Raw genomic sequence first — 231116 nt, 5'->3', positions numbered from 1 at the left:
TAGCCTCAGGAGAGTGATATCATTCATGGTCACCTGGTTGAAATAGGGGAATTTTTGGAAAGGGAACAGTAAAAGGATCCTGTTCATGCTGGGCTGTTTGCGCTTGGCTAAAAGGGATCATCCCGGAGAATAGCCATGCAGTGGGGTTGGGGGAGGTGTGTGCTGCACATCCACCCCAAAACAGCAGTCCCTCCTTTTAAATGGCAAACCCAACCGGCATTGCTTGCTGTGGGAAAGGAGGGTGCTGCAGTTTGAAACCATTCCCACATGTTATGAAGGCATAAGAAGCTAACCCCGCAGACCCTTTGGCTTACCATGGCTGCCAGGAAACTGAATTCTGTTGCCCAGCCGTTTGTGATGTGTCACCATACCAGCAGGCGCTCAATATAAAAGTCAAAATGCGACCTTGTCCCTAAAGCACATGTGCTGTCTGCTGTGAATTGCTTGATTCACTGTGAAAAAGTCTTTTGTTCTCAGAAATGTATCTTCTTAAATTTTACTCTCCCTTTTTATCCCCCCTGCAGGTGCAAATGTTTCTATGTTCCCTGTATCATCTCCGTCCCTGAGGTTATCGCAGATTAGAAGGTGAAAAAAATTCACTCACGATGACATGTTTTCCGAGCTCATGCAGTCCTCCCGCACAGATAGGGTACAGCTGAATGCATGGAGGCGTTCAGGGGCAGAGGCCAGGAAAGCATTCAGTGAGCGTGATCAGAATATGCAGGAGGTGATGCTGCGGTTAATGGGGGAGCAAACGGACATGATCAGGCGTCTGGTGGAGCTGCAGGAAAGGCAACAAGAGCACCGAGTGCCGCTGCATCCACTGTGTAACCGCCTGCCCTCCTCGCCAAGTTCCATATCCTCCTCACCCAGATGCCCAAGAACGTAAGGGGGGGAGGCTCCAGGACCCAGCTAGCCATTCCACTCCAGAAGATAGCCCAAGCAACAGAAGGCTGTCATTAAAACAGCTTTGATTTTAGTGTGGCCACAATAAGCAATGTGGCCTTGTCCTTCCCTCCTCCCCCACCCCACCTGGACAACCTTGTCGGTGATCTCCCTTTATTTAAAAAAAAAAAAAAATGCGTGCATTCAAAACAGAGCAGCTCTCATCTTGGTATTCATGTGCTTCAGGGCGGGGAAAGCAACTCACAAAGTTCCAGGAAAGTGGCCTTACGCATGCAAAAGTTCTGTAGTCACTGGGAATCATCCCATATCCACAACACTATGCAATCCCACCAGTCTCTGTGCTTGTTTGCCAGGCCCAGAATTGGCGTTCCACTGTATCAACCTGCCCTACTGCTGCCAGGATGTCCCAATTGCCACATCTCATGCCTTCAGGAACGTCAGTCTCCATGTCCTCTTCACAATCATCCTCGTGCTGGCATCTCCTAGCCAGGTTCTGCCGGATAATGCAGCAGGTGTTTACAATGCTCACAACAGCAGTGCTGAGCTGGCGTCTGCATGGGTAACCCAGGATGAAAGGCCTGAAATGATTGTCTGCCATTGCTTTCACGGAGGGAGGGAGGGGAGACTGAGGACATGTACCCAAAACCACCCATGGCAATGTTTTTGCCCTATCAGGCATTGGGAGCTTAACCCAGAATTCCAATGGGCAGTGGAGACTGTAGGGACTGTGGGATAGCTACCCACAGTGCACCACTCCGTGAGTCAATACTAGCCACAGTATTGAGGACGCACTCCACCGATTTAATGCGCTTAGTGGGGACATACACAATTGACTGTATAAAATCACTTTCTAAAGATCAACTTCTATAAAATTGACCTAATTTTGTAGTGTAGACATATCCTTAGAATTATCTCATATTTTTTAATCAGTTTCCAATAACTGGAAACAGATCATTTTGAAGACTTAACACAATGTTTCAATACTAGAAAAATACTTGCATCGACAAAAAATTAGTTGATGTTGAATATGTAGTGCTCCATACATTGAAAACATGAATGGACTCATTCAACTCACTGTACTATACATACAGTATGATGGGGGCTAATTTAGCTACAGCTAATCAGGAAAAAGATCTTGGAGTCATCGTGGAAAGTTCTCTGAAGATGACCACATGGGGTGCAGCAGCAGTCAAAAAAGCAAACAGGATGTTAGGAATCATTAAAAAAGGGATAGAGAATAAGATGGACAATATCTTATTGCCCTTATATAAATCCATGGTACGCCCACATCTTGAATACTGCATACAGATGTGGCCTCCTCATCTCAGAAAAGATATACTGGCATTAGAAAAGGTTCAGAGAAGAGCAACTAAAGTGATTAGGGGTTTGGAAGGGTCCCATATGAGGAGAGATTAAAGAGGCTAGGACTTTTCAGCTTGGAAAAGAGGAGACTAAGGGGGTATATGATAGAGGTCTATAAAATCATGAGTGTTGTGGAGAAAGTGAATAAGGAAAAGTTATTTACTTGTTTCCATCATATAAGAACTAGGGGCCACCAAATGAACTTAATGGGCAGCAGGTTTAAAACAAAACGAAGTTCTTTACACAGTGCACAGTCAACCTGGGGAACTCCTTGCCTGAGGGTTTAAACAGGGTTTAAAAGAGAGCTGGATAAATTCATGGAGGTTACGTCCATTAATGGCTATTAGCCAGGATGGGTAAGGAATGGTGTCCCTAGCCTCTGTTTGTCAGAGGGTGGAGATGGATGGCAGGAGAGAGATCACTTGATCAGTACCTGTTAGGTTCACTCCCTATGGCATTGGCCACTGTCGGCAAACAGGACACTGGGCTGGAGGGACCTTTGGTCTGGCCCAGTGTGGCCGCTCTTCTGTTCTTATGACTCCTTGCAATTGATTCATGGCTGGAAAAAATGTGTTGGCGCTGCAGGCATTTCCGCATCTCCTCTTCCTTGTCCAATCGTATCGCATTTTTGCACGGTGCCCCTGAACAAAGCTCTCTCTGTGATACCTTGCAAGCACACTCCATGGGAATTCATGTCTGCAACGCAAAACTTGTAAGTCAGTTCCTGAATACTAAAGAGAAACTAACCCTGCAAAAGCCGCCTCAAGTAATCTGGCTTTAGACAGTGATCAAAGTGGATCTGTCGTGCAAGATCCAGATGTTTCCTGCTCTGTAAAGCAGATACAAACTGAGTTAAAACACAAATTTGTGTTGACTGCTCCTCCTAACCAGACTGTGTACTTGACAATCTGTTCAACCAAAAAATATTTAATATTGATATAAATAAAAATAGCAAAGGGAAATCCAAAATATTAAACTTGCTAATCAATCTTATACTTATACTATATATTTCTAGCTTGTCAAGTAAACAAAATAAAGCTAATAGTATTGGCTTTGCTCCTAGGCAGTTACTTGGGGTTTTTTTTAATGGTCAATTCAATAAAACCAAACTAAGTTTCAAAATACTTCATGAGATTCTGATTCAACTCAATCCATATTTCTCACTTCATTTTTTTAAACCAAGTTGATGTTGCAGGATCTTTCTTCTCAACTTACATCAGACCCATCTGGTTGCAGCTAATAAGGAATTGTTTCAAATGCTGACTTAATTGTCCAGTGAAAGTCCCAACAATGGGACCCATCTGATCATTGTTAAATGTTCAAAAATTATTTCCTTTTGTGATATGGTTTTAGGAGTTCCTGGTTAACAAATAATCCAGAACATAACATTTTAGATTGCAGAAGTATCGTTGCAATTGATGGTATTTGTGATACCCCAGAATTGGTTATGTGCAGATTAAGTAAGGACACCTGCGAAAACAGTGCTCCAATACTATAGCTTCCAGCCCAGAGCCAGGGGGCTCATTAGATATACAGCCTTGCAGAATCTTGTTCACCAGAGATGCATAGGAAGCTTTCCTGTGTGTGTATGACTAATGCATCCAGCTTCTGCAGAGTACAAGCACTTAAGGTCTATGATTACAAAAGAATCTCAAATATGATACAAGTAACCAATGCTGCCATTGAGAGCAACTGCAGCTGTTGTTCTGTCAGGCTGAAGAGGGAACTCTCCTCCCTCAGTATTGCCAACCTCAAGCATTAAAAAGCATGAGACTGTCTTTAAAATCTGGTTTGTTTGTTTTTTAAATGGGTTTCTTACGTTTGCCTTCTAGTTTTTAGCCTTTAGGGTTCATGTTTAAAAAAAAAAAAAATTCTCCACAACTATAACTAAAATATTTCCTTGGTGGGTTTTTGAAAGTGGAGTCCCACGTAATGACCGGTCTCCAGGAGTTGGGACATTAAGGAAAAGACCTGTAGTAAAACTGTGACACTTTGGACCCATGTGGGCCAATGCCTTGCAACTGAGTAAATGGAGAAGCAGCTGCAATGGTCCACTTCTGGACTCTTCCGAACTCTGGGCCAGTTTACAGGGGCACTGAAGACTAGCAGTTGCCCTGGGCTGCACATTTTCTGGGTCAGGTTTCTCTCCCATCATTTACCTTTGGCCGAAAACTGGGTTTTTTGACGAAAAGTTTCTGCACCAAGTGTCTGTTCTGCAAAAATGTTCTTTATTTTTTTATCGTAAAACATTTTGGTCAAACTAAATTGTTCATTTTGGAAACCCTGCTACTCTGCTTCATGGAGACTGTAGCTGAGTTATTTCTTGTCCATATTGCCTTGTGGGTTGGGCTCCCCATCCAGACTACATCTTCCATGAAGCCTGTCACTTCCAGTCTTTCCCAAATCCGTGCCCTCTGTGCTGCAAGTGGGAGATGTAATCTGACCAGGCGGCCCAACCTAAAGAGGAGAATGGGAGCATGAAGGACTGTAATTTCCAAATCAATGTTTCATTGAAAAATTAGACAAAGATAATATTCATTTTAATTTAAAGTGCGGGGAGGCGGGGAGGGAAAACATTTCCCAACCTGCTCTACTGTAGAGGCCTGTCCCGGAGTACCTCTCCTCTGCCGTCCTGCCCCATTCTCCCACAGCCAGTCCCAGACTGTCCCCACCCGTCTGCCTCCCTAGGGAAAGAAACCTGCTTTCTTTATCACCTACACAGTTGGGGACAAAGACCCCAGCTGCTCCAGGGACCCTTCCTTAGATAGGGCTTTAGGTAGAGCAGAATCACTGAGCCCTCTGTGGCTGGAAAAGTGGGCTTCACACAGCAGAGAGATAAGGCAGCTGATGAGAAGATTGGGGTCTGAAGAGATGTGAAGGTGCTCAGGCCTCACTTGCAGGGGCTGCAGGGTGACTGAGTGGAGGGGGTGATGGTACAAGTAAAGTGGAGGAGCTGAGCAGAGTGGTGTAGGCATGGAGAGTTGAGGGCTTGCTCTGAGGTGTGCTGCTATGACATCTGTGCAAATGGGTTGAAGGAGTGGACTAAGAATATGCAGAGGGATGTGACTAAATCTCCTGTGCGTGTGGTTGTATGGGTGGAGTGTGCAGGGTTGCAGGTGTTTGGTGTTAAGGGTTGGCCTGGTGAGTGTCCCTGACAGTCTTGCAAGCCTGTATTACGTTACTCTCTTTAATAATGTATGTACCCCAGATAGTTCTGACAGATGTGTATATAAACCTGATAAGATTATCACGGTTACAGAAGAGGCTCATAACTTAAACCAGTGGAATAAGACTTCATAATCTTTATTCTTGACAAATACGCCTTAACTGTCTGTTCCCTGAGTTGTGCTTTTAATACAAAAAATATTTAGGGTGAAAATATTGTGCAAAGGAAAAAAAAACTTGTGTGCCACAATAGACTACTGAAGAGAGAGCCAAACTTTCCGGGAAAGGTGCTATGTAATAAGTATAATCTTTAAAACATAACACTTTTTTTCTGGAAATTGTTTCACAAATGTATCATTCACATTTTGCAGATGGAAAAACCAAAGCACATAAGAGACTTTTCTGAGATGTCAGTGAGTTGGCAAAGCTGGGAATAAACCTAGAGCTAAGTCATCTTGCCTACATTAAGTTAAAGAAAGCTAATATGATACGTAATATGATACGATCTTCCTCATAATTAATACAAAATCAATTTAACAAACAGATACTGTATTATAATGTGCAACTGCAAATTAAAATACAGCAAAGTATTACCTGATTTTTCCAGGTATTACTTACAATTCCCAAGCACCCATCAACCTTTTAGACTAAGTTAAGGGAGCAAGACTGTATGCTTTTTCCATGAGTTTAATAGCTGATTGTGAAGCAATGTACTTATGATCAGGGACATCCTCAGAACCTACAGCAGGTGAGCTACAGTTCTGTATAGGATTTGCATGTAAGTTGTAATGAAATGACCTGACATGTACTTGATAAATAATAATTTCCATCTTCAAAGCACTTAGCTAACAGTCTTATATATTCAACTCCTGGTCAGTGTAGCCAGTAGGTAAAGTTGTAGAGAGAAAACCCAACCTGCTCAATTCCTGCAGTACAATCTGAATCAAAGGACTGGAAGCAGAGATGAGCTGTGCTTGACGATGGGGGAGGGGGTTCAGAGTGAGCGCAGCTAGCTTTAGCAATGTCGTTGAATATGCTCAGTCTGTGTGAGCATGCTCATTACAAGCGAACAGCAAATGGGGGGGGGAGGGGGAACATGACCCCATATGCCCCTCACCCACCCACACAGCGCCTCCGATGGGAAGCAACCTTGAGATGTCTTTAAGGCAGTCCTCTGCACTCAAGGCAGGACTAAGTATTATCGAGACCAAGGGTGGACAAACTTTTAGGACTGAGGGCCACATCAGGGTTCTGAAACTGTATGGAGGGCTGGATAGGGAAGGCTGTGCCTCCCCAAACAGCCTGGGCCTTGCCCCCTATCCGCCCCCTCCCACTTCCTACCCCCTAACTGCCCCCTCAGAACTCTTGACCCATCCAACCCCCCCTTCTCTTTGTCCCCTGACCGCCCCCTCCCAGGACCCCCTGCCCCTAACAGCCGCCCTGGGACCCCACTCCCTATCCTGTCCCCTGACTGCCCTGCCCCCTATTCACACCCCCACCTCCTGATAGGCTCCCTGGAACTCCCACGCCTATCCACCCCCCCACACCATTCCCTGTCCCCTGACTGCCCCCTCCCCGAACTTCCGCCCCATCATAGACTTTAAGGTCAGAAGGGACCATTATGATTGTCTAGTCCGACCTGCACAACGCAGGCCACAGAATCTCACCCACCCACTCCTGTAACAAACCCCTAACCTATGTCTGAGCTACTGAAGTCCTCAAATCGTGGTTTAAAGACTTCAAGGTGCAGAGAATCCTCCAGCAAGTGACCCATGCCCCACACTGCAGAGGAAGGCAAAAAACCGCCAGGGCCTCTGCCAATCTGCCCTGGAGGAAAATTCCTTCCTGACCCCAAATATGACGATCAGCTAAAGCCTGAGTATGTGGGCATGACTCACCAGCCAGACACCCAGGAAAGAATTCTCTGTTGTAACTCAGATCCCACCCCATCTAACATCCCATCACAGGCCATTGGGCATATTTACTGCTAATAGTCAAAGATCAGTTAATTGCCAAAATTAGGCTATCCCATCATACCATCCCCTCCGTAAACTTATCAAGCTTAGTTTTGAAGCCAGATATGTCTTTTGCCCCCACTGCTCCCCTTGGAAGGCTGTTCCAGAACTTCACTTCTCTGATGGTTAGAAACCTTAATCTAATTTCAAGTCTAAACTTCCTGGTGGGCAGTTTATATTCATTTGTTCTTGTGTCCACTTTGGTACTGAGCTTAAATAATTGCTCTCCCTCCCCTGGTATTTATCCCTCTGATACATTTATAGAGAGCAATCCTATCTCCCCTCAACCTTCTTTTGGTTAGGCTATACAAGCCAAGCTCTTTGAGTCTCCTTTCATAAGACAGGTTTTCCATTCCTCGGATCATCCTAGTAGCCCTTCTCTGTACCTGTTCCAGTTTGAGTTCATCCTTCTTAAACATGGGAGACCAGAACTGCACACAATATTCCAGATGAGGTCTCACAATCGTCCCCTGACTGCCCTCCGGGACCCATTCCCCTTCCCCCTCTGCCCCCCCCCGCCCCCTTACCATGCTGCTCAGAGCACCAGGACTGGCTGCTGCGCTGCCCAGCAGGAGCTTGCAGTCCTACCGCCCAGAGTGCTGGCAACACAGCGAGCTAAGGCTGCGGGGAAAGGGGGACAGCAGGGGAGGGATCGGGGGCTAGCCTCCCCGGCCAGGAGCTCAAGGGCCAGCCAGGACGATCCCGCGGGCCGGATGTGGCCCACGGGCTGAAGTTTGCCCACCTCTGATCTAGACCATCCCTGACAGATGTTTGTCTAACCTGCTCTTAAAAATCTTCAGTGATGGAGATTCCACAGCCTCCCTAGGCAATTTATTCCCGTGCTTAACCACCCTGACAGGAAGTTTTTCCTAATGTCCAACCTAAACCATCCTTGCTGCAATTTAAGCCCATTGCTTCTTGTCCTATCCTCAGAGGTTAAGGTGAACCATTTTTCTCCCTCCTGCTTTTATGAACTTGAAAACTGTTATCATGTCCCTCTCCGTCTTCTCTTTTCCAGACTAAACAAACCCAATATTTTCAATCATCCCTCATAGGTCATGTTTTCTAGACCTTTAATCATTTTTGTTGCTCTTCTCTGGACTTTCTCCAAATTGTCCACATCTTTCCTGAAATGTGGCACCCAGAACTGGACACAATATTCCAGATGAGGCCTAATCAGCGCGGAGTAGAGCGGAAGAATTATTTTGTGTCTTGCTTACAACACTCCTACTAATTCATTCCAGAATGACATTTGGGTTTTTTTGCAACAGTTACACTGTTGACTCATATTTAGCTTGTGATCCACGATGACCCCCTCCCCCTTGGCCCAGATCTCTTTCCACAGTACTCCTTCCTAAGCAGTCATTTCCCATTTTGTATGTGTGCATCTGATTGTTCTTTCCTAAGTGGGCTACTTTGCATTTGTACAATGCATGAATAGAATCAATTAGAACCATTAGCCGTCTGAGCAAATATCCAGAAAGCTATTATATAACCTACAAATATATAGGCGTGTTCTTCAGCTGTGACCACAGCATTGATTTTGCCACTTTAGGGATTAATCTTGAAGAATACACATTTAAAATTAGAGGGGTAAATTGAAAGAATAAGGCATTGTCCTTCAGTTTTAAAGAACTGCGGTACTCCATTGTGGGAGTGCTCATGAAAATAAGCAAAGGTCTGCTGCACCTGATTGACCTTGTACGGTAATACAAACTGATCGAAAGAAAGTTTTGCCATATATCCTCATGGACCCAAGAAAAGCATTCCTCCAATGATTGCTCTCCATTTAGTACAACAAGTAGGTTAGATACTCAATTACCACTAGAGGGCAGCATTCAGTTTTTAGAAGAAAGAGATTGAGATAGTTATCATTTGTTCTATAGAAGGAATTGTCGTGTGTATGATGCTTTGATTGCATTTGCAATGTCGAAGCAGAAGCATATCCATGAGAAGAAAAATAACAAGGTAAAATTATTCACATTACAAAGAATATTAAGATGATGGGAGCACTTTGGGGAAAACCCAAATCACGAAGTGTAGAGTCTCCAGCTCCAGTGAGTCTTGAAGAAACATATGCTTGTTCCTTCTGGCCAGAAAATCGGCACTGATTTTACGGCCGACTGGGTGGGAGCAAGGGTGAGCAAAGAGATGGCTCCAAGACTGAAGGGATGTGGTCATTCCCCAGGATCCATAGTGGATTATACTTTGCAAGGGGGAGACCAATTTCCAAGGAAATAAGAGACTGTGTTTAGAGTACCCCTGCTTGCCCCCCAACCCCCAGCTAATCGAAAGTAACAAACTAGCTTATTCTTAGTAGCAAGCACTTAAATAATTGCTCCAAGAGCTTTGCCAAAGCATGAGGTTTTGCCACCCAGCCGAGTAACCATCATGATATTTGAGCTGCTTCCGTAACATAAAGGTAATTATTAGAAGAGCCATGGATGTTTAAAGACAATGTTGCTGTGACTGACTGTTTGGACTGAAAATAATATGAAGCAGGTAGTCTTCTGTGAGTGCAGACAACTGAAAACACAGAGAAGTAAATAAGAGATTAATTCTGCTTGATTGCCTTAAAGCTAGCACAAGTTCAATGAATGCTCGCAAGTCAGTTAATTCCTTTCAAGCACTTATTTCACAGTGCTCTTTTGAAGAAGGATCCATGTTGACTGATCATGGCCAGGGATACTATTGACCTTAACCTCAGAATGATTCAGATCTCATCTCATGTTAAACACCACAAGCTGTTCAGATGCCTGTGTTATGTCTGACCTCTTTTTGAGAATAGACTTAACAGTGTTAGGCCATTACCTCATGAACACAACTTGTCAAACTTGTAAATGGAGATTTTGAACAGAGTCTGTGTAGTTTGAAGTAGAGAAATGTGATGAGGTGATAGGAAAAGCAGCTCGAGATAAAGGCTTTTCATAAACTGGAACTGTTTAAGATGTTGAAATCCCCATATGTAATGCACTAAATTTACACAATGCTTAACAAACAGTGTAAGAGATGTTTCCCGCCCCAAAGAGTTTACAGTCTATGGGCCCAAGCCTGCAAGGTGTTGAGCATCCACTATTCCCACTGCACGCAATGGCAGCTGAGGGTGCACCACATCCCAGGACTGGCCTCCAAACTCAACCAGACAAGTACAAGGAGACACTAGATGACAGGCTAGCAGCAGAGAGATGGAGAGATTATTAAGATAAAACTGATCGTGAGAAGGGAGATGTGGGGGAGAATAAAGGGGAGGGTTTGCACAAGAATAAGATGTTTTTTCTAGGTGGAGGGGGCAGGGTTGCTGAGGGAACTACGTTGTGAGGGTAGAAAAGAAGTAGTAAAGTGAAAAGTAGGGCTGTCAATTAATTGCAGTTAATGCAAAACAAATTAACAATTAAAAAGTCAAGATTAATCAGAGTTTTAATCACTCTGTTGTTAATAGAATACCAATTTAAATTTATTGTAAATACTTTTTGATGTTTTTCTACATTTTCAAATATATTGATTTCAATTATAACACAAGGGATTATTTTGGGCTCAGCCAGCTCCCCACCACCACACACATACCTGCAGCAAATGCTCCATCTGCTGGAGGAATTAAAAGACAGGGAATTAGCTCATTTGGGTAGCAGAGCTGGAGGTGAGCAGACCTTTGCAGCTTGAGCAGAGGGAAGCCTAAAGGCTCTAATACAGCTGCCCAAAGGCCCTCAGAGACACACCCCAAAGACAACCAGAGAGGGAAGTATCCTGTGGACCTTGAACATTGGTAACTTCCTCTTACTTATTGTGGTTTGGATTTTCCCACCAGGGGAAGGTCTTGGATTAAGCGTTGGCCTGGGGAGGGCAGCCTTGGTTACCAGACTACTGGTAGCCCAAAGGGCCCTGCGTCGGAGCCCAGTAGAGTGAGAGGGCCCGGACTCCCCTCCCCACAACCCCCTTGGCAGTCAGGGGTTGCAGCTGTTCCACTCGGCCATGCTCCCCAACCAAACCCCGAGTGAGGACCATTACAGAGTCCCAGTGAGGCAGTGGCATAGCTGGGAATGGAACACAGGCATCTGATACCTAGGACCCTGCTCTTATCGTTTGACCACTCTCTCACTGGTACTTAATATTCTGAGACTATGGTCTGATCACTGGTTCTTAAAAACACAAATGCTGTGACAAGGTGGCAATCAATGTCATTTGCTATAGGGCAAGGGGGTCAGCTGTCCATACCCCCCCCCCCGACTTGTCATAGGTCAACATGCTCCATTATAGCTTCCACTTTTTGCCCCCAACCCAGATTTTGGACGCAGTCAATAGGAAAGCAATAATTGCCTAGTTCTTATCATTGGTGATGCTGTTGGGGTCAGAGAACGTTCTATGTGCTGACACAACTGGGCCACCCCCAGAATTTTTCTGAAACAATGCTGTTAGGATATAGATATTCAGGCCTGTCTGCAAAGGCCTGTACTCTAAGAATTTAGGTGTATTGTTATCACTTGGCTAGTTCTAGAGGTATAAAAGAAAGAAAGAATCAAAATCACTGTCTGCTGGTGTAAGGGCCTTCTCTTACTGTGACAGTTTGAGGCCCTGTTCTTGGGCTAAGGCCTTTGGCTAAGCAGCAGAGGCAGCCATAAGCTAGGAAGCGAACAGTCACAGCCTCACATTACAAACTAGTCACATTGAAATAAGGTGCTATTGGGCTGTTAGGCACTATCAGGACAGGATTGTATTCCTATCACCTCCAGAGAAAGGGAAGTGCCTAGAAAATGTAAAAGGAAACTTAGTTTGATAACATCCTGTCTGGCAAGAACTCACTTATCAATAGCAGGGATGTGAAATCCTCACTTCTGTATTGTCTTGTCATTCTAGTTCCCACTTTGCTATTGTTTGTATGATCTCTGTCTGGTTCTGTGATTGTTCCTGTCTGCTGTATAATTAATTTTGCTGGGTATAAACTAATTAAGGTGGTGGGATATAATTGGTAACACAATGTTACAATATGTTAGGATTGGTTAGTTAAATTTCAGGAAAATGATTGGTTAAGGTATAGCTAAGCAGAACTCAAGTTTTACTATATAATCTGTAGTCAATGAGGAAGTGAGTGGGGGTGGGTGGGGGAGATGGGAATGGGGGTAAGGAAATTGGAATCATGTTTTGCTAAAGGGGGAAATGGGAACAGGGAATGGGAGTAAGGAAGTTGGAATCATGTTTGGCTAAGGGTAGGAATGGGAACAGGGACACAGGTGTAAGGCTCTGTGGTGTCAAAGCTGGGAAGGAGGATACTAAGGAAGGAAACTGGAATCATGGTTGCTGGAAGTTCACCCCAATAAACATCAAATTGTTTGCACCTTTGGACTTCGGGTATTGTTGCTCTCTGTTCATGCGAGAAGGACCAGGGAAGTAAGTGGGTGAAGGAATAAGCCTCCTAACATCTTGGTGCCGTGACTCGGATTCGGCTTATTAAATTTAACTAACCAATCCTAACATATTGTAACATGATTATGTAACCAATTATATCCCACCGCCTTAATTAGTTTACACCCAGCAAAATTAATTATACAGCAGACAGGAACAATCACAGAACCAGACAGAGATCATACAAACAATAGCAAAGTGGGAACTATAATGACAAGACAATACAGAAGTGAGGATTTCACATCCCAGCTATTGATAAGTGAGTTCTTGCCAGACAGGATGCTATCAAACTAAGTTTCCTTTTACATTTTCTAGGCACTTCCCTTTCTCTGGAGGTGATAGGCACTATCAGGACAGGATTGTATTCCTAACAGCCCAATAGCACCTTATTTCAATGTGACTAGTTTGTAATGTGAGACTGTGACTGTTCGCTTCCTAGCTTATGGCTGCCTCTGCTGCTTAGCCAAAGGCCTTAGCCCAAGAACAGGGCCTCAAACTGCCACAGTAAGAGAAGGCCCTTACACCAGCAGACAGTGATTTTGATTCTTATACCTCTAGAACTAGCCAAGTGATAAGAATACACCTAAATTCTTAAAGTACAGGCCTTTGCAGACAGGCCTGAATATCTATATCCTAACACATGCCTCTGGTGGCGATGCAACAATATTGGTGAATAACAGAGTTGAATTGTTTGCGTCGGTCATCAAATAAACGATTTGTCTGTAATCTTTATTCAACCAGCTGTACGAAAACCAAAACAAAAAATGATTTGCTATGTTTGACGGTCTGTAGTGCAGGGCAAAAACTGCTGCTTCTGTTGGATTTTAGCATAGTCCACATTTCCACCTGCTAAATGAGAGGCTGGGGGATAATGTAGACAACTGTGAGAGTGAATCGGAAGCAGCCTGGTAGTGTTGACGCACACAGACAAATGATGAGCAATCTTGGAAAATCCTTACTGCAAGGAACCTTTATCTTAATGTAAATCTTGCTGCTGGGGCAGCATATAGAAATGAATTAGAACAAGGTAAGCTGGAATTTATCTCCCATTAAATAAAAAGGCCTAACTGGAACATTTCATATTAGGATTAGATCAAGAATCCATTTAATGGTTTTCATGGTTGCAGAGAAAAGCTTGAAACATGAACAGAGTGCCCTGTAAAGACTCAGAAAGAAGAAGGTTAAAAAAAAAAATACATCCATACATATTACTTACCAAAATGATTTTTAAGCTTCTTGTGATTTGAGGTGCTGATCCATGATTTTTTTAACACAGTACTGTTGTTTATTCTCCGAGTGTCCAAAAATGTGCTAGGTACCATGCAGAATAATATAAATGCGTGGTCCCTGCCTTGAGAGAACTTACATTCTAAAGTTTAAACAAAACACAATGAAACAGTGGGGAGCAAACGAAGTGAGGAGAGATCTAGGCCGTGCAGAAGCTTAGGTAAGTCATGCTCATGCCTTGAAGGTTAAGGGTGGGTATTTCACAATCTTGCAAAAATATTTTTGCATTTTAAAACACACTTTGACCTGGTTTGTTTCTACACCAATATATTTGGTCAGCAATAAAGAACTGATGAGATTGGAGGAGGGAGTGAAAGTGAGAGCAGAGAGGATGCAAGGAGGTGAGGTTATGGTATGTGGAGAGAGGAGGCAAGGTGGAGGGGGACAGAAATAAAATTGCTTAGGACCAGAAGAACAAAGATGATGACATGGCGAGGTGGGAGTGTGTGTGTGTCTAAAAACAGTTGGCATTAGAGACAATTGCAGATTGGTGGTGGTACTCAGTCAGGTCCTGGAATGGAAGCAGTGATGTCAAGATGATGAGGCAAAAAATGTCAAGGGGCCTTGAATGGATGCTGTTGCTGGCTGTGACAACCTCTAGGAGTCTGGTTGGGCAGTGTTGCTTTTTCAGCTAATCTCTTCTACCCCAGCAGTGGTTGTAAAAGTAGGAAACTGTTCAGCAACCTTCAGGTGCTCACCTGATTAGATACAGGTATTTTATTCTCTTTTTACAAAATATAAGGATCTTTTGTTAACTGTGCCTTCCTCTTTTTTTGTGGAGGTGTTTCTATTAATTGTTGCATCTTTTATTAGTGATGGCTAGTTTATCCATGTACATGCTTTTAAAAAGTCATATTGATTGTATAGTTTTCACCAAGCTGTAAATAAAGACAATGAAATGCTAAAAGCTTTATAAATTCAACTTCAGGATTGCACAGTTAAACTCACTGAATGCCAGAAAACACAAAAATTAAGCAGAAATGAGTTTAAAAAATTTGCTAGTGTCCTGCTTTGATATTCTCATTCTTTTGCTAGCTGCTGTCTGAGAAACATGGTGTAGCAGCATGAACTGGCCTATATTTTTAAACTATTGTTACATCTGTAATAGTAATTTCTTCATTTCTCAAAGTAGTTCATCCTGCAGGCCAGTTTGAAAAGCTGTGCAACCACTGGTAGTTCATGAACTTGGATTAACAACCTCTTACCTAGGTAAATTTAGCAGCATTTCTATTGTACTCTTCAGTGTTCTCTGGCCTTTTACAGTCGAATGCATTAAGGCAAGTCTAGTCGTGCAGGCTGATGTTCTCTCTTTGGATCCATAGAACACTAGAGTTCAGGTAAGATGGCTTGTCTCTAAAGGGAGTACTCGGTATGGTGCCCTTGTCACGCAAAGGTGCACTGGGGTGGAGGAAAAAGGCACCCTACCTTGCATTCCCCCCCCCCCCCCCCACACACACACTTTCCAGTGCAAATGCTTTTGGCTTGTGTGTTTTTTTTTTATCTGGACATCCTTTAGGGTTGTTTTCTCCTTCCCTTCCCCTCCCCCCCCCGCTGCTTCCATTAGCCATACTTAGAGATTTGCTGCTTAAACAAATGTTGCCCTTAATGCTTTCATTTTAAGGAGGGGGATATATTTGTTCTAATCCTTCTGTCTGAATCTGCTGCTACTCATCTTGTGTGATTTTTTTTTTTTATATTTAGTTTCTTCTCCCTGTCCTCATTCCTCATATAGACATTCCACCCTCTGGGTCTGCAGTGACCGTCACTGGTGGTCAGAATGCTTCCCTGTAACAGGCTACGTAAACCATATTGTGCCACTGACTTGCTTTAACTCAGCTGTGCAAGGTTACTCTGAACCCTTCCCCTGGGGGCAACTAAACCACTGAAGGAAAAAACACTTCACTGGCACATCTAGATGTGGAAATTTATTGCCATCAAAATTACAACTCTGGACTTCAGTGACTTCTGGAGAAATAACGATTACACAGAGAAGTGAGTTTGTACTTTGTGCATCAACTTTTTGTGTTGCTTTTCTCTTCATTGATGATTGTATCTCATTCTTACCAAAATGCACACATTTTCTTCCCTACTTGTCAGTGTTCTTCCCCTTTAACTGATTCTACAGTTCTTTCACATACTGAACTCTGATGTCAATAGGAGCTAAGCACAATAGGAAGGAAGAGAAGTCTGGTGGTTAGGGCACTAGCCTAGGACTTGGGAGACCAAGCTTGAGGTCCCTGCTCTTGCCAGAGACTTCCTGTATGAGCCTGAGAAAGTCACTTAGCCTCTTTGTGCCTCAGTTCCCCATCTGTCAAACGGTGATCATAGTACTTCTTCATAGGGTTAGTGTAAAGATTATGGAGTGATCACATATTTTACGATTGGCATCAAGTGAGTACGTAAGATAAATGAGATGTAGGATTGATAAGAGCATATCCTTTTTTATTTAGATTCTTATATCATGTCCATCATCATGGGCTGAGCAGCTTCCAGAAGTGCATAAACGGTGCGACTAACATTTGTCCTGTGCAGTTCTTCTTTTTACCCCTCCCCAAGAAAGAGGATCCTGCTCCTGTTGAAGTCATTTGCAAGACTCCATCAATGTCAGGGGGACTAGGTCAGGGCCAAAGCTGGCAGTGGAGTGCTTTGCTATAATCATGTATTAGAGAAAAGGTGTCATGGAGGATGTGACAGAAAAAAATCTCTGCTTGTATGAATGGTTTGTGAGTGTATGGCTTTGCTACTGAGATGGATTGATTCTTTTATAGACCTATCCCTAGGACTCTTGGAGACTTCATCATTCAGTTGTGTTGTGCATCATTTTTATTACAAAGTTGGGGCTTGATCTAAAGCCCGGTGTCAATGAAAGGGCTCTCACTGACTTGCGGGAGGTGAAGGATTGGGGAGAATTGTTAACATCAGTACTAATTTATTTATCTGGCTTTCACCATCATTTGTAAAAATCATACAAAATCAAGGTACTATTTTATAAATACAAAGAGCAAAACAAAAGTATGATTTCAGAATCCTGAAACAACTCAATATACAGCAAAGTAATTGCTGCCTTAAAATTCATGAGTTTGCATCCACATTTCATGAAACAAGTGCTTCTGTAGATCTGCATATATTTCATCCCTAATTTTTCCCCACACCTAAGTGTCTTAATACTCAACAGTAAAGATTATATGCTCTATCAAAGCAGCCTCCCTATCTCTCGCTGTATATTTTTTAAAACATATGCTCCATCCATTTTTTTAAAATGGTAGAATAAAATTCATAAGCTGATAGACTTTGAACCAGGCCTGTAGCACATTATCTATCAGAACCACTGACAGGACTGCCATTGACTTCAAGGGGCTTTGGATCTAGCCCAACATCCTTCCATTGTCCCACATGTTCAGTGACTTGGAGTCGGGGGGATAAATTGTGCTGCTACGTGGGAGAGCAGGGGGACTAGTCACAGTGCGTAAAATTGAAAGCACGTGGCTAAGTCTTTGCAGGAGCGATACTTCAAATGTGAAAAGGAATTGAGGAAAAAATAATAAACTATCTCTGTCTTCAGCACTCCTTAGACTTAAATCTAATTTGAATACACATATTGCTATGGCAACCAAAAAAAAAAGCCTTTTCATAAAATAAAATGAAGCATGGCAGGTCAACAAATATAATTTTTTTTTAAGGAATTTTTTTTTTTAAACGTCAGGGCATGCTATTTAAAGAGTTCCCTGTAAGAAAAATGTCATATATATATATAAAAATTCAAGTAGGCCATGTCCTTAGTCACTAGTTTATAGTATAGACTTAATTATCTTGTGTTTTGGCAATAAATATATACTAGGATGTTAACGCAATTAAAAAATGAAGTTCAAATGCTTTTATTTTTACTTGCTGCCCAAGTTTTGAACCTTCTTAAGATCTAGCCTCAAAGAAACAGTATGTCCTGTTCTGAATATGACCTGTGGGTGCTCCATACATGTATTGGGTTCTGTTCTTCCCTAGATATATGGATATCTTTCAGCATCATAATTAATTAATTATGCTGGTATATTCACTTGAGCATATAAATTACTAAGAGGAAAACATACTGCCAAGGGACTTGGTTTGCACATCAGCTAAATTTTTTTTATCAATAGACTGTTAGGCTATACATTTTCATCTGCCTTGTAGATTTAAATCTTCTATCTGATCTCTAGCATTTAAGCAGAATCTATTAAACATGGGAGACAGAATCTTATTTCAGAACATTTGCCGCTGAGCAGGCGCACACAGGAAAAGTAGTGGTTGCAGAGCAAAGTCTGCATATCAGCAATTACCTTGAGGACTGATTTTGCTCCCAGTAATTTCAATAGGAGCAAGATTGGGCCTTGAATCATTAGATTCAAATTTCTGCAAAGCTTTATATACTTAACTTTGCAAACTATTATTAGTCTCATTGAAGTCATGGGACTGCTGGTAGTGCGTCTAGTTAAGCACATACATGATGTACCTAAGACTTTGTAAGATCAGAGCCTGACACTTCTATCCTGCAAACTACCAATTTTTAATATGGTGTTTAATGCGTCATCCCAGAGCATTTTGCAGGACAAAAGCTTAAAAACTACTTTACAATAATGTTGACCATTGACCCCCCCCCACCTGGTCATAGAGCATTTATAATTTTGGGTAAAATATAATTTATTTGCTAAACATGCGTATAGGAATATTAATGAAAGTTATAAAGTTGTAACAGCAGATAGGAGACAGGCTGTTTTATCAGTATGAGGACTTGTGGGAGTGGTCGTGCTAAAAGGTTGAATTTTAGCTAAAACTTGCAGGCCCAAGAAAATAACCGCAGATCATAAATTCTGCACTCTCACTTGGACAGACAAACAACTACAAACAGTACAGTCCACCGCAGAACTCTTCCAAAAACAGGGTTTGGTTTTTTGGAGTCGGCTTTAGGAATCTGGTTACTAGGCACTTAAACATCGGAATGATTAAGAAATAACTGATATTAATTATTAGAGGCATGGCTGTGGACCCCAGAATGTCAATTATGGATGATGGGCAGGTATAATCTGTTATGGTCACGGAAGATGATTAAATATGATTGTGTAGCTAACTGGTTACATAAAGCTGGGGATGTAAAAGATGAGGTTTGTTGAGTCCCTGAGATGGTGTAAACTGAATTAGGACCTTGCTTCTGATACGCTCCAATTACTTTTCCTTTCACCTTTGTTTCCAGTGGTCTCCAGAAAGTTGTAAGTATGCACAATGCAAGGTTGTGTATGTATGCATAATGCAGGAAAACACTTTACTGTACTGATCTTATACTTAGGTATATTATAATTGAAATCCTAGAATAAACATATTTGCCTATATTAACTAAAGATCATAAAGTTTCCGTGTGTGCTTCACCAGACTCAGTCTTCTCAATTTACTCTAAGTAGCAGCCTGTAAAAGAACCTGTCATTTGTGACAAATGCATGTTGTACTCCAATAAATAATCGCATAATTAATAATCCGGCTACAATAATCTCTGTTAAATCCCCCCCTTGTATTTTCAAAGGCACAAATGGTAATTAAGGGTCTTGCAATAATTTTCAAACTGTAAATTGTGTCTTTGAAAATCTCTCCCAAAGCCCTTCACAATTTCTTTTTAATGGTGATCCCTTTATTTCACATCCAGCGACCACAGTTTGAGGAGCTTCATAAATACCTAGATAGAAACATTAGTGTAACCTTTTATTTTTTCTTCAGAAAAAGGAAAACATGAAAAAAGCCAACACAAGAAAATCATTGTTCCAGAGCACCACAAATTGCTCCAGGTTGTTAGAGAGACAAGAAAACCATGATTATTATCCCCTTTTTATTAAGGGAGCCTGACACTTCCTATTATAAGATCTTGTTTTCAGATGCTTATGACTGTCAAATTCTAACCATTTGGGCTGAAATTTTACATACTGGGTATCTGCATCAGCTCTTTCCTTTTTTGGTCGGGGGGAGGAGGATGGGGGATTTCAGCCAAAATGATCCAGCTGTTTCCAAGAACGAGTATGTTCTTTTGTCCATGTTAAAAGAATTCTGCTGATCTTTTTCTTTGAGAAGCTCTAGTGCCCCAATGCTTTGAAGCAGGGATCTGAATTTGGCAGATGTGGAATGGCCTTTCTGTCAGGGACACGCTTCTGTTGTCCCTGTGAAAATACAACCACATTGTAGTTTCGTGCTCAGTTGGGACTTGCTAGAGCTTTGCGGTTTAATTCTGCAGAGCGTCCATTCACATTGGGCCTGTTCCAGCCTGGGGCTTAGCAGGATTTCCCCTGCATTTACTATTCCAGGCTGTGCTGGGTCCAGGTCAGACTGGGCACCAGAACTGAGAGCAATGAGCCTGTCTTTCCTGTGCTCTTAATGATCGCCTGCTGGTCCAGGCAGCATGGAGGAGGAAGCAGAGGGGATAAGAGCCAAGACGGGGGAGACTGGCACAGGGAGAGAAGGATTGGGAGTTGGTGGCAGAAGAGATTGGGACTGGTTGGGCAAGGGGATTGAGTCAGGTATGTGGAGACGGGCTGGGAGCCCTTCTTCCCCCCCTCCCCTCCAATTCCTCACATCCAAATGATGACCTGTAAAACTAATCATGGGGATGAACACAAGGAGGCCACTGAAGAAATATCCCTGGAAAGCTTGGATCTCTTTGGGACTGAGCACCCTTATGCTGGCCAGGTAGAAGGCAAGCCCTATTCCTGCCCTGTAGCAACCAGCCCTGCACATGTAAATTTTATTATTTGCTTAATATAGGCTGTTTGTTTTAATTTGTTGTTCTCATGCTGTACTGCCTTCTGTTCCAGTTGCCCCAATGCTGCAGACATTGTAGATGAATGTGAACTAGACACCTGTCCGAGTCCATGGTCCCTGCCTTTCTCCTTCCATTAATGCATGCTGTCTGTGCCTGCATGCTTTCCTTTCCCCTTCCCTCACCGTTCCTGCCCAGTAAACACCACCACCCTGACCCCACTCCAAATCCTGGTTCACCACCTCAGAATGGTGGTTAGCAGCATGGTGTAGCCACAGCCTCTACCCTCCCCTTCCCTCAGTAGATTCAAATAAGGAAAACATTCTTTTGTACAAAAGGTTAGTGAGACAGCGGTTATGAGAAAAGTGTGGTTGGTGTTCTCACTGCACACATGCGGACATGGAAATTGCATGATTGTAAACGAATACAGCTTCCCTGTAAATGTCCTGTAGTATGCACACTTAAAAACTGGTAACAGGGAATGCTCCAGGCCATCATTACAGACCCTTATCTAGTTCTCTTTGCACTTTCAACATGGCTGAGGGGGAGATAAAGCAAAATATAAGGTTGAGAAGTGGCTCAGTTTTTGTTTGGAGTTTATGAGGACAAGCTGTATGGCTTTTGGCACCACTGTAGCTAGTAACTCCCTTCCACTCCTGCTGAACTTATGGAAGGACTATCTTGAGGGATAATTTGACAGTGTATCTTGCTGGTCCATGCTTTTCCTTGTTGAATAAGGCCCTTCTTTGCCTCCTGGTCACCAGCCTCAGTATAACAGAACAGTCTAACAGGGATGCAGAGGGGATTACTATCCACCTTGTCCACAGATTCACCCCACAAACCCCTCTGACACCTTATGAGCACCTCCAAGGCACAGTAAAACTGCAAAGCCAGACCGGGAACATAATTCCCAGCACCATCCCCCCTGGCTTCCAAGGTATGATGGCAAAGCCACACAACACAGACTGCACAGACAAAAACCCCAGTGTATACACCACTTACCATCTGCGAGAGTACCCTAAGACTGGGAAGAATCTCAGGAAGGTAAAGACAGAAATGCATGTACAAAAATGCTGTCACAGCCTTCCTAGAACATAAACAATATCTGTTTGTAATTTTTTTTTAATACCCCCCTACAGCTACACCATCTGCACTGGCCAGACCCTCAAGGACAGGGCCCTTCAATGGCGGAGTGGCTGGCTATCCTGAGGGGTAGAAAATGGAAAACTTGGATGAAATTTTCATGGAAATCATTAAAGTCCAGCCTGCCCCCTCAAAAAAAAAAAAAAAAACCAAAACAACAACTCAAAATATAGAGAAGTGGAGGCAATATCTGACAGGGAATTTGAGAAGGAGCTTTCCATGGAGATGCTTGCAATGGCAAAGGACAGCATGGCCATTGCCTGGGAAAGCATTGCCATGGCCAAAGACAGTTTGGAAAAAGACAGGGAAATGCACAGGCAACTCCTGGAGCCAGTACAAAGCCAAAATGCCTTGTTGCAACAGATGGTGCTATTAGGGCTACAGGCAATGCGGTACTGCAGACCAGTCCCCAGCAATGTTACGCAGTCCCTGGGCAATATAGACTACTGCAAACAGCAGCAACTCCTCCCTGTGGTAACCCCTGCTCCCAGAAGTCATTCTCCTCCCAGACTCCAGCTCTGGAGCAATCTCCACACTATTAATGTCTCTGGTGTTCCCAGGGGCAAACAGTCCTTTCTCTGCTAATTAAATAGAGCTGAATTGCATGGACCCTTCCAAACCATCCAGCATTTATGTCTGTAAGTCTGCTACAGTGGATGACAAAGCCTTGGAGCGCTGTAGAGAAATACCCCTTTCTCTTTATGAATTCTGAGCCCTGATGCGGGAAGCAAATAAGAGGCACATGGTCTTATCAGTTGCCCCAGTACAGTTTGGGAACCCCATGTATGCAAAGCCATCAGTAATCTCCTGAGCATTATCCAGCTTTATTACCCAGTGCAACAGTACCTTTTCCATGGTAGCACACATCTGCATGACAATGGTCCCAATAGTCAATTTTCCTATGCCAAGTTGACTTGCTACAGATGGCAGCATTCAGGGGTGGCTAGCTTCCAGATGGCAACTGCAACCCACTTGTCCATGGGTATGGGACACCACATGTTGGTACTCTGCCACTGTGGCTCAGGGGTCAGTTCAGCACAGTCTCCAAAAAGGTTATCTTCCCCATCCTGAAATTCTCTTGCCACTGCTGGTCATTCCAGGACTGCAGAACAAGCCTTTCCCACCAGTCGGTGCTGGTTTCCCAAGCCCAGAAACAGCTCTGCATGCTGTGACACTGCTTCAGGACCTGGTCTTTCACTACCAGTTGCTCAGTTTGTTCCTCTTCTTCCTTGCCTATGTCCTAGTTCCACCGAAGACCCTCCTGCTGCGGGAGGAACTGCTGCTGCCGCCATGTCATCTGCTTGGTGGTGCTGCAAGTGAAGTCTCAACCCAAATTCATCTGGCTTCGAGTACAAAAGCACAACCCAAGTAGCCTATGGGTATCTGAGGTTGTCAGCACAGTGGTGCAGAGCATTGCTGGGTCCAGGCTGGCCAACAGCAATTTGAAAATGGTGCTAGCTTGCCCATACAGGATATACAGCATGGCGATAGATGAATCATGGGATTTTTTTAAAAAATTTGAACTAGTCTGTCTTCTACTATCCACAGTGCACAGCAAGAAAATCCCAGAATGCACACTGCTCAGCAGTCAAGCAAAGGAGTATGGGATACTGCCAAGAACGCCATGCCCTCAGTTCACAGCAAATTATAGCCGTGTGTACACAGAGATGCACGTTGATGGCCGGCACCCCATCCTGTGTGAATGCTCTTATTGCTGCTTTCATAATGAGCGTTATCTGATGCACAGCAAAAAGCTGTGGATTAACCCCCTCCTCCCTTGTTGATAAACCCCGGACTGGGACAAGAGAGAAGGGGTTGCTTCTGGCTCGGGGCAATCAGCTAACAGAGAAGGCGGGGTGTGGGGTAGGATTTAAAGGTGTGAGATAGCCCTGTCTAATTAACACCTTCTAAGCAAGACAAAGCAATTGTACTTCTCAACATGCTAATCTGATCAGGCTAAATCCTGGTTTTCCCCCTGTAACATGCTGCTGGGGACAAACAGAGTTCTGAGCCACTGTGTTACCTCTCAGCCTCAGCAAGACTGAGGGCATGGCTACACTTGCAGATGTAGAGCGCTTTGAATTAAACCAGCCTTTGCAGAGGGCAGTAGGGAAAGCGCTGCAGTCTGTTCACACTGACAACTACAAGTGCACTGGTGTGGCCACATTAGCAGCTCTTGCCACGGCCACAGAGAGCAGTGCATTGTGGTAGCTATACCAGCATGCAAGTGGCTGCAACATGCTTTTCAAATGTGGGGGTGGGGTGGAGTGTGACAGGGAGTGTGTTGTGTGTGTGGGGGGAGAGAGAGAGTGGGTTTTTGGGGGGGGCTGAGAGCATGTCAGCAAGCAGTCTTGTAAGTTCAGACAGCAGCAGACTCCCCACTCGCCCCCACCTCTCTCTTGCTCACACAGCATTCGACAGTAATGGTTGCTTTGTCTTGGAGCAGATAAGCATGCCGGCTGTCAGACACGGAGCTTTCAAAGGGCATATCTGCTGTCCTGCAGTGATTCCAAAACAATGAGAAGTGTGGCCACTTGACTTAAGGGGATTATGGGACGTTTCTGGAGGCTGATCAGAGCGCAATAATGCAACACCTCGTTCACACTGATGCCTGGGCGTTTCAGCCACTACACAACAAGCGTTAATCTTCTCGCCAAGGTGGAATCCAAGCACTCTATGTGCCTTGACTGTGTGGATGGGTAGTGAGCTAGGGCGCCCGGGGCTACTTTAATGTGCTTTAACTCGCAAGTGTAGCCAAGCCCTGAGTTTTGCTGGCAATTAGACTGTGTATCCGCTCCCTCCACACCAGTCTGTCTTCCTCCCCCAGCAAACTCCTCAAGGCTCCTTCTGCCAAAACCTAGCCTAGCAGGTAGCAATCAGTGAACTCGAGCCCCTGAGCTCCTCAGAGATGTTTCTGTAGAATGCACAGCCTCTATCACTGTACATTCACAGAAGAGATTAAGGCTATGTCTACACAGCACACCTTACAACGGCACAGCTGTGTATATGCCAGAACCAGTTGCAATTTAACATCCCAAATTCCTACTGACGTCACTCAGGTAACACAAGTGGAATAACTACAGGCTCCAGTTAAATCCTAATTCTAATACTCCATAATTGCATATTTGGTGCCTTTGGTTCGAACTTTCTTGAACCAATGTACCCAAACTGAAAATCAAAGCACCCTATTATCGTTTTCTTCTATCCCAGATCCACCCTTTAATCTCTCCCTCCCCCTAATTATCTCCATCCCTTCCACTGCCAGGCAGATTCTCCCACCTTTTCCGGTAAATGCTTCCCCTGTCTCCAACAGGCCTTTCCATTTTAGCCATTTATCTTTCTCCCTTTCCCCACAGCCCCAGGTACAAACTACCTGATTTCCTGCTCCTCTCCTTCTGGCTATAGCCCTGATCTAAACTCCTATGAAGTCAGTGGAAAGACCCACTGATTTCAGTGGACTTTGGATCAGACCCTATATCTCCTGTACTCTTGTGCTTTCTGTCCTTTTTTCTCTCTTCCTATTCCAGATCTCACACCCATCCCCTTCTTACTTCCCTTGCCACATCACAAAGTTGAAGAATCTGTTCCTGAAATCTTGGCCTCACAGAAGTCAATGGCAAAACTCCCATTGACTTCAATAGCTCCAGGATTTCACCCTAGGTTTAACTGCAGTCCTTTCTGCTGTAGCCAGGAGTAGGTGTGATTTCCGTGCAGTTAGTGGTGACTGGTAATCAATGTAAATGAGCAGCCTGGAGGCTTATCCTATTGGGATCCCCTTGGCCCCCACCCCCCCAGCCTAAGGGGAGGATCCACAGGACCTGGAAACCAAATGATTCCGGGGGGCAACAAATAAAATAACAGGAACAGGAGTGTGGTCAAAGGGTCAAATGAAGGGAACCTGTTGGGGACACCGAACAGAGAACCCCAGACAGTGACCCTCAAAGGCGTCATGGGAGTCAGTGGATGCTGCCCAGAGGAACTCTGCTCAGATGCGTGAACGGATGGAGGATCGGAAATAGGCCTCACAGTCACAGGAGTCTCCATCGGCCAACCTCCTCTCCCTGGTTTTATAGATGGCCATTATGTAAGGCATGCACACAAGCACTAATTGAAGAGACAAGTGGGTGATCCTTGGAATGACAAGACACCATGGAGTTCACTTAAATGTGGACAGAATACCAGATTCAATCCAATGAGCTAGGAACCCTCCATCTTCAACAACAGCATCATCATCATGGCAAATCTCAAAGGTAATCTTCAAGGAGGCTACATAAGTGCCACCCAGATTGGTGGGCCAAGACACTGGCATTCCTCTTCTAAGGTGAAACAAGCCTGGCAAATTTGGTCTTCCAGTAACCCTAAGTATGGCAGATTCTATAAATTGCAAAAAGAAAAACATCAGGAAATTAATCACCTACAAATATTGACAGAGTAATGTTAAAGGTCTGATTGACATTCACAAAAGGTTTCAGAATAACAGCCATGTTAGTCTGTATTTGCAAATAGAAAAGGAGTACTTGTGGCACCTTAGAGACTAACCAATTTATTTTAGCATAAGCTTTCGTGAGCTACAGCTCACTTCATCGGATGCATACTGTGGAAAGTACAGAAGATCTTTTTATACACACAAACCATGAAAAAATGGGTGTTTACCACTACAAAAGGTTTTCTATCCCCCCACCCCACTCTCCTGCTGGTAATAGCTTATCTAAAGGGATCACTCTCCTTACAATGTGTATGATAATCAAGTTGGGCCATTTCCAGCACAAATCCAGGTTTTCTTCCCCCCCCCCCCCATAAACTCACTCTCCTATTGGTAATAGCTTATCTAAAGCGATTTAGATAAGATATAAATCTGAGATCATGACCTCCTTTGCATCCGATGAAGTGAAAGCTTATGCTCAAATAAATTGGTTAGTCTCTAAGGTGCCACAAGTACTCCTTTTCTTTTTGCGAATACAGACTAACACAGCTGCTCTGAAACCTGACCTCGTTTGGCAATTAGAGATTCTATGGTGTGTTCGTAAGAGCAGACATGTTAGCCATGGTCAAAGTCCAACTTTTATACAAATGGATCAAGTAACTTTTTACTGTATAAATATCACTTAGAGAATTTGAGTAACAAATTTAAGACGAAACCATCACAGATAATGTCTTAGCTCCATCTATTGTTCCTAATGAAAGGGAGATAGAAGCATGGGAGTGGTAAAACCTTTTTAAAATGCCAAGGATTAAGGAAGGATATATTTTGTAGGCTGGCATCATTACTGGGACAGAGTTAAGGTTGTTTTGCTTTTATAGCAGGGGGTAGCCGTGTTAGTCTGTATCTACGAAAACAACAAGGAGTACAGTGGCATCTTAAAGACTAACAGATTTATTTGGGCATAAGCTTTCGTGGGTAAAAAACCCACTTCCTCTGAAGAAGTGGGGTTTTTACCCACGAAAGCTTACGCCCAAATAAATCTGTTATTCTTTAGGGTACCACCAGACTCCTTGTTGTTTTTTGTTTTTATACGGATGGAAATTTGCAGTTTGTGTGTTTAATGAATGAAGTTATTAGGTTTGGTGTCAGAATTGCATGTTTAACCTTATTGGGCAATTTCCCATAGCTTTTAATTTTGTTTTCTTTTAAATAATATGTGTAATTGTACATGTTTGGAGTAGCACTTCACAACCTTAATCGTTAGCAAACAAAGATTTTTATTTGGGGTTTAACACTGTTATCAGGGATGATTCAAGATGTTGAAGTATAAACAAGGAAGTAAACAAAATCAACCATGTGCATTTCCATTTGCTAAGCATAGATATGTTTGCTAAGAATGAAAACTAAATCAGAAAAGAAAAACATTTTATTTTCAAACTCCTAAATGTAGATTACAAACAATGGCGCAAACATGAATGGAAACTATTTAAAAGCACATGGATGTCCTTTTAAATACTGCAAGATTACATTGTCACTTTTAAGTCAAGACAAATGTCACAATCTCTGATTCCATTTCTATCTGCACTAATTCAAGTATAGGAAAGGGCAGTACAAGTTATACCGTTTTTATATAACAAGACAATACTCCCATTTGCTAAACTACATAAAATGTCATGGCATGCTGTCAGGGGCACTACACTGGGGAAGGTGCTGTCTTTCAGATAAAATATAAATCTGAGGTTGTGACCACTCACGGTCATTCGAGATCCCATGACATGTTTTACCAGGTTTTTGCAAAGTAAGTATCAGAGAGGTAGCCGTGTTAGTCTGGATCTGTAAAGCGGCAAAGAGTCCTGTGGCACCTTATAGACTAACAGACATATTGAGCATAAGTTTTCGTGGGTGAATACCCACTTCATCAGATGCAGCGGGTATTACCCACAAAAGCTTATGCTCCAATACGTCTGTTAGTCTTTTATGTGCCACAGGACTCTTTGCTGCTTTTGCAAAGTAAGGTACTACTAGTTCAAGTGATGGTATCAGAATCTAGTCCTAAATAACTAATATTCTGCCTGGAAATGTTATTATTTCTTCACCTTTTGGGCTAAAGTATTGTGTACTATTGCTGTTACACAGCTGCTATGTTTCATCCGATAGCAAGCAGCATTTTATGGAAGACTGAAGTGGATCCCTATGGATACATCTAGAGTGCAAACCCCTCCCCCAGCAGTGAATCTCAAAGTCCAGATCAACTGGGCTCATATTACAGGACTTAAAATAGCAGTGTAGGTGTTCCTGCTCGGGCTGTGAGACTCACCTCCCTCTCCAGGTTTCAGAGCCCAAGCAGAAATATTTACACTTCTATTTTTAGCCCTGTAGCCCGATTCCAAGTCTGTTGACCTGGGCTCTGAGACTTGCTGCCACAGGTTGGTTTTTATTTCCTGCAGTATGGACATTACTGATAACAACATTGGATTGACAGATAATATGTAAATGTAAGGTATTAATTAGAGCTGGTTGAAAATTTTGTGATGGAAAGCTTTTCCCTTTGAAAATGCAGATTCATCTACATCTAAATGCTCCCCAGGAATGTCATAAATGCAATGAAATTTCATTTTGGGGAAAAAATATATCGGTGAGGTCAGAACAAGACTTTAGAGCTTCAGTTTGAAACAACTTTTGTTTTAATTATTTTACATAAGCTATAATATAAAATTAATACAATAAAATAAAAATAAAATGATTGAACAATGTTATCAAAACAGAATGTTTTGATTGACCAAACATTAACTTTTTACAGAAAATTTTGGTTTGCAGGAAGGTCACAGGAAGCCTGGCCCTTTAAGAGAAGCCAGGCTCAGCTTACCAGCTAGCCCCCAGCTGATGGCAATATGTAGGGCCCTACCAAATTCACGGCCATGAAAAATGCGTCATGCACTGTGAAATCTGGTCCCCCACCATGAAATCTGGTCTTTTGTGTGCTTTTACCCTATACTATACAGATTACAGATCAGTGTTTCTCGAATTGGGGGTCCTGACCCAAAAGGGAATTGCAGGGGGGAGGGTCGCAAGGTTATTTTAGGGATTTGAGATATTGTCACCCTTACTTCTGCGTTGCCTTCAGAGCTGGGTAGCTGGAGAACGGCAGCTGGTGGCTGGGCGCCCAGCTCTGAAGGCAGCACTCTGCCAGCAGCAGCACGGAAGTAAGGGTGGCAATACCATACCATGACAGCCTTACTGCTGCACCGTTTCTGCACAGCTCTGAAGGAACAGTACTGCAGCCACCCCTACAATAACTTTGCGACCCCCCCTCCCCACTCCTTTTTGGGTCCAGACCCCTACAATTACAACACTGTGAAATTTCAGATTTAAATAGATGAAATCATGAAATTTACAATTTTTAAAATCCTGTGACCGTGAAATTAACTGAAATGGATCCTGAATTGGGTAGGGCCCTAGTCAGTGGTGAGCTGGAGCTGGTTCGTACCTGTTTGCTGGAACCGGTTGTTAAATTTAGAAGCCCTTTTAGAACCGGTTGTTCCACGAGCACCCATGGAGTCGGCGCCTAAGGTGCCACTTTTGATGTGATCAGTGGGGGGAGCAGCGGCTCCCCCTACTCCCCCCCTGCTACGCTCCCCCACCCCTAGGAGCCAGAGGGCCCTGCCGGATGCTTCCTGGGAGCTGCCCCAGGTAAGCACAGCCGGGATTCCCCACTTTGCCCCCGAGCAGGTCCCTCTGGCTCTTGGGGTGGGGTGGGCCACGAGACCCTCCTGCCCAGTTCTGGGACAGTCAGGGGACAGGGGAGTGGGGTGGATGGAGCATGGGTCCTGGGGGAGGCGTCAAGGAACGCAGGGGGTTGGATGGGGCAGGAGTCCCGGGGGGCGGGGGTGGACAATGACCCACTCGTGGGGCGAGGAGGGAACCACTTGTTAAGATTTTGGCGGCTCATCACTGGCCCTAGTGATATGGCAACTTAATGATGAACAGTAATCCAACCGCTGGGAATCAGGAAGGACTACTTATATAGTAAAGTGGAGAATTCAATCTAGAGGAAAAGAAATTGCAGAGAAGGAAGGACTCTTTTGCCGGTTGGTATACTCACAAAGACCAGGGTCAGAGTCCTGTGGGGAAGGCCTTGAGGTAGGGCCAATAAAAGCACTTTTGTGGAGCCTGAGAGGGTGGAAGACTACTTAGTTCAGAGATGAAGGGGGAAGCCAGAGGCCTGAGAACCAAAAGGAGGCTGTGTTAAGTACAGGCTGCACGTAAGCAGTGCAAGTGAGCTTAGAGATAGGAAGTGGCCTAGGGAAAGAGCACCACATCTGAAGAAGCAGACCTAGCTGCTTAATCAGGGACCCTGGGATAGAACTCAGAGCAGCTGGTGGAGCTGGGTTCCCATACCAGCCCCTGAGGAAGGAGAATGCAAGCCCAACTGCAGGAGCAGACAAGGTTCCTGTGGGGAGCCCCTGAGGGAAGGCCAGTGAGAACACTGCAGTAGAGCCCGAGGAGGGTGGAAGAGTTATTTGGAAGTTTCGCTGGGAACTTTTCTTACCTGGGAACTTTATATCACTTGGCCAGAAGGCCAGGCTACAGAAGACATGGTGGAGGGAGATGGCCTGCAGGAGGTGCCAGAGGCAAGGGCCCCTTGCACCATTGCACGCTGACAGAAGGGGGCGCGATGGGTGATGAGTATGCTATCTTACAAGGAAACGTCAACAATCTTTGGTTTTATTCTGACTTGGAGCAACAACAAATCCTGTAATCACAGTATTTCTTTCACAATAGACATTCCAGTTCCTGCACTTCTCAGTATTAATAGTGTCACCAAATAGGCTAATAAATCGGGTCAGTTATGCCTATGACCAGGTGTGACATAGCCTTTCCAGTAGATGGCAGTGGCATATCCACACAATCTCATACATTGTCCTGTGAGTGCCTCAATCAGCTTTGCTCTGTCATTCGTTTTTGAAATGTATTCACTGCAGGATGTAGGACTACACTCCTTTTTCTTTTTCAAATCAAATCCTTTCTTTCATCTTTGGCTCAAGTATATGGACAGTTTATTTCACTGTATCGTTTTACTTTGGTATTATCCCCCATCTTCTCTATGCATCCTTTTTTTTTGTAGGGTGTGGGAGGGGGAAAGAGGAGGAAATGAATTGGAAGAATTTTTTCTCCACCCAAATGTAATCTTTCTGATTCCTTCTCGATGAAGGACCAAACAAAAAGCAAGAATTATACTGTAATGAAGGGGTGGGCATGTGTACACCATGACTCTCTACTATGTAGAGTAAGAACTGGTCAGTTGCTAATGGAGTTTCTTCTTTACTGTAAGGTGGAGCTTAGCCTGTTGGAGTAGTTTGCTCTGTCACTGTGAAGTTCTGAGTGGCCAAGGCATACTGTAATATACCAGCTGGCCATGTGGATCTGTCCAGATGATATTAACTAATACACATTACAAAAAAAAATATTTATCTGTTTGTATTTAGCTCCAGCATGGGGAGAAACAATAAAATATGAGGGCCCTCCCACCCCAATCTCTCAGGCAGGGAGACAGAATTCCCTGCTTCTGAAGAAGTGGGTCTTTTACCCACAAAAGCTTATGCCCAAAGAAATCTGTTAGTCTTTAAGGTGCCACCAGGCTCCTTGTTGTTTTTGTGGATACAGACTAACACGGCTACTTCCTGATACTTCCTGCTTATGTAAGCCATGCCTGCTATCCGATCCCTGGGCAAGGGGATGAAGAGAGAACCCACCATCCCTTCAGCTGACTGCTTTTCCCCTCTCCGCCCATGAGAGGAGATCCCAGCGGTGCGGGGGGTGCATTGTGGGGCTGTGGAGCAGATCCTCTTTCCCTGGTGATAGATTTCAGAGTAGCAGCTCTGTTACTCTGTAGCCGCAAAAAGAAAAGGAGGACTTGTGGCACTTTAGCGACTAACAAATTTATCTGAGCATAAGTATTCGTGAGCTACAGCTCACTTCATCGGATGCAATCAGTGGAAAATAGGCTTGAATCTCCCTGGTGAGGTGGTCTCCTATCTCTCAGGAACTGGTCTCCCAGCCAGAGGGGAGGTGTCTAGTTCCCCTTCCTCTGGAACCGATGTCCCAGCCAGAGAGGAGGAAAGGGGGGAAGAGCTCAATGTCTCCCGTCCCCGAGGCTGGGGCACTCTCTCAGCAGGGGGGAGCGAGGCTCCCCAGCATCTGGGCTCCTGGCGGTGGGGAAGGAGAGGAGTTAGGAGCACGCCTCCTCCCTTTCCCCGGCGCTAGGTGCCCCGCCCCGGGGAGAGGCAGAAGCTGCCGCCGGAGCCCCGCCTCCTCTGCCCGTACATGGCCTGGCGGGGAGCCCCTGATTGACAGCCGGGTGGAGGCCGCGGAGCGGAGGCGAGCGCAGCCGCTGCCGCCGGGCTATGGCGGAGGAGGCTGCGGGGAGCAGAGGGGGGGAAACTTAGCCGGGGAGCCCAGCATAGGGCTGGGAGGAGCGCAGCAGGGAGCAGCCGCCGCTGAGGAGCGGGCGCTGGCCTGGCCGGCCTCAGTCCCCCTGGCGCTGGGCGGGCCCCGGGGGCGCGTTCTCCTGCGGCGGCGGGGGCGGCGAGGAGCATGAGCTGGGGGGAGCGGGGAGAGGCATGGCTGCAGCCTTGCCGTGGGGCGGCCAGCGGCCCCGCGCAACCAACATGGCTGCGGGTGCGAGGAGGCGCTCGGCGCTGAAGCCGCCTGGCCCCCGGCAGTCCCCTCCTTGCCCCACGGCCCCCAGCCTGTAGCCAGGGGGAGGGGAAGGGTTCGAGCCGCGGCTCGGGACTAGGGGGTGGCAACTGCAAGGGGAGCGGCCGCCTTTATCCCCAGCGCCTGCCCCAGGCGGCGTCTGCCCGGCGGAGAGCGGGGAGGCGGCCGCGGGTAAGTTGGGCGGCCGGGCGGCGCTGCGGGTGTCAGCTATCGCGGGGGGAAGAAGAGCCACAGCCCCTGCCTGAGCCCGGATCTGTCCCGGGGGAGAGGAGCCTGCCGCCTCTGTCCGGCGCTCAGCCCCCGGAGCAGTCAGAGGCGGGGGAGACGCGGAGCTGCCCGGGGGGTGCCCGCTGGGGCAGGAAGGGGGAGGCGCCGCCGCAGCATCTCCCCGGGCGCACCGAGCCGCGGGTGGCTTTGCCCGCCTGCAGTGCGGGGGAGGGCAGCCCGGTGCTCCTCGGGGGGAGGACAAAGTTTGGCGGCTGGCTGCCCTGCCTCGCCCGCAGCGGCCATGGAGCCCAAGCACAAGGAGCTGCTCGCTCAGTGCCGCCAGAGCCTGGCCCACTCCATGACCGAGGTGGACAAAGTGATCGAGCTGCTGGAGGCTGCTGGCACCTTGAGCCCCCGCGACCTGCTCGAGCTGCAGGAAGCCGCCGGAGGGGGAACGGGGGTCGCCAGCAAGGCCGACCTGCTCATCCAGCTGCTGCTGGCCAAGGATCGGGATCATTTCCAAGACCTGCGGGTGGCCCTGGAGAAAACGCAGCCTCACCTGCTCTCGATCCTCTACCTGAACGGGGTGGCGGGGGCGCCGCCCGGGGAGACTGCCGGTGAGTGTCCGGTGGTAGGGGAGAGGGACCGGCATTGGCACCGGGGAGCGGTTGCTGCCTTGCTGCACTTCCGCGGGGCGAGGGAGCGGAGCTTCCCGCCTGTGTTGTGTGCCGGACGGTGCCCAGGTGTACTCTTCGGGGCCAGGGGGTAAGGGACTCGCTGCCTGGGTGCCTTTTGGGGTGGGGGTGTTTTCTGGATGCCCTCTTAGGGCTGGGGGAGGGGGTTGCTACCAAGATGACAATTGTTTTTTTTGGCTGGGGATAGGCGAATGGTTTGGGTGGAAACCGGTCTCTGTCTTTCACCATCCTGACTTTCTTAAGGCAGGAGGAAGAACATTCGGGATGAGATGTAGACAGATGCCCAGTATTGGCTTAAAGAAAAGGAGTACTTGTGGCACCTTAGAGACTAACCAATGTATTTGAGCATGAGCTTTCGTGAGCTACAGCTCACTTCAGTGAGCTGTAGCTCACGAAAGCTCATGCTCAAATACATTGGTTAGTCTCTAAGGTGCCACAAGTACTCCTTTTCTTTTTGCGAATACAGACTAACACGGCTGTTACTCTGAAACCTGTCCGTATTGGCTTAGTTTTACCACCCCTTTAAGTCAATAGTAATAATCCTGTGGTGCTGTTCATCCGGAGACCTCGGAGTTCTTATCCCCGTTTTACAGATAGGGAAATAGACAGGGAGATCGAGTGACTTGCCCAGCAGGTCAGTGGCAGAGCAGGAAATCAAACCCAAGTCTCCTGAAGCCCAGCCCGATTCTTGGCCACAAGGCCACACTGCTAATATTAAGAAATGGGAGAAGAAGGAGGTCTGCAAGGAGCACTTTTGGAGAGACCACTCTAAATTAAACGGTGAAAACACCTAAGCCTGGATACTTAAAGGTAGTTAGGATCAATGGGAGCTAAGTGCCTAAATACCTTTGAGTGTCTGGGTCCTAGCCTTTTATTGCTTATATTTTCTTCAGGCTTTAGGTTTGAGGGTTTATTTTGGTCTGCCTTTTTGCTCCCAACCTTGTTCCCCATCTTTAGGAAGATGTGCTGCTGCTTGTTCCCAAGTAACAGTAACAGCGTTAGCATTTACAGTACCTTGCATTACCTTCCCAAAGCAGTTATATAATTATTTCATTCATGCTTTCATTATTACTATTCCAGTCTCTGGAAACCTGGGATCAGTGAAGACTAAGCTGTTTCCATAGTGTTGTTTTGTACACTGTCTGTTGTTTGTAAACTCCACTCAAGTTAATGTTGTTAAACAGTTAAAGTTTTGTGACTAGTTGCAGCTGTGAAATTGTTTCTGTTGCAGATTGATTGAACTGTGTTGGCCTAATAAAACATGGAGATTTTTTTGTATTTACCTGTTTGAAGAGAATGGCAAATGTTTTAACTAGTGGTCCTATTTGAATACAGATTAGTTTGGGTCTATATTATAGTAACTTGTATTTGTTGGGAGAGAGGAGAGAGAAAACTTGTTTTATTGTTCAGCCAGATGGAGATGAGAATTTTGAGAGTAAACTTCCTAGTTTATCAAAAAGAAAAGGAGTACTTGTGGCACCTTAGAGACTAACCAATTTATTTGAGCATAAGCTTTCGTGAGCTACAGCTCACTTCATCGGATGCATACTGTGGAAAGTGTAGAAGATCTTTTTATACACACAAAGCATGAAAAAATGGGTGTTTACCACTTCAAAAGGTTTTCTCTCCCCCCACCCCACTCTCCTGCTCACTCTCCTTACAATGTGTATGATAATCAAGGTGGGCCATTTCCAGCACAAATCCAGGGTTTAACAAGAATGTCTGGGGGGGGGGGGACAAGGGGAAATAGGTTACCTTGCATAATGACTTCGCCACTCCCAGTCTCTATTCAAGCCTAAGTTAATTGTATCCAATTTGCAAATGAATTCCAATTCAACAGTCTCTCACTGGAGTCTGGTTTTGAAGTTTTTTGTTGTAATATCGCAACTTTCATGTCTGTAATCGCATGACCAGAGAGATTGAAGTGTTCTCCGACTGGTTTATGAATGTTATAATTCTTGACATCTGATTTGTGTCCATTTATTCTTTTACGTAGAGACTGTCCAGTTTGACCAATGTACATGGCAGAGAGGCATTGCTGGCACATGATGGCATATATCACATTGGTGGATGTGCAGGTGAACGAGCCTCTGATAGTGTGGCTGATGTTATTAGGCCCTGTGATGGTGTCCTCTGAATAGATATGTGGGCACAGTTGGCAACAGGCTTTGTTGCAAGGATAGGTTCCTGGGTTAGTGGTTCTGTTGTGTGGTATGTGGTTGCTGGTGAGTATTTGCTTCAGGTTGGGGAGCTGTTATCAAAGCCACCAACAAAACCCAATTAGGACGATATCAGAGATTCTTTTTTTAAAAAAAAAAAAAGAAAGAAAAGAAAAGGAGAAAAAAAAAGATGAAGTTGGCACTATTGAGGCCTTATGAATGCAGCTGTTCCTCCAAATTAACACTACTACAGTTTATCTAAATTTCAAGGCTGTATTGTAGATTGGCTTTAAAGAATATGCATGTGTTAGAGTAATGTGCTGGGGCTGTTTTATAATGGCTGTTGTTAACATTTGACAATAAGGAAAAAGCTTTTTTTATATCAGAGGTGGATTTTGCCAGGGTGACTTACCTGTTTACAGTGAGGAAACTAGCCGTGGGAGGTGCTTCCTGGCTCATGTAAACCATATGATTTTCTTAGGAAAATTGAAGCAAACTGTCTTCAAATCAGACTTTTAAACTTGCCTGTTTCACCTGGAAAATATTTATGGATGTGCTTTTATAATATACACAGTCATACTTTATAATATGCACCACACTTTTATTTTAATTCCGTCAGCCATAAGAGTTTATAATAAACATAGAAAATGTGATTTCTTTTTTTAACATCACTATATATTATGTCTCCTCTAATAAATGTATATCATTGTTCACAGGAACAATGGACCTCAGGACTTATAATATTGTGTGGTCTGACATCAGTGGGAGTTGAGGGCACGCAGTGCTTTGCAGAAAAGGACCCATAATATTTTATATGATTAATGCTCAATATGGTCTTGTTTGGAAGCTGCATTTACTGAACTGATGGTACTGGACTATTGGAATTCCTTAGACTTGAGAACAAAATTTTAAAATGGAGTGGATGTATCCACTCTGTGTGATGATACTGTGTTTAATAAACTGAAAGTAAGATCTAGGAAGTGTCAATACTGAGATCCCAAGGGAGGGGCATTTGAAATTAATGGGCAAAATTAATTAGTTTCTTTCTACGTGAACTCATGAGGCTAATATTAGTAAGAATATACCCGTGGTACACCTAGTATGTAAAATTAGATTTTCAGGTTGACAGATACATTTCAAAACATTTTAGTTTTTGACAGTAAAGGCTTATACCTTTTTTGAATTAAAATTTTCATCTAATTGAAACTGACATGTTTTTACAAGTTAGTACAGAAGAGATTATTAAAGTAACTTTAACAGAGACAGTTGTAGTGTGTGTTAAAAGATTAAGGTCCTGATCCTGGAGTGTGCTTAACAGCGCATGCCTGAAGAGTTTTATTGGAGTCAGTGGGACTAACTCATGCATAAAGTTAAGCGCTTAGAAACATTTTTGCAGGATCAGGACCTAAATTTTCACTTGCATACTGAATATATTACAGAAAAGGAGTTAATCTTTAATAGCGGCCACCTGGCCACCTTTTTGCACTTCTGCTGCTGTGGATATTTTCTTGTTCTTATGTAGGTTGAGTTGCTGCACTGTTTGGGTAGCAAATACTGAAGGAGGCATGGTTTAAAGTGTACAAAATTTAAGAAGTAATTAGTGAAAACAGTTCTATTAATCCATTTTGTAAAATGCTAATATTTAAAAGTGAGGTAAAAACTAATTACTGGGCCTAAGCTAAGTGTTCATTTAATTTTAATCTAAGGCCTGAATTAGTTTTTGAAGTTACTATTTAGAGTTTGGTTAATGAAGGAATTTAGGACAAGCACAATTAAATTATAGGCTTGTTTGGCAGAGGCAAGATTTATCTGCAGTATATATCTTGAATGCTTGTTGGAGGTTAAAGTAATATGCAGCAGACTGCTTACATTATCAAATTTGGGGGGTCTATTTTTCTTTGTGAGGAGAGTGTCTTAAGCAAGTAAGGCATATCAATATTGATAGAAGTTCTAGACATATCTGTCCTACTCAGGGCCAGATTAACCTTTTGTGGGCCCCCATGAAGGCAATGGAGCATGGCATGGGGAGGTCAGTCCCCAGAGTGAGGGGCTAGCCAGGGACAATGGGGCATGGCATGGCAGGGGCGGCCCTGCTCCATCCACCCAGTACAAGGGTATTGTTTACAAACAGAACGTTGACAGATGCATTGCGGCCCATCTGGCCCTGTGCTGCCAGCATGCCCCTTCCCCTTGGGGATGGAGGTCCCATGCCACACCACACAGCTGCCCGCCCCCCCAACCAACACTAACGCCCCTCCCCAACACCCTATGTCCATAGCCCTCTGGACCTGCTATGTGAAGTGCCCCCCGTGAGACCCTCTCCACAAATGCACAGCACCCCGCACTGCAGTACCCCTGCCCAGCGCCCCCCTGCCCACAACCGCACCACAACAGCCCAGCACCCCACACAGAACCCCCACTCCCTGGTGCCCCAACACATACATCTTCCCTGCCCCTTCACAGCCCACTCCCCCATGCCATGCCTCCTGGCAACACTCACCAGCCCTGCTGGGAGGTGACTGTGTCTTCCAGCCTGAGCTAGCAGTGCAGCCAGGGCTGGTCCCGGGGGCGGGGCGGGGGGGAATTGCTCCGGCCCCTCAGGAGTGGTGCGATCTGCCAGGCCAGGGTCTGCCCCAGCCAGGTTCCCTCAGGACCCACTTGCCTGAAGGGGCGCAACTGAGGCCCCCACACTGTCCATCCCCCCAACTGGCCATGACTGTCCAGGCTTCTGCACCAGTCCCAGACAGCTCAGCTCCGGGGAGACCGGTGGGGCCCCACAGGTGGTGGGAAGCAGAGACTGCCTGGAGCGGGAGGTGCACTGGGTCCAGCCAGGGCCAGAGAGGAGCTGGCGGGTGGGGCCGGGGGTGGAGAAGAGCCCTTGACCTGCCTGTGGGTGGGCTGGGGGGAGCCAGCTGGCTGGTGGGATCTTAGGGCGCAGTGCAAGTGGAACAGGCTGGGGCCACTTCTGAGCATGGGCCCAGTACCATGGTGCCACTGGCACCATTGTAAACCTGGCACTGGTCCCACTTGCCCGGTGTCAGTGAGATTACCAATCTATTGGTGTATTGCAGTGGCTTTCAACATTTTTTCATTTGTGAAACCCTAAAATATTTCAAATGGAGGTGTGGACACCTTTGGAAATCTTAGGCATGGTCTGTGGACCTCCAGAGGTCCACAGATGGAAAACCACCATTCTATGGTAACGACGGCCTTTTGTGGTCCCCTTAGATATAGGCTGCAGACCAGTAAACAGCTGTTCTGAATGCTTTAGGGAGAGATTGGGAGTTCTAGTAATTGCTAAAGGACTTTTAACATGGATCATGATGTATTTGCTTTACAGGGAGCTTGCTTTTCTTTATAGCATTTTTCCTAGCTCAGCAGTTGTTAAGATTTGAATACATGTTGCACATGTGCATCTTACATTGTGAATGATGATTGGTCATTCTGATTTTTTTAAAAGTTCCCTGTGCATATTCTTCTAAATTTAGTATTGTGATATTGTGTTGTATTAGGACATGGTTTTAATTTTAGAGCATTGTGCATGACAAGGTTAATAAACTGACTGCAAACTGACAAGAAAGAATATTCTGACAAAGCAAAATCAACACAAACTCAGTGCTACATGTTTTATTTTGCTTAGTGATAATACAGGCACCATATAGTTCTTATGGTATCTCCCTTTAGAAATTAATTTAAGATAATAAAGGAAGAAAATTACAGTATTAAGATATGCTAATACATTATTTCAATTAATACTTCTACATTATATTAAATTTTAATGTACCTCCCAAGACTGGAGAGGATAATTAAAAGATCTGGGCAGATGGATCCTTGCTATACAAATTATTTACATTAACTTTTTGAAAATGTCCATTTGAAAATCAATTTTTTTTCATTTTAAAATCAAACTGAACTTTTGAGTGCTAATTCTTTCTTTTAAGCTATTTATCAGTTGTTCTGCCTATATTTTTGCACATTTTTATCTGCCTCTATGAACTTATGAGTTTTAATTAAGTAGCTGACTTGGCAAGGTACTTTTAATCATTTAGTAGTTGCATATCTTAATAGTATAGATTTCTCCCTTTTAATGGTGTATTAAATGGCTTAATAAGTGCAAGACTACTTGCATGCTTAAGTATCTTAGTGAATTGGGGCAATATTAATGTTGCAACATTAATGTTGTGAAATCAGATAAACTTCAAAAAGTTTATTTAACAATATTCTTGGATATGTTACACATCCATATGTATTTTATGTTATTAGCAAACAGTATATGAAAGTTTGAGTCTAACAAGCAAAACAGAAATAAAAACACTACAAATAATGTAGCTGCTAAGTTAGCACTGAGGGAGAAAGGATACCTTGTGAAACTTCTTGGCTTTGGAGTGCTTGATATATAAATGCCAGTTTTTTGTGCTTCATTTCCATGGTTTTCTAGGGGGGAAAAGGAAACAGTCCGGATCTATTTAGGTTGCTCAGCTTGTAAGTTCTTTGCTGCTGAGTTAATGGGCTTGTAGAGTTAAAAGGTGCCCTAATCTCCATATTACAGAGCTAAAACAGCTTGCTGAACTTAAAAGCCCCAGTACACCTGGCTTTAAAGCTGTTAAGCTTGCCACGTTCACAGTTTCCTTTTCCTTTAGCAGCTGGACTGGTAAATTCTTGTAACCAAACAACTGCTTTAGGTGGTGAAGTGTGTATGCATCTATCTTTACCTTTGCAGCTAATAACATATGGAAGTTTTTAGTACACACTTCCAGTACTGTGTTTCATACTACTGATTAAGGCCTGTACGTAACAAGTCTTGAGACCAGCAAGCACTGAAAGCCAGTGGGACTTGTTGTGTAAGTAAAGTTACACATGTGCTTAATGACAGGATGTGCTTAAGTGTTTTCAGGACTGGGGTGAAATTCAACCATTCACTCATTTGTGAGTTTCTCTAAGGTGATAGGGGATAATTTTGTAAACCTAATTCAAAAAACAACTGAAGAGAGTTACTCAATGTTGAATTATTAAATTTTTTTAACCATCTTTGGGCAGAGACCAAGTGTTACCTCCAATCCAACAGGTAAAATTTAGAAATCTATAAGTGTACAAAAAATGGAGGTAAAATGGAAACTTCTTGTTTTAGCTTTAGAGGGACATTGTCAACTTAATGCAGTCAATTTCAAAAAATGAGTAAATAACTTCTCACCGTGAGCCACCCAGTGATCTTTTTGTGGATTACTGTAATTTATTTTTTTAATGTCTTTCCACTCTCTTGCTGCTTTGTGAATAGAGTTAGTGAGCAGAGGGGCTGGGAGCCACTTCTCCAGAGGGTAGTGGTAAACGAGAGGACAGAGTAGCTCTGAAGTGATTGACTCCTTCTCCAAAGGGATGCTGGAGATAGACCCCCAAGTCAGCGTTCTTTATCCAGAAGCAGAGTGGGGAGCAGAGAGCCAGAGGAACCAGTGAATGAGTAAGTAAATATGTGGATGGAAGATTTGAGAGGAAGTGACTGAGAGAGAGATTTGGGAGGATAGGCAAAAGAAGTGGTGGAGGACATACTGTAGGGGAAGGAGGAGGAAGAGATAAGATGGGTGGACTGAGAGAGAAGGAAAGACGCATCAGATGATGAAAACATGCACTGTGACAATGAAGAGAGGTGGAGAAGTGAAGAGATAAATTTGAGAAGTATATGTTGCAAATAAATACAGTTGAGTGTAACAATAAACAGTGCATAATGTTTTTATTCCCTGGAAATGGAAGGAGTGGGATATGTGGGGCAGCACAGGTATTTTTCCATCTAGTTAGTAGGTATCAGATAAACTTCACAAACCCTATTGCAGAATTCTTTAAACTACGTAGCTCAGAAGTCATGCAGTTACTCCTACAGTTGCTTAGGCAGCATTCAGAAAAGACTGCTTTGTGGTGGGCACTGAGAGCCTTTGCTCTTTTGGGGGGTGGTGAGTGAGACTGGCCAGGTATTTCCCAGCCAGCTTGGTAGCAACCTTCTGGTTTCTTGCTGTTCTCAAATTCTGAATGCCTGCTCAGATTACACAGATATTTTGAGAGAAGCAAGAAGTATGTCCAAAGGGGTATCCCCAAAGAAATATAAAGTTGTAGCTGCTTGGAAGTGGTCTCCCAAGCTCAAAGAAGGAAATTTGCTACTTAGTAACTTACAAATACCTAGGGAACTACTAAGTAAAAATACAGTTAATAAGTTTAATAAGATTGTTGAAAGCTTCTTTTCAGCTGGGCATTTGCTGTGATGCTTATCCAGCAGTGACCATCCTAGAATGCATAGTGAAAATTCACTGTTTCTAAAAAGAATGCTCCAAATCAGTAAGGGAAATGAATCACCCGTGGAACCATTTGTGGTGGTTGTGTTGCAAGTAAGGATTGCCTTCCTCGGTTTTCAGTCAGTAATGTAGATATTAGAATGTCTTCGCTCCTCTGGGTTACATTGTGTTTTCATGTGAACTTATTAAAGGCTGCAGTGACCCCTCCTGCAGACCGACCTAGACTCTGGCAGGCGACTCTCATTCCAGAGGTATCAGACTATAGTTCTAGCCTCTTTCCTGGTCTTCTGGACTTAGTGGAGAACAGTATGGGGTCAGAACAAGCCCCTGGGAGTAGTGGCTATACAAGGGATGTCAGCAGACTGGGTTCTGCAGTTTGAACTCTGAGTATTCTTTTCTCTCCGCTGTCTGCTCTGACCTCTTCCAGCTACTATCCAGCCTAAAGCTCCCTTCCCCTCCAGTTTCTTTCTTCCCTTTACAGCCATTAATCTTCCTACTCCCTTGCTCCTATTTTCATCTTTCCCCTCACTCTATTTTTGCTTCTTGATGTTGTTATGACATACTTAAAAAAATCCCCAACTTACCCAAAAGCTAACTAGACGTGGCAGTAATCCTGAGCATTTGCTTGTATGTTGTATCCCTCTTTCCCCTTCCTTCTTACACCTGTTATACTGTAAGCGCTTGGGGACGTGGATTTTGTCTCTTCCTATATGTTCACACAGTGCCTATCGCATTTTGGCCGCTAAAGTAAAATAGTAATCTGTTGCCAAGCTTTTCTCTAAATGCTCTCTTGATAATTACTGTGCATGCTTTATTATGAATCTTCTCCTTGTACAGATTTTCTGCAGTATTGATAAAACCTATGGGGATTACTCATGTTAAAAATAGTTGTGAAAGCTTCAGTAATAAATTAAGATGGAGCATTATTTTAGGCTGCTCTGGGATTTTCCATGATGACTAATCGTAATCATTTGGAAGCACGAGCTGTGACCCACTTTTCAAAATCAAAATACAGCTGGCAGGTTGGGGCGGGGGGGGGGGGGGGGGATGTTTTGGTAAATGCCCTTGATAATAGGCCTGAATCTTTCTGATGCAGGGGAGAAGAAGTCAGCAAGTTTGTGCTGATTGAGCTTCTCCATCTGAGGTAGTACAATGCTCTTCCTCTCCCTCTCTCACTTTTCTTCCTTCCCACCTGCCTCCTCCCAAGCCCTCTCATGTAACTGCAAGTGGGGGTTTGGCTCCTGAAAACCACAGCTTTTTGGAAGCTAGAGCTATTTGTGCAAAGGCCTGGTGTATCTAAACTGTTCCTAAGCCTAAAGACAGCTATACACTGATCCCAGGTCCCACCCTCGGGTGGTATTAGTTACTGCTAACCCTTCTCAGCATCAACTTCATGATGGGAATTACTACAAGCTAGGGATGGTTTACAATATTGTGGCCATGGTCATACCCTGTGCTGGGAGAAAAGGAACATTTTCAGAATTGGAAAGAAGTTGGCAATAGGCTGCAGAGCCAGCGGCATCTCTTATTCCTGCAACCCTTCACCCATACAGATGTGCTACTTTTTGCAGAGGGGCCTATCGAGTGGAGGGGCCAATAATTGGGGTGGAAGTTCTTGCAGGCTTTGTCTCTTGTAAATGAATGTTTAAGATACAGTAGGCAAAGGATAAAGTATTACATCTGAAAGGCCCTTTCCATTTCCAGTTGATGAGTGAGGGCAAGAACAGACCCTATACATTTAAATTATATAAGTATTTTAAGAAGTTAATGAAATGGACCCAGGCTTGACTTCTGCTGTAACTCACTCATGTGTAGCATAATTGGCTTCCTCTAGATAATTATGATTGTTTTAGAAAATCTTGACTTGTTTTTAAAAAGTCAGCCGATAAGGAGCTGAATTTGAAATGAGACATTATGGTCTAATTCAGCAGGCTTTCCATGCATGTAACTAGGCCTGTAGCTAGGGAAACAAAGCAGGGGAGAATGTAAAGACAATACAGATTTTTGTTGGCAGGGCAGCAGAGGGAGAGGTTCCGGGGTCCTACTCTGGCAAATTTTGACATACCTGCTGTAAATTCCTACTTGTTAGATTTATAGAAAGAGATTTCTTTTGTAGGTAAGATGACAAAAACTGAAAATCCCCAAATGGGCCTTCTGAAGCCATATTCTAACTGGCTCTTTCATAGTTAGCCAGTTGAGAATGTTCACCATATTTATTAGTCTATTTTTTTATACAAACTTAATATAAAAACCTTAACTGAACCACCATGAGTTGTTAATCTGAACAGCAATATGAATTGGATACTCTAACCCCTCCTGTCTGTCCACTCTCTCCTGTTCACCAGCCTGGCTTATTGGCTCATATAAACTTAACCCCTTATCCTGCAGACACTTATGCATGCACTTAACCTCACTCATGTCAGTAGTTCCAATTTATTCATGTGCACAAGTGTTTTCAGGATCAGGTTGCTGCTTTTAACCATCTTAATTTAAATGAACCAAGCACAGACGCAGTTTCCTTAATTTGTCAATTTTTTAAAACTTTCCCTTTATTTTTTTTTTAGTAGTTTACGTTTAACACCATACTGTACTGTATTTGCTGCTGCTTTTTTTTCTTTTTTCTTTTTCTTTTTTTTGTCTCTGATGCTGCCTGATTGTATACTTCCCATTCCAAATGAGGTGTGTGGTTGGTGGGTCGCTTCATATAACTGTGAAGTTCTACCGTAGTTCTCAAAATATGCTAGGCACTTTCTGAACACAGCGGAAGACCCAGGCCCTACCCAAAAGGGTGTACAATCTAAATAGTAGTAAAAATTTAGTTGGAATTCTAGAATCATTGGTAAACTATGTTCTATTAAAATATCAATGCACTAAAATCCCAGAGCCCTTCAATGTCGATGTTTTCCACTTACGGTTTTGTTTTTGTCAGTAAAGATGTTGTCACTGCTCATAAACGCTAACATATACAAATGTTTGCTTACTATATATATGATCACCACACTTTAACAATCCAAATTGAAAATTACTATTCCCTTGCTGCTTCTGTTCTCTTAAGTCAACTTTCCTTCCATGTCTGCCTATCACTTACCTGTGTCTGTTTTCCCATGTACAGCTTTCTTTCTCCCATTTTCTCTAAATCTTTCAGTTTTCCTCTTGGTGAAATAAAAATGAAAGTCCTTAAGAACAAGTAGTTATGAAAAACCTGAATGCACCATCTGCCTTTGCACTCTCTTGGGGTTCTGGTCTTTTGGCCTTATTTTTGTGATTCCAGGTCCCCTTTGCCTCTTGCATCTTCTCACAGAACAAGGGGCATGGTCATATGTCAGTGACTTCTCTAAATGGAGCTTATTGGGATGCTCACAGATTTTCTTTTGTTAGTTTTGTTTTTCCTCCTTTCTCCCCTACTCAGGTAAAAGCCTCTCTTCTACGTTGTTTTTGACCTGTTAACCTTTTTGTTTGAATCGCTTTGTATTTTTCAGTGACTCTTCGAGAGAGACTAATGAACAGTTAGGCCTGGTCTATACTGAGTGGGGGGGAATCGATCCAAGTTATGTAACATCAGCGACGTGAATAATGTAGCTGAAGTCGACGTACTTAGATCTACTTACCGCTGTGTTTTCACTGCGGTAGGTGGACTGCTGACACTCCCATGTCGACTCTTCTCGGTCTGGTACTCCACCAGAGTTGACGGGAGAGCGCTCAGCGGTTGATTTATCTAAATCGATCCCCGCTGGATCGATCACTCTGGAGGTAAGTGTAGACATGCCCTAAGATCCTACAGAGCGGAATGCTGTGTCTTGGAGGTTGTCAAAGTTCCTTCCCCACTCTGAACTCTAGGGTAGAGATGTGGGGACCTGCATGAAAACCCCCCTAAGCTTATTTTTACCAGCTTAGGTTAAAACTTCCCCAAGGTACAAACTATTTTACCTTTTGCCCCTGGACTTTATTGCTGCCACCACAAAGCGTCTAACAAATATATAACAGGGAAAGAGCCCGCTTGGAAACGTCTTTCCCCCCAAAATCCTCCCAAACCCTTCACCACCTTTCCTGGGGAAGGCTTGATAAAAATCTTCACCAATTTGCACAGGTGAACACAGACCCAAACCCTTGGATCTTAAGAACAATGAAAAAGCAATCAGGTTCTTAAAAGAAGAATTTTAATTGAAGAAAAAGTAAAAGCATCACCTCTGTAAAATCAGGATGGTAAATACCTTCCAGGGTAATCAGATTCAAACCAGAGAGAATCCCTCTAGGCAAAACCTTAAGTTACAAAAAGACACAAAAACTGGAATACATTTCATTCAGCACAGCTTATTTTATCAGCCATTTAAACAAAACAGAATCTAATGTATATCTAACTAGATTGCTTATTAGCCCTTTACAGGAGTCCTGACCTGCATTCCTGCTCTGGTCCCGGCAAAAGCCACACACAGACAGAGAATCTTTGTTTCTCCGCCCCTCGAGCTTTGAAAGTATCTTGTCTCCTCATTGGTCATTTTGGTCAGGTGCCAGCGAGGTTATCCTAGCTTCTTAACCCTTTACAGGTGAAAGGGTTTTTTCCTCTGGCCAGGAGGGATTTAAAGGTGGTTAGCCTTCCCTTTATGTTTATGACCGAGGTGATGTGCAAGGGTCTGTGTGTGGTGGTGTGGAAAATGGAGTTGTATATCCTTTTTTTTTTTTTTTCTTTCTTGCTGCTTACTTTGGGAGTTAAAGAAGGCCTGAAGTTTTTATTGTTGTAAAGCCACTTGTTTACCTTAAAATATCAGGAATGTCCAGGCTGGTCTTCCCTCCTGGGCATTTTCAGGGAGGACTATGTTGTGGTTTGGGAGCTTGCTCAACTCTTAATTGAAGAAGCAGGGCGTTTCATTTTTAACAAACAGATTAACTCTTCCAACTGCTTATAGGGCATTTGATTTAGATAGGAGTGGTTAAAATACAAAAACAAACCCAAAGCTTTTTATTGTCTGAATGAAAAAGGAAAAACAATTTCCCTCTCAATTGATCAACTGCTTAATGCTGACTGGGTCACAGTCCAGTTCTCCAATCACTAGAGTAAACAGGGTAGACAAGAATTTTGTGTGTTTCGTTGGTTTTTTTGTTTTGTTTTTTGAATTGCTCTCCTCTTTGGGAGGAGAGAGACACATACAAAGGAAAACACCTTTAGACTTGTCTTTTACCTTTACTGATTCTTTTTAAGAGCTATGATCTTTTATTTTTAAAGACATAGTCTTGATTTTGTGTGTGTGCGCGTTTTATATACGTGTGTGTGTCAATATGCGTGTGTGTGTGTATAAATAAGAAAATACTTTTGGCAATGACTGAAGATAGCATTCCCTACCTGTTTTTGTTCCTTTACTATTGTGCTACAATTTCTTTGTTGCTCTGTCTGTGCACAAGCATCCTTGATGTTGGCTGGGACGTACATATTTCTGAGACGAGTGTTTGTGGCAGAGCAGGGATGGATACCCAAAATAAAGTATGTCTGGCCAAAATTATTGCTGTTTTGGGGATTTGGGTATTCACTTTTTTTTTTTTTTTTTGGGCAAAGAAACAGAATTCCAGAAATTAAGGGTCTGGGACTGTTCTTTCAGCCCTTAATTCGGCAAAAATCACAATAATATCCATGAGAAGTTGGCTTGAGTTTGTACTATAGGAGTGAGCCCCAAGTTATGTGCTGTGGTTTATTTTCCAAATTTCTGGTCTTGAAAATATCTAGGCCAATGTTTTAAAGATGTATGGCATTATCTCACAATCCAAGCTTATTCTTCTATTGTTTCACGAACCTCACTTGACTTTCTGGGATCTCTACAGCAGTCTGGAGTACTTTGTTCTGCGGTATAGATTAAAATGACACAGACACAACAGTGTTTTGACTGAGAGGGAGAATGTTGGTTGATAATAGTAGGAAGCAGTGTCACATTTTCACATTAAAGATAATTTTCCCTTAAATCCATGTGGCTTAAAATGCTTTGCTCCTTTTGTTTTTTTGTTTTTTGTTCAACTGCGGCCCTTCATTGGCCTTCTGTCTTCTTTAAAGCATAGCAGGGTATTGAAGGTACTGATATGTACTTAATATGAAACTCAGTAATTACATATGGAGAAGCTATCATTAGGCAAACAAGTTTATCAGCAGTTCTTTTGTATTGAGTATTGTTAGGATGAAATTTAAAATATGAATCCATCTTTCTGTGGTGGCTCTTTTCTCCTGTAAATTTAAGTGAGAAAGCTTTGTGCAAATGGCTTATGCAATGTTCCTCTTGCCAAGTGGCTCTCTCCTTATCTTCTTTTCCCAGGTGTTAAGTGCCAGTTTAGCATAGATCCAGAAGTACACTCCCCAGATATTGTGAAAAGAGCAAGGATGTTGAAAAATATTATAGCATAAAATTGGTTTCAACTCATATAAGGATCCTTATTTACTTGTTTACTAGGATTCCAGTAAGGCAGAGTTGTAAAGACCATTATTTAAATGTTACCTGGCTATCTTGAGCGCATTGTGTGCTATTTCATAAGGAGATTCGTTATATAGGAATGGGTGTATCATTCAGTGCGTGGGAGAGTTAAATTCTCTTCATTTTCCTGGAAGTCTGTAACACAAGGCTACAGTGTTTACATTTTTTTTTTAAAACTGAATATATGTTTGGATTTCTCATGGGCATGTGAGATCACATCTGAGGCTTGAAGTAGCTGATGTAGTGGATCTCTGAATCCACCTCATTAAATGTGTGGTTTTATATATTTAAAAAAAAAAAAAAAAAAGTTTGGCAGTAAGAGACTCAAAGTAAGGTGTCCTTACACTGAAAGTGAGATTTTAATTTACTTATTCCTTCTTTTTTGGGGGGAAATAGATTATTTTTATACACTGTAGAAACAGCTTTAATCAAATCATTGAAAAATATCCCATGAAGTTTACTTACACATGTACACACGAGAGAGAATTAAAAAAGAAAAGCCAAATGTTGCATGGGAACAAATAGCCAATTCCCCATTCTGCATGAGAGTAGCAGAGCAATAGAAACCTGAGGATCACTGAAAAAAGAGCTGTCATGTTATCTATGATGTCTAATACCTAGCTAGCCTTCATAATATAGTACAGTGTGATTTAAGATCATATTTGATAACTCATGAAATGAAATACTGTCGTCACTCAAGATTATTCAGTGTTTTAGTTTTAGTAGAAAAATCAGTATAATTCACAAATCTAGAACAATAAGTGGAGAACCCTCAGATATTGCTGTTTTTATGTTCTCTTTTTTGGCCACTGATATGCATTTACTGCAATTTACATCTCTTTAAAACAGTAGTCAATTTGGCACAGTGTTTTGAGAGTGCATATGCTTCTCTGGTGTCTGAGCACATAGTAGGGCTAGTCAAAAATTTTCTGACATTTACTTTCATCAGAAAATTGGGCTTTTGACTACTTAACTTGAAAAACATTTATAAGTATTTTTGGAAAAGCAGTAATGTTCTGTGAATCAGAAAACTGGAAAGCCAATTTTTTTTCTTCTGGGGAATTTCAATGAAAATTTATTTGTAATCAAATTTTTGTGGGGAGAGGGGGATGGAGACAACACTCCATTTTCCAGCTAGCTCTAGTTGATGCACGTTCTCATCTTGTGCTTATGTAGTGGGAGTTTATGGCCCAAATTTCCAAAAGTGCAAACACCTGACTTGGGCATGAATCCGCTTCATAAGAGCGGTAAGACTAGATCTTCTCATTCAGGAAATGGCGTTTTAATCATTCTGTCCTAATTAAGGATGACAATGGAAAAGCAGCAGTCTACATGAGATGAATTAATGTAATATGTAACATCTGATGAAGTGGGTTTTAGCCCATGAAAGCTTATGCTCAAATAAATTGGTTAGTCTCTAAGGTGCCACAAGTACTCATTTTCTTTTTGGGATTACTTAGTTTCTCTTTCAGTTCACCAGCCAAAATCTGACTTTTTAAGGTTCAGTGTCCCTTGCTGGTGTGACTAGCACATAAGCTGTGCAAAGAGGTTATCTCCATGCAAGCTCTCCAATGCTAGCAGCGATATCTTGTTTTGCAGAAGAAATGACCTTTTGATTTTGGCAAATTTAAAAAAAATAATCTTGATTGATGTGGCTGCAAGGAGGACCCTGCAGCAAAAGTTTTTGATTCTCCTAGCATTGCTGAGGTTATGCCACATCCTCAGCTAGCAAGCTTCTGGCAAAGTAGCTGCAAAGTCATCATTTGAGGTAGCTTTCAGAACTGCATAGAAACATTTGTTTGCTCACAAAAAAGTCTTTTTTCCATCTTTCATGCACATCTCTCTGTGGGCAATGGGTAGCTGAAATTACAGTTTTAAACAGGTTTCAGAGCAGTTGAAAAAAATGTGAAGGTTTTGTTGTGTGGTGGCTTTTGTTTTTGAGGGGTCAATGGGGAAAACTCCCACAAATGAATAATATGAACTGTGCAAACAGGTATAGTGCGTAAAGGAAGGTTAATTTTGAACCTTAACAGAGTCTGTTTGAGTGAGTGTATCTAGCGAGAGAGCTACATGGGAATGGGATCAATGCCAGAAGATGGCCATTTGATGACGGCCATTTGGCATCAATCCCCTGCAAGTTTGTTGATCTCAGAGGAGAATGAGAAAACTGGGTACTTGTTGCAGTGACTAGAGTTCAGTAGCCAGATATGAAAAAGAGCCTAGGAGTTCACAAAGCCCAGCCTCATATAGTTTTGTGTATTAGGGTTTTCTTCACTCAGCTTCTGTATTTACTCAAAACCCAAGGTGATCAAAGAAAGCCAAAGTTGCACTGTTGGCCTCCCTCTAGTCCAGGATGTCATGTTTTGTCGACTTATGCATTTGAGTGCTTCCCGCAGCCTGAAAACTGCATGATGGTCTAATGTACTGAACTCAAGTTTTGTATCATACATCTAGATCCAACCTTAAGATTGTCAGCTTGGCCAGTGGAGAGATGGTAAAGAAAGCCAGGGGCAGGGAGGGGTTAGGAGAAAAGTATGTGTATTCCACACTATAGGGGAGTGCTCCCCTACTAAAATGTATTATAACATTTTCGACCTGCTACAAGCATGTAAATAACTTACATGAATAACTCCTTAGTAGTTTACTTTCCTGTATTATTATGAGACTGGGTCACAAATGGAGTCAAGGCAACATTTTTTGGTTGCATTTTTGGCAAATTTACTATTCAGTTTTATGGTGACCAAAACGATTGAATTTGAGTCAAATTCTGCAAATAGCTTTGGCCAAATAAAATATTAGGAATTATTTTTTCAAAAATGTCAAAATGGTGAGGTTGAACATTTTCTAAATTAAATCAATAGAAAACGTTTCATTTAAAAATGAAATTTTGATTCAAATTGACACTTAATTTTGAAAATGTTGAATTGACCTGGCTGAATTTTTTTGTTTCATTTTGTTGAGAAAAAACACAAAAATTGAGTTTTTGATTGGATCTTTTGTTCAGCCACTGAACCAAAAAAATAAATTATTCACTCAGCTGTAGTCACAAATACCTTTTAGAACGGATGCTTCAGCCATTTTGACCTTGGAAGTCAGTGATGAAATTTTGTCAGTTGTTTTAATCCTATCTAATATCAGGCGTTGGGTAATTCCAATATTTCTAAGTAGGAATCTTATTTTAGTATTAAAGATTTCTGGTATTCCCTTTCCAGGATCCGATTCAGGAAAGCATTTTAATGCATACCTAACTTTAAGTACTGTGTGTTTCTAAGTCTGATTTGAACTCAATAGGATTTAATTACATTCTTAAATTAAGCACTCTTTTTCTGAAAGGGTTCTCCATCACTTTGTTCTGCTTTTCTCTCTATTTTCACAATGTCAAGATGACTTTTTCAAGTAACAGTGAGCTTGTTGTGCAGATGTCATCTTAGCTTCCCTGATTTAAATTTCCATAAAGGTATAGTGCTTCAGACTTGCCAAAGAGTTATTCCTTAGGTGAACTCTCGGGGTCCTTGGTGGCAGGAGACTTCTTTTGTAGCTTCTTGCATTAATTTAAAAAGAATATGGAATGGAGTTTTGGGTTTGTAACCCAAAAATGTGATTTAAAATTTCTTGTTTGTTCTGGACAAAACTACAGGGTTTTAATAAAAAATCACCCTCTTCCCTTTATCCTCCCAAAACTTAGCATTAAGGACCAAAGCAGAGTCTCCAGGTACCTAAGTCTTATGTTGCTTAGTAGATTAAAGTGTTTACTAGGCACTTACTTTATATGGCATCCTTTATATAAGCACCCCAGAGTGCTTTACAATAACAGTAAAATAAGTACAGAGGAAAAACTGAATTAAACGTAAAAAATTGACTTCAATTTAAAAACTACAGAACCTGCACTTCTGTACTTGATAAGTAATCTTGCAAAGCGGGGAGCAGAGAAATTAAAAGGTACATGAGGAAACATTTGTAGGGCAGGTCATTGTTTCACTCAATATCTTTACGATATTTAGTTAACAATATGTGTAAAGCTCCTAGTTTAGGTCATGAAACATATTAATAGTACAGGTGAATGCGTAGTAGACGTTTACTTTCAAAAGTCTAATGACTTGTGGGATCGAAGGTATAGAACATGATACAAGTGTGAAAGTTGTAGCTGTTCTTGCATTATTTTGGATAAATAGGTCTGCATGCATCTGTAACCTTTTTTAAAAGGCATTTATTTGTTTTGAACATTCAGAGATGCCTAAGGAAATAGAGCATGTATTAAGAAACACTAATGCCAAGGTTGTTTACGGGTCATGGGATAGAGTTATTGAGCTGTGGGCTATGTGTAAAATGTCTTTGAACCAGCAATGGATGTAATTTCACTTGCTGATTGTCACACATGTATTGTGAAATTGTAACGGAACATTTTTCTAACTAGGATTATCCAGCCAAGTAATGGTTGAATGCTTAAATATCTTTAGCATCACTCTTTTGACGAGGGTTCTGATTGTGGCAAAAGAAATTCTCAGTTTTTGAGCATGTAAGGAACATGACTGATATAGGCGGATTAACCCTGTCTCCCCCAGCTTTTTTTAATAAGGGATCTCAAATAGCTTGACATAAGTATATGGGGCTAGAATCATGGGAAATACATACTTGTATCTTTTTTGAAGATAAAATTGTCTGAGCTGTTTATTGAAATTACTAACTGTTTAATAGCGGTTTTAGAAATTTTCCCAACTTACTTAAACTCTCATTTTAAAAACAAGTTTTTTATCTTAAACTCTGATAACAAAATTTGGGAGAAACCAGCACAAATACTGAGAAACTTGACAACTTGTTTCGGGGGGATTTCATTAAGTATGGGTGAACTGCCTTGGCCAAAATAACAAAATTGTTCCTAAACATTTGCTCATGTCAGGAGTGGTGCTTAAAGAATAAAATTTTTCATGTTCTGAAATTTTATACAGGTGTGTTCACCTTGTACCAGTACACCTTCCCATTTCTGGCCAGAAATTACACCACAGTGCCAATGTAGTCTATCTGGTGGTTATCCTGAGGTTTTCAACTCATTCGTGCATCCTCAAGCGTTTCATTATATTTGGAGTGTAAGGTGTGTTGAACTAAATACGTCCTATAAAAATTGGTCAAGGTACAAACATGTATACACACACGGATAATATTATATGTATATATCTATGTATGCATACCAACTATTGACAATACCCAGTATTATCATTTATCACAAGTAATATATCGAGTGTCCTTGTTTAAATGTTATTACTACTTTAACAGTCTTAAGAGGTTGTGACTCTGGCTGAGTCAGAATTAAATGTGCTGCATTATTTTTATTCAGACATGGGAATGAAAAGGTTTTCTTAAAAATGTATGTGTACATATATCAACGGTGATCACTTCTTTGCACAACCAAAAGCTTTCATTAAGTGGAAAAGTTTCCTGTCCCACTTTCCAAAGATTGTCAAAATTGTAAGATAAATGCATTTTAGAAGAGTTGTTGTTATCTAGAGTAAAAAGCATGTGCACATGAGATGATGAAGCAAATGTTGGTGTGAAACAGGCCAGAATTTACCTTTGTAAAGCATGTATGGGTTAGCATGTTCTATTTCTTTATTCTGATGTATAGTTTTGTGTCATTGTTTTTAAATTCAATAAGTGTTTTTGTTTAAAAAGGGGTCTAATGTGAAAGGATTTTAAAGATATACAGAAAATAAGCTAAAATCAGAAAGTTTTGAAGGGCTGTTGCCAAATAATCTGAACCTTCCTAATGAATTTCTCCAAAAACAATCCAGAGCAAATATTAATCACGAAAGTCTTTAGCCACTGCTAGTGGGATACTGCTGTCGGACTTGGTCATTATAAACTTCTTTGTCGAACTCCTTCTGTATCCTATGCTGCAAAAGAGATGAGTTAAAATTAACTGTATGAAACAGAGGTGGTGCTTATAGCAATATCTTAATTAGAAAGTAAAATCTACTTTACAGAGAAAGTTTTATGTCTGAAAAATCTGGGTCCTAGTTCAGTGATTACAGGGCAAAACAAAACATTTTGATCTTCATTTTTCAGAAGTTAGAAATGAATTTTATTAAAAAAATGCACTTGACATCGCATCTTATTTCCCTTTTCATCTTGCTAGCAGCTTCTGTCATCTTGCAAACCTATCATTGTCATTCCATTTTCTCCTTTCTGATAATTAAAGTTACATTTCTGTGATCGCAGTTAAATTTCAAAGGTTTGAATGTTGGGGAAAATACTGTGCTGTTGAGTTTTGGTTCTGAGTTCTTAACTAGGCAAAACTCTGATGTTGGTGAAACTGCCTGAGTAAAGCCGATAGAATTGGGCTCATAGTGTTTTACTTACTTTTTAAAAGAATATCTGCAGTTTAATAATATTATCTTTCATTTTTACCAAAAAGCTTCAAAAGTCCTGAATCTGCATATGCATGTGTTAACCTGGCTGTGATTAGATAGTGTTTTTAGAAGCAGTGGCATGATAACTTGATTATTGATGTATAAAGGGATCATTCCTTCCTTATTTAAGAAATTCAGGATATATAGTGTACTTAGGAATGATTGCCTGCTATTTTTTAATTTTTTGGAACTTGCACAAATTCCATCTAATGTAAGTGTGGTAGTGGTCGGGTGTGGAAGAAGGACATGGGTACTTCGTATCTTAGTTCATTTATCTTTAAAAATTGCTGTTTGCAGAACTGACCAGCATTTTTAGTCCCTTAAGTCAAATGCTTTGGGCGAAATGCAGACATGGTTTTAGTTCTTAGTACAGTGAAGTACTAAGTCAAACTTTGTAGAACGCTGATGTGTTTAAATAATATACCCTCACCCCTGAAAAATACCTTCACCTGCAAAGAGAATTCCTTACTATGTAATGAACCCTTTTAAAGCTCCAATTCAGCAAAGTACTTAAGTATGTGCCCAACTTTAAAGGCATAAGTAGTTCTTTTGACTTCAGTAGGACTGCTCATGTGCTTAAAATTGGGCATATGCCTAAGCACCTTGTTAATTTTTTTTTCAGTTGTCAATTTTAACAACTGATTTAACTTTACACCATTTTTGCTATGTCTTTTCACTTTAGCTTGCACGTTGAAAATAGACCCTTCGAGTTTTATGGCCTGATGTTTGGATGGTAAGCGTTACAGGCAAATGGTTTTAAATTCAAACGTTTTCATTGCATTAAGAAAGTTCTGAAAACATATTTCTCCAATTACAGGTTTTGTGAAAAGTTTAGTTTAACAAAACCCCAACGTTTTGGGCCTCAATCGTTGAACCCTTTTCCCCTTTTGAAAAGCACTGCTTGAAAGTTAGAAAAGGTGCTTGTTTTCCTTAAATTAGTGCAGATGAGTTTCACTACATTGATTTTTGTTGATAAAATGAACACTTTTCTACGTTTGAAGTAGCAGACCTGTGGAAAATTTGCATGTGAAGACTGAATCATGATGCGCACATACAAGGGAGCCAAATTAAGGTTACCCAGGTATTAGCTACTTGGGAAGAGCAATTGCAGGAGAAGTTCTGCTTAGCCCCTAGAGCTGTGGGATGGAACATGCGCAGTCACTGTGTGGACATAGTTCATGAGCAGTCCAGTTGGCATGGAGGAGCTGTGTAGGGATGGAGCATAGCCAGTTCAGATTAAATCTTTGGGGGAAATTAGCTGCCAAACTCAAGTTCCTGACCATTTACAAAATAAGATTTTTTTTCAGGGGTTTATAAATAGTCCAGATTTTGAGCGAATTCTTAGGGGGATGATGAAAAACAAATCCCAGACATTAATGTGACTCCTGGGCCAATTTTCAGTTCCCTCTTTCAAAGCAGGGAAGTCCTAGAGATTCTTGGTGAAATGGTTGAAATACATTATTTTGCCCATGTTAAAATTTTTTTTCCATGACCTCATTCTCCGAAATGGCTGAACCATTTTTGCTGCTACATTCCAAAAATTTCAGCCACAGGCAGACATGGTATGGAAAAATTTCATCCGAAACAGTTAAAGTTTGGCTAAGTTGTTATAACTAACTGAAAACAGGATCTTATTATGAGAAGTGTAGGGCAACCTTAACTTTAGGCAGAGCTATTGGCTCCACCTATAATTAAAAAATGTGTGAAATATTTAAAAGCATGTTGTTGTGATCTATTAAATTTTTAAAAATGCAGATGCTTGCTCATTAAAATTAGAATATCTGATCAGTGCTTAACTCTTTTCTTCTCATCTTGAGTTTAATATGTAAATATTACAGCTGTATAGCAGCAAGACGTTTGTAATACTGGAGTTATAGCTGACAAATGACAGTTTATATTTTAAATTTCTTCTGTATAATCAACTTGGCTATTCTTTTCTCTGCACATTGAGAACTTCAGTGAATGGGGGGGGGGAAGCCCACTTCAACTCTTACACACTAATTAGGGGGAAAATAAATATATATATAATATTTCAAATTTATTAAAGCATTTAAAGTTATCACGGGCCTGAAAATATTCTTGATTGTAGGTAAACTATAGTTAAATGCTCTCACTGAAAGGAAATGGGTAAAACTATCATTTATTTCAAAATAAATAATATAAACTTAAATGCATACAAAACCTTATGATAAGGTTGATGATATTATATAGGCCACCCTCACTTCATTTTAAGTTATTGAAAACAAAAAAAATAGCATTATGTACATGCATAAGCCCGTAATATTTATAACAGACTTTTTAAAAAGTCAGATGTCAGAGGGAATACTGCTGTAATTTATTCTTTAAAAAATTCCTATATAAATGGTGTGGTTGAAAGCTACTGTAAATCTTGATGAGAGGAAAATAGGAAAGAGTAGGGTCATTCTTCGCACCTGAGAACTGGAATATATTACATTTTCTAATGTATTAAAATAGCACAATATTTAGATTTTAGAATTTTATGTGGTAAAACATGCAAACATCCTTCACTTCTAACCTTTAACATACGTCTTATTTTTTTTAATGCAGTGTAACACATCTGTGGCAATCACTGCCATGTGGAGGCAAGGAATTATATATATTCCACAAAGATTTAGTATGCATAGAATAACACCCCCCTTCGTCCCCCCCACCATTCTATTAGGCAAAATTAGGGAGCCTTTCTCCAATTCCTCCTCTTGCTTCAGGCTTTAAACTGATTACAAGCTGGGCAAAAACAAATTACTTCTGTGTTTCGGTATTACACAACTGGCCACAGGTCACCTGTTCCATGAAGCATTTGGTACTCCGTCCTCCTGTATGGAATCCTACTATCAGATTAGATAGATCAGTGATTTGTTTCATGAAGGCAGATCCTCTGTTCCTAATGTTATCTGTCAGGATGGTGTGACTGGTGTATAGAAGCTCTAACTGATTGACACTTGGTTTGCCTAGTCACTATATGGTGAATGCTTCTAATAACTCGTTGCAGGGGTGCTAGCAGCAAATTGAGAACTAGGGCATCTAAAATGAGCTGTGCACCCTCATCACCTATGAATCAGGAACTTTCCCCCTCTTGCGATTAAAAGACTGTCACACTTTTGAAAATCTTAGTGTTTGGTTCCGTCCAATTTCTTTGCTTCATGTCTCGTCCTACTATTGAGTATGCTTCCAAAGCTGCCTTAATAAATGATGGTTGAAAGAGGAAACTCAGCTGGTTTAAATAGGCAGTGGTGATGTTGCTGTGTTGGTCTCGGGAGATGAGACAAGGTGCATGAGGTAATAACTTTTATTGGACCAACTTCTGTTGGTGAGAGAGACAAGCTTTTGAGCTACACAGAGCTCTACTTCAGGACTAGGAAGGGTACTAAGGCCTTATCTACGCTACACAGTTCTGTCGACAAGAGCGAACTCTCTTCGACCGAACATTGGAGATGTACAAACTGAAGTGCTCCTCCTGCTGATGTAACTCCCCTGCTATCCTGACATAATAAAACCACCTCAACAAGCAGCATAGAGCTTTTAGCGACTTGGTTAGAGCAATGCAGTGTCAGTCTAGATGCTGTGCTTGGCTATGTTGCTGTAATTGGCCTCCAGGAAGTTTCCCACAATGCCCATCCTGTCTGCTCTGGTCAGCAGTTTGAACTCTGCTCTCCTAAAGGTAAACAGATATGCACTCCTCTGCCATTTTAAGGCCTGGGAATTTTTGAAATTCCTTTTCCTGTTTGCTTGGCATGCATAGTTCACACAACCTCTTCCCAGCTGACTATACCGGCTTTTCGCACCAGACGCTCTCCACGTGGAGCACACGGGAGCTGTTGGATCTTCTGAGTCTATGGGGAGAGGAGGCTGTGTAGTCGCAGCTTGGCTCTAGCGATAGCAACTTTGATATCTACGGGCTGATTGCTAGGAGAAAGGGTAGGAGAGGAACACACAGCAGTGCTGCGTCAAGATCAAGGAGTTGAGGGAGGCAGGCATACCAGAAGGCAAGAGATGCCAACAGTTGCTTTGATGCGGCGCCGAAGTCATGCTGCTTCTATGAGGACCTGCACGCCATCCTCGGTGGCGACTCCACCTCCGCTGCTAAGAGCCATAGGGGGACTGGAAGCAGCGGACTCAAACTTGATGAGGAAGTGGAGCTGGAGGATGATTTGGAGCAAACGGCAGGGTCATCTGGTGATGTGGTGAGTCATGACCTCTTTTCCACTCTGGAGGGGTCTAGCCAATCTCAGCGTTCTGACTCTCTGGCAGGAAGCAGGAGAGGGAAGCTCTGGTAAGTCCTCATTTTGCTTTGATACTGCACAGTGAGAAGAAATTGAGCTCTCATGTGCTTTGTTATATGGTAGAGGAGGGATAAGGGACAGAAGTTAACCATGGAGCCTGTCCATCTATGCAGTGAGTCCATTGCAAATAAGTTTGTTAATGTACACGGGAGGTCCTGAGAATCCTCCATAGTGATCTCTAGGAAACTTTTCTGTAAGTATTCTGCAATCCTCTGCTGAAGGTTCCTTGGCAGAGTGGCTTTGTTTCTCGCCCCTGCTATAGGAGACTTTGCTGTACCGCCCAGCAATTATTTCTGCAGGAACCAGAGTGGCACACGTGAGGAGCATACAGAACTGGTCTGGAAGCCACATGGATGCAGGAGATGTACCCTTCCATCCTGGGTTACCGTTCGGAGTGAGATATTTGGTTCGATTACCCCACCTGTGAAAAAGAGTACCAATGTTCAGAAGTCTCCCTAGCCACCTGTAATCCCTTCACAAACTGCCCTTTGTCCCTTCTTGCCCATTCCCCCTTGGCAGCCCTCAACCCCCCCTGCCCCCCCCCTTAAGTCACCATATTTGGGACTCGCGCAGACCTTATGTGCTAGCCCAGGGATAGTGAGAAAACGGTGTGCGTAACTTTTGTGATTGATGGCTGTGAGTGCACTCACACAATACTGTCTCTATTCATTGTTCCTTTGGCTTCTGCAGATGTCTCCTGGAGGACCCACACCTTCACACTGGCAGAATGCCTCTGTCAGATAAGGCAGCAAACCAGTAGGAGTAAGGAGGATTTGTTTCGTGAAGTGCTGCAGTCAACAGGTGCAGCACATAGCGAAACAAGCATGGAGGGAGACAATAAATGAAAGACTGAGGCTGGGTAGCCTGGAAATGACTCGGGGGGAAGGAGTGGGATGATAAAGCTCCTGGAGGGCCAGACAGAGATGAGATTATTCTGCAATCTGAGCACATCCATGCATGGCTCCCCCTATAGCCACTACAGAACTCCGGTCCATGCCCTCCCCAAATTCCCCTACTGCAGTCCTTGTGTGTTCCCGGTCCTGCTCAGTATGCTGTGCACTCCATGCCCAGGGACTGGTTTCCCAAAGAAAGCTGGAGTTACACACAGCTGTGAGACTGTTCCTCATTATGTCCCGTTTGAACAAAACTTTGTGTTTTTGTCCTGTTGTTAAACTTGAGTCTTTGAAATAAAATGAGTCTTTATTTGTGGTTAGTGCTAACATTGAGAAACAGTGGCTGTAGGTAGGAATGTTTGCTTACTACAATTAACGCTCAAGAAACAAACTCTACGGGGTAATTCAGGGCAGGAAGTAATCATTGCCTGGCCGAATGTATCACATAAAGACACATTACTGGGAATCATTGTCAGAATGCTCCTTCAAAGCCTTCCTGATTTGAAGAGCCCCCCGCTGTGCCCCTATAATTGCCCTTGTATCTGGCTGCTCAAAATCAGTAGCCAGCCAATCAGTGTCAGCGGTCCACCCCTGGGGAAACTTTTCCCCCTTCGCTTTGCAAATATTATTCAGAGTACAGCAGGCCGCAATGATCATTGGATTACTTTCCTCATTGCGGTCTAACTGGCCAAAAAGACAGTGTCGTCAGCCTTTTAATTGGCCAAAGGCACATTCAGTGGTCATTCAGCATGTGCTGAGCCTATTGTTGAAGTGCTCTTTGCTGCTGTCTTGGTTCCCGGTGTACGGCTTCATGAGCCAAGGGAAAAAGAGGTAGGCGGGGTCTCCAAGGATCACGATGGTCATTTGCACATCTGCCATTGCAATCTTCTGGTCTGGAAAGAAAGTCCCAGTGTGCAGCTTTCTGTACAGTCCAATGTTCCAAAAGATGCGTGCATCATGCACCTTCCCTGACTACCCCGCATTGATGTCAGTGAAATGGCCCTGGTGATCCACCAGTGTTTGCAAGACCAGGGAGAAGTAACCCTTTTGGTTGATGTACGCTGTTGTAAGATGGTCTGGGGCTAAAATTGGGATAGAAGTTCCATCTGTCACCTGCTGCAGTTAGGGAATCCCATTGCCTCAAAGCCATCAACTATTTCCTGCACATTACCAAAAGTCACAGTCCTTTGTAGCAGGAGGCGATTAATGGCCCTACACATTTGCATCACTGCAGTCTCCACTTTCCAACTCCAAACTGATTCGCAACTTGCTGGTAGCCATGTGGAGTTGCCAGTTTCCTGGCAGTGACTGCCAGTTGCTTTTCCATAATAAAGGCAGGTCTCATTCTGGTGTCCTTGCACCAAAATGCTGGTGTGAGCTCTGCACACAATTCCATGAAGGTGGATCTTTGCATCCAAAAGTTCTGTGGCCGCTGCTCATCATCCCATACATGCCTCACGATGCGATCCCACCACTCAGTGCTTGTTTCCTTAGTCCAGTACTGATGCTCTACCGTGGCCAGCTGGTCCGTGAATGCCAGCAGCAGTCTTGAATTATTTGTCTGGCAGACAGCAGGGCAGGCATCACTGATTCATGCTCTGTTTCGCAGCTCATAAAATACTGGAGGGCCAACTGAGTTGTGTTCCTATGGCTCATCCCCAGACTGGTCAGCAGCTCAGGGTCCATGCTGTCAGGCAGAGATGGCAGGCGCACAGTTAACAAGGGCAGTTGGAAAAACCCTGTGAATCGAAGTAGGGAGCCCATGGAGTGATGGGATGGCACATCCCCATGGTGCATTGCGATCCGTTCCCAGTGGCAGAGTGTGACAGCAGGTGGTGAATTATGCAGTGGGATAGCTACCCACAATGCAGTGCTCTCTGTCAATGCAAGAGTGACAGCTGTGGGCGTGCTTCACTGACACAAGGAGATTGTGTGGACATGCAGAATCGATGTTATTAAAGTGACTTAGATCGTCAACATAACTTAAGTTGACTTAACTCTAGTGTGGAAATGGCCTAAGAGAGTCACAGCTAAATACAAGATGGAACAGATACTTTAGCATAAGTAGTTAGCACATATTCTAAGGGACCATTCAAGGCCAGTGTACCTTACTATGTAATAACTATTTATACTAAAGTATCTGTTTGATCTTATATTTAGCTGTGATATTCTTAGTACTGTTACCAGATCTGAAGAAAAACTCTGTGTAGCCCAAAAGCTTGTATCTCTCACCAACAGATGTTGGTCCAATAAAATATATTACCTCACCTACCTTCTATCTATTTAAATATAACATTACTGAGACAGGTTTCAGAGTAGCAGCCGTGTTAGTCTGTATCCGCAAAAAGAAAAGGAGGACTTGTGGCACCTTAGAGACTAACAAATGTATTTGAGCATAAGCTTTCGTGAGCTACAGCTCACTTCATCGGATGTCTTCGGGAGACAGTATATCATTTGGGGAGGATCAGTATTGTAGAGTAAAGCATCTGCTAGATAGCATCATAATGCCTAAAAATCTTCTGTTGGTGCATCTGATGCAGGTGAATCTGTGTGTGAGATCACACAGTAGCTCTGCTTAGGTGAGGTGTGAGTCTTAGGTGTTTTTTGAGGACGTTCAAGAATCTTTTTACAGGTTCTTTTTATTTCAATCTCTCCTCTCTCAGCCCTATGGCTGTTGCGCCTTCCCCTTCCCATGAGTTTACCGTTCTCACCCTTCCTATCTTCTTCCTGTTTAAAGAGATTTTATTGCCAGTGGTCCCAGCAGCTTTGACAACTAAAGGTTTATTTTCTTTGCTTCTCTCATCCTGCGCTGTCCCCACTCTTTCTTGCTAATATTGGCTTGGCCAACAAATTTAACCCCAGCTTTAAGGTAGACATTTGTGGGAGATGGGGACATGTTGTTTTTCATTGTCATTGTACATGCATGCTGTCATGTGCAGACCATTATGTCTCTATTGTAAACTATGTTTACTATATAACGTTAAAAAATCAATCAGACATTCACATGGTATAGGAAGTATAATTTATGCTCCTACAAATGTAGCATAACTAGTTCCTCAGAATTTTCTTTTCCTGAAAGTTACTTTGTAAAGGAACTAATCATAAGTCTTTAAAACAAACAAACAAAAACAGAACAACTAGTTGCATTGCAGGACTAAAATTCATTTGTGAATGACCTCTTAGAACTTTGTAATTCTACACTAACGTACTAATTGTCTGGTAAGGTCACAGCAAGTCTTTGTTGTAACTTAGACCAGCATACAGTAGTGGGCCAACTGGTTCAGCCACTGTGCTGGTGCTAGCTTAGAACAATAGCCTTTTGTTGTATGCTTGGCTGTCCAAAGTGCATTGTCAGCAGGTTGCTGTGTCTGATTGTAGAACCTGTCAGTTAGTGTCCCAGTGACTTAGGCTTCAATAAATCATGCTGTTTGTATTACGCTGCGCTAGTAGCACAAAATACAGTCGATATATAGAATCCATTGTGAGGATTTTAAACAGTGAATAATTGTTCTGTATACTATTTCTCTGTGTGTGTGTGTGTGTGTAAAACCAATGTTTGAGTGCCTTTTTGTAAGAATATTTCTTGCAAGAGGTAGTACCAAGCAGGCATTCATTTGTGCAGTCTGTACTGACTTTTTCTTATTTCAGATAAGACTACTTGTATAAGGACTAGGGCTGTCAATTGCAGTTAATTCATGCGATTAACTCAAAAATTGTGATTAAAAATATTAATCACAATTTTAATCGTGCTGTTAAACAATAGACTATCAAGTGAAATTAAATAATTTTGGATGTTTTTCTACTTTTTCAAATATATTGATTTAAATTACAACACAGAATACAAAGTGTACAGTGCTCACTTTATATTATTTTTATTACAAATAATATACTACTTCTTATTCAGCCAATCACTAAGACAAACAAGTTTGTTTACATTTACGGGAGATAATGCTGCCCACTTCTTATTTACAATGTCCCCTGAAAGTGAGAACAGGCGTTTGCATGGTACTTTTGTAGCTGGTATTGCAAGGTATTTACATGCCAGATAGGCTAAACATTCATATGCCCCTTCGTGCTTCGGCCCCCATTCCAGAGGACATGATGCATGCTGATGACACTTGTTTATTAAAAAACAAAACATTAATTAAATTTTGACTGAACTCCTTGGGGGAGAATAGTATGTCTTCTGCTGTTCTATGCACGTTCTGCCATGTATTTCATGTTTATAGCAGTCTCAGATGATGGCCCAGCACATGTTCGTTTTAAGAACACTTTCATGCAGACTTGACAAAAGGCAAAAAATGTACCAGTGTAAGATTTCTAAGGATAGCTACAGCACTTGACCCAAGGTTTAAGACTCTGAAGTGCCTTCCAAAATCTGAGAGGGCCGAGGTGTGGAGTATGCTTTCAGAAATCCTTAAAAGAGCAACACTCAGATGTGGAAACTACAGAACCCAAACCACCAAAAAAGAAAATCAACCTTCTGCCGGTGGCATCTGACTCATGATGATGAAAGTGAACATGCGTTAGTCTGCCCTGCTTTGGATTGTTATTGAGGAGAACCATCAGCATGGATGCATGTCCACTGGAATGGTGGTTGAAGCATGAAGGGATGTATGAATCTTGAGCGCATCTGGCATGTAAATATCTTGCGATGCCAGCTACAACAGTGCCATGCGAACACCTGTTCTCACTTTCAGGTGACGCTGTAAATAGGAAGTGGGCAGCAGTATCTTCTGTAAATGTAAACAAACTTGTTTGTCTTAGTGATTGGCTGAACAAGAAATAGGACTGAGTGGACTTGTAGGCTCTAAAGTTTTACATTGTTATGTTTTTGAATGCAGTTATTTTTTTAATACAAAATTCTACATCTGTACATTCAACTTTTATGATGGAGATTGCATTACAGTACTTTATGAGGTGAATCGAAAAATACTATTTCTTTTGTTTTTTGCAGCACAAATATTTGTCATAAAAATAAATATAAGGTGAGCACTGTAAATTTTGTATTTGTTGTTACTGAAATCAGTATATTTGAAAATGTAGAAAACATCCAAAAATATTTAAATAAATGGTATTCTATTATTTAACAATGCAATTAATTTTTATTCGTGCGATTAATCACGATTAATTGTTTTAGTTGCTTGACAGCCCTAATAAGGGCTAATCACATGAGTAAAACTTAGCTGTTTTAATGTCCAATATTTTTAGTGTTGTAGCCACTTTGCAATAAAACTGTGTATACAGTTAGATATAATTTCAGATGCACAGACAAATGCTGATGTACTGAGAAGATATTTGGTTTTAGAAAGAAAACTGACAATCTCTAGCTCTTGTGTATTTCCAAGACTTTAATAAATAATTGCTATAAAATCAAAATATAAAACAAAGAAATACAGCATGTTGGTTTTATATGTTCCTTGAAATGGTGTTTGTATCTAAATGCTGCTGACTTGCATGCAAGGGTTATTTATTAAAGATTTATGTGCCACATAAATACATTTGAACTTGCATTGGTTCAAAGATGCTCTGCTTGAGGTCACTTAGTAATTCTGATTAATGAATTCTTGTAATTTTAATGGATATGCAGTCTGCAGTTGAGGCAAGTATAGTGCTATTTAGTTGCTCAGTGTGCATAATTAATGTAGCTTTAAAATAATTTTCCAATATTATTACTGTCACAATTTTTAAAATCTGAGGAAAAGAGCAAGTAAACTAGAAACACAGAATGTATATTATAAGATTCCCTAATGCCCTCTGCAGTTTGGAGAAGTGGTATGACTACCTTAAAAACCACATCTTATTTTTCCCCAGGCTGCTTCTCTGATATTTATTTTCTAACTTAGTAGGCCCATTTTGAAGGTCATACTAATCCAGGTTTAAGGTTTGTCCAATGCACGCTGTCAGCATTTGCTTTCCTGCCCCAACCACCCAGAAGCCACTACTAGAAGGCATATGGACCGTGTAGGTTACATAATGAATAGATTTTTCTCTTTGTGGAATGCAACCAATACATTTATCACATGGCAGAAGTTGCTACACAGCTCTTTCCAAGCAAGCACTTTTAATCTTCAAGTAAAAATTGCAAAGAAAACATACAATAAACAGATTTAAATACACGACGAGTCACCCCTCAGTCTTGTGGGGCCCTATTAGGCCAAAGTCTTTCAACCTTTCCCTTTGACTGCTTGCTGGATCAGAAAGAAGGCCCTGACTCAGTTTAACCACAGCCTTTTTATGCCAAGAGCCTTTTCTTTGTTGATCTCTAGAAAATCCAGTATGTGCAAACCTCCCAAGGGATGGTACTTCTCTGGAGGTGTTCTAAAAACTAATGTTAATCACTCTCCCTTTGTGCTGTTTTTGGCTCCTGGGGAAGCCATAAAAGCCCTCCCCTCATGGAGTAGACCACAGTCATACACACAGTCTTTAGCCCACAGTGATACAGAAACTTAATACAATATGCTCCACCAAAGATACTGCATGCGGTTACAATATCTGTCAGAGTTAGGGTTGCCAACTTCCTAACTGCAGAAACCTGAACACCTCTGCTCCGCCCCTTCTCCGAGGGCATCCCTCTCTTTCCCATCCTTGCTCATTCGTTCATTTTCACCGGGCTGGGGCAGAGGCTTGGGGTGCGGGAAGGGATGAGGGCTCTTGGTGGGGTGGGGCTGGGGATGAGGATTTGGGATGCAGGAGGAGGCTCTGTGCTCGGGAGATGCGGCTGAGGGGTTCAGAGTGTTGGAGGGGGCTCCCGGCTGGGGTGGGGTTTGGGTGGGGGGGGGAGGGAGGGTGAGGGCTCTGGCTGGGACTACAGACTCTGGGTTGGGGCCTGAAGTGTGGGAGCGGGCTCCGGGCTGAGGCAGGGGGTTGAGCTGTAGGAGAAGGATATGGGCTCTGCATTGGGGCCAAAATGAGGGGTTCAGAGTGTGGGAGGGAGCTCCCAGCTCTGGTAGGGGGTTACTGTGACGGCTCTGGCTGGGGATGCAGCCTCTGATATGCAGCCGGGGGTGAGGAGTTCGGGGTGCAGGAGTGGACTCAGGGCGAGGCCAAGGGGTTCAGAGTGCGGAAGGGTGTGTGGGCTCTGGTGGGGGAGTTTGGGTGCAGGAAGAGGCTTAGAGCTGGGACAGGGGAATGGGTGTAAGAGGAAGTGCAGGCTCGGGGAGGGAGTTTGGGTGCAGGAGGTAGCTCAGAGCTGGGGCAAGGGGTTGGAGTGTGGGTTCTGCGAGTGAGTTTGGGTGTGGGAGGCAGCTCAGGGCTGGGGCAGGAGGTTGGGATGTGGGCTCTGGGCGGTGCTTACCTCAGGTGGCTCCCGGGGAGTGGCCGACATATCCCTCCTGGCAGCTCCTAGGCAGAGGTATGGCCAGGCGTCTCTGCACGCTGCCCCTGACCGCAGGTGCTGCCATTGGCCACAGTTCCCAGCCAATGGGAGCTGCAGAGCTGGTGCTTGGGGCAGGGACAGTGTGTGGAGCCCCTGGCCATTCCTGCATGTAGGAGCCATAGGACATGTGGCTGCTTCTGGGAGCTGTGTGGAGCCAGGGTAGTCAGGGAGCCTGCCTTAGCCCTGCTGTGCTGCCAACTGGACTTTTAGCGGCCCAGTCAGCAGTGCTGACCAGAGATGCCAGGATCCCTTTTCAACCAGGCATTCTGGTGAAAACGGGATGCCTGGCAACCCTAGTCACAGTGAGGAATGGGGGCTGGTAGTAAGGCAAACAGTCCATACAGACAGCCAAAGAGCCTTGGGGGTGGGCCCATGAGACAGCAGACAACAACGATATAAGTAAAAAGGGAGGGAAGAGTGACAATGCATTAGTCCTACAGATGCTTTGAAAGGTATTAGAAAGTTGGGTGGGTGATTTGTCAGCTATCCTTTTGTGTGGTTTCCAATTCCTCCCCCAGGTTGGGAGGAGAGAATGGAGAAAACACATGGAAGTTTGGGAGTCCTGTTCCTTTATTTTTTTCCCCTTGCTTCTCCCCCTCCCTTCCCGAAAGGGGTTGATGTAGCCCTGCTTTTGGTTTTAAACTTTGATCTGTATCTTGGAGAACTGACTCTCAAATACTTCAGTCAGCTATAATACTGATAATTTATCCATAAAAGTACCAAGTGTTTTTTAAAAGTAAAAGCTAAACTGAGTGAGTAGTTAAAACTTGATTAAAGGCGGAAAAACATTTTTATGGGCAAATCATTTAACTCAGAGGTGGGCAAACTATGGCCCGCGGGCCCATCCTGCCTGGCCCTTGAGCTCCCAACCGGGGAGGCGAGCCCCCATCCCTCCCTGCTGTTTCCCCCTCCCCCACAGCCTCAGCTTGCTGTGCCGCCAGCACTCTGGCCCGCTGCTCCTGCCGGGTGGTGCAGCGGCGTGGTTGGCTCCAGCATGGTAAAGGGGCGGGGAGCGGGGGGGATTGGATAAGGGGCGGGGGGTCCCAGAGGGTAGTCAGGGAACAGGGGGCGGTTGCACGGGGCGGAGGTTCTGGGGGGGAGGGCAGTCAGGGGACAGGGAAGGGGGGGTTGGATCGGTGTGGGAGTTCCGGGGGGGGGCTGTCAGGGGATGGGATGTGTGAATAGGGGTTGGGGCAGTCATGGGACAGGGAGCAGGTGGGGTTGGATGCGGGGTGGGCTCCTGGGGGGTGGTTACGGGCGCGGGATTCTGAGGGGGGCAGTCAGAGGTAGGGAGTGGGAGGGGGCGGGGCCCAGGCTGTTTGGCTAAGCACAGTCTTTCGTACCCGATCCTCCACACAGTTTTGCAGCCCTGATGTGGCCCTTGGGCCAAAAAGTTTGCCCACCCTGACTTAACTGTTTTCAAGCTGACATATTCCAGTTCAGTTGCAAGACTTCTTCTTTGTGAGGAAGTGGAAACCTTTTAAGGCTAAAACTAGGCTTTTCTGTGGCTTGATTGTATGTGTGTGCTAACCTACTTCCCTTTGATAGTGCTCTGTGGCACATGAAGTCTTTCAGTGAAAGTCCCAACCACAAGGACTTCCTGTGGTTGGTTAGAGACTACTTAAGAGCTTTGCAAAGAGAAACAGAGTTGATTTAGTTGGATAGGTGTTTTTGTTTGCGGGAGGAAGTTATTGTATGAGGATAAAGTAAATGACTTTTCCTGTATACTTTTATGGAGTATCTTGTCTTCAATGGGCCATTTACCAGGCTTAATATATGTGTCTGTTTTCTGTAGTCTGTTATATTGCAGGTGATAGTTAGATCCTACATTAATCACATGTAATTTACAAATGATTTCCAGTGACAATTTGCTAATAAATAAAAAAAAGTCTCATTGAGAAGACATGTCATGAATTTTTAACCACCTGCCGGTGATGCTAATCACATATAAATGAGGCCTTCATGGATCTGATGTTGAATTTTTCATGGTATTGATTTTTTGTTTTTTCTTGTGGTGATAGCCTTTTCTTGCTTTTTCATACAGAGACTGTAGTCTTTCCCTAGTTGGGACTGAGACTGTGAGTACCTGTTACCAATCTGAATTTTGACCTCCTATGTACTTCACAGTCAGGAATGAGTTTTCTGGTTAGGGAAGTTTGCTAATAGATGAGAACTTTAACGACATGAAGAAAAATGATTTTTCACTTTCATTTTTGAAATACCCATGAACGTTTTGTTTTTGGAATATCGTATTCAGCTAACTTCATAGGTGACTGATTGAGGTCTTGAGCTTGCGGCCTTGGAATCATTTGGACCAAACACAGAGCCAAGTGAAACTTGCTCTGTGTTGGTTTTCCTATCCTCTGTCTGTCTAAACTTCCTGTTCTAAACAGATGCACAGTTGTTTCTGGTCTGCAGGCTCAATACAATGTCCTTGAGATGTGAGCTTTTACTGGTTCTTCTTAGTGGGATTGTCATAAAGGGAAGGGTAAAAACCTTTAAAATCCCTCCTGACCAGAGGAAAAACCCTTTCATCTGTAAAGGGTTAAGAAGCTAGGATAACCTTGCTGGCACCTGACCAAAATGACCAATGAGGAGACAAAATACTTTCAAAGCTGGAGGGGGTGGAGAAACAAAGCTTCTCTTGGTCTGTGTGATACTTTTTCCGGGAACAGAAAAGGAATGGAGTCTTAGAACTTAGTAAATAATCTAGCTAGATATGCGTTAGATTCTGTTTAGTTTAAATGGCTGATAAAATAAGCTGTGCTGATTGGAATGTATATTCCTGTTTTTGTGTGTCTTTGTAATTTTAAGGTTTTGCCTAGAGGGATTCTCTCTGGTTTGAATCTGATTACCCTGGAAGGTATTTACCATCCTGATTTTACAGAGGTGATGCTTTTACTTTTTTTCAATTAAAATTCTTCTTTTAAGAACCTGATTGCTTTTTCATTGTTCTTAAGATCCAAGGGTTTGGGTCTGTGTTTACCTGTGCAAATTGGTGAAGATTTTTATCAAGCCTTCCCCAGGAAAAGGGATGTAGGGTTTGGGAGGATTTTGGGGGGAAAGACGTTTCCAAGCGGGCTCTTTCCTTGTTATATATTTGTTAGACGCGTGGTGGTGGCAGGAATAAAGTCCAAGGGCAAAAGGTAAAATAGTTTGTACTTTGGGGAAGTTTTAACCTAAGCTGGTAAAAATAAGCTTAGGGGGTTTTTCATGCAGGTCCCCACATCTATACCCTAGAGTTCAGAGTGGGGAAGGAACCTTGACAGGGATATTAACTCTAAAACCTATTTTCACATGTGTATTGGTCTGTAAATTCACATGCTCAGAAGAAACCCTTCCCTTTTAGAATTCGGAATTGAATGTGTAAGTGGGGCATTCTTGAAATTGTTGTTTTTGGCCCTTGTCTTGCTCATTAATGAAGCCAGAGGTGGAATTAAAAGCTGCAGCTGCCAAAGTTGTATTTTTTAAAGCATATGTTGGTGTGCTTAGAATACATGCTGCTCATAATACCATTGCAGAGCTTATCTTGGAAAATATTAAAAAATAAAATAAACAAAATACATAACTTGATAGAAAAACAAATTTCAGTGATTTATTTCCAAATTCCTTGAGTTATGCATCTCTATTAGCATCACCAGGCATTTAGGTAGAGAAAAGTTCTTTTAAATCATTTTAATTTTTTTTAAATTTAATTAATAGTTATTAATCAGCAATCCAGTCTGTAGCTGAAATTCACTGTACAAGTGGTGAGAACAGATTCCATAAGTGCCACATCACAATATTACAGTAAATATTATTCAACATTTAAAAAAAATGCTTAATCTCACCCTGCATATCCATTTCTCTGTCCACAAAGGGAAAAATGATTTAGGATGAAATTCACCAGTAGTTTGGAGTGCCAGATTGCAAGATAATCTATGCTTAAGTATTGCATGAAGAGGGGAGGAAGTTCAATGGGATGAGAAGCAGGCAGACAGTAATGCCTGTGTGTCGCTTGCGTGTCATGAACGGGGTGCCTACGCCAGCCCTGCAGAGGGCACTGAAGAGGACAGTGGAGGGGCAACGATAGCAACACTTGCGTAGAGCTAGTGGCTTGGAGGGTCTGCAGCCTCTGCTTCAGTCCATAGGTTGGAATAATGTCAGACAGGGGAGCGGGTTGGTGCTGGGAATGGGATGGTGTTCACCACTCACAGTATTTAATTATTCAGGATCTGTGTTTTATGAGTGAAGTAGATTTCATCCTTGATGTGTACCAAATTAATTGCATTTGTGGAGTGTAGTAGCATAGGGGTCTGTGTGCAGGTATATGAATATATGTGGGTATATATAATTTTTAAAAATGATTTTTTCCATTACTGCTGAATTATGATTGAAACATCAGTGCTGTTGCCAAGCACATGCTATGTGTGCAGACATTTAACATAGATATGTTTAGTTGTAGAGCTACAGTTTGCGTTGTTACTGATCCCATTAGGCAGCACTGGTTTTACTTAAATTTGGAGGAGGTATGAGAATCTCCAGTTTCTTATATGCATTCTTTTCTCCTCGTTCCTCTTGCTAACAAAGCTCCTGTCTCTTTCATCCCCTCTGTCATTGTCCTATTTTAAAGAAGAAAGCAATGATAGCAGGCTGTCCCAGACCCATTTCTTTAATTACCAAGAGGGTGCCACATCGAACTAGCTGTCTCCCTAGGTATAGTGCATGCCATGGATATGCAGGTTTGCTCGTTCTAATTTTGTTTTCGCTATTTGCCTTTAAGTAACAATGGGGAAGTCAGGCAGCTTTTCTGACTATTATAGCTACAAGCTGAAGCGGCAGGCCTTTTAAAATTTTGCTTCTGGTGGTTGTTTAGGATTTCTTCTAGTCCAGAGGTTTATTCCTCTTTTAAAATGTTCTCTCTACTTGACAGCTGCAATGTCACTTAAACACATCTGCAAACATTCTCCAAATATAAAGACTTTCATCCCTTCTACTTTGGAGGGGGGTTTTTTATTTTAGAAATTCCCTTCCTTTTTCTAATGGAAATGCCATTAGTCTAATGATATATATATATATTTTTTTTCCCCACACAGCTAGTCCTGGCTGGGCTGGGGGTGGTGGTAAAGTGCACTTCTCCTGCATGGAGTGGCTGGGCTGGATCAGACCCACCCCCAGAAACCTCCCCCAGCTCTACACCCCCTCCCCCACTTCCTGCCCCCATTGCTCCTCAGCTGTGGGGGGAGGGGTCACTGTACAGGAAGCTGCTCCCCTGTCTGCCCAATCCCTGTGCACCTGGACCTCCCTGCACCCAAACCCCCAACCTGCTGAGCCCCACCCCCTGCCTCTGGACCCCTGCTGAGCCCCACCCACTTGCACCCAGATTGCCAGCCCTGCACCTGGATCACCGCCCCCCCCCTCCCTCGGTGAGACCACTCCCTGCTGAGCCTCCAGCACTCAAATCCCCTCCCATGCACCTGGACCCCCACCCCACTGAGTCCCACTCTCACAGCACCTGGACCCTGCTGCCAGGCCCCTCGCACCCAAACCCTCTCTGTCGAGCTCCAGCCACCTTCACCTAGAATAGATCTTCCCCTGCAGAGGCCTTTGCCCCTGCACCCAGAAGCCTCCAACCAGTCGCTGTACATCCAGATCCCCCCCCATACCCAGACTCCCCGTGAGCTGCCCGCATCCAGATTGCCCCACACAGAACCCTCACATCTGGATCACCCCACACTAAATCCCTCCACACTTGGATCCTGCTGCTCTGAGCCTGCCTGCCTACACCTGGTGCTCCATGTGCGGAGGGGCAGACCCGGGGGCAGGTTCAGCCCTTGAGCTGTGTCAGGATTGGGTGCAGTCTCACTGCTGAGACCCTGTCCAGACGGTGTGTGTGTGGGGGGTAGTCTTCCACCTCCGTGCAGCCAGTGGCCTATGCTCCCCACTGCTATGCTGGAGCCTCCACATCTATTTATTGACCAATGAAATTGTCAGAATTTTAAAATATTGTGCACAGAATGTTAAATTTTTTGGTGTAGAATTCTGAGGAGTACTATTTCTGAGCGGTTCAACTGTAGTTACCTTTTGGACCAGATCCTGTGTTCCACCAAGGATTAAAACAAGAATTGCCTCTCCCCTTGTGGGTTCCAGGAATAGCTTCTCCAAGTAGTCATGGTGTCTAGATCTTTTATCTCTGCATTATTCCCTGAGATGACGTTTACCCAGCCAATATGAGGATAGTTAAAATCCCCCCATCATTATTGTGCTTTCTGCTTTGTAGCTTCTTTAAACTCCCTTAGCATTTTGCAGTCACTGTCACCATCCTGGTCAGATGGTCAGTAGTATAAACCTACTGCTATACGCCTTTTATTTGAGCATGGAATTTCTATCCATAAAGTTTCTATGGTAGTGTGTTTCATGTCAGATTTTTACATTATTTGAGTTTTATTCTTTCTTTAACATATGACACTCCCGGACCAGCACGACCTATCCCGTCATTCCTATATATTTTGTACCCTGGTATTATGGTGTCCCATTGATTATCCTCATTCCACCAAGTGTTCCCGATGCCTATTATATCAATATCCTCATTTAATGCCAGACACTCTAGATCACCTCTATTAGTGTATTCAGTGGCTTGCCATCCTGTGTTCTATTTAAATTGGACACTAATGCATTTGACTGGTCGTCACGATCTCCTGGTTGTACTTTACCAACTTCTTTCCTGTCCTCTTTATTAGGTTAGAGTTCCTCCTTTTAATAAATTCATCCTTAAAGGATGTCACTTCTCTAACCGCATGTTCCTCTGCACCTGTCTGCTCTCCCCTAGCCCTAGGTTTAAAAAATCTTCTATGACCTTTTAAATTTTACGTGCCAGCAGTCTGGTTCTAGTTGGTTTAGGTGGAGCCCATCCATCCTCTATAGGTCATTCTTCCCACAAAAGGTTGCCCAGTTCCTAATAAACTTAAATCCCTCTTTCCTACATCATCTCATCCATACATTGAAATCTTGCAGTTCTGTCTTTCTTACTAGTTCTGCATGTGAGAATGCTACCAAGGAGGTTCTGGTCTTCAATCTCTTATCCTGCAGCCTAAATTTGGCTTCCAGGACCTCTCCTGTCTTTCCCTATGTCATTGGTATGTACATATACTATGATCACTGGCTCTTCCACAGCAGTACCTGTAAGGCTGTCTAAATATCATGTGAGATCTGCTGCCTTTGCACCCAGCAGGCAATTCACCATGCAGTGCTCCCCATCATCACAAGTCGAACTATCTCCCACTACTATTGCCTATGTTATCCTAATAACTGAGGTGCCTGCCTCAGAGGGATATCCTCAGTGTGAGAAGATACCATAACCTCTCCTGAAAGGTGGGTCCCAACTATGGGATCATTGCCCTTTGTGCCATCTTGATGCTCTCCTGCCCTGAGGCATTCATTCTCCTCAACAGCACAGAGGCTCTCAGATAGGAGGTGGGACCACACCACTGTGTCCCTGAAAGCCTCCTCTGTATTCCCTTTTCTCCTCCAGTTCAGCCACTCTTGCCTCAAGAGCCTGTATTCACTCTGCGGGGCGTGATTTGCTTGCACCTCCTGCACATGAAAGCTATGCGCCTCATGGACAGGTAATTACATGTTACACTTGTTTGTTGTTCACTGTGGTGGAAATGCCAAGTCAAAGCGCTGGGTTTTATGTGAAGATTGAATGGTGGCTAGATCTGTGTTCCAAAGGGTGTTCTAGAGCTCTGAGCTTTCATGACAATGTGTCCTTCTGCTCTTTGTCAGTAGTTTCATAGTGATGAGCACAGCTGTGGTGGTACATCCTGATTCTGGAGATAAGTGGTCTCTGAGGTAACTGGAGTCAATCCCATTTTAGTCCTAGAAGATGAAAATCAAGGCCTTGACACCGATTTGGGAAGCAAATATGGAGAGCAGAGCACTGGCAGGGGGGATGCATTCATCTCAACTGGTACCGCTTAATAGGTGGTCTTTATGAGCTGGAGTTCCTTCAAGGTCCTTTGAGTTCTCACTAAGTATACTGTGTTGCAGGTAGTTCCTTCCTTGGAGAGTTCTTCAAGCATTTCCCGCTGCTGCCAGGTTCACATCTTTAAGGATAGAGTAAAACCTCTTATGCTACTGCCTGTAGTGACAGAAAATGTTCTCGGCCACTCTAGGATTTTCTACGTGCAAAGGGTAGTCTCTGGAAGATTTTGAGACTTAGAATCATCTATAGGGAAATGCCATCCATGTATGGCAGTGGTACCACATTCGGCATAGGCTGCAGAATGCTTTCTATTTGCTGTTCAGCCGGTATTCTTCCTTCTCCAGAACATTATTTCAAATTGACTACTATATTAAAGAAAAATGCACAGATAACCAAACAGCCTATTTCTACTTAATGCAACTTTCTGATAGTTAAAATTACAGTTTACTCTATCCTCTTAAATTCCATTGTTCATTTATGGAAAGGGCAACAGACTTGGTACACTGTTGAATGGTCAGTACTGGGTGCTCACAGAAATCTTCCCATGAGTTGAGAAAAATGAAATAATGCTTCCAGCTCCCACCACCTCCAACACTCTCACACATGTGCTTTATATAATATAGGCTACTGTTTTTACTTAGTGTTGGCTTTGTGTATAGAAGATTGTAGAATGGGGGCAGTGATCATATTTGGCTGTTCTATGGTACGGTGAAAACAAGCGCACATGAGCTATTTAGTTTAATCAACAGTGACACCGAGGTGTGTTACCTTTGGGACTAAGAAATTAATTCAGCCACCTTTGCAGTTTTGCCGCGAGCCTTACTAGAGAAAAATGAAGGTATGTGGAACTAAATAGAATCTTTTAATTCATGACACCGAGTGCACTCTCAGAAGTTGAATCAAATAAGAACCCTCCTGTCTCTTAATTATGAGTTATTTAAGTACTCACTATCTTTTAAGAATTCCATTATTTCTCTGGAGTTGTATGCCCTTGAGTGATATTATTAAATAAATCAAAAGAGCTAAGCAGAGAGTCGAAGGGCTGTTGCTAGATGGGTTATTTCCCAGAAAGTTGATGTGATCAATTGAATATTTTAAGGTGGTTGGCAAGGGTTTCTTGTCTTTATTAGCTGAAACTGGTGTTTCAGTCTGAATGCTGGTTGTAAAGTTCTTCTTAATTAGTGTCTTCCAAGAACAGGTAATATTACTTTTATCCAAAAGTAAAAGGTATTACCCATAACTACAGCATTGGACAATGGAGCATTTCTTTCTTGCATGAAAGATAATTGTTTTCTGCAGATGCACATATTTAACAGATTACCATGCTTTGGTTCAAATATGGGCTTGTCTGGGACTCCTTGCCTCAAAATTTGAGGTGTGTGTTTTCAGAGAACACCAGTTAAAGGGATTTTGTTTTGAAAGACACCCACTCGACATATTATTACTCTTGGATGCTAACATCTCTTGAGATGCCCTAGAGAGGGAGGGGGAGAGAGAGCGGGGGAAAAAAAAAAAAGCTGTGTGCAGTAGGGAAGGTAAACAGATTCCAAAATAAAATACCTGGAGGGCAGGAGAATCAGGGCAAAGTTGATTTAGGAGTAGACTTGGTTCTGTGCAGTGAGCTGTAACCAGACTCTATGCCTGATGTCAGATGGTGGTGGCATCAAATTTGTCTTGGACAATAGAGGGCTGTTAGGCTCACTGAGCCTTTCACTTCTCTTCTGAGCGTGGTTGGTAACTTTGCTCCGAGGAAGGTAAATGAATTTTGTCAGTGGCTGATGAGGATGAGAGTCTGGTGCCCTCTCCTCAAAGGTGAGATCCATTTCCCTATTGGGCCAGGGGTCACTTGTGTGATACCAGTGTACATTTTCATGGGCAGTCTATAGCCGTTTCTTTTTAGCTAGGTAGGTAAGTAGTTGCTCAGAGTGTCTTGTGGGATGTTGCTGAATTGCAGACCTGCAGGTCTTCCCAAAGCACAAGAGCAAATTCTGGCGGTTGTGTGTGTTTTATATAGAATATGGTGGCCTGATTGCTTGAACCAGAGAGCCTCTTGTTGAACATCTTTGAACATCCTCAGATTATTCAGGTCTGCATTCATATTCAGCTGCTGTTCTTACAAGACTATGTTCCTTGGATGTTGTTAATCTGCCTCTGCTCCCCGTTTTAGGTGGGATGTATCTGTAATTGCCATTAAGGCATGGACCTCCCAAGTCCACTCCCTCAAATGGTAGCAAATTGTCCATGGCATGCTAGCAGGCTAGAATTCTTCTGCCACCTAGGTATGTGTCTGAGTCATTAATGAATTAATCCTCGCGATGCCACTTTCAGGTAGGGAAGTATCCTGATTTTACAAGTGTGTACCAAGAGAGTAAATGATTTGCTCAAGGTAACATAGGAAGTCTGTCTGACCTGTGACTGTAGCCCAGATCTCCTTAACTCCAAGCACATCCTTCTTCCATGCATGTCCTCAGAGAACTTAATAAAATTGAGTTTACCTGTTTGGTTTCCAAAACTGCAGTGTTCCTTTCCAGCATTTGCACTTCCGGGGACTAAAGGAAAAGAGTGCTGTCTAAGACTCAGTCTGCAAGATTTTGGTGTTGGAAGTAACCAGAAGTAAAATATTTCCCTTTGGTTAACAAGGGTGTGTATGTGTGTCTGCTTTTTGGTAACACTGGTTTGCAATGTTGCAGGCTTATCGAACCCTAGGCTGCTACCAGCTGTCCAAAGGGGCCCAGTAGCTAAGATTATAGTTTTGTTTGACCGCCTTCTCTAATGGATGCTTTTTATGCCACCATTTTCCATAAATTTGCCACCTCCAGATTGTGTTACCAGAAAACACTTCAGTTGGGTCTGCACTTCAAGAGCACCCACAATTCAGCTAGCACAGAGCATCAGCCTCCACTTACGTGGGGGAGTTTCAGGGAGCAGGATGCCTGTTTTCCGGAGACCTCACTGGTTCCACATTCATTCTGAGTGAAGTTTGGGGGTTGGCTTTGAACTCGGAATCCTCCCATGGTTTGTGTCCCGTATGCCATGGTGGCTGCCCCTCTCTGTAGCTTATTGGAGATGAGTTGGAAAAGCTGAGCAGTGAGTTTGTGTTCTGTACGTCTGGAGTTGGTGGCAAACCACCTGTTAATTGTCTTGAAAGGCATTCAGATATCACAGTAATGAGTAAAAAGAACGAGGAGTACTTGTGGCACCTTTAGAGATTAATACATTTATTTGAGCATAAGCTTTTGTGGGCTAAACCCCACTTCATCGGATGCATGCAGTGGAAAATCCAGTAGGAAGATATATATAATATACATGCACACAGAGAACATGAAAAAATGGGGGTTGCTGTACACGCTATAATGAGTGTTCAATTAAGGTGAGCTATTATCAGCAGGAGAAAAAAACCTTTTGTAGTGATAATCAGGATGGCCCATTTCCAACAGTTGACGAGAAGGTGTGAGTAATGAGTAATTACTCATTAATGAGCGTGCACAGATAATGACAGGACATTTTCAGTTTACTCTCCTCTTTCACCCTTTGGTCTAACAGACCCATCTTCGAAGCAGGCTTCAAAACTCTTCTACTTTATCAATTTTGCTTTGAGGTGGAGGTTTGAGTAGAGATCTCTGGTTAGGCAGGCTAGATTTTTAGAGCTAATATTTGTAATATACTAATTTAGAGGTGTAAAGTTCCTTTTCATTGATCATATGCCAAGGGAGATGTGGAAAAATGTGCTGAATAATTTTGAAAAATAAATAATTCAGACCCCTGTATCTAATTTACAGTATCCAGACTTGCATCTCTCAGGGTAAATCACTGAAAACATGTAGCTGATTTCTAAATAATAATTGTAAAAGAATCTCAAGTGCCTTGGGTCTCTTCTTATGTAACATTAACATGACCCCCCAACAGAAGGGGGTGGGGAAGAGAGAAACAGTGATAACTGGGTTATCAAACTTTTTTCCCTTGGTCAGAAACTCTGGAAACACAAGTACTCCTGTTCTTTTTGCGGATACAGACTAGCCCAGCTGCTACTTTGAAACCTGAAAGCTTATTAGGAATATTTCTGCTGTTGAAGTGAGGGTTCATCTTTTACTTCCAGTATCTGGGTTTTGCTTCCTTGATTTTACATTTATTTCCATTCTGTGCTGTAAAGCTACATTGTCTTCCTTTCTGGGACTAGATCAGAGCATGTTAATGAGTTGTTAATGCACGTCAGCAGGTTCCATGTAGACAGTTAGTCCACAGCAGACAAGTGTGGGGTGGATTCGCATGCCAGCTTGTTGTGGAATAATCATGGATGTAGAGAAGCCCTTAGTACTAACAGTTTTTACTTCCACAGAATCATATCGAGCACTGATTTAATAAATCTCTCTCAAAAATTCCCCGAAATTTATTCTAAATTTTAATAGCTTTGGTGCATATTTTACTAGTTTCACATCAACTCTTGTTTCTGTGGTTTGTAAGATGTTGTTCTAAAGTGTTAGTGGTGAAGAGCGGGAATCTTTTTATTTTTTTCCTGCAGGGTAAAAAGCAGTACACATGAGGGAAGCAAAAATTCAGAAGACCTACCTTGTGCCAGCTCCCTTTTCAACATAGCCTGTTCTCGACCAAAACTTTTCCAAAGGTTTTGGCTGTTTCCTCTGAGGTCTTTCAGCCTCCGAAGCATCCTACCAATATAATAGATAATTTTCAAAAAACTCTTTAAGAAGTGATACATGTTCACATTTACCACATTTTTATAAAATTCATAACGCAGCAGTAAGATTGTCCTGCAATATGCACAATTTTCAAATGGATCCACATTAATCTTTTCCTGACTAAGCCAACTGACTCAAATTATGTTGTTATTATTATTTAAATTTTTGATAGCACTCTGTGTGATAGGCACTCTGAAAGCAGAGAGAAGGTGCATTTTGTCCCAAGAGGTTTCTGTTAAAGCAGCACAGGCTAAACTCAAAGAACCAGAGATGTAGGATCCACTCTGACTTTGGCCCTGATCCTACGAACACTTTTGCACATGCATAACTTTACATACGTGAATAATCCCATTGCTTCCAATGAGACTACCATGGTGCATATTTAAATATTGTAGGATGGGGGCTAAGGTTATTGGGTAAAATTTTAAGGTTTTAACATTTATTTTTCACTAAATTTAAGATTCGATGATGCATGTTTAAAAAGATTTGTTTTGGCATTAACAGGAATCAATACAGTGCTACATTGAGGTAAACGAAGAGAAAAATTCTCATGCAGGAAGGATCAGCACTACATGAGATTGAAATAAATCGCGACAGCCAAGGAGTATATTTGACTTTTCACTTCTAAACTCTGATCCATCTTAAGCTACGTCATAGTTACACAAGCACATTTTAAAATCTTTTCCTGTATAATTGACTAGATGAACTCAGTCTTCCATTAAAACTCACTTCACACACTTTGTAACTGAAGTACTGTGACTCACTAGTGCTGCAGCCACATCTCTGGGGGAGAAGTACTTCTCTCCATATATTTGAAGATTCGTAGGTTTGACATAACTTGATCAGTTCTTAATTCTGCGTTAAAGCATTTTGCACTGTGTTGCCAGTAATATGAACATGAATGGAACAATGGATGTCTTTATTTTTTTTTAATGCACTGGCATTCTGCTCGTGCTGTTTGCTGCATCTCTCTCTCTCTGTCCCCCCTCGCCCTCATTGTTGCCACTACTAGTGAAAGGGGATGCATACAAGAACAGATCGCTGCTCCCAGTGACATCACCTTCAGTAGGAGAAAAAACTGTATATCTCCAAAACCTATTTAAAACTAAAAATGTAACCAAAATTGAAATCCATTTATTCTTGGAAGTGAAATTTGTACCATTGTTTTCGGGTTGACAACCGAGACAGATACCATATTATGGTTAAATGAAGTGGCTGCAACTTTATTAAAAACTATCACCTAACTGGGGTAACCCCCAGGAGAATTACTGCCCAAATCTCAATGGGAGCCAGTTGCCCCAGTGTACTGTAAACCTGGAAGTGAAGTCTATGCCCTTTCTGCATCTCACAATGGCTAGGCAGCAAATGGTGTCAGCCCCGCTCACGTTCCGCCATCACCAAACAGGAGCAAGTTACCTAGTCCCAGTGCTGCCCGGTGGCAGAGGGAGGGACAAGCTCCAGAGCCCTACCCACTTCCCTGTGCTCCTCCCTCCCCTTCTCTGCCAACACCTGTATAGGCCCTGAGAATACAGAAGGAAGGGGAGGGAAGGAAGAAGGGAAGAATCAGCCCCCACATGCTGAAGGCAAGGGGAGGGAGAAGAGACGGGAGCATATGATGCATTGCCTTTGCTGCTCCCAGTCGAAATTTCTCCCATACCCTAGAAGGAATCTCCTCTGCCCCAGGCCCTGTCAAAGTCACTCCTCAGGGAGCAGAGTGAGCGTTTGTGTAGAAGATCATTTTTGTGTTCCCGGTAAATGCCCCACTGCTGACAGTGTGTTGGGGTGTTTTGGTACATAGTGATTCATGTTACTTTCTACGCTGTGGTGGAAGACAATGAGTTCACTTGATTCAGGGATTTTGTCAATTTTCTCTCTTTCAACCTTAACACTTTTCCACAAATTCTTGTAGAATTTTCATGAACAGATTGATTTCTGCAGTAAGACCCCTATTCTGTAAAGCACATAGGCACACATTTAACTACTTTTCTAAATCAGGGCTTAGGTATATTCTTTTCAGACCTTTAAACTTGAGATATGACTGCCATGTCTCATCCTCCATTTGACTGTCAAGATTGAAAAATTCTGGTCCATGATACCAGACATTTCAGTATGTTCCTAGTTGATGACTGTTACTACCTTTACCTCTGAGTTTGGCGATTTTACTTGTTTGGTTAAAAGTGTCATTTTTATGAAAAGTTTGTATCTATTTTTGGAAAGTTTCTTAAAACTTAACATTTTTTTTAAAAAATTGGTTCCAAATTGTCTAATTTTAAAGAAGTGTCTCAGTTGTTTTTATGACAGAGCCTGGTGTTACTTAGGCCTGGTCTACAGTACACTGTTACGTCAGTGGCTATATTACAGTCTTGTCCCCGAGATGTAAGTGCCCTACTTTAGTGGCTCTCAACCTTTCCAGACTACTGTACCCCTTTCTGGAGTCTGATTTGTCTTGTGTACCCACAAGTTTTACCTCACTTAAAAACAAGTTGCTTACAAAATCAGACCTAAAAATTCAACTGTTTAGCACACTGTTACTGAAAAATTGCTTAGTTTCTCATTGTTTACCATATAAAATAAATCAATTGGAATATAAATATTGTAGTTACATTTCAGTGTCTAGTATATAGAGTGGTATGAAGTTACTGTCTATATGAAATTTTCGTTTGTACTGACTTTGCTAATGCGTTTTATGTAGCCTGTTGTAAAACTAGTTTGTACTTGATGAATTGATGCACTCCGTGGAAGACCTCTGTGTACCCATGGCTGAGAGCCACTGCCCTACTACACCAACATAACTCCACGTAGGGCTTATGCTGGTGTAGTTAGGGCCATGCAGTGTCATGAAGTTGACAAGAAAGCGGGTCAGCTGGGCTCTAGCTTCCCGCCCCACCCCCAACTCCTGTGGCCCACCCCTCCTTCCCCCGCAGTTCTAACTAGAAGGGGAGAAATGCGGGGGTAGGGCTCAAGCCCCTGCTCAGCAAAACTCATCCTTGCTGTCATTGCTGAAGTTGTGGGGGAGGGAGGCACTGGGGAAAATGGACTCAAATCCAAACATGCCTCTACTCACCGCAGGAGCATCTAACCAGAGGCCTCAGTTCCAGTCCCCACTCACACATTCAACTACTGCTCTTTCCAGCCCTGAAATCCTAGGACAGGCCCTGGGGAGCCTGCAAAAAATCTCAGGTGGTGATGGGAAAAGAAGTAAGAGGGGGAAAATACTAATTCTGTGGTATGGATTATATCAAAATCTTTATAATGCTACTAGTTCAATTTAAATACTACTAGTTCAAAAAAATACTAGTTCAATTAATTTGGATTAGTAGGTGGAAGAGAACATATTCTCTATTTTAATGTGTCTGTAGATTTCCTCACCACCAGTAGACAAAAATAAAATGTAAAGGCCAACTTTTATGTATTTAAATGAAGGTGATCATTCCTGGGAATAGTTCCCTGTTTAAGCGGTGCAGTGGGCTGAATGTTACGCTATAGGGAATTTTTATCAGGTCTTAGTTGATGGCATCTGCAGGTCATTTTAAGGTTGAAAGAAATTACTTCAGTTTTATGCCAGGAAATGTGAATCACTTTCTTTCAGAAGTGCCGACTTTGATGGAAAGAGTAGGTTTTTAAGAAGAGTACAGTCTGGTCATGTCACTTAAATTTCAAAAGAGGTATCTGGTATGTTAACTCCCACTTAATTTGAACTTGGGTGACTTTATTGGTACCTCTTCTGAAGTGGTCTTTATGAGCAGTGGGACTGAAATTTATTTGTAAGTCATATAGGAAATGATTAGAAAAGTTGAATGTATAGTGCTCCCAGCTCATAAAAAGAGAGCCCTATGAGATCTTTTGATATTTGTAGGATTTCATATTAGTGTGGAATTGATTTAAATCACTAGTCAGGAAGACTCAGTTTAATCATGGATTTCTACATAAAAGTGTGTTCTTGTTGGTTATGACCTTAATACATATTCTTCACAACTCAGAGATAGATGTAGATTTCATTTTTAGAAGGTACACACTATACATTTTAAAAATTATATATTTTGAAAACTTTTCAGATTAATTTTACAGCTGTATCACAAAATGAATGATTGTTTGGTAATTTACCAAAGGTAATTGAAGCAGATAATCATGAAGTGGATGGGAGGTGAACTATCTCCAGTTCAACAGGTTAATCATTAATATTTGGAGGATTTTCTTCCCATGCTGTATTAGGAGGAGAACATCACAAGACAGACATTTAAATTGTTTTATTTAACAAGAACAACAGCGTTATATATTCTGGATTTTTTTCTTCAACAGCAAACACAGACTATTTTAACAAAACAACCATATGAATTTTTGAATTTAGATAAACATTCAAGTTTTTTAAAATCAGGTTTGTTTGTTTTTTTCAGATTGTGTTTAACTAAAATAGTTAAATGAAATATTTTAAAAAAACAAATTAAATCTACTGTGTCAGCCAGGTCAACATGAGAAACTTAAAATACTGGCTTCTGCAGCTAACTCAGTCGTCTTCGCCTTCATTTTCCTGTTGGTTCAGGAAATCTGGAAAAGAAAAACAAGCTTTCCTGCTTTTTCAGGTCCCAAACAATTTCTCAATTTGAAATGAATTAGTCCAAAGGAAGAAAATATTCTTTCTACACCGGTAGAAGAAGCTACTGCTGTTAAAAGTGAGATTATCACTTCAACAGTCTCTGAATCCAAATGCTTAAGTGACTTCCACCAGTTCACTGGTGTGATTTTCTTTAAAACCTCATCAGCAAACATATTTCTTGAATGGTTCGCCCTTAGCTCTGAAGTTTATTATAGTTGGCATTATGGAGGGATGATTGCTGGATGTCCATGTCCTAGCCAACTCCTCCTCTTCAGCAGCTAAGATTTGAACCTGATACCGAATATTGAGAATATTTGCAAGAAAATGAGCTGGAGATGGTGCTTGTTCCATTTGTTTTTTTTTTTAATGCTTGTAATTTAACTCTGTCATTGCATATTTCTCTTTTTAAGATCTCACTCAGTTCCTTCCAAATTTCAACAGTGTCAGCAATAAAACAGCTATTTCCCTGCCTTTTGTTCAAGGCTACAGAAATAGGCTTCAGGGTACTCAGCATGTGTTCAACATTTCTCTTAAGCCCAATGTTGAGAACTTTGGCTGTGACGGCGCCATCTATTGATTTTTTTCATGATTTTGTTCACAACTGTGATCAGTTAGAGGCCAGTTCTTGATACAGTGCTCAAAACAGTCCACTAGTGAGTTCCATCGCACGTCTTGTGGGAGAGTTAGCTTGGTTCCTCCCACTTTTTTCAGAGCAGCTGCTGCAAAGCGGTTGTTAAGGAAGTATTTTGCAATTTCAACAACATTAGCCTTTATTTCTGGAACAGTGAAGTCTTTGGCTAGGAGATGCTTCAAATGAGCACTGCAACTGTATGCTATTAGCTTGGGACTCTCTTCTAAATTTCTTCTCATCTTAGATACATTTGCAGCATTGACTGTGACCAAGCTGCGTACTAGACATTTGAGTTTTTTTTCACCGTTTGTAATAGCTTTGCTACTACTTCTTGTAAGTATTCTGCTGTGTGTGCATTTCCTGATGTATCAATTGTTTCTGTAAGGAAGACATTCCTATCTTCTGTTGTCACACAAGCATGTACAACAGGATCATTGTGGACATTGCTCCACCCATCAAGACTCAGGTTAACAATTTCACCTTCTAGACCAGGGGTCTCAAACATACGGCATGCGACCCACGGAGTTACTTCCTGTGGCCTGCCAAGCTCCCCTCACCCGCCGCCCCCCTTGCAACATCTGCTCTGTTGGGTGGACTGTATTCTTGTCTTAATGACTGAACCATGTTAATGAAGTGTGGGTTCTCAATCATACAGAAAGAGTTTGTTGCATAAACAGACCAGGCAATTTTCCCATCAATTACCTCTTTTTGTAATCTGCTGGTTCTTATCACAAACTTATCTATAGTTTCAGAGTAGCAGCTGTGCTTTTCTTTTTGCGGATACAGACAAAGAGTACTTGTGTCACCTTAGAGACTAACAAATTTATTTGAGCATAAACTTTCGTGAGCTACAGCTCACTTCATTGGATGCTCACGAAAGCTTACGCTCAAATAAATATGTTAGTCTCTAAACTTATCTAGGGTTGTTTCTGGATGATGGAGTTTTTTTGTTTCTTTTTGCCACAGGTGATATACTGTGGTTATGTGACGGTACATGATGTGACTGAAACACTATCACTGGCAGGTAACTCTGAAACTATAGAAAATGATGGTGATCTTGAAGGTGGATAGTCTTCAGACTCTTGTATATTGAGAATGGATTCTTCTAAACAAAATAAGTCAATGCAGTTATTTAATTATTATTACCAAACTGTTCATTTAATATTACTCATTGCGTTCACTGACACTCAGTACTACTTTAAAGGTGAAATTGTAAAAGGAAGATCTGCCTATTTCAGCTATTTATATTTTATCACAACTGCAACTAAAGTGATAGTACCATAGAGTAACAACTATATTTTTTTGCTCAAACATGAGAATTCAAGAATAGTCCGAGGAAGATGGGCAGTCCTTAAGAAAGAAGTATGAAATAAAAAAGTTTACCAACCTGAAGATCCTGCATGTTCAGCTATGTTCCTTTAATCATCGTCAATGCAGCTTCCTTCTGAGAAGGAACACTTCTCATGATGTTGTTTCATTTGGGCAACCAGGCCTTGCATTTCTTTGTTGCACTTTTTGTATTTTGCACACATGCCTGTCTTACCCACAGGTAGAGGAATGTCATTAAAATATTGCCAAACTGGGTGTCTCTTACAGCCTGCTGCCATTATAGGTTTTCCCTTCTAGTGAGAGAATGGTATGGTAGATCTCAAATCAATGAAGGCTACACTCAGAAAGACCTCAAGACTTCCGGAATATGCTGATCAAACAGTTTCACTTTTGTTTCTACTGCCTGTCCCTCCCTTCTCACATTTATCTCCAGACTTCTTTTCCTTGTCCACATCTATTCTGCCCCAACAATCTTCTATTTATTGAACTTTCTGAAACTTTGCACTTTTAGAGAGAGGTAAGGGATTAACTCTGTGTATACAAATTTGCAGAGGGACAATAGGGTTGAGGTCTGTTATTTCTCACCTCTGTTTGTTTATTTATTTATTTTAAAACATTTTTGCTGTTAACAAGCATGTTATCTCTGGAGACACACATCCACAGTTTGAGAATTGCAAAACTAAGCATCTCTGATGGTATCTTCTAGACTGAGCACGGAATCCCATTGCGTAGATAGAAAGATAAATTTAAATAATCTATACAGAAGCCTCTGGAACCCCATAAGATTGGGTCCCTAATCCATGAACTATTGCATCTCATTTACAAAACTTTTCTTAAACATTACATTCTTAAACATGAATATATTGTCTCATACTATAGAACTGGGATTTATAATCCCTATTCCATGATGAGATATCTTTGAGCTATAATGTATCTTAATTAAAACTCTTTAGATAGGGTTTTCCCTCAAAAAGCATTTTATCAAAAAAATCTGATTTAAATAAAAAAAAGAAACTTTTTATTTTATTTTTTTTAAATCATTGATTTTTATCCACCCTGTTTCATATGGAGAACAGCCGTGCAAGGGAATTAATCCTATTTTTCAAACGGAAGCTGTTCTTTATTTGTTGTGTAATTAAGGTAGTTTTCTCTGTAATTTATTTGTTCAAATGAGTTTTTTATGCTATTAATAGAAGTCTGATAGGTCTATCAAGTTACTGGATCTATGAATGTCTATCAAAGGCGTGGTCATGGCGATTGACATATGTCTTAACATATATCCAAAATTCCTTGCATGCAGTCATGCTAGGCCATCCTAACAAGGACTTGGACTTCAGGATGTTAACCAATAGTTTCTACTCTACTTCTGATCACTCAGGTCTGGTCATTACTGGTATGGCTAAATTGGGCACGTGTGTAATTAGTTTCAGTCAAAAAAAAAAAAAGTTATACCAATACAACCCTTAGTGTTGATGCAGTTATACTGGTATAAATGTGCCTTATACCAGTACTGCTTATTCCCATTCCTGTATGGGAATAAACTGTACCGATATTAAGCACCTTGAAACTGGTGTATAACTGTCCATACAAAAGGCGATTGTACTGCTTTAACTGTGCCAATATAGTTAAAGCAGCATAGCTTGTATGTGTAGACGGTGACTAAGAACATGTGGATGTAGAAACTTGCTTGGTTGATATGTACATCTGAGTGAGTGACCTGGCAAGGTTTGAATTGTAACGTTCCTTCCTTCAGTAGGGACTTCGATTTGCTAGAAAATATCTGGTTAGATGTGTGATATATCTCCTGTTGCCAGCAGTTACAGCATGCCCTTTGTGTGTTTTGCAGTGGGAAATGCCCGGTTCCAAGCATTAGTGAGTTAATGAAAGGACGGGATGCCTTAAAAGGCTAATCTCATGGAATTAATGCTCGCTCTCTCTGCTAACGTAGTAGAGTTCTGAGCACCTGAATGTCAGTGTCTGCAGTTTCAATGCCAGGGTCGCCTCTTTCATTTGTTCATCTATCTAGTTTATACGTTGTAGCATGGCAACCCAACAAACAGGATAAACTGCTATTATGACTTAATTTTAGTCTAATTTTTGTATTAAGATTTAAAACTAAATGTTTTTATTTTTATAGTTAGCACGAAGTGAAATTAAGGGCAAACTTGTTATTTGATTTGAAATTCTCATTAACTCAATGTAGTTTCTCAGTGAAGCAACATACTATGAAACACTGTTGGTGTGAACATATATTAAACTAAGTAGGTGAATCTAGATATATTGGTTTATGAATTTTTTACACCTGCATGTTTTCTAAACCTCATGTCAGTGGATTGAAAACTCATGTATAAGGCCAAAATATTGTTGCTTCTTAATATCACAAGCGGACGTTTAAACTTAAATTATTAGACATTAAATTTAACATCCCAGTGAGATGAATGGGGAGAGTTTACACCTCTCGGAGCCGCTGCTTACAGACTAAGGAAGAAACTATTGCATTGGTTCACATTTGGCAGGTTTTTTTTGTGTGTTGGTACCACTATGAGGGCTAGAAACTTAATTTTTCTTTTACATGAAAGCTTAGCTACTGCAGAAGCTGTATGTAATGCATGTTACATAAAGACAGATGCAGCCCAAGTGTTAAGGTTGTGTTGTCTTCTGGTTGGTGATAGCTTTTAGTGATCAAAAATGTGTCATTGGCAACCAATGGGAACATCCTTGTTTCCTGCATAGTGACTTCTTAGACCCATATTAACTTGACAGAGCACCCTTGCTCATAAATTACTTGCCTGGCAACAGAAATCAAAGGAGTGGTTAGATTCAGTTTCCTTTGGCGGCTTCTGCTACTGGGTGGGGAGAAAGGAAGATGAGGAGACTTGCTTGGGTCAGGTGGAATGAGGCAACATTAGTACACAAGCATGCTGTCTCGTTGGTACTGCTAGGCTGCTTGTCAAATTTTCATTTCCACATTCCTGCTCCAAAAGTAGTGAGCACTGCAGTCCTTCACTTATGACCCAGGAGGAAGCTGTGTTCAGAAGCTGCATCTGTGATTCCTTAGGGTCTGCTGCCCAAGTCCTCCCATTCAGGTCTCGAAGAAATTCGATGCTGCCTCTTTGTAATACAGTCTGGTGCTGAAACTTGGTGGGTTAGAAGTGCTTACTGTTGGAAATAGAGATCATTCTTGTAATGATAGCAGCCATTTTTCTTGGGCAATTTTCTTACTAACTTGTCTTTCAAGGATGTTCATCTACATATTCAAGACACCAGAGGCTTCTAAGGTTCACTGTGGGTCCCTTAACTTCCTGTTCCACACTACGCTTTGGCCTGGTGACAGAACCCAAGTTCAGGCACTTTGGCCTGATGACATATACCCAAGTCATCAAGGTGACAAGTAGTTGCCTCAAGAAAGGCACTCTTGGTGTGATGTTCGGTTTCATTGATTGACCAGGGCCTAGTCACTCTAAGCAGAAAAGTCTGTGAGCATGCTGTTTGGCATGCTGGTTTGGTCATTTTGTCTCAAAAAGAGCTAATTGAAAACTCTTCCCCCGACTCAGCGTTCAACTGGAAAAAGAGATTTCCCTTTGACAATGGTGTGAGAAGGTTGTAGGCTATAATTCAAGTCCTCAACAGAAAGCATCTCTTGCTTAGGTCCTGTGTGGACCATTTGGCCAGGGTGGTTTTATGTTAAGACCTAGAACACTGGTTTTAATAATTTTATTAAGATAATGTTGAAGTAAAAAGAAAACGGTACAGAGTTTAAGCATAGAAGTTTCTGGTTATCCAGGAATAAGGTACAGATTATCAAGGGGTGCGAAATCTGGTTTAGGAACTGGTGGTGTAAGGAATACATAATCTGCAATCTCCCCAATTTGGGGGTAAAAGTTTAACGGGTCAAAGTACAGACATTGAGATATGGGGGTATGTTGTCCATATAATGGCTATGTTCAGGTGTGGAGTATGAGTGGATACGGTGATGAGGATGGATCTACCCTCATTTGGTGGGATTTAATGTTCAGTGAGTTTATGGTTCCAGTTCATATGGTCCAATGGAAAAAGTCTCTCCATCCCTTTCCCATAGTTGATGCATGATGTTGTACTGGCTCACACCTCCTGGTACTGTAGGTGGCCGGTGATGTGTTCGATGTAGATGTCCCTGGACCATCGGATGGTGTCCGAGACCATGAGGTGCCGCATGAGCCGTGCGTAGCATCGACCGATCCCACAGGTCTGCAGCACATGCTTGTTGCAGGGGTCCCAAGCGCCCAGGGCTCTGACCATCAGGGCATCCATCTGCACCTTGTAGCCCTTCGCTTTCAGGGTGTTGGCCAGGGGGGCATATTTTTCCAGCTTATGAGCTCGGGCTTTGCGGAAGTCTGGGGTCCTGTTCTCGAAGGAGACCGTGATGTCGACGAGGATGATCTTTTTCTGGGCCTCGTTGGTGACTACCACGTCAGGTCGTAACTGGCTGTCAGTACCGGGGATGGCACAGTTCACGGCGAGCTCCCCCAGGCGTGGTGCGATGGCTTTCACCAGGCGGTTCTGGATGGCGTTGTGGCACAGCTGCCAGGCTCTGGAGTGGGGCTTGCAGCTGCATAGGACGTGGGGCAGGGTCTCGTTGGAGTAGCCGCACGTCCTGCAATGCTTGTCTCGGTTCCCGTGGCGGACGGCTCCGCTGAGTGGGACACAGTTGAGCTGGGCGCGGTGGATGAACCGCCAGTCGGCAAGACGGGTGAAGCCACCCCCAGCGAGGAAGCGGTTGCTGGCGTCCCACTTGCTGGTCTGTTCAAAGGCTTTACCCTGGTCTGGCTTACGCTTCAGGGTTTCCATGTACCAGGGTTTCCAGTGGATGGCTGCCTTCAGGGTCCTCTCCAGCATGCCCCTGGCGCTCAGGGTGACGATGGTGTTGTCGTCGGATCTGATCTGTGGCACCAGGACGCCCAACTCCTGGCGCTCCTCGCACCACTCCCAGCGGCAGCCGATGCGCTTCCCCAGGTGACGCGTGGCATTGCGAGCGTGGGACCACAGTGAAGCGATGTCGTGCCCGTCCCGTCCGAATTTGCCATCCAGGGAACTGCTCAGGAAGCTGGCGGTGTCTTAGTTGGAGGGGGCTCTGCCGATCCACTTCCTTGTTGCGTCATGGAGGGTGTTTGCTGCGATGTTCCTTACCATGGCGTCGGGACATGTCAGCCGGAGGAAGGCGTGGGTGATCACCGCGATGTCACACAGGTCACCCATGCGGGGGACATTGGCACTGCCATGCCTGTGGGCAGTATAGATCAGCTCCTTGCTGGCTCTCTGGGGAAGGAACAGCCACTTCTTCACCAGCTGCCGGACGATCTTGTCCGCCTTTGTTGAGGGGTACCTTCGCCACGGTGGATCCCCTTAGGACGAACGAGATGCGGGGGATCAGGAAGGTGTTCAGGGCTTTATCTTCTGCCACGGTGCTAGCAGGGAGGCGTCGATCTTGGCGGTGTCGATCTTGGTGGCATCCTGCAAGATCTCCTGGATGGTGTCCTCGGGTGTCTGCCGGACACGGAAACCCGTCAGCGTGCTGAGGTGCTGGTATGCCTGCCCCTCTGCCAGGGGATGACGGACTCGCCCTGGATCTGGATCTCCCTTTTGCTACTGTCGATGTGGAGAGTTGCGCGCACACTTTGCCTTGAAGCGGAGCCCCATCCAATCAGCAGCTCGACTGGTGGCATCTAGCATATGTTGGAGGTTCTCTGGGTCATCTGTGGTCAGGACCAGGTCGTCCGCGTAAGCCAGGACGCTCACCCTCTCACCGTGGAGGTTGAAGCCATCTGTGCCATTGGAGATCGCTCACAGCAACGGCTCCATGGCAAGGTTAAAGATGATGGGGCTGAGGGGACAGCCCTGCTTAACTCCGCTCCGGATTGGGATCTCGGCGGTCTCCCCTTCGACTGAGCGAATGGTGGTGCTGCATCCCTCGTACACCTCTCGGATCACACGAAGGAGGTTCTCTGGCATCCCGAACTCCTGGAGCGTGGCAAAGATGTGGTGGTGGGGCATGGACCCATGGACCCAGCCAGGTCGAGCTACAGTCTTGCCCCCTCTAACCTTGAGAGAAAGGGGTGCTCCAGGAGTCTGTTTGGAGGAAGTCCCTTTTTACTTAGCAGCATTAAGTTAAAGGACATGGGTTAAGTCTCCAGCTCCACCAGTTTGGAACAAACACAACGGGGTGTTGAAGGGTTGGCTCTCCATTGCTCCAGGATTTCAGCTGCTTATAATATATTGAGAGGAAGGATCCCCTCCTCCACCCCCCAGGGATTACATTTATTATAACAGTAGTACCTGGGAAGCTTAGTCAAGGATTAGGGCCCCATTGTGCCTAATGCTGCACAAACAAATAACAGACCGGGTCAGACCCAATGTTCCTTCTAATATTTTACATCCATATGTGGAATGAATTTTGTTATGTGCACCAATATGGAGGTGATGTGAGGCGGTGGGGGGCTGAGAGGTTCAAAGTGTGGGAGGGGGCTCAGGGCTAGGGCAGAGGGTTGGAATGCAGAGGGGGTGTGGGCTCTGGGGTTGGATCAGGGATGAGGGGTTCGGAGTGTGGGGGTGGGGGGGGCTCAGGGCTGGGATGCAAGGGGGTGAGGGCTCTGGCTGGGAGTGCGGGCTCTGGGGTGGGGCCAGGGATGAAGAGTTTGGGGTGCAGCCTGTCCTGGGGCTGCGGCGGGGAGAGAGGACTCCTCTAGCCATCTCTCACCACAGCAGCCTGGGGCTGGGGAAGAGGAGCATCTCCCCCAGCCGCAGCAGCTCTGGTGGAGCCGGGGCCTGCGCCTGGCGAGAGGAGTCTCTCCCTGCTGCGCACCTGCACTGGCCTTAATAGCCTGCTACGCAGTTTAGAGGGATCTTCGGTCAGACCCTGCTCCGGAGAGTTGACAGTGAATGTTATCTCATCCGTGTAGCTAAGAAACAGACTTGCAAATATCTTTTTTTACTTTTCATCTTGTTGAAAGCCTGGGGGGATCACTGTTACTCTGGTCCTTAATGCATGAGAAGTTACTTGAACGCCATTTTATATCCTAGATTTTTATTGCCTAGATTAAGAGGGCATTTTTGGAACAGATCATAGGAGCTCTGAAGCTAAGGTTCATGAAGCTGGTTTAAAAAAAAAAAAGTTTTACTTTCTTTGCTTTGGCTTATCATGCGTTATCCAGCAAATAAACATAATGGTTCTTTATAGGTTGTATTGTACAAGACCCCATTTCTTAAGCTTTCCAGAAAATGATCGCTACTTGTATGTACCAGGCAAGCAGTGTTTGCTACTCCGGTAAATTGAGTGCAATATGATTCATGTTAAGAGCAGTTCTTGCAGCATGCTAGGAGGATTAGTCTTCCCAGCCTCCTGTGGGATATAAGGAGGCTTTCCCGTTAAGAATACTGGAAAACTTTCAAAGAAATCCTCACTTGTTTTTTTTGTCATTGTAATGTTCTGTAAGCTCACATGGTGAAACACATTCTTGCCCTGAATAAACTCTGAGTTGTATTTGAAAATAAAGACAACGCTTAAATCAGCATCCCCCCATATGTCTGAGTGACCTGATACTGTTTTAAAATATCATGCTTTGTAATGTACCTCTCTATGTCTACAGTTTAATGCCAAGAAGTTAGAATATGGTAATCGTTGAGACATTTTAGCATTTATTTAAACACTGATTTAGTCAGATCCTTGCTCCTTACAGCAATTTAAAAGCATGAATGAGTTGGGAGTGCATTTGATGTGACGTTGGACCACCTCCATAATTACCAGTATTGCAAATGTTCTGTTTTTGGTAATATGGTGGCTGCCAAACTTAAAATTGATGATCTTAATTAAACATTTTAGGTTGTGGTAATGAACATTGAAAATCAAGGGTGCTGTGATGAAAATTATGATAAGTGTATGTAGGACTGAAATCCTGCGAGACACTTTACAAGCAGGCAGGAGATTAAGATTTCCCATAATAAGGTGACTAGTAGTATTTAAAACTTAATTTATTCTTCAAAATCACTAGGGAATCACCAGGGAGAATGATTTGGATATTTTTCTGATATATTAACTTCCAATGTTGCAATATTTTGCGGCACAGAAGGGCAGTAGTGATTTTCCAAGGACCACACTTAATTTCCATATGCATTTACATAAATTGCATTCTGTGTCAGTTCGTAGTTCATGGCATTTGTATATCATAACACGTTACATCTATACATGTAGCTTTCAGTGGAACCCCCCTCCCCCCCCCCCACCCCGTTAATCAATCATTAAGGTTAAACAATCAACATTCAAAGGCTAGGATATGGTTGAAAATTTTACTTAATTTCTTCCCTTTTGAGTTTATACCTATAAAATATGGTTTCTTAATATAAGAAATTATCCAGTTAAGGCAGCACATTCTGTAAATTGTACGGGAATTAGTTATATAACCATACATGAGGTAGATTACAGCACAGCATGTACGCCAATATTTTCATGTTGGGAATCAGCCTTAAAGGATTTTCAGAAAGGTCAGCTCACCCACACTTGGGAAATCAGACTCCTGATGGAAAGCTGTCTTGTCATAAAGGTAGGATCTCATCTCTTGAAATGTTACGGTAGTGTAAAGTCCTACAGCTTGTCAAGTAGAAAATAAACTGAGTAAAGTAGACAATAAAAGGTCACAAACCAAGAGCAAGTAGGCAAAGGTAAAAGCAGTTGCTTTTCAGTGTTGTACTCCATTCTAAACCTGGAATGTTGCAGGATTTTTTCTTCTCGCACAAGTAATAACTACGTAGGTTATTGTTGCTTGAAATACTAACTTCTCCCTTTCCCTTTGTGAAGCCCCATCACGAGGAGCACTGAGTACTGACACAGTCAGAGGACAAGGCTGATCACTGAGTCATTCTATCAATTGTCCAGGGAATGGAAAGAAAAGTGGTGGAGAACCATGGCAACTGTGGACTTCATTGATGTGTGGAGGCCTTGATGTATGTTTGTCTAGTGATCATAAATGTAAGATACTCCGTCCCCTGGCATGAACGGTGCTTGAAATGAATGCAGGTAAAACGGTGGCATGTCTACAAAATTTATAGTAACTTAAGCTTTTTACAAAAAATTTCCCCACCCACCCGTCTAAGCCAGACTACAAAGTAACAAGGCTATGGCAGGTTTCAGAGTAGCAGCCGTGTTAGTCTGTATTCGCAAAAAGAAAAGGAGTACTTGTGGCACCTTAGCGACTAACCAATTTATTTGAACATAAGCTTTCGTGAGCTACAGCTCACTTCATCGGACTGCTTGTATGCTCTCAATCTAAGCAATGGCACCAACCTCCTACCCTGTGGACAGGAGGTGCCAGAAACTTGGTAAATTTTAACTTGTGGACCTTTTTACATAATTTCTCCATGCATCTTTTGTATGAAAAGGGGATGGTTTGGCCCAGTGTTCTAAATGCAACAAACAAGGACAAATAATAAGAAAATATGTGGGTAATAGCAAGCATATCCTAATGACAGAGTTCATGTTACACAAAAGGCAAAGAAAGCAATCTTTCCCCCTTATTCCCCCCCCGATTCAATCTGCAATTGATTGCTTCCCATCCTCCACCCCACTACATCAATGAAAAGTGACTAGGAAATTAACACTTTCCCGGATATAAATGTTGAGTGTTTTACCACTTACTATCTCACAATCAGATGCTGTGTCTGTGTACATGATGGGGTGCTAGGAACTCCAGAATCTGAATCCTGGCTCTTGCACTAATCTTTCTGGCCTTGTGCAAGTTCCTTAACCCTTCTGTGTCCTAGGTTACATAGGAATTGCGATACCGAATCAGACCAGAAGTCACCAGTAGCAATCTCTACTAACTGTTTCTGAGGAAGGTGCAAGAAACCTTGGAGTTACGGAAATTCCTGACCCCAGGAAAAGTTTACTTTTTAACCTCCAATAATTAAAGAATGTTGTCGGCCCTAAAGCAGCTAGCCTATATTTTTACAGTATTATAATGTAACTTGTAAAAGGGAAATCATGTTCTTAACAACCTCGCAGAAACACTGAGAGTTAAAGTCTATAAAGCACTTGAAAGGTAATTCTAGTCATTTGGTGCTTTATAAAGTAATTTAGTGTTCTATTTTGCATTAGAATGTTAGACTCTGGGGTAAAATATTAAGAATCTAAATTTAAAATCTAAAATTCTAAGAATCTAAAATCTAAAATTGTTTTACATACTAAAATTTTGGGTAAAAGTGTTTTTAAAAGTGTGAGGGGTAGGGGAGGAGGAAAGTTAGGTTCACTTGCATAATTAAACCTGATTTTTCTTTCCTTCATTGGCAAGTTCTAGCCTTTGTATTAGGAATCCCAGTCAGCCTTAAAGTGAAGTGATTGTGAAACACCTGAAATAAAGATGGCACAGACAGAAGCCAACTTCCTGTTGAACTAGTGCAGTACATTCAGAGCTTTGTGTAAGCATCACATGACTTACAAGAAGAACTTAGCACTTGAATGACTATGTATTTTACGGCTTCTGACAAACCTTACCACACAGGCTTCTAAGAAAAGAATAGCCTCAGAGATAAAGCATGGCAGATCCATGTGATTCTTCAGCTCCTTGGTCAGTTTTTCCTGTTATGTGAAAGGCAAAGGGAACGTGGTAATCTGGGTCATTTCCAGTTTCAGTCAAACTTTTTAACTCCCCCACAGCAAGTGGGAGTCCTGCCAAAGTCAGTTTAGTTTTGTGCACTGAGATGTGGATAAACAAATGTTTGTCACACTGCCTTCTCATCCTGCATATTGGGCCTCCGTCAGAAAGTGTTTGCTGACAAGAAGTTGAATTAGCTGGTGCCTGTGGGGAATTGGGCAGCAGACAAAGTGCAGGGAAAAGTGGAGTTTAATCATGGAAATTCGCAGTAGAAGGGTAGGAAGAGAGAGTTGCTTGATGTCACTGTAGTTCGGAGGTGTAGTGAAAGGAGTATATGAAAAGTAGTTGCTCATTTTGGGCTCAGTCCTGTAAAGTGTTAAGTTCTCTGGTTTCAGTTCAGTAAAGCAGTTAATCACATGCTTAACTTTAAACCTGAGACTACTTATGTGCTTAAAGTTAGGTGTGTGCCTAAGGATTGGAGGACTGGGCCCAGAGTGCTCAGTACCTTGCAGGATTGACCTCCTAGAATCTCTGAAGTTAAACTAGAGCTCTGAAGATGTTTGTGCGTATCTGGTTGTTCAAAATTCCTACATCTGAAGCAAACAGATTAATTCAAACAGAACCTCTTCTCATTGTTAAAGGAGCGTGCCACAGTAAATGTTCATTTCATCAAGCAAAGCTTACTAATTGAGAATGCTTGCCCTCTTAAGTTCTAAATAACTGTCAGATGCTACAGCAGATTTTAGGAAATTGGAGAGGGTGAGAGTTAATAGGTGGTTTGAATTTAATTTGGATGTTCTGAATTGAATTACAGGTTTAAACCTATTATTTTAATTTGAGTTTTAATGTGCTTTTGTGAACGAATGTTTAAGACTAAAAAAGCATGTGGCAATAAATTACTTCAACAGGAATGACATTAGCAGCATACGTAGAATTGACAGAGTTTGGGCAGTTTACTTAAGCTCTCTGTATCTTAAGTTACCAGTCTGTATAATGGAGATACCTACTTGTGAGCGTGGCCCAGTTCAATGTGACATTGGTATGTGTGTGAGAAGATGGTAGTTTGAGTTGTAGTTATGACAGGTGGCCTGGTGTGTGTGGGGGGGTGAGGGGGCTAGTAGCCCTGAAATCCTCGTTTCAAAATTGTGTAATATGGATAGACTTTTGGTCAACTGGCTACTTGGCAGCAAGTCAGCAGTCAGTTGCAGGGGTACCCTGGTTGGGCTCTGTGCGCTCACTTTCTTGCAGAAGGAGCTAATCATGTCTGTTTGGGCATAGCAAAATGTTGGTTTGTCTTTTTTTTTTTTTAAATTTTATTTTAATGTCTATTCCAAATGCAGCTGATGCCCAGTATTGTGTTGTGCTTGATGATTTGTGGTTAGAGAGACAGAAGAAGAGAAATGTTTTCATTTAATTACTGTGGGATCCATCTTTTAATCTCATCCCTGTCATAGAATCATAGAATATCAGGGTTGGAAGGGACCCCAGAAGGTCATCTAGTCCAACCCCCTGCTCGAAGCAGGACCAATTCCCAGTTAAATCATCCCAGCCAGGGCTTTGTCAAGCCTGACCTTAAAAACCTCTAAGGAAGGAGATTCTACCACCTCCCTAGGTAACGCATTCCAGTGTTTCACCACCCTCTTAGTGAAAAAGTTTTTCCTAATATCCGATCTAAACCTCCCCCACTGCAACTTGAGACCATTACTCCTCGTTCTGTCATCTGCTACCATTGAGAACAGTCTAGAGCCATCCTCTTTGGAGCCCCCTTTCAGGTAGTTGAAAGCAGCTATCAAATCCCCCCTCATTCTTCTCTTCTGCAGGCTAAACAATCCCAGCTCCCTCAGCCTCTCCTCATAACTCATGTGTTCCAGTCCCCTAATCATTTTTGTTGCCCTTCGCTGGACTCTCTCCAATTTATCCACATCCTTCTTGAAGTGTGGGGCCCAAAACTGGACACAGTACTCCAGATGAGGCCTCACCAATGTCGAATAGAGGGGAACGATCACGTCCCTCGATCTGCTCGCTATGCCCCTACTTATACATCCCAAAATGCCATTGGCCTTCTTGGCAACAAGGGCACACTGCTGACTCATATCCAGCTTCTCGTCCACTGTCACCCCTAGGTCCTTTTCTGCAGAACTGCTGCCTAGCCATTCGGTCCCTAGTCTGTAGCTGTGCATTGGGTTCTTCCGTCCTAAGTGCAGGACCCTGCACTTATCCTTATTGAACCTCATCAGATTTCTTTTGGCCCAATCCTCCAATTTGTCTAGGTCCTTCTGTATCCTATCCCTCCCCTCCAGCGTATCTACCACTCCTCCCAGTTTAGTATCATCCGCAAATTTGCTGAGAGTGCAATCCACACCATCCTCCAGATCATTTATGAAGATATTGAACAAAACCGGCCCCAGGACCGACCCTTGGGGCACTCCACTTGATACCGGCTGCCAACTAGACATGGAGCCATTGATCACTACCCGTTGACCTTCCCCCCCCACCCCCTTCAACTGCCTCCATTGATCTCCCATATGGAGTTTTGTGGCATCAGCTGCTTGTACTAAGTACTTGCATGCCAGAACTGCATTGCCTGGTGGCTAGGTCTGTGACTTGGCATTGTTAATGAGGAATTAGCAGCATTTGACAGTTGGCATTCTCTTTGGATGTTTTACTCTTCCCCCCCACCCCCATTATCTTTCCTAAACTGGGAGAATGAGTCATACTAAACTCAAATGGAAATGAATGGCTCAATGTTGTAGGTCTGTGGAGGGGAAGGAAGGAAATGGGAGTCCACTACCTCTCAGGTTTGCTCTCTGAGGATAATAAATCATGGTATAATCCTGTTCTGTGTTGGCTCAGAGTTCCGGGACTAAATCCAGAGCTGCATTTGAGGTACTTAAGTGGCTGCTTTATTGCCAGGCCAATAAATACAAGAGTTGTTCAAGGAAATCTGATGATCGGAGCAAGTTGTAAATGAACATTTTAAAATTCTTAATAAAATAGGAAGTGCAGTGAATGTTGGTACAGGCTGACATTGCAGGATTAGGACCTAAATCATGAAATAACAAATAAGAATTGCCCCATATATCATCCTGCTGTGCAACAGAGGAAAAAATGGCTGATGTTTTGTCTTCGTCTTTGTGTTTTTCTTTATACAGCTACGAAAACTACAAGTGAGAGATTTCAGAGTAGCAGCCATGTTAGTCTGTATCTGCAAAAAGAAAAGGAGTACTTGTGGCGCCTTAGAGACAAATAAATTTATTTGAACATAAGGTTTCGTGAGCTACAGCTCACTTCATCGGATGCATGAGAGAGTGTGCATATAAAAGTCACTGTTCGTTTCGAACTGTGACTGTAATGCACTGTGTGTTTATCAAAATCTGATTATTTCATATTGTAATCTTGAAATTTGTTGAAAGGGAAGGTTATTGTTCTGAGTCAGTGGCTTGAAATGAAGTGTAACAAAGTTTTGTACTAAGGGACTGTATCTTGGAATACAAGGAAACAAAATGACCTGTTGAAAGACAAGTAGCAGTGTGTGGAGTACAGTACTTCTTTATTATAGCATAAACTTCTTTAATCACCACTTTATTTCATTAATTTTTTTACATTATATACTTAACTCTTAACGCCACAGAGTTGCTTTGGGTAATAATCCACCTTTTTGCCATGTTGATGACTCCAGAAGTGCAAATGTCAATTAAAATTTTGTTTTGAAAAATTGAAGTGCATGTTTCAATTTTGTTAGTATAATGCTTCCCATCTTTATTGAAAAAACAAAACAAATATCCGCATAGGAATCAGAACAGTATTTGCATCCACCTGATCTGTCTGTGTGAAAATGGAACTGCACGAGCCAACCTGTTGAAAAATATAGTGATCTTTTTAATTAAATGTTCCCTGTTCCCAGTTGGGTGACTTTTGTGTTCCTCTAATTTAAGATTTTCTGTGAAATTTGATGAAGTGGCCATTTTTTAAAATCTAAAAATTGTAATTTTGAAATTGCTATGGAAAATGAACCACTTTTGTCAAATACTTTACAAAACATCTATTAGAGGTAGTGATAAAATGCCAAAAAATTCAGCGTTTGTGTAGTTTTGCCTTTTGTTATATTTCCCACCCCTTTCCAGTACAACTCTATTCCCAGGCTAATTAAATAGGAACAGGTTAGAACAATAGTTTAAACGCTGGATCACTTTGACTAGTCTCAGGCAGTGGTAGCTGACAGGAGTGCAGTATTTCACATAAGACACTATTTTGCCAACATGTAAACACTAGTATGGGGTAATTCCAACACCATGAAGCACTTATCAAACAAGCAATTATTGATACTGAATATTAAGATGACATAAGTTCCAGACAATGGCCTAATTTCCCCTCCAGTACATTAAAACAAAACCAAACCCATCAGGTACGCATGCTGCAGGTGAGCAGACACTAAGGCCATGTCTCCACTACAAAGTTAAGTTAACTTCATGTAAGTCAACGTTGAGCCTCCCATTTTAGCAAGTCGATCATGCGTGTCCACACTATGCTCCTTGTGTTGGCAGTCCTCACTAGCAGGGCTTGCATCGATGCACAGAGTACTGCACTGTGGGTAGTTATCCCACAGAGCACATAGCCGAGTAGAATTTTGGGTTGGGCTTGCAATGCCTTATGGGACCAAAATATTGGCATGGGTGGTTATGGGAACATGGAGTTAGCTTTCCATGATGCAATTACCTCCCTCCCTGAAATCAACAGCAAACAAGCCAAGCTTTTTTGTGTGCCTTTTTTTGTAAGCCTGGGTTACCTGCACGGATGTCATAGCACCATAAGCATGGACCCCGCTCAACTGTACACTGTCGTCTTGAGCATTACGAACACCTCGCGCCTTATCCTGCAGTATTTACACAGCCGATACAGGAGCCACCACAGGGAACAATGTAATGCCATGCAAACAGCCCAGCTGGAAAACATATAGAGCGGAGCAGTTAGGAGTTGCTGATGACTGTCATGCATCACCTTGACACAGTTGAGCGTCGTTTCTGGGTTTGGGAACAAGCACTGATTGGTGGGACGGCATTGTTATGTAGCTATGGGATGACGAGCAGTGGATGCAGAACTTTCAAATGCATAGGGCCACTTCCCAGGAACTGTGTAAAGAGTTTTCCCTACCCTGAAGCGCAGCAAAACTAAAATGAAAGCTGCTCTGACCAGTCTGCTACCGGTCAGTGGGGCATCAGTTTGGAGTGGGTAAATCTACCATGGGATCTGTTGTGATCCAAGTTTGCAGGGACATTAACAGACTTCTGCTAAGAAGAGTAGTGACTCTGCACAATGTGCATGACACAGTGGATGATTTTGCTACGATGGGGTTCCCTAACTGAGGTGGGGCAATAGATGGAACACATATCCCTACCTTGGCATCATACCAAAAGAGTACATAAACCAAAAGGGGTACTTCTCAATAATGTTGCAAGCGCTGGTGGATCACAGGGGCTGTTTCACCGACATCAACATGGGATTGTTGGGAAAAGTGCATGAAGCATGCATCCTTAGGAACACAGGTCTGTTCAGAAAGCTGCAAGCAGGGACTTTCTTTCCAGATTGCAAAATAACCATTGGTGATGTTGAAATGCCAATCGTGATCCTGGGAGATCCAGCATATCCCTTGCTGCCATGGCTCATGAAGCCGTACACAGGCAGCCTGGACAGCAGTAAAGACCGGTTCAACCATAGGCTGAGCAAGTGCAGAATGGTGGTGGAACATGCCTTTGCATGTTTTAAAGGTCGCTGGTGGTGTTTGCTTTCTACGTTAGACCTCAGTGAAAGCAATAACCCCATTGTTGTTGCTGCCTGCTGTGTGCTCCATAATATCTGCGAAACAAAGGGAGAAAAATTTCCGGCAGGGATGAGGAGTTTAGGCAGATTGCCTGGCAGCCAATTTTGAGCAGCCAGACACCAGGGCAATAAGAGCACATCAAGGAGCTCTGTGTCTCCATGAGGCTTTGAAAACCAGTTTCAGCAATGAGCCAGAGTAATGTGACACTTATCTATGTTGTTCCTTACTAAACTGTCCCCTCCTGTCTCTGTCCCGGTGTAGAGAATGTGCTGATGGACAAGGTCTCAGCTGCAAGGAATGCAAAGCACAAGGGTAGCATTGACAGTGCATACGTAGTTTCTGGTGCAAGGTTAATTTTTTTATAACCCTCCCTCTCCCCACTCCTCAATACACTTCACTGCAAGCCACAACATAATCACAACCATTGGCTATTGCAAGAGTCGGTTTGCTGCTCAAGCCATGGTAAGGCCACAAGGCATGGACGAGAGGTCTTGTGCTGTTGCTGCTTTTGTGAAAGACGTACATGGGATTGCAGGTTGGAACTTGAGAAAAGCCTTCTTTTCCCCCAGCAACCTGGGTGGTGCTTGAGGACAGGCACCAGTGTTCAAAGCCCCGCGGCACCAAGTTGTGTGTGTGTGTGGAGACCAACAGGAAGCTGCCACCCCCCTTTTTTTCAGTGCTGCTTGTAATACACTGTGATCTCTTCCAACCACGGCACTTTTGGGAAAGCATGGTTGTGTGACCCAGAAATTCCCAAATGGGGGGCGGATTACTTGTTGAATTGTTTGCAGTTTAAGGGCTAGCTTTCAAAACTTCCCCCCATTTCCCTTAGGTGACCCTATGCTATATCACTTTCCTGAGGGTAACAGAGGCAGCAAGGTAGCAGATGCTGCAAGCATCTGGGTACAGACCTGGTCCTTATGCTGCTATGCAGAGTTAATACTGGAGGGGCGCGGGAAAGTGTCCTACCGTGGTGGACGAAATAAGGCAGCCCTCCCCAGAAACCTTTTGCAAAGGATTGCAGAGTACTTTCATGAAAGCTTCTTACAGATCTCCATGGAGGATTCCAGGGCCATCCCCATGCACATAAACAGTCTTTCTTTCTTGGTGAGCACCCTCTGTGTAGCTGGAGTGGCCACCGATACCCACTACCCCTACTTTTTTGTTCAGATTAAACATAAGAAAATAACAGCATGTAACCCCTACAGTTTGATTGCAAATGTGTACTCACCAGAGGTGCCTTCCCTGGCATCATGCTTCGCTGCCTTTGAAGGGATGGGCTCCAGGGTTAAAAATAGTTCTTGGCTGTCAGGGATAATGGATCCTCTGCTTGCCTGCCTCATATTCTTTTCCTCTTCCTCATCAACAATGTCCTCCTGGTTGTTGCTTGAGGTCGCCGGGGGCTTCTGGCAGGTACCCACAGAGCATTTAGGGATAATGGTGAGGTCACCACTGAGAATTGCATGCTTCTCCTCATAAAAGCGGCATGTCTGTGGGACAGAACCAGAATGACTGTTCGCCCCCCTTGTCTTCTGGTATGCTTGCCGAAGCTCTTTTATTTTCACGTGGCACTGCTGGGTGTCCCTGGAGTAGCCCTTCTCCCCCATGCCCTGCACGATCTTGGGATAGATGCCAGATGCTGCTGGATCGGAGCTCTGCCTGGACAGACTTTTCTCCCCACACAGCAATCCAGTCCACCACGTCCTATGTACTCCGTGCTGGAGCATGTTTGTGGCTTTGAGTCTCCATGATCAGCTGTGCTGGTGAGCTCTCTGTGCTGATCAAACAGCAAATAAAAATTCAAAAGTTCTCAGGGGCTTTAACAGAGGAGCGGCTATTTCCTGTGTACTTGGCTGATGTGCAGTGGAGTTGAAAGTGTTCTCTAGAGTGGTCACAGCAGAGCACTGTGGGACACCTCCTGGAGGCCAATTCATTCGAATTACACAACACAGTGTCTACATTATCCCCATGTCAACCCGTGGATGTGAAATCAAGCACTACGCCGCTTGCGGAGGTGGAGTATAGAAGTCCACTTCACAGGCCACTTAGGTCGGCGGAAGGGACTCGGTTGTGCACAAACATTATTAGATAGACTTAATGTGACTTATGTCAACCTAAGTTTGTAGTGTAGACTAGGCCTAACTTTTCCGTAGGTATTGTCATGAAGAACCGGAAAAGCAAGGGTGTGTGTGTGTGATGAGAGCTATGAATGGATAGATACTTATCCCTTCCTCTTGGATGTAGGTGTTCAGGTGGCAGTATGCCGTCTGTCAGATTTTTGCCCCTATAATTTTCACCAGCAGCTATACTGCACCTTCCCACTGTCTCTAGGAAGAAGTTATGCTTTTCTTATCTAGACCATCTTGGTGTATTTCACAAAATGAAATTCTAATTCTATTACAGAGAGTTTGCCTCCTTTTTAAATACTGGGCTTGCTTGTTTTGAGCAAATTCAACCCTTTTGAAGATGAATAAAAACAGTGATCTAACAAAATCAGATTTTATCCATTCTTGAAGAATCTACTGTGGATTTTGAGAGACAACCTGTACTGTGTTATTGAAAATGTTTAAAATCAGGTCAACAAGAGCAGACCAAATTTTTCACTCTTTTTGGTCACATTCTTCTTACAATATCAAAAGTAAAAGCTTTACTTCTGTGTTAGTTGTACACTCCTATAAAACCTACTGTGACGGGTTGGATCCCAGAAACCCCCTGGGGAGCTGCCACCTGATGTGCCAAGACTACTTCTGCTCCTGCTTTCCTGCCCTGCCAACTTAGGACTCCAGCACCCTGCTTGGTTTGAGCCAGACCCACTAGCCTGCTGTAAACCCAGACCCAGGTCTGAACCACGTCCCCTAACAGCTGTAGGCTCAATTAAAAGTAGCTTACAGAAGTGTTCCTATCCTTGACACTCAGACGCCCAACTCCCAATGGGGTCCAAACCCTAAATAAATCCGTTTTACCCTGTATAAAGCTTATACAGGGTAAACTCATAAATTGTTCGCCCTCTATAACAGTGATAGAGAAATATGCACAGCTGTTTGCCGCCCCCCCCCCCCCAAAGTGTTCATACATACTTTGGGTTAATAAGTAAAAAGTGATTTTATTAAATACAGAAAGTAGGATTTAAGTAGTTCCAAGTAGTAACAGACAGAACAAAATGAATTACCAAGCAAAATAAAATAAAACCTGCAAGCCTATGTCTAATAAAACTGAATACAGACAAAACCTCACCAGTTCCAGTAATTTTCCTTTAGACTAATCTCCTTCTAGTCTGGGTCCAGCAATCACTCTCGCCCCCTGTAGTTACTGCCTTTTGTTCCAGTTTCTTACTGGTATCCCTGGGGGTGGAGAGGCCATCTCCTTAGCTAGCTGAAGACAAAATGTTGGGGGTCTCCATAGACTTGCTCTTGTGGGTGGAGACCCGTCCTCTCTCCTATGCAAAGTCCAGCTCCAAGATGGAGTTGTGGAATCACCTGGGCAAGTCACATGTCCATACACGACTCTCAGTTTCTTACCAGGTAGCAGCCATGGGTCACATGCTACCTTGAACGTCCTCAAGTCGACTTCTTATGTGGATTGGAGCATTCCAAGATCCATTGTACTTTAAGTGCTTCTTGATTTGCACATTCCTTTCTCAAGAAGCTGACCAAATGCTTTACAAAGGTTACTTGAAAATCAAGCCAGTACACAGCCAATATTCAGAACAACGAATACAAAAATGACACATGCATACGAATAGGATTAATAGATTTGGTAGATCATAACCTCTACAGAGATATGTCACATGGCATATGTAGCATAAAACATATTCTAGTTATGTCATATATACGTTCATAAGCATATCTCCATAAAGCCTTATGGGGGGCACTGTCACAGCTACCAAGGGGGACCTCTTGAAAAATGCCCATCTTTTAAAGATTGCACTTTGAGAGAGAGAGAGCGCGCGAGAGAGAGAGATTGCAGCAGATGGATGGGATGCAGAACAAAATTTCTATTGCTGGAAAAATATTGGTTGGGCCAACTGGGCATGTGGGGATGGGGAGATTGATGATGATCTTGGACCTGCAAGATATGTACCAAACATCACCTTGATAGGATACCAGCGTACAAACATTTTTCCCATGTATGGTTTCTTTTCTTTACTTAAGCCCTGGTACTACATGTGCATAAGCAGAATCTCATGCTCGTGCAGTACCATGGTGCATTTGCAGGCTTGGGGCCTTACATTATCAACTGGTTAAGGAAGGAGCCTGTCTCATCACGTGTCATAAATTGCCTAACATGCTTTTAGCACTATCTAAGTGGTGATAAATGCTATACCTATAATCCTTTTTTTGACTGCTGCTTGAAGGTATGTTCCCACAGCATATCCATTGTATGCGAATCTGTCAGCCATCCTTAGCTAGGAAAGATGGAGTGTTTGAATCTCAGCCAAAACCTAAAGGGGTCAGCTTTTTTTTTTTTTTTTTAAGCTCAAGACAAGTGACATTCTGGACAATCATGGTGTCTTCGGTGTCTATTACAAATTTCAGGCTGAGTATTAAGTGTGAGTGTTGATAGGATGTCTTGCTGGGGTGACAAGGAGAAAAGTCTGTGCTAATTTTTATTCTACCTTTCAACTTCTCTGCAGTGCTCATGATTGTAATATCTGAGTGCCTCATGATCATCTATTAACTTATCCTATTAACTTTCCCGGGGAAATATTTATAGATTGGGAAATTGAGCTACAGAAAATAAAAGATTGCCATTGTTAGAGGTGGGAACAGAACCCTGGTCTTGTGAGTCCAAGTCAGCAGCCTTAATCACAAGAACATCTTTTCTCTCCACTTATCAGTCAGTCCCTTGTGTCACTGTGACACCTTGCAGAGTAGTAAATTTAGCTATCTACAAATCCACAATGAAACGGTTTCTAGAGAAAAATCTGAATTTTAGGAGTTGGAGCACTCCTGGATTATAATTTATCAGGAGCTCTTGGAAAGGGCCAGAAGCCATTTTCAATGCCTGTGACAAAAGGTTTTTTTCTTGTACTCCTAAAAGGAAACAGGTGATGAGGGTAGGTGATTTTGTAAGGTGATTGATTAGCTTTCACTTTTAAAGACATGCATTCAGATTCTGCTCAAGTACTATGTTAGTTTGATCTCACCCTAGTATACATTGTCGGTTGTAAAAGGTCCCACTTAATTTAATAAGGCGTTGGCCAATTTTTGTTCAAACCCCCCAGGTCTTAGCTACAAGACACGCTAAGGGTCATTATGGAGGTGTGGAAGAAGTTAATGCTGAGAGACGCTGATTGATTGATTCTAGTGGGTGTTCAGAGTATCTTACTTTTAATGAGCAGTAACAAAGAAAACTCGTTTTACCAAATCAAAAACTTCGGAAGTGTGCATGTGTGTGGGGGGAAAGGTAACTAATGTAGTGTCCTCTGAAACCGTTGTATCAAAGTGACATACTTGTCATGTGTTTTATAATATACAACTTATATAATCAATTAGAATTATTCAATAACCAGTGCATTTTGAAACTTTCTTTGCTAAAAGTTGTCAGGTAAAATAACCCAATTCCTTTTGTGTGTATTTTTTTTGTTAGTGAAGCTAGAGAGTCTGCTTCAAAGGATTGATTGTGGCAACACCATACTTTTCTGACATTGCTCTCATCTTTGTAGCATTTGCTCCCGTTTTATCAAATTCAGGGCCAGATCCTCAGCTAGTGTAAATTGGAACAGCTCCATTGAAATCCATGAAGCTACACCAATTTATTCCAGCTGAAGATCTGGGCCTCCGTTTTTGATACTAATTTTATTTTGTACTGTGAGGTGGGGGTGGGGGCGCAGAGACGTGACAGAGGAAGCTTCTGTTGTTTGTCATATGTCTTCTCTTTCCTCCTTCAAATAACCAATTGGTCTTTTTTGAGGAGTGGGGAGTAGGATGAGACATATCTGAAAGGATGGAAAGCAAGAGAGACTTCCATCTTTCTCTTATTTCCTAGTCCTTTTTTTGCTTCCTGTACTGGAAACATAGACTCCAGTGTTTCAGCTGTTAATCCCAAGGAACCTGGAAGAAACAAACCTTAAAGCATGAGAGGAAAGAATTAGGAGAATAAAAGAGGAGAAGAGGCTTTCACAGCCACGTTCAGCCTAAGGGCAGGTTCCTGGTGGATGGACTTCATATCCCAGTGGAAATTCCCTTGTTGTGCCACTTATCTTATAGTTGATAACCCCCTTCCCTCACTCTTTTTTCTGTGGTGGATTTTTTTGGGGGGGGTGAGTGGGGAGGAGATGGATTTCTGTTTGATAGCCAGCTCTTCAATTAAGACCTGTCTTTCTGTTCTTGTAAATAAATTTTAGCTTACTTTCTTCTTCATAATAATAAAAGATTCCAGCCTTCAGTATCTTCCAATATTAGCAAAATAGTGTTGAGGCTCTCCTCTTGTAAGAGTGGCTACTTGAAAGAAGCAAATGGAAGCAGCCTGGATTTATTGAAGCCCAGGCAGTGAAATTAGTCCTTTAAGCTTGGGAATGGCTTCTTGAGGGTCAGCATATCCTAATTAGGTGCCATGACCAGATAGAAGATCTGGTGTGTCTCAAAAACAGGAAAGCGCCTGTAGTGTAGGCCTCCTTCTGGAAGTCTTGAACTATGCTGGACATTACTGTCTCTTAAGTTCTGGGAGAAGTAATTGTTTGATTAGCGGTAATGCAGCTGAATAAGAATGGTTAATGAAAAAGGAAGCCAGTGACCACAGGTATTCCGATTACTGTGATACCATTCTTGTGATGTGCTGTAGAAGTGCCTCGGTAAATAACAAACTGTCTCCCAGATCTCAGCAGAGATGCCTCTGTTCTGTACCTCTTTGACCGGTTTTGACCTGTTAAGAGACTGGAACAGATGCTTTCTTGAGAGATTGAAGGGAAGCTGTGGGGTGGGGAGCGAAGCAAGAAAACTAACTTTTTGGTTTTTTTTTTATTCAAGGGTCCACTTACAGTGTGCTGTCCATAATGCCATCTGATTCCGAAAGTAGCAGTTCTCTCAGTAGCATTGGTGAGTAAAGTATTATATTGAAGAGTTTAATGTGTACACTTTTCAGTGGGGTATACATTTTAAATAGTCACTGTTGGAAGGATGAATGGATCCGTCTGGGTTTTGCATAGTAACAAATGTAAATGTAGGTTGAACTATGAGAGTGAACTGCATATGTCTGCACAGTGATAAAGTATATGCTTCGTTTGTATTGCAGGGCTAAACGTTTTTATAGCTAAATGTAATTGCTTAGCAATGAGCAGCCAATAAAATCTGTGCTTAAAGTGAGCTGAGTTACATGACATAACTAAGTTTATATATATTAAATGACCATAATAACAGCAATATTGTTACAATGATACCTGTATATTTTAACTTGTAGGTCATAATCAGATACAAAAACCCTGAAAAAGAGAATGAAAAATAGTTTTCGTCAAATTTATCCAACACTTCAAACTTTGTCCAGTTGCTGCAGAACTTCAGGAGTGACTTGTAATATTCCTTTTGTTCTTAATAAGATTGGTTACTTTACTTTCTCGTATGTTTTTAAGAGAATGGGGGTGAAAATGATATTTAGGAAGTTGGAGGGAGTGAGGTGTGGTTAAAAATGAGCTGAAATAGCAAGCTTGGCTACCAGTTTATTCAACTTTCCACGTATACAAATAACATTTTTGTGAAATCTGCATAAAAGTGATTAATCTTAAATAGAGGTCATGGACTCCTGCGTTTTAAAGTTCCAGTGTTGCATCAGACATCTGTAGATTTCTCTGACAGCACAAGACAAGTCAGTTGCCTGTTAAAGGATGTCTTTAGACATCGGGTTGAACTTTAACTCCAACACGCAAGAACAAGATTTCAGTCTTGACTAAAACTATTTGCTGAAATAATGGAAAGATGTGACACTGCAGATTTTTTTCAAGACTAAACTTGTATGGTGGCTGCCAGCATATGGAGGATGCATACATGTTTATATTGAAAAAGAAAAACATATATTCAACCTGTTTCTTGGCAAAAAAAGACTTTTTAGTACTGTAGATGAACATACTAAATGGTTGGAATAGAGTTATTTAAATTTTGCAATTTTGATTATTGATAGAGAAGAGATAAGTGGATTAAATGTTGTCTTTTCATAAAAAAACATTTTACATTACTCCTTCTCCAGTAGTACACCCCTGCAAGCTATAGATAATGTGCGTTCCATTTTCCTACAACCTGTCTGTCAGGTGCGTATTTTCTGAAAATGCAGGGGGGAGACTTGTGTGACTGGCCTTTTTTTTTTTTTTTTTCTTTTTTTCATTTCTGTTTTAAATAATTTTGTCATCTTGTGATTTATACTGTCATCCAAACCAGGCTATCATATGAAAGTGTTTTGTGAAATACAGCTATTTTCCTTTGGAATTACTGTTGTTCCAGCCACTAGCTCAGGGCCTACAATAAGAATAACAGTAAAGAGATCTCTGTGATCTTGTTGTAACTCAACACGAATTTTATTTGGATTTGACTAATGTCACTTTTAAAATGCATTGCAGAAATTCCAGGCTTTAGTGCAGATTTAGGGAATGTCTGTAGACTTCAGGTCTTTCCAATATTTTTTGCAGAACTCAGGCTTATGTTCACAAATATTTTGTTTTCTCGCTCTTCTGGATAGAAAGATATGGACCAATGTAGTCCTGTCATCTAGAGTCTGTAATTAACCACAAACAATAGTCCTGAGTCATGAACTGCCACATTTCAATTGTTGTTAACACTGAAACTTAATAGTGGCATCTCATATGCCAACATATTAATTATTTCACTGTTGCTTGCTTGCTTTTAACAGAAATAAGCAGCTGTTTTGTTTTATCCAATGTGGTTGGATTCATTTGCAAGACATTTCACAGGAAGTTTCACAAGAATGAGGCTCCAAATGTTAGATACAAATACTCATATTGTCTGTTAAATGTTTTGTGTGTTCACCCTCTCACAGTGGGGGGAGTAGAACTGTAATGAATTAGGTAGGAACTGGTAAATCTTGGGGGGAAAGGGGAGTGAAAGAGGTCATTAGGTGGAAGAATTTAAAAAAAGGATAGGTAAATAAAGCTAATATGTAAAACAGCTCAGCAGCATAAATAATTAAGGACCCAATCCAAAGTCTGTCGAACTCAATGGGAGTTTTTCTTTTGAATTCAATGTACTTTGGAACAGAGCCTTACTTTTAAAAATACAGTGGATTGTTCCTAAATTTTGCAAAATCCAGAGGAAAATTCTTCAGAATGTGACAAGATCTTCCTTACCTATCCAGTGGTCCAAGATATGATCCAGGGTCTTGATGCAGAGTTCTTGCAAACTACTTTCATTATGACACTAAAGTCCATTTTGTTCTGTGACAATTTTACTTGTGTATTTAGTTAAAGGATACAAACCTCTTCAGGGGATGCCTCGATCCTGTTAAGAATTGGCAGTGATGGAACATCTCTTAACATGGACTGAAGGCGGTCTATTAAGGATGTTGAATGATCAATATTTGTAGTTTTAGGATTGTTCAGAGTTCAGCTCCCTTGAAATAATTTAGTAATAGTGTATATAGCGCCTGCACAGGTAAATGAACTCACTTTTTTGTTTGAAGCTCACATTTGTTAATTCTACAGCCAGACTGTAGGGCACAACATTCTGTTCATTTATGTAACTGTAATTTGTATCCAGTCACTTTCCCCACTCTAAGCAGGAAAAAATATTTCTAATATTTTCATTGTATTTTTATGGAACCCAGTAACTGGATATTTTTGCCTCTTATTAACCAGCATATAGGGGGGAAAAAGCACTGTTTGATTTGTTGAGTGTCAAGCCATCACAACTGAAACTGTTTGCATGCCAGCACCCTGAAGGCTTCATATGGCTTCCTTGAATGGAATCTTAGCGGTTACTAAGTTGCCACAATGTTTCAGAAATTACATGTAAAAATGTATACTGAAATAGATTTTCTGTAATAGAACATTCTGTGCAATGAAACTGACAATTTTTGCATGTGAAATGCACACAATATGGAAGAAAGGGAAAAGTAATCTGTTAGAAAGGTCCTCTGGATGAAATGTAAATATTCAAACAGATCCACTTTGGCATCCATTTGGGGGTGTGTGTGTCTGTCTGTCTGTCTGTCTGTCTCTCTCTCTCTGTGTGTATGTTTCTTCAATCCACCTGTTTCTGTTTCATGGTGGGAAAGAGAAGTTCACCTAGGATCCATCTCATTTGTTCACCTGTGGATAATCTCAGGTGACACACCTGTTTCTATCAATGTTTTACAAAATTTTAATTTTTTTACAAGTCATGATGATAGTATAAATATTCTGCTTAAGCACTTTGGGGCAGGGATTGTCTTTTTTTGGTGAGAGTTCATACAGTGCCTAGCATATGGTCCTGGTTGATGGCTGGGGTTTATTGTAATATTAATTATGTGCATTGCAGTAGCACCAATCTGTGTGCAAATGGAACTGAGCTGGTAATTGCTGAGTCCTGCTGTATCTCTCTGCAGACTGCATGAACAGATTGTCCGGAAGTACCTGGTGGGGAGAAGGGAGAGAACCAAAAATAACTTGGTATATAAATGTGTATACTCTGCAATCTTGGTCACCAGTACTGACTGAAAATTTCAACCCTTCCTCCTTTTTGTCAGGAATATGGTAGCAAAGCTCTACAAATCAATTTTATGTCTCCTGAAAGAGCTGCCGCCTCTTTCTTCTCAGTTATTTATCTGCAGTTGCTGCCTGGTGGCTCTCTCCTGCCCATGGCAGATGTCCCTTCACTGAGAACATGTCTTTCCTCTACCACAGATTTCTGTTTTATTTCGGGTTTGTTGTTTAGCTGGGTTTTGTTTATTTTTTTTAATTTACTTAAGGGAGGAGAATAGTGTTTATTTCTTCCAGGAGACTTGGGGAAGGACAATGGGCATTCTGGATGGACAGTAACTGAGGGGAGGGGGAAGACATTTGGTGCTCTGTGAAGCAGCACTCCATAGGGTTTCAGAACAGGCTATTTCTGCTCAACCTGGTGCCCTAAACGATTTTCCATTCCATAATGATGCATGCAATGTCACTTTGTATTGAGGCCATGAGCAGCCAGTCAGGCACTGGGAATCCTTAGCAGAGGAGAGGCCTTCAGTGAGATTTTTCAGAGGAACAGCAGAACCTGGAGGAGAAGGAGAATTATCTATATTTATAAGATGCCTGTCACCTTGATATCTAAGTGCAGAACTAAGTTTGAAGGAGAAAAAAATATCCATTCCTCCGGTGTTACAGGGATGCGTGCATTTATATGTACAAGCCTTTTTTTTAATTAGTTTTTATTTATGGGCATTGTTCCTGGGGAAAAGTCTACTGAAAAAGAACTTTGATCTGAGCATAGACTTAAACTGATCTCTTTTGAGAAGGAGTCCAAAAGCCTGGGTCCTGCTGCCTCGAATGCTCTGCCTTCAGTTGCTGGTAGACTTACCCAGGGTGTCTCCTGCTGTGTCGTCTGCGAAGAGAATAGCTATATTGCAAGGTTATGAAGGATGAGGCAGCTAGATCCCAGTCTGTTAAGGGCTTTGGAGATAGGGACCAGGATTTTTAATTCCACAATTGAATGAATTAGAGGCAGGGGAGTTTAGGATGCACAGGTATGATGTGTCTCATAATGTGAACACAATATGACATGCTTTATCAACTTGAGCTGCTTTGGTTGCATTCAGCCCCAAGTAGAGTGAGCTGCAGTAAGCTAATCTGGAGGAGATGAAAGCAGGGATGGCTGTGGCTAGGTCATTGGCACTATGGGGGTCTGCATGTCTAGAAGTAGCAATGAGTCTAGCATGATCCTAAAGCTCGACAACTCTTTGACGATCTGGGGTCTGATGTTCTCAGGCTGTCAAGGTTCCTTCCCCACTCTGAACTCTAGGGTACAGATGTGGGGACCTGCATGAAAACCCCCCTAAGCTTATTTTTACCAGCTTAGGTTAAAACTTCCCCAAGGTACAAACTATTTTACCTTTTGCCCTTGGACTTTATTGCTGCCACCACCAAGCGTCTGACAAATATATAACAAGGAAAGAGCCCACTTGGAAATGTCTTTCCCCCAAAAATCCTTCCAAGCCCTACACCCCCTTTCCTGGGGAAGGCTTGATAAAAATCCTCACCAGTTTGCATAGGTGAACACAGACCCAAACCCTTGGATCTTAAGAACAATGAAAAAGCAATCAGGTTCTTAAAAGAAGAATTTTAATTGAAGAAAAAGTAAAAGCATCACCTCTGTAAAATCAGGACGGTAAATACCTTCTAGGGTAATCAGATTCAAAATAGAGAGAATCCCTCCAGGCAAAACCTTAAATTACAAAGACACACAAAAACAGGAATATACATTCCATTCAGCACAACTTATTTTATCAGCCATTTAAACAAAACAGAATCTAACTCGTATCTAGCTAGATTACTTACTAAGTTCTAAGACTCCATTCCTTTTCTGTTCCCGGCAAAAGCCTCACACAGAAAGAGAGAAGCTTTGTTTCTCCCCCCTCCAGCTTTGAAAGTATTTTGTCTCCTCATTGGTCATTGTGGTCAGGTGCCAGCGAGGTTATCCTAGCTTCTTAACCCTTTACAAGTGAAAAAGTTTTTCCTCTGGCCAGGAGGGATTTTAAAGGTGTTTGCCCTTCCCTTTATATTTATGACACAAGCATTGGTGAGGAACAGAGCATTAGCAAATGGCCTTATTTCCCCACCCCTCCCTTCCTACTACATAACCTTTTCCTTCCCTACGTTGTGTTTGAGCCAGTTGCTCTTCGCACAACTGTTGGTTTCTTCTAGGCATTGGGAGGTTTTGGTGATGCTGGCCAGGGATTTCATGGCCCTTAATGTGGCCATTTACACCAATGGCATGCCTGTAGGGCACAGAACAGTACAAACAAGGTGCTTCCTGTGAGAAAAAGCCATGCACATCAGTGCTATTGAGCCCAGGACAATTAAACTGACTCTCCTGACCATGAAAAAATCAGTGAACCATGAAATCAGGCAATGTAGCTGTTGTAGTTTGGGAATGGTAGGCCTGGCTTGTAAGTTACACATTAGCTTGTTCAGAAAGCTAGGAACCTGAGTACTCCTATTTTGATTTTTTACAAGGTTTGGACTATTTTCTGGAATTTGTCAAAATTGCCTTGATCTTTTCCATGTTAATTCTGTAATCCAGATTAGACAAATGCTTGATAACTGCTACCCTTTGGCAATAGACCTTTGACATCACTGGCCTTCAGGATAAAATGCAAAAAACATTAGCTTTTATCTGAGCAGCTTGGTCAATGGGTACCAGGGTTTCTGCTTCTCTACTGCAGCACATAAATAGCTGGGACTTTGGAAAGAGCCAGTTTATGTATAATATTTCTGGGAAATAGTTCAAGAATTGTTTCCCCCCTTGCTTATGTTTATATATTGAGTTAAATTGCAGTTTTATAGTTTGCCTTGAGTGAAGGGCAGCACATCATTCTGCTGTCCCTGGAGCAGAGCACGGACTGAATTGTGACTCATAATAATTCAGGGCCTGCCTATCTCTAGCTCCATGATTAGCTGCTTCAGCCCTTTTCCTGGCACAGATTACCTTTCCTTCCATGCCAGCTTGCCTGTGCTGGTGGTGTCTTAGGAATGGGGCAGGAGCCAAGGCTCCAACTACTTGCTCGGACTCTTGCTAGAATGTGGGATTCGGGATCCATGTGCTGTACCACGTTAAAATGAATTGCAATTAAAGTAATTAAATTTGGGATCCATGGCCGCGACCGCGTTATATGCGAATTCGCGCTATATAGACACGCGTTATAGCGGTGTACTTCCCCACTTTGCCTGCATGTTCTCCTGCCAAGCTGTGCAGAGTGGGAATTAGCAAAGGGGCAGCTGCTTTTCTCCCATCTGCGCTGCTACCAGCAATATGGGTAGCACACTTAGGGGAGGAATAGGTGCTCTTTATTGCCCCTTTCCTTTCCCTGTGTGCAGCAAGGGTCACAGTCTGGCTGTGCGTGTGTGCGAATAAAATATATACAAAATTTACTTGTGCAGTTCTGCTACTGTCACTAATCCCTTGGACGTTTTACCCTATAAGTGCTCATTATAGCGCCAAACCTGTGCAAATGATTTTATTTCTTCTTTGTTTCCTTTTTGGTTTTTTGTGATAAAGCTCGTGCTGTGCACATGAAAGGTGCTGTTTTGACAGTATCTGTGGCAGAAATCCTCTGTTACCCACAGAATAGGTGTGATACAATCTGCAATAGTTCTTTTCCCTGCACCTCACCACTGTGCTTCAAACCTGTCCCCCCTCCCCTCCAAAGAACAACTCCTCATTAAACTGTCATACTCCTGCTGTATTTCCTTTCTCAGTAGTCTCTGCTAATCGTAAAGATATTTGTGTGTGAATAGAAGCTTCATTCATTCATGCCAGGCAGAATCAATCAACGGAGCCACAATCCAGCTTCTGTGACATCAGAGTAATTTTTACGGAGATAAGTGCTTATGCACCAAGCACTGAGCAGCACTGTCACTGAAGAACTGGGCAGAAAAAAGTGTCAGAACATGTAGGTAACCGTTTCTGGTCACGGTCTCCCGTTCGCAGGTAGTAGTGATGGGGGAAGTAAACAGAGTAGCCACAACTAATTTTTAAGGGAGTATTGATGTAAATATTTTTCTGTTTGCTCTAGCATTTCTGTTGCGGGTAGAAGCTATGCATCCTTCTGGAATGGTTCTTGGATTGTGCCCTGTAATTCTGTTTGCTCATATCATTTTGAATGTTCAGAGTTTTTACTATAGTAATCATGGAACCACAGGGTTAGAAGGGACTGTAAGGGTGTCGTCTAACCCCCTGTCAAGATGCAGGATTTGTTGGGTCTAAACCATCTAGCCTCCTTTTGAAAACCCCTAGGGTGAAGTGAAGGAACCTTTGCAGGGGAGGGGGTGCTGTGCAGCCTGGGCCAGCCCCCACAGGAGGCCAGCCCCCACAGGGAGCACCACCCAGCCTCATTCCGTCCCAAGCTCTGCTTCGACCTTGGCAGCCCCTGTCCCCAGCCATGTTCCCTGTTCTTGGCCACAGCTCTGCTCCTGGCCCCAGCCTCAGCCTCCATTACCACTGCCTGCTCTCCCCCACCCCCAGGAGCTGTGGTCCATTCCCGGGGGCGGCGGGGGCAGACAGGGGTAACGGGCAGTACAACCATGAAAAGTTTGGGGACCACTGAACTAGGAAGTTATCCATTTTTGGATCAGGTTTTCACTATAACAAGGGTGAATTAGTTGCGAGCGTGAAGATGGTCGGGAAGTTGGGAGGAAGTGATCATGAACTGACATAATTAAAGATCCTAAGGAAAGGAGGACATGAGAACAGCAAAACAAGGACACTGGACTTCAGAAAAGCAGATTTCAACCAACTCAGAGAAATAGTAGGCAAGGTCCCATGGAAAGGTCAATTAGGAAGAACAGGAGTCAAAGGGGGATGGCAGTTCGTAAAAGATGTAGTACTAGAGGCTCAGCATCAAATTATTCCGATGCGGAGGAAAGATAAGAGCCACAGGAAGCTACTGTGGCTGCGGAAGGAACTTTTTAGCTATCTAAAAACTAGAAGGGACACACACAGGGAATGGAAGGAAGGGCATGTTAGAAAGGAAGTATATATGGGAATAGTCCAAGCGTGTAGGGAGAAAATCAGGAAAGCCAAGGCAAAGGAGGACAACAAGAAGGGGTTCTTCAAATATGTCAGACAAAAAAGAAATACCAGGGATGGTGGGGTCTGTTGCTCAGTGGAGAAGGTGAGGTGGTAACAGAAGATGATAGGAAGGCAGAGCTCCTCAGTGACTACTTGCTTCAGTCTTCTCACAAAAAATGTGACTGTACAACTAACAAAGTTACCATAGACAATGAAGGAGAAGGGATGCAGATCAGGATAAGTAATGAACGCATCAGAGATCTTCTGACCAATTTGAATGAATTCTGATGCTATTCACCTCAGGGTGCTGAAGAAATCTCAGAGCCTCTGGCAATAATATTTGCAAACTCATGGATGACAGAAGAGATCCCGGAAGACCGGAGAAGGGCTAATGTAGTGCCAATCTTTAAAAAGGGGGGAAAGGAGGAGCTGGGGAACTATAGACCAGTCAGCCTGATCTAGATACTTGGGAAGCTACTAGAGCAATGTACAAAACATTCAGTTTGCGAATACCTGGAGAATGAAGGGTTAATCACTAGCAGCCAGCACAGATTTACTAAGAATAAATAATGCCAAATCAGCTTGATTTCCTTCTTTGACAGGGTAACTGGTTTGGTGGATAGGGGTGTGTGGTGGCCATAAGGTACTTGGACGTCAGCAAGGCTTTTGACACAGTCCCACGTGGCATTCTGATAAGTAAGCTGGAGAAATGCGGGCTCAGTGGAACTACCATTAAGTGGATACCAGAGCAGTGAGCCAGAGCAGGCTCTGTGATTCCCCTACCGCTGCACTGGTGGGCATGCAGAGGTGAGAAATGGTTGGAGTCTTGGCTCCACACCCATCATCCGCTACACCAGCTAGCAGAGTTGAGTCTGCACAAAAGGGTGAGTAATCTACTCCTTTTGGAAAGCGGCAGCAGATTTTCACCCAAGAGCAAAGGGGGTGGAGGGAAAACTAATAAGGGAATGTGTGTTTCTGAGGTGGTGCAGCTGTATGCTTCCGCTTACTCAGAGCAGGTTGTAAAATTAAAAGCTAGCCCTAAATTTGTTCTCATTATTACATTTTGAACATGTTAGTCTAAATATTTTTTTCCCTTTACTGATTTGCAGCAGGAGGTTTTACATACTGTACTGTGTGGGTACATGGTTTGTAGTAGTGCCTGAAAATAAGTAAATCCAAAAAGCTAATACATGGTTTGGAGAAGGAGTTGTTGATTCTAAGAACAGCAAGTTTACCCAGCAACTTCAGAGGGAATTGTTTAGTATTCACAGTGAATGCTATTTTCTGCATATTTTTTTAGGCTCCAGATGAAAGATTTTAGAAACTTATAGGCAGCAGTTTCTCCAGATTATTAAAATAATTTTGTTTAGACAATTTAATTGCTTTGAGCACTTTGTCATGCAAATCAGATTATTTTTCAACTACAGGAGTAGTTTGCAGATGTTTGCACATGAAAACTGCTGGGGTATGTGTGTGTGTCTGTCTGTCTCTCTCGCATATACATATGTGTATTGGTTGTTTTTACTGGAATTGATTCTTTCTATGCTTGAAGAAAAAGTTCTGTTAACATTTAGCTGACCTGGTGTGGCATAGAAAGCTGAATAAAAGACTAAATAAAGATTAAGCATGTTTTTTTCTTACATGTAATTTTGAAATGTTTTGAATATTTTGCTATATTAGGTGTTGATGCTGATTATGCCAATTAAGCATTATTTATACATTTACATGTGTTAATGAATATTTTAAAATAGCAATATAGCAAATCATATATGATCCTTAATGAGAAGGCAAGGAAGTCTTCCATGAAGAGTGAAACCCACTGACGTGATACATTAAGTTGTATTGTCGTGAACCCAGAAAAAAGGAAATACCTGTAAACTTTTGGTTCAGATTAGCAGTAAATTGAGAGCTCATAGAAATACTGTATTTTAATGGTAGCTTTTCAAGAAGTAATTACAGCTCTATATAATTCTGGGTAGTTATAATGTGTGTTTAATCTGAGGATCATAGATTCCAAGGCCAAAAGGGATCTTTGTGATCACGTACTCCAGTGGTTCTCAACCAGGGGTACGCTTCCCCCTCGGGGTACACAGAGGTCTCCCAGGGGGTACATCAACTCACCTAGATATTTGCCTAGTTTTTCAACAGGCTACATAAAAAGCACTAGCGAAGTTGTACAAACTAAAATTTCATACAATGACTTGTTTATGCTGTTTTATATAGTATACTCTGAAATGTAAGTACAATATTTTTATTCCAATTGATTGATTTTTATAATTATAGGTAATACTGAGAAAGTATGTATTTTTCGGTAATAGTGTTTTGTGACGCGTGTATTTTTAGGTCTGATTCTGTAAGCAAGTAGTTTTTAAGTGAGGTGAAACTTGGGGGGACACAAGATGTGTCAGACTCCTGAAAGGGGTACAATAGTCTGGAAAGGTTGAGAGCCACTCATGTAGTCTCATTTCTTGAATAACACAGGCCACAGAACTTCTCTTAAGAGAATAATTCCTAGAGCATAATTTTTCTGAAATGCTTTTTATTAATGTCCAGACAATGACCTTTTAAGCCGGGAGTGGAAGAACGTTGTCTGACTTGCAGAAGGAAAGGTAACAGTGTTTTGCTGATGCAGGGAGGGAGGCAGAGAGGTCAGAAGCTGCTGGAAAAATGGAGGTGTGGGTCTGTGTTGTGACACTGACTCATTGTCTGGGAACAGAAGGGTTGAAAAGGGGCACGCTTGGGCATGAGAAGTCCTTTTTCCACCCTCCCTACCTTTGAGGTGGCAAAATGCCAGATTTGTTCAGGACCTGCGATGAGCTTTGTGATAGCCACTCCTTTCTAAGGGGGCTGGGAAGGAATTTTTCTCTCACCACCAGGTTGGCCTCGGTAGAGTGGTGCTGCTTTTTTTTTTTTTCCTTTCCCACAGTGGGTTCAGGGAGGGCTTTAATTGAGATGAGAAGGCAGTTAGTCTAGAGGTTGCAGCTCATTCTGTAAGTGCGGGGTGGATGTCCCTTGCAGGTACGCCAAAGGGAGGGGATACAGTGACCAGAGAAATGACTTGGAAAAGGACTTAAAAATGCTGGTTCGAGGAATGGAATGTGGTGGTGGTGCTGGGGGAGAGAACATATTTTAAAATACAGATTTTTAAAAGCAGCACAGAGTCCTATGGCACCTTATAGACTAACGGATGTATTGGAGCATGAACTTTTGTGGGATGCATCCAACGAAGTGGAAGCTCATGCGCTAATATGTCTTAGTCTATAAGGTGCCACAGAACTCTTTGCTGCTTTTACAGATCCAGACTAACACGGCTACCCCTCTGAAGATTTTTAAAAGCTATTTTTAAAGGTCAAGTTTAAAAAAAAAAGTGACCCTATTGAGAGATCCACTTAAGAATTTTTTTACGTTTTAATACTTACTTCAGTAAAGTGAAAGGAAATTTTCTTTAACTTGATCTGAAAGTTTCAAGATTAAGATCATCTTGGAGTGAATCTGTGTAGCCAGGCTAAAATCTAGGGGTGAAATCCTGGACCCATTCAAATCCATGTGACCCCTGGTGTCTGTCCTAAATGTTGAGACCATTAACTAGGTTTGTGAATGGTGCTCCTCTTATGGATGGTAACTCATCCATGGGCCCAATCCTGTAAACACGTGCACTTGAGGAACTTTACATAGAATCACAGTTTCACAGAGTTCACTGGGACTACTCCTGTGCATAAAGTTATACACAGTTGTGTTTACAGGATTAGGGTATAAATCAGCATTTGTGTGCTTTCCTCCTTATCCAGAGGATTAAAAATAGTTATTTCATGTTGTTTCTCCCCTTCCCCCTTTACCATACGTGGAATGCTCCTTAATGGGGTACTATCTATTCTCCCACGTTTCCTCCCCGCATTGCTAGCCTCCTCTGCTGGACAACTGGAATAAGCTGCTGGGGAAGAACAGGGCAGCACTCTTGCAGATAAATGTTTTTCCTCTGGAGCTAGCTGGGATCATGTGATACTATAATTCTCACTCATTAACAAGTGCTGTGGATAAAGCATTTCCTCTCCCAGTAGCTACTATTCTGGATCTGGAAGTAGGAGGAAAGGGGTGCATTCAAAAGAACGTGAAGCAACCACATCTGTGACCAAAAGGGACTCCCTCCACCCCCACTAGCCTTGATAACCCACATAATTGTGGGGTTTAACAAAGTTATTGTGTTTTTTTTTTTTTAAGATGGAATTCCAGAACCTGTCTTTGTAGTAGCTCCCTGGAATGCTATGATATGCGTGTCTCCTTCTCAGATATTATATTGTGCTATCTGCATTGTCAAAATATTACTCTGTTCTAAGATGTATTACTTTTAAACCAACAGTGTTGTATCTTATTTCTCTGTTCTGGAAACAGAAGCACGGTGTCTCTGTTTTTCATTTTTCACTGGCTTCTTGTCTTCTGAGAATCACAGACTCTCTCTCCTCCCACCTTTCCTCTTTTTAGTCTCCACTTTGTTCTCAGTCTTTTTCCAAAATCAGATGTCTTTCTGTCTCTCCAAAATAGAGAGTAGATCTTTTGCCCTCCCCACACCCTCTGAAATAGTAATTCTTAATTAACTCTGACAGTTCACATTATGTCTCAAGACTTATCTGGTCACTGGCTTATGACTCCTTGCACTCTTCAATAACTTACTTGCCCGGCGCTCTTTCCCTCTGCCCAGATTATTATTTCTCCTCTATTCCACCCTGCTATAGCTACAGAACCTGCCTCTAGCTCTGTTATCTTGGCTGTATTTCAGGGTATAGAGAGATTGGTTTCCTCCTCCCCTCAGCATTGTATGGAAACTCCAGTTAACATAAGTCAGCATTTCATGTGCAGAGAGAGGGCAGTGACTGACTCTGAGGATAATCTGCTGGTAAGCATTTTAAGAGATTTCTGAATAAAAATAGACTCTGTTAACATGATGGTATTAAACATATTCTCCCATGCTTTTAACTCCATTTCTTCCTATTTTCAGATTCTTTCTTTACATGATATGCCAACTTTGACCTTGTCACTCTTCCACTGGGTCCCTTGTCGTTCCTTCTTGATGTAGTAGCAGTCAGGAAAGTAGCAAATACTTTCCTCATGGATTGTATTTTCTAAATGGACAACCTACCTAATTCTCAATTACTGATGGACAGTCTCCACTCATTGATATATTTTGCTTTCCACATATATTTTGCTCTATACAGCTTTTCATGAGTGATGTACCTGAGTATTCAGATTGTAATATCTAAACTGTATTGTTAAATCTATTGACCTAAATTTGGGTTATTGCTGATTATGTATCATCTGACTTTTAAAAACAAACTCTATATTTGTGGATAATCTGAGCACTATACCCAGATGTACAGACACTCTTTTCTCAACCTATGTATTATATAATTTTTTTAACATTAGCTTTAATAAAATTTTTAAATCTTTGCTTCCTTCCTTTATCTTGAATGCTGACTTGTCTATAGTGTCACAGTTCCTTCATTCCACTTCCTGTTGTGTGGTCATCCTTATCTATCAATTAATTACATCCCATTATATTGCTCACATTCTCTAATTTCTTCACAACTGGCTCCATTTCCCTTAGCCACAGGTGCCTCCCTCCTCACTCTTTATTGTACTGGCTTTTCTCAGCACGATTGTCATTCCACTCTGTAACAACCACCACCACGACTGGTACTGTGATTTTAAGACTTTTCCCTTCTGGTGCCAGGCTTTTCCAAACTACATGACTTCCATCGTGAGTGCTACCCTGCCCACCATTTTGTGGACTTAACCAGCCTGCCACAGAATGTGCTTTGAGATAGTCTTTCATTGAGGCTGCTTAATTTTGGGCCCTTAAATCTTAGTTACTCCAAAGCAATAAATACTTTATTTCCAATAAAGATCAGATAATTTGTTTTTCACAATCTTAGTCTACATTTATCAGTGTCCAACTTATTTATGTTCTTATATGCATTATTTTTAACAATGATCTTTTAATCAATTTCATTTCACTTTGTTTCCTCAGTGTTTCTATATCTGTGCATAGTAGAGTGACTTGTTTCTACACTGGACCCGCGCTAGAACGCGGGATTTGGGATCCATGTGCGGTACTGCATTAACACGGGGACTGCATTAAAATGCATTGCAATTAAAGTAATTAAATTTGGGATCCATGGCCGTGACCGCGTTACATGTGAATTCGTGGTATATAGATGCGCGTTCTAGCGAGGGTCCAGTGTATATCCATTGGAACATTCATGTTAACAGATCCATAAACATGCTTTCAGTCGAGGGCAAACGTTCTTTGTTTCTGGCTTTTAGAATAACTATCCTTGTTCTTTCTCCAGGTCAGCCCCTGGGAATCTTTTTCCTTTATGGCAACACAAGCACAAAATGTACATTTGGTAAAGCTGTCTCACATTTGTCACTTGCTTCTTTGTCAACATATGTTAAAATTTACATTACTTGTTGAAAGCCCACAAATGAATGGGGAAACCATTTAGTCATTAAGAAAGCTAACAGTATACCACATCAGAATACTTTTTATATAGCCAAATACAATAACATCAGGTTGTTGGCCTTTCACTCTGGTACTTGACTAATTTACTAGAAAAGAGTTTTTTAACTTGTATAGTAACACTGTTTCCCCAGCCTCCTAGGAGTGTTTTGGTCTCTGCTGTGTCACAGACCATTGTGACCTCCCTGGGATGAGTTCTCTATTTCTTGGCCTCGTTCTCACTGTGTTCCTTAAAGGCCAGATTCAGCTGCCTTGGCCTGTCACATAAGTAGTACCTTGAGTGCCAATTATCCCCTTGTATAGTCCTATTAATTTCAGATCTATGTCTGTAGTTTATATCTCAGAACATACTCCAGTCAGTATTGATGTCTCATCATCAGGGATCCTAGAAATTCATTTGCCACGGAAAAATGCAGAATTTAGTTTTTACAGATAATCTTTAATTTTTATATTTTGTGAAAAAATAAAAACCATATTAACTAAATGTTACTGAAAATACCAGTGTCACTTACTCAGTGCACGCAACCTTTCCCTCTTGTGACTGATTTTTTTGAATGCGCTTTAAATTTACATTGCAAAACACACTTCAATAACCTGCTTCCAGCATATAGAGCAGTGGTGGGCAACCTGCGGCCCGTGGGCTGCATGCGGCCCATCAGGGTAATCTGATTGTGGGCTGCGAGACATTTTGCTGATGTTGACTGTTGGCAGGCATGGCCCCCCGTAGCTCCCTGTGGCTGCAGTTCGCCGTTCCAGGCCAATGGGAGCTGCGGGAAACAGCGTTTTGTTTTATTTACAGAAAAATGTAGATTTTTGTTTTTGTATCCGAGAATTTTGGTTTTTTATCCTGGAGAACTAGGATCCCTGCTCATTGCTTTCTGGTTCCTCCATTTCCCTTTCTCGTATTTAGTATCTTGGTGTTCTCTGGCAGCTCATCACTGGTGTCCCTGAAAGTCCAATCTGCAGGTCTAGGCAGAACTTCTGTACCTTGGTTTGAATAAAGGCAAGTGAGCCAAGGTCTTTGTGTGTCCATCTTTTTCACTTTTAGTGTTATTTCTGGAAGACTTCTTTCCCCCAGACTTCTCCGTCAGCTTGACTATTCGCATGCCTAGTGACTGTTCTTGCTGTCAGCTGTTTTCTTGTAGATCAATCTATCTTAGTGCCCAGGGCTTTCTTGCTTTATGGCTCCCTGTTCCAAAGACTTTACAAAAGGAATCACTGATTCTCTTTGGTCTTAGAGGAACAGCCGTGTTAGTCTGTATTCGCAAAAAGAAAAGGAGTACTTGTGGCACCTTAGAGACTAACCAATTTATTTGAGCATGAGCTTTCGTGAGCTACAGCTCACTTCATCAGATGCATACCGTGGAAACTGCAGCAGACTTTATATATACACAGAGAATATGAAACAATACCTCCTCCCACCCCACTGTCCTGCTGGTAATAGCTTATCTAAAGTGATCAACAGGTGGGCCATTTCCAGCACAAATCCAGGTTTTCTCACCCTCCACCCCCCCACACAAATTCACTCTCCTGCTGGTGCTAGCCCATCCAAAGTGACAACTTCGACAATCAAGTTGATTATGTAAAGAGTTGTCACTTTGGATGGGCTAGCACCAGCAGGAGAGTGAATTTGTGTGGGTGGGTGGAGGGTGAGAGAACCTGGATTTGTGCTGGAAATGGCCCACCTGTTGATCACTTTAGATAAGCTATTACCAGCAGGACAGTGGGGTGGGAGGAGGTATTGTTTCATATTCTCTGTGTATATATAAAGTCTGCTGCAGTTTCCACGGTATGCATCTGATGAAGTGAGCTGTAGCTCACGAAAGCTCATGCTCAAATAAATTGGTTAGTCTCTAAGGTGCCACAAGTACTCCTTTTCTCTTTGGTCTTGAATTCCTATGGGATACCTATGTATGTGCTCTGCTTGTTTCCCATGTGCGGGGCTGTAGGGTCAGGAAAATGCCACGCATTGTCTTCCCGTTCGGTCAGATCCCACAGAATCAGAAGCAGCAGTTTCAGCTGCACACATTCCAAAACAGCTTGCCTCTACTCTGTTTATTATAGCTAGCAAGGTTCCAGGAATTATTTCTGGACTGACAGACAGATCTATTTCTTCCTTATTCTGGCCTTTGTGGGCATGAGGTCAGTGAGCTGAGACAGTGTTTATCTTTGCATGGATCTTTCCAAAGCCCCTCCCCTCCCCTCCCTCCTTTTAGTCTTTCAGAAATGTTAAGTTTAGTTATTTTCAGTTGAGTGTAAAGGAATTTTTTACACATTGGTAATGTTGGTTCATTGCACTGTGCATTACAAGCACGGAGGTACCACACATTCTTTTGTCTTGTGCATAAACTACGTGATCCTCCTTGCTTTCACAGCTCACTATGGTCTGCCTGTCACAGTAAAAGGCCTCTACAGTTCAATATTGTACCTTTCACTTTCACTTTTTTAATGGACTGTTGCTTGCCACTGATAATGTTTTACTTTACGTACATAGTAGTTTTCTATTGGAATATTTCTCACAGCTTGCCTGCTGTCATCTTGTTATACTACTACTGATATATGCATCCAAATGGTCCTTTGTCTTTTGGATATGGTCAGTTTCCTTTTGCTCTTGCTGAAGTGAGCTGCTGTTTTGTTGTTAACATTTTCTTAAAACAAATGCTATACAAATAAACGGCTACTAATAACTTCTGACTGTTGTCTTTTGTCTTCTGTCTTCATTTGGCAAGAATCTTTGAAATGTTCTGAGTCATAATTCATAGGACCATAAAAATATTTTGATATTCTGAGTTCCCCTGGTGGTTATTCAGGTAGTAGAGGATGCACAGCATGTGTAAAACTTGCTGAATAGGCTTTTTGTTTTGGTATCTGCATGTAACAGCTGGCACTTGTTTATAATAATTTTGTGGTAAACCCTGAAGTGTGCATTCTGTTAGAAGACCTCAGATTATATTTTAGCTAGATCACACAGTCCTCGTGATATCACAAATGTGCAATACAGATATGTAACCTCCATCGAGTGAATGACTGGTTTGTCCTATTTTGTAATAAGTTGATGATATATTTGCAGGAACACTTAGGTTTACTCTTCCTCACCCATCAATTACATTCAGAATTGCACAGCAAAATGATCCAGTACTATGGTGTTTCTTGGCCAGTTTGTTTTCCAATCCTTCACTCATGCAATTGGCCTCCTTTTGGTTTAAAAACTGTGATCAGAGACTGTCATTTTAGGAAATATCAAAGTATGCAATCTATGGAGCAACTTTGAGCAATAGTTTTGAGGGTCAGCATGCACTACTCTCATTTGATCAATCATTGGGGATTGTATGTTCTGCATGTAAAAGGAAAGGATTTTTGCAGATTTTTGTAAACTCAAACATTTGACGTCTGATTACTTACAGTATGAGTACTTCAACTCTTTTACAAAAAGAATTTATGAAGGATACCCTGCAAAATCTGATTTTTGTTTTTCCTGCTCAAATACTAATGTTAAAAGGTAGGTGAGGTAATATCTTTTATTGGACCGACTTCTGTTTGTAAGCTCGAACGGGCTTGTCTCATTCACCGAGTTCTTTGGGTGTCACAACTAAATAAAAGGTGGAACAGTTTGTTTAGCATGAGGAGTTCACATGTTAACATGTGAAGTGTGCAGTTGCTATGTTTGCAGTTGTAGGATGAAGTGGGTTATAGACTGGATTTACGGCTCGTTACAGCAGTGTCTTTACTGAATCCATGATTTTTAGTGTCTAACAAGCTTATGCATGTAAGCTCCCGGGCTCATCTTTTGAATGTGTTGTGCAGGTTTCCTTTGAGGATGAGGACTGAGAGGTGAGATATGGAGTGATCGTTTTGTGAAAATGTAATGTTGATGGTGTTAGTGTTTAATATGTCATGTAGATTTTATGTATGTAGTATAACGTAAGCAAAATTAAATTTGCTTACGAACTATTCCCTAGTAGAACAATATGGCTATTTCACTGGTAAGAATGGAACACGGTTTACCTGGAGATAGGCCAAAAAAGGTGACCAGCATATTCATTGGTTCTTGAGGCCAGATGTGAGGCTTATGTAAGCAGACAAACAAGTTGCACTTGGCTGCAATTGTATAAATATTTTTTGACAAATCTGGTTAGTCTGAAAAAGCAGGTAAGTTACTGAAAGGCAACATTATTTAGATAGGTTTCAGAGTAATAGCCATGTTAGTCTGTATTCGCAAAAAGAAAAGGAGTACTTGTGGCATTTTAGAGACTAACCAATTTATTTGAGCATAAGCTTTTGTGAGCTACAGCTCACGAAAGCTTATGCTCAAATAAATTGGTTAGTTTCTAAGGTGCCACAAGTACTCCTTTTCTTATTATTTAGATAATAGAGCTTTAGTCTTTAAACTTGTGCATGTTAAAACCAATTTGATTGGCTAATTTGATTGGTTTTTACTACTTTGTACGGATGGGAGGGGGATGTATGCCTTATAAATATGCATTTACCCAAGGCAAAGGGCATACATTTTTTTGATCTAGACTTTCAGTAATGATCATTTTTCCTTTATTTTATCAATACTTGTGACAAAATTAATGACGATACTTGAGCCATGTGAAAACCATAATAGTTTTTATTCTGTATATTTAATTTTAAAACACTAAGATCAAAACTCTTATTCTGAAGGTATTTGTAGAAGTGGCCAATTACTAAATTAAAAATAGTAATTGCTTTCCAATTTTGAGGCTGCATATCATGAGAACTTGTCATATAAGGCTAGCTACCATACCACATTACTTAGATGAAACTTGTGTTCCTTGGCTTAGATTTTTGACTCTGCATAAGGACATTCTTCTAGTCAAAGGAGACTGGCACAGGGACATTGATTGCTGTGTCACAAAGAGGGCAAGAAAAATGAGGTGAAGAAATAGAGAACTCAATATTTCATATGCTTAAGTCCCCAGAGCAGTCTTCCTGGGCTTGCTCAGAGATTACACAGTTGACATCCGAAGCAAAAATTGGCTGTGGAAGTAGGAGAGGGGTTAATGTTAACTTAACGATGGACTGTTCTTGACCAACAGGCTTTTCATCAACATCAAGCTCTCAGGTTTTCCCTTTTTTCGCCTCTGGAGTAAGCATTTGTCACCAAGCAGTTCAAGGACCATCACATTATTATAGTAGATAGATAGATCTTCTAATATTCCAGTGCAAGTGTGGAGACAGATATGTAGGCTGCTGTAGAAAGAGTGAGTTGCCTAAAAACCATGCAGCAAGTCAGTAGCAGAGCAGGTTTGTTCTAGGTCTGTGCTTATCCATTAAACAGTGCTGCTTCTCAGCATAGGTCCACATAATTACAAAGAAGAAATAGGTCCTGATCTTTTTTTTCCTCCTTTCCTACTTATCTCTATTTATCCCATCTAGATCATTGTATGTATCCGCTGCTAGTTAAAGCAAACCACCAACCTGAAATACTGTTCCCCACCATTTCTTTGTATTACAAACCATCAGTGTGCATGTAGTTTACAACTGTTATTTTATATGTGTTTGCAGTATTGTTGTAGCCATGTTGGTCCCAGGATATGAGAGAGAAGGTTGGTGAGATATCTTTTATTGGACCAACTTTTGCCGGTGGACAGTACAAGTTTTTTAGGTAGAGCTCTGTTTAGCTTGGACGCTTGCACCTTCCATCACAGAAGTTGGTCCAGTAAAAAAATATTGTGTATGAGTAGTTATCTTCACCAAAATGATGAAATTTTCATCGGATTGGAAAAACCATCTCAAGGAGATGGGCCTTAATTTTACTTAGTGGTGACATCTGTGAATTTATCGAAGAGGAATTGGGGGAACCTTATGGGTTGAGGTAGGGACATGAAGCAGGCTCATTTGCAAATCAGGTTGAAGATACCCCTAAACTGAATGCTCATTAGATTGTCTGTTTCTGCCCTAGATTGACTTCAGAACAGTTCTCGTGGTTACTAGTTCTTCCATTTTTGTTGTGATAATACTAAATCGTTACCTGAAATATTTAGACCGAAAAACTAGCTGTATATTAATAAATATGCAGTGGCATTAACATCTAGACACTCCAGTAATAACAGGAACCCAATTGAGCAAGGTGCTGTACAAACGTAGGCCCTGATCCAGGAAGTTCCTTCTCTATGCATAATTCAAAGCGTAAGTTGTCACACTGTAGTAAAGTCACACATGTATTTAGGTACCTTTCTCTATCTGGGCCACAGAATAGAAGGGTGATCTCTGCCTCAGAGAGTTCACAGTCCAATGAAATTAGTTGACTGGTTTATTACAATATTTTAAAAACCTAGTTGGAATGACCCATGTAGCGGGTACTTGCATATTACTTGCGTTGCCACTCCCCATGATGTAGCTGTCTGGTAGTCAAAGAACAAGGGATCAGATACTCAATACACAGGGACAATGGGTGAAGTCCTAGCAGTATAGGAATATGGGCCACAATGACATGCATTCAGTTCAGTCGATTTGCCTAGGGCAGCAGTTCTCAAACCGTGGGCTGGAACTCCAAAGTGGGACATGACCATGTTTTAAAGGGGTTGCCAAGGCTGGGTTAGATTTGTTGGGGCCCGAGGCAGAAGCCCGAGCCCCACCTTCTAGGGCCAAAGCTGAAGCCTGAGGACTTCAGCACTGGGTAGCGGTGCTCAAGTTACAGACCCCCTGCCTGGGACTGAAGCCATTGGTTTTGGCTTTGGTCCCCCTGCCCAGGGCAGTGGGGTTCGGGCTTTGGCTCTCCCCAACTCAGGGTGGTAGGGCTCAGGCGGGCTTAGGCTTCGGTCCCCCTTTTTGGGGTCGTGTAGTAATTTTTGTTTTCAGAAGGGGATCGTAGTGCAACGAAATTTGAGAACGCCTGGCCTAGAATATGTAGCCTCTGTACCACAGGCAAACCATGGAGAACTTCGGAAAGTTTATAAAGTAAAACTATGGGACAGCAGAGATGCTGCCACAGCTATCTTCGGTATCTAGATTGTTCAATGCCTTGAAATCAATAGGAGTTGGGAGTGTACCTTAGGAAATAATGTGGTTCTGAATCTCCAACCTAAAAATATCAGAGAAAGAAGACACAGTGGGTTCATGTCGAGCCAAACACATCTGCCTTTTATTATCTCTAACCTAGCAAAACCGTACAGTGCATTGGATTTCTTCTTACACTTTTTTTTTTTTAAATTAATGGTTTGTCTTGTGGTAGGTACAGGCTTTCTTACTGAACACCAAAAGGGACTGTTCTTTATGTATAAGCCTGTATTGATTCTGCTCTCAACTGTTTCTTATGTTGTGTTGGGTAAGTCACCTAAGCCAGTGGTTTTCAAACTTTTTTTTTCTGGCGCCACAGTTGAAGAAAATTGTTGATGCCTGCGACCCAACAGAGCTGGGGATGCGGGGTTTGGGGTGTGGGAGGAGGTCAGGGTCGAGGGTTAGGATGTGGGGGTGAGGGCTGCGGGGTGGGGACGGAATGAGGGGTTCAGGGTATGGGAGGGGGCTCTGGGCTGGGCAGGGGGTTGGGGTGCGGGAGGGGGTTAGGGCTCTGGGCTGGAGGTGCAGGCTCTGTGGTGGGGCTGGGGATGAGGGGCTTGGGGTGCAGGAGGGGGCTCAGGGTTGGGGCAGGGGGTTGGGGTGCAGGAGGGAGTCAGGTCTCGGCTGGGGGTGCAGGTTCTGGGGTGGGGCTGGTGATGAGGGGTTTGGGATGGAGGCGGGGGCTCTGGGTTTGGGGGGGTGCTCAGGCCTGGGGCAGGGATTTGGGGCGTGAGCTTACCTCAGACAGCTCCCCATCAGCAGTGCAGTGTGGGTGCAAAGGCAGGCTTCCTGCCTGTCCTGGCACTGTGGACTGCGCTGCATCCCGGAAGCGGCCAGCAGCAGGTCTGGCTCTTAGGTGGAGGCGCGCAAGCATCTCCACACACCTCTTGCCCACAGGCACTGCCCCCCGAGCTCCCATTGGCTGGTTCCTGGCCAGTGGGAGTGCGGAGCCGGTTCTCTGGGCAGGGACAGCATGTGGAGCTGCCCTCACCTAGGAGCTGGACCTGCTGCTGGATTAACCTGCCTTAGCCAGGCAGCACTGCCGACGGGACTTTAAATGGCACAGTTGGTGGTGCTGACCAGATCTGCCATGACTTACTGCTGACTAGATCCACCACAACCCACTGAGAACCACAGTTTGAAAACCACTGCCCTAAACCAACATTTTCAAATTGCCGTTGATTTTGGGAACCTCAGTTTTTGTGTGCCTTATCTGAGAGACGTTGTGCATAATTTTAAGAAGTACTGGGAGTCCGTTGATTCATTTGAAATTATGTGTGGTTAGCTCTTCTGAAAATTTGGAAATCTAATGTCTCAAGTAATGCACCCAAAATCAGTAACATTTTTGAAATTTTTGAACCTCAGGTTACCTATCCTTGTGCCTCAGGTTGCCTGTCCTAAAATAGAGATAACTACCTACCTTGGTAGTGTGCTTTGAGAGCCTCAGATGAAAGCAGGTGTGATTATAATAAAATTACATCTTAACAAGGCTTCACTTTAAAATCCTTCATCTTTATGTTGTTTTTAAAAAAAATTATACCTCAGGCAAATTGTCAGGTTTTTTTTTCCTTGTGGAAAACTGCATTAGAAAATTACAGAATTACAAATCTCAGCATAGATCTAGATTATAACTTCTGTTCTGTGACCTGCATCTAAGATTAGAATCTGACAGTTAGCTGGCAGAACTAAAATTACAACTGGATTTAATGCCAGGATGTTTTGAAACAAAATACTTCAAATTAACAAGTCTTGGCTGGAAGTTAACCTCTTCTTACAGTGACCTGATGAATGGATGTTTATAGCTGTCTGAGGGAATGTGCACCATTAGTCACTGCTGAAATTTAAAAAACAACAACAGTGATTCAGCCACGTAAACCTCATGTGTGACAACCCATTCGGGAGACTGTCGTGTAATTCAGCTCGATAAATATGTGATTAACTCATTTTAGAAAATAATATTCAAAATGTAATGCAAGATACTTTTCATATGTACCTTTGATTTTTTTTTTAAAAAGGCATATTTCAAATGTGTTGGATTGATCTGTTGTGATGTATCAAGGGGTATTGAATTGTTTTGTCACTCAGTACAGGTATTACATTCCAGATTCTTTTTGAATGTCAAAGCTGTTACATGAAGTTTAATGTCTTCATGAATTTTTGTACCATCTTGATCCACAATGTTTGGGCATGGATTCTATCCTGGCAGCTGACTTAGTGAAGCTTGAGAGACTGTCTCAAAATGTCTCAGGTTTTCCATGTTTTATTTTGGGCTTATCCTGCATCATCAGTGGTGGCAAATAGTTAACTAAAGGTCAAGTTATTTTAAAAAGAGAGTCAATTGTAATACTTTGCAAAACAGTGAATGTATATAGTTAGGGTGTGTGTGTGTGTGTGTGTGTTGGGGAAAGCGGGGCGGAATTCTGAAGCAGCTGCATTGTTGTTCCCGGTGTAGACTAGCAAAGCTGCTACGTGCACTGATGGATCTTATTCCAGTTTCATCCATGCAATAAGCTCCACCATTGTCAATAACAGCTTTGCCCATAGTAGGGATTTGCAACACTGAAGCCACACTAGGAGCTGGCAACCAGTGTCTGTAATTGGGACAAATATCCAGTGTAGACAAAGGCCTCTCTATCTGCTGCTACTTATTTCCCATAAAATGTCTTCCACTTCTAGCACCTTGACTTGTTGGTGACTCTGTTGACAAGTATGTAAGGGCCTCGATCTTACAAACCAGTCTGCATTGTCAGATCCCTGCACCCTGTCAGTCTGAGTGAATTCATTGGAGCCTCATGAGGCAGCATGCAGGACTGCAGCTTGGGTGTTTTTGTTTTTTTTTTAAACAAAATTCTTATGCATGGTTTTTATCCATTTAGCCTGGCTAATTACAATGAACATATATTATTTGTTCAAGTCTTGAGAAGTTATCTGACAATCTAATCCAAATATTTATATTCTTATTAGGTACGACAGGCAAAGCATCATCCCCACCACCTGTCTTAGACACAAGGCAGATGAATGAGAAACTAGAGACTATTTTATTCCAGCTCCGCCAGGTTACACGTGAGAGGGATGAGTTACGCAAGCGCCTTGCACTTTCATCTCCTGGATCAACCTTTGATGACTGCAGGTAAAAATATATATATATTATATTTGAATATGTCTTTAAGGGGTGTTGTATGTATTTTGGTTTTCATGAGTTACATGGACTGCCACTCATAGCTAAAGCAGTTAGCAAATAGATTGCAAAATGTGTTTATACCACTCCCAGAATGTATACACCTGGCACTAATATTTGTTGCTGACTCATGTGGATGATGAAAAGATATAGCTTTGTAGTTCCTGGGTGTTACCTCAACAGAAGACAAATGTCTCCTATAGTAGGGCATTTTTCAAACCCACTTTGCTGTTGGGCTCAAATGAGGGTTGGCAGCACTCCAGTCCATGGAAATTCATTTGTCATTGGGTATGAGTCCATTCTCCACAGACCTGAGTCTCCTCTTACCTTTGGAGTTTTTGGAGGGACTGAGACCTACCACAGGGTCCTATGTCTTCTGGGGAACAGTGTTCTCCTAACTTCTTCCTGGGATCCGCAGGGGAAACTGGGTAACCACATGTAGGATTAAGAGCCACTTATTACTGCACATTGCTTCTGAGCTAATGATTAGCAAGAGAGGGGTGAACAGCTCTTCCACTCCAAGAGTTCTGGTGCGAGAGTATATAAAACACTTGCAAAACCCACTTGTCCACAGTGAATGGGCAACTTAGGGCTGGAAAGTTACTGCCTTCTTCCTTGGAGAGGACGGGTGGAGAAGTCATGGCTAGTGTTATTGAGGAGGGGAGGGGAAAGGAAAGGCAGTGAGCAGAATGGATAGAGCTGCTTCTCCTTACAAAGGAGAGGAAGCCAAGGAGCAGAGCAAGCTCCAAACTACTTCTCTTTGGGAGTAAGAGAGGAGGCCAGCAGCTTTCTGTGTGAGAGCAGGGCAAATGGACTAGCAGCAGCAATAGAGCCCTGCATAGAGAGATGGCCCGGCATAAAATGTCTTGTAGGAAAAGGGGGCTCCCCAGCACTAACTTACTGGGGATACAGCATATACTGATTGTAGGGGCTGCACACTGTTAATGTGCAACTCTCCACTGAGCAATGCTGGGCACCCACAAATTTAAATAATTAGTGCCGCCCCCAATAAACTAAGCCTGGGCGACCCCAATATTCATTGTTTTAATTGGAAGAGGGGGCTGCCTTGCAATCTGCTGTTAGGTGGGAAGCATTAATTCAGAGTGCGGGGGCCTCCAAGGTAGGTGAGTGGAGATGGGGAAAGGGTTGGTTTATTTTGGAGGAATGAGAATGTGATCCTATAGAAACATGGGTTTGAGGGGCTATGCTAGTACAGGTATTTTCTACTAATGCTAGTAGACTCAGTCGTCGGCATAGAACTTGTCAGGGAAATATGTTGAGCCCTGGAGTAAATTAGTCCCACGGCCACTGGATGCTGAAATGCATTTACAAAACACAGACTTCTTGGGGAGGCCTGAGGCAAATCTTGGTCTGCGCCTCAGTTTCCCCATTTGTCAGTGGTGCCTATTGTAAAGGGGTCTCTGCTAACCTGAGTATTAGAAGCAAGACTGTTAACTATGAACTTTCAGACCTTCTGAACATTTTCAGGATTTGAACCCGTGAACTGGAGTTGAAAGACTGTGTTTGCCATTATCAATCCCTGAGCCAGCCATTCTACCTACCTCACAGGGGTGCTGTGAGACTTACTTAACGAGCATTAAACCCTTTGAACTTCTGTCACATATTCTATCAAAGGATCTCCAAAGCATTTTTGTGTATCATTTGACCCAATCCTGAAGCTGTTGTTAAGTTTTCACTTAGGCAGAACTCCCATTTGAAGCAGACGGAGTTTGCCTGAGTTAAGGATTTGGCTGCCTGACTACCAGTATTTTATAATAATAATTTCTTGTAACATAAGTCAGGATATTATTATAAGGTTCTGCTTTTAGAGTGCCAAGTTTTTTTTTTTTTTTTTTTGAACAAGAGATCAATCCACTGCTATAGCTGCAGGAAATGTGTGCAATGGAAAATATATTTATAAGCTTTTTACAGTTTTAAGAACAACTTTTTAAAAATAAATATTGTGGTTGACCAGTGTTTAAACAGCCTATATTAAAGAGGGATAGGTACTAGTTTCCAAACAATTAGAGAGATTTCAGAAATAGAAAATGAATAGATTGAGTTGACTTCACTTTCATTCTTTAAAAAATAAATAAATCTCCTTTATAGTACTTTTTCATATTGTTTTTAATTTCCATTTTGCAGTCCTTCCCCATTGATCTCTGTAGGACCATAGGGTTGGGCCCAGGTATTGTAAGTAGAGCTGTGTGTATATACATCTCTCTCCTCTTCCCCCCTCGGGCTTCAGTGCCCAAACCAAAAAGAAAAAGTAAAAAATTATAACATTTTGTTTGACCCGGAAGGACATATTTTTCTTTTGTTTTTGTGGTTTTGCCTCTTTTCGATTTTGTTAAAAAATTTGAAGTACAATTCATATGAACAGTTGTTTCAAATGAAAAAGTTAAAACATTTTGTTTTAAAAATGTTGAAACAAAACATTTTATTTTTCAGATTTTTTTTTTACAGAAACAATTTGTCAAATTCTTTAAATGTTTTGGTCAACCCAAATCTGTGTGTGTTTGATGAAAAAATGTTTTGTACTTAAACTTTCCCCCAGCTCTAAATGTAAGCTTTTTTTGTTAGCTTTTGTTCTACCTAAAGGCTTGTGCTTTTCCTTCTGTTTGTGGGTGTACACAGGTAGTATTGGCAAACTGAGATCCTGGCCTGTCATGATGCGGGGGATTAAAAACACTTCTATCAGAGTGGAGTATGCTGGGAAAGAGGAGTGGTTTGTTTCCAAAGTAGGGTACATGCTGCTATGCCAGCGAGTGCTAGCCGAACTTAGTTTGTATTTCCTTGCTAATGTGACCAGATTCCAGTCTTGCCCTGATGTATACTGAAGGCAATCCAATTGGAATCCAAAGGGAGTTTCAGGGGGAGTTATTTAGTAGAACCTCAAAGTTATGAACACCTCGGGAATGGAGGTTGTTTGTAACTCTAAAATGTTCGTAACTCTCAACAAAATGTTATGGCTGTTCTTTCTAAGGTTTACAACGGGACATCGATTTAATACAGCTTTGATACTTGTGCAGAAGAAAAATGCTACTTTTAACCATCTTAATTTAAATGGAACAAGCACAGAAACAGTTTCCTTACCTTGTCAAATCTTTTTTTAAACTTTCACTTTATTTTTTTTAGTATTTTACTTGTAACACTACTGTACTGTACTTGCTTTCCACCCCCGTCTCTGCAGCTGCCTGATTGTGTACTTCCGGTTCCAAATGAAGTGTGTGGTTGACCGGTCAGTTTGTAACTCTGAGGTTCTACTGTATATGAGTCAAAGCAGGATTTGACCTGTAATTCGTACACTTTGGATTTATAGATTTGTTTATATGCTGTGAAACTGACATTTCTATAAAATATAACACATCTCTTTAATTAAAATAATCTCCTTGCTCTAGGGAACATAGTTCTGCAACTTGGGGCAAAGTAAAATTGCCCAGATCTGAACTCTGATCTGACTGCTGTATAGTTTTAAAAGGATGTGTATTGCTGTAACAGTTTGATCTTTGATTTTTTGATCTATAATATAATTCCATCTGCATTTCCACATTGCCTTCGGTTGGTGGGGCTTAAACCTCTAAAATGGCAATATAGAACATTCTTCTGTTTACATCTGGACCAGCTATCTTTGCATCATTGCAGTTAGCAGAGTAGCAGCCGTGTTAGTCTGTGTCCGCAAAAAGAAAAGGAGGACTTGTGGCACCTTAGAGACTAACAAATTTGCCACAAGTCCTCCTTTTCTTATTGCGGTTAGCGCCACCTTTGGGTAGGTAGGTTAGATTGTGTACACCTGCAGTATTTCTGTGTGTTTATTTCCAGCTGAGTCTTTGTAAGGTAAGGATTCTAAATATTAACTTCAGCGGAGTTGGAGACACTGGACATTCTTTCTTCACTTTACAGGAAAAAAAAAGGTTGTTTGCCTTTGAGACAAGCTTATCAGTTGCCTTTTTGTTGAATCTCTCACACTGAAATATTTTGCCGCATGTACATTTCTGATTACAAGCTTAATATGAGCATGTGTTTATTAGACTCAATAAGCATAGTGTATTCACTGGGATTTAAACTGTGGTTCAATTAACATCATTTTAATTACTCTGTTGGACAGATGGTGTCTGCTTTCAATAATTTCACCCTAAAGCCTCATTTAAGTCATACTTGGGTTCTGAATGCTTCTGTCAGGGGCATGGATAAATGTAGAATGACATTTATTTTTGGTAACTTGGATTAACATTTTGAAAAGGAAATACTCTCTAACAGTTGATAATGCTGATAACTCATACAGCACTATTAATATAGGGGTATTCTGCTGCTTGGCATTCTTGATGGGAGAACATGTAAAAATAGTGTACATGAAAGTCTGGCTTCGTTACTGGAAGTTCATCTGTAATGTGAAGTTCAGTTTTAAATGCTGTTCTGATTTGTCAGGCAAGACGGTTGTTCCCAAGACCAGTTTCATGTTGGGAGAGGGGAGTTAAATGCTGAGACACAATTGCTCACTTTGAGTTCTTCAGTCAAAATATAGCTCTATTCCTTAAGTAAACAAATAAAATAAAAAGGCACGTTAGTATTGCTCACATACTCCTTGTTAGTCTGTGAATCTTATGTGATCAGTATTTTATTTTTACTACTCTCACCACTGCAGCTGTGCAAAGACCACTTCCATTCTTCCTCATCAATTGAACTGCCAGCTAGATTTCAGTTCCAGAATCCTTACTGCTGTTTATATCTGAAGCAGAAAGAATCCTGATTACTTTTCAGGCTGAGCTTGCAGTGCTGCCATTTCGGGCGTGGGGAAATGTGATCTAAACTGGCAACTGAACAAATTTGATAGGAGACTAAATGGGTTCAAAAGAATCAGTGAGTTTCACTCAGCTCTCTTCATTGCCTACTGCAGCGTTTCCCAAACTTTTTTGGCCACGGAACATTTATAATATTATTTTGTAGTCATTTGGTTTTCAAATTAAAAATTGTGTTATTTATGCTCAAATATATTTTATTTTATAAAACAAAGCAAAAATACAAATTTAAAATAATTTGAACTAACAATTTCGAACTGGAAAGCGTGTATAAAGTAGTCCATAAATCAAGTGCAAGAGTCAAAATTAAATTCTAGATTCTTTCACGGAACACCTATTCACATCGTGTGGAACACCAGTGTTCTGCGGAACACAGTTTGGGAAACGCTGGCCTACTTGTTAGTTTCATTTTTAGGGGACCCAGGAGACAGGTCATGTGACTATCAAATGTTTCATTGTGAAACCAGAAAACTCAGTCTTGGAAAAACATTGTGGCTATCCAGAGATAGCAAAGAGTTTAATTTAGAGTTTCTACGGAAGTTTAATGGGCCAAAAACACGTTAGGACAAAATACTGCTAGTTTGGTTTGTTACCAACACTAAAATTAGTAGTTTCACACAACTAGAGGGTTTCCTAACAAAAACTTCCCATTGCCCCTTAGCTCAGTAAATGAGTTGTGTGAGAATTCATGATAAATTAGTCCAACAGCCAGCCAAGGTAGATGTTTTTAGTTGTTTTCATCTAGTCATTCTGATATCATTTTAAATTCCGGTCTCTGAAGTAATCCTTGATTTAGAGTGGCTTGTAATTTGCACATCTCATTAAAGGCTATTAGGGGTGTGGTGTTCTTCGAGTGATTACCCATATGTATTCCACAATAGGTGTGTGTGCTTGCCACGTGCACCGGTGCTGGAAGTTTTTCCCCCAGCAGTACCTGCAGGGGGAGCACCCCAGGGACCCCTGGAGTGGTGCCTCCATGGCGCGGTATAAGGGGAGCTGCCTGCTCCCCCCACCCTCAGTTCCTTCTTGCTGCCGAGTGAAGGTGCATCGGAACTGTGCTGCTCCAGCTTTGCTGTAGCTCATCCCCAGAACTTTTTAGTTTGTTCAGTGCTAGTACCTATAGTTAGTTAGCTGTTACAGTTAGTTCATTTAGTTAGAGTACCTGGGCTGGGGCATGCCACGTGCCCAGGGTTTTAAGGCGTGCGACACTTGTAGGCGATCTATGCCAAGGAGTGATCCACACGCGGACTGTCTACTCTGTTTGAGTGAGACCCATATCAGTGATTGTTGGAAAATTTGAAAGTCTTTTAAACCTCGGACTAAGAGAGAGAGAGACATTAGGCTCCGGGCCACTCTCATGGAGTCGGTGCTGGTCCCGGCTCCGGTGTGCTGCTCCGAGTCGGCATGAAGCACCGCAGCATTGGTACGTGGCGACCTTCCAGTGCCTTCGACTAGTCGGCACCGTGCCCCGTCTATGGGGCATAAGAAGGCTAAAAAAGTGCCTTCTTCGCAGCGGCACTGAGGTAACTGGGGGCAGAGACTAGACCCATGTCAGGCAGTCCTCGATCCCCTTTGGCCTCTAGATCTCCAACTCACGTTGAGCGGAGTAACCCAGCCACGTAGGACCAGGCCTCCCCGGATGTCTGGATGCCATCCATGCTGGGGGCCCTGCAGGTGGCCAAAGACGGCATGACCATGCTGGTACCAGGAGCACCGCCGGTGTCGGTCCCCGCTCCAGAGGTAAGCCACCTCTGGGTTCTCAACAGTCGCCCCCGGCGCAGCACCTGTCTCGGTCATGGGAATGTTCCCGACTCGTTCTCCACCCAGTGACCGTTTGGGATGCAGTCCACGTGGCTCGTCCTTGACTCCCACCAGACTGTCTGGTTGGGTACCGTCTGACTGGGACTCCTGGCACCGCTCCACGCCACGGAGCGATTACCGTCGGGACCGAGGCAGACATCACCAGAGGCCCTCGTCTCACAGGGGTCACCGCAACCGGTCGCGGCATGGATGTCTTCGCCGTTCCTGCTTGGAATCCCACTCCAAGTCTCCGCCAAGGCACAGTGCCGCAGCCCAGGGCGTAGATCGCCAGCACCGCACTGTCATGGGTCCGCCCGTTGGAGCAGTTCGCAGAGCAGCAGATACAGGCAGTACTGGTCCTCCACATCGAGATCGCGGTCCTGTGGGCGACGCCCCTCCCGGCACCGCTGTTCCTCCCGGTCCCGTGACAGTGGTAAGTCATTCATTAGCCTGGGCTCCGCTCGTAGTTGCCCTTCCATGAGGCAGGCCAGCCAGGCCGAGCACCTGGGGCCGTCGGTGCCACAGCAGGTGCAGAGGCACCGGGCCCAATGGCCGGCACAGGCCGGTGAGGGCCTGCTTGGTAGCCAGAGCCTCAGAGGCGCCGTTGGTCTCTCTCTCCAGGCCCCCAAGGAGAGGGTTGGTGGGACGTATGTCCTCGGCACCATGCCCGGAGACCAACCAAGTGGTGGACCCTCCATTGCCGGTGGATATCCAGAGCACCATACTGGCTTCCTCTCCCTCCCCGGATGAGGCGATAGCAGCCCTGACCCGCTCCATCCCACAGGAGGACTTCAAGAACTTTTAAAATGGGTGGCATCGAGCCTTCACCTCCAGGCAGAGGAGCTGGAGGAGTCCTTGGACTCCCTGTTCAGTGTACTGTCATCTTCGGCACCAGGCAGAGTGGCTTTGCCCCTCCATGAGGGGGTGGCAAGGATTTCAAATGCCCTGTGGCAAACGCCGTCTTGCCTGGCCCCCATCTCAAAGAAGGCAGAATGCAAGTACTTTGTACCGACCAAGGGGCACGAGTACCTCTACACCCACCCAACACCCAACTGCCTGGTGGTCAAGTCGGTCAACCACAGGGAGTGGCAGGGCCAACCAGCCCCCACTCTGAAAAATAAAGACTCAAGGAGGCTGGACTCTTTTGGCAGAAAGGTTTATTCATCCTGGAGTTTCCAGTTGCGGGTGGCAAACCATCAGGCTCTCCTGGGCAGGTACAAATTCAACTTGTGGGGTTCGCTGCCCAAATTCGAGGACTCCCTCCAGGAGCACAATAAGAAAGAGATCAAGGAGCTGGTGGAGGAGGGTGCAGCTGCTGCCAGGGCGTCCCTGTAGTCGGCGTCAAATGTGGCAGACACGGCAGTTCGATCCATGGCCTCGGTGGTGGCTTCTGCTGTCCGGGCTGTCCAGTGAGGCGCAGTCGGCCATGCAGCAGCTCCCGTTTGACGGCAAGGCTCTGTTTGCCGAACAAATGGATACACAGCTGCATGGCATGAAGGACTCCCGCATGACTCTGCAGACTCTGGATCTTTGTGTTCCAGCTCCGGCCAAAACTAAGTTTAAGCCACAGCAGGCCCCTGCTCCGGCTGCCCTGCCTAAGTACGAGGCCGTCTACAAAAAGTCGAGAGACTATAAGAGTATGTCTACACTTCGAAATTGTTGAATTTTTGAAGTCGATTCTTTTAGAAAGCGATTTTATACAGTCGATTGTGTGTGTCCCCACTTAAGACCATTAAGTCAGTGGAGTGTGTCCACAGTACCAAGGATAGCGTCAACTTCCGGAGCATTGCACTGTGGGTAGCTATCCCGCAATCTCTGCCGCCCATTAGAATTCTGGGTTGAGATCCCAATACCTGATGGGGCAAAAAACATTGTCGCGGGTGGTTCTGGGTACATGTCAGGCCTCCATGAAAGCAACGGCAGACAATTGTTTCGTGCCTTTTTTCCTGGGTTACCCATGCAGACGCCATACCACGGCAAGCATGGAGCCCACTCAGCTCACCGTATGTCTCCTGGGTGTTGGCAGATGCGGGACTGCATTGCTACACAGCAGCAACTTATTGCCTTGTGGCAGCAGATGGTGCATTAAGGCTGGTAGCCGTCCTCATCTCCTGAGTGCTCTTAGCCGGCCTCGGTGAAGTTGGTCAGGGCGCCTGGGCAGACATGGGTGCTCCTGGCAAATCTTGGTGAGGTCTGTTGGGGCACCTGGACATAAATGGGAGTGACTCAGGTCATTCTCTTCTTTAAGTTTTGTCTAATGGAGATTCAGTCCTGCCTGGAATATTGGCAGAGGCATATTGAGCCTTCCCCCCTTCCCTCTCATCAGCAGGGTCCTGGAGAAAGTAAAAATGGACAAGGCACGGGTTCTTCTGATTGCCCCAGCAGCATTGGTACGGGATCCTCATGGGCCTGGCAGTGGCTTCACCGCAGGCTTTGCTGCTCCGCCTGGACCTGTTCTCCCAGGACCAGGGCTGCCTCCTCCATCCCAACCTAGCAGCTCTCCGCCTCACGGTGTGGCTGCTCAATGGGTAGGCGGGGAGGAGTGGATGTGTTCGGAGGGGGTCCAGCACATCCTTCTGGAAAGTAGGCGGTCCTTCACATGCCGCGCCTACTTGGCGAAGTGGTCCCAGGTCTCCAGATGGGCTGCCAAGCAGGTTTCCCCAGTGGCCGCCCTGTTCCAGCTTATCCTGGACTTCCTCCTTCACTTTAGAGCCCAGGGCCTGGCGCCCTCGTCTGTCAGGGTGCACCTGGCGGCCATATTAGCCTTCCATCCGCCAGTGCAGGGACACACGGTGTTCTTCCATGGTATTCCTTAAGGGATTGGACCATCTTTTTCCATATGCTAGGCCTCTGTCCCACCGTGGGACCTGAACTTGGTATTACGGGGGGGTCTCACGGGGGGGTCTCACGAAGCCCTCGTTTGAAACTCTGGTCACGTGCTCCTGGTCTCGCCTCTCGTGGAAGGTGGCCTTCCTGGTTGCTATCACGTCGGCCAGGCAGGTCTCGGAACTCAGGGCCCTAACCTCCTAATCCCCATACACAGGTTTTCATAAGGATAAGGTTCAGCTCTGCCCACACCCCACGTTCCTCCCTAACGTGGTCTCTGCCTGTCACTTGGGCCAGGACATTTTCCTACCTGTCCTCTGCACCAAGCCACATGCGTCCAGTGCTTGATGTGCGTAGGGCACTGGCCTTCTATCTGGAACGAGCTAAGCTGTTCAGGAAGTCCTCTCAACTGTTTGTTGCCTCAGCTGAATGCATGCGGGGTCGGTTGATTTCCACCCAGCGCCTCTCCCACTGAATCACCTCGTGCATTCGCACCGGTTATGATCTGGCGGGTGTTCCCCCGCCACCAACTGTAAAGGCACACTCGACTCTGGCCCAGGCTTCGTCGGCTGCCTTTGTGGCCCACGTCCCTATCCAGGATATTTGGTCTTTGATTCACACGTTTACCTCACACTATGCGATTGTCTCCCAAACCAGGGATGACGCCGGGTTCAGCAGAGCCATACTTCGTCCCGGGGATCTGTGAACTCATCCCACCTCCAACAGATATAGTTTGGAATCGCCTATTGTGGAATACCCATGAGCAATCACTCGAAGAAGAAAAGACAGTTACCTTTTCCATAACTGGTGTTCTTCGAGATGTTTCTCATGTTTATTCCATATCCCGACCTCCTTCCCCTCTGTCGGAGTTGTCTGGCAAGAAGGAACTGAGGGTGGGGGGGGAGCACACAGTTCCCCTTATACCATGCCATGGAGGCGCCATTCCAGGGATCGCTAGGGTGCTCCCCCTACGGGTACTGCTAGGGGAAAAATTTCCGGCACTGGTGCACGTGGTGAGCATGCACACCTATTGTGGAATAGACATGAGCATCTCGTAGAACACCAGTTACGGAGAAGGTAACTGTCTTTTTCTTAAAAATGATCATGGATATTTTATGTGAATAAAATAAAACTCCTGGAGTATTTAGTAGAAGCATGTCTGATGTACACACTTTGACATCTTTATATCCTTCATTTGTAATATCATAAAATATAATCATAGCACTTCGACAGATGTTGAATTTAGCAGCATGAAGTGGATAAATTATGCTTTCACAGATGCATGCACTTGTTACCCATTTGAAATTCACTGAGGAGATCAGGGCTGGCAGGCTAACCCAGGAAAGCAGAGTGAACTGAGACTGACTGAATTATGTAGCAGGAAAGTTTTTTTTTTTATTCTGTAAAATAATGCTGTTGTCTCTGGGAGAGGTATCTGGGTTGTTAATATAACTTTTGAGTTCTTGTTAAAGAAAATAATCTGTTTGTAATAGTTACATCTTTTTACTCTGTGTGTGTGTGTGTGCGTGTGTGTGTGTATGCGCGTGCATGCGTGCACACTCACACTGTTTTATAGAGAGGAAAGATTGTGTAGTAGTTAGGGTGCCAGTCTGAGAGTCTACAGAGCCAAGTTCAGGTCCCTGTTCTGCCACAGAGCCTGTGAGACTTTGGGCAAGTCACTTGGCCCTGGTCTACACTATGAACTTAAGTTCGTATAACTATGTCACTATAGGGTATGGAAAATGCACGCCCCGAGCAATGCAATTATACCGACCCAACTCCCAGTGTAGATATTGCTACAGTGTTGATAGAAGGGCTTCTCCCGTCATCATAGCTACCACCTCTTAGGGAGCTGCAGCCCTGTAAGTGTACATAAGCCCTTGGTATCTCTGTGTTTCCATTTCCTATCTGTAAAACCGAGATAAGTATTTCTACCTCGCAGGGGTATTGAGGATAAATAAATTCAAGACTGAGAGGTGTTTAAATATTATAGTAAAAGTGCCATTATAAGTACTTAAGAGCCTCCTTTCTTCTAGGGTGTAGATCTTGCTGCGGTTCTTCATAGGACCTCAAATCCATAAACCCTCCCAAAAATACAGCTTGTGCCAAATGTGATAGTTGGCTTTTTAAGTGGGATATTCCATAACAAGCTCACTAAACCTGTCCTCTGTGATCCATACTGACTACCACTTGCTTTCTGGGCAAAATTTTAACCATGTTAACATTGTAGCTTAGAAAGTCTAAGTTGTTTTAATTCTTTCCTATGTTCTTGAGGCTGCCTCTTTCCTCACGTTTCCACAGTATTTGAGATATTTGAACTCTGGTTTACATGGGGCTGCTAGAGCGTGTTTTAACTGAGGGGCGCTCCAGTCCCAAATGTACACCTCACCCTCTAGTGCACCAAACCCTAGAGGTGGTGGCTTTCAGGGTAAGTTGCTATCCTATTTTTTTCAAGGGCAGGGGCTTGGCTGGGTGGGGTTTTAGAAGTGACCTGCTGCAAGAAGCATTGAATGAATTTGTAATTGTGTTCAATTAAAAAAAACAACAAACTTTATGCATGTCCGAAGGGACTTCTGATAGCACACTTTCAAAATCTAAACGTGCAATGGTATTCTGTATGCAGAAATTAATGGTGCAGAAGGAGAATTGCCTTTTTTTCAGTTGCAGCATATTGACCCAGGGTCAGTCTTGAATAATTAATTTGTCACTGTAATAGATTCTAAATAGTGTAACTTCTTAAAGCAATATCTCAAGATTTGGAGTGATTGCTTGCTAATAGTAACTGGACAGTCACTTCACAATATTTCTGCTGATGTAATAATTGAAGTCTGGTTTTATTTTTCCCTTCCATGGCAGGCCTAGTCCAAAACCAAGTCATGATTATGAACGATTGAAGATCCAGTGTATGAAAGCCATGTCGGACCTACAGTCTCTACAGAATCAACATACCAAGACACTAAAAAGATGTGAAGAAGCAGCCAAAGAGGCAGATTTTTATCAGTAAGTAACGCACAAAAGGTAGGGATGAAAACTTTCTTTCTCTTCACTGGTTCAGGAGCAGTGCTTAGACAAGTTTACTAGTGCTGTAAGTATTAGTGCTGGTCTGCCAAAAGTGTTTCATTCTGGCTGATGGTGAGATATTTGCTCTTTTAAAATATGGCAGTTTTAAATTACATCATTCTTGTTACCATCTTGCTTTTCTTATTTTTTTAATGGCAACATTTTGTGAACTTCTACAGTCAAAGGTTTTTATTATTTTATTTCACCTATGTTGAAAGGTAAAGTTCCCGTGATTTCAGAAGGGGAAAAGCATTGGTTTTGATCTTTAGGGATCTTTTAGTAGCAACTTCTAAAGCCATGATGGAATTGTGGTTTAGTGGTGTGGAGCAAGGCAAACTAGTTACTAAAGTGTGATTGAGATTGGATATTTCATGACACGGCCAGTCTAGAAATAAAAGGTGGGATTTTAAAATAGGTTCTGCATTGGCCTGACTCCGCTTCCATTGACATCAGTGGATGTTTTAACACTTTGAGTTAGACCATCAACGAGTACATGTGAAAATGTGGTGAAGTTGTGGGGAGAAGATGCCAGCATTTGCTTCTAGCACTGATGATGATCAAGATATTGGGCTTGAAACCGGGTACTGGTGCAACAATGAACGTGACATGTACGTGATCTTAGACCAGTCTAATTTTTATTAATTGGAAAGGTATTCAGCTTAGCAGAAAAAAATGAGGCAAATATAATATTGGAAGTAGCTTTAAGGCTACTGTTCTCTAATGGCACACAATGCACAATTGATAAGTGTGTAACAATCTGGGAACAACGTCTGATTTGGCTGGCTTAGTACTGTCGCTCTTACACCATCAGCAGGCAAAATTTGAAAAAAATGTTAGTAAGAAAATTCACCATGTGCAAACTAAGTGAGCTGCATGGCTATTTGCCGAGGAGATTTGTTGATCCTGTCTGTCCACTTGATTTTGCTATGGAGGAACAATAGAAGATCCTTGCAACACACTATTTTACCCCTTTATACCTTTGTCGTTATCTAAGGATCCTTCAGAGGTGGTTTGTTTCTTATTTATTAGATGTCAGTTCCACGAGATCACAAGCCTGAGACACTCTGTCCTTAGTGCTCTTTCCAAGTTGTTCTGCCTGCTAATAAATTCTAGATGAAGCTACAGATGTCTTTATTTTTAGTTAGATTCCTGTAGCTGCTTTTTCTGTGTATGTGAAAGGCTAATGTAAAATGTTTGCACTCCTTGAATTGATGGTAGGGTTTTATTTCCCTTATTTGCAAACCACAGTTCTATAATCTGTGTGATTATAATGTTGTGTTGTTTTTGTTTTATATCTGTATGAAGGTATTTTAAGGATTTAAATTTTACTTGTTGGGGGCAAAAGGCTGTTGAGAGTGATTATTCTGTTGTAATTGCACTCACATACACAAGTAACTAAGAATATTATTTTCTCTGAGGAACAGCAATTTTGGTTTTTACATAAGACAAATACAAGGCAATAGCAAACTTTTATGCTTGCACTAAGTACTCTATAAGACTAGGTACTCTGTGAGACTATCTGGCCAGCAAAAAAATAGCATTTTTTATTGTCTCAGAGGTAAGCCCACTTTTCCCCAAAATGAACTTTTATTAAGATTTGGATAAGTAGACTCCTTACCTGCCACTTCAGATAGACCTGTGATTTTCCCCTCCCTCCCCACATAGAAGCTCAAATTAAAAACACATCCTTGGGCATGTTTCCTGCAATGTCATCTCTTCTTTTCCTCCCGCTCCGTTCAGCATCTTGCACGTCTCCTTCCTTTGAAGATATTAATACTGGAATAAGAATTGTGGGATCCACCAAATCCTGCGGTCTTTTTGCGTCCTGGTTTCTTTGCATTTAAAAATCTCACATTTCAGGATAGAGTATGCTCAGCAGTGTTTCCCAAGTGGGGAATGTGAGACATCTTGGGTGCAATGGCAGCTAAGGCCCAGCAGGAATCTTGTCTGCCATGTCTGTTAAGCACCTTTTGACTGGTTTCTCTAAGTTGAATGAAGACTAGTGGGGAGTTTGAGGCCTATTATTAGGGTGTTAGGGATAGGTGTTTCAGTGAACGACGGCTTGCCAAGGAATTTACTAAGTTTCGAACCAAGCCGTACTCAAGTATAGATACACTTGCTCTATGAATTTATCTTAGTATGTGTCCTGCAAACTCTGAGGTTTAGCAAGTTTTGGATGCTGAACCAAAACCTTGAAAGTTTGGCACTACCCTGGTTTCAACAAAACATTTATCCAAGTTGACTTGTGTTTTCAAGTGATCAGTAATTTTGGATGTCTAATCTGAGACACATAATTTTGGCCGATTCATAAAATCATGTTTGTCTTATGAATTATTCTTGAAGCTATTTTGGAAGAGAGTAGGTGGAGCTCTCTAGTCGGGGTTGATTTTAACATTGTATTAATTGTGGTAGCATCTCAGAGCCGCAGTCATGGTCCAGGACCCCATTGTGCTAGATGGAGAACAAATACAGAAAAAAACCAAGCCTGCCCCAAATAATTTATAATCCAAGTAAAATCTGAATAGCAGATGCTGAGATCAGTCAGTCCCAGGTGTAAGGATTGCATATATTTAGTCTTGTAAAAATAATTTACCAAAGGCTTAATTTTTTGCCCAAGTTATTTCCACATTTTTTTAATTTGATGATTTCTATAAGCTCTCCATTGGGTTATTTTGTACAGGAAATGTAGCTCACTTCTTAAGAAAGGAGTGGGAGTACAAGGTGTGCTTATAATATAGAAAAGTGTACAGATTTTTTTTAAAATTGTAAATATGATTCCAATCACTTTTTTTTTTTTAAAAGAGAAACGACAGACAGCAGCAGTTTTATTACAGGGACTTTGAACAGTTTCCTGGTATGTGGGAGAGTTAGGTCTGAATCACTTTGTTTCAACAATAAAACCTGGCCACATCCTATTGTCCTTCTTTTCTCTAAACTGCAACTTAATACCATTTAATTATATCTCTTGGTCTGCTCCAACAGCAATCTGCTCTAAAGTTGGGCTGCTGCACTGAATTAGAGTTTGAATTATATCCTCAATAATGTGACTTAGTTGTGATTTTAAGTGTGAATATACACTTGTCAACTATTACAAGCAATATACCCAATTTGGTATAACAACTGGTAGCTTTACAACAAAAAACAAAAGCAAACAAGCAGAAAGCTTTTTCTACTCTATTGATGTTTTGTTCTATCATATTGTATTGTGTTGTTCAAGTGTTGTTCAAATATGCTGCTAATTTATTTTGCCTAGAAGATCTTGTATGCCCAGTGACACAATTTCTGTGCCTCTTGAGCAGTTTGCTTGTTGAGATGGTCTACAGGGGGCGGGGGCTGCTTGTTCTGCATAAATCTATAATATATCTATTTTAATGCTGCACAGGGCTTTCAAATCACTTAACTCCAGAAGGTCTCTGGTTGTGCTGCCTGTCTTTCTTCAGTAGGATTTAGCTGGCACATGGCATTTGGAATATTCAGATCTGAAGAAATGAGTCAGTTAATTTCATCTGCCTTTTTTAATTTGAAACTTTGATTTGGTTTGATATGGATTAGTGCATCGGCATGAAGAGGGCTTCCTGGAAAGTTTGCATCTAAGTGCTCTTTCTTTGTGGCATTCTAGTACCTTGCATAGTCGACTGCTGAGTGACCAATCACAGCTGAAGGAGGACATGGATACCTTGAAGAGGAAGAATACACAACTGGTGCGAGAGCATAACCATCTCCAACAATCATGTGAGGAAATGAAGAGACTTCATGATGAGGATCAGAAAGAGATAACAGACCTACGCAGTCAGCAACAGCAGGTAGGCTGTAGCTCTTGTCATGAATACTGTGAGCAACTGTTTAATGTTTTCATGGAATGTAAAGCATTGCATGGCTGGCCTACCACTTACCTTTCTTTTTACCTTTGCACCAATTGGAGTAATGTTCCCTATACACCATATATCTGACAGTGCAAGTCACAAAACTGCCATTTAAAACACAATGATAGCGTGTGCATTTAATTGTCGTTGTTCTCTGATAAGTGACTCTCTAAAATTGACCTTGTGTGGGGTTCCTTCTTCCTTGTGTTTTAGTGACTCTGGATCTCATGTCTTTTAGTTGGAAAAATCTTTTTACTTTTAAAACCTGCTAGCCCTGCAAACTTGGATCTGCAATATGAAATGTCTTTCAGCATCTAGTAGGATGAGGAGTTGTACTACTTACCTCTCCCAAAAAAACAAAAAGGAGACTACTTATTCTCTGGTAGTTTAGCAGCATCAGCTGGGACTGACTGTGTGGGGGGGAATTTTGGCAGGGGGACATGCAAGGGAGAGAAAGGGTATGGATCGGTGTGGATTGAGGTTATATATGAGTGGATTTGGGGGGAAGGAGAGAACGGTGTGTGTGAGAGGGGGAATAAGGACTGGAAGAGATGAATAGGCTCATAGACTTTAAAGTCAGAAGGGACCATCATGATCATATAGCCTGACCACCTGCACATTGCAGGCCACAGAACCTCACCCACTCACTTATGAACTAGACCCCTAACCTCCGGTGGAACTACTGAAGTCCTCAAATCATGATTTAAAGACTTACACCAGTTTTTAAACCTGTAAGTGATCTGTGCTCCATGCTGCAGAGGTTAAAAAACAAAACAAAACCCCAGGATCTCTGCCAATCTGACCATGGGGGAAATTCCTTCCCGACCCCAAATCTGGAGATCAGTTAGATCTGAGCATGTGGGCAAGACCCACCAGCCGGACACCTGGGAAAGAATTCTCTGTAGTAACTCCGAGCCGAGCCTCCCCATCTAGTGTTCCATTACGGGCCATTGAAGATATTTGCTGTTAGCAGTTGCAGGTACGTGCCATTGTAGGCAGTCTCCTCGTGCCATCCCCTCCATAAACTTATCAAGCTCAGTCTTGAAGCCAGTTAGGTTTTTTGCCCCTAGTGCTCCCCTTTGGAGGCTGTTCCAGAACTTCACTCTGATGGCTAGAAACCTTAATCTTATTTCCAGCCTAAACTCGTTGATGGCCAATTTATATCCATTTGTTCCTGTGTCCACACTGGCGCTTAACTTAAACAACTCCTCTCCCTCCCTGGTATTTATTCTGTAATGGAGAGACTGTGAGGATAGGAAGGAGAAAACACTGTGCAAAGGGAGAAACAGGGAGAGTAGGAAAGCAAGGGAATCCATTATTAGACATTACAGACAAGTTAGATTCAGGGACAACTTAAGGAACATATGAAAAGACTTGCCAAGACATTCTTTTCATGTAATAGATATTTTCTCTCATATGCACAGATGATCTAGACATAGAATATATGGATTATTATCAGTTAAAAAAAGTCCACATTCTTTTAAACTCCCCTCAGTCAGCCAGAGGCAGATATTAAATATACCTTTGAGACATTACTCAAAGTGCCTGTGTTTGTCTGCACCTACCAGCCCAGCCTTGCTCTTACAGATTGGTTGCCCCTCACAGGTACCTTTCTTTGTGTAGCCTTAGAATCCAGTGTAAAATCTGTTTACCAGTGAGTTGTGGATTACCTTGTTTATAATTGCTCTCTATGCTCCTCTCCTTGTTTGCCAGTAAAATAAAAGGGAGTTGTCCCTTAGGATCTTGGTAAAAAACAACTGGCTGTTAATTTATCTGTACTAGTAGGAAATTTTTTGAAGCGTCAGTTAATCGTAAAGAGGAATTGGGATTACATAAACTGTTAAATAAGGAGGAAGTTTGACATCAACAGACCCAAATGTCTGAGTTTAACACTGATTTATACATTGAAGGGACATGGTCATTTTAAAACTTCTATATTTTAAAAATGGGTGCCTAAACTTAGGCTCCTAAATTCGTATTTAAGCCCCTAAATAAGAGGCCCAATTCTCAGAATTGCTGAGCGCTCAGCTCTGTGCATCTGTTCCAAAGCCCTTTGAGTCAGTGGAAATACTGATTGCAGCCTGTCCTGAAAAGACAATGGATATGACTACTTTTGGCTTCATGAGTACTTCGGGTGGAGGTGTTTTGGTTTGGTCTGTTTTTTTTTGGAATAGGAATTTATATATAAATGTTACCGTAACCTCATTTCAACCCTTAGACAAAATTTCAGCCTTAAGAGACTTATTATTGAATTACATGCCTCTTACTTTAAGGGTTTACAATGAAAACGTAACACAAGTTTTTGCCAGAATAACGATGAATCAAAGCATATCTGCACTGACTTGATAATTTTGGGCACATTGTTAATAGTTAACTGTTGATTGTTTATTCATCGTTCTTGAACATCACATCATACTCATAGTAACAAAGTTGAGCGCTTTTTTAAGTAAAACTGTTAAGAGTTGACCCTTTCCTAATATGAAGAAAGAACTCTGGATAATTATAAGCTTTAGTCATGCTAAATCTAATTTAAAGGCTTATGATAATGAAAAAAGAATGGCTTTTGTCCCTTGATCTTTAGGTATTTCTTGGGACAGGAATAGCTGTGGGCATGCAAAAGTCCAGCCTGTGTTTATATTTGGAAAGTATCACAAAAAATGAGTGGAAGTTTTTCTTTCTCCCAGTAACACCTTTAAAGGTTAGGGGAATGATTGAACAAAGTTTGGTTATTTAGGTTCACAGACACTATTCATTTAGAACAATGCTACAGATTGATTAATGCTTTTAAACTTCAAACTTAAAAAAAAAGAGCTTTTCAAGGATGAAAGAATGGAAGAATGAATTAAGCAGTCTCAACACCAAGTTGGTTGGTGTTTTAATCGTAGTAAAGTTCACATGCTAGGGATAAAAATAGGCAAGAGGGCTGGCAGAAAAAAACAACCTGGAAGTGGCAGTGAGTCCACCGTTCATTTACAGAAAAGGGATCATTCAGTTGGAACAGTTACGGTAACTTGTGGAATGGCCAAATAGATGGCTTTGCCTAACTCTGTGGGCTGATTCACGAGACAAACTTTAAATTTAAATGGTTAAGCTTCAGAAGCAAAGTCGATACAAACAAAAATAATTACTTGCCAGACTTGAAGGGTAAAAGTCAAAATAAGCTATAGAGACTGAGGTGTTAACAGTGTTTTTAGTTTTTGTTTTGTTTTTGTTTCTTTGTGGGGTTTTTTGTTTTTGTTTTATTAACTTTGTATTTTGTCTTGCTCGTTTCCTCTGATATCAGGTTAACTTGAAGGGGTGCTCCTATATATCTGTATATGTGAAACAACTAGGACTGCAGAAGTTTGGATTTTTATTCCCTGCTCTGCTACACTACAGATTCGCTATGCGAGTTTGGTCAAGTCACTTACCCTTTCTGTGCCTTAGTTTCTCACTCTGTAAAATGGTAATGTGAAACCTAAGGTGCCACAAGTACTCCTTTTCTTTCTACCACAAAGTGCTATTCAGCTTTAATGTTTGTCCAGCAATTGGAGATTCTTTGATTGGAAGCACAGCATAAAGTCAGTGTTATTACTATTATCTGTTTTTTCAAAATAATTTAATATTGTGCGAACGTCATCATTACCCTTTTCAAGGAAATTTTGTTAAATTCAGACAATGAGGAACATGCATGGCTCCTTTTCTTGGTATGTCAGTGTGAATCATGTTGTTCTGAAGGAATGCCATCAGTCTTATCTTAGTCTTTGTCATTTTGAATCTGGATTAATCTAAATCTATTTTTGATGGTCTCTCTGATGTGTCATGCCATCACCAGACTGTAGCAAAACACAGTAGCCCAACTGCTTGAGAAACAAAACTGTTAATCAAATGACTACTACTGTGTGGGACTGTCCTTGATTTCCTGAACAGCAGCTGACTGGCCTTTAAGTTTCTATTGTTCGCGTATGAGGTTTTCGTTGCCATGGCTGTATCCTAGGGTCCAGCTTGGACTATTTTCTCTTCCTCATATTGGGGCTTTGGATGGGAGATTTTCCTTATTACTATGATTCCTGTTTGTGGCATTTTCACTTTTCTTCCCTTCCTCCCTCCAAACCCCATTTGCATTTTAGAGTCTTTATTTTAAACTTAGTCAAACTCCTGCTATCTTTGGATTAGTCTTTTCTCTTTCTGCTTACTTAATCTGATAGTTGTTTAAGATTATTGTCAATGAGAAGGGGCCCCATACATTTTAGGCTGTGAGAAGATGTTTGCTTCTGTCTGAGAGCTTCAGATATTCAGCTCCGAAGTTTGGTTTCAGTACCATTTCTTTTTCTTTTTCAGTAAACTTTGTTTTTCTTAGACGGTTCAGTGATGGTCAAGGCCCCATCCCTACCCATTAACGGCGCTTAAGCACATGCTTAATTTTAAACACATGCTGAAGTCTGCTATTTAAAAAGTGTGCTCCCCTAAATGTGGGTGGACAAAAGAACGTGCTGATGTTATTTCCTGAATCACATCCTAAGGCCTCAGTTCAGCAAGGCACTGAATCATGTGCCTACTTCAAGCATATGAGTAGTGCCCCAGAAGTGAATGGGACAGCACACAAGCTTGAAGTTTGGCACCTGATTAAGTCATTGCTAAATTGGGCCTCTGTTATGTCCAAATTGTCAAGTTGACTTGGAACCAAACAGCTCAGAGTTCTTGTCAGTTGGGTTTTTGTATCTCTAGGTTTGTTAAAGGGGACAGTGTCAGGATAAAAATCATACTGTTAGGAGCCTCACTTTCTGACCTGTGTGGTTGTGATGTATAAGATTAGCTTTATCAAGCTGCAGTCTGGGTTACTGGTGATCTATAGAGAACTGGCAGTCATATAAAGTTGGTAGCTGCTACTCATTTCCAGCTTCTTCTCCAAGCATCTAGGCTTTTCAGTGTAAAGAAGAGCCTGAGTGTGTGTAGAAGCAGCAGGAATTAAGGAGTCAGCAATGACTATAATTAGGGCTCCGTGTCTGTCACAGAGGTCACGGATTCCGTGACTTTCCGCAGCCTTCGTGACTTCTGCAGCGGCCAGTGTGGCTGACCCCAGGGCCTCCCAAGCAGCTGGCCCCAGGGACAGCCACACCGGCTGCTGCTGGAGCGGCTCTGCAGCCACTTGCTCGGGCTTGCCCATAGCCAACTGCTCCGGTCGCTGCTTAGGTGGCCCTGGGCAGCTGGCTCTGGGGACCCCTTAAGCAGCGGTCCCAGGGGAAGCTGGAATAGCCACTGCTAGTCAGCCCCGGCAGCTGGTGCCACTGCCCACCCCTGGGCAGCGACACCCCCCACCCCAAGATTTAGTCATGGGTATTTTTAGTAAAAGTAAAGGACAGGTCAAGGGCTGTGAATTTTTGTGTATTGCCTACAACCTGTCCGTGACTTTTACTAAAAATACCCATGACTAAATCATAGCCTTAACTATAATTGCCAAGGGAGTGTTGGGCAATTGCAAATGGTATACTAGTAGTCTGTGTGATCATGAACAGGAGGGGAAGTGATCCACAAGGTTTCTCTCTGTATTTGTGGTCCTTGCAACGAAACTGTCAGCAATCTCTCAGAGCAGTGGTGGGCAACCTGCGGCCCACGGGTCGCACACAGCCCGTCAGGGTAATCCGCTGGCAGGCCGCCAGATAGTTTGTTTACGTTTACACGGCTGCCCGCAGCTCCTAGTGGCCACGGTTCGCTGTTCCTAGCCAATGGGAGCTGCGGGAAGTATTTTATGAAAGTATTCCTTTTAAGTTTCTCTAGTACCCTCCTCAAATGCATCTAAACTTTAGGCTAGATTTGACCCTTTTAAACATAAAACTCACAATATTTTTGGGAGCAAAATAATCTAGCTATGGGTAGCTTTCTGAACAAATGCTTCTTTACTAGATGTTTTTAAGATGAAATAACTATGTATACTGAAATGCATGACTGGATGGAAATCTTACCCAGACTAGCCTTTCATCTTTTGAAATTTAAGTTATATGAGTTTGAATTGTTGTTGTGAGTGAGACTGGTAAAATGAGGTATTAATCACTATTATCACAGCTTCCAAAGTTATGTTTTGGGGTAGTGCTTTATAATTTGGCAGCTGAAATGTGGAAAAGTTATTATCAGTATTTGTTCAACTAGTAATAGTAAACTAAGTTAGATATCTCCTTGTCTAATGTTGTGGTTTTTTATTTTTTTTTTAAGACCCATGTGTTAAGACTAACTATTGGTACCTTTTTTGCCCTTTTTATTTAGATTGCTTGTCTATAGCAAAGCAATTTTTATAGGACTATTGATACTGTCATGTTTTTCCATCTAAATGTATTGAATGTGAGTATTACCAGCCTGAAGCTAAGAATCTTGTATGTAGAGATTTCCTTTTCAAAATGGCCTAATTCAACTTAAATGTTTTTTCATGGACACTGAGTTTGAGGAGAAAAGTAGCGAAGTAGTAAGCAAAAAACGTTAAGTAGTTTTCATATTTAACAGGTCTCCTAAGATATTCATACTATTTAAAAACAAGTGAAAAGTCTCTTTTACATGTACCTCTTACTGAAATTATCCTTTTGTTTGTTTGTTAGGTTATGAAACAGAATGGATCCTCAGAGATACTAAATAAACTCTATGATACAGCAATGGACAAGCTAGAAGGTGTGAAAAAGGATTATGATGCGTTAAGGAAACGGTACAATGAGAAGATAGCAAGCCACAATACAGACCTTAGCCGGCTAGAACAGACTGAGGAGGAGAACAGGCGTCTTCAGAAGCAGATTGACATGTTAATGAAACAGAGGGACACAGCAATACATGTCCAGCAGCAGTATTCCTCCTCTCTTAGAAGGTATAGGCAGCTTTTGGTGACTTGCATGTACATTGTGTAGTCGATACCAATTCTGCTGCTGAGTGGCATTTTAAAGAGATGGTAACATAAGCCAGTATTTTTCTAAACATTTGTGTATCTACAGTGGAAGGCACCTTAGTCAGTATGTAAAAAAAACAAAAAGAACTCCACACCCCCCCCCCCCACAACTTCAGGGACTAAAAATCATTGAGAGGAAATTATTGCCCTGCCCAACCTTTCCCAGGATTATGTTTTTATGTATGTAAAATCCTGTAAAAACTGTCCTTCAGTTCATCTAAGAAAACTTGTGGTTCATAGGGGTTTATTCTTTCTTCTCAGCTGTACTTGACTCCTATCTAAGGGGAGTCAAATGTCCATTCAGGGGTACATTAGTTGTTGTCAAACCTGAAAGGTTTGGGGCTTTGTTTGCCAGGTTTAATGAACTCGACTCAATAGATGATGAATCCATTGTAGCATAAACATAGGCTGCCAGGTAGAGTTCTTGTTCCTGGAGTGGAGTTTTAGCTAATGAAGAGGGCCCCAGGCCTAGAGAAAACCTTCATGGTGCTGTAATGGTATCTCAGACTGTATGCTGATCTCCAGTGATGCTGCAGCCTGACGGCATCATGGGTTAGAGTCAGCTGAACAGAAGTCAGTGAGGGTGTGTCTTCACTAGGAAACTTCTGACCTGTTCTTTAGCAGGGCTACCAGCTGGGTAAATGCCGGCACAGAATGGGCACAGGCATTTTTAGCATCATGTCATCTAACTCGACCCTGCGCATGGCTTACGCTAGATCTTGAATGGGTTACACCACTGCTTAAAAGGGGATAAGAAAAGTACAAGTGTAGAGAAGACCTGAAAAGGATGTGTGTAGGTGAGTTGGGGGTGCCCAGAGGTGGATTTACAGTGAAACACAGGGTGCCCTGGCTCAGTGGGGGCAGAAGCTTGGTCCTGCCAGCTTCTGGGGCTCCTACTGCAGGCTCCACCCCCACCGGCACCCACGGAGCGTGCCATGTTCCCGCCCCTCCCAACACTTTCCCTGCTGCCAAACAGCTGTTTGCTAGCGCTGAGGTCGCTCCTGGAGGGAAGGGGAGGAGCGGGGCTGCAAAGCGCTCAGGGGAGGAGGCAGAGAAGAGGCGGGGGCGGGGCCTTGGGGAAGGGGGTAGAATTGGGGCAGGGCAGAGCAAAGGCTGGGCTCCTGCACCTCCACGGCACATATTTCTCCCCCCCCCTACAATAGTTAGCTAATGGTACAAACAGTATTTGGAAAGATCATTAAGTGGTTTGCCGAGACCGTCAGCGATTTTCAAGTGGTCTGTGGAAAAATAAGTTAGACTACAAAAACAATCAAGGTACCTCACTTTATTTTCATTTACTTCCTATTACTTATAGGAGGAGGATGAAGAAAAAAAGAATGAAAAACGGGGGTGGGAGGGAGATAAGAGAGAATGTTCTTTTTCTTGGCTGGGTCCCAAGAAGGGGCCCCAAAAATGAAGCTGAGCACAGGGCCACACTAACTCTAAATCCGCCACTGGGGGTGCCATGGGTTTTTCCTGCCATAAGTTAGGGATAACCTTATGAGGGTCAGAGCTGAAAGTCTAAAATTCTCTCTCACTGTTTTCTGGTTTCCTCCTATCATCCCGTGAACACAGAACTCTCTGTTAGCTGGGATGAGGGCTGCAGCATGGACACATTTGCATTGCCATTTATGTATCTGTGATGCATCAGAAGGTTAAACTGGCAACGTTTTGTACCTGCTTTGTTGACTTCTGGACGTGTGCAAAAGCTTAATGTGCGGTCGTGAGCAGTGCGGGAACTCTGGTTATATTGACAAAGCCTTGGTGACCGATGTTATAGTCCTGTTCTATAGGATTCCTCTTTAGAGAGGAAGTAAATTTTATACGCAGACTTCTATTTAAATTCTAGAATCTACTTGCTTGGGGATTTGCATAATATACTGGCTCTTAACGAGGTATATGGAATACTCCGCTCAAGGTTAGTACTGTATAGTCACTGAAAGAGTCCTCATGAAGAAATGAAGTCTGTTAGAAAATCTGTTGTGTTGTGTGGTGTAATAGTGTAGCACTGGAATGTGAAGTCTGGGGAATTTGAGGAACTGCAGTCCTGTTTCTCAGTAGCATATGAGAAAGCAAGTTAATTGAACTGAGGAACTTATTTCATTGAGTTTTATTCATTTTGTATGGGTGGTTTGTTGTTGTTGGGTGGTTTTTTTGTTTTTTTTGTGAGTGCATAGTTATGGGGTTTTAACCTGTTAGCTCTTTGCTTGTGACTTCTTTTTCCCTCTTCATAACCATTCAATCAAAAATATATTTAACTGAATGGTAAATTTATAATTAAAAACAGCTTGAAAATAATCCTTGTGCATGGTCAGTATATTGTTTTTAAGCATGAAATATTGCTCTTTTCAAAATTCATTTTTCAGAGTATCAAATGTACCAAATCTGCAGTTTAGGTTAAGGACTAACTCGCTACAAAACTTGCAAACTTCAGCACTTTTTAACTGCAATTTGGTTTAAAAACATGTTTAAGCAGAGTCTAAATTGCATTTTGTTTTTGTTTAACAAAACATGGCTTGGTAGTACTGACCCTGTGGATAGAATAGGAAGCCTCTGAGCTGTGAAAGTGTGATGCCAGCTGTCTCTTGCTCTTTCCTCCTTGGAGGCAGAGAGCAGTCGGCTCAAGGTCAGTTCTGAAGCCAGGTTTTCCACGTAAAACTTCATTGTATATCTACTCAGCTATCCGTATTATGATAGTTTAACAGATAGAAGAATCCTCTACAGAAGATATGATTTTCCTCCCCCATTTAAATACTCCCTGATGGCTTAAGTGTTTTTTCTTCTGCTTAAAAAAACAATCTTTATATCATGTAGCCTCTTTATAGCTGATGCCCCGTTTCCGTTCGGCAGATACTGATTTAATTTTTTCCCCCCATTCCCTTCTCTGTGACCATAATGGTGCTTGGAATGCACACGGCCACAAGGTTATATATCACGTATGTGTCTCTCACAGGCTTTTAATGTGTTATCTATGCCCGGTAAGGTGCAGTCTCATCCTCAGGTTTGCCCACAACTCCAAAAGAAAAATAAAATAAAGTACTTAACAGTAGATTTTTCTGTTGTCTACAGACTGGGGATCTGTAAGGAGATTCTTTAATCTGCACTAATGGCAGAGGAGACACTTGCAAATTACTGACAGATGTCTAATGGCATGGAGATGCTTTAAATTTGCAGGTGCCCTCAACTAAATATCTTAGGTAGCGTTCCCTGCTTACCTGATAGGCCCAGAGCCTGGCACAGCCTGACAATCAGGCTTACAGCTCTGGTTTCCAGGGTCAAAGCATCATATACTGGCTTGCACAAGAACCATGTCTCGATCATGCTAAGTGTTTGTGTGAGAACGCAAAATATGCTAGAGGCCTATAGGAATTGCCATGCTGAATCAGACTAGATCTATTAAGGCAGGTACCCTGTTTCTGCCATTGGTAATAACCAGATGCTTCAGGAAAAAAGGTGCAAAGAAATCCCTTTGTGTAAAATTATGGAAGAATATGCTCCTAGGAGAAGTTTCTTCCGAACTCCCATCAGTTAGTGGTTGGCTTATGCTCTGAAGCATGAGGATTTATATCCTTCATTATTTTTTAAATTCTATCAACATAACTGTGGATGCTCTTATTATTCATATGGATATCTAAGTCTTTTCTGAATCTCACTAAGCTCTTGGCCTCTTACACCTTGTGGCAATAAACTTCACATATTAACTACATGTTGTGTTGAAAAGAAATACTTTTTTAAATCAAATTTAAATGTGTTGCCCTTAAGTTAGCTGATGACCCTTTGTTCTCTTATCAGAATAAGGCAAATGGGAGCATCCAATTTACTGTCCTTATCCCCCACATTTTCCACACCTCTAATTTATCTCCTTTCTAAACAATGGCACTGGTAATTTCCATTTCTCCCCCCACCCCCGCCTTTGCTATATCCTTTCCAGGATGGAGTGCCCAGAACAGAACACATTATTTCAGGCAAAAACAGATCATCAATTTCTGTAATGGTGTATTTTCAGAATTATTATTGATCACATTTTATATACATTATAAAAAAATTATTTGCTTTATTTTTACTGCTTCTGTGCATCAAGTGCATGTTTTTCCTATTTTAATTACAAATCTTCAGTTGCAACCACCCAGCCTTCTCATATCTCTAAATGGGTTCTGGCCAGGTGGGGCAGGAGTTCTGGAGATGGGGGTGGGGGGGCTTCTGGGACAGAAATGGTTGAAAAGGACTGCACTCGTACACTAAGGGCTTGTCTGCACGTACAGCACTGCTATAGCACTTTAGTGAAGATGCTACTATGCTGACGGGAGAGCTTCTCTCGTTGGCGCAGTTAATCTATCTCCGTGAGAGGCAGTGGCTAGGCTGATGGGAGAAGCTCTCCCTTCAATGTTCGCAGTTTACGCCAGGGTGAGGTTGATATAATTCTGTCACTCATGGGTGTGGATTTCTCACACCCTGAGTAATGTAGTTATACCGCTGTAAGTTTGTAGTGTGGATGGATGCCCTTTAAAAAAAGGTGTTCTGCAAAGTTTTGCTGTTTAATGGATACTCTTGAACATGTAGGAAGCATTTAGTTGTATAGATGTGCACTACAATAAGATTATCCGGAGGAGAGAAGCAAAAATGATAAAAGGTTTAGAAAACCTGACCTATGAAGAAAGGTTAAAAAAAAAAAAAAAAAAAAAAGGGCATGTTTAGTCCTGAGAGAGAGAAGCTGGTAAGTTTTCACATAAGTTAAGGGCTATTACAAAGCGGATAATAATTAATTGTTCCCCATGTCTGCTAAAAGTGGGACAAGAAGTAATAGGTTTAATCTGCAGCAAGAGAGATGTAAGCTAGACATTAGAAAAAACTTTTTAATGATAAGGTAGTTAAACTCTGGAATAACCTTTCGAGGGAGGTTGTGGAGTCCCCATCATTGGAAGTTTTTAAGAACAGGTTGAACAAACACCTGTCAAGGATGATCTAGGTTTACTTGGCCCTGCCTCAGTGCCAGGAGCTGGACTTGATAACTTCTTGAGTTCCTTCCAGCCCTACATTTCACCAGCTCTATAAAAGGAAAATGCAGAATGATGGAAGCGTCTTTGTTTCTTTTTTTTTGTTTAGGTTTGAGTCAATTCAGCAAGAGCTAAGCAAAGCAACTGCGCAGAACAAGGAGTTGCAGAGAGAGATGGAGCGGTTACAGTCAGAAGTGACGCGGTTCAAAACAATGCAGCTGAAGGCAGTGAAGGATGCAGAGAAGTACAAGGAAGAGAGAGACTCTGTTTTCAATGAGTATCGCCTCATAATGAGTGAGAGAGACCAAGTGATCAAAGAGGTGGATAAGCTTCAAACTGAGCTAGAGCTTGCAGAGTCCAAACTGAAAAACACTTCCTCAGAGAAAAGAGTGGCTAGTGAAGAGATGGAAGCTTTAAGACAGGTACCAAGGGACCATTTTGTTGTGGGTGGGAGGATAAAGCGGTTTTACCAGTGCCTTCTTGCAGCTGTGCAAAAAAAAATGCATGCCCGATAGATGGGAAACATAGCTTCATTGTGAAAAGGAAAGTCCTGGCTCATGTTCTCCTGGCGGCACTCTTTATTGAATACAGTTGAGTACCTGTCAGCTGCAATCTGCTATGCACTTGACTTGTTCTGTTCAGTTCACTTCAAATTCCTCATTTTAACAAGCCAACCTTTTGTATCCAGCAAATGATGCACTGTATAACAATAGATAGAACTCAGATATATAATTTTTTTCTTTCATTTTTAACTTGTAGCTAAGAGAGACACATCTGGGCATTATCTATTAAGAAAAAAGGCCTAGCATTATAAAATAGACTCTCAGCCTCATTTTAACATCTACTCAAAGACTACAATTATGCCCCCCTGTTCTTTGCCGTTTAGCCTCTCAAAATAGGAGATATTTGGCACTGTGATTTACAAAAATGCAGGCACTGCTTTATAAATCATATTAATCCCAAAGAAGTATTACTTCAGCAATATATTCTTAATGTTTAAAACATGAGTGCTGTTAGTAGGATTTACAAATGCAGCGTGGTGCTAAATAGTAAAATAGTATTCAGTTGGTCATTCAGTTTTCAAATATTTTGCTTAGGTGATTCACATATGACCAAATACTTTTCTAGTGCCCATAAATCCTTTTTTTTTTTTTTTTGGCTTTTCTTTCACATGCTTGTCATTGATCACAAATAATCCTTTACATAAAATTATCCAACTGCAGTTCTGAATACCAGATCTCTCTTATTTAGGTACATAAATATGGGTTAGGCTATGTAGCCAACACTCAAACAACCAAGTTAAAAAAAACTTTGGCCTAACAGTTGAACTTGGTAGGTGCTAGCTGTCTGGAACCTAAATCAATAAGGCCTGGTCTACACTTAAAAACAAATAAAATAAATAATTGACCTAGCTATGTCACTCAGCTGTGAAAATGTTTGCACCCTGAGCACCATAGTTAGGTCAACCTAACCCCAGTGTGGATATGGCGAGGTAAATAGAAGGATTCTTCCGTTGACCTAGGTACTGCCACTCAGAGAGGTGGATTAACTACATTGATAGAAAAACCCCTGCCATTGATATGGGAAGGGTCCGTATTATGGCTCTACAGAGGCAGAGCTGCAGCGCCATAGACATAGCTAAAAGGTGGGGTTTTCAGAAGCTCTCAGTGTTGGCCTAACTCCGATCCCATTGAAGACAGTCGTAGTTTTACCATTAATTTCAGTGACAGCAGGGTAAGGGTAACTTCTGTAAATCTCACCCAGAGTTGACTGAACACTCATAATTTGTTTTAACAATCCACACAGTTCCTACAGCAATTTGCATGGGTGCTTATTAAGCATAAGATTAAAAAATAAAACAAATAAGCATTCCCGGAGAGTTAGCTCACAATCTTGAAAGCACTTGGATGAGTAGTTGAATAGGGACAGGAAGGAGGACATAATCCTGATGAACAGGATGCTAGTTGCTGACATATTTTTTTTAAATAAAATGTTATGAATGTTTTTTTTAGTGTCTGTATTAGTGAGGCTGCTGCCGTAGCTTTTGCTTGAACAACTCTTTTAATTATGTAAATCAGGGGTTCTCGAACTGGGGGTCTGGACCCCTCGGGGTCACGAGGATATTACATGGGAGGCCGTGAGCTGTCAACCTCCACCCCAAACCCCGCTTTGTCTCCAGCATTTATTATAATGTTAAATAAATTAAAAACTATTTTTTATATATGGGGGGGGGGATTGCACTCAGAGTCTTGCTATGTGAAAGGAGTCACCAGTAAAAAAAAAAAGTTTCAGAACCACTAATATAAATTAACATTACTGTGCTGGCACTTCAGTTTTTCTTTATAATTATGGGGATATTCTGCCTCTGAGCAGGGTGTTCCTTTGTTATGTAATGCTGACCATCTGAACTTGTATTTATCTAGTTCTGACTGGATCTAGTACCTGGGCAGGAATTTGAGAGGGATATACAGGTGGTTTATTGATCAAGTGACACTTCCGCTTGGAGTACCATGCATGAGAATCCCACGTAAACGGGATTATCCTTTCAACGAGTTTGACTATATCTCGTACTACAATTGCTTCCTATTGTGTGTAGCTCCACCTAGTGATATGTTGCTGTTATGACGGTCATGTTATTATGGTCATAGCTATTTGTCTAAAACAGCACTGCATCAATTTAAGCTGTTTTAAATGTTCATCCTAGTACATCTGTGTATAGTGATGCAGTTTTTGTGCTATTCTAAAATGTAAAAGCTATCAAAGCTAGGGTTTTTTTAAATAATTTTAGCTTTTAAAGATTAATGAGCCATGAACTCTCAGACCTAGTGCTACTCCCTAGTTTCTAAATCTTCATGGGGTCCTGCTTGCTCAAACACAAATGGATTAAACCATATCCAGACACTTCTGAAATCTATGGCGCGCACAGGTGATAGAACAAATCAAAAGTAGGAAAATGGAATTAAGCTTTCTTACTGTGGACAATTTCAGGCAAGAGTCCAATGATTTAAGCTATACACAGAGCTTTCGATAAGGGATTTTTGTCTGTTTTTGCAGGCTCAGGTAGCCTGCCATACCATTTTACTTTTAGGATGGGGGTGCACAAGCAACTACCTGGGTATATAATATTTTATCTCAGCAATTCAGTTGGCTCTTTCCTTTGGCGAACAAGTTGTATTCACTCTTGTATCTTACAGGGCTCTTCATCACAAATGTATTCACATTTGAAAACTTCCTACAACAGAAAGAATTTTTATCACAGATGCAAAGAGCAGTTCACTTTCTGCCTGGGAACTATCTACATTCTCCATCTGATTATATAACAATGAAACAGTGTAATTTGAGTTTTACATACCTGTAGGCAGAAGCAAATTGAGCAAGAAAGAGCAATACTTGCCCAATCATTATTAGCACTGTCCCACGCTAAAAGTTGTAGCAGTACCTTTTGTAAATAATAGCTGCAATATGGCAGTTCTTGTTTACCAAGAGAATAGTATAAACTCTTCAGCTGGGATTTGGGACTGAAGTCCCACTTTTTTTTTTTTTTTTTTTTTGTATTTACAGCATCCATTTCTGTTTGCTAAAGAGAAGAGAATTCTCTGGTGATCCATGTTAGCAATCTTCCCTGCCACACTGTAGTCTCTGTTTTCACCTATTTATATCCAGAAGTCTTGCTTTCCCAGCATTGTGTGGAATTTAACACTTCCACCCTATTCAGCCATCGTGCTGGTGCCATGCAGAATGATTCTTCAGACCAGAGTGCTGCATTTTCTATCGGGAATTGTTTTGATGGGCATCAGATGATATTTGGTCTTGTACTGTCAGGTTGCTGTTCCATCTAAACCACATAAAACAAATAAAGCGGAGAGAAGGCCGTACTCTTGGTTAGAGAGAGGAGATGTCTGTTCTAAATCAGCCAGTTGCTTTATTTTATGTCCGCTTGAGCACCTCTGAGAAAACTATGGCAATGCCTAATTTTTCCAAAGGTTTTTAAAGTATGATTTTCTAATATTTAAAAGCCTTGTCAGGAATTATTCCTCCGCCACAGTGCTTTGTTGGCCTTTTGGCTCTGCTAATCACTGATGAAGCTTTATTACTTCTATATCACCTTTATCCAAGGATCTCAAAACACTTTCTGCAGAGGAATTATTCAAGCCAGGCGACAAACTGATGTGGTGGGCCTGATTTTTTCCCCCGAGGTTCTAAACAACCCCAGCTCCCACTGAAGTCAGCTCCTCAGAAAATCAGGACAAGTGGTTTGTTCGGGGTCACACAGACTGCATGAGTGCTGGGAATAGAACCCAGGAGCCCTGTGCAAGTCTCCTGCTCCAACTACAAGACAGAAATCTCTGGTATAATATAACAGCAGAATTGTTTTTAAGACCTTAACAGTTCTATTTAAAGTCTCCTAAGAATAACTCTTTGTCTTCATGGTGTTGCACAGGCCCATGAAATAGTATGTTCACACCTTGCAGGTGACTGGTATGCTACACTCGACATAATGTATTGTTCACAGTATTATGGCGCGTCATATTCTTATCTTACAATTGTAACATTTCACATGTACACACAATTGGTGTCTTACGCTGTAAGATTCTCAAGTCCCTTTAAAACGTCTGTGAAGCTTCAGGGCACTCATTCACTTAGGTTGGAAAATATTCTCTCAGCCATGCAATAATGAAGGAAATTGCTTTGAAATAACACGAAAGGGAAAGGTTTGTGCTCACATTGTGCAAAGGAGAGCTGTATAGTACTATGTAATTACAACATTGAAAAAAATATGTTTAAAATATGTAATATGATTGTTTTGTGTTAAATCTGAGTGGCTGTCCAGGACTCCTGAGGACTTGCAACAAATGTACTCTCTCCAGGTTTCTCAGAGCCATGAGTGTTCTTAGATTATGTGCTTCATTATTCAGACAGCAGGGTGTTTAAAGGTGGTGGCATGGCAGTTTTAACACTTTGCTGAATGTTGTTAGCTATTCTTTCTCTGTATTTAATATGGGGACAGAGCTGTACAATTCTCCATTTTGCAGAATGTTCGTTATATACCCCCAGTTTTTAAGGTGTCAATGTGTATTCAACTGGAAAGAAGAAATATTGCTCTGTACCTAACACCTTGCAAACAATGGGTCTCGTTGTAGGAGCTAAACTCAGCTCTAGTGGAAAGAGATCGAGCAATTTGTGAGAGGAATGAGTTGCTGGAAAAGTACTGTCATGAAGTGAAGGACAAGGCTGAGGCCCAGAAGGAACTTGATCAAGCTTGCAAGGATATAGAGACAGTGAAGGAAGAAAGAGATGTTGCCAGGAAAGAGAGAACAGAAGCTATCATCCAGAGAGACCATCTGCTAAGGGAATATTACCAAGCTCGTCAGGTACTGGCTGTCTTTGTAGATGGCTTTTTCTTTTTAGGTCAAAGAGCGTAAATGCCATTCGGCATGCTTGTAAAAGACGTGGTATAAAGTTTTTGTTTTTTTTTAATTTCAATGAAGAATGCTTCATATGCATGCGTGCATGCACTCCTTAAGAGGGGGAGTGACTAGCTACTTCTTTAAAATAAATCAATCAGTCACAGTGTTTAAGTTTTCATTTATAAAGGGTTAATAGATGGTTTTAATATATGGTTAACAGATTGTTATAGCCCAATAGTTCAGCAGGTTACAGTAGTAGTGTGGCTGGAACATCGCCCCCTTGTGGATGTTCCAGGACACCATTTGAGGCAGGCTCCATCAGCTAGTTTTCCCATCAGTCTTATTCCATTTCTGGGTAGGATTGAGCGGCTCAAACCCCAAAAATGTTCAATAACAAAAAAAAAAAAAGTCCCCAAACACTAGGCTGTCCCACAATCTTCTGGTGGGAAGAGGGGTAGAGAGGCGCATCCCTGCACTTTCCTTTGGGCTTGGTTCCTCCACTAGTGTCTTATTTGAGTGTTGTTCACGCCTTGGGGTCTGGCTGTTTGCCTGTCAGCCCTGAACTGAGCCAGGTGGTCGTCTTTTATTCTCCCTCCTGTCTTGGCATTGGCTGCAGGTGTAGCAGGGTGGGGCTAGGTGGATCCAAAGGCACTCCTTAACCCCTTCTTTGCTGATATGGATCATCTCAGTCACTTAAAACAATCTGTAATACCTTCTGCTGGCGTGCTCGTATATATCTGTTACATAGCTACTTATGTCTGTAACATGCTTATTATGTGTGCCAACAATTTAAACCCTTATAAAGCAATTTACAAATGAAACAATATGAAGTGTGACGAAAAAGATTCTGTTCTGCATAAATTCTTTACATTCAATCACACTAAGATATACATATCATTAAAGGGGATAGATGGAGCACATCAAGCTGTGGCTGTTAGTAATGATTATACAGAAGAGCTAAAATATTCTTGCAGTGTTGCATGTTTGTAGATCTATTGTATGTAATATATTACATACATAATTATACTGTAATGAAGTAATATGTAAAATCCTACATTATCCCTGCTTCTCATTCTTGAGAAAGAGCTATAGGATTTACAGTAATATTTATATTAGAGAAGATCCTTCAGAAGGGTTTTTCTGTGTGTGAGAGGCATATTTTCATTTATCTAATTTCATTATAGTATCAATCCTTGATCATAATAGACTTTTTTTTTCACCACAAAAACTGCCCCATCTTCAGCTTTCTATGCCATGTATATTTGTCAATCTTGAAGTAGCATCCGAGTGAGCAATAAAACTCGGAATTCAACTGGACTGTGCAGAACCATTTTATTTTCATTTGGCTATCATACCTCCAACTCTGTCTGGTTGTGCAGAAAGCTTTCCTCCATCTCTCCACATCAAAAGCCACTGATATGGGGAGACCTTGGCTTGACTTGCAGCCTTCTTCAAAGAATCAGCATGAGTTTGGGAGTACCTCATGTAGGCAGGACCTGCAGTACCTGTCACTCAGCACTGTGCCTCCACGTCCCAGATAGGTAAAGAGATGCATTTGATGGACTCCAAAGGAGGAGCCCTACAAAATCCTCTGCTGAATGAGAGATGGCTGTGACAACGGATTTTAAGAATCTGTACAGCAGGGGAGATTTAGGGTATGTCTTCACTACCCGCCAGATCGGCGGGCAGTGATCGATCCAGCATGAACTGGTTTATCGCATCTAGTCTAGACGCAATAAATCGACCCCTGAGTGCTCTCCCGTCAACTCCTGTACTCCAGCGCTGTGAGAGGCGCAGGCAGAGTCGATGGGGGAGCAGCAACAGTTGACTCACCGCAGTGAAGACACCACCGGTAAGTCGATCTAAGTACGTTGACTTTAGCTACGGTATTCACATAGCTGAAGTCAATGTAGATTGATTTCCCCCCCCACCCTCCAAGTGTATACCAGGGCACAGAGAAGGAACTGTAGGGCTCCAACACAAGATCCTCAAGAGTAGTGAAATGTGACTTCTTAGGGTCTGCCTTTGTTTTATGAAGGGGAGTGGAGGATCCTGAACAAGCAGAGTGGAGATCTCTGTGATATAATCACTGATGGATACATGGTACATAGGGTCAAATCTCACTTGTTGTGGGTTGATTTGAGGGTTTTGAGGGATGAGGTGGGGGGTGGGGTAGAAGAGCGGGAAAGGACAGCACAATGACAATGTGTGGGACAGCACAATGAAAGGAAAGATGTGAATTTTTGTGGCTTCTGTTAGTTGTCATGAATTAGTATTACACTTTTTGGAGTGGTGGGTTGGAATGTGGCTGGGGGTTTTAAGCATGAATGGCTACAATTAAAACCATTTGGGGAGGCATACAACCCTAAAAGTATGGTGTCCTGGGTATATTGACTCTCCTAGCATTGGTAGGACCCCTCTACATGTATTTAGACCCTGTTCCTGCAAACACACAGTTGCTTAACTTTACTCAAGAGAGTGGTCCCTTTGAGTTCATCAGGACTACTCACATATGTCAAGTTAAGCTCACTTGTAACTATCTGCAAGATTAGGGCTTGAATGTGGTTGTGTTAAAATAAGCTTGTTTCTCTTTTGTGCACACATGGAAGTGTTCTCTCTAAGTCAGCATTGTCATTGTCATTATTTCCTTCGGTGTTCGAAATCTGCAATAGTAGAGAGGTTTTTTTTTTTTAAAGGAGAAATAAAATCTTTTCTGAAACGTTGAATTAAAACAAAAACTGCTTGGCGATCTATTATTCTCCTTTGGAGATTGGGGATTGTGAATCATAAGGGTAGGTGTACTGTAAATCAGTACGACTGATGTTTTTACTGCCTGTCACAGGATCAGTCGTAGACACTAAAATAGCCAGTCTGTGCCATGATTGTTCACTGTGTTTATCTTGTTTCTAGCTGTCCTTAGATATCTTCCGTCTGTGTGCTAAAACAGGTCAATGAATCAGTAAGGTGTCACTGAAATATGAAGTGTATATTGATTTTGCTCTAAGATGAAGAATCTTCTACCATAGATCACAGTCCTATGAGTTTTTGACTGGTCTCTGTTCCTATTGACTAAAATACTTGGAGCCAACCCTGAACCCTTTACACAGGCAAAGTTCCCACAGATTTTGGGATTCCCACTGAATGCTAGTTTAGTTTGTGGAAGGATTTCAGGACCGAGCCCTTCATATAACAAACCTGCAGTTAGGGTTACAAAACCTAGTGTGCATGCTTATTCTATGAATTGTACATAAAATAAATATTTCTATATATTTGAACTCATAGATACAAGATTCTGCTACATTGGACATAGAAAGAGCTAACAAAGAAATTGAAATGCTTCGGAAGCAATATGAGGCCATGTCACAGGAGCTAAAGGAATCCGTCCAGGAAGCAGAAGTAGCCAAATGTCGGAGAGATTGGGCCTTTCAAGAACGGGACAAGATAGTTGCGGAAAGAGAGAGCATACGGTAAATATGTTAGATGACATGCTAGTGCTCTTCATAATCTCAATGGCTAAATGGCAATGGTGTTCTTGTTGTGCAGCTGACTCTTTCAGAGTTTGACTGTTTTTAATAGCACATCTTAACTTACTTGAGGCAATGCATGATTTTATCACAGTGTACTTAAGTAATAGGAGGGATACCCCGTTTTAACTTGGTAGGGTCTTCCAAGACATCCCTCTTAACAACCTACCCCTTCATCACCATACTAACTTCTCTCTGGTAAACATCCCTCCAGAGCCTATCAGCACAGCAGTTGGAGTGGTAACAAGATACCTTTTTCTCAACACATAGTAGCCAACTCTGTAGTACCCATGGTCTAAAAAAGCAAGGGACCTGAAGCCTGATTTCAGAGGATCTAGTATCATCTTACTGTCTTTAAAACACCTAATACCTCTTTTGTTCTAGATAAACACGAAGTACAAAAGTGGAATTTCTAACGGAAGGATTTTGTAGTGGTTAAAGGACAAGACTGGGAATAAGGATTCAGGGTTCTTTAAGTTAGTAAATGTAAATTGCAGCTTTAAAGTTTTACGTGAACATCTGTTATTTTCAAAGGACTTTGTGTGACAACTTGAGGAGAGAGCGAGACAGAGCTGTGAGTGACTTGGCAGAGGCTCTTCGCAATCTCGATGACATGAGAAAGCAAAAAAATGATGCTGTGCGTGAACTGAAGGAACTAAAGTATGTTATAAAATGATTTCATTGCATAGAATGCTTTTTATACTAGAAACCTTTAATTAACAGACTCTTCAGGCCTGTCTACTTAAGCGAAGTCTGCATCCGTGTTACTAAGATAACACTAGTACACAAACCCCTTAGTGTAGATGCACTGCTCCAACACAAAACAGGGCTCGTTCTGGTTCAGCTAACTTCGGTAACTTAGCTTAAACCGTAATCAAAAGCTCTATTGCAGTTTGAGGTTTAAGAAACTATATTAGTTCTAATGCTTTTAAAAAAGCTATTCAGTTAGAAAAAGAGAAAATTTCAAGTGAACATCTACTGGTGAGATAGATTTCAAAATTATTACTATGTGCCCCGCCTTATCATAACCCTTTGCCTGCAATATACCCATCATTTCCGTTAAGATTAAAATGGATCTTAAACACCTATTGTACACAACAGGATTCATGTGTAGATGAATTTATAGATTGACAAAGGGCAAAAGGAGCTGGTTGGTTCGTCATGTTACCCTCCAGGAAATAAGAAAATAGAAAATCTCCATTCTGATTAGACTGTTCAGTCAGAAGTGTAATATGTTCTGAGCATGTCTACATACTAAATGTGTCTGTTGAAATGCACTGAAGCGAGTCTTTCACTGCAGTCAGGCTTTCACAGAAGCTTCGTTCATTACATCCAGATTTGCACTGAATTATAAATGAGAGGAGAAAACATGCATCACATTTTTCAGAGTGGTGTAGGAGGTCTTATTTTCAGTACGAAATCACATCCACTTCTCCCCTGGTATTAGGAGCAGCTTATCTGGGGGGAGAAATCTACTGCTATATTTCTTGAGAGGCATTTTCTATATGTTCATGTATGGAACTTGTTTGTAAGTTTCCTTCAGTTAATGTAAGAGAAGATTATTACAATATGAAGGAAATGAAGTTTTTAAAACTGAGTTCAGGTTTCTACTTACTGAGTAGAGATTGCATTGATAAATTAGAGAAGGAACTGTGAAGTACATAATCTCATTCATTCATTTCTTTACAAGAGAGCTGCTGAATCACCTATAAACACGTCTTCCATTCCATAGAGAGAAGATGGAGAACCAGTTGGAAAAGGAAGCCAGGTTTCGGCAGTTGATAGCCCACAGTTCTCATGATTCAGCCATAGACACTGATTCTCTGGAATGGGAAACAGAAGTGGTAGAGTTTGAAAAAGACAGAGTAAGCCCAAGATAGATTGAAGACTTTAGTGTTTTATATGAATGAATTGCTTCATGTTTCATCATTACATCCCTTGTACAATGGGTTATAAAAATAATGCTGTTTGTTGAATATGTATTTTTAAACCTTATTAATTTTAATCGTGGTTACATACCATAAAATGCAGTATCTACAACAAATATCATACCAGTCAGATATGAAAAGCTAACACATTAAGGCACGATAGACCATTATCAAAATAGACCATTGTTCCAGGAAATCTATCCCTCTTGTGGAGTACAAACCATAGATAACTTTGCCATCTTATGTTGTAAACCACACAACTGTTATATAAAAATAACCTTTATATAAAAATGGGGGGTGTGGGGGTGTGTTTGCTTGTAAATATCTAAATAAATAAACAAAAAATATATGTAATATTTTTTAAAACAAGGAGTTTAATTCCTAACACTAATGGTAATAATAAGACCATGAACAAGGTTGTATTAATACATTTAATACCTGGGGGAGGAACTGAAATCTGTGTATATTAATTTATACATCTGAGATATTGTTAAAGCATCAAAGATATAAAATAAGGGCATAGTAAAAGCACTCAGTTTACAATTTCTATGTACGTACAAATGCAAATTAGTTTGAATTCCAGTTGAATCACTTGTATCATTAACAATGTTTATTAGGAGGACATGGACTTGAAAGCACTTGGTTTTGATGTGGCAGAAGGTGTGAATGAACCATACCTCCCTGGAGACTGTGGGATTTTTGTCACCAAAGTAGACAAAGGAAGTATTGCAGATGGTCGATTAAGGTACAGTGTTAACTGGTAAATCATTTGCATGCCATGTGGAAACACTTTTATTTTAATTTGCTTTGGTTATAAAAGGGAAAAAAAAATCAAAATATTATGGATGGTTGGTCACCTCTTCATACTTTAAATGGGTTCTGTTTTAGCTCCCTAATAACTTAGGCTTGGAAAATTGGTTTGATCTGAAAATTGCCATAAGGTGTCTGCAAAGCATTATGGAAATCTAGCTATTCTTGATTTACAGGTCATTTTAAAAAAAAATCCCAATTTGCAATGTTGACATTTGTCTGTTGCTGCTTTGTCTGCCTCCAACACTTAACCTGTTTCTGTCGCTTCAAACTTTCCATATACTTAGATCTTCTTGAGAATTTGTGGGTAAGCTACAGTTGGGGAGGGGGGGAAAGATTATGGATAGTTTGTGACCCAGTCCTGATGCCAAAGTGTCAATTCAAGTTTTTTGCCTCTTACTTAAGTGGAAGTAGAATCATGGATTATGCAAGCATCTGGCTCTCTCTTGGTTGGTTAAGCTCACGGAAAATTGTGTTGTCTGTAACACAAAGCTAGAAGAGACCTTCCTTTTGCATAAGTGGTAGAGGCTTGTGTTTTGAAGCAGTAGAACCAGAGCTATTGTCCAGGCTCTGCAGATGTGTGTAGGGTTTATTATGGAAAGAAGCCTCTCCATAGTTAAAGTTGCAGCACCAGTCCTATTATAAGGCTGGTTTCACCTGCCTTGTAACTCATGTTTTCAGATTTTTATAGTTGAGGTCTCAATAAAAGCTGGAACGTACTGTGATGTTTTTGTTTAACTTAAGGGAATACTCTCAGATATTAAAGGGTTCCCATTTGAAATTTTTTGCAAGTGTCTAATGAAATGCTATGTCTGCCCAACAAAATTACATCAGAATACTTGAAACATAGGTAGATTTTGAGATTGGCTCATGCACGAGACAGTTTTCAAGAACAATGAAATATTTGCGGTAACAGAGGAAAGGCAAATTTAAGTGGCTTGCCAAAATCTGTGGTAGAGCCCTGACTATTGAGATAATAACCATGAGTTACTCACTTTACAAGAGTACCTACCTCTTATGAATATTGCTTGAAATATCTGTGTTTAGTTAGGCCAGCTCTAACATGGAGCTAATAATGCTTAATGTACCTGCGCAGCAGTTCCACTCAGCACATTTTTAGATACGAGGTGTCCAAGGATCAGTAACTTGACTAGGAGACGCTGAGAGCTAGTGGAGTAAGCAATGGCGGTGGAACAGGAAGACCTGGGTCTTACTCAATGTCAGTAAGAGATGCTGGGAAACATCATCCTTTTTCAGAATTTGAGACTGTTAGACAATTGAGGGTGACATATCAAGGTTGTGCTAGTGGTATTATGGTCCTTTTAATTAATTATTGCATATTTGCAATGTGCAGCAAAGTATTGTTATAACATGGACTTCCTTGCCTTTGTTTTAACTGCCAGAGTGAATGATTGGTTGCTGAAAATAAATGATGTGGATCTCGCTAATAAGGATAAGAAGCAAGTTATAAAAGCTGTACTTAATGGAGGAGGAGTTATTAATATGGTGGTTCGAAGAAGGAAGTCCTTAGGCGGGAAAGTGATAACACCTCTGCACATCAATCTTGCTGGGCATAAAGGTAATTATTTACATTTGAATGCTCAGGGCAAGCTATTAGTCCACTCGCTTGAATTGTTATGACTTCCTAGATAAGGGTTCTCATTAGCTGTTTTTTAACTGAACAAGTAGTAGTGACTTAAGGATAGATTTCTTGCATGAATACTGCTAATGTATCATTTCTCACCTCTAGTTTGTCCTCTATAAGGAAGTTTATAGGAGTTCAGCTGAATAAGCTTGCAAATCCCTACAATCTTTTTCTCCACTAGAAAGTGCTTGTAAGTCTATATTAAATTTTGGGTTATCTGTAACCCTTTTCCCATTGTTTTTGTGTGTTTTTTTTAAACGTTATTAGAAGTTAAGCTAATTTATTTCCAACTGCATTTTTATTACATGTGCTTCTTTTTCATGCAGGTAAGTCAGATACGTGCTAAATTATTTGAACTGCAGGAATGAACTTGTTTTATCTTTATGGATTTCAGATAGTGGAATTAGTTTAGAGAATGGAGTATTTGCTGCTGCTGTTATGCCCGGTAGCCCTGCTGCCAAAGATGGGTCCCTTGCTGTGGGAGATAGAATAATTGCCGTAAGTCTAAAGAACAAATGTAATTTCAATACCACAGATAGTATGAAAAAATAAATTTCCTTTTCTTTAAAACCTTTTTATTTGACTCATTTTTACCATGTTTTTCTCTGTTTTAAATTTAATGATCTAATGAATAAACATGTTGGTGTTTGTAGGTTGGGTGAGTAATAGAAAATACGGTCCACGTTTAGTAGTTTCATTGGTGAAGTTTTGAAAGTATGGTTGCAGTAACTCATCCTTCAGACCTATTGTGGACAATCTCACTGCCTTCCCTTTTCACAGTAAACGATAGGTAAGACGACTTAATACAAGGACTGCAGTTCAAGGAATCTTCTTTAGACCTCCATTAGAGTTCAGAAATAGAAATGATCTGGGATGACCTTATGCCTATTCTTCCTTTAAAAGTGGACCTATGTCTCCATTCCATTTCTGGATGTGTTGATTAAACTACAAGTGCTCCTGCAATTTGCAAAATCCCATGAAGGCCTGTCTTTACCTTCAGACTTCCTCTGAACTTAAGAAGACTCTCCCTCTGATATACCTGCTCTTCCAGAACCAAGTTAAAGAAACTGGTTAGATTCTTGTCTCCTCCAGGATGCTACTTATCTCTTCTGGGAACTGCTGGCGGTCTGTGATCTGCTGAATAATATCTTTAAAAATAGTTACCTATTTTATTCAGAGGAACAGATCTCAGGGAGGGTAGATTCATGCAAATATATAAAGATAAATCGAGGTGTATGCAGTGGAGAAATCATACATTAAATGCCAGCTCTAGTGAATTAGGAAGTCTGTAATTATAGTTCTGGTTAGAGCAAATCTCTCGTGTCTGAAAAAGACACATTCCCCTGATATGCAAAAAATAATCCAATTTACCAGGATACTGACATTTTCCTTTCTGCTTCAGTTTTTTTGTTTTTTTTGTTGGTGTAACCACCATTCGCCTGTCTCATAGAAGGTAAACTAAGACAATTGAATGCTGCTAGGTTTGTTTTGCTAATTTCCCCTTGTTTTTATGCAGATTAATGGCATTGCACTAGATAATAAATCACTGACTGAATGTGAAGCTTTGCTACGAAACTGTAGGGATTCCCTTACCCTCTCATTGATGAAGGTGAGTGTGGGGACAGGAAAGGAGGAAGTGAAGAAAAAGCTGCGAGTTTTTTTTCAGTTGATACATATTTTTGTAATTGTAAAGGGCAGAAGAGCACATTCATAAAATGAATACTGTAATGTGGAAACTCAGCTAAATGAAATGGCTTTGCCCTAGGTAGTAGTGGTTGGTCCCTGTGGGTAGTTACCACCTTTGGATGGCTGTTAGGTATTCTACAGTATGTGAAATTCAGTGGTTGCTCTCAGTTCAGTTCCCAGCAGATTGCTGTTCACGTAAAAAAAATAAACCTATCAACCGAACTGGTAATATAGCCCCCGCATTAGCATCAGCTGCAGGAAGTTTGCATGCACATGGAAACTGAACTGTCCTCTTGCCCCCAGAAAGGGTCCCCTCTGGGTCAGGACTGAGGGTCACTGGTGGGAAAGCAGACTCGCCCCTGATAATGAATAAACAGAAGTCTTCATTCTGAAGGGCTGTCAGTAGAGAAACATTTATATTTCATACTGCGGTTGTTCCTAGAAACCCCAACTGAGGTTAGGGGCCGATTATGCTAGGTGTGCCACATACACACTGTAAGAGTCCCTGCCCCAGAGAGCTGACAGGCTAAATAGACAGGACAGACAAAAGGTGGGAGGGGAAAACAGAGACAATAAAGGTGACTTGCCTGGTGTCATTCAGCATGGTGGTAGATCCAGAACCAGAATCCAGATCTCTGGACTTATCCACTACACCATGCTGCCTCTGTGAAAGTATTTTTAAAAGAGTGAGAAGGTTTGTTTTATCGATCGTCATTCAATCTGATTTTCTGTACCAGCAATCTGTGAAATTTTGTTAAACTGCCCCATGGTCTCCCCACCCACCCACACACTGTCCATCGTTTTCCCCAGAATATGAGCTTATTCCTTTATGTTCATCTTCATGTTACAGTCTCTGTGTAAATTGGGAGCTTGGGGGGGAGGAGAGGGAGGTGAGGCTGTCACGTGCAAAACCCAAGTCTGCCACAGTCTTGAGTTGATTAAATATTTTTCTCCTCCTAGGTTTTTCCTCAGAGCTCATCATGGAGTGGTCAGAACATATTTGAAAACCTGAAGGATTCAGAGAAAATATCGAACTGCAGGGTTCATACATCAGAGATACAAGTTCAGAATAAAAGAAACTTGAAACACAACAGTTCAACACAGACAGACATTTTCAATCCAGACATCCTGGATGGCAAGAAGGACCAGAGCGACCAGGGGAGTGGTTCGTTCTGTGATCACAAGCCCCTTTCCAGCCGTGCTTTACGGGCAGACTCTCGCAGGAATGCTGTACACAGCTACCACAGTAATTCAGAACACAGTCTTAGCTCCTTCAGTCCAGACACATACGGGGAACGAGGCTATGGACTGCTTGACTTGGACCGCAGGAGGCTGCCGTTTGAGCCCACGGTAGCCGACTGCATCATGGTTGAGACCACGCTAGACAAAGGTCATGGAGCTAAGCATAGTGGTGGTACGTGGCCTAAAGTGATGGTCAATATTTCAACAGCAGAAACTGAGAAGTTCTCTGTGTACAAAAAGCCAAAACAAAGGAAGTCCATCTTCGACCCTGACACTTTCAAAAGACCACAGACTCCTCCCAAAATGGACTATCTCTCCCCTAATCAGTTGTCAGCGCATTCACCTCAGCCCTCAAAAGCTGAAGTGGCTTCAACTCCTCCAACCCCTCCCAAGAGAAGTGACTCTATTAAATTTAAACATAAACAGCAGACGAGTTCTGCATCAGACTCTACTGTAATGACTGGATCCCCGCCTACCAGCCCAGCTACTGCCCAGCCCCCAGTGTCCTTAGCACTTAAGCAGGACTCAGATACTCACAAGGGGCGCAGCAGGAACGCTGGGCATTATTACAGGGAGGAGGGGATCGACTGCACTCATCTATCTTCAAGAAAATCTTGTGAAGATGACATTGGCTTTCAAAGAGTTGAAGAGCCAGAGATAAAAAGACCAAGACCAAAATCAGCACCTGCTTTGAGACATAAACTGACCCCTGTGCCCATTCCTAATCCTTCACTTCAGGTAGAAATTAAACATACGGAAGCACCAAAGCAGGGATGCTGGCCGTTATTTTCAGAAGTGACTCAAGTTTGGGTGCCCAACTTGACTAACTTCAGAGGGGCATGATTTTCAGAGGATGGATACTCAGCACATTCTGAAAATCAGGGCCCTTCAGGGTGTCTCAGATTGGGTGCCCAAAATTGATAGTAATGAAAATATCGGCCCCTGACACCTTCATTAAAATTCTTTTGTGTCTTGAATTACAAAAGTAATTCTCAGAGTTACAGTATCAAAAAGGCACTGATGGTTACAAAGAGGGATAACGGTGTCTCGTTTGATGAACGTTGCGTGGTGTTTACGCTCTTTAGTGCCAGATGTTCAGTAATAATTCTAGGTTTTCTAGTGTATGTTGACTGAAAAATTGAATTATGATGAAGGTCAAGTTTATAAAGGTATTTAGGTGACCAAAGATGCAGATAAGCGACTAGTGGGATTCACAAAAGCAATTGAAAGTCAATGTGAGTTGGGCTCTTGAATTACGTTGGTGTTTTGTAAATCTCACTGGGTGCCTATCTACATCTTTAGGTGCCTTTGTAAATACCTTTGTAAACATGGTCTGAAGTTGATAGTGGTTAAAGTGTAGTTGTACTCTGTAAATGTTGACAGTATTTATTAGGAGGATATGGACCTGAAAACACTTGGTTTTGCTGTGGCAGAAGGCATGAATGAAAAATCCCTCCATGGAGATACTGGGAAATTTGTTACCAAAGTAGACAAAAGAAGGATTGCAGGTGGTTGATTAAGGTCGATAGAATGTTAACTGGGAGATAAAGTAAAAATGGCTGCAGAGTTAGTGTTCCCAAGGCCTACATATCAGTGGGTCACATTTTCCCTCCGTTACATATGAACAGTCCCACTATCTTCAGTGGGTTTGCAAAGATGTAACTGAGAGCAGGCAATGGAGTAGAAGGTATAAGTGAGAACAGGATTTGGGGCCTGATTCTGCAAGGTGCTCGGTATGAGAGCTGGTGGGAAAACTTTCATTAAAATTTTTCTCAATGAAAATTTAGCTATTTCTGCCAGTTTTGCTTCCTTCTGCTCCTACTTTGACTTCAGTGGGAGTTCGGTATTGGGCCTTTAATTAAGCATTCTATCTGAACCAGAATAGAATCCAGCTAACTCTGCAGTGCTGACAGCATTAAAAAAGTAATAACAGCTTACTGTTGTAACTGAAGTCAGCAGATCATTACTGAATAAGCACAGGAAGCAGATGTGGCCTGTAAGAATGTGCCATTTTCAAAACAGAATTGCAGTGTAAGAGACTAATATATAGGCTCCTGCTGCCTTTTGGCACATACCCAACAAAATATAAGCAAACCATTCCACATTTGAGTGCAAAGAATTTGCTTTAAATAGAATGTCAAGTTGATCCATGTGCACTGTTACTCGTATGCTTATTCTTTGAACGGTAGTCATCAGTCACCGTAAGCGCAGCACATTTATACTGTCCTTAACGTCTAGACAAATGTTGCCTGTCATATTTATGCTAATACAAGAAATTTGAAGGGCTCTCATTTGTGACATGGGCATTTTCTGGATAGAAAGCCAATATCTTTGTTACCAATTAAGATAGGAACAGGTGAACCTTATCAGGATATGTCAGGGTTGGTCATTAATACTTTCCAATGGGTCTTGGAGTTACAATATAGATATAGATCTATAGTTTCTGCACCCCCAACAAATATTTTTCAGATAATGAAAACACAGCATAATTTTGCAACTTACTCATTTGCAACCTTAAAGAACATGTTGAATGAGTAATGCCCATGTCAGAGAGTTTCAGGCTTGGAGATGCAAGAGTGCACACATTTCTCTCTGGAATGTTTTGTAAATTGAGCTGTGAGGTTCAGAGCAGGGTTTAAAATAGGGTTTATGTAGTGTCTTTTAAAAAGAATGGCATTCACAACAGTGCCTTTTATGCACTATCATAGCTAAAATAATTGCAGGGGCTGTACTTAAGCTAAAATTGGGCTGTTTGAGGAGGGTTAGTGGTGGAAAATGAAGATATTTAAAATACAAAAAATTACATTAATGTTACAAATTTATACACTTAACATAAGAAATGAAAATGTTCTGGTTTTCATAGTAATGCTAATAATAGCGGTATTGTAGAGGATGTTTTTCTGTTCTGATGGCTAGATTGGAAATTGAACTAGGTAGCTGTGCAGATGCTGTGTGCCTGCTACCTCCCCACAAGTGGGCAGAGCCTTGGAACCCATCAGCTGGTAAACGCCAAGGAGCAAGGGAGGCATTGTGAGCAAAGGAGTGCCACCAAGAACAATGTCTTCTGGAGCTACTCTTAGGTTGAGGCTGGTGCAGGCTATGAACTACCCCTTACTCTGGTTGAAAGAGTCTTGCCCTACATGTAAATGTGAATCTATTAATGTTAAATTTATGTAAAAAATATACAGGGTGTGCAATGTGGCACAGTTTATGGGTATATTTATTTGTCATGCTTTTTATTGTGGAATGTGCCCAGGTATCAAGGTGATTGAGTGTAACAGAGAATTTAATAAGACTGAGAAGAAGAAAAAAAAAAAGAGAGAGAGATGAACAAATAGCTTTTCTCATGGTTGGGTAACAATCATGTCTGCTGCTGATGCAGCAAGGAGGGCATGGCAGTAGGAATGTGTGCCTGTGTGTGTTGTTACATCTCTCTCACTATGTAACACAACTTTCCTGTCACATGAAGAAATATGAGTAGCCTTTAGTGATTCACGTTCTGTATCTTATGTTTTTAATATCATGGCTTTTATGCTGTACTGTTTTTTATCTTGAAAATAGTATTGTGAGGGCTATGCATGTTTTTAAAAACTGTGCTTGCAGCTGTCTAAAGTTACTGGCATTCTTGGCTAATGAAATCTCAGTGAACATCCGATTTCCTCACTCACCCATGCCTGTTCACTCTTTGTTAAAGCAGACAATGTAGAAATGTGTATCCACAGCCCAGACCGGCTCTTTCAGCTGACCTGTTAAAGCAGCCAGGAAAGAAGTTGCACCGGAAAGCTGAGACTGAGTGCTACACCTTCAGGCCCAGCAGCCAGTCTTGCTTTAGGCAGCCATGTGCTCTAATGGCCGGGGAAAAGAAACAAGTGTAGAATTTGTTTTTAAACATCTGTTTTTGGAGGGGTTTATTGTTGAAACCGTGTGGGACCAATGGATTTTAAGAAAGAATTTGAATAGGGGGGCGGATGTTTTGCACGCATGAAGAGGGAGTGAGTTCCAATGTAGGCCTCGATTAAGCAAGATAATTTGCCAGGTGCATAACTTTTAAGCGTCTGAGCAAGCCCCTGGAAGTCACTGGGCCTGTTGACATGCTCGGAGTTACACACATGCTGAAATACCTTGCTGAATCAGGGCCGTAAAGGGGGAAGAAGGCATAAGGAGGACAGAGAGTCCACAAGAGGGACTGGAGGGCCATAGGTAATGGATTGGGAGAGTCCTATGGGAGAGAATGAGAGCTGAGATGTAGGCAGAGAGGAGCTTGAAGATGAAGACAACATGAAAGAACAGTGAAGAATAATGAAAGAGGGGAGTGATATCAGCGAAGTGGTGGGATCAAAGCATAATAATCAACATCAAGTGATCACCAGCAAGTTATTTTTGTACTAGTTTACACAAAGCTTTCTGGATTAGTTGCAGATTGAATTCTGCACTTTGCTTACAGGTACAGAAATACACTCCAGCCAGTGAAGAGCATCTCTCTCCGGAGCTCCAGGAGTGGGCGCCATATTCACCAAAACGTTCCACTAGGCACAGCGATGGTTTTGTGTCTTCCTCCTTGTACACTGGAGCCATGTCGGCAGGTTAGTGATGATGACCTGGATGGTAATGTCGGTAATGTCATGGCGATAATTTTTCCTCATTTTTAATGGTCTGACAACAAGCTAGACTTACTTGTTTTGTGCTCAAAGCAGAATTCTGTTTGTAGATGTGAAGGCCAAAAGTGACCATTATGATTGTCACGCTGTCTGGAGTGGTTCATGACCGTGAGTGCCAACCTCAGGGCAGACTGTCAAAAAGCAGGTTAAAGCGGCAAAGAGTCCTGTGGCACCTTATAGACTAACAGACATATTGGAGCATAAACTTTCGTGGGTGAATACCCACTTCGTCGGATGCATGCAGTGGAAATTTCCAGAGGCAGATATAAATATGCAAGCAAGAATCGCGTTAGGGATAACGAGGTTAACTCAATCAGGGAGGGCCTAAAAAGCAGGTTAGACACTTTGGTGTCTAAATTAGTGGTATGTTCTTTAATTAGATTTCACCAGTCCAGTAACAAATGTGAACTCCTAAAGCACTATAACAGTCTTACCATGGAGTCACAGGCAGTCCCTTGGGCATTCCTGTCTGTCTTGCCATTCCGTTAAGCTGCACTTCATTGTGGTGGGTGCTATACACCAAAGGTCACAAAAGATTCAAGTTCCACTGTTCAGACCTAACCAGAGACCTGGGGGTTTATTTTAAGAGAACTCATGAATTTAGAGACTCAGAAAGGTTATTCATGCTTCACAAGGATCTCGGAAAAGGTCTTCATGCTAAGTGGAGAGGCAGCGTAGTCTCATGGATACGGCGCTGGAGTGGGCATTTAATAGAACTGGATTCTAATCCTGTCACTGCCACTAACTTGCTGTATAGCTTTGAGCAAGTCACTTTCTGTGCCCCTTTCACCTCCCACCCTTTGTTCTGACAAATTATACTGTAAGGTCTTCAAGGCTCTTATTTGCCTAGCCCATGGGGGCCTCTGGGTGCAATTTTAATATAAATACTGTCTGCCTTCTCCAATCAGATGGAAACTGCTCATCCGAGAGGTTTACTTTAATTACGAAAAAAGCAGTGTGAGACGACTGTGTGAAATCAATGGCAAAAATGAGCGTTTTCTTGCAGGAAATGTTAGAAAGCAGCTATTTGAGTTTCATTGCCTACCTTTTTAACAAACAACAATAACAAAAACCACACTGTAGAATTGATGTAGAGGTACTGGCTGATGTGGTGACCAGCAGGAGCATCTCGCTGGCCATTGGTAGTTAGAAATATCTCCCCAGTGTCTTTCAAAATACTGGTTTAGTATGGTTTGCATTTGAACTGGCATAGAGGATCTCGGAGAAAAAAATGTATCAATATGTATTTGCCTGAGTTTAGTGAGCCAGGGTCTGAGGTATGTCCATTCAGCAATTCTCAAAGCCAAGGTCCAGCTCAAATAGGTGTGAAGTTTAATTTGAATATTGTTCACAGTTCTTGTTAGTGCCTCTTTGGTTATCATCCTGATGGTCACTGAATTACTGGCTGACAGCAGAAAACTCATTCAACCTCTGTGCCTCAAGTTACCCACCTGTAAATGAGGATATTATTTAATCAATATTAGTAAAACAGAGTTCTTTATCCCTATAGCATCTCTCATCCAAAGTATTATAAAATGTAATGATAAAACTATTATTAATTAATAACTGTGACTTTATTGGAAAGTATTTTCACTAAAAAAGCCCTTTCCTTATTTTTATATAATAATGCCCTTAATTTTAGAACAAAGCTCATCAAAGTATATCTGACGGTAAATATTCATTCTTTGTCTTGCAAAATGTTTCTGCAACTGTGAAATACGATACCAAAACTTCTGTTGAACAACATTCTGTCTGATAGTAAAGTATGAGTTTACTCTCAATAAAAATCCTAAATATTGAGATTCACATATAAATATCAGTTTCACAGAGTTGTGAATTGTTATCTTCTAAGGTCATAGGACACTATAGAAGTTGGAAGTGCACAAGCCCACCGAAGAGGAAAAAGAACAATTGTAGCTGCGATCAATTTTTTGTGTGCCACGCTAAAATTGGACCTTTAGCTAATTATTATTCAGCTAAAAGTATGGAATTATTTCAGTTACATGTTTGACACTATCATGACTTTGAGAAGGGAGAGGACATCTTTTTGGTGGGCAAGTAGATTTTGTTCAATAAAACAGTCTGAATAATGGTTTGAGCCTTGGAGCTAGGTATTCAGCTTCCCACTTTACTAGGGATTTGCATAAATGTTACAGGCAAATGACTTTATCCCAGCATCTTGAGTATGCCTAGAATATTTTTGTGAATTTAACTAGGAAAAACTCATACCATATATTTTGTCCACTTTAAAATAGGTACTGTACCAAGAAGTTTAGCACCATGTCCTGCAGTAACTGCTGTCCTGAGAAATCCAGTTTATACTGCTTGGAGCCACAGAGTTCACACCAACAATTGCCCATCTGTTGCCAGCCAAATCTGCCATCAGCACCTGCATCCCAGGTATATATTCAGAACTTCACAACCTTAGATCTTTAATTTATTTATAAATAAAATCAATCAGAGAAAGCTGCTTCCTGCTGTGCACTTTGGTCCCCACAGAGGAGAACACTATACTAGTGCAGCATAATGTAAAATAATAGTTCTGTTGCACCTTTTATCTGAAAATCTCAAAGCACTTTACAAACATTATGTAAAGGCAGTGACTTCTTCCTATGTAATGTTACTATGGGCTTCCCTGAGAGAGCCCTGCAACTTTGGCTTGGACATTTTTGCCTGAAAATGATTTACTCTGAAAGTAAAGGAGGAAGTGACTGCAAAGACTGTAGAAAATTCAGCTGGCTCTTCAAGTTAAAGGTAATTAAAAACTTACCCTGATCAGAAACGTTTACTGATGTTTTGTTGTCTCCCACTGGCTCAACTCTTTGATCCATTTGGAATTTCCATAGTTAAATGGCTTTGAAAATTTGAACCCTACCTATGTTTGAAGACAACAAATTATAATTGAGCAAAGTTATTAACCGTTATTGTGGATTTTTTGGGCCCAACTCTGCTCTCGTTGGCAAAGTCAGAGATCAAACCCAATTCCTGTTTCTCTACTTTAATTATTAAACCAACACCTTATTCATGGTTAGGTTATATTAGTATATATTTTGCAAATATTTAAAATTGTACCCTTAAGCTTACTAGAAAAAGAGTGAATTTATCATGAAGTACATATTCTGTAGAAAGCATAGGGAGCTGAATTAAAGCCCACAGAAATTACTTCTGTTGAACTGAGAGTCAGTGCACTGTCTGTATAAGAATCTGATATATGAGCACTGAACTCTGACTTTCAACTCAGTAATAATCTATTAGCATATTTCATGAAGAGGAGATATGTTTCTCATAATATACATAACTCAGTCTCAAGAACAATTTTTGGAGATTGCAGTCTATGTGGTGTACAGTAATATGCTAGGTAGCTGATACTCACATTGGCAAACATTTATTCAGTGTTATGTCAGGAAGTCCTACGTATGTATTGTCTGGGACTGGCTTGTACAAATGTCTTCTCAAAACAAAATGTTTTCTCTGGGACTGAATAATAAAGTATCTTTATTGTGCTTCAATATGCTTCTTATGGAATACTTTGTAGAATACAGCTGTCTATGACTCAGCGATTTTAAGGATGTATTGCAGTGAAGTTAATGGATTAAATTGCTGTCCAAATAAGTATGAGAGAATTAAAGCAAAGTAGCAATGGCACTGAGCTACAATGTACAGCTGTAGGTATGCTTTTCAGGGAGTCTTTCACTGCTCGGCGGGGTTGGGTTTCTTCCTGTTCCTCTGGTTGGCTGGGGTAATGTTCGTTTTGAAGGGCGTGTTTTTTGAAGACACGATAACCTACTTTGTTTTTGATGCAGTGCTCAGCACCAAGGTCGCCTGAGTTTGGACCTAAGTCACAAACACTCCAGTGATTATTCTGAAAACTCACGGACGAGAGCATCACATGGTTCAAATTCATTACCATCCAGTGCAAGACTTGGTAATTAGCATTTCAAATTTGTTCATGCAAAGTACTCTGTTTACATCTAAGACAAAGCAGAGAAAATTCCACCCCACTCAAAGCGTCCGTCATAGCTGTCAGAACCTTAAGGGTCCATTGTTTTTCCTTGTTTCAAGTTTCTGGCTCTTACAATTTAAGCTTCCATTCTCCTCACTGAGAAGATTTCAGTGAAACTCCTTTTACAACCTGTCTGCCTCTCCTCAGTATGTCACAGTGGTGCAAGACACTTCTTTCAGCTGTTGCTGTATGGAAGGCAATTGTGTGGTGACTGTTGTCAGCAGCTAGAAGGATTTCACAAATATAATTTTGAGATTCGGAGGTGAGATGGGAAGAGAGAAAGGAGGTAGCTCCAGAAGGAAGGCATAGATATTACCACTGATCAAATACTTGTGTAGGGCTTACCTAACAAAGTATTACATTGTGGAAAGATAACAGAGTGTATTAAATTGTTTTATGTCCACCTTAGACAGTTCTGATATTTACATTTGTGTCTGTATCTATTCCAGCAAAAATAAAATATATGCATACTTCATGGCAATAGTCTTTAACATTACATAGACCTTTTAATTCTGAAATATTTTAAACTGTATAAACAAGAATCTCATGATCCATCACTGAAATACAACTACGTCTCTGGCAGAACATGGCAGCTGTTTAGCAGTACAACAAAAAACTACATGTCCGTTTAGGACAGGAAGTGAAATATCTTATCCATTGAAACTAGTGTAGGTAATTGGAATACACCTGAATTCTTTCAAAATGTGCCAGTGGAAGTTCAATGACCACAGATGATCAGGACCTGTCTTATATCTCAGTCATGTAAATTGGCCAAAAAATATTTTAAAGAGTTCTTTGGTGCCCAAATAAGTATTAGATAGGTCAGTCATTTTGTAGTACCCAGTAATGGTGCATTTTAAGCAATGCCATAGCTGTACTAGCTGTTTGAACTAGGAAGTTTGCCAGCCATGAAAATGGTATTATAAAGGGTTTTTTTTTTTTTTTTTTTGGTAATGCCTTGATTCTGCTAGGAGAACTGGACTCTTGCCCCTACATAGAGACCATTTAGCTTGTCTTTGAAGAATGAGAACCTAAATGTGTTTTATCCGTTTGCATTTACATATGTCATAAATTGTGACATTTTCTTGTTATAAAATAGGTTCTTCCAGCAACTTGCAGTACAGGACGGAAAGAATTAAGATCCCTTTAACCCCAAGGTATCCGAGATCCATCCTGGGCTCTGACAGGGGTAAAGTCTTCTATTCTTAACTTTTTATTTGTTGCCAACCCTGAGCATTAAAAATTCATGAGACAGGTCCCCAAAAGAGAGTTTTAAAAATTATCGGATTTTAAAATTATTTTTTCAAGGATTTTCTCATAACTACAAGGAGTAGAAAGTTCCTTTTAACTTTTCCAAATGAAAGCACTTGATTCCAGGAGCTGGAGCTTCTTGGAAAACATCAATTATCACAAGTCTCCTGATAAAATAGTGTGTGTCAACACAGCACTCTGTAAGAGTTCTAGTCCCATATGAAGTCATTTCCTAATTTTATAATAGTGGTGAAATGACTCCATAAAAGGTGTATGCATAATTTTGTTCGCTCTAAAACACTGTATTCTTTGGCAAATTGAAGTCTTTCTAAACGAGACATGAATTTACAATTTAAAGGATTTTACATATTAATATTTTGCTTACATAAAGCATTCTTCATCAGAGGACTTAAACATTTTACAAATTTATTGAATTATTAGAAATATATAGAACTGTTCAAATTATTTTCAGGAAACAATTTATTCTTTTCATTTAGCCCTTTTTTTCTGTTAATGAACTGTACAGCAGAACAGATTTTAATTCTTCAGAGAATATTTTACACAAGTAGAACTCAGCCTGTAAATTGCTTGAAAGTTCTTGACTGCCATTATTGCTTTGAGTATTTTGTATCTATAATTAAATATTAAAGATGCTTTAATTGGACATATATAGGTCATGTGTTATGTTACTGTACCCTGACTGAAGGAACATAGGTCTTATAAACAAGTTTCTTTTGTGATTACTAACTTCAAATTTACTTTCTGCAACATTCCATGGTGCAGCAAACGATTGATTTGAACTTTCCTGCTGGTCAGCTTGTTCAGTCAAATATTCCTGGGGAGAAAAAATAGTCAAAGCAAATTTTATTTAAAACTGTAGATGTTCACAAATAATTTTTTTCACTATTTGACCTGTAGGTTATGTGCATGGACTTGTGCTGCTTACGCTCTGTTGTTGTTTTGAAATGTTTTATAAGGCATTCTGTAGCCAGAACCCAGGAGAGTGGATAAAGATCCTTTGAGACTATCCCTAACATTCAGATCTTTATTTCATTTTTACCTCGATTTTCTTTATTTCATTATGATGTCAGGACTTTCCATTACTCAAGTGCATTTATATATTCAGTTGAAGGAGCTTGCCTGTGACAGGTTCTCACTGTTATAGTTTCAAGCCAGTGCTCTCAAGTTCTAGAGCAGGAAAATCAACTCACATTTGAAAGGATATTGCATGTGTAAATATCTTCTCATGTTTATGTAAACTATGTATCACATTTGTATTGTGGGTGTGTATGTCTTTTAATGTCTCTTCAGATTCCTCCATTGCAAGATGTTTGCAATAAGCACTACATACAAAAAGTGAATCCCTTTCTTGTATTATTACAGGTTCACTGTCACATTCTGAATGTAGCAGTCCTAGCCTGATAACCCCTCCACAGTCACCACTGAACCTGGAAACATCATCTTTTGCCAGCAGCCAGTCACAGAACTCCCTTTCTACGTTACCTAGGATTTCTGTTAGCCCAGTATCAACTGGAGAGCGTAGAAAAGATAGGTAAGGTGATAGTTGTCATCTTTCATACAAATATACCTGAGATTATCTTGTTTGATAGAGTGAAGAAATGTAAACAATTGGCTGTGCAAAAATCAGGAGTATATTATACGTGTTGAGGTGTACTTTAAGTACTGTTACTTTTTTTTATTATTATTATGTATGTGTTGTGAAAAGCTTGTGTAACATACTCTTCCTTCAGAAGTTTTAGGGTAGCAGTACAGCTTCCAGAAACAAAATGAAGACCCTAAAAGAAGTTTGTGGTTAATGCTAAACTTTTTAATGTGACTGGCCACCAGGCCTAACTCTCATTTGTATTTGCTGTGATTTGGCAGGATTCAATCCAAGCAGATCTCTTCAACAAGGTTAAAATTCAGGACGCTGGCCCTGATCCTGCAAACATGTTTGTACACACTTAACTTTACTACCATGAGTAGTTCCAGTGATTTTAATGGGATTATTCACAGTAGTAAGATTAAGTGCTGCTGAGTGTTTGCAGGTTTGGAGCCTAAGTATGATGTTGGGTTTTTAATATTATATAGGTTTTCTTTGATGTCACATCCCTGTATCTTATAATGCACATTCAGCTTGTGTTAATTAAATTTGGACTTCCGGTTTTACTTTTATTGTAAAAGTTGCTACCTCTGCATTTGTCAGAGTTTACATAAACTCAAAATATCAAACAAAAAACCATTGACTCTAAGGGCCAGATTTTTATTTATACTGAGGCCTCTTTACACCATTTTTGGCAGAATAAAGAAACCTTGATGTGGGAGTAAATTACATTTGTATGCACTTTAAGACCCCTGACTGTATAAATAGCAACCTGGCGCTCAAAATGTAAATAATCCAATAACAGGGGCATTCTATATAAAATACTAAAATAATGCTTAAATCTTGCACAGAATTTTATCAGGTTTCATCACGGGGTAACTGAAGATATTTCAGCTATTTTTATTCCACTATGTATATATTGTACTGTACATTGCTGTTTTGAAAGTGACTGTAAAAAGCACATTGTGGAGCTTTATTTATTAATTCACCCTGATTAGCGCAACTGTATTCAGTTTTCAAGTAAAAAGATGCTTTCTGCTAATGGTCAGATTCAATGGTAAGCCTGTAGGGCTGAAGATCAAGCTGGGTTTTTCCCCTTCTTGCACATAACTAATGGAGAGAGTGGTTTGGCAGCACAAATGATGTGTTCAGTGACACCTGTGTGATCTCATATTCCTGTTAATGGGGCTACACAGGTACAAGTGCTTGGAATTTAAAGAATTCTGTTGATGTACAAGCAAGAGTAAAATCCTGCTCGCTTTTAGCCATTTTGACTTTGCTGGGCTTGTGTGGAAAAAGCAGACACATAGGGTAAGGATCTGCTGAGTAAGAAGGTGCAGTTTTTACTTTTCACATTATGATCCCAGTTCATGAAAGCATCCCTACTGAGGACAGCTGATGTCCTGAATAAATGGGACTTTTCTAAAAGTTTGATGTGCTTTAGAAGACTTAGTCATCCCCCCAATCTCCCAAAAATTTTAACTCACTGTAACTTTTTCAAGGTGAGATAATACGAATCAAAAATATCAACATTATTTACGATGATGTTAACGAAAAACAATTTAACTTCTAAAAGCAGACCAAAAAGAAGGGATCAGTTTAAAACATTCTTTTAACCTCATAAAGTGAACGTTACAGCAGAAATAAGTGTTACATTTGATTGATAACATTACTAATCAAGTTAGATACCTTTTAAACATTATAATTTTTCCATTATTATTATAGATGCTCTGCTAGCTGTGCATTACTAATTAATTTCCATCTGCTTTTAGTAGAATCCCAAGATAATGCTAGTTCTATCTGTTTGAAAATAGTGTGCAGGAATAGAGGTGTTCAGATTTGATTTCCAAGAAAATGCACTCCAAATATATTTTAAAACATGGAATTTGGGCAAAACCATATGTTTTCAGCAACACTCCTTCCCCCACACAATGGAGAAATTCAAATAGACATGCAGTAACAGGTTAGAGAACAGGTTAAGGGGTAGTAAATAAAGGTGCCAAAGATATGACTGGAGCTTTAGGGGGAGAATCCAATTTACTAAATTTTGCATTGCCGTATTATATGTGATTGCATCCTATTCCTAAGAATGTGATATGAGATAAGCTGCATCTGTCTACAGAATGGATTAAGTGTCCTAAAGAAGTGGACATTTAAATGCTGTCTTTGAACAATTTTCAGGTTTCTGGCACTTAGCACATCTCAATTACTATAACAGCATATAAAAGAACATTTAGTTTTTGGTTTAAAGTAGATTAAGTGTGCTTGTAGTAATACATGTTGAAAGAGAGAATACAACCATAAATGTTGTTTTTACAGTAATAAAGGGGAAAGAGGTCCACCTTGTTCTCCCACCTCCCCCTTTCCAAAGGTATCTGTCAGTCACTTGGGTGCTTTTGGAAATTTTACCCAGGGAGCCGGCAGCACCATTTTATAACCACCCTCTAGCACAGTGGTTCTCAACCTATTTACCATTGTGGACCACAAATGCAGCTCTCTGTGTTATGGGGGCCGCATCCACACACTGCTGATTGGGCTGTAAGCAGGCCGCAGGTTGAGAACCGCTGCTCTAGAAGGTTAATGTTTCTATTTGCAGGTACCTTGAAAGCCCCCAGTGGTACAGGAGAGTGTGTCTTGATCTGCCATTTTGAAGGGGTTAGAATTGGGCACCACATTAAAAATTATAGGTCCCAGGCAGTTGTGATTTGTTCTGCCTTTTGGAGCAAGGAGTAGAAATTGCACCTTCTGCTAGGAAACTCACAGAAAGACTTACCTTACCTTACCTAACATTTTATAACACTGCTATTCAACAAGAAACAGACATATAAATCAGATAACAGTACTGTAAATGGAGGAAATGATGGGGAGAAAACTTCACCAGGCTTTCCTTCTAAAATAATGTGTATAGACTATTCTCTCATTATACGTATTAATGTCTGTTACTATTGTGTGTCTAAGTCTTCTTTTCTTCTCAAATCTTCTGCATCTTTCAGATATCTGTTCCGTAATAGGTCTTTTCTGAGAATCCCTCTGGCTCCTAGGCCTAGGTTCTCATCACTAAGGAGTTTGAGGTTGGCCTGATATAAGGTTGTCCTTCTCAAGCAGCATTGCGCACCTTGTGCTATTTTACATGTTTGGATAATTTCCCTCAAGGAGAATTTGCATGGTAATTGTAATGCTACCATGCAAACTGCTGTCTTCAAGCTTGAGTTTGCAACTGCTTAATTTTCATTACTAATTTGCGTTTCCCTGTGTACAAGTATAAAACTGATATTGTGTATTGGCTTCTCTTGGTTCACCACCTTATTATTTACAATGTTTATTTTCACTGGATATTAAGATTTCTAGCATTTATAAACTGTAAGGCACCTTTCTGGAATATGGTTTGTAAATTGCATATTATATATAGTGGTTTACTTTTATATAATATGAATGTGCAGGTTTATTTCCTACCTATTTCACCATCTTAGTATTTATAATTCACGTTTTCCATAACTTTTTTTGTGCAGTCATGTATCTAGAATTGTGTGTCTGATATACATTTAGTTCCACCACTATACGTTGCATGGTGTTTACGGAATGCATAGGCCGTTTACAGTATTTTTAGTAGCTTTTTAAACCAGTCTTAATATTCCACTTCAGATACATAGTGCATGTCGCTTTTCAATATTATGCTTCAAGTGCCATTTTGTCCAAATCAATTTTTGATAATTTCCTCTTAAAGGCCGTACATGGAAGAACCACGCCATGTTAAAGTGCAAAAGGGTTCTGAGCCACTAGGGATTTCCATTGTGAGCGGAGAAAATGGTGGGATATTTGTGTCTAAAGTAACTGGTGGGAGCATTGCCCATCAAGCTGGCCTTGAATATGGTGATCAGTTACTGGAGGTAATTTTGTTTGCTTAACATTTCTACTACTTAGTAAACTAATGCAGTTGTGTGAATATAAAAATAATACGAAATATCTTGTGAATAAGAATCTGTCTCTCAAAATATAAATGATACAATAACAGGGATATTCCAGATCATAATTATAATTTTTTAATTCTATATGAAGTTTCATCACACATTATTCATCAGTTTTTACTTTACTAAGTGTGTTTTGTATAAACGATAATGCTGCTTTGAAGGTGGCTGTGTAGAAGGGACAAGTCTTCTGCTGCAGTGTTAGTGGAAGATAGATGTACCTGAAGCAAAACCATGGAGCCAAACAACCATAAACCTGGTGTTTGAAATTTGTAGCTGGATCCAAAGTTTGTGTCTTGAACCCATCTGTACTTAAAATCATTTCTCATTAGGGTTGCCAATTTTGGTTGGATATATTCCTGGAGATTTCATCACATGACATAATCTTTAATTAAATATTAATCTTTAATTCCTGGAGACTCCAGGCCAATCCTGGTGGGTTGGCAACCCTATTTATCATGGTGTAATGTGAACTAGCAAATATTCAAACAAAAAACAACTTTAGGTGCTATTTCGCAATCTTTGCAGTACTTCAGTAGAATGCTATCTGTCATCCAAAAAGAAAAGCATTTCAGGATTGTCATCAAGTTGTCAAATTTTAAAGTTGTATTGATTCCTCCAAAGGAGTAATTAAATAATAAAAGAAAAATCAATAATTCTATAGCTGTTCTTTCTTCCCCTTCTTCAGACAACCGTCTCGCAGCAATCCCACAGATTGAGAGACTCGTGTTTCAAAAAACAGCATCCACAAATCAGGATGCTGCAAGTCTTATAATGATTTTGCTGGTTTTCCTTTGAAAATTGGATGTCTGATGTTTTATTTATTCATTCTAGTTTAATGGAATAAATCTGAGAAATGCTACAGAGCAGCAGGCTCGACTGATCATTGGACAGCAATGTGACACCATAACTATTCTGGCTCAGTACAACCCACATATGTATCAACTTGGCAATCACTCACGATCGAGGTAAAAGTAGCTAGACCTTGAAAATACTATTGTCTGGTCTGTGTCATTTATCAAGATATTAAAAACATTCTAAACTGACACTATTAAAGATGTTTTGATTAAAAAATATGAGTGCTTAGAAAAAACAAAACAAGGTGAATAGCATCCATTTTAAAACCAAGGCATTTGTTTTATTTTGTTTAAGACTAAACAAGGAAAAAGTTACTTTTCAGAAACATGAAACTAAAAACAAAAAATGTGTTCTTTTCTACCACAGTAATCACACATTGGTTTGCTTTAGGAGCGCTAGTAGCATTGACACTTTGTCAAAAGAGTACTGAAGTTGGTTTTTTGGTTTTGTTTTGTTTTGTTTTGTTTTGCAAAGTCTGTGCAATTATATATAGGCTTTTTTAGGAATTTTCTCAGAGTTGGGGGGTGGGGGGGAAAGAGCCTACTGGCCTTTCAAGAGGGGACTTTTATCTAAAATATACCTGACTACATATCAAAAAATAAGGGACTGTTTCTGTAAGAATCCACTTGGATCTTTAGAAACAGGCTGGTTCAAGCAAAAAAATCTATGCTCCGGAGAGACTACCTGGACATTCACAAAGGTGAACTGTAGTGCTCTTAAGAGGGAAAAAAACAAGTTAATGACACCATCAATATTTAAGCAGCCACATTCCTTGGTCAGCTTTAGTTGTTACTGATGTCCTCTGCTTGTAGTAGGCTCATACTGTGATAAGCTCAGGCCTTGTCTACGCTACAGGGAAAAGTCGATCTAAGCCGTGCAATTTGTGTTACATGAATAGCGTAACTCAAATCGATGTAGCTTAGATCTACTTACTGTGGGGTCCACACTACACGCTTCACTAGACCCGCTAAATTGACCGACCACCAATGCATCGATTGCCACGCATCGATTCCCTGGTAAGTGTAGACAAACCTCAGTATAAATGCTAGCTAGGTAACTCCATGCCTGCAGACACTGCAGGTAAATAAAACATCCCAACCCGCCAGCAGCTTACCCTGACAAGCCGGGAGCCAAAGTTTGCCAACCCCTGAAATATAGGGTCAGCTTATGAAAGGGTCATACAGTTTTTATCTATCTATCTTGGGGGGCCGGCTTATAAACAAACGGGCTAATGAACAAGTATATACGGCATTTATTCAGAAATAGCAATAAAAAGCAAAAATATACTAGTGAGGCGTATAGTTCCCTACAGAAACCAAGGACCTAACTGGGAGATCTGCACAGAGAAGTCTTGCAGAACAGAACCCAAAGACATTAGCTATAACGGTAGTGCAAAGTTGCCTAGAAAGAAATTTAGAAGGCTTATACTGTTGCACTATTTTGAGATTTCTCATCTGATTTCAACTTGATTTTAGCCCAGATTGAGATTCCAGGGAAAACCAGTATCTGAATTATGAATGTTCCTTGATATCTGAAGTTAGTTTGGTATTTGTTGGACTGTTAACATTTATCAGTGTATTTTACACCCTCTCTCGCTCTCTGTTTAGTTCTCGTTTAGAACCAGTGAGCAATCATTCCACTCCTCAAGGCAGTGGAGCTGCAACCCCCGACAATCATTCCATAATTGATACTGTGAGTGAACAGGATGAAGGAACAATGACACCTCCATCCAAACAAACCACACCGACAACTAGTCCCCGGAATTCCATGAGGTAAGTAGTGTGACCATGTCATTTTCTGTTTTCCAAAATTGGGGGAGGACAAGACATGAAATGAAACTTGCTTCTTGAAGTGCACTGACATGTTTCAATAGACAGGAGCACATGGCTTGAAATAAAACAATTTTCTTGTTTCTTGCAGACCTATTTGAGAAGCACTTCAAATACAAATGTAGCAACAAGATTAGTTTAATTAAGAACCATATAGGAAGCATGAAGTTGAAGTTAAAAATGGGATGCTTATGCTCTAGAGATGTAATAGGGAGGGAAATAGACTGCTTTTCTTCTTGTTGCACTTGAATTGTAAATGAGAGCAGCTAATACACTTTTTTCAAATTGCTATCAAAAGGGTCCCTGTGGACACAAACAAGAGGACCCCTGAACCAAGAAATGTTGTCATTAAAAAATCCCAAGTGGAGCTTGGAATCCAGATATGTGGTGGAAACCTGCATGGAATATTTGTGTCTGATATAGAAGAGGACAGCCCAGCAAAAGGACCTGATGGACTAGTAACAGGAGACATAATACTTGAGGTAAACTGTGAAGATACAAAATATAGAAGACATATTCCCTTCTAACCTTTCAAATTTTTAAAAAAAGTATGTAGCTTGAGAGCATGCCTGATGATAGTCCAACAAATTAGTTGTTGCTACTAGATTCCTTACAGCAGGGCACTTTCTGGCAGGTTTGACAGCTACATGCAGTTGCCCGTAGGAACTACGTTGTTCGCTTTTATGTTTCTGTTCTGAAGCATTCTTTCTCTGCTTCATGTTAGGCCTTGCTTACACTAGGGGCACTCGGCAAAAGTCACCCCCCCCCCCACTAAGACCAGTTCATTTTCACCAGTGTTAGTAACCCTGGAAAACCTAGTGCAGACTGATGGCCCTTCCAAGTGTGAAAAATGTCTAAGTGATGCTATGAGAACTCTGAGTCTGTCTGAAACAAGAGCTCTGAGATCTGTGAACTGTCTCCATCATTTCGATGGTGTGTTACGTTGCAAGTCTCTTAAGTGTTTAAATGCCAACAGGAACTATTTCACAGGTGATCGTTTTAGCAGAAATGTGCTTATTTTTCATTGTTGGCTGGAGTGGCAACTGGGACAGGGTGTCGTGGGGCAACTACTTGCTGGGAAATGTGAAATTACCATTATGAGAAATTAATCTCTTTGTCAGCCATATGTATAATTCCTAGTGTAGACGTGGTAAACTGCTATGAGCCACAGTTAGCACAGTTTCATCTGTCTGCAGTAGGGGTTTGCAGTGGTTCAGCCACACAGATGGCTGTAATTAGGACAAACTCTCAGTGCAGAGAAGACCTTAGACTGCTCTGAAGAGAGTCATCCACTTCCCAGAACGAAAACTGTCCCATGACCTACTCTGCACTTACTCCTTGTCAGTACAAAAATCTGCAGCACGCTGCAAGAGTAACAACTGCAGCAGCATACGAAAAATTGGATTAGTATGAAAACCCTAAATTGCACAAAGAACTCTGTGCTGATTGGAACAGACTGTTGAGGAGGGGAGGGAGTACGCCATGATTCTGGAGTCCCTGCCCCATAGCTTGGGCCATAATATACCACTGGGGACTCAGGGCCTTGGTTTTAACTCTCACAGTTAAATAGTTGACAATAACTGACACTACACGGAGGCTTATCTTTGCTAAAGACAGGGAGTTTAGAGTACAAACTACACACAAGCTTGAAGTACCAGTGTTGGTGTACATGTACTAGGAGTTGAGAATTAGTGCTCTAGAGGGTAGTAGGCTCTAGATGGGAAACCTTGAGCCTTGACTCTGTAGATAGGATACAATAGCCCCTATGGACCGCAAGCCCTCTCCCCGTGTGGTGGAAGCAAGAAGAAGGGAGGTTCCATGTTACAGAGAAGTTTGGTCTTGTATCACAGATTTCCCTGGTGACCTTGGGCAACCCCTTAATCTTTCTGTGCCTTGTTTTTCCATCTGTGAAATGGGGATATTTCCCTACTTGACAGGGGTATTGGGAGGATAAATACATTGTTTGCGAGATGCCTAGATACTAATGTGATGGAGTGCAGGTGAGTACTTTGGTAGATGTTCCCATTGTACCTGCTTACTCCTTGATACTGGTCCACACGTAGGAGATGTGCAGGGTTTGTTTTTAAGTTTACGCCTTGATTCAGACCACTTGGTCTGCCTACGAATCCTAAAATAAAAATCATGGACTGAACAGAGACACTGAATTTGTGGTTTATTACAACAATCTGTACCCCATTAACCCCCTCTTTTTGTCCTCTGACTGCAGAGGTGTTAACAGGCCACTCAACCTTGAATAGTACCTCACAATATGTGCTAAAAGAAATGCATGCATCCGATGCAGTGAGCTATAGCTCACGAAAACGTATGCTCAAATAAATTTGTTAGTCTCTAAGGTGCCACAAGTACTCCTTTTCTTTTTGCGGATACAGACTAACACGGCTGCCACTCTGAAACCTGTACTTACACTAACAATCTGTTCCACCCTGCATTTTGCTGTGACTCTGGGAGTATCTTTCCCAGACCTGAAGAGCTCTGTGTGGTTCGAAAGCTTGTCTCTCTCACCAACCAAAGTTGGTGCAATAAAAGAGATTACTGCCTTGTCTACAAGATTATGTCAACCTGTACACAATCAGCCAGCGCATTGTGGGATGGCTCCTGAAAGCGATAACAGTCGACATAAGGAACACACTGTCTACACTGACACTGCGTCGACCTAATTACATCAACCATGACTCTATGCTGTTCGGGGAGGTGGTGTCACAATCAGCGTAGAGATGCACTGGCGTCAGCGGGAGCCAAATTTAAGCGAAGATGTTTCCATAGCTAGGTCGATGTAAGGTGCACCTAACCCCTCACTCACTTTTTCTCTCTAGGAATCCTAAATAAGTTCTCCTTGGAATCTTGTGATTTCCTGCTTTTGTGTCCAGAATAGCTAAGGGAATATGGTGGCTTTTTCTCTTCTTGTGTATATCCACTGCATTTTCTTTAGGGATTTTTTTTAAATCCTCCTCTCTCTCTCTCTCAGTACTGGACATTTTAACTGGTGCCTACACTAATGTTGTATCATGCTGTGGTGAGTTTTCCTTTTACGCACGTACCTGCCATTGGGAGAACCAAACTCCCACTTCAAATGCTTCCTCAGGCTCCACTCTAATCCTACAATGTATTAAGACACAGCGTCAGCTCTGAGACCTCATGAGTTTTGGGTTTTTCTGTATTTTACAGTATGGATCTGTTGATATGCGAAATAAAACAGCTGAGGAAGCCTACCTTGAAATGCTGAAGCCAGGAGAAAATATCAGAGTGAAGGCTCAGTACAGAATAGAAGAATTCAACAAGATTAAAGAGTTACCTGGAGATGGATTCTATATCAGGTATTCACATGTCCATTATATAGCTTAGATTTTTCCAGTAAGAATCACATGTAGTTGCAAATAGTTTCAAGGTAAAGGACCATACAAAGCTGCTAGAATAGTATGCTGACCATTGTATGCAAGGGATTAGAGAGGCAGCAAATCAGTCTTTTGGCGTATTTTGGAAATTCAAAGCACAATGCCGTATCTCAGTTAGCCCTTGATTCTTTGCAATTGCTGGAAGTGTGCAACCTGTATCCCAAGTTTAACTGCATACTGTACTGTGAGTATATGGGCATTTGGAATGTTAGAGACCAACTCCAGTGGAGAGTCATTTATTTTCCTAAATATCTACACCACTTGCTTCACTTGAGATGGTGGAGCTTCAGTTATAGAGTCTATTTATGTCTCTCTTTGCAGAGCACTTTATGATCGGCTGGCAGAGGTGGAGCAGGATTTAAACTTTAAGAAGGATGACATTTTGTATGTTGATGATACCCTACCACAGGGGAACTTTGGTTGCTGGATGGCTTGGCAGCTGGATGAGAATGCTCAAAAGCTAGAGAGAGGACAGATTCCCAGCAAATATATGTAAGTGACCTTAGTGAAAAATTGTTTCTTAAAGTTCCTGAATGATGAGCTATAAACAAAAAAGAACCGGGTTTCAGTCTTCAAAGCTGTGTGATTCCCGTGAGGTATTAGTTTCCTAGAAGTGTTTTAGGGGTGGCATGTTTTAATAACATCTAATTAAATAAGACGTTCTGTCAAGTCATTTTTAGTGCTGCTAATAGTAACCTCCTAAAAGTAGAAATGACACACAGTGTTGTGCTGTGAAAGAAGATTCAGACAGTAACCAGAAATATCATTTAAATTGGGGGTGTAAGACCCATTTTTAGACAGCCATTCCCTTTTGAATTATGATATGTGTAGATTGAGGACTGTGTACCCAAAACAATCCACTATTACCAAAGGGAAATATTCACCAAGATCAAGGGCAGAATATAACCTTTATTCAGCCATTACATTTTTAGCTGTTTAGTGAAGTCGCATTCAGTATCACTCAGTAGGCAAATAGTCTCACCTTTTTAAGACCACTGCTATTTCTGCACTTCCGTTCTCTCCTTTCCTCATAAGAACTTGTAAGCAATTCTTGACCATAGAAGCTATGCTAATACGTAGGCTAGCTGTTACATAACATTTTGAAAACACAGTATAGACATAATTATCCTCACACTGTTCCTGTGAGCTAAGTAAGAAGGAACTGACCCTATTTTGCAGACATAAAGATACCTGCTATGTGTACAGTAAGTTTGCTTCCATTTTTAATACAACTGCATGATAGTAATTTTGTGTTAGACTGTTAAACAAAACTAATCACCTAGTTTGCAGAAACAATAATGGTAATACAACGTGCAGCATCTTATAACCAAAAGTGTGGTTATATGTCTATGTAGGGGGAGGTGGGCTTTCATTGGGAATTAGGGGCCTAATTACCTTTAAAAATCTTCCCCAAAATTCTCAGCCAGAACTTGTCAAGCTCTTTCCAGTGCTATTATGTTTACCCACATTCTAGTGTCCCTGAAGAAAGGCCCAGAAAGTCAGACTTAAGAGATATAATACATGGGATATATTCTTCCAATGTTGATCAATAGTAGTTTCAGGTATCTTTTCAGGTTATGGATATTCTGTTGATGCTGCTTGAGATCATTTGGCAATTGTCCTATACAAGTTTTCCTTAGTGATGTTAGATTTTTTTCTTTTCTTTTGTGAAGAATGGCTCTTAAAATCCCTATGTGTTGGTACTAACCTGAATACAATTACTCAATCCATTTCACTCTAGGATGGACCAGGAGTTCTATAGGAGACACAGTATGTCTGAGACTAAAGATGAAAACAGCTCCACTAAGACTTTGTCAGCAGCAGCTCGAAGATCATTCTTTAGAAGAAAGCATAAACACAAGCGTAGTGGTTCCAAAGATGGAAAAGATTTACTGGCTCTCGATACAATCAGTACAGACTCCATTCCTTTCTTGGATGGCAAGTGCCTTTGTTAGATTTAGTTTTCTTAAGGCTATGAAAAACACCTGAGAGAAGTGTGGTTTTCTGGTTGGTCTGCATATAAACACTGGAGAATCATCTGTGTACTGTGACACTCATTGTCCTCAGGCACCAACATAGGCATTAAATAACAAACCAGATCATCATCTCAAATTAGTGCTTGTAATTTATTAACTTAAAAAGAAAAAGTCCATTTCCCGATGTATGAATATTAAAATTTAACCTTTTGAGCAGGGTTGCCTCCCTCACCCCCCTCCCCCTTTAATTATCTGAACGATACTGCAAAAACATTTTAAATTGTGCATAAGTGACTTTTTTGTTTCTCTTTTTAGATTCTGTGAGTCTGGCTTATCAGCGTGTACAGAAGGTGGATTGTACCTCTCCCAGGCCCGTACTCATTCTAGGACCATTACCTGATGCTGTGAAGGACATGCTAGTCAAAGAATCTCCTGGAAAATTTTGTAGATGTCCCCTTGGTAAGTGTACAAGGATTGAGAGCAACTTTGTGTGTTTTGCCATGTCATGTTTATTTGTACTTGTAGAAATAACACAATCATCTGACCTAACAACTGGATTAAAGGGTAGCACAAAGATTCTAGAAGGGGTAGGAAAAAGCAGGACCGTGAAATTCTGTATAATATCCTGTAAATCTTGTTCTGTGGTTAAGAAATATGAATGAACGAAGTATCAATTTTTGTTCTTTGAAACAGAAGTGATGAAAGCTTCCCAACAAGCCATCGAACGGGGAGTGAAAGACTGTTTGTTTATCGATTACAAACGAAGGAGTGGACATTTTGATGTGACAACAGTAGCTTCAATAAAGGAGATAACAGAGAAGGTGATTGTCTCTCTATGGTATCTTCTCCAGCTCTCCAGTTCACTGTAAAATTTACAGATAATTATTATATACTGTGTTTCCTGAAAAAAATTGTACTAGTACTGATATTGTTCTGTTTCAAAAGATTACCGAAGAATTGTTCCCAGGGCATTTTCTTATTGAGAAAAACAAGGTAATTTAATATAAATGCTGTTACCTTGTTTTATCATGTCACTATTTAAAGACTCTCTTATAATCCTAGATGTAGAGAAATTGGTTGTGTTAGTGGTTCTTTTTTAAGTCATCTTAATATTAGTTAAAAATAGAAATTCTGTGCATTGCATAGTTTGAATTAAAAATATTTTGAAAAATAAAAAGTTAAGTACTTTGTTTCTTGACATTGCTCAGAGCATGAAATTTGCCAGTGCATAAACACTGCAAGAAAGAAACCTCTAAACTGACGTTAACAGAATTAAAATGTGTTCTGTCAAACCGGATATATACTCTTACCGCTAAAGGAGTAGAGCTGCATATTTGGTCTCATTAGGAGATATGAAAGACTATTAATCTGTTCTTAAAGATGAAAATAAATGAATACCTAAATCCTTTTTTGCAATAGGTTTGAGATTAGTTGATTCCATCTGTTTTAAGCTAAATTTTCAATTTAATATCAATATCCTCAAATAAGTGTCTTTTTTATTAATAGATTTTTTTGTACTCTAAATGGGGTTTACTGTTTCAGGTATTTTTGTCATCCTGAGGATTGATAAATCCTTTACATACAATGCACGTTGTAGTTACTGCCACAACATATTTTATGTGTAAAAGGTGTTGAAAATATGCTTAATGGCCTGTTATATAAATGTAAAACAGAAATTCTGTTGAGTTACTGGGGTTTCACTGGGGAATTAATAGGGGCTTTGTAACTTTGCTTATGCTTTCTACCCCAATGTTTGTTTTTAGGACTGTCATTGTCTGTTGGACATTGCTCCTCATGCCATTGAACGGCTTCACAGTGTTCATATCTACCCTATTGTCATCTTCATTCGGTACAAAAATGCTAAGCAAATCAAGTAAGTGAGAAATATAGCTTACAGCCACTTGTTTTGTTATACAATAATAGTTTGTATAGCCAGTTTCATTGTAGTATCTCAGAAAACCTTTTTAAATGTGAATCAATTAAGCCTTGCAACTCTCTTGTGTGGTAGGAAGACTTATCACCATGCAACAGAGGGATAAAATGAAGGGACGTCTGTAACTTACCATGTTTTGATAGGAAGTATATTAAGTAGTGCTGTTTATTAATCGCAGTTAACTCATGTGATTAACTCAAAAATTAATTGCGATTAATCGCAGTTTTAATCACACTGTTAAACAATAGAATACCAATTTCCATTTATTAAAATATTTTTGGATGGTTTTTCTATGTTTTCAAATATATTGATTTCAATTACAACACAGAATACGAAGTGTACTGTGCTCACTTTATATTATTTTTATTATCATTTTACACTGCAAATATTTGTAAACAAAAGAAATAGTATTTTTCTGTTCACCACATACAAGTACCGTAGTGCGATCTCTTTAGCGCAAAATTGTAACTTACAAATGTAGATTTCTTTTTTGTTACACAACTGCATTAAAAAACAAAGCAATGTAAAACTTTAGAGCCTACAAGTCTACTCAGTCCGACTTCTTGTTCTGCCAATCGCTAAGAGAAATAAAAGCGGCAAAGAGTCCTGTGGCACCTTATAGACTAACAGACGTATTGGAGCATAAGCTTTCGTGGGTCAATACCCACTTTGTCGGATGCATGTAGTAGAAATTTCCAGAGGCAGGTATAAATATACAAGTAAGAATCAGGCTAGGGATAACGAGGTTAGTTCCATCAGGGAGGATGAGGCCCTCTTCAGCAGTTGAGATGTGATCACCAAGGGAGGAGAAACTGTTTTTGTAGTTGGCTAGCCGTTCACAGTCTTTGTTTAATCCTGAGCTGATGGTGTCAAATTTGCAAATGAACTGAAGCTCAGCAATTTCTCTTTGAAGTCTGGTCCTGAAGTTTTTTTGCTCCAATACATCTGTTAGTCTATAAGGTGCCACAGGACACTTTTACAGATCCAGACTAACACGGCTACCCCTCTGATATAAGAGAAATAAGTTTGTTTACATTTACGGGAGATAATGCTGCCCACTTCTTATTTACATCACCTAAGGCCTGGTCTACACTACAAGTTTGTCTGATTTAGCAGCATTAAATCCGAATTAACCCTGCACCCGTCCACACAACGAAGCCATTTTTTCGACATAAAGGACTCTGAAAACTGATATCTGTACTCCTCCCCAACGAGGGGATTAGCGCTGAAATAGACATCGCCATTTCGAATTAGGGTTAGTATGGACGCAATTCGAAGGTATTGGCCTCCGGAAGCTATCCCACAGTGCACCATTGTGACTGCTCTGGACAGCACTCTGAACTCGGATGCACTGGCCAGGTGTACAGGAAAAGCCCCGGGGACTTTTGAATCTCATTTCCTGTTTGGTCAGGCAAGCTTATCAGCACAGGTGACCATGCAGTCCCAGAATCGAAAAAGAGCTCCAGCATGGACCGAACGGGAGGTACTGGATCTGATTGCTGTATGGGTAGAGGAATCCGTGCTATCAGAACTACGTTCCAAAAGACAAAATGCCAAAACATTTGAAAAAATCTCTGAGGCCATGCAGGACAGAGGCTACAGCAGGGGCTCAACACAGTGCCGCGTGAAACTTAAGGAGCTCAGACAAGCGTACCAGAAAACCAAAGAATCAAACGGATGCTATGGGACAGAGCCCCAGACATGCCGCTTCTTCGCTGAGCTGCATGCAATTCTGGGGGGGGCCGCCACCACTACCCCACCCCTGTCCGTGGACTCTGATGATGGGGTACTCTCCGCCATGGCTGAGGATTTTGCAGATGGGGAAGATGAGGAGGACGAGCTTAAGGAGAGCACACAGCACACGGTTCTCCCCGACAGCCAGGATCTTTATCACTTTGCCTGAAATACCCTCCCAACCCAACAAAGCTAGAAAAGGGACCTCTGGTGAGTGTACCTTTTTAAATATAATACATGTTATAAAAGGAAGCGTTTTTTAATGATTAAGTAGCCCTGAGGACTTGGGATGCATTTGTGGCCAGTACAGCTACTGGAAAAGTCTGTTAACATGTCTGGGGATGGAGCGGAAATCCTCCAGGGACATCTCCATGGCGCTCTCCTGGAGGTACTCTAAAAGCCTTTGCCGAAGGTTCCTGGGGAGAGCAGCCTTATTCCGTCCTCCATGGTAGGACACTTTACTACACCATGCTAGTAGCAAGTAATCTGGTATCATTGCATGACAAAGCCTGGCGGCGTATGGTCCTGGTGTTCGCTGGCATTCAAGCAACATCTGTTCTTTATCTCTCTGTGTTATCCTCAGGAGAGTAATATCGTTCATGGTAACCTGGTTGAAATAGGGGAATTTAATTAAGGGGGCATTCAGAGATGGCCACTCCCGCTGGGCTGTTTGCCTGTGGCTGAAAAGAAATCCTCCCCACAGTTAGCTACCCGGGGGGCGGGGGGGGGGTCATTGATGCTGAGCTGTTCGCATTAGGCTAGCATGGATCTTCCCTGATACCAGTCAGGCGGTTGGGGGAGAGGAAGAGCGATCATCCCAGAGAACTGGATGGGGCGAGAGGGTTTGTTTGGTTTCTGCTGCTGCACGTTAACAGGAAAACCGCAGCACTAAATGGCCAACTCAACGGGCTTTGCTTGGTATGGGGAAGGAGGGGGCTGCTGTTATGAAGGTTGCAGAAGCCAAAAGACTATGGCTTACCATGGCTGCCTGCAAGCCCAATTCTGTTGCCCGGCCCTGCATGTGTGATCTCTAACACCAAAGCCGCAGGCACTCAATATAAGATGCAAAATGCAACCTTGTACCAAAATCACATGTGCTGTGCTATGTAATGTGAATAGTGTTGTTCGCTGTGAAAGAGTATAGCCATTGTTCTGTAAAATGTATCTTTTTTTTAATACTTCACTCCCTTTTTTTCCTCCAGCAGCTGCAAATGTTTCAAGCCTCCCTCCTCTGTCCCAAAGCCTATCTCAGATAAGGCGGCGAAAAAAACGCATGCGCGAGGAAATGTTCTCGGAGTTCATGCAGTCGTCTGGCACTGACAGAGCTGTGCAGAGGGACGCAATAGCAGAGTACAGGATGGTGGCCGATGAACGTGAGGAGAGGTGGCGTCAGGAAGATCAGAGGAGGCATGAGGAAACACTGGGCCTACTGCGGGAGCAAACGGACATGCTCCGGCGTCTGGTGGAGGTCCATGAACGGCAGCAGGATCACAGACTGCCGCTGCAGCCCCTGCTTAACCGCCCTCCGTCCTCCCAAGTTCCATAGCCTCCTCACCCAGATGCCCAAGAACGCGGAGGGGGAGGCTCTGGGCACCCAACCACTCCACCCCAGTGGACAGCCCAAGCAAGAGAAGACTGGCATTCAACAAGTTTTAAAGTGGCCTTTTCCTTCCCTCCTACCCTCCTCCCACATCGCACCCAGGCTACCTTTTGAGTTATCTCCCTATTTTTCAGAGTAGCAGCCGTGTTCGTCTGTATCCTCAAAAAAGAAAAGGAGTACTTGTGGCACCTTAGAGACTAACAAATTTATTTGAGCATAAGCTGTAACTCACGAAAGCTGATGCTCAAATAAATTTGTTAGTCTCTAAGGTGCCACAAGTACTCCTTTTCTTTCTCCCTATTTTTATAATCAATTAATAAAGAATACATGTTTTTTAAATGACAGTGACTTTTTCCTTTGCAAGCAAGCTGTGATCGAAGGCGGGAGGGCGGGTGGCTTACAGGGAATTAGAGTCAACCAAGGGGGCAGGTTTTCATCAAGGAGAACAAACAGAAGTGTCACACAGTACCCTGTCCAGTCATGAAACTGGTTTTCAAAGCTTCTCTGATGCTCACCGCTTCCTTCTGTGCTCTTCTAACTGCCCCGGTGTCTGGCTGCGCGTATTCAGCGGCCAGGTGATTTGCATCAACTTCCCACCCCACCATAAAAGTCTCCCCCTTACTCACTCAGAGATTGTGGAGCACACAGCAAGCAGCAATAACAATGGGAATATTGATTTCGCTGAGGTCTGAGCGAGTCAGTAAACTGCGCCAGTGACCCTTTAAACGTCCAAATGCACATTCTACCACCATTCTGCACTTGCTCAGTCAGTAGCTGAACAGCTCCTGACTACGGTCCAGGGTGCCGGTGTACGCCTTCATGAGCCATGGCATTAAGGGGTAGGCTGAGTCTCCAAGGATAACTATAGGCATTTCAACATCCCCAACGATTATTTTCTGGTCTGGAAAGTAAGTCGCTTGCTGCAGCTGTTGAAACAGACCAGAGTTCCTGAAGGTGCGAGCGTCATGTACCTTTCCCGGCCATCCCACATTGATGTTGATGAAACGTCCCTTGTGATCCACCAGTGCTTGCAGCACCATTGAAAAGTACCCCTTGCAGTTTATATACTGGCTGCCCTGGTGGTCCGGTCCCAAGATAGAGATATGCGTTCCGTCTATAGCCCCACCATAGTTAGGGAATCCCATTGCAGCAAAGCCATCTAGTATGACTTGCACATTTCCCAGAGTCACTACCTTTGATAGCAGCAGCTCAATTATTGTGCTGGCTACTTGCATCACAGCAACCCCCACAGTAGATTTTCCCACTCCAAATTGATTACCGACTGACCGGTAGCTGTCTGGTGTTGCAAGCTTCCACAGGGCTATTGCCACTCGCTTGTGAACTGTGAGGGCTGCTCTAATCTTGGTATTCTTGCGCTTCAGGGCAGGGGAAAGCAAGTCACAAAGTTCCATGAAAGTGCCCTTACACGTGCAAAAGTTTCGGAGCCACTGGGAATCATCCCAGACCCGCAACACTATGCGGTCCCACCATGCTGTGCTTGTTTCCCGGGCCCAGAATCGGCGTTCCATGGCATGAGCCTGCCCCATTAACACCATGATCTCCAAATTGCGGGGGAACGCAGTTTTAGAGAAATCTGTGTTCATGTATTCCTCACCTGGTTTTTCAGGTGCTGGTTCTGCATACACTGCACGATAATGTGTGAGGTGTTTACAATGGTCATAACTGCTATGGTGAGCTAAACGGGCTCCATGCTTGCTGTGCTATGGCATCTGCTCCTGCTCAGGCAATCCAGGGAAAAGGGCGTGAAACGATTGTTTGCCGTTGCTCTGGCGGAGGGAGGGGCGACTGACAACATGGTTTACAGGGTTGGCTTACAGGGAATTAAAATCAACAAAGGGGTGGCTTTGCAGGAAACGGAATGGCCCCTTCAAGGATAGAACTCAAAACTGGGTTTAGCAGGCCGTTGATTTCACGGAGGGGGGGAGGAGAAAATGAATACAAAACAAATCTGATCTATTTCTTGTTTTGATCCACTTCATCTATCTTCATACATCCTGCTGGCAGCAGACTGTGCAGTACGACCACTAGCCATCGTCATCTCCTGGGTGCTCGGCAGAAGACGTGCAGTATGACTGCTGGCCGTCGTCTTCTGTTGGCTGCAGATTAAAAGACAGTGCACTGCCGGTAGGACTGAATCGTCATGAGACGAAACTTAAAAGGGAAATGACCTGGCTGAGTCACTCCCTTATTTGCCCAGGCGCCCCTGACCTCATCGAGGTCCGTTAAAAGAGCACCTTGGACTACGTCAACGATGGCTACCAGTCATACTGCACTGTCCGCTGCCAAAAGGCAATAAACTGCTGCAGTGTAGCAATGCAGTACCACGTCTGCCAGCACTCAGGAGACATACGGTGACGGTTAGCTGAGTGGGCTCCATGCTTGCCGTGGTATGGCGTCTGCACAGGTAACTGAAGAAAAAAGGTGCAAAACAATAGTCTGCCCTTGCTTTCATGGAGGGAGGGAGGGAGGGAAGGGGGAGCCTGATGATATGTACCCAGAACCACCTGCGACAATGTTTTAGCCCCATCAGGCACTTGGATTTCTACCCAGAATTCCAGTGGGCGGCAGAGACTCCGGGAACTGTGGGATAGCTACCCACAGTGAAACACTCCAGAAGTCGACAGTTGCCTCAGTCCTGTGGACACACTCCGCTGACTACATGCACTTAGAGCATTTGTGTGGGGACACACACAATCGACTGTATAAAAACGCTTTCTACAAAACCGATTTCTATAAATTCGACCTAATTTCGTAGTGTAGACAAGGCCTGAAAGTGAGAACAGGCTTTTGCACGGCACTTTTGTCGCTGGCATTGCAAGGCATTTACATGCCAGATATGCTAACTATTTGTATGCCCCTTCATGCTTCAGCCACCAGTCCAGAGGACATGCTTTTACGCTGATGACTCTCATTAAAAAAATAATGCATTAATTAAATTTATGGCTAAACTCCTTGGGGGGAGAATTGTATATTTCTTAGCGTTTTACCTGCATTCTGCCATATATTTCATGTTATAGCAGTCTCCGATGATGACTCAGCATATGTTCATTTTAAGAACATTTTCACTGCAGATTTGACAAAATGCAAAGAAGGTACTAATATGAAATTTCTAAAGATAGCTACAGCACTCATCCCAAGGTTTAAGAATCTGAAGTGCTTTCCAAAATCTGTGGAGCATGCATTTCAGAAGTCTTAAAAGCACAACACTCTGATGCAGAAATTACAGAACCCAAACCACCAAAACGGAAAATCAGCCTTCTGCTGGTGGCATCTGACTCAAATGATGGAAATGAACATGCGTCAGGACATACTAATCTTTAGCGTATTTAGCACATAAATATCTTGCAACGCCGGCTATAACAATGCCATACGAATGCCTGTTCTCACTTTCAGATGACTTTGTAAACAAGAAGCGGGCAGCATTATCTCCTGCAAATGTAAACAAACTTGTTTGTCTGAGCAATTGGCTGTACAAGAAGTAGGACTGAGCGGACTTTCTAGGCTCTAAAGTTTTACATTGTTTTATTTTTGAATGCAGTTTTTTTTACATAATTCTACATTTCTAAGTTCAACTTTCATGATAACTTTCACTACTTGTATGAGATGAATTGAAAAACTATTTTTCATTGTTTACAATGCAAATATTTGTAATTAAAAATAAACAAAGTGAGCACTGTATGCTTCATATTCTCTGTAAAGCTGTACTAGCTATTGGCTAGATTTTCAAAATATAAAGCAACTGCTGCTGTTGAGCACTCTTACAGCTACTGTTTTTGAAAACCAACTTAAATATAATATTGTGAAAGATTGAACTATTGACACAAGTCCTGATTTCTCAGTGCTCATCAAAATTAGGAGGAGTACTTGTGGCACTTTAGAGACTGACAAATTTATTTGGGCATAAGCTTTCGTGGGCTGAAACTCACTTCATCAGATGCATGCAGTGGAAAATACAGTAGGAAGATATATAGCTATACAGAGAACATGGAAAAAATGGGTGTTGCCATACCAACTTTAACGAGACTAATCAATTAAGGTGAGCTATTATCAGCAGGAGAAAAAAAAACTTTTGTAGTGATAATCAGGATGGCCCATTTCAAAGTTTAATTATCACTACAAAAGTTTTTTTTCTCCTGCTGATAATAGCCCACCTTAATTGATTAGTCTAGTTAGAGTTGGTACGGCAACACCCATTTTTTCACGTTCTCTGTATGTGTCTGTTTGTCTGTCTTCCTACTGTATTTTCCACTGCATACATCCGCTGAAGTGGGTTTTAGCCTACGAAAGTTTATGCCCAAATAAATTTGTTAGTCTCTAAGGTGCAACAAGTACTCCTCGTTCTTTTTGCTGATACAGACTAACACAGCTACCACTCTGAAACCTGTCATCAAAATTAGGTGTATTAGCATATTAGCATTGGGAATACCTGTCCTGGGCATCAAAAGTTTAATAGTAGGATTTTCAAAAGCACCTAAGTAATTTAGCACAGGTCTCATTAATTTTCAGAGGGATCTGTGCTCCTAGGTCAATTAGATGCTTTTGAAAACCACCCTAATACTAGGACAGTGTCTACAATAACGCCAACACTGGCCCAGCTTGATGTATTAGCTCAGCATTGCAAAGGCAGGCTATCTGCTTTTCACCCTTTCAGACAGAAACTTGCCTTTACTCACTAACCCCTAGGAGAGCCTCTGTTTACGTTAGGGCTCTGTACCTACCTCGCCCAATTGCTACAGTATCCAGAGTGTGATAGCTAAACATCGGATCTTGGTTTCATTCTTATGAGAGTATTTTGTAGAGATGGGCTTGAACCGAATCCATGGATCTAAATGCTCCTAAGTGCTGGAGAAATGTTGATCTGGAGGAGGACTTTACAGCTTGTCCCTAGCTGCCCCCCCACCCCTCCACCCCAATTTATATCATAAGATTCTCTGTTTATTTGTAAAGTTTAATAAATGCATTTACATTTTAAGTCCTTTGATAGAGCAGTTTCTTTCGTGTTGTTTTGATAAAGAAGTGTTTTTTTCAAAGTGTAGGATGATCTGAGACTTCTGAACTGAACTTTAAAACTGGAGAAGTTGGAGGTTTTTTTCTTTGCTTTCACTGAGTGAATTTCTGCTAATGTTCTGCTATGTTTCCTATTACAGCAATTCATATGCCTTGGCTATCACTTAAACCTGATATTACTGGTAATATTACACTGAATCACCAGACGGCGCTCTCTGTGTGCCTGAATATTAATCAGAGGCTTGGACATTACCATAACTGTATGTAATTCATCTACAGTCTGTTGAAAGAATAACTGCTAAGCAGACATTTTATTTCTTTTCTTACAGAGAGCAAAAAGACCCAATCTTTCTGAGGGACAAAGTTACACAAAAACATTCCAAAGAACAATTTGAGACAGCTCAAAAAATAGAACAGGAATATAGCAAGTACTTCACAGGTTAGTATTTATAATCATTTCAGTAAGAACACAGTTTCAGGTTGTTCCACCTAAACTATGTTTCAAAAGAGCCTTTTGTACATAGCAGGTTTTTTTGTGTTTTTTCTCTCCTTTGGTTCTGGTCATGTTTGTGCTCTGATTCTTTTTAAAGAGAATATAATCTTTTAAAAAAAAAGTCACAACTGCTTAATCTATAACATGGAGTTTTAGTTTTAGTATTTAGAGTATCTTCTATATATAGTATAATGACACCTCTCAAAATGGCTTGGCACAAATGACCCAGTATTGGGAGCATTATGATGAAACTATATAAAGTGTAAGTGTTATTGATGTGACTGTTGTCATAACATTACAACATGCATTGATTTTTTTATTATTATTATTCCTCTAGAGTGTGGTGTATTTCGGATTTCTAATGTAAGAAAGCTATACTGGGATTTAATGGATTTGGAATAATACATATTGATATGACATGTTATAGGGGTTTTTAAGAAGGCGAGTACACAGCTATTGGAATGGAACCATTATACATAATCATATCAGAGGTCTGTTTTGATGGCATAGTTCATAATATGAGCCACTGAACGTTTGAGGAATGTTTTCGAACATATTTTACCCGAGACAGTGCTGCAGTACTTAAAGGATACTTCAGTTCATTTCAGCACCAAACTCTTCTGCATAAGCTCATAACATTCAGGCTGAAATCTCTGTACTATAGAAGCAAATGGCCCCAACATTACACAAACGGTGCCTAGGAACACAGCATGAAGTCCTTATAACAATATTAATAATTCCTAGCCCTTATATAGAGCTATAGTCCTTAACGTTTCTTTTAATTTAGAAGAAATTCTGCTGTGATTTTTACAGAAGTGGTTTTACACACACATACACACACACACACACACTCTTACACTTTAGGGACAGGTCTGTCTCTCCATAAGAAGGTATTACTATTACATGTTGAGAAAAGTCACAAATCATTAACAATGGCAGTTTTCCAGCTTAAATAAGAGAAGTACTCCATTTTCAAAGAAGTGACCATGAACCTTGTAAATGTGCACATAACTAGTTTTTATATAACCACATGCTATCCTCTGCTCCTTGTGTGTGGGTGTTGCACCCCTTTGTTGCATGTTGTCTTAATTGAGGCCAATCCTGCAACAAACCATGTGTGACCAGAGACTCATTGCATGATGAGGGGCCTTAAAGTGTAAGTTCTTTGAGGCATGGACTGTCTGTACGGTGCCTAGCAGTTTGCAGGCCCCAATTTGATGCTCCTGGCTGCTACTGAGACAGACAGAACCAAAACAGCTGTGTTGAAACTGAATTATACTTTTGACATACTAAAAATTCCAAGCTAAGATTCAGTGCTTAACTGACATAGCAGGATTCTGAGAAAAGTGTGTAGTTTAAGCATAGAGTGATATGTAATCTTGCACGCAATAGCTTTTTCTCCCTGGTGTGCAGCAGACCTACAGATCTGAACCCTGGGGCTGCTTCAGTAACCAACCTTTTTTGGCTAATAGCCCATTTAGGCCATCTTCAGTTCAGAGACTGCACACTTCGTTTGATCTGTATTGCCTTTTAAATGCCCCTTTTTGTCCTTTTTTGAGTCCGTGCATTCTGCTTCCAAATTCTCATGGTGTTGGTGCGGCACTGTGTGCTGTGTCCATTAGAATACCTTTCTGTTGAAGTGGTATTCAAGTGTCTCGGTTCAGACGAGGAAAAGTCTGCCTCTTGCTATTTTTTCCTATTACTCGAGAGAATTGTTAGCTGTGGTCACAGGCTCTTTCAGGCACGGCTGTTAAGATATGCAAGGCACTCTAACGTTTTAAAGCTCCTATGGTCTGCTCTCCCTTGTCTACACGGATTTTTTTTCCTACATGAGTGCTGTTGCAGCTGAACAACTGCTAGAGCAAGGAATAGCAGGCAGACATTAAGAAGTGTCAGTACAGGCAAGGCCCAAGCTTTGGGGATGATTATTATTATTTTGGTTAAGTCCCATTACCTGTTCCTAACTGCCTGCATTAGTTATTTTGAATGGCTTGAGGGTCCTGGGCAAAGTTTATTTTAGTGGGTAACACCGTGATGCAAAACTCTCGCTGTTAATTCTTCAAACTGAGCACTCCAGGACAGATATATCAGGGATTTCTCAACAAGAAGGCCCTTGCCTTTTGAACTTGTTCTGCTTGGCATTCCACCGTCATCTGAGTTTGGCATGCCTACGAACACTATGCAAGGTGTATTTATGGCTATTTGCTTCTCTTCCCCCTCCGCCCCTCCCCAACATAGTTGTCTCAATAAATTTGTGGTAACAGCAATGGTGGTTTTATTTAGCTCATCCCTATACAATTAGTTTTAAATATTTGTAAACAGCACCTAGTTGCTACAGCTATAGTCTGTGTGTATTACTATATAAATATTAAACCTTGAACACCCCTTGCTCAACAGTGTGGGTTTATTATGATATTCTGGGGTTCTGGCCATTTTTAGGGGTAATGAACAAATTCTGCCACATGCTTCTGAAAATAGCAAGCAAAGGACTCGGTAACAAAACAGTTGTCTTAGTTGATTATAGCCAGAGCTCTGACTGCCTTCTTTTGTCATTTTAAGGGTTCGCAGGAGAGTCTGATATTAAATACTTAACCTCTCTGCTCTATTTATCCTTGTTATTGTTTTACTCACATTCTTGTATCTGCCAGATATCCAAGTGGTTAATCTATTCATGGTCTGTTGATAAATACTATGTAGGAAAATACCTGGCTATGAATTGCTTTTTCTGGTGCCTGATGTGTGTGATTGTGGTGTTTGTTTTTATTTGTGTAGGTATTGTCCAGGGAGGAGCCCTTTCAAGCATTTGCACTCAGATTATGACAACTGTTGATCAAGAACAAAATAAAGTCCTGTGGATTCCAGCTGGCCCGCTATAGATACTTGCTGTGAAACTCTTCTACGGCTGTAACTAAACAGTTGGCTTTTCTTTTTGTCCAGTGGACACTGTCCATTATATCTCTCTAGAGATGTAAAGATTGATTTTCATGAAGGGGATGGATACACTGAATAAAAAAACATCCACAAGGTGGGCTGGAAGAGAGAGATCACTTTATCAGAAAAACTTGTATTTTACGGTGTGCTTTTATACAAAACAGGATGGGATATAACGTAGGTGTACTTTTTCATAGGAGATTAATTTAGTGATGCTGCGAAACAAAAACCCTTTAGAATGACAAGTTTACAAAATCCTTTTCCAAGTATTTGGTTGTTGTTTACTTGAATGTCTTTTTTTAAGTTTTTCCTTTCCCCAAATGAGGCATATCTCCAAAATGGAGTGATGTTTTTACATATGAATGAATGGTTGTGGGCAGTGTGATTCTACCTTGCAATTCTAACCATTTCCGAGCACGCTGTTGACATGACTACCGGGTAATCACATGGGTTTTGTGAACGGTACATTTTGGGAGTGAGCTCAGAAGGAAGTGCACTCCTCTACAGGGCAGACCACTGTTGATAAAATACAAATGCTTGTCTGTCAAAGATACTGTTTTTTGTTTTTATGCATGGAGCAAATATTTAAACATCATAATATATCTGATCAATCTGAACTTAGTGTGTGTTGAGAAATAATTTTTGGTTGTTGGGCCTGGATTAAGTAGAGATGGGGAGAATCCATAGCTAGGCCTAGCATGCTGTGTTTGTCACTTTTAGAGACTGTAAATATTGAAAGCTTATGTTGGTGCAATTTTGCAGGGTAATTCTTAAGCATTGTACTTCAGTGTGTAGCATTCACATAGATTTTTATTTAATATAAGAACAGTCACAGTTTTAGGGCTTTGATTAAAAGCCTGTAGGGAGGTACTATAATTGCTAGTGTTGTCACTGTCAACAAATAAGCAATCATTTAGTTTTGGTTCAAGACTTATGTACCCATTGTACCAAACTCCATTGCATCAATTCCTTTTTTGTTTTTGCACTTCTGGGTCTGTGTTCCTAACAAGTTTGTTTTTGTCTCTCTTTAACTGTATGTCATGTTTGTAGATACTGTACTTCAGTTGTTCTTTTGAAGAAGAACTGTTTCTCGGTGACTGTTCCTAACATTTCATTATGTAGCAAGAAGTATTTTTTAGTTTTACCCAACAGTGTGTAGTTTTGCTTTTATTTGCAGTTTTTTTAATTAAAAAAGGGATTCTTCTTGTACAGCTCTTTAAAGAAAAATTTGGTCCTAAATTTTAACTTCTGTTTTCCAGATACTGTTTTATCGTTCAAAATACTTAAAAAAATATAGGAAATGTATTGATGAATTACTGGTAAAAATACTTTACATGTTGTGGGACAGCAATTATATTTTTTTTAAGTTGAGGTCAGAGTTGGACTCCAATGGTACAGTTGAGACACAGGTACAGTTCTGACTTGGATTTTCTGTACTAAAAATAAAAATGTCAATTTGTATAAAAAAAGTTAAAGAAACTGATTACTGTGTTAAATAAGTCAATTTCTAGAACTTGACTTGTGCATAAGAACTATTTATGTATTATATATTCTCACTTTTTACTTGACATATGGAGCCAATTTTAGTTCTTGTACTCATAACATTTGCACATATAAAATCTTCATTCTGTAGACTGAAATTGACATGTGGGCTCTGTACACACAAACTTTCTCCACAAAATAGATTCTGCAGGCATAATTTGTACACTTACCTCCAATTCTTTTTTCTTCACCTAAGGTCTATGGGTTTTCAGGGTGTTGGCAGAATTCAGACTTGTCAATAGATGTTTCAAGGACACATTCCTTTCTGAAGCGCCTGCCAATTGAGATAACTGATGAAAAACTGTCCCTTACCGATATTTTTATTGTGTAGGGCTTGGCTACACTTGCAGATGTAGAGCGCTGGAAGTTAAACCAGCCTTCGGAGACCGCAGCAGGGAAAATGCTGCTATGTTTTTACACTGTCAGCTGCAAGCACAGTGGTGTGGCCACGTTAGCAGCTCTTGAGAGCAGTGCATTGTGGTAGCTATCCCAGTGTGCAAATGGCTGCAGCATGCTTTTCAAAGGGCAGGGGACGACAGTGACAGGGAGTGTGTTGTGTGTATGGGGGGGGAGAGACAGTGTGTTTTGGGGGGCAGAGTGTGTGTCAGCATGCTGTCTTGTAAGTTCAGGCAGCAGCAGACCCCTGCCCCCTGCCTCTCTCTCTCAGACTCTCGCACAAACGCCTGCCTTGGCGGCAGCAGCAACATTATTCCACAGTAATGGTTTGCTTTGTCCCGGAGCAGATAAGCAGCCGGCTGTCAGACATGGAGCTTTGAAAGGGGATAGCCACATGCCTGCCGCCAAGTTCAAAACAATGAGGAGAGTGGCCACTTGACTTCAGGGGATTATGGGACATTTCCACAGGCCAGTCACAGAGCAGCAATGCAACACGTTGTCCACACTGACACCCGGGCGTTTCAGCCAGGGCGCAGCAAGCTTTATGTTTCTCGTGGAGGTGGATTACCAGGAGCGCTCCAGCTGCAGAGTCCAGGCGCTCTAAGTGCCTTGCCAATGTGGACACCTCAGGAGTTAAGGCGCCCGGGGCTGATTTAATGCACTCTAACTTGCAAGTGTAGCCAAACCCTTACTAAATCATCATCAATGAATCTAACCAAGTTTTCATGTTCTGCAGTAGGCCGTCACATGTCTACCAAATTAGTGATCCTGACCCAAGCTTGCACAGGATCTGTGTCCCTTCCTACTTGAAGAAAGGAAATTTTGGGGTGGCACATAAACATTCTTCAGCATAGTGAGTGTCCCAGTTCATACATTGGTAATTCTTCAGACATGTATAGCAAGGACAGCAAAACCATTTGGACTAATGTAAGCAAAAACAACAACATGCATCAGTCATCTGGGAATAAACCTAACACCATCCTCCTAGCAACACCTCATGCAAGACTTGGAATTCAGCTACTAGGTATGTTAAGAAATCCATGGAGAACAGGAATTAAGTGGCCTGAGTGCAGAAGAAAATCTTCTTGCCTTGTGCATCCAACACATAAAACTTTGTACCTTCAAAGCCAAGTGAAAGGACACAAAGTGAACTTGATCAGCTGAATGAATGCCTTGGTTTTGTCTAGGTCTATTTTTAGCATTGTGCAGGCATCCATTGCGTGCAATGGCTTGGGACAGATTTATAGTGCAATTTTGTGGGACTTCTAGGTAATGCAGTTGACTTGAGGAATAAATTCTGGGTTTGTCCAAAGAAGCACTTTATCAGCATGAAAAATTCAGTACTGGTTCTGTATGAACAAAACTTTTAATTGCACTACAGATCAAGCTAACATTACTGCTATCATGGCTACTTGCCAGAGGGGGAAGTGTGAAAGGATGGCGCATGAGAATGTTCAACATCAGGTTGAGCCCCATCATGCAACTCTGTACCCCAGCTTTTACATTATAGCCAGACACAATCTACTCTGTTCACTGATTTGTCTGGAAGCTAAAAGGGTAGAGATTATCATATCTGAATATTCCTGCATCAGTAGTCACTTAATTTCTAAATGCCAGGCAGCCAACTGCAGCCTCCCACGCTCAGACTGCATGATGGGTAAGGCAATTCCTATCTGCATCCCTGTACTTTGAATACCTAATTATGACCCCTAGTCAGAATACAGGAATTTACATGATATTGTACAGTTCCTGAGGGGGGAAAAAAGTCCTATTATCAAGCAGGGAATTGTGTACATGAGGAATAAATGAACTCTTGTGGGTCAGTAGAGCACACTATTCCTGTGCTCTGACTGTCAGAAAACCAAAATGGAAATCTTTGTCGGCTTTTTGGCTTAATTTGAGAGAGTCTTAGTGCCATACACAAAACTCCAAGGCTAGATTTGCCAGTAATTCCAGAAGAAATTATTTTGGCCCAGTGTTTACATAACACACAGGCCTGTTTTAAAAACTGCAGTAGTTAGAAAGTGAGTTCTGAAAATCTTATGCCTGAGTGCACAGCTATAGGCCTGCAGTCAATCATACTGCACAGTAGTTTACTTAGTGACCTTTTCAAAATATTACCATATTTCAGACTGTTTTCTTAGCTGTTAGTACGATGTCCTTCTCAGATGGAGTGTACAAACCATTCCTTTTTGCCTTATCTGGTCATTTTTACTACTGCTTCATCATCAAGTTCTGGAAATAACCCTCTGATGCATGAAATGAACATGAATATTTTTGTATGATTTTTTTTTAAAGTAAGATATGCAGCCTCTCTGCCCTAGAGTAGTTCGTAAAAATGGGGTTTTGAGTTATAGGCATCGTGCTCTTCATACATAACACTAAGAAAAGCAATTTTTATTTTTAAGAGAAGTGATTATTGTACCTTCACCAGTTTATCATTTTGAACTTGACAGTCTACACTAGAATTGAGAGAGAATTGTACTAAAGTGAATATTCCAAAAGAGTGTTTAAACTTTCACCCAGATTCCAAACTGCAAGTTGGTTTGGCATTGTTCACAACCCTTTGTTACTATGCCATTTGTGAACAAGTTTTTGACCAAGCTAATGTTTTGGGTAAGAACTTTTTCTTCATACAAGTGACCCTATTCACCTGGAGTCAGGAGATTGTTGCATGTGTGAGCAAAAGTATTTAATGTTCATTCTGTGTTCTAAAAATTCCACCCTACCAGAGCACAGAAGTAATCCCAAGTGATATAGTGGATAACCAATCACATTCCATCAACACAGTGACTAGTCAAGTCAAATTGTCTAGCCCATCTGGCAAATAGTTACAAATAACACGTTCACAGAAACTGGGATCAGTTTATCATGATTCACACATCAAAAACAGGGGTCTAAATTCCCCACCAACACTTCAACTAGCCCTTATTATAATTCACAATATAGTCAAGCATGATCTTTCTGATGCAGCTGCATATGGGAAAGAAAATTATGTGTAGTCTAATTCTCCTTAAACAACATCAAGTTTTTCCTAGAAAGGTTATGGATAATTAATTTGCACCATTACAAGTACCATATGCAAGTCTGGGTTGTGTGGACATGAAATTTCTAGGATGCAAATATGCTCTGCCTATACCAGAGTCAGACCTCTATATCTATCATTTGCCATTGGGTGCAGTTCCTGCAGATGCTAGTGTTACTAGGTAAATGTTTGCAGAACACAGTTTTCTTGTATTAACTGTATACCCAAGTAATTTTACAGTGTATGGTATTTTCTTCTCTTGTTGATGTGATGCATATAGATCCAGCTGTCATAGGTTGTATCGTCTTCTGAGTAAAGACACTTGGACAAGACTTTACCACTAAACATCTGTTCTGCTGGAGTCCCCCCTAGAAAAGTGATGCCAAACAAGCATCAAGAGGCAGAAGGTCCTGACAGAAAGACATTAATTACCTTGCACCCTGGACAGTTTATATTTCTGTACGTGAGGCTCCCAGCTCCTTGCATGCTGGACAGCTATTGGCCATTGGTCCTGTAGAGCTCCTAGGCAAAGTTAATAGTGCTACAAACCAGATTATGTTTCCACACCCATTTCTGCTGACATTTCCTCTATTTTGGAAGAGAGGGAGTCCACCTTGATCAGACCCCTTCTAGTTGCTCCCTAACCAGTTTCCCCTGGAAAGTTGCAAAGTCACATGGAGTCAGTAGCAGAGCTAGGAAAAGAACCAGAATCCGGTGCTTTAATCATCATTCTGTACACACAGATTGGTTTGGGATGTACTGTATTTCATGCTCTTCCTTTCATAATCTTTATTCTCTGGGAACGACCAGTGCATGTTTTACCCTTGATAGGTCTGGGTTTCTTTTGTGGCTTAAAATAATTTCTTTACTTTTGTACTGGGGATGGCAACAAGTGGTACACGCCATTTTTCAAAGCTACTTACAGAAAACAAGGTTGCATTTTTCTTAAAGGGAAATTTATTTTGTTTGAAATATTTTCTAACTTAAAAGCAGCACCTACAATAACTATACCAAAAGTTTGGAGATGAGAAGTATTCCGGTTTTTCCCCTGTTTGTTTTCATGGTGAAGTTGGCAGCTGTTGGAGTTGAGTCAGTTTCTCAGTTCCCCCTTTCACACACAAAATGGGTGAGAAGGAGAACTTTTAAATGTGATTGTAAAACCACAGAATTTGGTGGGAATCTGGGACAGGAGCAGCACCTGTGAAACTACGTTAAAGACATTGCCCCAAATTGACTAGATTTTAAACTGTCCCTTTCCTAATCCACTATCAATCCATTCACAAAACACTTGCTCCCTTGCACACTGTCCACATTGGCCTCAATTATGTGGCAAGTTCTCAGTGGAATCAAAATTTACTGTCAAGAGTGTCTGCCAGCCCTGCCACCTCAGACGAAGACCTCTTTTTGGTGTCTGGTGAGTGTGGCAGGTACTGTGGTACCATTAAAAGCAACTAAATATCAAGGCCCAAAAATTGAGACACCCCTCAGAATGCAACAGATATATTTCTAATTTTTTTTGTAATGATTCACAAACAAAACTGGACTTTGAATGTAAAAGGTCTTTGAAAACCCATGTTTAAATATGATAAATCTTGACACAAAAGGGTCATCCATGTTTCCATAACTCCCCCCTCAAATAGGTTAAGGAGGTATGATCTATACATACTGAATGACACTGAAATATAAAAATGGAAAATTGTTAAATGGTAAGGGTAAAAACTTTGATAGCTATGTTTTATATATATTTATATACCCACATTATAGATAGTGAATGAGTTTAAATGAGGTAAGTTGTTAGGTCCAGGCCTTGCTGGCATAAGTGCGATTTCCCAATTCTTTTACATAGAATTATGATTAGTTTAAAATGATGTTATTGCTGACAGAACAAAGGTAACATGTGCTAGGAGTTAAAGGAAAAACACAACAGCAAGAAGCCCTTTACTGGGAAAAGCCAGGGCCAGAGTGGCACAAAATGACATGACATAGAAACGTCAAACAAAAAATGCAGAAGCTGGGTAAAGTGAATCTTGCACATGTGTAATATACGGCTTACATAAAAAATAAATGGGTAATGTGCTAAAAGCTGAGTGGGCAAAGTTTAAGTAATACAAAATGTGGAAATGTATAAAAATTCAAGTGAACAGGGCCCTGGAGAAATGCTGAATAGAAACTGCAGGATGGGGCTGAAGGACCAGACCAGACGAGGCAACAACAATCATGGAAGGTGGAAGAATTTTCTGGAATGTGGTAATTTGGGCCCCCTATCAATTCAGTCTTGTCTTGCTATTGTCTGGCATACTTATGGGTTCCGACACTATGTGACAATTCTGACTGAAGGCAAAAATTGATTAAGGCTAAATTGCATGGACTTCACTCAATTTCTCACTTTTAACCCCCAACAGCATGCAGTTTGATGTCTATCTCCACAATCCCTCTCAGTAGATGTAACCAGCTATGCCAACAATTGCCCAAACCAGTCTTGGAGCAAACTTTGCTCGTAGCAGAAGTGAAGTCCCAAACTCCTGTGTATCTAGTCTCTCATGGTGCAAGTACAAGCTTGCAACCTTCCCATAAGAATTACATTTGAGGCTCCATGACAAGTTATAAAATCTACAAACACTATTCAAATCTCAAGGATCATCAACTGACACCTGGCCCTAACGTAGTGGAGATGCCCATGATTGGAAGGTGGGAGTACAGGTTATAATGTCATACAATTAAGGAGGCTGCTGTCAAAATTTAAGTACTTAGCAAGACAGACTTGTTTGTGACAGCTAGTAAAGATCCTCCATCCATAGGCAGAAGTTTAACAATGAAGGGAGTGTCGTTGGTATCTTTCTGCAAATTTCTTCTAGTTTGTGTTAAGAGGTTTGAGGGCGTTTTTTGAATAGCCCACATTTTATTTATGTTCTAAAGGGAATCCCAACCTTCATTCTACATTAAAATTATTTTGTTTAGAAAATGTTTGGGGATCCTTTAGGTGTTATATCAAGATACTGGTGTTGACAGCCAAGTTTTTAATCCTTTAAATGGAGCTGTTTTTCCTGCTGTATTCAAGGAAATTGTGATTAATTATTTCATCAGGCAACTAAATGACTGAATCTGTAGACTATACTCATGTGGATATAAAATAGTTTCTGCTAATACAAGCTAGACACAGAATTATGTGAATCCAGAAAGCGAAGTGGATGGGGGAAATTTTACCGCTTTACTTGAATGAAGTTTGGAGTAACCAAAACAGGTGACTCCCTACGTAACTGAATGAGAATCATTGTCCATTGTGTAATCAGTTAATCACTGGGTCTGATCATACAAACCCTCATAGTAAGTAGGTAGCCCTTACGCAGGTGAGGACCCCACTATTCCATATTATTTAATTTACAAAAGAAATCACCTGCCATTGCCAATTCTGCCCTGAGGCTTCTCCGCTCTAGCAGCTGCTTGTGGGAACTAATCTAGTTTGTGCGGTGCTGAAAACTGCTGGCATGAGCACCCAGCCACATGATAGATCCCAGAATCATTAACATCATCCATGGCAGGACAAAAGGTATTTATTTTACTGGGCCTGCTTTCATGGGTACAGGTTTGTCACTAGTATTTCTATTACGAGACCATTCACTTAACGTAACTGTACATGAAAAATGTACAATGATCTGGGTGAAACATTCACACCATTTTCAGTATTGAAAACCTTTACTGTGGAAATTGGTTGCATTTCAAAAATAAGATGTGCTAGTGTCTTCCAATTTTTTGGTCTGGAAATTAGGGTGAGTGAAAACCTTGATTTTTTTCTTTTTCAGTGAAAAAAAATGGACCATTTAAGTTTAAACTACGTTTTCCAAAATTTAAAAATGCAAAATTTCAGATAAATCAATTCACACAAAACCCATGGTATTTTACAAGTTTTTTGCCGAAATATAATGAGGGACATCTCTGGGATGTGAAATAGCATGGAGAACAGTGGCAATTCTTTAGAAATTTTGCACAGTATTATCATCAATCACTTTATATAGTATTTTGTGCCTTAATCTAATGCTGATAAAAATGTAATGAGAAGTGAAATTAACCCATAAATGTTCATGTTCAGAGGGATGCTGTCAATCTGCACCATCTTGAAAAATCTCACTCCTGAGCATTAAAAGGAGCCTACGGAGGATTTTGTAAATTGATTGAACTTGTGCTCCTTTTTGCTTAGACACAAACTAGAAATGCGTTAGAGCTGGGGGCACTTTCTCTGCTGGAAAAGAAATATCAAGTATGGCCTTCCCTGTTTCTCCACCCTACTGCCTCAAAAGAGCTTCTGGATGTTCAGAACGTGTATTGTGAGCTCTTGCACTTTATTGAAGGGACAGGAATGATGATTCTTCTTTGAGTAAAAAGAAAAGGAGGACTTGTGGCACCTTAGAGACTAACCAATTTATTTGAGCATAAACTTTTGTGAGCTACAGCTCACTTCATCGGATGCACTTTGAAGTAGTGTCCCTATGGGTGCTGCACTGTAGGTGTTCCGTTGAGCCCACGCATGTGCCCTCCCTCCCTCTTGGTCTGCCTCGAGGCTATTTAGCACTGCAGGGGCGAACCCCCCTCACTTCCTTCTCTACTGCCTTTGGCCTCAGACAGAACCAGCAGTTGTTCTTTCCTTATCTGTCATTAGCATAAGTAGTGTTTATTTTGTTACCTTTGTTCTCCTTAAAGTACTCTCTGTAGTAAAAGACTCCACTCCGAAATCCCAGCCTCCAGTGGTGGGTACTGCTTGAGAGTCATCTACGGTGGAGCACCCACAGGGACACTACTCAAAGAAGAGGAAGTTACTCACCTTGTGCAGTAAAGATGGTTCTTAGAGATGTGTCCCCCTATGGGTGCTCCACAACCCACCCTCCTCCCTTCCACTTCAGAGTTCTCTGTAGGGCTCTGTGGTAAAGGAGGAAGTGAGGGGGGCGGGGGTTGCTGGTGCAGTAATAAATAGCCTCGAGGCAGACCACAAGGGAGGGCACATGCGCGGGCTCAGCAGGACAGTGGTACCAAAAATCTCTGATTAGAGGTGCAGGGGCACACATACACCTACAGTGCAGCACCCATAGGGACACACATCTCAAAGAACCATAGTTACTGCATGTCATAAATATAAAGGGAAGGGTAACCACCTTTCTGTATACAGAACTATAAAATCCCTCCTGGCCGGAGGCAAAACCCTTTCACCTGTAAAGGGTTAAGAAGCTAGGATAAGCTCACTGGCACCTGATCAAAATGACCAATGAGGAGACCAGTTACTTTCAAAGCTGGGGCGGGGGGAAACAAAGGGTCTGACTGTGTGATGCCTTTGCCTGGACCAGGTCAGGAATGCTCTTCAGAACTTCTGTTAAGTTAGTAAGTAATCTAGCTAGAAATGCGTTAGATTTCCTTTTGTTTAAATGGCTGGTAAATAAGCTGTGCTGAATGGAATGTATATTCCTGCTTGTGTCTTTTTGTAACTTAAGGTTTTGCCTAGAGGGATTCTCTATGTTTTGAATCTGATTACCCTGTAAGGTATTTACCATCCTGATTTTACAGAGGTGATTCTTTTACTTTTTCTTTAATTAGAATTCTTTTTAAGATCCTGATTGCTTTTTCATTGTTCTTAAGATCCAAGGGTTTGGGTCTGTGTTCACCTATGCAAACTGGTGAGGATTTTTATCATGCCTTCCCCAGGAAAGGGGGTGTACGGCAAGGGGGGGGATATTTTTGGGGGGGAAGATGTCTCCAAGTGGGCTCTTTCCCTGTTCTTTGTTTAACACACTTGGTGGTGGCAGCATAGGGTTCAAGGACAAGGCAAAGTTTGTACCTTGAGGAAGTTTTTAACCTAAGCTGGTAAGAATAAGCTTAGGGGGTCTTTCATGCAGGTCCCCACATCTGTACCCTAGAGTTCAGAGTGGGGCAGGAACCTTGACACTGCACAAGGTGAGTAACTTCCTCATATTTAACAATGAATTCCCTTCTCAAAAATGTTCTTCACTGAAGTCAAATAGGCATTGAACAAAATAAATAAAATGAAATTACCTGACGAAAAATTCCTTCTCTCAGTTGCTCAACTTTCACTTTGCATGGTCCAGTTTGCTACTTAAGGCATCTGTTGTGGCCAGACAAAACTTGAATTTCTAATGTTTCAAAGAAAACCCCCACAACAGCTTCATGTCACTGACTGTGCTCTTCAGTAAAAGTGGCCACTTTTGCAGCACATCTGCTTATTGCCTTTGCTTCAGGATTTATAACTGAATTATTTTTAACTTGCAAGGGTCTCCTCTGGTCAATTAAAAATCCTTCATCAGCTTCTTATTTACCCTCTTTCTAAATAGAAATGTATGCTCCTCTTAAGTAAAACCAGTTTAGTACCAAGGTTGAATTGCTCAGCTGACGTTGAAAAGACAATCAGGATTTTATGTGGATATGCCATTCTCATTTTCAGTTGGACAAAAGTAGTTTTGAAATGTTTGTTTTTTCTGATTTTACTTTCCATCACCATTTAAACCAAGACACCTTGATTTTTCTAATGCCAGCACCACACCATATGGAACACAGAATCCAACACTAAAGTAAATCAATCATGTACTGGTCTTGGGGGGGGGGGAAAGGATACTATCAAGGAATTAAGTTTGATATGAACAACATTCACAGGAAAGCTCCACAACCCCTGTCACACACAACTAGGTACTTTAGAACATTGTTTCAAGAGATTATGCTATGGTTTTAAGATAGAAGTTGTAGGTTCATGTCCGAGTCAGTCTTTGTATTTCAGTGTATGGTCTGAGGTAGCTGGGTCTTGGTTACCACCATATTGGTAGCTAATATGTTTGTGATCCAAGAAGGACTAAGTATACCCACTTAGGAAATTACATTTATGGGTCCTGTTTCCAGGAAGGCAATGGGAGTTGCAAGTTCTCAGCACTTCTTAAGGTCAGTCCTATAGTTAAAAACGTGCATCACTCAAGTTTGGTGTCTTCCACTCTATTTGTCTTTACAGCTTCTCAAGAAGTCACTACAGAACTTTTCTTGCATCTGAATCATGCAGAGAACGCTCATATTTTATACTGACACCTACTGTGACAAAGAATTTGTCTTTAATAGCTGCAATTATGGGTGAGCTGGTAAGATCTGCTATGACTGAGATGCAGTTCAATTATTTATAATTCATTTCTCAGGAGTTGTACGTTACATTTTGTAGCACTTGCTGATAAGTGATTGTCCTGCGGCTAGAAAGTAATTGCAGTGGAGCTGGTCTAGAATCTGTTTTTCTCTCCCCCCGCCCCCTTTTGTGGTAGTGTAGTGAGGCGGAGTGGTGCCCCACCACCCTGCAGAGGGAAGAACCTCTCCAGATACCAAAGTGGGCAGAGTCAGTGGATCCTGCACCTGCCCACCAGAGGTCAAGGCACAGGACAGGAAGCATAAGAGCCCAAGCCCAGAGCTCACTTGGGTGGCAGCCGCCAGAGAGGCCAGACACCTGTGGCCTGGCTCCGGCTTGGGAGACCCTGGCAATCTGCAGCCAACCCAAGAACTGGCCGGACCAGCCAATGCCTAATGCTGACCGGTGCATGGAGGAGCTGCCAAGCCTACCCCTCGCCAGCTACCCGGAGGAACCCATAGTGCTGGAACCCTCTAAGAAACCATCCTGACCCAGGTACCCTAGGAGGGGGAGTCCGGAAGTAGCCCGGGGGCAGCCGACCCTAGTCTGGCTGCAACACTGCCAGAGCTAATGTTAGTGTGTTGCGGCCTGGATCCCCACTCACACAGCAGCGGGTCTTCTGCCGCTGCCAGGGCCCCAGGCTGGGACGCAGTGGAGTGGGCGGGCCTGCGTCCCCCCTGCCACCCACCTCGCAGGTGGCAGTCTCCCCCTCTCCCTGGTCACTCAAAGCCAGGAGTCTGGGGTTTGCTGTTAAACTATTTGCTCAGTCCCGGCCTGAGGGCCTGAGCTTCTGTTTGCTGCCCCACCCTGATACAGGGCTCGGGCTTATATTGAACTATTAGCTCAGTCCCTGTCTGAGGGCCTGAACCCGTGACTATTTGTTTGCTGCCCGCCCTGACCCAGGGCCTGGGCTTATATTGTACTGTTTGCGGGGCCCTGTCTGAAGGTCTGGGCCATAGACTGGGTATTCCCCAACCAAGCTGAGAGGGTGTAGCGAGGCAGTGTTGTGCCCCACCACCCCGCAGAGGGACGAGCCCCAGCGAGTCCTCCTACAGGTAGCATTTCTGCTCCGGGGCTAGAAGATTCTACCCAATGGCTTTGACCCCTCCCCAGTGCTGACACAGCATACTGGATACCAACAACCCTTACCAGATATTGACACAACTGGGGATGACCTGGATACATCCCCTGCACTGGCACCTGGGAGCAGGGATGACATAGGAGCCACACTGG

At 41.8% G+C, this 231116-nt stretch overlaps 1 protein-coding gene across 2 annotated transcripts; it reads left to right on the top strand.

Moving 5' to 3' along the window:
• The first annotated feature begins 33057 nt into the window (after nucleotides 1-33057).
• On the top strand, nucleotides 33058-219233 carry DLG5 (discs large MAGUK scaffold protein 5). 2 transcript variants are annotated; one of them, XM_048856845.2, is made up of 34 exons: nucleotides 33058-34008; nucleotides 110565-110633; nucleotides 135787-135952; nucleotides 148282-148425; nucleotides 152105-152288; nucleotides 158915-159174; nucleotides 164356-164668; nucleotides 169388-169618; nucleotides 172937-173121; nucleotides 173713-173838; nucleotides 174911-175043; nucleotides 175724-175851; nucleotides 177320-177495; nucleotides 177956-178059; nucleotides 179078-179170; nucleotides 180208-181227; nucleotides 184934-185072; nucleotides 187403-187547; nucleotides 188951-189072; nucleotides 190250-190339; nucleotides 191785-191953; nucleotides 194998-195075; nucleotides 195729-195891; nucleotides 196804-196937; nucleotides 198435-198599; nucleotides 198955-199138; nucleotides 201843-201991; nucleotides 202391-202561; nucleotides 203811-204007; nucleotides 204361-204504; nucleotides 204739-204866; nucleotides 205809-205918; nucleotides 214670-214779; nucleotides 217606-219233. In XM_048856845.2, exons 1-34 carry the CDS (start codon nucleotides 33693-33695, stop codon nucleotides 217707-217709), a joined length of 6150 nt encoding a protein of 2049 aa, XP_048712802.1. In that variant the 5' UTR covers nucleotides 33058-33692; the 3' UTR covers nucleotides 217710-219233. The 2 variants fall into 2 exon arrangements, with proteins under 2 accessions (XP_048712802.1, XP_048712803.1); XM_048856846.2 differs by lacking the exon at nucleotides 194998-195075 and having other exon boundaries at nucleotides 33059-34008.
• Nucleotides 219234-231116: the final 11883 nt, after the last annotated feature.

This window comes from Caretta caretta, chromosome 7 (genome assembly GCF_965140235.1).
Source record: "Caretta caretta isolate rCarCar2 chromosome 7, rCarCar1.hap1, whole genome shotgun sequence".
In the NCBI taxonomy this organism is placed as follows: domain Eukaryota; kingdom Metazoa; phylum Chordata; order Testudines; family Cheloniidae; genus Caretta; species Caretta caretta.
This window is presented reverse-complemented; position numbering and strand designations above follow the sequence as displayed.

Bases quoted from the DNA above. Each gene is read 5' to 3' on its own strand.
- DLG5 (XM_048856845.2), top strand. From the start codon at position 33,693: ATGGAGCCCAAGCACAAGGAGCTGCTCGCTCAGTGCCGCCAGAGCCTG. The intron at 181,228-184,933 runs GTAGAAATTAAA...CTTTGCTTACAG, and splicing joins TTCCTAATCCTTCACTTCAG to GTACAGAAATACACTCCAGC. The intron at 204,867-205,808 runs GTGATTGTCTCT...GTTTGTTTTTAG, and splicing joins TAAAGGAGATAACAGAGAAG to GACTGTCATTGTCTGTTGGA.